This window comes from Mesocricetus auratus, unplaced genomic scaffold, assembly GCF_017639785.1.
Source record: "Mesocricetus auratus isolate SY011 unplaced genomic scaffold, BCM_Maur_2.0 Super-Scaffold_100007, whole genome shotgun sequence".
Taxonomy (NCBI): domain Eukaryota; kingdom Metazoa; phylum Chordata; class Mammalia; order Rodentia; family Cricetidae; genus Mesocricetus; species Mesocricetus auratus.
In genome coordinates, this window is record NW_024429191.1 from 64,682,618 (window position 1) to 64,927,753 (window position 245,136).

The window sequence follows — 245,136 nt, forward strand, 5'->3', positions numbered from 1 at the left end:
ACATTTTTAATCAATCAGAAAGGTAAACTCTAGGCATCTATTATCTTTCTGCCTAAAAAAAGTTTCCCCACACTTGTGACACCGTTTCAGTCACCCCCCCAAAAGAGAAAAAAAACTTTAATGAAATTGTTAAACATGAAAATAGAAGTCTGAGAGTTGTAAAAAGTGTATTTTAAAAAACACAAATGTGTCAAGGTTGTCTTTTTTCTACAAAATAGCACCAGTAATTAGAGTAAAAGGTGTTAAAAACCACTGCGACAGCATTTCTGAAATGCAGCTTTTCTCATCTCCAGTGATGCCCTAAAAAAGAATGCCCCTTAAAAAGATAATATATCATAGTGTAAAAAGATTTTAAAAATCTCCAGAAGATCCAAGTTTCTCATTGTGGTTTCCCCATTATCTCTTAGATAAGGGAAAATAATGTGCTTCTGACCTAGCTTCTCATAAAGTATTAGAGGACCATACTTATCTGGGGACCTGAGCTGGTGGGGAAGGGGGGGTCCATCATTTGGAGAGAGGGCGTGGCAAATAGTTTAGCTGAGCTTCCCTCTCCTTCATGTCCCTCACACATGGAAGAGGGGCCACCTCCCCTTCCTGAGCTCAAAACATTCTAATCCAGTCTTCTTGAGGAATAGCTACACGGGCCCCTGACGAGGGAAATCTTGGGGGAAATTGCCCTGAATGTGATGATGACATCATCCCTCCTGGCATCATCATCGTGGGAAATGCTACAAGACCTTGTACCAAACAAGAAGAAGGTGCCAGTAAGACTTACATCATAAACATCACTTTTTCATCTTCTACTATCCCTAGAGGAAAATTAAAAAAAAAATTCTGGCCCCTTGACCTTGTTCATCTGAGCTCATGCTGACATTAGCATTCTCTAGCAAATGTGGAGACAGGTTATTTAAAAACAAAGTCAAGTGATTTTGCAGCATTACTGAGTTCTGGGAGAGCTGTCGTTTTAGTATCTTAGCCATCACTTCTGACTGGTTAACCCAGGAGGAGAAAAAAGCCATCTTACTATCTACTTCACATTTTAAGGTTTCAGGATAAGAAAACATGAGCACCATATCAAGCTACTCTAAGCAGCCAGTTCTGAGTTGTGCACATGGTGGGAGCACCTTGGCTCCCTGCAGGGGCCAGGAGGCTCTGCTCCCACTGAGCAGGAGAAAGCTGAGGTACACAGCGAGGTGAGGCCCCAAACAGATGAGCTGAGAAAGGAGAGAGGTGACTCTGGGGACCTGGCTCAGACCAAAAGTACCCCAGTCCTGGGTAGAACTATTCTCACGCAAAGTAGTCCTTCAGTGGGGCAAAGAGGTATCCGATGACCGCACGCTCCAGGACCTTCCCAGCAGCGTCTGGCAGGTGCCACAGCCCACGTTGGACACATCTGTGTAGTGTGCAGGAAAGCCAAAGGTCCTTTCCAGCTCTGTACACCACAAAACACCATCCTTGCCATTGACGACTACAGGTAAAAGCTGGGTTTCCCCTGTCCGGTGGAGTTCCACTTGGCGGTTAATATCTGTACTTTAACTTTGCAGTCCTGCAGCTCGAGCTTATCATTCTTTGAAGCTGTATCATTCTTTGAAGCTGTCACAGGCCTGTTCATCCCAGGCAGGTTGCCCCAGAAATATTGGGCCCTGTGTGCAGCAGAAACCTTGATGGCATTAATCATCACTGGGTTACACGCTGAGAATTGGGAGACGTCTTTCTTGTCATTAGCCTTCATGACCACCACATTCTCAAACATCCCGAAGAACAGAAGTTGTCGCCCTCGTTGGGGCGGGTATAATTCCGCAAGTGGTAAAACTCAAAGAAGAGCCTGCCGGTGCCCTCATTTCAGCCTTTCCTGGCTGGATTGACATTGGAGAGGTCAGTGAGAGCTTCCACCAATCACCAAATCAAGAGGGCCTCACTCTTCAATATTTTTCTTTGTGATTTCCCTGACATCATTCACACATTTGATTTAGCCTTTATGCCTAACAGTTCCCACAGCGATGGACTACACACTTCTGAGGCATCGTACTTTTCCACTTTGATACCCAGCTCTTTGAGCACCAAGTGCCCTCTCACGATTCCATCAAACAGGGACAGGACTCTGATGAGCCTCCTCCTGGCTGCAGGAATTGCTGGGTACAACTTGGGTGGCTCGAATTCTTCAAGGTCAGGATCAGAAGTGAAGAAGTCTTGCAGGCCCATGTTCCAATCCTTTCTGCGCCTGCTCAAAGGATCCTGCAGCTTGGCAACCTCAGCTGTCCCTGTGTCCACCAACACTCCCAGACACTCCACACAGAAGCCGCTCTTAAGAGGGGAATTTCTCATCTGAGGTTCCCTCCTTCAGAAGACTCTAGCTTGTGTCCAGCTGACACAGAACTAGCCAACACAACAGGCATGTGCCACCATGCCTGATTTATGAACTGGATTTTCTAATTTAAAAAGGAAGACATATACACTAACAAATCAAAGCTGTGTTCAATAAAAAACTACTACTCTCTTCCATTCCTCCCCTAGGGGAGGAATATAGTAGCTATTGCATTAGGTCTCCAGACATGGGTGTGTGTTTAAGTACCTGAGAAGTTAGGCCAGAGTTCGAAGTGGGAGAGTTGTCTTCACTGAAGTCTGGAAGCATCTGGAGAGACAGCTAGTCAGAGGGACTGTCTGGATGGCCTGAGATCAGAGTATAGTTACAAGAGTGTGACATTCTGCCCACGAATCTCACAGGTCTGCCACAGTAGGAGAGTTCTGAAGGGCAGGTTAGCTTTGATACACCAAAGCTTCAAGGTCACGAGTGTCTTGAGTGGTGAATGCCCAGCTCTGAGACCCTGTAACACCAAGCACTTTTAATCATATGGAGTATAGTAGCACTCCTGGTGGAACTGGGAGAGGGCACTGCTGGCTGTGGATGTATGGCAATTGGTAGCCTGCTTGCCTGGCATTTGTGAGGCGCTGGGTTCAATCCCCAGCACCACAAAGAACTGGACATTGTGGAGCATGCTTGGAACAGTAGCACTTGGGAGGTAGAGGCAGAGGAATAAGACGTTTAAGGCTATCTTTGGCTATATGGTGTACATAGCAAGGTTGAGGCAAGCCTGGGCCACCACATAAGACCCTGTTTGAAAACAGAGTAGAATCTGTACCTCATCCTCAGTGGTCACTGCAGCTCCAGAGAACACCCTCACAGAGTAGTGGTGTGGCTTTAGAGGCAGCCCCTGCTGTTGCCACTTATGGTTCCTACAGATGCCATCTCCACAGGGTGTTGTGAGGATTTGTGCAAGGCACATGCTTAACCAGAGTGACCCACTATCTCCCATGTGCGGTTCTGAGGGGGTGTGGAGCCCCGCCGGAAACTGCCTTAGCCAAGGACAGTGGATCAAGGGAAGGGAAAAGAGCCCAGCAATAACAGCCATGGGAGAGGGAAGGGGGTGGCCTGAGCCACGAGAATGGTGCTTGTTTTCATGGAGGTGAATAGATGTTTTTACTCTAGGGCCTCGGAGGACATAAATTACTCAGACCAGACAGAGACTAAAGCCGGAATTCACCGAGGTTTTCTTGCTTAGCCGAGGTGATCGGATTTCATTTCAGGGGGTCCGAAGAACTAGAACTACATAAAGATTAATGCGGAGCTCTGTGCAAAGAAGTCAGAAAGGGGGGTGCTCCAAGGAAGAGAGGGTAATTAAGAAGATTATCGCAAGGACTGTGGGAGAAGGCAGATGGCTCTGAAACTCGAGGGTAGTGCTGAGAATGGAAACGAAGGGACAGATGTGAAAGAGACGCTTGGCAACAGAGCCATCCCGGGCTATATAAAGCACCTGCTCGCCCGAGTCTTCCATGGCTTCAAGTCCAAACGCCAGAGTTTCGGGGACTTTTGCCAGGAGCAGCCCCTGAGCCTCTGGACTGTTCACCGCTGATCGTGGATACTGCTCTGACAACCCAATGGTTCTCTAGATCGGAGTTCAATTGTTTTCAGAGAGCCACACTGAACGATGATTTCTCCATCGATTTCCTGTTCCCCAATCACTTTACATGTGTGGATACTGTGCTATTTTACCATCTGCTTATATTTAGAAGTCAGATAAATGATTAATAAAGCACACAATAAGTAGCAAACAGACAAAGATATGGTTTCTGTACTGTGGCTGACAAATGTCCATTCTCATATCAGTGATTGATTTTCCATATCTTTTGATTTAAAACACTTAAAGGAACATGAATTTTAAAAAATCAGGAGGAAAAATATACGACAAGTAAATTTACTAAAACATGATAAACAGATTCCCAAGATTTGAAGAAAATCTGTAATATGGTTTTGTTGCTGCCGATATTAGCCACTATCCTGGAATTTAAATGTTTTTCCTCACGTGTCTCTGTGTGAGTGGGGGATGGGGTGTTCATGCATGTATGTTTGAAAGTGTGAGTACATGTGTGTGCTCAGATGCATGTACATGTGTGTGTGTGTGTGTGTGTGTGTGTGTGTGTGTGTGTGTGTGTGTGTGTGTGTGTGTGGAGGCCTGAGGTGGACACCAGAGTTGGGGCAGGGTAGCTCAGTTGGACCCAGAACTTGTTCACATGCTCATCTTGCTGGCCAGCTTGCTGTGGGATTCCCTGCCTGCCTTCAGAGTGCTGGAATTACAGATGGGCCACCATACCCACCAGTATCACACGTTCTTGGAGATCCAAACTCCAGTGTCACACTTGTACAGCAAGCGCTTTGCCCACTAAGCCATCGCCCCAGATCCCAGAAATCAGAATTCTGATGCTAAATTCAGAACCAAAAATTAGAACTACTTAAACCAGGTGAAGGGGCCCATGCCTGTGAAACCAGAACGCCAGAGGTAAAAGCAGAAGATTGGGAGTTCAGCTGCTTAGAGGCAACATCATACCTTGTCTCAAAAAAAAAAATTAGAAACACCTGAAATGATAGTATAAATGAACAAGTCTAAGGCTATAATTTGTCTAGTTGCCCCAAAACAATACTAATTAATAGTTATGAGACATGAAGCTTGATTTTTAAAAATATTTTATATCTTTATTTTCTGTGTATGAGTGCTTTGTCTACATGTATGTATGTATACCATGTGCATGCCCAGTGCCCAGGGAGGCCAGACAATGACATATGATCTTCTGGAAGTGGAAATGGCTGTGAGTCACTATGTGGGTGCTGGGAATCTAACTCTGGCCCTGAAAGAGAAACTCTTTTTTTTTTTTTTTTTTTTTTTTTTGGTTTTTACGAGGCAGGGTTTCTCTGTATTGTTTTGGAGGCTATCGGTGCAGCCCAGCCTCGAACTCACAGAGATCCGCTTGCCTCTGCCTCCCGAGTGCTGGGATTAAAGGCATGTGCCACCACTGCCCGGCCGAAAGAGAAACTCTTAATCATTTAGCCATTTTTAGTCTCTAACCCTGATTTTCCTTCCCATCTGTTAGTGGAGGGGATAATTACCTCCCTTTCTATGCTAAATGAAGTAATTTCTGCTTAATTATACAATATGATACATATACTAACATGTTACTTTCCAAGTTGACTAAAATGCAGATACTGAGTGCATGTGACATTAACATTAGTTCAGAAATCTAATTTTCTTTTAAATCAAAACACAGAGCAAGGGTGTGGGAGGGTTGACGAGATGGCTCAGCAGGCAAAGGTACTTGCCACCTGGTGACCTGAGACAGATCCACATGGTAGAAGGATCCAATTGAATACCGTGGTGTGCGCGCGCACACACACACACACACACACACACACACACAAATTCACTAAACAAACAAAGCAGAACATGCTTTTACCCAGCGCTCAGGAGGCAGAGGCAGGCAAATCTCTGTGAGTTCCAGGCCAGCATAGTCTACAGAGCAAGTTCCAGGACTGGCCCTAAAGCTACAGAGAAACCCTGTCTCAAAAAACAAAAACAAAACAAAACAAAAAGCAAAGCAGGGGCCAATATGTATTGGGTAATGGCATTTACTGCATGAGGCTGGTGACCTGAATTCCATCCCCAGAACCCACAGGACCAACTCCCCAAAAATGTCCTCTGGTCTTCTCCAAAATCTCTCTCTCTCTCTCTCTCTCTCTCTCTCTCTCTCTCTCTCTCTCTCTCTCTCTCTCTCTCTCTCTCTTTCTCTCTCTCTCTCTCTCTCTCTCTCTCATACACACAAAATATAAGTTTAAAAAATAAATGTAAATTTTAAAAAAATAATAAAGTAGAAAAGCAAAGCAACTAAGGAAATATCCAATGATGTTTTCTGCTATTCACATACAGATGCAAACATATACACTCAATTTTCTTTTTACATCTTACTACTTGCATAGATATCTGCAATGACATGACAGAGCTGTGAACAGTTTCTGAGGAAGAGATTTATCTAACAGGGTAGCAGGAGCAAAGAGGAATAGTTTTCCTCTTTGAGGCAATGGTTTTCATGAGGTTCACTAGACTGACCTTGAACTGAACCCCGGCCTCAGCCTCCTGAGTGCTGGGATGACATGGATGTACTACTGTGAGGGTTAACATTGCCAACTTGACAGCATCTAGGATCACCTAGGAAACACGCTTCTGGGCACACCTGTGAGGGGTAAGGAAGTATTTAGGTAGGGTTAGTTGAAGTGGGAAGACTTGTCCACTGTGGGTAGTACCATTCCCTGGACTTGGATCCTGGACTGAATAAAAGCAAGAGAAAGCTTCCTGAGAACCAACATTCATCGTTCTCTGCCTTTAGACTTTGGGTGTGAGGTGACCAATTCCTGCTACCTTGAGTTCCTGGCCATGATGGACTGTACCCTCAAACTGGAGACAAAATAAGTTCCTGGCCATGATGGATTGTACCCTCAAACTGGAGACAAAATAAGTCTCCCCTTCCTTAAACTGCTTTTTCCAGATGTTTTACACAGCAACAGAAAAAGCAATCAAGTCAACCACTATGCCTGGCTATACACATTTAAATATGTTTAGAATTTTAGATCATGCTCACATGTGACCTGTTTAAATTCTAAATCAGCTTTTGAGGCTATCACATTCGGTACAATTTACATCACAAGTGAAATGTGCTGCTCAAATATAATTCAACAACAGGTCCTATCACCCATTTTTAGAATACTATCATTTGAAATAAAGTTATTAGTTTTACAGCCCTTTGTTCTTCCAGGGAAATGGCCTTAAAGAAGATTCAGTTGGCTTTAGGAATCTGGAGTTAAAGCAGTGTTACCATAGATGCCATCCATATGCATACTAAGTTATTCAAAACATCTCAGCCTGGCAGCGGTGGTGCATGCCTCTGATCCCAGCACTCAGGAGGCAGAGGCAGGCTGATCTCTGTGAGTTCCAGGCCAGCCTGGTCTACAAAGTGAGTTCCAGGACAGCCAAGACAGTTGCACAGTGAAATCCTGTCTCCAAAACCCAAAAAAGTATCAATCAAAGTTGCATGAAAGAGAGGGAGGACAACTTGCTGATGTTGTCAAAGTATTTTTATGAGGCCTGAGGAGACTGCTCAGCGGACAAAGCATCAGGCAGGCAAGCATGAGGCTAAGAGTTCGAATTCCCAGTTCTCACTCTAAAAACAAAACAAGCAAGAATGGTGGCCTGCCTGTAATCCCAATCCTCAGAAGTTAAGAGCTAGGGGATCCCCCAGAGTAAGATGGATAGCTAAACTCTTTGAATATGTAAGTTGTCTAGTTAGATTGCAGAGTTGATGAGCTCCAGGCTCAGGAAGGAATGGTGCCCCCAGTCAATAAAATGGAGAGTGACTGGGGAAGACACCAGATCCAACCTCTGGCATCCACATGCACACATACACACATACACATGTGAACCTGCACATATGTGTGTCCATACACATGCATGCACATACACTAACATACATGCCAAAAAAAAAGCATTTTTATGAAAGTAGTAGAATTACAAAACTAGATGCTTTATCCAGGGACTGTGAATAGTTTCTTCACAAAATGTTGAGCTAGAATGAGGTTTATTTATACATGATTGGAATGTCAGTTAGTATTACTAAATTGAGCAGCATTTAAAAAAAACAGACATTGAGCTGGACATGGTGGCAAATGCCTTTAAGCCAGGCAGAGGGAGCCTGTTCTACATAGTGAGTTCCAGGACAGCCAGGGTTATATAGAGATACCCTGTGTAAAACAAAGAAGCAAACAAAAACAACAGAAAACAGATGTTGAAAATTATTTCCCAGAAATTTTCAGATAATTGCAACAGAATGATAATGAGATTGACCAGATTATAGAAAAAAGTCATTTTCAACAACTACAGTTTGTGCCCATCTGAGAACCTTCTTGGTAAATGAGAAATGCTTGAACTTTTTTTCTTTCAGATAAATTAAGGAATTGAATCTTTGCAACTCTATTTTTTTTCTGAAAAGAAAAAAATGTGTTAAAATACAAGATTGCCAAGACAGATACTGGCTTTTGAAAGAATACTAATAACTTTTTGTGGCTGAGAGCTTCTTTTTTATACACAGAAAAAAACCTCCTGCTATTCCTTAAGTGTTTTGAAGACCCAGAGAAAGATGTTTGGTTGAGGCTTGTACACAATGCCGCTGCTCTTCCTCATGATGCTGTTGCCAAGGAGGGTGAAGCACATGCATGCTCCAGCCCGCCTCTGAAGGACTTTGCTTACAATAGAATTTCCAGTAAGAAATGATGAACGCCTGCCACATAAGGATATTGTGAAAGAAAATGACTATGCTTGGTGGAAAAAATGGGTCCACTGAGACAGAAAAATGTTAAGTGGAAAACCCTTCTTGATGGCTTCTCTCAGTCAGTCTCTGTTCAGCAGAAGTGAGAAGGGTAGAGCAGTGGGAATTTGCTGGTGTGCTAGCAGCCCACCATTCTTCCCATCCGTGATGGTTGCTCCTCATTGTCAACTTGAGTGCACGTGGGATACAGATCTCTGCGTGTGTCTGAGGGTACTTCCAGAGAGGGTTAGTTGCCATGGGAAAACCCAACCTGATTGTGAACAGCACCATGACATGGGTTGGGATCCCAAACTGAATGAACAGAAAGTGGGGACAAGATGACTCACTAGGTAAAGGTACTTATTGCCAAGCCTTATGACCCCAGATCAATATCCTGAACCCATGTGGTAGAGAGAACCAATTCCTGCAGGCTGCCCTCTGACCTCTATGCACATACCCTGGCATGTAGACACACACACACACACAACACACACACACACACAAAATACACATATAATTTTTTGTTGTTTGTTTTTCAAGACAGGGTTTCTCTGTGTAGTCCTGGCTGATCCGACACTCTCATTATAGACCAGGCTGGCCTTGAACTCACAGAAATTTTAACCACCTCTACCTCCCGTGCTGGGATTAAAGGCTTGCACCATGATGCCCAGCTCCTCCTAACATAATTTTTGAAGAGAGTAAACAGAGCACCCATTTAGCTACCTCTGATTCCTGACTAGAGGCAGCATGGTGGCCCCTCACACACCTGCTGTCATGTCTTCCCTGTCGCAGCAGAATATACCCTAAAACCATGAGCCAAATAAACCCCTCCTGCTGTGCATCGAATGTGAACTGTCCCTCAGAGGCTCATGCACTCTGACATCTGGTTCCCAGCTGAAGTGCTATTTTAACACTTGTAGAATCTTGAAGAAGCAGAGTCTCCATGGAGAATGTGAGTGACTAGAGGCAGGCCTCTGGGGCTTCATAGTCCTACCATGCTTCTGTCTGCCTTCTGCTCCCTGATTGCCAATTGTCTTAGTCACTGTCCTATTGTTGTCAAGAGACACCATGACCACGGCAACTCTTATAAGGGCAAGGACTTAACTGATACTGGCTTGCAGTTCAGCGGTTTATTCCACTGTCATCATGGCAGAAAGCATGGCAGCTGAGAGTTCTATGTCTGGGTCAGCATCTGGGTCTGGCTTGAGCATCTTAGCTCTCAAAACTCAAATCCATTGACACACTTCTCCAAAAAGGCCATACCTGCTCCATCAAGGCCACATAGTACCACTCCCTATGAACTTATGGGGGTCATTTTCATCAATATAGCCTGTCTAGTTACCTCATGTGCCTGTCACCATGCCTTCCTGCTGTGGTGAACTGTGTTGCCTTCCTCTCTTAAATGGATTCCTGTCAGATATTTGATCAGAACAGCAGACAAATAACGAACACATCTCCTTAAGTTGCTTTTGCACAAGATTTTGTCATGGCAACAAGAAAATTACTAATACATCTTCCTTCTTACTAGATCCCAATCTTCCTTTGGGGAGAATTCCGTGTTGTGTTTGTTATATAGACTACCCCGGCACCTCCAGTGCTGATGTCCAAAGAGAAGCCGAAGGCCATCCACTTGCCCTGTAGTGCCCTTGCAAAACAAACACAAGTTCTCATATGAGTAATAAAGTGATCCTTGCCTAGAGTTTGTATCTAGAGGGAACCAAAGACCAGGGACATGTGGGAGTCACAGTTACCAGAAGCAGCAGCAGAGTGACATTGACACTGTTCAGTCTGTCATCTGACTCCACAGTCCTTATATGCAATTTTTTTCAAGCTTGTCATTTTGTTGGGTCCCTAACACTGATTTGTACATTGAGGTGTGGATTTATTAAAGGCTAGGCTCACAACCAAAATGTCAAGAGAAATGGATTCAGGTGCATGTAGAAGAAACCAACAACACTGGGCACTTAAGGCAGAAGTCTGTCTTTTACAGAAAAGTGTAGATATTGCCATTTAGGATGATAGCCAACCTGAGTGCTTCTAGGTTCCATTTTGCCATCCTTAAGGTACACACCATAGAGGAGCTTCAGCCACCACATATAATGAGAAAGGAGGAAAAGTGTGTATCTCCACTCTTGAAGAATAAGCCTAGGAAGTTGTACATGCTATTTCTATCCCATTGGTTAGTGAGACATAGCTGCAAGGGAAGCAGGAAAATGTGGTCTTCGTTTTCAGAGATCAAATGTAAAATCTTCTGATATTGAGTTTAAAAGGGAAGAATAGAAACAATACTAACAAATATGCTCACACTCACCTTTATTTTTTCTTCCATTTTTATATGTGTGTGGTGTATTTGTGCATACTTGCACATATATGGACATGTGTGTGTGTGTGTGACTGCTCACGTATTTAGAGGTCAGAAGTTGATGTTCAGCACTCTGGAGGCAGAGGCAAGGTCGAGGACCTCTGTGAGCTTGAGTCCAGCCTGGTCTACATAATGAGACCCTGTCTTAAAAGAAAAAGTTAGCACTTCCCCTTGTAGTTGTATTTTTTTTCTCTTTGGGGGCCTGCCACCCAGTTCCTAAATAAATACAGGGAAACTTATACTTACTTATGAATGCCCAGTCTTAGCTTGGCTTGTTTGTAGTCAGCTTTTCCTAACTTAAATTATCCCATCCGCCTGTGGTCTCTAAGCTCTTACCTTTCTCTATTCTACACACCTCTTTCCTTCTTACTCCATGGCTGGTGTGTGGCTGGGTGGCCGACCCCTGGCATCCTCCTCTCCTCCTTCTCTCACTCCTCTTCTCTGGTCTCCTTTTCCCTCCCATTATTCTCTCTGCCTGGCAGCCCCGCCTATCCCTCTCCTGCCTATTGGCCATTCAATTCTTTATTAGACCACATCAGGTGTCCTAAGCAGGCAAAGTAACACAGCTTTACAGAGTTAAACAAATGCAACATAAAAAAATGCAGCACAACTTTGCATCATTAAACAAATATTCCACAGCATAAACCAGTGTAACACATCTTAAACTCACATTCCGCAACAGTACCTGTCTTAGCATTTTATAAATGGGAGATACAGCAAGTATAATGACAGGCTCATTAGTTGTGCTTATTATTTGGGCCACCCTCCATCTTAATATCGTGCCAGATTCCAACAACAAATCAGCGTCACTAAAATGGTTAAGTCTCTAGAAAGGATATGGACAATGGATGACAATATTCTCTGATAAACATCATTAAACATAACTCAAACTCAGTGCAAATCATTTATCTATATAAGTTCATTGCTTGAATTTATTGCTTTATTTTTAAGTGTGTGTGGGGAGTGGATGTGTGTACATGAGTTGAGTGCCAGCAGAGGCCAGACAGCAGGTCCTCTGGAGCTGGAGTTACAATGGTTGTGAATCATATGACATGGGCCCTCTGCAAGAGCAGCAATCACTTTTTTTTCTTCCTGATTTTTTTTTGAAACAAGAGTCTCACTACATATCCCTGACTGTCCTGGAACTCGATCTGTAGACCAGGCTGGTCTTGAACTCACAGAGATCTGCCTGCCTCTGCCTCCTGAGTGCTGGGATTAAAGGTGAGCAGCACCACAACAATTGAAGCAAGGACACTTACCCTTGCTTCTCTCCCGAGCCATCTCTCCAGCTCCCCGTATGAATTCAAACTACTATAACCTAGTATGGTCAGAAATTACAGATATATACATAAAACTCATTTTTTGCTTTGTCAATATTCTGCACCATATACAGATATCAATTAAAGGGCCAATGCAATGACAAATGATTATAGTCTCATGAAACAGAAGAAAGAAAATAGTTAATATGCACAGATAATGTTAATGATGAACATGGAATGAAACAATGTTTTCTCATCAGGACCAGAGTGAGATGAAATGATGTCCTGAGGATGTTTACCACAGAAGCTCTACCATGAGATAAGCTCCTACAGAAGTCAGAGGAGATAGGCTTAGAGTGCAAGGCAAACACTAGAATTAGAAGATGTAATAAAGAAGTTTCGGGTGGGAGATCATTACAAGAATGGATTACTGAGCATATACAGACTTTCCTTCAAATGGACGATTACCTGTCTAGGATGACTTAATTATGGAGCTGCCTAGAGGCATGAGGCTGAATTCATGACTTCTGCACTAGGATTTTATAGTTCTATTGAAAAGAATATAAAACCCACATAGTTTTAAATTTAAATTTATTGCATGGCTTATAGTTGAATGCATCCATATAAAGATCAAATTGTTGATTTACAGACAGAAAATCTATAACCTGGATTTTGTGGCATCTAAATTCTACACAAGCTTTATAGAATGTTTCCCTGTAAAAAGCCTGATATAAAAGGAATCATAAATTTGATAGTTCTTGGCAATCTAGTACTTTCCTTTGCTTAAAGGTATACTGCATCAAATTAATATGATATTGTACATAATTGATTTAAGTTGTTCTCTTATGCTCAAATATGAAATTAATCATCTACAAACCTAGTATTTTCATTAAGGCTATGGGTGTGAGTGGAGTACAATCAGAATTCTCTATTCTCTTTAGATGGCCTTTTGATGAGACCAGGTGGGCAATTATTTGTAAATCAGATTCATGTGAGAGGGGAAAAAGTTCAGCATGGAGCCAGGGATGTTGGGAGAGTTCTGGGTGAGCATGGGAGAGGCCTCAAGTTCCATCCAGCATCACACACATTGGGTTTGGTGGCATAAGCCTGTGGCACTGACACTCAGGGCAAGAGCTGGAGGGTAAGGAGTTCAAGATCATCCTTGGCTACACAGTGAATTCTAAACCAGTATATAATGTATTCTGTCCCAAAACAAAAACACAACCATGGGCGGCGGCTTTAATCCCAGCACTCAGGAGGCAGAGCCAGGTGTATCTCTGTGAGTTCCAGACCAGTTTGGTTTATATAGTTCCAGGTCAGGGATACTTGGTGAGAATTTCTTCCACAAAGAAAGAAAATAGCAACGTGTAAATGGTTTGTGATTCCATAGAACAATATTTGCCTAGATGTATGAGGCCCTGAATCTGATACTACAAAGACTCAAAGAGGTAAGGAAGAAAAATAAAAGAGAGCCGATTTGTTTATATGTACTAAAATGATGACACTCAGGCCAGCCTTATCTACAGAGTGAGCTCCATAGCTACTGAGAAACCCGTCTCAAAAAAGTAAAACGACGACACAAATAAACCTGCTTAGGAATCATAAGCATGGGACTGAGGAGCTGACCCAGTGAGTGAGCTCGTGCTGTGTACACACACCGACTTGAGTGGCTATCCCTAGCGCCCACGTAAAAAGTACCATTGTAGCCTGTGATCCTGGTGCTGGTGCTAGCCAGCCAGTCTAGACAACTGGTGACCTCCAGGTCCAGAAACAGGCTCAGTCACTGTAAAACAAGATAGCCAGCCACTGTAGATCACAGCAGCACACACCTTTAACCCCAGCACTTGGGATGAAGATCTCTGTCTGTTTGAGCCATCCTGGTCTACATATCTAGTGCCATGCCAGCCAATGCTATATAGTGAGGCCTTTTTTGAAATAAAAAGAAAAAATGAGGTGGAGAAGGACGGAGGCAGAAACCTGACATCAAACTGTGGCCTCTATATCTGCACAGATTCATGTCCCCGCACGTACATGTACACACACACACACACACACACCATAAACACACATATACACACACACACCAAAATCATTAATATTATGATTCATAGAAAGAACATACCAAATATCACTCAAACCTTTCAAATAGGTAACGAATTGGCATATTTCTCTCCAATCCGAAGCTCTTCTCTCTTTTCTCTCCGTTGTTCTGAGACAGGGTCCTTGGGTGGTCAGGTTGGCCTCAAACTTGCAGTTATTCCCACACCTTGGCCTCTCAAAGGCTGGGATTGCAGAGTACACCAGGCTCTCCTCTGTCCTTACCGCCGTCCCTCTCTCCCTCCCTCCCTCCCTTCTCCCACTCCTCTTTTTTTTAAAGATTGATTTACTTATTTTATGAGCATTGATGTTTCACCTGCAAGAAGCATGTCTTTGTGAGGGTGTCATATCTCCTGGAACTGGAGTTACAGACACTTTTTTTTTTTTTTTGGTTTTTCAAGACAGGGTTTCTCTGTATTGTTTTGGAGGCTGTCCTGGAACTAGCTCTTGTAGGCCAAGCTGGTCTCGAACTCATAGAGATACGCCTGCCTCTGCCTCCCGAGTGCTGGGATTAAAGGTGTGAGCCACCAATGCCCGGATGAGTTACAGAGACTTAATTATGGGTTGTCATGTAATTGCTGGGAATTGAACCTGGGTCCTCTAGAAAAGCAGCCAGTGCTCTTAACCACTGAGCCATCTCTCCAGTCCCACAATTCCTCCTTTTAAAGATTTATTTATGTGTATGCCATGAAGTAACCAAAGAACTATTAATAATTGTGCATGCCTTTAGTCCCAGCACTCTGGAAGCAGAAGCAAGCAGATCTCTGTGAATTCGAGACCAGCCTGGTCTACAATGCGAGTACCAGAACAGCCAGGGTTGTTACACAGAGAAACCCTGCCTTGAAAAACAAAAAATAGACAATAAATGATCTTCCTGACTCTACTTCTCAAATGATGGGGTCACAGGCCTGCATCAAAATACTACCTAATATTGATTGTGCCTTACTGAAAAATGCTGGGTCATATTTTGTACTTGATTATATCTTTGTCATTTTAGTCTTTCACAATTAGCTCTGCTGGCCTCCAACTCACAGAGGTCAATCTGCCTCTGCCTTCTGAGTGCTGGGAAAGGCATTTGCCTGCATAACTGGCTGGTTTTGTTTTCATTTCTTTAAAAAAAATGTAGGGTGTTTATTTTATGTATATGAGTGTTTTGCCTGCATGTGGGAGTGGGGGAAGGGAGGGAGGGACGGCGGCAAGGACAGAGGAGAGCCTGGTGTACTCTGCAATCCCAGCCTTTGAGAGGCCAGCGTGGGACAATAACTGCAAGATTGAGGCCAACCTGATCACCCAAGGACCCTGTCTCAGAACAACAGAAAGAGACAGAGAGAAGAGAGAGCAGTGTTTAGGATTGGAGATACCGTGGCCGTGTCAGGTAACCTGGGAAGTCAGAAGAAGACACCGAATCCCCTGAAGTGGAATGACAAATGGTTGTGAGCATCATGTGGGTGTTGGAAGCCAAACCTGGGTCTCACAAGAGCAGCCAGTGCTCTTAAAGGCTGAGCTACCTTCTCCGGAGTTTTTGTTTTCGTGAGATGAGGTCTGGATGTTTCTTAAATTGTTCTCCAACTCTTGGAATCCAGTTATGGGCTTTTTTGTTTTGGTCTATGTTTTTTTGTTTGTTTGTTTAAGACAGGGTTTTCTCTGTGTAGCCAGCCCTGACTGGCCTGGAATTCACTCTATAGACCAGGCTGGCCTTGAACTTACAGAGATCCACATGCCTCTGATTCCTGAGTGCTGCAATTAAAGTTGTGTGTCATCATGTCCCACACGTATTATTTATGTATGGGGGGAGGGGCTGGCATACATATCACAGAGCACATGGAGGTCAGAGAACAACTTGCAGGGATTGGATCAGCTGTGTATGTTCTTGGGACTGAACTCAGGTCCTCAAGCTTGGTGGCTAGTGTCTACTCTCTCAGTCATTTCATAGCACTATTAGGAACTATTTTTTGGTGTTTTATTAGCTGTTGGATATACTCTCAATCCTTGTGGCCAAAATTCGAGAGGCAGGAGAGCAAGATGGCGGCTGCGTAAATTGTGAGCACCACACACACCCAAGGGGGGCCAATCACATTGCAGACTAAGTGCTAGTGTTTCCTGGAGTTGTCCAGTGTGCTCTGCACAGGTGTTACAGGCAACTTACAGAACTGGTGCCCCTCTGTGGCACACTGCTGACCCTCCACACCAATGCAATCTGATTGCCTGCTATCCCAAGCCCTAGAATTAAAAGCACATAGCCAGGTCTGGTACACCCATTCCTGTGGTCTCTGTGTCCACAGCAGGCACATCAGCCAACCCTAAACTAGTCCAGTCCTTTGTGTGACAGGACTTTTGATGGGAATGAAGAGCCATAGAAGATAATTTCTAAATGAGACCCTGATTTTTGCCTCTAATGGTACCTAATGATGAAAGAAACTTGCCATAATGAAAGATTTAGCTTTTTCTAAGTAATGATGATAACACTTGGACTAATTTAACCACTGTTGTATTAGTCAGCATTCTTTAAAGAACAGAACTCACAGGATATATAGTATATGTAATATAATGTATTGCATATATATATGGGATTTATTAGAATGGCTTATAGGCTGTTACAGCTAGTCCAACAATGGCTGTCTACCTATGGAAGGTCCAAGAATCTAGTAGCTGCTCAGTCCACAAGGATGGAGTCTCTGCTAGTCTTCAGTATAGTCCACAATCCCAAATAAGTATGCTCTAACGGCAGTGAAAGAATGAACTTGCTAGAGACAGCAAGCAGGCAGAAAGAGAGAGAGAGAGAGAGAGAGAGAGAGAGAGAGAGAGAGCCTCCCCCTTCCATGTCTTTATATAGGCTTCCATCAGAAGGGGTGGCCCACATTAAGATGAATTTTGCCACCTCAAAGATCTGGACTAGAAGTGGGTCTCCCCACTTCAAATGATTTAATTAACACTGGTGTGCCCAGTCATATGATTTCTAGTTAATTCTATATGTAGTCAAGCTGACAACCAAGAATAGCCATCACAACTGTCTTACATGGTCTTTCTTGGGCACAGAAGATGCTATTGAATTGGAGCAGAAGAGTTTCTATTAAAAGTGGTCATATGGCTGGGTAGTGGTGGCAGTGAATGCTCTAATCCCAGTACTGAGGAGGCAGACACAGGTGGATCTTATGAGTTCGAGGCCGTCGTGGTCTACAGATCAAGTTCCAGGACATAGAGGGCTACACAGAGAAACCCTGTCTTGAAAAAACAAAGGAACAAAAAAACCCAAACCAAAAAACAAACAAACAAAAAGAGTTGTCAAATGAAAAATCAGGGTATATGATATGAAATTCGAAAAGAATCAATAAAAGTATACATTTAAAAAAAGGAAAAAGGCTTCCTTGCCTTTAATCCTAGCACTCAGGACAGCAGGGCTACATAGAGAGACCAGAGAGACCAGAGAGAGAGAGAGAGAGAGAGAGAGAGAGAGAGAGAGAGAGAGAGAGAGAGAGAGAGAGAGAGAGAGAGAGAGAGAGAGAGAGAGAGAGAGAGAGAGGGAGGGAGGGAGGGAGGGAGGGAGGGAGGGAGAAGGAAGGAAGGAAGGAAGGAAGGAAGGAAGGAAGGAAGGAAGGAAGGAAGGAAGGAAGGAAGGAAGGAAAAAGGCTTTTTTGTGTTAGGGTATATTAGGGTATATGGCTTAGTACTAAAGCACTTTCTAGCAAGTGCAAGACCCTGGATTCTGTCCCAGCAACAAAAGGGGAGGGAGAGAGAGGAGGCAGGCAGGGAGGGAGATTCAAATTTCCCTGATTGAATGGAGATTGCCTTGATCTCAAAGTAACCAGCCAGGGGAAGAAGAAAACAATGTATTGGGAGGTGTGGGCTCCCATCTCCATGTCCTGGTGGATTAAGCCAAGCTGTGCTCCACCCCACCCCCAACCCGCACAGTTGGCTTTTGAGGTCTGGAGTGGAAGGGACTCCAGTGCCCACTGGGAACTTGAACAGTCATGAACTTTAACGATGAATTCCATGTGGGCTTTTAAAACAGGAAAGATGCTCAAACCTGAGCACACAAAGAGAAACACTGTATTTCATGAACTGCGTGGGCTGTACTGTAGGACTTTTCTATTCTTTTTGTTGGGAAGGGGGACTGCAAGACTAGGAAGGGACTGTCATTTGAGTGGCATCATTCAACTCAACCACGACGCCAGGGCTTTGGGACTATAAATCAGATTCTCCGTGGTTTTCTGCACAATTTTGTGGAGATGATCTATTTCTTTTTACACTGTGTTATTTTTGTGTGGCTAACCTAAAAAATTTGACAAAAGCCTCTTCCTGTATATTTTTCCCATGTAGCTACTGAGATAGCAGGAAGTACAGATACTTTTTTTTCCTGTCATTTATATCTTTTGTTGCCCTGCTTTATTCACAGATTGACAGTTTGTTGCCTTTCAGAGTTGGGAAATGAATGCTAAATCAATACTTTGTATAAATGTCTTCTGATTTTTACCATAGATTGTTTCACATCGATTACTGGACCGGTGTGGTGTGAGACTCCATTGTATATAAATGACAACATTAAGAAGTTGGAGGTATGGAATCAGCTAACACCCTTGCATAGCACCTTGCAGTGAGAAGCCACACAGCATTTTTATGGAGCATATGGGGAAACCGTGCAGCTTAGAGCTAACATGTCAGTCTCTGATCCAGCCAGACTCCAAGTGCGAAGCTTTCAGTGCTGTGCTGAAGGTTGGAATCTGTGCCAGGGTGGTGCTTGAGGACGCCATCTCCACAGAGCAAGTCTAGACTACTTAGCATGTACACACGGAAATACTCTTAACTATGGGGGGACTCCAAAACCAGTTTTTTTTCACACTCTGAAGCTGTTCCAAAATTACTCTAATGTTTTGAGCAACCTATCTTTCCCCCCAAAACACAGGGTCTCTCTATGTAGCCCAGGCTGTCCTGGAACACACAGAGAGCCACCTGCCTCTGCCTTCTGAGTGCTGGGATTAAAGGTGTGTGCTATTATACCCATCTCTGAGCTTTTTATCTTAAGACTGTCAGGTACTTTTAGGACAGAAAAAGACTTAATTTCTGACTTATAAAATGTAAATTCATTCACACAGCCATGTTTAAACGGAGACATATACACAAGTAAGCGCTGGCAAGGATAAAAGGGAACACAGAGTTCATAATACACTACTGTTCCCATAACCTAGCTTCAAAGAAAGACATTTTGCATCCAGTGCTGGATTTTGTTCAGTTGCATCATTTACTTTGTCTTTTCGATTCGGGGTTTTTGAGACAGGGTTTCTTTCTGTAGCTCTGGATTTCCTGGAACTAGCTCTGTAAACTAGGCTGGCCTTGAACTCACAGATATCCACCTGCCTCTGCCTCCCAAGTACTGGGATTAAAGGCATATTCTACCACTGCCAATGGTACTGGGGTTTTTGTTAGATAGTCTATGGCCCTTGGAAGGAGTATTGTCAGCCTAAGCGGTTTAACTTCATTTAAACAATATTTGTTTACTTAGATGTATTATGTGTAATTTGGGTAAACAAAAAATAATATAATACCTTATGGCTTTTTCAAATACTCTTAGTAATAGTGATGTAATTTTTTAAGTTTTTAAAAATACTTTATATGTATGGGTATTTTGGCTACATGTATGTCTGTGTACCACATGTATGAACTTGGTGCCCATTGAGGCTAGAAGGCATTGGAATCCCTGGAGTTGGATTTACAGATGGCTCTGAGCCACCATGTGGGTGCTGGGAATTGAATGGGGTTCCTCCGGAAGAGCAGCCAGTGCTCTCAACTGCACAGCCATCTCTCCAGCCCCTTCATTTTAAACAGCTCATTTTTTAAGAAAAAAAGTCTTTGAGGAAGCAGAACTGGGGGGCTGGAGAGAGAGTTCAGTGGCTGCTCTCCCAGAGGATCCAGGTTCAGTTCTCAGCACCCACCTGGTAGCTCACAATCACCTGTAACCCCGGAGGACCCCACACCCTCTTTTGGTGTCAATGGCAGGACGTGTACATGGTGCACAGACACACATGCATACAAAACACTCGTCCACATAAAATAAAAATAAGCATTTGTTTGAAAAGAAAAAGCAAAAGTGGACGAGGTTTGATAGCACACACCTGTGGCAGAGGCTGGTGGCTCTGTCAGTGTGAGCTAGCCCAGTCTGTATAACCAGCCCCAGGCCAGACAGGACTGCATAACGAGATTGTGTCTCAAAAGCAAAAGTGGGGGGTGGGTGCTAAAGAGATGGCTCAGTGGTTAATAACGTTGCCTGTTCTTGCAGAGGACCTGGTTCAATTCCTAGTACCAACAAGGTGGATCACAACAGTCTGTAACTCCAGTCCCAGGGGATCCAATGCCCTCTTGTGCCCTCTGAGGGTACTGCATTTACACACAGACAGATATTCTTAAAAACAAATAACTTTTTCTTTAAAAAGAAAAAAAAAGGAAGGGGCAGAGCAGGCTGGGAAGAGCTCAGCAGTTAAGGGTACATGCTACTCTTGCAAAGGACGTGAGTTTGAGGCTCAGCACCCACATGGTTCACAGCCACTTGTAACTCCAGCTCCAGGGGAATCCAGCCACCTCTGGCCTCCATTGGTACTCATGTGCACAGACCCATACAAAGACACATAATTAAAAATAATAAAATAAGCCGGGCGTTGGTGGCGCACGCCTTTAATCCCAGCACTCGGGAGGCAGAGGCAGGCGGATCACTGTGAGTTCGAGACCAGCCTGGTCTACCGAGCGAGTTCCAGGACAGCCTCCAAAGCCACAGGGAAACCCTGTCTCGAAAAACCAAAAAAATAAATAAATAAATAAATAAATAAATAAATAAATAAATAAATAAAATAGATCTTTTGGAGAGGGAAATGCAGAAACATGAAACTGGACACTCAACTGGTATAAGGAAGCAATTCCTTTCACAATTGCAGTGCTTAAGTTGAAGAAGTTTTTCCTGTACAACAAATAGTCGTATGCATATTGATGTCTGGAAAAAACAATGTGTGTTCTATAATCTCATCACGGCTTGTTTCTAATAAAATCTTTGTGGGTATTTACAGGCTTCTTCTAACAAATATATAGGCGGTCAGGTAGCTTTATATTTGCATGAGAGTCAAGGAATAAACTAGCTATATGTATGCCAGAGATTAGAAAAAGGCTACAGATCCCAGAGAAAGTCATTTGGGGTCAGAGTCGATCACATAAGACATGATTCACATTTCACACTGCAGAGGAAATGCCACAAATAATAAACATTTTGTTCATTTTTTGTTTTTGCAATATTGGGATTCAAACCTAGGGTTCCACTCATTCTAAGCAAGGACTCTACACACATCTGCTTCTTGCCATTCATAAATGCTATTAACAAACTCATTCAAGATGTAAATACATATTCCAGGCCAACAGTAAATGTTTCAAATAAAGATTTGCCAAAACAACAGTCAAATTCTCCAGCACAAATTCCTTACCCAGGGATTGCACAGACTCTTGGAATCCCAGCGCCCAGCTTACTTTCTGAGAAAAGAGTATGTTGACACACAAGCCTTTGAAACCTTGATGTTCTGTCTGTGAAAGTTCAGCGCTGCCGTTTGACATCTCATAAACATCGTTAAGCTCACACATACTGTTTCTGACCGAATATGGCGCCCCCATGTGTATATTTGTTGTAATGTTTTACTAGTCTCAGAAACAACGCCATTAAAACCTCTGTTTTCCCATTTGTGATTATTTCAAGTAAACCCTAAAGAATGTCGTTAATCCTATTTAACGTTAACTATCAGACTTGCTTTGTATTTCGGGTGTGTTTTGTCTGTTTTTTTTTTGAGGGGTGGGGGAACAGAGACATGTGTATATACCCCAGGCCAGCCTGGATCTCCCTACATAGCCAAAAGATGACCTCCTACCTCCTACCTCCACCCCCCAAGTATTGCGATTACAGGCCTGTGCCATCATGGCGAATCTCTAAGCAAGCACTCTACCAGCTGACCTATCTCCCCAAATCATGTGCACGTGCTTGTGCACACGAATGGGCGTGCAGATGCCTGTGGAAGCCAGGGGTGTCACAGTCCCCAGGAGCTCGAGTTACAGGTGGTTGTGAGGCACTCACATGGGTGCTGGGGCTTGAACTCAGGTCCTCTGCAAGAGCAGTAGGTGCCTTTAACCAGAGTCATCTCTCCAGTACCCTGAAAGGTTTCTGGGCAGCAGTGAGGAGGATAGCCTCACTGGTAGCCCAAACTAGTGTCAAACTCACAATTCTCTGCCTCAGCTTCCCAAGTGTGTAGGTCACCATTACTAGCAATCAAACATTGTATTTGATGAACTTTTTAGGACATACTGTATTATAAGGTTATTTTATTCTTGTGCCTAGAAGAAAAAGCAGTCAACTAACTCATTATTTAGAATACGTGAGCTCTTGAAGCAACCTTTTTAGAGGTTGGCAAGAGCTCAGAGACTAATTCTAACTCAGCCTTTTCAAAAAAAGTGTGTATTTATTTAAATTATTATAAAGACACTTCCTCCTCACAAAGACTACATTGGCTAGAAACAAAAGGGACCTTTTAATTGTATAAAAATATCATCATCTCAATTTAATGTTATTTTTGTTATACTTTATTATGTTCCTACTCTTGTCTGGGGTACTGTGCTTATGCAGCTTATTTAAAAATATAATGCATAATTAAGAAATGCAGGTGAGCCAGGCAGTGCCTTTAATCTCAGCACTCGGGAGGCAGAGCCAGGCGAGAGTCCAGCCTGATCTACTGAGCGTGTTCCAGCCTCCAAAGCCACTGAGAAACCCTGTATTGAAAAACAAACAAAAAAGAAATTCAGGTGTTTAATTAGTCATCTATAATAATCAAACTTGTAGTCATATTAGGTATGTTTTCAAGGTTAAACAGATATATTTTCAATAGGTAGGTGATCTTTCAACACTTCAGACACCTACAGATTATGGCAATTAAGATGTTTAATCACGTTACGATTTTCATGACAGTGAGACACATCTGCTCCTGGCAGTACCAATCTGCTTCAGAAAGGGTGATGGGCATGGAAGAACCTCCACTCATGGTTTGCTTTCACTGCGGCATGGCTAGACCACTGGGCAGGAGACTGCCTTTGCCTCCCTGCTGACAGTTTGCTGTATAAACTGTGCTGTGGAATAATACTTTGTACACTGTAAAACAATGTCATTGTCTCAAAACTCTACTCGCATATAAAGGAATTCACCCGACATTTATTGCAGCCCTACTGTGTGTCAAAACTGCAATGCCAAACTGGGCAGACTCAAGTTGCTAAACAAACAAACAAAAACGAAGAAGTAAACCAACCTACTTTCTTTTTCCTTCTGTAGACCAGTAATGACAGCCTCACTCCTGAGAATGGCCATAAAAGCCCAGGCTTTGAGGAGTATAGCATCATTAATGTTTACGAGGAAAGCCTTGGTGACTCCCAGCATTTATTTTATGGATTGCTTTGTATGTATAAAATCACTGAATCTGGGCTTTTGCTGATTTTTTATTTAAAAATTTCCAGACAGGAAATGAAATTTGAAGACAGGACCCTGAAGAAAACTTCAGGACTCCTGAAGAAAAGTCTGAACTTAGTAAAATGACAGAATTATCAAGTGAGACACCAGTTCTGCCAAGAGGCCAGACAGGCTACACTGGCTGAGCCAGAACGCAGTAGGCAGAAGCCAGAGTTTTTACCTTCCAACAGAACCGAAACTAGACACCAGCAACCCTCGGGAGTCAAAAGAGGACAGCAAGTGAGAGTTTTAGTGGCTCTCTGATATTTGGGCCCTAAGGAAAAGTGAATGTTGTTTTAAATTGTGTATGTGAGTGTGTGTGTGTGTATGTGTGTCACACTCAGAAACGCCACACTGCTGTGTGAGGTCAGAGAACACTTGTGGGAGTTGGTTCCCACCTTTCACCATGTGGGTCAAGGGAATCCAACCAAGGTGCTCAGGCATGGCTGCAGGTGCCTCTACAAGCTAAGTCACCTTTCTGGCCCCAAATGGTTCTGATGTCTTCCCACCAGAGAACAGAACCTGTTTCATACTTTCTGCTTATTCTATCCTGTCTCCTGAACATCCAAGCTTCCCTTCCTGCTTCCCTTTACCCATTCAGAACCCTCTACTTTTTCCAAGGAAAGTTCCATGACCCACCACTGCCTGTGCTTTCCCCATGACCCAGTTTAAATCCCCATGTTCTCACATTGCTATGAGGCCATCCACCTCATAGAAGTTTAATGACGCCTCTCCCTAATTTTGGTCTTACTAGGCGTCTCCCCCTCCTCTTCCTCTTCCTCTTTTTCTTCTTTCAAGACTGGGTCTCACTGTTCAGCCCTGGCTGGACTGTAACTCCCTAAGTATGCCAGGCTGGCCTTAAACTCACAGATCTATGTCTGCCTCTGCCTCTTGAGTGCTGGAACTAAAGGTGTGTGCCACCATCCCAACTTTATTATGAAAAAAAAAGTAAGGTGTCCCGGGCAGATAAAGGGGATGGAGACGAGACTCAGTGGGCAGGGTGCTTGCTTATCAAGCATAAAGCCCTGGTTTTATCCCCAGCACTGCACATTGCGTGCACATGGCCCATGCCTGCAATCCCAGCACTTGGAGGGTCACAAATTCAGTCTTCACTGGCTGCATAGTGAGCTCAAGGACAGCCTGGTCTAGGAGATAAGCTCCATATGCCGCCCCCTGGCTTTAGCATGTGAGTTAGCGGGAATGTTGGGAGCACTTGCTGACATGTGAGGCCCTGGTACAGTCCTCAGTGTAAGGTGATCAACTCCCAGTCAGGAAACACACAAGCCAAACAAGGATGGCACCTGCATTCTCACAGACTGGCAGAGATTACAGGAATAGCAGCAGTGCTTGGTACTGGAAAGGTGCGCAGAGGAAGTGTTACACACAGGGAGACACAGAAACCGCTACAAGCAACATGGAGGGCATTCCAGCCAGAGGCCTTATTTGAGGGGAACCTCCTCCACTGCAGGCACACCCTTCCCTCCTCCACTGCAGGCACACCCTTACTGCACTGCAGGCACACACTTCCCTCCTCCACTGCAGGCACACCCTTCCCTCCTCCACTGCAGGCACACCCTTACTCCACTGCAGGCACACCCTTCCCTCCTCCACTGCAGGCACACCCTTCCCTCCTCCACTGCAGGCACAACCTTACCTCCTCCACTGCAGGCACACCCTTCCCTCCTCCACTGCAGGCACACCCTTCCCTCCTCCACTGCAGGCACACCCTTCCCTCCTCCACTGCAGGCACACCCTTCCCTCCTCCACTGCAGGCACACCCTTACTGCACTGCAGGCACACCCTTCCCTCCTCCACTGCAGGCACACCCTTACTGCACTGCAGGCACACCCTTCCCTCCTCCACTGCAGGCACACCCTTCCCTCCTCCACTGCAGGCACACCCTTCCCTCCTCCACTGCAGGCACACCCTTCCCTCCTCCACTGCAGGCACACCCTTCCCTCCTCCACTGCAGGCACACCCTTACTGCACTGCAGGCACACCCTTCCCTCCTCCACTGCAGGCACACCCTTCCCTCCTCCACTGCAGGCACACCCTTCCCTCCTCCACTGCAGGCACACCCTTACTGCACTGCAGCTTTCCCACGTTTCCACCTCGTGTATGACACTCTTTTGTGACGGCATTTGCTCTTGCTCACAAAATGTCATGAAGTCTGTCGATCTACTTGGCTCACAGATAACACAAATGTGGCACAATTAGGAGGCTCGATATTCTGAGTACTGACACTCACTCATTTCAGAGTGCCTTTCCATCCCTGTATGGGGGGAAGTATCATGTCCTGGAGCCTGAGAAGCCCATGTGGGTTGGCTCCCACCTCAACCATCTCAGCTAAGGTCCCAGTTAATGTGTGAGGCCTCTCTCCAGTCCCAGCTGAGCTGGCCTAAGGATTACTAATGTGATGCTTAACCTGTTTTGGGGTGTGTGTGTGTGTGTGTGTGTGTGTGTGTGTGTGTGTGTGTGTGTGTGATGGGGGATGTTCTTCTGTATATATGTTTCTCTTATTGGTTGATGAATAAAACACTGTTTGGCCAATAGAGGCAGGAAGATAGGCAGGACTAGGAGATGAGGAGAATTCTGGGAAAGGTAGGCAGAAAGACACCATGTAGCAGAGGAAGGAGTAAGAGGTCCAGACTCTTCTCCAGTAAAATAAGACCAGGTGGAAATACTTAGATTAATAGAAATGGGTTAATAATTAAGACAGAGCTAGCCAATAAGAAGCCCTAGACATCAGCCAACAGTTTTATAATTAATATAGGGTCTGTGTGTTTATTTGGGGCTGCAGGGACAGTAGGACCTGGCTAAAAGGAAACTCCAGCAATGTGTGTGTCTGTTTTGGTATGTGTGTATGTTGGGGTGCGTGTGTGTGTGTGTGTGTGTGTGTGTGTGTGTGTGCGTCTGTGTTGGCGTATGTGTGTGGTATGTTTTGAGAATGCTGGTACATGTGTGTGTTTCCCCTGGCATGGTAAGCCAAAACCAATCCTCCCTCCTTACGCTGCCTTTGTGAGGCCTTTTGTCCCAGTGAGAACACATGTAACTAATTCACCAATGGGTCCTTAGGACTGTGAGAAATAAAGATTTGATGTCTTAAGACATTATATTTATAGAATTTGATTCACAATAAAAGATCCTTGATAGGTAAATAAAACAAAAATAAGTCTGCAAAATCCTCTAATGTAATTAACCAGGAAAAACAAATGAATGACTTTACCATATCCTGCCTGTAATGCAGGTCGGGGTCTTCAGCTCTAGCTCACAGAGGAGCTGTGTGAAAATTTCAGTGGGAGCCACCTGTGAACTTTAAACATTTTCTGAATGGTCAAATTAAAAGCATGCTAATTTTAACAATGTTACTTTATTTAACTTGATTTACTTAAAATATCATTGCAACATGTAGTCAATAAAATCCTGAGAGTTTTTGGGGTTTGTTTAGTTTTTCAGACAGGATTCTCTATGTAGCTTTGTAGACCAGGCTGGCCTCAAACTCACAGAGATCCTCTTACCTCTGCCCCCCAAGCGCTGGGGCTAAAGGTATGCATCACCACTGCACGACAATCCTGAGGTAATTTTTTGGGGGGGTGGTTTCGAGACAGGGTTTCTCTGTGGCTTTGGAGGCTGTCCTGGAACTAGCTCTTGTAGACCAGGCTGGTCTCGAACTCACAGAGATCCGCCTGCTTCTGCCTCTCAAGCTCTGGGATTAAAGGTGTGTGTCAGCACTGCCCAGCTAATCCTGAGGTATTTTCACTCTCCTTTTTTCGACTCTTAGAAATCTGGTGTAGCTTTCACTTACTGCACAATTCAGTTCAGATAGCAGTTTAGGTCTCTCCAAACTGCAGGAGAACTGGCCAGCTCCTAGGAGGCTGAGCAGGGGACACAGTGAGCTTGAAGCCCTGTCTCAGCAAAGAAGGAAATAGAGATAGGAAATAGGGAAGGGGGGAGAAGAAGAGGGGGAGGGAGCGGGAGAGGGGGAGGGGAGAGATCATGCATTGGGTATATAGCTCAGCAAGATCATGCATTGGGTATATAGCTCAGCAAGATCATGCTTGCCTAGCACACTCAAGGCCCTGGGTTCCGTTCTCAGCACTGAAGAAAAAAACACACACATAAGAAAGTAATTCCCTAAAGATCTATGACAAGATAAATATCCTTAAATGTTTTAGAATTAGGAGTTAAAAAAATAAGTAGAAAATAACAGGCAGGTATTTTTTTTATGTAATGAAGTAAGTTCCATGTGGTGACTTTAAAATTATGTGAAATGAGTGTTTTGTCTTTTTGTTACTGTGTTGCTTGTAATTATACAAATGATACAAATAAAGAAAAGCAGAAGAGCAGATTTAGGTGTATGTAAGGATTTGTGGGCACACTAACAATAATCTTGGCCAGCAGTACAGAATGAGGAATAGTCTAAGTACATGTATCACGGCTCTGGGTAATCAAAGGCTAACATGGGTTCAGTCGGTGGTGTGATGTCATTACTGTGGTTGTTGCAGTGTCATTAGTGAGGTATAGTTTGTATGGTGTGGGTAGTCTGGTGTGGTTGGTGTGGTGTATGGTGGGTGGTGTTGTGTGGTGTGGTGGTTGTTCTCTGAGTGATGTGTGGTTGGCATGGTGTGATTTACAGTGGTTAGCGTTGAGTGGTGTGGCTGGCTTGGTGTATGGTGGTTGGTATTGTGTGGTATGTGGTAGTTGGTGTTGTGTGGTGGTGTAGTGTGTTTTTTTGTTTGTTTGGTTGGTTTTTCAGTTGTTAGTTTTGTTTGTTTGTTTGTTGCTGTCCTGCACCATTCTTTCTCTTTGGGATCATCCATGGCAGAGAATTGAGTTACTGCTGTCCACTAAGAACATCTATACCATTGGCCGGCAGTGATGGTGCACACCTGTAATGACTGCATCTGGAAAGTGGGGACAAGGGGACCAGAAGCTCACAGCCTGGGCTACAGGACATTCTATCTTTCAGAAAAATCTATAGCATTCAATGTGCCATCACTCCTTCCATCCTAAGAAGCAAACACACAGGGTCTGATCTGGGCTTGTCTGGCCAACTGCCCCCCAGACTCTTGAAATCCTGAGTGAGGTTCCCAAAGGCACATTTTTGTTTATTGTATTTTTCTTTTGGAGACAGAGTCTCTGTTACCCAGATGGCTTCAAATGCGTGATCCTCCTGCCTTAGATTCTCAAATGCTAGGATTAAGGACATGTTCCTCCACAGCTGGCATCAGAATCCAGTTTGGACTCTGGTAGCCGGGATCTACACGCTCAAGGGGCAGGACCTTGTCACACTGTCCAGGTAATGCGCCCTTGCTGTTTGCCAGTGCTAGCCCCACATGCTCGCTGTGTTTCCTAAGCCGGCTTCCCCAGTTCCCCTTATGGTTTCAAGTGTTCTTCAACAGTCTCTCCTTTTTGCCTGGCTGAAAAGTCTCTCAATAGATCCCTCTCTGTCTGCCAAAGACATCCTATCAACTAACCCCTTAGCAATACGACAACAGGAACTTCTCTGGGCTGAGGATGTAGGTCTGTGGTAGACACTTGTATAGCACATGCACACTGTATTGGGGTGGGAGAGGAGGCAAAATAATAAATGCTGCCGAGAACGTGAGAACAACTAGAACCCTCACAAAAACGTGTCCTCGTAGCTAGGTCTGGTGGTGCACATCTGCAATCTTAATATTTGGCAGGAGGATCATGAGTTTTGAGCCAGCCTGGGTTACCCTGCCTCAAAATAAAAACAAAACAAATAGTTAACAATTATCACAAGCCGCCGGGCGTTGGTGGAGCACGCCTTTAATCCCAGCACTCGGGAGGCAGAGGCAGGCGGATCTCTGTGAGTTCGAGGCCAGCCTGGTCTACAAGAGCTAGTTCCAGGACAGCCTCCGAAGCCACAGAGAAACCCTGTCTCTAAAAACCAAAAACCAAAACAAAACAATTATCACAAGCCACGCTGTGGTGGTATAGTATGTCTTTAATCCCAGCACTCTGGATGCAGAGACAGGCAGATCTCTGTGAGTTGGAGGCTAGCATGGTTTACAGATAGAGTTCCAGGACAGCAAGAGCTGTTACACAGAGAAACTATCTCAAAACAAACGCAAAACAAGAGAGAGAGAAAGAAAGAGAGAGACAGACGGAGAGACAGAGAGAGACAGAGAGACAGAGAGAGACAGAGAGACAGAGAGAGACAGAGAGAGACAGAGAGACAGAGAGAGACAGGGAGACAGAGAGAGAGGACAATAACCAACAAGCAAAAATACTCCCATTCCCATCTGAATAAACAATACTGGTATATCTATATGATGGAATATTACTGTACAATAAAAACAAGAGAGGTACTGGTACATGGGTCAACATTATAAAACCTGGAAACATTATGTCAACTGAATGAAGCCGGTGACTAAGCTGGTTATTTATGACTCTCTACGTCAAATGTCTAGGACAGGAAAGTCATAGAAAGCAAAGTGGCAGCTGTCAGTGCTAGGGGACGAGAAGATGGAGACAGACCACTGATGAGCATGGAATTTCTGTGAAAGGAAGCAAATGTCCTACCTTTGTAATGGTGATCACTGTGCAAGTCTGTGAAAATAAAACACACCGAGATGGGTATCTCACCAGACGCATGTTATGCTATGTGAATTATAAACTGTTATTTGAAGACACACACATGGGGTTCTGTCGTCTGGTACATAGAGGTGACCTTCAGACTCATGCTGGTGGCAAGAGGGGGGAGGAGCAACTGCCACGGAGCGACTGCTGCTCAGGAAACGCCAGCAGTTTCTAATTTTATGCTGCCCCATATTTGTTGCTTTTTGAAGATTTTGACTCACTCTACGAGCTGCCCATACAGAAACGTCTTTTATGTTTTATTACAACGGCTAAACTGGGAAATCAACTCACCAATTGCTTTTTTACAAAAGGAAATGAGCTAAAAACAACATAGATGTAAAGCAGAGCTCAGTGGGATGAATGTGTTTGCAGGGGAGGGAGAGTCCACTAGCAAAAATGCAGGGTTTTGTGATTTTAAAAAGCATTTCCTTTCATTTACTGTAAATGGCCAGACACTGTTTTGAACGGCATGGTAAATCTGTTGCATGGAAAAATGAGACGGCATATCTTGTTTCCATTTTCTTATTCCTTCCAGCTCATCTTCTCATTGTAAATCATTTTCCATTGTGGGAGGATATTAAATTTAAATCAAATTGAGGGTGGAAAAAAATGCAGTGGCTGCATTAGTCAATTCATTTCTCTTAGTAGCCCTGCCTCCTGCAGCCCCTGTTAGCAAATACTGTGGTCTGGATAGCTATAATTTTTAAGGAGTTTTCAAATTGCCCTATCCATCCTGGATCTGAACAAATAGGGAGTTTCTTTTCTTGAGCAAAAAAGCTCATTTAAGGTCAAGAAAAAAATGTACTGAATTATAATATGAATATTTAAAATGCATTTGAATATTCTCTCACGAGGAAAGATATGGGGCTAGCAAGCATTTGGGGGTGGCATTATAGTCGTTCTGTAAATGTTAATAAAACGTGGCTGGCCTAAGGGCTCTGCAGGAGAGTGAGTGCAAACTTGTGCATCCCCACAATGATCTAAATAAACCAAAGGTCATCACCAGCCCATGATGATTTGGAAACGGAGACATGGCAAGGTCAAAGCACTTCCCTGGCTGAACCTACAGGAGCTCAGCCTGCACTGACAATTCCTCTATGAGAAGCTCAGAGAACTCTGAACAGACACACGAGCCCTCCATCTGTTTGCCAAGTACTTCTCCTTATAGGATACATCTGTAGAAATCCTAAAGCTATTGTAATGTTTTAGGAAAGGGGGTGTCTTGGTTGCGTATGGTGTTATATGACTAAGCCTAACAATCAGGTGGATACAGAGTTCTGGAACACACACACACACACACACACACACACACACACACACACGGTTGGGGATGGCTGTAAAATGTAATTAAGTTCTGTTTTGAACTCTCCTGACATACAACAAAACTCTTCAAATCGAATGAGTAATTTTAACACCCTAAATTTTCTTCAGTCCTCAAGTACTGAGTCTAGGATTACACGCAAACACATTTAAAAAGATGTATTCGAAGGCTGGGCAATTGGTTGGCCAGGTATTGGTGGCACACACATTTAATCCCAGCACTTGGGAGGCAGAGGCAGGCAGTGGATCTCTGTGAGTTCTAGGCCAGCCTGGTGTACAGAGCGAGTTCCAGGACAGGCTCCAAAACAATACAGAGAAACCCTGTCTCGAAAAAACAAAAAGCAAACAAACAAACAAAGGCTGGGACTGGGCAATTGGGAGGCAGAGGAGGTGGATCTCAGTGAGTTTGAGGCCAGCCTAGTTTAAATAGTAAGTTCCAAAACAGACAGCCAGGGCTAAGAAAGACCCTGTTCTCAAAAAAAAAAAAAAAAAAAAAAAACGTAAATGATAAATAAATAAATAAAAAGTAATAAATGTATTCAGCTTGTCAAGGTGATGCCTGCCTGCAGTTCTAGAATTCTGAAGACGAGGCAGGAGAATTATGCATTTAAAAAGTATACTGAACATATTTAATAAGCCAGGCAGAATGAGAGACTAGCAGTCTTGAGGGAAAGAAGCCATTTTCACCCAAATGTTCAGATAGGATGTTTCTGGTTTCCATGGGGACTTGGATTCTGAGACCCGTAGAGACTCCGCTTCAGGTTGTACATTGTTATTAGGAATGCTCAGAGCTCTGAAACGCCAAAGAGCTGGTCAAGTTCTGATTCCTCATGAAGATGGTTTCTCTGTTACCAGTTATTTGAACACCATGGTGTCTGTCTTCCAACACCACCCGGAGTGGAATAGCTTCTGGGGGTCTGTTCCAGATCATTTCCAGCACATGGGCTCTAAGAGTTCTGCCACAGCCCAATCAGACAGTCTGATTGTTCCTTTGTCACCACCAATAGATTTGGAGGTCTTTAAGTCTCTTTAAAGAAATATTCTGGGGGCTGGAGAGATAGCTCAGTGGTTAAGAGCACTAGCTGCTCTTCCAGAGGACCCAGGTTTGATTCCCAGCACCCACATGGCAGCTCACAACTGTCTGTAACTCAAGATCTGACACCTTCACACCAATGCACATAGAAATTAAATTTAATTAAAACAAAAGAATTATTCTGGAGTGACAGAACACAGTCCCCTGAAGGTTTTGGTACAAATGACTTTTAGCAAGACTGATCTGTGAATGCAAGGCAGGGCTAGAGACCCAGGTCTTGAGACCCATGGGAACAAATCTGAACGAGCTATCACCTGGAATCTTACGTGAGCATGTCTTAAAGACTGTATACATTTGGATGCTGCTGCTCTTTCAATAGAGAAGTGATCCCAACTGTAGTATGTAGCAGCCTGGATTAGACTTGAACTGATGATGAACCTCCTGCCTCAGTCTCTCAAGTGATGGGACTGCAGGCGTGAGCCACCATGCTCAGCTTGTTTCTTTAAGTCACAGTCTCACCATGGAACCCAGCCTGGCTGCAAACTCAAGATTCTCTCGCCTTGGCTTCCGGAGTGCTCAGATTACAGGCATGTACTGTTATTCCCTTTGTCACACACACAGAAGCAAACCCTGGCCACACGCTGTGACACATGACTACAACCCAGGACTCAGGAGACTAAAGCAAGCGAATTTCTACAAATTGGAGTCCAATGACTAACTTCAGGTTAGTCAGAGCTGCAAAGTGAGACTTGGTCTTAAAAGACAAGGGCCCAGCTGGACAGGGGTGGTATAAGTCTTTTACTTAATTCAGCACTGGGGAAGCAGAGGCAGGTGGATCTCTGCGAGTTTGAAGCCAGCCTGGTCTACAGAGTGAGTTCCAGGACAGCCATAACTACAAAGAGAAACCCTGTCTTGAAAAACACAAAACAACAAAAAAGAAAAAAGAAAGAAAGACTAGACCAGTTGAATGGCTCAGCAAAAAAAAAGGCATCTGTCCCAAAGGCTGACAACCTGAGTTCATCTCCAGGACCCACACAACAGAGGGAAAGACTGGTTCCCTCAAGCTGTCCTTTCACACTCAGGACCCACTGCAGCATTCTCAAGCGCCCAGCAAGATGGGTGTGGCGCACACGCTAAATAAATATAATCGACAGTTTTAAATGGGGCCGGTGCTACGGCTCAGTGGGTAAAAGCACCTGCCGCCAAGCCAGATGACCTGGTTTCTATCCCTGCTCTAGTTTGCTGTTCTGTTGCTGTGATCAAACTCTCTAACTAAAAGCAACTTCGGAGAGGAAAGGATTTATTTGGCTACACTTCTAGGTCAAAGTCCATCACCGAGAGAAGTCAGAGAGGGAATGCAAGCAGGAACTGAGTTAGACATCACGGAAAAATCATTGCCTACTGACTTTCCCATAGGCTCATGCTCAGCTTTTTTTTTTAAACATATAATTCTGATTTGTGTGTGTGTGTGTGTGTGTGTGTGTGTGTGTGTGTGTGTGTGTGTGAATTGGTGTTTTGCCTGCATACATGTCTGTGTGAGGGTGTCAGATCTCGTGGAACTGGAGTTACAGACAGGTGTGAGCTGCCATGTGGGTGCTGGGAATTGGTTCTGGGTCCTTTGGAAGAGCAGCCAGTGCTCTTATGCTCCAGCCCCAGAGCTAGGTTTGTTATTCAACCCAGGCCCACCTGCCTAGGGATGATGTCACAACAGTGGGCTGGGCCCTCCCACATCAGTCATCAGTAAAGGTAGTTTCTCAGACAGACCCCGCTGCATGCCGAGCGGACTTAGGAATTTCTTCAGCTGAAGTTCCCTCTTCCCAGATCTAGGCTGTATCACATTGACAAAAAAAAAAAAAAAAAAAAAACCTAAACAGCACACCAAGGAACTCACACAGTGAAAGGAGAAAACGGATTTCTACAAGTTGTCCTTTGACCTTCACATAGATGTCAACACACATACACACAAATACATAAATAAACATTTTTTAAAAGATGGAGCTGGAGATGTGGCTAAGCAGTTAAGAGCACTGGTTACTCTTCCAAAGGACCGGAGTTTGGTTGGCTTCCAGCACTCATGCTGGATAGCTCACGACTACTGGCAACTCTAGCTGCAGGGAACCTGACACTCCGGCCCCTGCAGGCACTGGACACCATGCCCATTGCACTCCACTCCACTTGGCATCAGTTATTCATTTATTTTAGTGTGCAGAGTTCTCTAATGTTAGTTTCTCCAGCCGTCTAAGCAATGATTCTTCCTTCCCCGCCCCATGTCTAATCGGTCACTTATGTACCAGCTAAGTACTGTTAGGAAACAAAGCTGGAGCCCTCCAAACTGGAGGCTTAAAATAAATGTTTTTTTATTTCTTCTTATGTGCATGTTGACTGGTTGATCTTTCTGGTCTGAATGACCTTGGCTGGAGCTGAGTCACAGGTAGCCTTATACATGTTTAGGGCCCCTAGGAGGAAGCTAAGAGAGGCAGTCAGAACAAACCAGGACTTTCTCCAGGTAGTCCCTTGTCTAAGAATCTAGCCTTCATTGGATCACATGGTTACAAACAGCACTTTTTTGTCCCATTATCCAAGAAGTTTTCTATTAACGTAACTGCTATTACACCAATGACCAGTGCATCTTTTGTTGTCAACTTGACTGCACCTGGAGTCAACTGAAGCCCAGATGCTGGGCACTCCTTTCTTGAACAGGAGTTCATTTCCTGTTCAATTCAAACTCCTTCATTTCAAATAAGAAGACACATCCTAAACACGGGTGGCACATTCCGGTGCAGTCCAGACAAAGGACATGGAAAAAGGGAATTTTGCTTTTTGAAGCCTCTTTGCCTTTGTCTTTGAAGCTCATCTACCCTACTGCTTCGGCATTCCTTCATCGACATTAGAGCCAAGTTTGGGCTTCCAACTGCAGAAGTCCAAAGACAGGAAGAAGAGCAGCAGTTCTCTGGGAATCTTCCAGGTCTTCAGCACTGGGACATCGGGGACATGCAGCCTCGTGGACTGAGCCACTGTTGGACTCTTAGCCTGTCCAGCATGAGACCAGCATTATTGGACTACTCAGGAACATCCTGTAGGGCATTCTAACAAATTCCACATATAGATTCATCTTACCAGTTCTATTCATGTTAAAGCCCGACTATGAAGAAGAGGAGAAGGTCAACTAAGGATATTGCTACAGGAGAGCACAAAAAGGGAGGGAGTAGGAGCATGACTGCTGCCACCTGAAACCTGTGAATTATCTTTTATAATTTCTCTATTCTCACTCTTCCTCTTGAATGCCACTACACTAACAAATCAAGACCTTCTTATATCCTACCTAAAGTACTGAATCTTTTAGTTCACCCTGCATTGTGTCCTACGAGAATTAGAATTTTCTGGAAACACAACTCTGGTCATGGAACTGATACTTAAAACTCAGCAGCTCCTCCTGGACCATTATAATAAACTACAAGGGGCTGTAGAGTTGGTTCAAAGGTAAAGGGCACTGACTGCCCTTCCAGAAGACCCAATTTCAATTCCTAGCTCCTACATGGCAACTCACAACTGTCTGTAACTCCAATTCCAAGGGACCCAACATCTCCACACAGACACAAGCACACCCAAGCATAATGTACATTAACTAAAAATAAATCATTAAAACAATTTTGAAAGGCCAACAACAAAGAATTAACCCCAGACTCTAGAGTGAGGGCCCGAGTTAATTTCTAGCCCTACTCTGTGAATTCTCTTTGTGCTGTCTCCTGTGCTTACTGCTGTAGCAAAAAACGGAAAAGCTAAGTCTTTAAAGGGTCATGGTGGGTCATTGAGTACCATGCCTTCCACCAAACGTTTCTATGTGCAAACCACCTTCTTCAGCCTTCATCTCCAATGTCACAACTGTAATGAAGTATTTCTTTCCTGACAAAGTAAAGGCTCCTACCTCTTCCACAGCAATAAAACCAACCCTCAATTACAGTGTTTACTCTAGGATACTGTAATTATTTGTTTGCAGGCCTGTCTAACCAGTTACTTCCCTGTAGGATTTGGACTGCATCATTTATTTCATTTATTTATTTATTTATTTATTTATTTATTTAGGTTTTATGAGACAGGGTTTCTTGGTTGCTTTGGAGCCTGTCCTGGAACTAGCTCTTGTAGACTAGGCTGGCCTGGAACTCACAGAGATCCTCCTGCTTCTGCCTCTGGAGTTCTGGGACTAAAGGCATGCACCACCACCACCCAGTGGACTATATCATTTTTTATTCTCTCTCTACTACCTAGGACAATTCTCTCTTTCTTTTTTAAATTTTGTTTTGTTTCTTGAGACAAGGTTTCTCTATATAATAGTCCTGGCTGTCCTGGAACTCACTCTGTAGACCAGGCTGGCCTCAGATCCTCCTATCTCTGCCTCCCAAATTCTGAGATTAAAGATGTGTACCCCCACTGTCCAGCTGTTTGTTTTTTTGAGACAGGGTTTCACTATGTAGCTTTAGAGCATGTCCTGGAACTTGCTGTGTAGACCAGGCTGGCCTGGAACTCGCTGTGTAGACCAGGCTGGCCTGGAACTCACAGAGATCCTCCTGCCTCTGCCTCCTGATTGCTGGGATTAAGGGCAGGAGCCATGACCACTTGGCCCTTAGGACAATTCTTGACAGTAAATATTAAGCAGATGCTTTTTTGTTTGATGGTTGGTTGGTTGGTTGTTTGGTGGGTGGGTTGGTTGGTTGGTTTCAGACAGGGCTGGCTTTGAACTCTACCTCAGTGTTAGGATTATAGGCTTGAGTTTACATTTTTTTGTTGTTGTTTTTAGTAGACTATCTGATTATTTGACAACTTTATACATATAAACAAACAGTGCACCTTGTTCAAATATACCCATCCACCCAAGAAGCCCTCAACTCCTTCCTGCTCTTCCCAGGCACCTCCAGCATGTTCCCCTTCCCTCTTCAGGTCCTCTCTTTTTTGTTATTGTTAGTAACCCATTGAGTCCAATTAGTGCTGCTGATTAGAATGTTAATTTGATCTTGATCATAGCTGCAGTGAGTTCCCAGATGCAAAGACCATGTCATGTCCCCCAAACAGAATCTCCTGCGCTCCTCCCCACCCTCTGGTTTTTACCTCCTTCCCTCCTTCCAGTATTTCCTTAGCCTTGCAGGGAGGGAGGACAGAGCATTCGCCAGACACTCTCAGCACTCACCAGTTCTGACTGCTGCAAACAGAAGTGTCTCTGGTCCACACTGAGAGCAACACAAATCAATGGCTGTAAGCATAAACATCACTCAGAAGGTAGTTTGACAACATGTCCCTATCAAAACAACAGCAGTAGACTCCTTCCTAGGGCCCATGACTTCTTGAGCCATGGGCTTTTGATACAGCTGACAGTACCAGACTGGAATTCCCTCCTGTGGAATAGGCCTCAACTCCAATCCCGAAGCAGTTAGTTATTCCCACAACTTTCCTGATGCTATTGTATCAGTGGGTACATCTTGCCTGGCACTAGCCTTGCTTGCTTTTTTTTTTTTTTTAAGATTTTTTTATTGTAGTTGTTTTTTTTTTAATGTATGTTGTTGCCTTCCCTGAATTTATGTATGTGTAAGGGTGTCAGATCTTGGAGTTACAGACAGTTGTGAGCTGCCATGTGGGTGCTGGGAATTGAACTTGGATCCTTTGGAAGAGCAGCACAGCCAGTGCTCTTGACCACTGAGCCAACTCTCCAGCCCCCTTGCTTGCTTTTTTATGTAATTAATTAAAACTTAAATGTCCTTTTCTGGTATTCCAGATCCAAGTGGAAAGACATCTAATCATAGAAATCAAACCTCACTTCAATGCCCTTCTTCACACATGTGATCTTTCAGTCAAGTTATTTGAGTAAAATACGCCAATAAACTCCCATCATGCACTGGTATGCCTTCAATGTGGTACAGGTTAAAACGAGAACTCAGACATTAGGTATATTAAATTCACAGACATTTTAAACAAGCTGTTGTAGTCAGGCTGGGTTATGTGATTTCTGATTTTCCTGCTTCCTAACCTTGCATTTATGTGTGTTTGTTCTTGTTGAGACAAACTGGCCTGGAGCTCACTCACAGCAATCTTCCTGCCTTAGTCTCCACAATTCTGGGATTATGATCTTGAGCCACCATGCTTAGCTTACGCATTTTAGTTTGAAATAAAAATATTTCCAGTGGGACTATCACCATGGTCACACACAGGCACAGATAATGACAAAATTAATAATAAAACATTCATGTGTTTGGAATGGTGGAATATATGCAAAGTTCTCAGGAAATTCATTTGCAGTCTGGAGTATTCTCCTCAATCCTACTCACCCAGGAATGCAATTACTGAAATCACATGCCTGTAATCCCAGCACTGAAGAAAGGGAGGGCAGGGGCAAGGCCACCTTCCATTACAAAGCCAGTTCTAGGCCAGCCTGGGCTACATGAAGACTGTGTCTCAAAAAAAAAAAAAAGATAAGCAATAAAGTCAATGTGCTGATCACAGTGAGCACATCAAAAACAGGTTTGAGATTTTTTTTTTCCTTAGTGCTTGAGAGAAATTTAAGTACAGTCTCGATTGTATGATTGGGGCTGAAAACAGTGAATTCAGTCATACTACTATGAAAGAAAGACGAAATTCACGGCTAAGGAATCACATTAGCGACTTTGGCACGGTATTTGAAAGGTTTAAGTTAGGTAGTGACAGACAAAAAGACAAAATACCACTGGACACTTAACTCACAAAGTGCCACCCAGGTCCGTCCCTTCAAACTAACCTCCCATGAAACAGTTCATTTCGGAAATCATAGGAATTTTGCTATTTACTTGATGTGTTAGATTTCCATAAGGACTTTTTTCCTGTCATCCCCCCCACACCTTTGTTTTGTTTGTTTGTTTGTTTGTTTGTTTTATGTTGTTGGGTTTTTTTAGAGACAGGGTTTCACTGTGTAACAGTCCTGGCTGTCCTGGAACTCGCTCTGTAGACCAGACTGGCCTCAAACTCACAGAGATCTGCCTGCCTTTGTCTCCCTGGTGCTGGGATTAAAGGCATGTGTCACCACCACCCCTGTAACTTTCCCCCCGTGGTAGCCTTTATCTTAGAAGTCGAGTGCCCTGCTCTCCAACAAGGGATTTTCTAAATCTACTTCTACCGCCTCGCAACTCCTCCAGTTCTGGCACGAACTGGTGTTCACAGCCCAACATAAGGATTGGAACCTGAATCCAGGTCACTCACAACCTCTCGCCCAGCCAGCCTGGTGGGTCAGCAGTGGCTTGTAACAAGTAGCCGGATCCGACCATGGCTCCCGGGAGGCCAACAGACCAGCCCGAGCCCCGCCGCCGGCCGAAGCGGGCTCCGGAACCTACTCATTCTCAACCTCAAATCCTTCAGGACTCCCAAGCGAGTAACCGATTACACGCAAGACGTGACGGCCATGCAGACTTAATTTAGTGCATACACCTGCCAGTCAGAGGACCGCAGCAACAGCAGCAACACTATCGGGCTTAGAGGCTCCGCCCTCCCTTCCACTCACCCTCCGGGTGGGGGCGGGGCCAGAATGAGCGTGGGGCGGGGCTTAAAGGCGCCCTCCTCCGCCAGGCGAGGGCGTGGCTTGGCGAAGGCGAGCCGCGCACGACGACGTCTGGGGAGCGGGCGCGCCGCCGCGGGGTCAGGCCGAGCGCCGCTGCTGCTGGTGGCGTCCGAGGCTGAAGGCTTGGCGAGAAGGGCTTGCGGCGGCGGCGGCGTGTCGAGCTGTTGGTATTGAGGCTGCCGAAGCCACCCGCTCCTGGTCATGAGAGGTCAGACCCGAGGAAGGGCGGTGAGGCGGAGGGTTTCTGGGGAGAAGAGCCGAGGTTCGGACGTGGGTGGAGAACTCGGTCTTCGCAGATTCCGGAAGAGTTGGCGTTTACTTTTCTTTCTTCCTTTTCCCTTCTCTTATGTATGAAGGAGGGCAGGAAGGTAGTTGGTTTTGTTGTTCTTGGTTGTTTTTTGTTTTGTTTTGGTTTTGGTTTTTTTATAGCAGAGACAAACTATCCTGTCCCAAGTCGCTCTTCATAGGGTGAGGAGATACAGCTGCCGAGGCTTCGGAGCCTCGCCGAAACGTCACACAGTAACTGCACGACTCCTGAGCAAGCCCCGGCCACAGCTTGCTCGCTCGCTGGGGGAAACGGGAGAGGCCCGGTGGTGTGGCTCTGCGTCAGGCGAGAGTGCGACTCTGGCACCCTGGTCCGAGATCCTCCCTGGATCACGTAGGGATCTTGCCCTGCCCACGGCCTCCCTTCTGACGCCCCTTCCCCCGCCACACACCGCCCATGGTGACATTTTTATTGGAGAAGCTAACTCCTTATTCAGGCTAAAGCATCACTTAGCAATTACGTGATGACTCCCCCTAAGGACCCTATTTCAAAGGTATTTGAGTGACATTCTTTTGGGGAGTAACAACACTATTAATTACTGAAAACCTTAGTTGCTTTTGGGGAGGCTTTTTCAGAATAAAATGAAATGTGTAGGTCACCCAAATGAAATGTTTATTTTTTTAAAGATTTATTTGTTTATTACATATACAGTGTTCCGCCTACAGGCCAGAAGAGGGGCATGCACCATATTGAATTGTAGATGACTGTGAGCCACCATGTGGTTGCTGGGAATTGAACTCAGGACCTCTGGAAGAGCAGTCAGTGCTCTTAACCTCTGAGCCATCTCTCCAGCCCCGAAATGTTTATTTTTTGATGCTTAATAAGGCACTGGTTTTTTTTTTCTTCTTAGCATTAGTGAATCTTTTAAAAATTCGTTACATTTTAGTGTGTGTGTGTGTGTGTCAGTCAGTCAGTGTGTCAGAGGACAACTTGTGGGAGTCATATGGGTTTAACTCAGATCAGCAGACTTGACTAGGCTGGAGGTACCCTTATTCTGAGCCATCCCACCTACCCTTAGCAAACTTCTTACTGTGGACTCTACCTCAGATTAGGGAGTATGAGTACTCATAGACGTATCTGCTGGGCACCCATTCTTTGACGACTGATGTCTTTTGGCATGAGAGAAGTCAAGACATCTGCAGTTCGAAAGCAAATGTCCACTAAATGTCCTTTGTATTTTAAGTAACCCCTAAATAAGCTAAAAATGTATTGACTTTGGGTTGGGGTAGGGGCAGCATCGCCTTGACAGCAGAGATTGAAGGAGTGGTGTGATAGCGGACTTGAATGCCTATCTGTGACTATCAGATACTCCCTTAGTGAATAAAGGACATCTAATGAACAGTAAAACAGTGCTTGTGATTAACTGTTAACTTAGAATGCTTTCTGCTCTTTGATTTTATTTTTAAGGAGAAAGCATCCTGAAGCAAAGAAATCTTAGAGAAAAAATATTCAAGGGCCATGCAAGCCAGCTGTAACCAACTACACGATCCTCCAGGCACTTCAAGTGATGACGATGCCTCAGTCTCCCAGTGTGTTCATCCATCAAGATCGACAGAAGGTTTTCATCCTGGAGATGTGCATATCCAAATAAACTCGGGACCTAAAGACCATCCTGAAAATCCGAGCTCTAGAAATACAAGGTCAGGTGTCTGTAGCTGTGCCCACGGATGTGCACACAGTCGTTTCCGGAGTCACTCCCACAGTGAAGCAAGGCCACCTGATGACTTTGCCACAGAGTCTGGAGATCATGGAGGTGGCTCCTTCTCAGAATTCCGCTATCTCTTCAAGTGGTTGCAGAAAAGTCTTCCTTATATTTTGATTCTGGGTATTAAACTTGTTATGCAGCATATAACAGGTAGGAAATGAGAAAACATTTACTAAATTACTGAATTCAGTTTCTCTTTTTACTGATAATTTTAACCTATGTATTTTGGTTGCTAGCTTTTAAATTTATGTTTTAATTTATATTGTTTTTTTTTCTTTTCTTTCAATTAACTAGAACTTATTTTCTAACAGGAATTTCTCTTGGAATTGGGCTGCTAACAACTTTTATGTATGCAAACAAAAGCATTGTAAATCAGGTTTTTCTAAGAGTAAGTATAACAAGCAACTAATTATTAACTGTTTCTCTCTACAGAATTAGAGATAACTTTGAGAGAAATAGAAGTAACTTTCAGGAAGACTAGAAATCAACAGGAAAGTTGTGATGTCCACCGCATGCTTAATTTTGTTTTCTAAATAACTTGGAATAAGTTACCTGTCCTGATGCTTAGTTACCTCTCCTTACTTTTGTTGTTTCATTCCTAATAAAACAAACAAGAGGATTAAAAGACTTAGACCACATTTTTTGATCTAGTTTGGCAAGGGCCTTTGTACTTTATGAGTTAATTGGAATATACTAAGTAGTATAATATTAAAAACTTTAGTTGATGTACCATAAGATTGAAAGTAAGTAAAATGGAGTATTGAATAAATGGGCATTGGGTGTTTTAGGTGTCTGACTGAGACAGGGTCTCACTATATAGTTCTGCTATCCTGGAACTCACTGTAGATCAGGCTGGCCTCAGACTCAGAGATCCACCTGCCTCTGCCTCCCAAGTGCTGGAATTAAATGCATGTCTTACCATGAATGTCAGGTGTCTCTTATTTAAAAAAAAAAAAGAAAAGAAAAAACCCTCAATTTTTCTAGTAATATAAAAGTTTTAATCATATAAATCATTAGAAAAATTCCAAGAGTTTATACATTTTTATCTTAAGAACACTTTCTAAAGAAGTGGTCATATCTTGGATTCTTTTTGTTTGTTTGTTTCATTTTTTTTGAGATAGGAGTTGCTATGTGTATAGCCCTAGCTGTCCTGGTAGTAGCTCTGTAGACAAGGCTGGCCTGGAACGCAGAGATCCGCCTACCTCTGCATCCTGAGTGCTAGGACTAAAGACTTGCGCCACCAACACTCGGCTCATATCTGGCAATTGATAGTATAGTCTATTAACAAAAATTTAGTGCATAGTTTAAAATTAGCACGGGTTAATTCTGGACATGGTGGTGTATGCATATAATCCCAGCACTGGGGAAGCTGAGGCAGGAGGATTTCCATGAATTCAGAGTCAGTCTGGAATATGTAGTGAGTTCCAGGCCAGCCTGTGCTATAGAGTAAGACCCTGTCTTTAGAAAAGAAAACAAACAACAAGAATATTAGTACAAATGTGACTGTTCCTGATATTGATTGCATTTGTTAGTTGTACATAGCAACCAGACAGTCACATACATCAAAACAGTTGGTTCTTGCCATCAGAGTCTGCATAGTTATCAGATTTTCTGTGTGGTGGCTCCATACATAAGTAAATTAAAAAAAATATTAGTATAAGGTTGGGCGTGGTGGCACACACTTTTAGTGCCAGCACTTAGGAGGCAGAGGCAGGTGGATCTGAGTTTGAGGCCAGTCTGGTCTAGAGAGCAATCAATCAATACAGAGAGACTGTCTCAAAAAAAAAAAAAAGAAAAAAAAAGAAAAGAAAAACATAATAGTACAGTATTATAGGTTAATACAAGATGGATTTCTTTAATTTGATAAATTCTGCCTATACATAATGAGGTGTTTTTCATTTGTTTTATGTCCACCTTATCTGAGGCAGTTTTATATAGTATTAGTATACCAGTGTTTTGACTGTGAAGTCAGGTGAGGAATTTTCTGTGTGGGATATCATGTTAGTTGCTTAAAAAGTCATCCAGTTTTCAGATTAGGATGCTCAACTGTAAAACTTTGAATTAAACTAGTAAAAATTGAACTTCAAAGATCAAAATTACTGCATACTTATGAACTAATTTACTTACATGCATTTTAAAATTTTTTCTGTTTTGTGGAAGAGAAAAAAAGCAGCAGAGGTGAGGATTGCTTGGGGTAGGCCCTTTATGTCAGTGTGGAGATTTGCTTCTTTGACTTCTAGGTCTTGTGTTTTTAGATTCTTTGTGGGAGTGATGGTTTGAAACAGGATCTCTCTACATAGTCCTGGCTGTCCTGGAACTCCTTGTAGATTTCAAACTGTGTAGGCCTTAAACTCACAGAGATCTGTCTTCCAAGTGCTGGGATTGATAAAAGGCATGTGCTACTATGACCAGCTTGTATTTTGAAATTTTGTTTAGAGGTCTGTTTCATTAAGGACTAATTAAAAAAATAGTCATTGTGATGATGAACAATTCAGCAGGTAGTCTTTATTTTATTAAGAATAATCTAAAAAAAATTCTAAGGTAATACATTCATCATCAAGTTTAAATGATATTTAATAGTACTAGTAATTCTGCCCTAACCCAACAAATAAATTACAAAATTGTTTCTTTTTCAGGAACGGTCATCAAAGATTCAGTGTGCTTGGTTATTGGTGTTCCTAGCAGGTTCTTCTGTTCTTTTATATTACACCTTTCATTCTCAATCACTTTATTACAGGTAATTAGAGATCCTAGGATACTTCCGTTGTTTATCATTTATTCCATGGCACTCTGACTATATCTTACTTGCACATGTTTATTATAGTTCAGTTTTCATTTGTCTCTCATGGTTGACAGGTGTGACTTAAAGACTTGTATCCCCAGCACATAGCTTGTGCTCAGTAATACTTTTTTTGTTTTCCAAGACAGGGTTTCTTTGGAATACATTTTGTTAGACCAGGCTGGCCTTGAACTCACAGACATCTGCCTGCCTCTGCCTCCCAACTGCTGGGATCAAAGGTGTGCGCCACCAGCAGCACCTGGTCAGTAAATACTTTTTGATAAGCCTCCAAAACAATACAGAGAAACCCTGTCTTGTAAAAAACCAAAAACAACAACAAAAAAAAACAACTAAAGTTTAGATGGAGAAGATGGCCCAGCTCCAGACATGAAAGGACTTAGAGCTACTGTAGGAGTTCATCGTTAGATGCCAGAAAGAACAGATTAGGGATATCGTTCAGTGGTAGAGCACTTAACTATTACATGAAATATGTAAAATGCTGCAGCAAACTTAAAACTTTCACCAACAATTTACATTTGTATATTGCTTTCATAAGTGTTTATGGTTTTCTCTTGGTAGCTTAATTTTCTTAAATCCTACACTGGATCAGTTGAGCTTTTGGGAAGTTCTTTGGATCGTTGGAATTACGGACTTCATTCTGAAATTCTTCTTCATGGGTTTAAAATGCCTAATTTTACTGGTGCCTTCTTTCATCATGCCTTTTAAATCAAAGGTAAGTAACTAACGCTTATTGGAGTGATGTTAGCAAAAACCTACTTATGCCAGTTAGTCTTCACTTAAATATCTTTTAGTTTAGAGGCCAGTAGAGGGCATCAGATACCTTGGGGCTACAGTTAGAAGCATTTGTGTGTGTCAAATGTGTGTGTTGGGAACCCAATTCAGGTCTTCTGGAAGATCAAGAAGTGCCCTTAGCTGTAGAGCCATCTCTCCAACACATAAATAACCTAATTTTAACTATCTTTATTACTTCTGCCTGTCAACAGTTTGCTCAAGTACTTGAACTGAAAATACTAATTGGCTAGAATCAGGATTACATTGCTTCTGGGATAATTGAAAATTCAATCTTCACATATATGGGAAAATTCTAGATTTGTACTTCTGTTTTGCTCCAAGGCATTGCCAATTGATAAAACTAGTACATAAGCAGTCACTAGAGACAAGGTTTCACTTTATATCCTGAGCTAACCTGGACCTCACTGCATTCCTGCTACCTCAGCCTCCCAAATGCTGAGGTTACAAATGTGAGTCACCATACTCAGCTTATTGGTTAAAATGTTTTCTTTCATATTTGTGTGTACCTCTCTACCTTGTGGGTCACTGGCCCAACATTGAGCTGTTTTTGGAAATACTTTGAAAGCAAGCCATGTGATGACAATGGTATATGATAGTCAGTGCTAATCAATCATAATTCTGAAATACAATTTCATGTGATTAATATATACTCATGATGTTCTCCTTCGATTATTAAATGTCTGCTGTGTGTTTAATGCCTAGGGTAGCTGTATTTATTTCTTTTTCCTTGCTTTTTTTTTAGGGTTATTGGTACATGCTTTTAGAAGAATTATGTCAGTATTACCGAATTTTTGTCCCCATACCAGTTTGGTTTCGGTACCTTATAAGCTATGGGGAGTTTGGTAATGTAACTAGATGGAGTCTTGGGATATTGCTGGCTTTACTCTACCTCATACTAAAAGTAAGTAACATTATAACAGTGGCAGAGTGATATCTAAGGGAGATGAGTAGAAAAAACACAAACTCTCACAGTACCATTTATGATACACATAGTTCTAAAGCCTGTGGAGTATCTTGCCCTTCTCCCTTTATGCCTGATCTCTTCAACTTATATTTTATCAATCTTATTTTTTGCCATATTTCAAGACAGGGGTTCTCTGTGTAGCCCTATGAAACTTTTTAATTATGTACGGTGTGTTGGGGAGGTTGAGATGGGATCTCACTATGTACCTACCTCTGGCTGTCCTGGAATTCATGTAGACCAGTGAAGTTTTTTGGTTTAAGATAGGGTTTCTCAGCCTGGCGGTGGTGGCGCACGCCTTTAATCCCAGCACTCGGGAGGCAGAGGCAGGCGGATCTTTGTGCGTTCGGGGCCAGGCTGGACCGATAGCCTCCGAAACAATACAGAGAAACCCTGTCTCGTAAAAACCAAAAAAAAAAAAAAAAAAAAAAAAAAAGGTAGGGTTTCTCTGTGTAGCTTTGACTGTCCTAGAACTCACTCTGTGGACCAGGCTGGCCTTGAACTCAAAGATCCTGCCTCTGTCTCCCAAGTGTTGGGATTAAAGGTGTGAGCCACCACTGCATAGTGAAATCTTCAAATCTAAATGCCAAGGGTATTTAAATCAAATGAAGTTGATGCCCCCTCCTTTATTGTTTTGTATATGAGTGTTTTCCCTATATGTGGGCATCACATGAGTGCAGTGGTTTCAACTGCTAGCCCCCCTGCAGTGTCTTTGACATAGGTTTGTCTTAATTAAATTGTAGCTCTAGGTTAAGAGGTGGCTCAATTCTAGTTTACTAAAAAAAAACTTGAAATGATTTATAATTGGATGACTAGCTGTGGCATACACTGAATGTTAGGTTATGTGGGAACTGAATTTCACCTTTGGTCTTTAGATTTAGCACACACAGGTTTTGAATTAATAAACTGTCTCTTTCTCTTTTAGCTTTTGGACTTTTTTGGACACTTGAGAACTTTTAGACAAGTTTTGCGAATATTTTTTACACGACCAGTAAGTACTTTTTAATCAGTTAAGGAAAATATTTCTACATTGTTTTTTTTTAAGATTTTATTTATTTATTATGAATACAACATCCTGCCTCTATGTATGTCTGCAAGCCAGGAGAGGGCACCAGATCTCATTACAGATGGTTGTGAGCCACCATGTGGTTGCTGGGAATTGAACTCAGGACCTCTGGAAGAAGTCAGTGCTCTTAACCTCTGAGCCATCTCTCCAGCCCCCATATTTCTATCTTGTTTCCTCTCACTTTCTTTAGTAGTTTTAAAAGTAAAAATCCATGAGATGTTTCTCTTCTACTTTGAGATTATTTTCTAATATTTTGGAACGTGGGGCTGTAATGATTTAGAAATTTTAATTCAATAAACTGTTTCTTAAATTCCACTGCCCACCAGTTAACTACAGTGCTTATGTATTTGAGTGCTTGTCTGCCCTTTCAGTTTCTTTGATTCTGCATCTGAGACTCAGTAGTAGACACTTAACATAGTCTGTACTAGAAGCACAAAAGCAAGTAATCCAGCCACTGGACATCTTCTGGGATTTATAAATACACTTTTAAAAATCCTGTCATGGACTTCCTTTCCTTTTCCTTTTTTTTTTGGTTTTTCGAGACAGGGTTTCTCTGTATTGTTTTGGAGGCTGTCCTGGAACTCACTCGGTAGACCAGGCTGGCCTCGAACTCACAGAGATCCACCTGCCTCTGCCTCCCGAGTGCTGGGATTAAAGGCGTGTGCCACCAACGCCCGGCTGTCCTTTTCCCTTTTTAATCCGTAGATGTTTGCTTTGTATATTTCCATTAACACTTTCCCTATTCCATTTTTATTTTGAGGACAACTCAGTAAAAATCATGTTCCTTGCAGTTTTCTTACTAAAGGAAATCTCCTCTTACTCAATTCTGTATTAGAAACTTAAATTTTCTAGGCAAGCATTCTACCAACAACTGTATCTCCAGTTCACAACATATTATTGGATGTTTTTTTAGGGGGGTTGGGAGGGATGGGTAGGGAAGAGCCTCTGGTCCCAGGATTAAGTTAAGGCCAGCCTCAATAATTTAGCAATAAAGTCGGAGGCAAAACTAGTAAAAGGAAAAAATTATCTATAAAGTAGTTCAAACTAATTGGCCAAGGTAATTAATGATAGGAAAGCAAATGCCAGCTGTGTGTGGTGGTGAGCACCTCTAACCCCAGCATTCAAGAGGCAGAGGAAGGCAAATCTCTGAATTCAAGGCCAGCCTGGTCTACATAGTTAGTTTCAGGATAGCCAGGGCTATATAGTGAAACCCTGCCAAAACAACAAAAAGAAAGTAAAAAGTACAATAAAATTCAGAGTTGCAAGCATCAGCCATTTCATTTAGTTGAATCTAGTAAGACTGGTGCTGAAAAAACCCTCAAGAAAATGCCTTTAAGTTGTGATGTAACTCATAGCATACTTGCCTAGCACATGTCTGAGGCCCTAGGTTATGTACCCAACACAGAAGAAAAGCATTATCAAATATCTGCATTGTTATCGTCCCTGAGACAAAGAATAGAGAACCAGTTACTGATACAGATTTATTTTTGAGTCTCCTTGAGAGATCCTGAGTACATATTCATACATATCAGGGTAAGTCTTCACTTAAAGAGATTCTCCAAACAACAAAAATTGTTTGTCACTAGGTTTCTCTGTATCCCTGGCTAACAAGCTCTATAGACCAGGCTAAACTCAAACTCAAGAGATCCACCTGCCAATGCCTCCTGAGTGCTGGGATTAAAGCTATGCACCATCACAACCACTCTGCCCTCCAAAAATGATATTCTAAAAACTTTTCAGCATAAGTGAATTCTGCTAAATAGGACTTTATTGCAGGGAAATTGATATCAAGACCATGTAAACAGTATCCTAACTTGATTCTGAAATCTATAATATCAGTTTCAAATTTCATAAATACTTTTGTCCTTGTTTTGGTTTGATTTTATTAGCCCATCATAACTAGAACCCATCTTGCTTTAACCATGACAGCACCAATGTTACTCATTACCTTTCACCTTCATATCTACAGATCTTTCACTGTTCTTAACTGTCATGTATGGTTATGATTAAACCCTGCTGACTTTAGTAAAAACGCAAAGATATTAAAGAACCCCAACTATCTTTAGGACTTTAGCATAAATTCTGTTTAGTATGTCTGATGTCTGGGCCTATTAAATCAATCGCCAGTGTGGAACAAAAACTTGTTTTTTATTGGCATAGTACTGGAGATTGAGCCCTGGGCCTTGCACATTTACTACCACTGAGCCATAGCCCAGCCAGTTAGGTCTTTCAAAACCAAACTCTCCACAGGAACTACTTGTAATGAAATTTGTCTTCACAGAGTTATGGAGTGCCTGCCAGCAAGAGACAGTGTTCAGATGCGGATGGTACTTGCTCAATATGTCAAGCTGAATTTCAGAAGCCAGTTCTTCTCATTTGTCAGGTAAGATTTTCCTGTGACTTGTAAAAATTATGTTTGCTTGTTATATAGCAAGGGAAAGTAATACTTAACGGAAGCTTGCATTCCACATGGAGGGATGTGGTAGATTGTCTAAACCATGCCCCTTATGTTCTGCTTTTTGTGCAATGTAGCATATGAAAGGGGTCGGGGAAGAATTTGGTCAGCAACTTAGATACCAGAGCAATTGGCAAACAGGTTCTATTTCTAACTGGATACTAGTCTTGCTAGATACATTTCATAGTAATTGGTAGTAATTTACCATTAAGCAGGTAGGTGATTATACTTAAAAGGCAGTGCCTGGCAGAATAGTTAAGTCAGAACACTTATAGTGGCTCTACCATTGAAACAGTCATTTTTGTTATGTGGGAACTGCTGGGACTAATGCTTTCTAAAATCCTTTACAACTTTAAAGAATGGAATCCTCTAGAGTGTGACATATAAGATCTGGTTCTTCATTCCCTTACAGCATATATTCTGTGAAGAATGCATTACCTTATGGTTTAACAGAGAGAAGACATGTCCACTCTGCAGAACTGTGATTTCAGATAGTATACACAAATGGAAAGATGGAGCCACCTCATCACACCTTCAGATGTACTAAGTTGTAAAAACTATTAAGGCCACAAAACACTAATTTTATCTGGTTATGGTAACTATTGATAAAGGCATCATAATTGATTTCCAGCAGAAAAAATGTTTCAAGATGTTCTTAGGGTATCACAAGACATGTTTGTAGTTCAGTTTCTCAAAGATTTAAGTGCAAGAGCCCTGTATTTTTAAAGTATACATTGAACTTAATAAGTATTCAACATTAATTCCACTTATTTGACAGATAATTGCAGTGTTAAATTGGAAATGGGTTTTCTTATCAATAATACCAGAATAGCAATTAGAAACTAGAACTAGCCATTTTAAAGGAGTACAGGTACTGTTTCCTGACATGGTTTTCAAAATAAAGATTTTGCATAATAATTTAAAATACATAGTATCTGAAACAATTTTCTTCATTAGACTTTTATAATTCCCATTCTAAAAATGCTTAAATTTTTCATAAAATTGTATTTTTAAATGAAAGTTCTAAATGCTATATTTTACCTATAACAATCACATTTTTAAGTGAAGATTTATTGAGGATGATATATTTTAATACTGTATTATGCTCTATGACTAGTAATCAGTGAGAATAAATGATTTAGATTCATTTACTTTGTGGTCCTCATAATGTGCTTCTTGCCATCACCTGTACTGTTCACGGTCTTGTATTTTGTATAGTACCATGTAATAGCTTGAAATTACTATTAAAAATGATTTGCACTCAAGGGGTGTGGTAGGGCTGCTCGGTGTGCACTATGTCCTGGCTGATTCTACACTGAGAAGGGGAAAACAGGAGCCTGCACTCAAGGGAAGCATGGCTAGTTGTCTCCAGCTGGTTTCTGCATGGTAGAAGAGGGAATGAGCCTCTTTCTCTTTCCTCATGTTTCTTCTGAAGAATCTGAAATCTAACAGGTCTGGCTGCTTCTATCCAATTGTCATCAGGAACAAGGAAATGAAAGTGGGAAGAAGTTGAGAAAAGGAAGAAAACAAACTTGCATTATTAAGAAAGGCAAAAGCCCGGTCTGATACAGTGTAGTTCTCATTGTCATAGTAAGTCTGTGGGAGGTGCACTAGGCCACAGGTCAAGATATTATAAGCAAAGCTGCTACATTGGAAATTAGCATAGATGGGAAACTTGTACAGGATCCTAATACAAATTCATGTTACTTCTGAACACAGTATCTGAAGTAGGGTTCTTAAATTCAGTGAGTTTTCTACACGTGTAGCTGCTACCCTCTCTCTCCTTCTCTCCCTCAACAGGGTCTCACTGTAGTCCACCATGCCCCCAAAACCAGACAGGCCTTGAACTTACACAATCTGTGGCCTCGACCTTCCAAATGCTGGGATTACAGGAATGAGCAACAAACCTTGCTTGAATGTCTGTTGGTGGAAACAACCATCAGTTTCTTTCTCTAGTGTAGTGTCCAAGCTCTTATATGCATGAAGCCACCATTTTTATAGTGCGTAATGACACTGTAGGAACTGTGCAATGCACAACCTAATAAAGACATATTAATAGATGATAAGTATTACGGATTGATTATAAAGTACCAAAGATTTTCACTTGAGGATAGTATAGCAGTATAAATTATTTCTTAAGATATAATTCATAGCTGGGTGGTGGTGGTGCACACCTTTAATGAGTTCAAGGCCAGCCTGATCTACAGAGTGTTCCAGGACAGCCATAGCTACACAGAGAAATCCTGTCTTAAACAACAACAAAAAGGTTAAACTGGGGTGGTTCTCAGAAGTTAAGCACATGTACTGCCCTTCCACAGGATCAGAGTTCAGCTCCCAGACCCACACCAGGTGCCTCACAACTGCCTATAACTGTAGCTGTAGCTCCAGGGAGAACCAGCACCTCTAGCCTCTGCAGTCTTGCATGCACACACACTACAGAAGGAATAAAAGTAAATCTTAAAGACAGGTTAACCAGCACATTGACTAATAGGGAGAGTGGCCAAGTGCTATAGATGAAAGCGTGCCTACACAGCTACTACCTGTATTGAAAAGGTACAGGAAAAATGTAATTCACTCCCACCAGGTAAATGCCACACCCTAACAATTTTTTTTATTTTCGAGCCAGGGTTTCTCTGTGGCTTTGGAGGCTGTCCTGGAACTCACTTGGTAGTCCAGGCTGGTCTCAAACTTACAGAGATTCGCCTGCCTCTGCCTCCCGAGTGCTGGGATTAAAGGCATGCGCCACCAATGCCCGGCTAACAAAATTTTTTGAGTATTCAGTTACAATGTATATAACTTTCTTACCTATTGAGAATTACTGCCAAGTACTTGAACATGTTTACTTGGCATTAAATCATCTTCCTGGCTTTGTGGTGAAGCTTAGTCGTGATAGATAGGGATGGATGAGAGAAAGCAATTTGTGATTAAAATTTGGCTGTGAAACTCAGCTGAAATGACTTCCTATTGGAAACTTATATTCAGCCCTCTTATGACACTATTTACCTAATAGCTGTTCTGGCAGCTTGGTCTTGTAATATGATTAAATAACAAAGGAAGTTTGTAGAAGACTGGGGTGTGTTTTTTGAGACGTCAATGACTTAAAAATAGAAAATGAGCTGGACATAGTAGCAAACACTTTAATCCCAGCACTCAGGAAGGCAGAGGCAGGCAGATCTGAGTTCCAGGTCCACCTGGTCTACAGAACAAGTTTCAGGACAGCCAGGTTACACAGAGAAACCCTGTCTAGATTGGGGGGTGGGGGCTATCAAAATGGGTGAAAAGGCACTTGCTGCCAAGCCTGATGACTTACACCAATACATGTAAGTTGTCTTCTGACCTCTACACACATGTAGTGATGCATATACATACACGATACTCTTAAATTGAAAAAAAAATTAAATATGGCTCTAGAGCCAGGTGGTGGTGGCATATGCCTTTAATCAGGAGGCAGATCTCTGTGAGTTTAAGGCCAGCCTGGTATACAAAGCTACAGAGAAACCCTGTCTCGAAAACAGAGAGAGAGAGAGAGAGGGAGGGAGGGAGGAAGGGAGGGAGAGGGAGGGAGGGAGGGGGAGGGAGGGAGAGAGAGAGAGAGAGAGAGAGAGAGAGAGAGAGAGAGAGAGAGAGAGAGAGAGAGAGAGAGAGAGGCTCTAGATGCGGTGACATGCATTTAATAGTAGGACTCAGGATGCAGTGGCAGGCAAGTCTTGGAGTTCAAGGCTAGCCTGCTCTGCATAGTAAGTTCCAGACAACCCAGGACTACATAAGGAAATCTTGTCTCAAAATAAAACCAGAAAATGTAATAAGGTTATGGCACTCATCAGTAATGAACTGAAACATTTCTTTTGCTTCTGACTTCTCAAAGGAAGGAATTATTAATTCTATAAATTCAGACCATACCCTCTAAAACAATTATTGTACCAGAATTAAGAAATGCTGTTAGGGGCTAGAGCAATGGCTCAGCAGTTAAGAACACTAACTGCTCTTCCAGAGGACTTGGGTTTGATTCCCAGCACTCACACAGCAGCCAACAACCATCTGTAACTCCAGTTCCAGGGAATGTGATACTCTCTTCTGGCCTCTTTGGACACTGCACACATGATGCAGACATACATGCAGGCAAAACACCCATACACATAAAATAAAATAAAAAGCATACAAAAAGAGTCAGGCCCACCAGGGACTGAGACTATGGCTCTGTGCTAGAGAGTTTTGTTAGAGACAGGGCTTCCTTGTGTAGCCCTGGCTGTCCTGGAACTCACTCTACAGAACAGGCTGGCCTCAAACTCAAGAGAGTTGCCTGCTTCTGCCTCCCAAATGGTGGGAATAAAGGCAGGCACTACCACGCCCAGAAAGAGCTTTTGAGATTTGTGTTGGTTGTGATGAACAGTTACCATGTGGGTGCTAGAAATCAAACCCCTGACCTCTGCAAGGCACAGCAAGTGCTTTTTGACAGTGGAACTCTCTTTACCCCAGCATTAGCTGTCTTGCCTACCCCGGAATCAAAGAGAGAGAGATATTACCATATTTTATAAACTGGTAACTTCTGGGTTGGCAAGGTAGCTTAGTAGATAGAGGTGCTTGCCATCAAGCCCATCTGTGGGACCTATATGGTAGGAGAGAACTGGCTCTTACATATTGTGCTCTGACCTTCAAATGCATGCAGGGGCATGGGTGTGTAATTACCTTTTTTTTAAAGGTTAACTTCAGCTGGAAAATTTCTGTACACCTTAGCAAGTGTGATAAAAAAGGCCTCAGTGATGGTTGGTTACCACCCAAAGTGGCTATCATACACTAGATATGACATTTGCTAAATTTGAGCACTACATTATTTTGTGCATGAATATTATCAAAGGTAGCTATGAGGTGTAGTGTAGGCAAATTGTTGATTATTAATATACAAAGTATTCCCACAATTTTTATGTGAAGATATATTCCACATAGCTTGTTGCATATTTTTAAAAGTCAACAATTCGAGTATATTCAAAATAGCAAAAATGTTTAACATTTACTACATAAAGTCAACACTAAAATTTGTTATATATTTAAATAACTCTAGTTTCTTAGGAGAAAGTTTTATAACTGTTTCATACAAAAGTAGTTTATTAAATATGAGAACATGAGCATATCTAACATATTAATGAAAAAATTGTACATCTAGTATGTATACTATAAATATGTATACTAATTTTTCTCAGGTAATAAAAAAAATCACTTCTATTTCATGTTCATTCAAATTTGCATTTAATTTCTATTTACATTCATTCAATCTGAAATCAAATATCTTAATACAGTAAACTAAATACAAGGTGAAAAGCAGAAAAAGTGTTGCCCTCATACCACTCCTAATAAGGCAGCTGAAGAACTTATTTAATAGACACAAAGCCAACCTGGGGTAGAAGCAAACAGTTTAAAGAGCAAACACTGTCAGAAACCCATCCTTTAGATGCTTCTCCGGAGAATCCAGGGAAATAATACTTGTGCTGTAGTGTTAAGAGTCACATGTAAGCAACAGACCACAGGTCCTATGTGACAAATATCATTATGACTATTTTGTCCAGCTAATTAGTATCTGTTCCTACAACAAATGCAGATGTTTGGATATTGAATCTTTTGAGGTACTAACCATTTTCAAAGTCCCAAAATCATTCTTCATAAATTCAACATTTCTCATGGGAATAATCTTCGATCTAGCCCTTGTAAGCTAGGAAATATACAACTGAATAGTTTTTTAAAAAGGTCCTAAATTAATTATGACAACCAAAGCTCAAGATATTAATACTAAGACATGTTTTGTTTATAGTTGTTACCTATGGTATAGAATGTTGAATTTATGGAGTCTCTCACATGCATCCTTTCCCCAAATCTCAAACTATCTTCTAGCTCAAAAACAGTATGGGGGAAAAAAATCCTTGAAGTTAAGATCATAAAAGGGGGAAAAAAATAACAATTTCCTAAAGTTCTGGTTCAAGTTCAGTAATTAATACACTGTTAATCACAGCTGGTTTATAAATACCAGTTTAGTTATTCTGTAACACTACAAACCTTATAAAACAAATTTAGTAAACTTCAGTTCAGTGAGTACATTTTAATAAAAAAAACAGCATGTAGAAAATAAAAAAAAAATCCTGTGATAGCTGTTTTTGAAGAAATCAAGTAATGAAAGAAAAAGCACTTCATCTTTTTTATACACTTACCTGATACAAGCATGAACATCTCTTTTAGAAACTCAAATATCAACATATACTTTAAATTATGCTTCAGTTTTTACAAATAAATACAGAGTAGGCCATATTGCATAGGCATGTGCTTTCTGTCTGTGACACTCATGTGACACCTGACATGTTTTCACAGTCATAGTAGGGATATCCATTTATGAAACAATTTCTCAATAAACTTGCCACAGCATGAGAAATCAATTTCACTTAATGTGATAGAAAACCTATACAGTGTGTAGATGGAAGGTGTATTATAATGCTTCTATGCAAAAAAGTTGCAGTATTTGCCATTATTGCTGGCAGTACTAATATGAAACAGTTTAACTACAGGGTGGTCACAGTGCACATATTACTAACAACTAGGGCTGAGGAAGAATTGTTTGGTGTAAAAGTTTTACTGGAATTTGGCCAGGCAGTCAACGCTATAGTTAGTAAACACATTTGGAAACAGATTATCAGAGTAGCACAAGCCATTTGCAGTCTGAAATGATTCCTATATGCATCACCATGGGTTGTTTCTTCTGGGGGGGTCTATTTTTAAAGATACTACAAACTATCAAAGGTTACAATTTCTGCCTGTGATCATCACTGCAGCTATTGACTGCTGCAGTTACAGTTCTCAAAGGCAGCTACAGTCAAAGATCCAGAAGGAGATTTAGATGATAAACAACTTCTCCGTCCAGAGATGAACCTTTCTCAATTCTTTCATTTACTGCCACAATTGAAAGGCTGTATTTCCAATCACCTATCATGGCTTTTTTTTTTTTTTTAAGATTTATATGTATTTTGTGGGCATTTTGTCCGAATGCTAAGCATACCAGGAGAGGACATCTGATGCCATGGGACTGCCATTATAGATAGTTGTGAGCCACCATGTAGGTGCTGGAATTGAAGCCAGTGTTCTTAACCACTGAGCCATCTCTCCAGCACCTCAAGGTTCTATTTTTGCTCACTTAAAATTTCCTCCCATCTCACTCCAATTGCAATTTAAAGAAGCAAGGTCTTGGTTTCTCCTGACTGACTCTGACCTCTGACGTGCATAAGGAATTTTATGGCTTGGATCCTATGAAGAACACAGCAAGAGCATCTGTGTAAAGAAACCCTAGGGCTGTAACTACACCAAACGAGCTGCACAGACTGGAGACATGTAAGACCAACAAAGGGAAGTGACAAGACTCGCACCGTGACCATCCATCTAGACCAGTGTGCACTGAAGTATATTGTGTAAAGCTCTGCAGATATTATGCCCTCTCACCAGCTAGTCATGGAAATGCTCCTTAAGGCAGGAAGTATTTAAGAAAGGTAAGGTTACCTTTATTTTTATTCTTTGTACCTGTAAATCACTTATGTAGATTTTGTTACAATTTCAAAAACAATGTCTTGTTAACATGTTTCCTAAATTAAGCCACTAAGTTTTCTTATTCACTATGGAAGACATTCATCAAAAGGCCATCAAATATTTTTACAATTAAAAAATGTAGCCCCAGTATAGGAGGGAAAAACACTATTTGTTTCTCTTTTTTAAACTCTTGAGGGAAAAAATGTTAAAGAAGGTAAACAGCAAAAACAGTACAAAGTAAAACTGAAAGCCTTACTGATACACTGAGAAGAGACTGACTGAGGGTAGACCATGGGCTACCCTCTTCCCTGCAGGTCTCTTATCTCCCCTGCTTACTGCCCTCGTGATGCACTTTAGCCTGACTCTCTTCAGTCCTTCCTTGGTCATGGGCTTGACCCAAATACTGGTATAAGAACAAGTGACGATTTTTCTCCAGGGTAGTACAGGCCCAGGACAAGGATGCAATGTAGAACATATAACTTCTGCCTGTCCCAAGGCTTGAGGTTAAGCCTAGCACACAGCAGTACTGCAAGTAGAAATGATTAAACAGACTTTTTGTTGTTGTTGTTTTTCGTTCTAGTATTACAGACAGGTATTGCAGCTAGGTTACTAAAATGAAAAACAAAAAACACCCCAGGTCCACCCCAAGCCCTCACAAGAGCCACAGCTGTGGTTAACAATGATTCATTTGCATTTTATTTCATCAAGAGAAGAAACAGAAGCTGGCTTTCTTCACACCAACCAATAATTTTGCATTTTAAAGTTTGGGATGTTTTCCATAATGAGCTGAATCAAAAATCTATTTGAAAAATATATATTTATATAAAAAAAAGATTCAGGTTGTTTGCACGTAAAACATCAATCGATAAGTCTCTTTTGTCTTTGATTCCGTGTTGCTGGACAAAGTCTGGCAAAGCTTGCATGCTAATTTGTCCTTAGTTGCAAGTATTGCAGCAATCTCATACTTTGCCTATGAAAGGATAACCCTTCTTTGACATCTTCAGGCTTCAACGGTGATTCAGAGACAACATCCTACCCTTAATACTGTCAGTTTGGAGCCATCAACATGAAAACCCTTGCTAATGCTGAGATGTCACTAGATAGGAACCAGTCATTCGATGTGTCTGTGGGTTCCACAATACTATTTTGTTTGAGTTTTGTTGTTGTTGTTGTTGTTTTTGTAAGTGGGTTTATTTTTTTGCACCATTGATTGATTTTTTTAAAAAATCCATGTTTATTTTTTCCTCCATCCAAAGCATTCTAGGTAACAGCACTGACTCTTTAGGACTGCCATTTTCTCATTTTATCTGGCAGGATGCTCACACATCCCCTCCCACGATTTTTGTTTCCTTTTTTCATCAATAAAAGTATTGTTTCATCATAGATTCATACGCAGATGCTCTGGTCGTTTGGAGATCATAGGAAAAGCTTGTTTTTTGTATGGCCCAGAGTTTGGCTGTCGGATTGGAAGTGGTGCTGATGCCTCCCCGCTCATTGTCACATCCATCTGCTCTATTCCACTTGTTTCCATTGGGTATTCCACAGGTGTCTGAGGATTGGCCGTGCTGGCTGAAGCACCTCGTCCCCAGAAATCTCCAGGAGAGAATTTTACCGGGCTTTAAGACAAAGGAGAGCTATCATTCATTTGTCTCAAGGATCACCTTAACAAGAAATAGGCCCCTCATGTTTAAAGGGAGGGGCAATGTGACTTTATTTTTATAACTTTATTTTCATGTGAACTGTCACAAAGGCAAAGATTGAGCCATCTTACCCATAGACAAATAGCTAGTGTGTCCAAACAAACCTCTCTGCCTCTGCACTTGACCCCTGAAACCTTCAATGACATACTGTTAAGTCATTTTACTCTCCCATTTAAAACAGCTTCCCATTGCATTTAAAATAAAATACTTTCCCAAACCTCTGCCATTTTCCTCATTTACCACATTCCAAGAACTCCCACTTCTTATTTGCAAGAAAAGGCATGTGTACTGGCTGTTCTTCTGCCTGCAATACTTCTGTAACTTCTTTTCTTTGCATGGCTAGCTTTCTCCTTATTCCTAGAAGTTACTTCACCAGGGAGGCTATGCTGACCACAATTAATGGAAGCCTCCTCATTCTTCTTTCCTTTCCACCACCACCTTCTCTGTAATTTGCACATGTGTGTAGGTGCACGTGGCACTTGGCAGGTAAATACATTTGTGTATATTTCAATCTTGGTTTATTCTGATCCTGGCTTGATTCAAAATAAAGGAACAATTCTGAATTATAGATAATACATCAAACATGCAGCACATAATAAAATGTTGATAAATGCATAAAGAGGACATTTATTTTGGGCAAACTATAATGTATGAGAGGACCAGTCTTTTAAACAGAAAATATAGATGTGCTTACATTAGGCAAAATATGATAGACATTTTATTTATGTAACTTACATGCATTTCTTAAACTATGTTCTTCTAGGCTTAAAAAATGTTTTCCTTGCAAGCACAAAGACATGAATTTAATACCCAGAACCCATATAAGAAAAAAAGTGGGTGTTGTGGTATATGGCTGTAATCCCAGCACTGAGGAGGAAACTGAGGTTTCTTGGCCATCCCTGGCTAACATACTAGACAAGTTCCCAGGCCAGTGAGAGAGGCAGACTGCCTGAGGAACACTACCCAAGGCTGTCCTCTGTATGCACCTGCAATTGCAAACATTGAGCATGCATATAAGTACATAAACAAAGAGTAAAAAAGTCTGAAATACCTGACAGGCGTTCGTGGGCTACCAATAAATCTTCGAGGTGATCGGATTTTTGGTTCAAAGGAAAACTTTTCTTTCACACTTTCAAGAACAGATGGAGCCACATATGTGAATCCCTGAAAAACAGCAACAACATACTACAGGATGACACATCAAAAAAAAATGGATTTTTAGCCAGGTGATGGTGGTAGTGGCAGCATATGCTTTTAGTCCTAGCGCTCAGAAGGCTGAGGCAGGCAGATCTCTGTGAGTTCGAAACCAGCTTGGTCTACAGAGTGAGTTTCAGGACAGCCAGGGCTACACAGAGGAACCCTGTCTCCAAAAAAAAAAAAAAAAAAAAAACCAAACAGGCCTTTTAGTCTGACACATCAACCGAATGATGTACAACTAAAATCAACAGTGTGCATATTCTTCCACATCCTTAATCTCACTTTTGTACCTTCTGATTTTTGTAAGACTGGGTCCTACATACCACTGGTTGCTTCAAACTCACAGAGTTACTCTCATGAGTAACAGGACTAAAGGTGCACACCATCACATCAGACATTTTTATACTTTTTAAAGCCTCATATGTTAGCTATCAAAATTTTATCAAATTATTAGAAATAGGGGGAAGCCAGGATATGATGGCACAAGCCTTTAATCCCAGCACTTGGGAGGCAGAGGCAGGCGGATCTCTGTGAGTTCAAAGCCAGCCAGGTCTACAGAGCTAGTTCCAGGACAGCCAAAGCTGTCTCAAAAAACAAAACAAATAGGAGCGAAAATTGTAGCTTGCACATTAAAATATTGACTATAAAAAATAAACATAAATTGGTACATTATCAGCCACACTGTTTATATACATACATTACATACATATTCATATGCACATACCTGTAGTTAAAAAATCTGCTAGGATTAATACTTCCAAAACAGTTGCTCATAACTAAGCCAGGGTACAATTAGAATTCTCTGACTTAGTACATGTGACCTTTCCACTTTCACACCAGTAACTATAGAATTAATTTTTAAATTTTGTATATGCATGTATGTCTGTGTGTAGGTATATGAATTTGAGTAAAGATGCTTGAGGACAAGAGGCATCAGATTCTTTGAAGCTGAATTACATGCAGTGTGAGCCACCCAACATAGGTGCTAGGAGCTAAACTCTGGTTCCTCTGAAAGAATGTGACACACACACACTATAATCAATCATTGAGCCATGAGTGTTTTGTTTTCTTTTTTTTTTTTTTTTTTTTTGGTGACGTGCCAACATTATGAAAATCCTACCATACAGGGAATAGACACTGTAGTGTCAGTTTCAGTTCTGTCTTGAATCTTGCTATTAGGTTCCTGGCTTTCATTTTCTTGCTGCATGTTCCTTTGCTCAGCCATTGGTCCTACTGCCTACCTGCTTTCCTGCTCATTATTAGCTGAGCGAACGTTATGTATCACAGGAAATAAGACTCACCAGGCTCTGGGGTTCAAGAGAAAGGTGTAGTTTTGTATTGTATACTTGCAATTTCAGAGGCCATTGCTCTGTGTGTTCTGGTGAGCTAAAGACAAAGTTGGATTTTATTCAATTTTAAAATTTCTGAGTTGGGCGTTGGTGGCGCACGCCTTTAATTCCAGCACAAGGGAGGCAGAGGCAGGAGGATTTCTATGAGTTCGAGGCTAGCCTAGTCTACAGAGCAAGTTCCAGGACAACTTCCAAAGCAATACAGAGAAACCCTGTCTCAAAAAAAAAAAAAAAACCCAGAAACAAACAAAAATTTCTATTAATTTTTAATGAGATCTTATCATATATTAAATATTTGTTAAACTTGAGGTTGTTAGAACTGAAATATACAGGTAAGTGGGACCTTAATGGTTCATATAGTTTTATGTTGTTTTGTTATTTTGTGTGTGTGTGTGTGTGTGTGTGTCTGTTTGTCTGTGTGTCTGTTCTGGAGACTAAATTCTAGGCTATATGCATATTAAATATATGCTCCCAGCTGAGCTATGCCCATCACTATTTTCAGATTATTTTCTAAAGAGACCTTGGACTAGAGATATAGCACACAGACACCACTTCAATGAGAACTAATACATTTATTATCAAAGATGAAACAATGTTTTGTTATCAAATATTAATTAACATTACAAATCCCCTGCAGAGTCAGGTTGATAGTAAGAATAACTTTTTTTGTTTTGTTTTGTTTGAAACATGGTTTTTCTGCATAGCCCTAATCGTCCTGGAACTTACTCTGTAGACCAGGCTGGCCTTGAACTCAAGAGACCAGCCTGCTTCTGCCTCAGGAAAGCTGAGATTAAAGGCCTGTACCACCAGCACCCAGTGATAATATTCATAATTTATGCTAACTGCTTTGGGAATGAAATAATTTTGACTAGTTTTTGTTTGTGAAGCCAAAAATCACTATCACTCAACCAAACATGAATCACTACAAAGAATCAAACATTCTTACTGTAATTTCTAAAACGGAATGTTACATTATAAAAGTCATTTTGTAGGAACCAATAAGTTATCAAGGAAATGGCTTAAAAGCAAAGTCACCCAGATTTCACACATGAACTTCTCATTGATCATCTTCATACTTAAATCTCTTATGTCGACTTGGAACTCTTTCACTTACCAAAAAGACCTGGTTGGCACTTTCACTGAGAGTTGAGTCATCAGGGCTGTCAACAGGTGTCTGACGTGTAAACTTTGAATCAAATTGACTCACATCCTCTTCAGATTGCTTCGTAAGAACAAAATTATTAGAAAATGGTGAACCATCTATATTATTCCTATCAATCAAAGGTGCCAAAAGCTCTATACTCTGCACAGAATAATCTTAGCAGCCACAGACAAGGGAAAAAATGCAAGTAGAAAGAATGCCAATCAGCCGGGCAGTGGTGGCGCATGCCTTTAATCCCAGCACTCGGGAGGCAGAGGTAGGCGGATCTCTGTGAGTTCGAGGCCGGCCTGGACCGACAGCCTCCAAAACAATACAGAGAAACCCTGTCTCGTAAAACCAAATATATATATATATAGTACCGATCATTTTTTATTTTTAGTGTTTATTTTATGTATCAATGCATTCTGACTGTATGTCTGTACATCACGTGTAAGCCTGGTACCCACAGAGGCCAGAATAGGGTGTTGGATCCCCTAGAACTGTAGTTACTAATGGTTGTAAGTCACCATATAGATGCTGGGAGTCTCTCCAGCCCCCAACATCATCTTTTTGTGTGTGTTTGGTGCCTGAGTTCATACTTAGGGCTTTATACTTGCTAAGCAAATTACTCTACCAGGGAGCTAAAACCTACATTTTCAAATTTTATATCTAAATGAATATAGATTTAAATATGTAACTACTCTTACTAAAACCCTGAATATCAATTCCACCCTAATAACACTTTAGTGTATCTAGTCCAGTCAATAAATTCCTAGAAATAGCTTGCTCTGTGGCCACTCTCTGTCTACACTAAGTGTGGATAACTTCTGAAGAGTTCAGACAAATCAGAGATAAGATGATGCAGTCAGCAGCAGCTCAGGATGTAGCTGAATGGTAAAGTGCTTGCCTGGGCACATGCAACTCCTAGTGTAAACAACCCAGCACCAAACCCTTCCAAATCCACAGAGTCCTGAAAGTCTTCTTGTGGATTATTTCACCCCTTATACTTCTAAAGAAGTAGTTTGGTTTTTTTTGTTGTTGTTGTTAAAGAATAGTATCATCTAAGTTCTAATGATCAGATTCCTTTAATTTCATCTCTTTCATGATGTGTCTAGTCAGACTCATGGGACAAATATAGTAAATATCAAAAAATGAGGTTTATGTTGAGTGTGGTAGTACACACCTGTGATCCTTGAACTCCAGAGATAGGAGCAAGAGGATCACCATGATCCTTTTCTTAAAAAAAAAAAAAAAAAAAAAAAAAAGGCAGGTGGTGGTGGCAGCACTCAGGAGGCAGAGGACAGCCTGGTTTACAGAGTGAGTTCCAGGACAGTCATGACTACACAGACAAACCCTGTCTCAAAACAAACAAAATCAGAAAAATATTGCTAGAGTAGGAATTATTTCATTATTTTGAAGAATAGTAAAGACTCAAACATTTAGCCTGCCTTCCTGGTATCAAACAATTGATAAGTCTGCTTTATGAAAAAATTCTGGTAATAAAGAATGAAAAAGCCAGGTGTTGGTGGCACATGCCTTTAATCACAGAACACTTGGAAGGCAGAGGCAGGAAGTTCTCTGTGACTTCGAGGCCAGGCTGGTCGACAGACTTGAGTTCCAGGACAGCCTCCAAAACAACACAGAGAAACCCTGTCTCAGAGGGGGGAAAAAAAATGAATAAGAGAGCCAGGCGATCATGGCACGGCTTCAGTCCCAGCACTCAGGAGGCAGAGGCAGGCAGATCTCTACATACTGACTGCCAGGACAGCCTCCAAAGCCACAGAGAAACCCTATCTCGAAATACCTAAAGAGTAAGAGAATGAGGCTACTGTGTAAACCCTGGATGAGAACAGGGAACTGGACTAGAGTTTCTCACCTCAGCACTACTGACACTTTGGATTTGATTTACTTCTTTTAATTTTTTTATTTTATGTGTCTATGTGTTTGCTTGTACCTATGTCTGTGTATCACATGCATGCCTGGTGCCTGCGAAGGCCATAAGAAGGTGTAAGAGTCCCTAAAACTGCAGTTACAGATAACTGTGAGTCACCATATTAGTTTTGGGAATTGAACCTAGGTCCTCTAAAGGAACAGCCAGTGCTCATTTTAACTGATGAGCCATCTTTCCAGCTTGTGGTCTTGGTAAGTCTTTATTGTAAACAGCTGCCGTGTGTGCTATAGGTACTAGTTCCAGGACCCTCCTGCAACATAACCAAAATGTTTCTAGGTCCCAGTTTAAGTAAGAACTATTGACTTACAGGCATTCATCAATGACTACTAACAGCCTAAAAGAAATAAAACTCTATTTTAAGTTAGACCTCTTTATTAAAGCATACAGCATCAAGAGTTCCAGCAAGTAAGTTCCTTGGTTACCCAGTTTTTGGACATAGAAAATGACACCATGGGGATAAAATTAGCAAAATTAAGATGTAAGGAATTTGGGGATAGAAAAATGGGTGAGCCATTAAAAGCAAGGGTTACTGTTCCAAAAGACCTGGGTTAGGCTGGGTGTTGGTAGTGCACACCTTTAGTCCCAGCACAGAGGAAGGCGGTCTCTGTGAGTTCAAGGCCAGCCTGGTCTACAAAGCCACTGCCAGGATAGACTTCAAAGCTACACAGAGAAACCCTGTCTTGAAAATCCAAAAAAGACAAAAAAAAAAAAAAAAAAAAAAAAAAAAAAGACCTGGGTTAGATTCCCACCATCCACATGGTGGCTTATAACCACTCATAACTCCAATTCCAGGGGATCCAGTGCCCTCTTCTGACTTTCATAAGCATCAGGCATACACTCACATACATACTGCATATCATATGTATGTAGCAAAATACTCATACACCTAAAATAAAAATGAAAACAAAATTTTTTTAATCTGAGGAATTCTACAGAATAGATGGAACAGTTTCTTCAATAAATCTCCAGAAGATATAAAAGGAGATATCTGTAATATAGTAAGAGAGCACCTAAACTATGTATAGAATATGAATCCTTACTGAAAAAAAAATTGGTGAAAAATGGTCAACCTTTTAGGTGACATGATGGCTTAGTGGTTATGTTTATATTTATGCAATATGACCTAGTCATTTCTGAAGTTGGGCAGTAGGTATCTGACTTAATTATTCTCCTTATAGTTGTATTTTGTGCATGTATGGCTGTGTACTATGTGCATGTCCTAGTGTCCATGGAGGTGGAAAGAAGATGTCGGATCCCCTGGAAGTAGAGTTAAGGACTTCATTGTGAGCTGTTATATGGGTGCAGGGGCTAAAAACTTGTATCCTCTGCAAGAACAAGTGCTCTTAAGTCCTGAGGTCAACTCTCCAGCCCCATGTATGTTGACATTTTAAAGCAGGTCATCTTATGCTCTGTGACCAAATAGTAATCAGCCTCATTGTCCTCTTCCTCCATCATATCCCAAGAAATGGAGAAAGTATATTTTCTCAGGTTCTGAGGGAGAAGATAGAAGCTAAATAAACACTAAGGTATTTAAATTTTAAAGTTAAAGCATTTTTATAGAATGAACTATATATTCACTAGCCCTTGTTGACATTCAAACCCCTGGATCCTCAAAAAGTTATCTTATTTGGAAACATTCACTATAGAGTCATTAATAAAGACACTATCATACAGGAGTATACCACTATACCTTACTTTAAAATTTTACCAGCACTGACATGTCAATGAAGAGCACTTGCCTGGAATGTGGGAGTTCCCAGGTTCAACACTCCAGTGCTAGAAAACAAAGGTTACTGCTCTCCTATATTACGTGCTTTTGTTTATACATACCAACAGAGGCTTAAAGGGAGGCTCCACCTTCCGAGCTAGAAGTTCTTCCCAGTTAATGTGTCTGAAAAATGGATGTGCCTAGAAAAAGTCAAGGGAGATAAGTGAAATGACAATCCACTTTTCTGAAGTTACAAATCACAAAAAAGCTAAACATATATGGATACACACATATAACCATCACAAATAAGCACCATTAGCATTATGTTTCCCCAAACCCCAAACATCTCAGTTCCTACTTGGACTTCTCCAGCATCCCCAGGACCAGCTCCAAGACGAGAAGCAGCATTTCTTTTCAGCAGCTTTAGGGAAGAAACGAAGCAACAATGAAAATCCTGAATTAATCAAGTTGATTATTCTTCCTTTATAGAACATGGTCCCTATTTGTGCTCAAGAAGATACAACTTATTAATACCAAATAATGTTTGAGAACAAAAAAAATGTACTTTGATATAAAAAATTTTCAAGTTGCCAGGCAATGGTGGCACTTGGGAGGCAGAGGTAGGTGGGTCTACAAAGCAAGTTCCAGGACAGCCAGAATTGTTACATGTAGAAATCCTGTCTCAAAAAAACAAAAAACAAAAATTGTAAGTCTTTTCTGTTTAGTACCTATATATGTCTCTAATCAAAATAGACATTAAATTCTTGGATGGGGAGGGGCTCATGAGGCTCCACCTTTCATGAAGGAGCTTTGGCAGTTGATAGCTGCTGGGGGAAGGAGTCATTTTTCTATGGGATATGGCCACTGGTATAATGCCCATGCTCAAGTAGATGACTCTATACTCATAGTTATGTAGGCAACACTAACAGAATTGCGTAGGTTATTTAAAAAAAAAAAGGAAAGCATGAAGTTGGGAGGGGTAAGAGGAAACTGAAGGATGGAGGTGAAACCATATACACAAATAAAATTCTCAAACAAATAAAAAATATTACATATGAGCTGGGCGTAGTGGTCACATCTTTAATTCCAGGATTCAGGAGATAGAAACAGGCAGATCTCATGAGTTTGAGTCCCCCCTGGGCTACATAGTGAACAACACAAAACAAAAAAAAACAACCAAACAACAACAGGTGTGTGTGAGTGTATACCAGATTCTATCTCATTAAGCCTTACTGATGAGGTTGCCATTTAAGAACCCTACCTTTTTAAGCAGATCTCGAGCTTCTTGTGTGAGGTAGGGAGGCAAATTAAGTTTACATTTGAGGATTTTGTCAATTGTTTTCTTTCTATTCTCTCCAGTGAATGGAGGCTAAGGATAGAAAAAAAAGCAGAAAAATTAGCATATAAAAACAAATTCTAGATAACAATATTATCTAGTTCCTGAATTGGACAGTTACACATTGAGATTAGAAAACATGTTTAGAGTCAGGATTGGTAGCTCATGCTTTTAGTCCCAGCTCTGGGACTACCTAATCTACAGAAAGTTTCAGGACAGTCAGGGCTATTTAACAGAGAAACCATGGGAGGGGGAGGGGGAGGAGTATGTTCAGAAACAGTTAACTCTGAGATCCATGGCTTTGAGCAGTGATACATAATAGCAATGCCCAGGAAGTGTTATGTGGCAAGTGAGGCATCTCATTTTATGCTCCCATTTCTCCCTCTGCATTTCATTAGATTGCCATGACATAAGCCACTCAATGTGGGTTTGTGCATGTGTGTGTGTGTGTGTGTGTATATATATATATATATATATGTTTCTCTTATTGGTTGATAAATAAAACACTGATTGGCCAGTAGCCAGGAAGGAAGTGTGGAAGGGGAAGCTACAAGACATGGAGAATTCTGGGGAGAGGACTCAGAGAGACACCAAGGGAGATGCCATGTAGCCCTTGAAAGAATAACATGCTGGAGCAGTCTCTGGTAAGATAAAACCAGGTGGAAACACTTAGATTAATAGAAATGGGTTAATAATTATAAGAAGCCTGAGTCACTGGCCAAACAGTTTATAATTAACATAAGCCTCTGTGTATTTATTTGGGACCAAACGGCTGTGGCCTCGGAGGGAAAGAACTTCCATCCACATCTCAGATCCCTTGTTCCAGCAGGCTGTGAGACACCAGTGTGATGGATGCTGCAAACTAAACTAGGGCAAACCTGGCTCTTCAACCACTGAGTCATCTCTCCAGATGTACATAGGTCATTTAAATAAAAATAGGTTTTCAAAGTATGGAACTCCAGGACTGGAGAGATAGCTCAGCAGTTAAGAGTACTAGCTGCTCCTCAAGAGGATCTGGGTTCAATTTCCAGACCCACATGGTGCCTCACATATGTCTGTAATCCCAGTTCCAAGGGATATGACACCCTCACACAGACACACATGCAGGCAAAACACAAATGCACATAAAAGAAAAATAAATACAATTTTAAGAAGTATGAATCACACTAAACCATAAGCTCACATTAATGCTAAACTACTGATAATAACCTAGAGGTAGAGGCAGGCAGATCTCTTTGAGAGTTGGAGGCCAGTCTGGTCTACAGAGTGAGTTCCAGGACAGCCAGAGCTACACAGAGAAACCCTGTCTCAAAAAAAACAAACAACAACAACAACGAAATTACTGATAGCAAAGCTTTGGACTTTGAAAATAACTCTGCCAGGAACATGTTCTGAAAGCACAGCAAAGTTCTCTTACTAGAATGTCTTAATAATTATTCGGCACAGACCATAAAACATGCAGCTTTTAATGTGCACCTACTGCTCCAGTCAGCATGTCGTACATTAACGCTCCCAAACTCCACCAATCCACAGCACGATTGTGGCCACTTCTCATCAAGATTTCAGGGGCCCTAAAATGAGAAAAATAACATGTCTTAATATTTACCCACTTTTATATCATCTGAATAAAATCATTAAACTAAGAAAACTAAGATACTATTTTAAACCAGGTAAAAGTTAGATATTACCCCCAAACCAGTTATATTTCTTTTAACATGCAGCTCTCACATGTATTCTATTGTTCCACAAAATGTGTGTGTGACTGTTCCATCATGAATAGATTCTTTGCATAGTCCAAAGTCTGTTAGTTTCACATGACCTACAATGGAAGAGTATAGCATGATTATTCTGAGAATTTCAAGAATATGTAGTATTTGAACATAGCAAACAGATAATTCCTCCTTCCATTTAGTTTATCCTTTCTAAGACTTTTCTTAAATATGTCCAGAACTAGGTGCCTTTATCTATTATGGGGTAGTAACTACTTAAAGACAGGGTAATACCAGTGATATAATCAATGCAGTAAGAAGAAAGTACAGAAAATTCTGAAGATGTCTAAAAGCTCTGGCTTTATCTATATGCAGAATTCTGTTACATCCTGAGAAAGTCTCTTTGAAAGTCTGGTTTAAGCAACATATACCCCAATGAACATTTTGTATTTAAACAAAAATTATGACATACATCAACTGTACTATTTCTTCACAGTATACATCAGTCTCAGAAAGTTACTATAATGCTTACTATGTCTAATACTATCAGCAGAACAAATTAAATTATTTACTGCTAAAAGCTTCAAGTGAAGGGAAAGAAGTAAATTTTGTGCATCAGATAATCATTTCTGTTCCAGAAGGTGGAATTCTACCTTACACAAAGGTCATTTCAGGTAAGTTTCTCTCAGCCGTCATTCAATTAATCAGTGGCTCAACAACACCAAGGGCCCTAACATTCAAGGTTCCTTTCAGACAAAAGACAATGGCTCATTTATTCAACTGTGAACATCTACAAACTGATAGAAAAAAGAAACAGGGCTATATTTATCTTTTATTTTCTCATGTTTAAAATTTTATTTTTGTGTATGAGTAATTTTGCCTGCATATATTCAAGTGCAATAGGGGCCTGGTACCTAAATAAGTCATAACTAGAGTTTCCAACGGTTGTGAGCCAATATGTAGTGCTGGGAACCCAGGTCTTCCTTCTGTAGCACAGCACATGCTCTTAACCACTAAGCCATTTTTCCAGTCCCTCAGAACCCTTTTGAGAGAGGATCTGGGTTGGCAGCCCTCCTGGCCTTGAACTCAATTACCTACCCAGGCAACCCCTGAATTTGATTCTCCTTATTTAGACTCTGCAATGCTGGAATTATAGATGCGTGCCATTACATCTGGCCATAGCCTTTATTCTTATAGAACCAAATGGTACATCCAAGTTTATGGATTTAAAAAGTTATTTTACTATTCTACCATTCCTTTATTCTATCCCTTGCCTTAGAGCTGAGAATCTGAAGTGCTGGGGCCATAGCTTGATGGTAGCATGCACAAAGAGTTCAGTTCTCAGAACAGAAAAATAATTCTAAAGGAATACTTCAAAATCAACAACAAAGAATTCAGAGTCAGAATCTAGGTTTGGGATGGGAAGGTACGAATACAGACATGGTACCCACAATGCACTTTGTCTATTCTATCATTTTTTCCATTAAAAAACAAACAAGTTTTGTTTGTCTGAGTGTTTTGCCTACATGTATATATGAACAATATACATGTGCCTGGTGCCAGTAAAAACCAGTTCCAGAACACATGGACAAACATTATAAGCTACCATATAAACCCAGACCCTCTGCAAGAACAGCAAAAGCCATCTCTCTAGTGCCTCACAAACATTTTTTTTGTTTGTTTTTGTTTTTGGAGACAGGGTTTCTCTGTGGCTTTGGAGGCTGTCCTGGAATTAGCTCTTGTAGACCAGGCTGGTCTCAAACTCAGAGATTCGCCTGCCCCTGCCTCCCAAGCGCTGGGATTAAAGGCGTGCACTACCAAAGCTCAGCTTACAAACAAATTTTTTAAAAGCACCACTTAGAACATTTATATAAGCCCCACCATTTTCTGCCTAAGAGTTTACATTGGTTAATTATCTCATGATAATTAGGGTCATCCTAAGGATCATCAAGTGTTCGCAACCTTGAAGATGCCTTGGTCTTCTAGTTTTTTCCTTGAGTAAACTGCAATCTTCCCAGTTTAGACTACAGCAGCAGAAATGGAGCTGCAGGCACATGCAGCTGCAGCCAACACTTACTTTGCAACTATACAACATCCTAATTTCTCTGATTAACCTATGCCTTTAAGAATTTTGTTACTACCAAGTTTTGCTTTTACTACTTACGTATTTTCTGTAATTAAAAATCAATGGCATAGGGGTTGGAGAGATGGCTCAGAGGTTAAGAGCACTGACTGCTCTTCCAAAGGTCCTGAGGAGTTCAATTCCCAGCAACCATATGATGGCTCACAACCATCTATAATGAGATCTGGTGTCCTCTTCTGATATGCAGGCAGAACACTGTAAACATAATAAATAAATAAATCTTGCCTGGCGTTGGTGGCGCATGCCTTTAATCCCAGCACTCGGGAGGCAGAGGCAGGTGGATCGCTGTGTGTTCGAGACCAGCCTGGTCTACCGAGCGAGTTCCAGGACAGCCTCCAAAGCCACAGAGAAACCCTGTCTCGAAAAACCAAAAAATAAATAAATAAATCTTTAAAAAAATCAATGGCATAAATCAAAATTAACATTTGAACTGGCTTGGGTAACACAACATTTTATATAAGATTTTTTTTCTCTAAGTTGTAAAGAATAGCTAATCTCTCTAACTCTGCTTAGGTTCAATTATAAATACCAAATCCTTAAAAGTACCAGCAAGTCTTACAATGTTATACATACTCTAAGAGAGAAATTTGCAAAGGACTGACTGACAGCAGATTATCTATTATGGAACTGTTCATGACAAAGCTCCACCTTGGTGACTGAGCATGATGTTCTCCGGCTTCAGGTCTCTGTAGATGATCCCCTTTTGATGCAAATGCCCCAAAGCCATGGAGATTTCAGCCAAGTAAAAGCTGGAAACAGAAGTGATTTAATAAAGATTTAAAAAGCAACCTACCCAAAGTAGTTATGTATGGAATAAAATTCCTTGAAAGAAACAGACATGCATCAAAGACCAAATTAGTGGGGGTGGAAGAATGTACTGGAAAAGATGGCACAGGATGATGCTACAATGCCGAGGGACTTTTGCCACTCGTTTTCGTCAGACTATACCATGTTTTATTTTCCATTAGAACACACTGCTAACACTGCAAAATGGTCCAGTCTATTCTAACTATTACTGATTAGGTTCTGCTCTCTCTGTGTAGGAATTAAGCCAACAGTCATTCACATCAAACAAATTCCTCCCACCCTCCCCCAACTTTAAGAATCCACAGGAAATAGGGACTTTGTTATCCTCAGAGATCATGTCTTGATCCAGATAGCCTGACCTGTGGAAGCCCACTCATCCCTTACATAATATAGCTGTATATTTATAGATAGCAACGCCCACAGTATCTGCCCACCCTCTTGCCAGCCAGCCCACAACTATATATAAACTGTGTGACACTCAAATTTATCTACCTCAAAAGAATAAAGGGCTGGATCAACCCTGTCTGGAATCGAAAAGCACAAAGCACTGCAACACTGGCTGTATAACAATGTTGCAATCCTGCAGATTACTCCAGGATGGAGAGGGTGTGTCCTAGAGCACTGAGGCAGTTTCACAGCCAGCAGGACCACAGCCTCCAACAGGGCTCAGAGAGCCTTCTCCAAAAAAGGGCACTTCATCCCTAAGGCTCTTAAATGCAGCTTCTGTGTTAGAAAAGGCCTGAAATTAAACAATGGAATGCAGTTTGGTAATTAAGATAGAAAAAACATTTAAGTGTTTTCTATTCAATTAATGTGTAGGTCAAATTGATTTACTGTTACCCAATACAGTCACTTCACAAAAGGATGTGTATATTTTTAATTTGAAGCAGATGCCATCTTACGAATAGGAGGGCAGATCCCATCCTGGCTATAAAATCAATCCACAGATGTGTGTTCAGGGTTATCACCTCCCTAAGACTGCACCTTGGGAACTGGAAAGTCTAAAAAAAAGAGGAGATGATTTCTGATACTTTCCATTGCTCCACATACAAAATTTCACTGGAAAACCACACTCACCCACAACCAAGACAGGCAGCTTACCAATTCAAGGAAATTCTGCAGTGAAGAGCGGTCCACCCAAGGCCTGGGGGCAAAGGAATCATGTGACCTCCAATAGCTGCCCAGTCCCAAAGTTCCCCCTTGACTTCTGAGTGACTGACCGGCTCCAGATCAACTTATTGAAAGTGTGGCTGCCCACAGTGGGAATGTAGTTTTGCTTTTAATTACATGAAACATTACCTGAATCCATACAACCACAAAAATTTACTTACCAAGCTGTGTCTTCCATGAATATTCCCTCTCTTTCTAACTGCATAAATAGTTCTCCTCCTATAAAGGAAAAGTATTACGAATAAATATCTTTGCTTTAACCCTCTTCTAATGAGTTTGCACTTTCTTCTACATATAAGATTAACTCCTTAAAAATTAAAAAAAAAAAACTTAGAATTGGCTTGGAATTACAGCTTTTATACCTGCAAAATTCAAAATACATACAGATTTCAGACCTAAGGTTTAAAAAGTCTTGACTAAAGTCTTTCTAGCACTTTTTCGATATGTAAAGAAAATCAGTACACAATTAATTCACCCAAATTTTAGTGAATGTGACTATTCCCCATTTTCAGAACCTTTATATAAACTGAATGAACCTGACAGTGGCATAATTTGAGTATCAAAGTAAATGGTTTATACTGTCCTGAGTTATCTTAAAATCCAGGAACCTATAATGATATACATAAATGAACAGTTAAAGTTTCCAAAAGAGAAAGAAAAGCTTTTTATAAGTGAAAGTGGCATGATGGAATAAGAAAAACCACTTGGCAAACACCACAGCTAACTGTTGCAGTCAAGAAGCAATGGATGCCAAAACTGAACCTGAAAGCCTGATAAGATGAGATACTCAAGTAATCCCAAAGCATCTCCTCGAGAGATACTTATTAATTCCAAAGGGGAAACCTGGCAGACACCACCTTACCCATGTGACCACAACGAACTTCAACAGCAGTGGGACGAAGATCTCAATACCACACCCCTGTTCTGAGCTGCTGAGAAGGAACACCATGTCGCTTGGACAGTCCCGTCAAAAATGCATAACCTGAATCTATTCCCAAAGAAGTATCAGATAAACCCAAATTGATGGCATTCTACAGAAATTGTGGTATACTCTTTTTAAAAATGTCAACATAATGACAGAGAGACTAAGGAACTGCTCCAAATTGAAGAAAACTGAAAGATATTATTATATTAATAGTAATTTCCAAATTATTTTATAGTTCTAGTTACATAAGAAAATGTCCTTGAGTGTAGGAAGTGAATGCTGGGGTTTGAGTTGTAAAAAATCTTTTAATAGTACAAAAAATGTTCACTACATATGTGTGCCGATGTGTATACACACATGCATATGCATGAAGGGGGAAGTAAGCAAATGCAATCAGATGACAGAAAGTGGGGATCTAGGTAAGGGGTGCAGAAACTCCACAGAACCTTTGTACAATTCTTAAAGTCTTCTATATAAATTTGAAATTATGAAACAAAGTCACAATGTTAAGTAGCATTAACAAAAAAGATGTGAAATTCTGCAGCTTTCAGGTCCATGTAGAGAGGTATGTATGACAAAACCTGTTCTTAAATATCACAGGTATGCCAGGCCTGGTGGCACACGCCTTTAAGTCAGTTTGAGGTCAGCCTGGTCTACATAGTGAGTTCCAGAACAACCAGAGCTATAAAAAGAGATCTTGTCCAAAAAAAAAAAAAAAAGATAATTCTAGGTGTATTTGCTGAATTGGTGCACAGCTGTGATTTAGATATCTTGTGGGGATATGAGGCTACTGCAGCAGCACTGCCAGGAACTCAAGGGCAGCATGAGCTACCTAGTGAGCTCCAGTCAACCTGGCTTGTAGCGTGAGACCATGTCTCAAAAACAGAAAAAGGTGAAGGGGTGGTGAGTTATCAGCAGGGAGCAGGTCCTTGAAAATGTGACTCAAAAACATTCACTATCTCATAGTATCTCAGTAAACATCCCCATTTCAATTTAGAAAGGACTATTTAATGGGATATGTGAATTACAGTAGCTACCCCAGCTTATTAATGTATAAAATAATTGATTACAAAGAGATTTAAGTAAAATTTTACATACAGGAAAGTACCTTCCAAGTTTCTTTCATATTTGTCTGTAAACAGAACCATTTGTTCACATGTGAATTTCCTTATTCAATGTATCCTTCAATTTTAAAACTTGTTCACAATGAGAAAAAGCATTTTTCACTGGAAAGTAATGTCTGAACCCAGTTTCTGGAGCAAAGGTAAATAATTACATGAACTATGTACTAACCACTGAGATACTCAAGGATGAGGTAGAGTTTTCCACCGGTCTGAAAGGCATAAATTAAATCCACAATGAAGGGATGCTTTACTTCCTCCAGAATATTCCGCTCTGCTTTTGTATGAGCTGTATCTTTAGCATTTCTTACTATCATTGCCTAAAGGAAAAGAGATGATCTATAAGAACAAAATAGTGAACATTTTTATCCCATGGTAACTGGAAAAATCTATTTTATGCTTTTCTGGCCAATACAGAATAGTTCCTACTAGAAACTCAGATGGGGTAATGGAAGCTACTCACTGCTTATAAATATCTAAACTTGTTAGGGTTTTGTAGTAAACATGTAAATGAAAACCTAGATGCATTTGTTTAGGAATCTGTAAACAGATCAAGTTTATGCATATACTGACTTACAGTTCAGGGCTCAGTGTGCTCCCAGCTTTAGGTCAAGAGAGCAGAACTAACAAAGGAATCCTGTCCTTGAAGCCAGGGCACCAGGAGAAAAGGTAATCAATGGGGGCAAGCACAGAACAGTATGGCTAAGCAGGATAGCTGCACTCATACTGCCAAGAAGTCTTCCTGGAGATAATTATAGCAAAAACTGTAAAGTTAAGGTGAAATATGGAAGATTAAAAAGCATTCCAGTGGAAAAGAGGCATAACTGAACAGGATGTGTCCAGAGAACCCCAAGGTCAGTATGTTAATGAGTGCTTAGAGAGTCAGCTGGAGGAGACAAGAGCCCCGGAAATGGAAGGCTGTGCATGCAGGCAAAGGTGTTGAAATCTTAGAGGCAAAGGAGAAATAATGATATGACTGTAATGAATAACCCTCAGCTTTTAGTAGAACTGTGTTTAGGGAAGAAATGACATAAAGCAGGAGGTCAGAACAAGAAATGAAGGAGAATGCCTTGAAACTAAAGCAATGAAGATAAATAAAAAATAAGAAAGGTAAAAAGTCTGTCATTGGTGCTTGTAGCCTTAGTTTTGAGAGATAATGAAAGATGGGTCTGAAGGCACATTTCTATCATTTCAGCACTTGGGAGAGACAGTGGGAGAAAAATCAGGATTCAGGGTCAGTTATGGTTATTAAGTTTAAGACCAGCCTAAACTACATAAGATCTTGTCTCCGGTAGTAATAATAATAAGGTTAAAAAATAAAAATAAAGGAGTTATGGAAAAATTATGTAGTTTTTGAACACATGAAACTTAAGTTCTAGGAAATTATTCTGAAGTTACACCCCTAGAAATATTGAATGCAAACGCACAACATTTTTAGTTATAACAATATCTACAAAAGTGAAAACACTAGAAACAAACTGAATGTCCAGATACAAGATATGGCTGGAAGCCTACATAATTGATATACACATAGCCATAAAAGGAATAAGAAACATTTCTATGAAGGTGAGGTGATAAGAACATACAAAGTACTGTATCATTTATAGTATATATCGCATATGCTATATTTTGTGAAAGAATGAGGAAAGAGTACAAATATAAGTTGGGTGTGATGGAAAAGGCCTAGAATGCCAGTACTCAAACGCTGAGGCAGGAGGACCTAAGTTTAAAGTCAGTCTATGCTGAGCCAGCAGAACAATACAGTAAGACCCTGACTCAGAAAATACAAGCAAACACAACAAATACTTGTTATTTGCATCTATAAAATTAAATACAATTAAGACAGCCTCAAAGCTAACAGGCAAAAAAAAAAAAAAAAAAAAAGACTGGTAAGAAATAAGACTTTTGAGTATATTTTCTGAATAAAATCTCAATGACTTTGCCATTCGCCATCTTTGGGTTTTTTTGTTTGTTTGTTTGTTTTTTTGTTTTTTCCATATCTGTGAGTTCAAGGCCAGCCTGGTCTCTGTGAGTTCGAGGCCAGCCTGGTCTACAGAGTGAGTTCCAGGACAGCCTCCAAAACAATACAGAGAAACCCTGTCTCGGAAAAAAATTGAATGGGAGTTGGACGGTGGCACATGCCTTTAATCCCAACACTCGGGAGGCAGAGGCAGGTGGATTTCTGTGAGTTCGAGGTCAGTCTGGTCTATAAGAGCTAGTTCCAGGACAGTCTCCAAAGCCACAGAGAAACCCTATCTCGAAAAACCAAAAAAAAATTTTTTTAATGGGAAATGAGTTCCAGGACAGCCAGAGCTGTTATACAAAGAAACCCTGCCTTGAAGAAAGAAAGAAAAAAAAAGTTGAATGGCTAGGGCTGAAGAGATGCTCAACAGTTAAGAGCACTTGTTGCTCATGTAGAGGACCGGAGTTTAGTAGCCAGCACCCACAGGCAGCTCATAATCCTCTATAACTCCAGTTCCAGGGGACTGATGCCTTCTTTTAGCCTCTTGGACAGTCACACATATAGTGCACAGACATACATGCAAGCATGCCAGCAAAACATCATACACATAAATTAATCACTTTTAAATACAATTCAAATATAGACTGACTCAAAAAATGAACAATTCAGGGCTGGAGAGATGGTTAAGCAATTAAGGGGACCCAGGTTCAATTCATAGCACCCATACTGTAGCTGACTCCAGTTCCAGGGGATCTGACACTCTCTTCTGGCCTCCATGGGTATCAGGCATGCACATACATGCAAGCAAAACATCCCACAAATAAAATAATAAAGTTTCTTCAAAAAGTAGAACAATTCCTCTTAAAAACTGTATAGACATCAGAATTTAGGGGTCAAAAACTATTATACATATGTGACAGCAGAGAAAAATAGAGAGTGAATAGACAAATTATAGTAAAATGTCACAATTGTGGCACTGGGGAGATGATTTGGAACAGCAATAGCTCTGCAAGCATGAGAACCTGAGGACCTGAGTTGAAATTCCCAGCACCCACATAAAAACCCAGGCAGGTTTGTGTGTCTTTAACTCCAGCACTGAGAAGCAGAGACACGTGGATCCCAAGAGCTTACTGCCCTGCCAGCCTTGTAGGAAACCATGATATAGTTAAGTGAGAACCTATACCAGGTCTTAGGACACTGAGGCGGAGAATGACAGAAGACACATGCCTTAAATTCCAGCACTCAGGAGGTTGAAACAGGTGGATCTCCTCTAGTGTGAAGCCAGTCTGGTCTACACAGAGAGTTCCAGGGAGACAGAGCTGCATAGTGAGACCCTGTCTTACAATAAACAAAAAGTAGAAACAAAATGCTGTGGCTGAAAGATGGCAGAGTGCTTAGAACACCTGCTTGCTACCGGTACTGAGGATCCAGGTTTGGCTCCCAGCACTCACATGGCAGCTCACAGCCATTTGGAACTCCATGGAATCCAGTTTCTCTTCTGACTTCCAGGAACCAGGAATGCATGTTGTGCACAAAACATACATATAGGCAAATATTTATACATGTAAAATACAAATAAATCTTTTTAAAAAAAGCGCTGTGGCCAACTGCTTCTGAGTATAGAGACATAAATTAAGTACTAACTAAATAAAGACTAGCAACTGAGCAGGGCGTTGGTGGCGCACGCCTTTAATCCCAGCACTCGGGAGGCAGAGGCAGGTTCGAGACCAGCCTGGACTACCAAGCGAGTTCCAGGACAGCCTCCAAAGCCACAGAGAAACCCTGTCTCCAAAAACCAAAAAAAAAAAGAAAAAAGAAAAAAGACTAGCAACTGAGAAGCCAGTAATGACTTACAGACAAGAATACCATTCAAATAGTAGAGTCACAAGCCAAAAAACTTTAAGTGAAAAAAAAAAAAAAACCCCACAAAAAAGCAAACCCTGAAACAGCAGAGGTGGAGCTGGAGGATGGTTCAGCAGTCAAAGCACTTTTAAGCCTGCTGACCTGAATTGATCCCTGGAACCAAAATGGTGGGGAGAGCCAACTCCTGTATTGTCCTCTGAGCTCCACACATACTCCATGGAATGCACACACACATATGTACATGCACATACAGGCACACACAACTAATAAATGAGAAAAAGAAGAAAAAGTAGAGGTGGTAATGTGGACCCTACGTCTCAAGTTCTGAAGATTCAAAAGGAGATTTTGAGTGAAAGAAGGTTTTGCTTAAACATGTAACAGACATGAATATATTTAAAGAAAGAAAGAAGTCATGGGAAGCTGGGCATGGTGACATATACCTGTAATCCCAGAACTGAGGAGACTAAGGCAAGAGGGCCACAAATTGATGCCAACCAGAGCAATTTAACAAACTCTTGACATACAGAGAAGTCTAGGGCCCTCGTGCTGGCTCAGCAGGTAAAGTGCTTGCAATGCAATCCTGACTTGTTTCAATCCCTGGAACCCAAGTAAAAAAGTCAACTGTTAGAGTTCTAGCACTCCCACATCAGGATGGGAGGTAGAAATAGGAGAGTTGACTGGAATCTTGTAGGCAAGCTGGCCTAGATTATGCATTGTGGTAGAACCAAGATGAAAAGAGAAATAACTCCCAAAAGTTATCCTCTGACATTCACACATTGTGGTGCCATGCATGTGCCCACACAAACACAAATAATAAAAATTTTTAGAATAAAAAAGAGAGTCAGGACAGAGGACAGAACAAGAGTGATTAACAGAGCTAAGTATCCAAATAGGTAGGAAGGAATAGGATAAAAAACAGAGCAGTTAGCTCAGAAAAGAACACATTTCACTAAGTAACAAATTCAGGTAAGACAGTGCTGAGACAGGGACCAGGATGGAGAGCTGACTGTCTCACAGGAAACAACAGAGTGGATGGTGCTGGCTGAACAAACAATCAAAGGGCAAAGAGTAAAAGTTCTGAACAGCCATAGAACGAAAGGATTTGTGCAAGTAAATGTCAAGTAGTATTGGGATACTCAGGTTCTAGACAAGTCATAAACTAAAGTTGGAATTTTTTGAGTTTTTCCCACAAGTAATCTACAGATTTATATGATTTCTGCCAGAAAATGCTCAGCAGCTGATAGAGGAACATAGTAGTGAGAAGAAACAAGCAGAGTCAGATTAGCCTTTTGCTGATCATAAAGGTTATTGAGGAAACAACTAAGTCAGGTGACAGGCTACGTTAATTATAAGAAGGTCTCAGAATAAAAATAAGGTCACAAAAACCTTGACATGGAATGGAAATGGAAACTGATGGAGTTGAATTAAAGGCCAGACTGTTGATTAGTTAGGTGATATGAAGGCAATGAGATACCCAGAATAAGAAGACCTGGACACAAGAGGAAAAAGACTGAACTAGATATTACTTAAATTGAAAAAAACAAAGAAACTAGGTACTTATGTATGTATGTATGTATGTATATAATATCTACCTACCTACCTAGAAATACGTTTAAACCTTAATGGAGAATAGGGTGGCTAAGCAATTTTAAAATAAGCTTATTCATTCTTCCCTTGAATGACAGAGCAGTCACTTAGAAACAGAGAGTACGTCTCACCTAAATGAAGAACATTAGCACAATTCTCCACACTAGTTTAATAAAAGGTGGAACACAGGCACTGGCAATCTTGTGAGTAACAAAACTTTGGCCAAAGGCTCTAGCAAGAACAGAGTAGCTTGCTTCCAAAGATGGTCACTGTTAGTTTTTTCCTCAATATTCTGAGTAAATAACTAAATGAGACCATTCCCATAAAGAGTAAAGTCTGATAAACCCAACAGGATTTCCAAATGTGAATAACTCACTTAAAATAATGGGATACCTCGCTCTCCTCTGATTTCATCTGTCAGTCTGTGAAAGAATTCTTTCATCACACATTTAGGTCTGGTAGACTGATATTCTGCCTCCATTGTGCAAGGGAATCAGAAGAAAAAGCCCTGTCAAGGAGCCTACTATCATCTCATTTAGGGGTTTAGGAATTAAAACCCTAGCTGTTTGAAGAAGTATGCTTAACCTGATTTGGATATTATGCAATGCATATGTGCACTGAGAGAGTACATGAGGGCCATGAGGGCAGGTGAGATGGCTCAGCAGGTAAAGGAAACCAACACCAAGTCAGACAATCTGAGTTTGATCCTCAGGACCCACATGGTAGAAAGAGAAAACTAACTCCCCAAAGTTGCTCTTTGATCCATATAAACAAACACACAAAATTTAAAAAATGTATTAAAAAATTTAAAAGATAACAGGATACTCATTAAGATAAATTTTAGGTTTTGGTTTGTTTGTTTTGACAAAGTATCTCTCTATGTAGCCCTAACTGTCTTAGTGCTCACTATATAGAACATTTCTGCCTCAAAACTCAGAAGCGCCTGCCTCTACCTCCCAAGTGCTGTGACTAAAATATGTGCCACCACCCAGCTATATTTTGATATATTTTTTAAAACATCATTTTTAAAACACCAGTAAAAAGAAGTAAACAAAAAAGAAAATGTATAATGGAAGCTAAGAAAATCAGGTATCAGCCCAGGATCCAACTAAAACTAATTGCAATTCCATTAGGCAGGATAGTGGAGAGGGAACTGTCGCAGAACTCAGACAAGAAAGTTCCTATAAACTGCTCGAGTGTCAGTTAAGAACAAGAACAGCTAAGGTCTTCCCCATAGTCTCTCTCAAGTAGCCACACTTTGCTGGATACCTCAGACAGTTAGTGTGGTTGTGTTTTACTCAAAGGACCATCTCTTCTGTCAGAGGAAAAGACTAACAGAATATGAAAGCTCTTGGCTGGAACGATAACTCAACAGGCTAAAGGTATGCTGCCTAACCTAACAACCTGACTCTGATCCCTGGGATCCACATGGTAAAAGGAGAAAACTGACTCCTGCAAGTTGTCCTGACCCACCCCACACAAATAAATGTAATTAAAAAATTGTAACTATGTGGGACCTACTAGTCTCTTTTACCTTGCTTTACGACAGATATGATCTAAATTCTGAATCCATTCATATTAGAGGAAGTGGGGAAAGTGATCCTGAATAAACTCGGGAAAAATTAGATGCTAAAGATCTCAGGAAAACTAAAGTTGTCACTAGCATATACATAATTCAAGTGGGTTTACAGGACATCGGATTAGGCATCAGTTCTTTTAAGCTTAGATGCTCTAGGTCAGCTTGGGCTACAGAGTGAGACCCTGTCTCCAAAACAAAACAAAAGAAAGGACAGGCATAGATAGTGCCCACACACCTTTAATATCAGCACTCAGCCAAAGAGAGCTTAAGGCAGAACTTAAAACAAATCTTTACATTCAAGACCAACTTGGTCTACACAGAGTTCCAAGCCAACCAGGGCTATGTAGTAAGATAAAAAAGAAAAGGAGGAGGAAAGAAACTAGCACTGTCCCCTCTTCTTTAATTAAACTTTTTTTTCAAATATATTTTACATGTCCAGGCGCTTTGTCTGAAAATATGTACATGAATGCCTGGTGCCCACAGAGGCCAGAAAAGGGCATCAGATCTCCTGGAACTGTAGATACAGATGATTGTGAGTTACCATGTAGGTGCTAGGACTCTATACAGGTCCTCTGGAATAGCAGCCAGTGCTCTCAACTGCTGAGCCACCTCTCCAGCCCCACTGCCCCCTTTCAAAGAGAATTTCATAAGGGGGAGATACAGTATAGTGGCAAGATTATTTGTGCTTATTTCTACCCTTCATCTTAAAGTTGTGCCAGATTCTGACAATAAATTAACATCACTAAAATGGCAAATCATTAAAAAGGATATGGACAATGGATGACAATATCCTCTGATTAAAAATTGCAGAGTTCAGCCGGGCGTTGGTGGCGCACGCCTTTAATCCCAGCACTCGGGAGGCAGAGGCAGGCGGATCTCTGTGAGTTCGAGACCAGCCTGGACTACCAAGCGAGTTCCAGGACAGCCTCTAAAGCTACAGAGAAACCCTGTCTCAAAACCCCCCCAAAAAAAAAAAAAAAATTGCAGAGTTCCAGGCCGGGCGTTGGTGGCGCACACCTTTAATCCCAGCACTTGGGAGGCAGAGGCAGGTGGATCTCTGTGAGTTCGAGGCCAGCCTGGTCTACAAGAGCTAGTTCCAGGACAGCCTCCAAAGCCACAGAGAAACCCTGTCTCGAAAAACCAAAAAAAAAAAAAAAAAAAAAAAAAGCAGAGTTCCAGGGCAGTTTGGGCTAATAGAGAGATCCTGTCTCAAGCAAATAAAGAGCAGAACCATATTAGAGAGAAATTTTGAAGCAGAGGTAAGCAACTTTATGAATCTAAGGCCAGTCTGGTCTATATAATGAGTTCCAGGCTATAGTGAGTCCCTGTATAAAAAACAAACAAACAAAAGGTGGGTATATGGCTCAGTGGTACAGTACAACAGTATGAGTCATGGCTAGGGAGAAGGCTCAGTTGGTAGGAGGACCTGAGTTGGACTCCCCCAGAACCATGTCTATAATCGCAGGGCTCTGCAGCAAAGATGGGAGATAGAGGACAGGAGAAACTCAAGAAGTGGATCAGCTAGTCTGGTGTATACAGTGGAAAGTGAGGACCAACATCTCCTTGTGACCTTTATATGCACCCCCATGGCACATGAATACCTGTACTCACACACATGCATACACATGTACACACACAAAGACTGAAAATAAATATAAATGTCAAATATGAATCAAATCTGTCCTAATGGTATTAGTGCAGTACCAGGAAGCAGAGTGAGAAGTTAAGGGCTTAGAGGTCCTCCCTAGAGCTCTAGCCTCTGGTGTGTTTACATCACAGCACGACCACTAGCTCCTGAATCAAATCTGCTGGACTTCCCCTCCATGCTCCATACTTTTCTATTCAACAATCTGCTTGATGCTTGTTTGGTTATCAGCTATATGAACTCAGCTATGAAAGGAGAAGTAACATACCTAGCATGGTGATGCACACTTTCAAATTATGGCTGAATTAAGAAGGCTGAAGCGCCGGGCGCATTCGTGGCGCATGCCTTTAATCCCAGCACTCTCAAGGCAGAGGCAGGCAGATCTCTGTGAGTTCAAGGCCAGCCTGGTCTACAGAATGAGTTCCAGGACAGCCTCCAAAACAATACAGAGAAACCCTGTCTCGAAAAACCAAAAAAAAAAAAAAAAAGAAGGCTGAAGCAACAGAAGTTCAAGGCCAGCCTGGACTTAATATAGTGAGCCTGTCTCACCATCAACAACAAAAAAACAATTATCAGTAAAAATCTTCAAGAACCTTTTCTCAAGGCAAGATGGTCACTCCAACAAGAAAATAGGGTACAAATAAAGAAATATAAAGCCATAACATGCAAAAAACAGAATGTAATATTGAAGAGCAGAGATTAAAGTCTTAATGACAGACATGTCTAGAGAGCTAACAGTACAGATTGGAACAGGGAATAAAAGGCCCCTAAGGAAGCTAGGCATAGTAGTGCACACCTGCAATCCCAGGCAATGAAGACAGGAGGGCCAGAAGTTCAAGGCCAGTCTTGGCTGCATGAGACCCTATCTCAAAAAACAAAACAAAAAAAACCCCAAAACTAGAGAACACAATAGTAGAATCAATGAAAATGAACCCAAAGGGCAAGATAGAAAAAAGGCAAGTTAGGAGTGAAAGAAATTATAATCCTTAACTATCTTAATAGGAAATTAACATATAATCTAGAACTACTGTATAAGAGTAATAAAGGTGTTGGCGGCCGGCGCACTCCTTTAATCCCAATACTTCAATACTTGGGAGGCAGACACAGGCAGATCTCTGTGAGTTCCAGACAAGCCTGGTCTACAAGAACTACTTCTAGGATAGGCTCCAAAGCTACACAAGGAAACCCTGTCTCGAAAAAACAAAACAAACAAAAAAAAGCAATAGTATACTCACTACTTAGAAACATGGAGACCAGAAGAAGCTCAGTGTCCCTCAGAGAACTCAAAGTACCCTCCTTTCTACCCTCATCAGAAATACAACAATTAAAACAAAATAGACATCACAATATCACTCCCATTCTACAAGGAGGATTTTTATAAATACTTATCCTTTTTCCGGGAGGAGGTGCTGCAGATTAAACCCAGGGTGTCATGTACACTGGACATGCACTCTACCCGAGTTAAAACCAGTGCCTACAGACATACTTTGCCAACTGAAAATTTTATAGCAATTAAGATATAGCATAGAGAGTGAGAAGGGGGAAAGGAGTCACCTTTTTAAGCACCTTCATGGCAAATATCTTCCCAGTATTTGCTCCTGTTACTTTTCGTACTTGAAAAACCTGGACAAAGAAACGAGTGTTTGCATGTTATCAAAAGCCAAACTATGAAGGTCATCTTCCATAATACCAATCATAAGAAACATGTGACACTGCTGTTTATACTGTAAAAAGTGGATTACAAAGGACTAGGCATAAACATGATCCATTAGAAGAGGCCACATTTTTAGGACTTACTAGAGAAAGCTATTAAATAATGTAGGACTTTCTGTGGTTTTCTGCCACCTGGTGGCAGTGTTGGGAAATACCCAACTAAATAGCACTCATAAAATCCTAGTATACTTAGCACAAACTCTCTGTTCCCAAACTTAAAAAGCAAATTTCTCCGTTTTTTTGTTTTGTTTTTGTTTTACGAGACAGGGTTTCTCTGTATTATTTTGGAGGCTGTCAGTCCAGCCCAGCCTCGAACTCACAGAGATCCACCTGCCTCTGCCTCCCGAGTGCTAGGATTAAAGGCATGCGCCACCAACGCCTGGCTAATTTCTCAGTTTTTTAAATGAATGTATTCCAGGGAAACAATTGTTATTATTTCATACAACACTAGTAATAACTGACAGATTTTCACTCACTCCATTAAAATGTCTACTTACCCAACACTTTTAATTAACAACATATGTAAGATTCAAAGTTTTACATACTCAGGATGATTAGAACATATTCCAGTGTGCTCTTAACATTAAAAATAAACTAAAAATGTCACACTTCTAAACACTAATATTAGAATAGTACAGATAGTTCTTGATCTAATCAAGTTGTTACTCTTTCTTAAAAGGGAATGTCTGGGGTATAAGGAGTCTTGGGCAGAACACATAAAGGTAAGTCTTAAATTAGAAAGCCAAGGGCAAAACTATGAAACCCCTTTCTTACATTCTTTCGTCAGATACTGTAAGTCAAAGAAAATCCATTCAGATTCAAGCCTCAGTAACACATAATTTAATGTGCATGAAGTGAGGAGTGGTCTGCCGTGTTTAAAGGGGAATCCTATACAAGGTGCCATTGGGCCAAAAAGGAGCACTGCTCGAACAGCAAAACTGACTAGCACATTAGTGGTTCACTTACTCAGCAAATACTAAGGGCCTACATTACGTCTGTGTGCAGTAGTAGGAAAGGAAGCAAACTGAACTCACACCCTCAAATTACAGACAGATCCTACACTGATGAATGAAACCAACTACCCAAGTCAAAGACAGCTATTTCAAAAATACTTCCTACCTTTCCATAGCCCCCTTTACCAAGTACCCGAAGTAGCTCAAAACATTCTGGTCTGATTTTTTCTGGCCCTCTGTTCACACTAGTTTCTGAGATTTCAAATTTCTCACAATGTTCCATGCCACTGGGAAGAAAAGCAAAACCAGAAGTAAATTTGCAAAAAGTTCAGTTATATCCAGCACATTGTTAAAAAGGAGAAAAAGAAATAGAATCCAATTAGGTAAAAGGAAAAAGTACACAACAGTAAATTTAGTATATGTGAACTAAGTTAACTGATGACTGATTCAATGACATGGCAGGGTCAAGCTCAGGGTGGACTGGTAACTTTATCTGCTTGCTCACAGAACATGCTATTATTATTTATTTTCTTAAATATAAAGCACCCCTAAACTAAGAAAATTAGAACATGTTTACTAAGCTGATGAAGTAAACAAGCCTTCTAGTTATTCAAATTTAGTTCATTCAAAATGTCCATGAAGTCACTTATTACCCAACATTATTCAGCAACTTTAGCAGAAAACCTAGGATCTTTCAGAAATGATTCAGTTAGTTGTTATACAGCTCAGGCTTATCTCAAACAAATTAGGCAACCTAGGCTGGCCTCAAAGTCACTCTCCTGCCTCAGCCTCCTAAGTGCAAGGATTATAGGCACTACCACACTAAGGTCTGTTTTGTTTAAAAATTCTTGATAATAAAATATATCTGCATTTCTTTCCATGTCTGGCTTTTCCAGATTACTAGCTTAAAGTCTCCAAAAAAGGAGTAGCAACTGTGTAGGCCACATACATGCTTCTCATGTGAGCAGTCTGTCTTCTCTACCTCTTGTCATGCTCTTTGCCATAGGGTAGGGTAAGGAGCACATTAATCACATACTCACCTAACATAATATGTTCAATATGACTTAAAATTGCATTAATCTCTCTATCTCAATGATGTTTTCAGTATTTCGGAGTTGGTCTATATTTTTCAGTAAGAAAAAGTTATAAATAGTTTTCTGTATTAAATGAGTAAAAATTCACCAGGTGGCGGTGGCATGTACTTTTAATTCCAGCACTTGGGAGGCAGATGCACATGAATACTCTGAGTTCCAGACCAGCCTGGTCTACAAAGTGAGTTTCAGGACAGCCAGGGCTACACAGAGAAACCCTGTCTTGACGTAAAAAAAAGAAAAAGAATAAAAATTCCTAACCAATTTGAACTTATATTTAATGTACTCTGAATTTTTATCTTTTTCTATACACAGAATATTAGAATTTTCCTGTTATATACAGCAACTCAACAAACAACTTTGTAAATATGAGCCATGTTTAAAAGCAGATTACTAGCTACATCCTTTGAGGCTATAAACAGATACAACCTACTTGAAAGCACAATGGAAGTCTTCATATACACTTACAGTTCATATGGTCCAACTCCCCCATGGTCCATGCTTTCATTTAACTGACCCTGAAAAATATTTTAAGTTTTAGAAATAAATAACACCAGAAATTCAAAATCTAAGATATTCAATGCTTTATCCCATGAATGAAATAAACGAACTTAAAATTTCTACTTCATTACCAAACAAACATAGTAGTGAACAAAATAAAGTACACAATACTATGGAGACTGCACTTTCAAGTGTTTTCTTTTTTGTTTTGTTTGATATAGGGTTTCTCTATATAGCCTTGGCTGTCCTAGAACTCAGATCTATAGACAAGGCTGGCCTTAAATTCACAGAGATCCTTCTGCTTCTGCCCTCGGAATGCTGGGACTAAAGGCGTGCACAACCACAACCCAGCTAAATGTTTTCATTTTATACTACTAACTACAGACAGCAGCTATTCATTCAGAACCTAAAACAAAAACAAATGAGTCTTCCCTTAGCAATTACATTTACCATCTATTAAAAATGTGATTTTTGTTCTGAAGCTAAAGTCATTACATTCTAAGATACTAAATCAGATTATATTCTGTTGGGTAGACCAACATGTCATGAATTCGGCCTAAGGCAACCCAACTAGTCCAAGATATATAATGTGCAATGTGGCTAATCAAAGCAAAATAATTTACCAGCCAATCTAATGATTAAGCATCACACTAGCCTAACATTTATTATAGCCATAGCATAAGTGAAAATTGTAATTAAGCTGGGCATTGGTGGCGCATGCCTTTAATCCCAGCACGCGGGAGGCAGAGGCAGGAAGATCTCTGTGAGTTCGAGACCAGCCTGGACTACCAAGCGAGTTCCAGGACAGCCTCCAAAGCCACAGAGAAACCCTGTCTCGAAAAAAAAAAAATTGTAATTAACCTATTGCATACTGGCACTGAACAACCCCAAAATTAAATTGAGAAAATGTTACTCCCAAAAGAATCAGAAAAATAGCTTAGATGGCTGGGTATGGTGGCAGATGCCTTTGATACTAACACTTGGGATACCAGGGTAGATATTTCTCTATGAATTCAAAACCAGCCTGATCAACACATGAGACCCTGTCTCATACAACAAACAATGGCAATAAACAAAACAAAACAAAAAACCCAACAACTTAGATGTGAGGTTGAAGAGATGCCTCAAGAGTTAAGAGGATGAATGTATGAATGTGCTGTTCTTACAGAGAACCCAATGTCAATTCCCAAAACCCACGATAAGCAGCTCACAACAGTTTGTAATGCAGCATGGGCAAGGTTGGGGGAGAATTTGAAACCCTTTCTGTATTCCTCAGGCACCTCCAGTCGTGTACACAGACATACACACATACACTTTTTATTTTTTGGCTTTTTGAAATAGAGTTTCTCTATAGCTTTGGGGCCTATCCTGGAACTCGCTCTGTAGATCAGGATGGTCTTGAACTCACAGAAATCTACCTGTCTCTGCCTCCTGAGTGCTGGAATTAAAGGTATGTGGCACCATCACTGCCAATACACACACACAAATTTAAAATAAAATAAGTATCTCTTTATATATTTTTAAGTATATCTTAGATATCGGGCATGGTACTACATGCCTATAATCACAGCATTTGAGAGATGCAGGAAGGAGAAATGCTCAAACAGTGAGTTCCAGGTCAACCAGGGTGAAGCAGCAAGATCTACATATATGAATGGAAGGAAGGAAGGAAGGGAGGGAGGGGGGTAGGGAGGGAGGGAGGGAGGGAGGGAGGGAGGGAGGGAGGAAGGAAGGAAGGAAGGAAGGAAGGAAGGAAGGAAGGAAGGAAGGAAGGAAGGGGTAGGGAGAAAAAGCCAAGCCTGGTATAACAGACCTGTAATCAATTCTAACTGCTTGATTAAGAGACTGAGATCATAATTTCCAGACCTGCCATAGAGTATGTTCACAGTCATCCTGAACAACTTGGTAAGACCTCATATCAAAAACAAAAAGTCTGGAATATATCTCAGAGTTAGAGCACTGGACTGGAATGTGCAAAGTCTTAGGTTTGATTCCTAGCATGTGTAGCCCCTCCACCCCCTATAAGAAAAAGTGGTAAGAGGGGCTGGAGAGATGGCTCACAGGTTAAGAGCACCGACTGTTCTTCCAGAGGTCCTGAGTTCAATTCCCAGCAACTACATGGTGGCTCACAACCATCTACAATTCAATCTGGTGCCCTCTTCTGGCATGTAGACAGAACACTGTATATGTAATAAATAAATCTTTTTAAAAAGTGGTAAGAAAACCCACAGAAAAATAATAAAAAGTAATTTTGAAAAACAAGTTAGGCTCAAGAGTTGTTTTCCAAAGAAGACATAAAATGAACAATAACCACATAGAAAGATATTCAACATTAGTACTAGAAGAAAGATGCATAGAAACATAAGATACATCTTTCCATTCACTAGGACTGCAGACAAGGGAGGAAAGGGAGAGGGAAGAATCCATCATACACTGCTAATATGAATATAAAATGGTATTAGTACTTCAGAAAATAGTTTGGCTATCTCTTAAGAAGTTCAACACAGCTGGGCAGTGGTGGCGCATGTCTTTAATCCCAGCACTCGGGAGGCAGAGGCAGATGGATCTCTGTGAGTTTGAGACCAAGCCTGGTTTACCGAGCAAGTTCCAGGACAGGCTCCAAAACAATACAGAGAAACCCTGTCTCGAAAAACCAAAAAAAAAAAAAAAAAAAAAAAGTTCAAAAGTCTGATTGGACAGACGGCTCAGCACTGCACTGATCTTCAAGAGAATCTAGGTTAAATTTCTAGCATCCACATAGTGGCTCACAAATGCCTGTAACTCTAGTTCAGGGGATCTGACATCTTCTGGTCTCCGAGGCCAACACACATGCAAGTGGCACAGAGACACACATGCAGACAAAGCACACCTAGACATAAAACTTTTTTAAGTTAAACAGAAGCCAGGCGTTGGTGGCACATACCTTTTATCCCAGCACTCTAGAAACAGGCAGGAGGATATCTGTGAATTCAAGGCCAGCCTGGTCTACATAGGGAGTATCAAGACAGCTGTGCTCCATGGGGAGACCTTATCTTAAACAAAGGGAGACCCTATCTTAAACAAACAAATACGTTAAACACAGCTGGTCAGAGTGAGCATGGATGCTCTTCCAGAGGACCAGGACTCAATTCCCAGTACCCACATAGCAGGTTACTAAGCATCAATAATTCCAGTCCCAGGGGATACAATGCCTTCTTCTGGCCTCCAAGGGCGCTACACACATGTAGTGTGCAGGCAAACACCCATATGCATAAAAATAAATATAAAAAAGTGGAACATAGAGAACACATTTAATCCCAACACTTGGAAGGCAGAAGCGGACAGATCTCTGTGAGTTCCAGGCTAGCCTATTCTATATAGAGTTCCAAGCCAGGCTAGGCAAAACTACATGAGACCTTCTACACAAAAACAAAAAACCCACCAATAAACCAGGTGTTTAATTTCTGTCCTCCATACAATCACAACTGCACTGTAAAGACAATGACTAACTTCTCTCAGATGTGATAAAACTAGTGTTACATAATTGTCTTTCTCTTTAATGTTGGCGCTACTTAATTCTAAATTAAAGACCACAGGACAGTTAACAGGGAGCCTCCTTTGAAGCCACCTCAGCAGACATGCCCCCAGGCTGTAGCTGGTTTCCCAGCCTGCTCCACCACCTGCACCTGCTCCTGCACTAACTTCCTACAGTTACTTTCTAGAACACAGACATCAGAGGCACAATTCTTTTTTTTTTAAGATTTTTTTATTCATTATGAATGCAACACCCTGCCTCCATGTATGCCTGCATGCCAGAAGAAGGCACCAGATCTCATTACAGATGGTTGTGAGCCACCACGTGGTTGCTGGGAATTGAACTCAGGACCTCTGGAAGAGCAGTTGGTGCTCTTAACCTCTGAGCCATCTCTCCAACCCAGAGGCACAATTCTTTTCTGCCACTCACCATATCTTTACAAAAATCTCTCACCAAGGTATGTAGTTAAACACTGGAATACACACTGATAGCATTCTTTCAAAGGAAGTTCTTCACTCAAAATTTTTCTCTTGGTGTAAGATTCATACGTGTGGAGGCTGGAGAGATGGCTCAGTGGTTAAGAGCACTGGTTGCTCTTCCAGAGGTCTGGGTTCAATTCCCACCACCATATGTAACTGCAGTCCTATGGGATCTAAATCTATCTAAACTCTAATCTCTAATGAGCAAGAAGTATCAGTGAAAGTGAACATGTCATAAAAATTTAAATGAACTGCTCCCCAATGGGAAAAATGATCATCAATCCATATATGAACTAAAACAAACCTCCAAGCCACAATTGAACTTTTTGGGATGCTAGGGCAATAGGTTCAGAGTTTGGGTCCAAGCTGGACTACACAGTGAGACCTTGTTTCAAAACACAAAGTGGGGGGCAGAGTATGGGCACGGTAGGGCATACCTGCATTCCTGGCTCTTGGGAGGCGAAGGGAGGGGCAGTCCAGGTTACATGCTACCCTATCTCAAAAATAATAAATAGGCTAAGTGTGGTGGCTCACACCTTTCGAGACAGAAACAGACTTTGTCAGTTCCAGCCAGGGTTACACAGTAAGACACAACCTTTTTTTTTTTTTTTGGTTTTTCAAGACAGAGTTTCTCTGTGTAACAGGCTGGCCTCAAACTCAGAGATCCACCTGCCTCTGCCTCTCCAGTGCTGTGATTAAAGGTATGTACCACCACCATCCCCATAGACCGTATTTTTTTTTAAAGAATGGAATAATGAATGTGTCTGTGTGTGTTTGCAGACACATACTTGTTCGAGAGTGTGTACTTCAGAACAAGTGCTCAATCTCATGCCATGGTACACATGTGGAAGTCAGTTCTCTCTTCCCATCATGTGGGTTCCAAACTTAAGTTGTCAGTGTGGCAGCAAGCTCCTTTACCTACTGAGCTGTCCAACTAGGCCCTAATAATAATAATTTTTTAAAAAACTTAAAATTTTTTTCTTTTGAGTCAGGCGATGTGGCATAAGCCTTTAATCCCAGCACTCGGGAATCGAAGACAGGTGTATCTTTGTGAGTTCAAGGCCAGCCCAGTCTACAGAGCGACTTCCAGCATAGTCAGGGCTACACAGAGAAACCCTGTCTTGAAAAACAAAACAAAAATTTTCTTGAGACTGAGTCATTTTATGTACCCCTGGCTATAATTGCCTATACAGACAGGCTGGCCTTAAATTTGGAGATCTACCAACTATTAGGATTAAATGTATGGGCCACCATCTGGCAGTAAAAAACTTTTTGTCAAACAAAAATCTGCTATCTCATTCTAAAACTTGTATAACATCTCAGCAATTGTTTTAAAATTTTTTGTTTGTTTTTTTCAAGACAGGATTTATCTGTGGCTTTGGAAGCTGTCCTGGAACTAGCTCTTGTAGACCAGGCTGGTCTCTAACTCACAGAGATCCTGCTGCCTCTGCCTCCCCAGTGCTGGGATTAAAGGTGTGCGATAACACCGCCCAGCAATTGCTTTAAAATTTTAAATGGCAGAAAAAGCAAAGAAGCATTCAACATTAAAACTTTGTCTTAGTTTCAACTTATTACCACAGAAATAAAGACAAACAATAGGAAGAAAAAACCATCTCATCATCAAAATCCTCTTGCTTATTAGTGTGATTATCCATTACTTTACACCTTTAAGGCTTTTATACTATTTTTTTTAAATTACATAGTGGCCACTCAGCTTTATCTATAAATTATTAGTTTCATCATTTACTGTCTGAAGAATTAGCTACATAAATTCCTACACTTACTAATATAGATTCACCCAATAAAAAAACCTACAAAGTTGTTATCTGTGTGATCAATTATTTAAAAAAAAAATACTATAGTTCAGGGCTGGAGAGATGTTCGGTGGTTAGGTTAAGAGCAGTGGATGTTCTTTCAGAGGTCCTGAGTTCAATTCTCAGCAACCACATGGTTGCTCACAACCATCGGTAACAAGATCTGGCGCCCTCTTCTGGCCTACAGGTAAACATGCAGACAGAACACTATACACAATTAAAAACAAACAAACAAAACCTATAGTTCTAAAACCATGCCAGCTCTGGGGTTCTTGCATTTGTTATTGAGTGGCTATGAACCACTCAGAACTCAGCAATGAAGGCTGCTGACAAGCTACAGTTCATGAAACAACAAACTGCCCAATAAGTCATGGTATCCTGAGAATAGTTTATTTCATTTTATTTTATTTCATTTAACCCTCACTTTACAAAGAAGAAAAAAATACCAGTTTACTCTTGATCCCATAGTTCATGAGTATGGCCAAGAAATCTGTATTCTATTTTTTTTTTTTTTTTTTTTTACTGAACTCAACTTGACAAATAGGCACACTGTGAATTAGGCTAATAAATGCAATCAAGAATCTGCAGGGCTGCCGGGCGTTGGTGGCGCACGCCTTTAATCCCAGCACTTGGGAGGCAGAGGCAGGCGGATCTCTGTGAGTTTGAGGCCAGCCTGGTCTACAGAGCGAGTTCCAGGACAGCCTCCAAAGCCACAGAGAAACCCTGTCTCGAAAAACCAAAAAAAAAAAAAAGAAAAAAGAAAAGAATCTGCAGGGCTGAGATGGTTCTGTGGGTAAAGGAGCTGGCCATCAAGCCTGATAACCTGAGTTCACTCCCCTGAACTCACATACGATGGAAAGAGAGAACCAACTCCCACAATTTGTCACTTATCCACCATGTGCACTATGGCATAATGTGAGGGAGGGACATGCACACATACATAAATGTAGTAATAATTTGAAAAAGCATCTATGCAGGAGCCAATGAAATGGCTCAGCTGTTAAAGGCCCTTGCTGCCAAGTCAGGAGGACCCGAATTTGATCCTCAGATTCCCCACATGATGGAAAGAGAGAACTGACTCTCCCAAGTTGTTCTCTAACCCCTCCACACATGTACTATTGCATACATTCCTCATCAAAATAAATAAATGTGGCCGGGTGGTGCTGGCATACACTTTTAATCCCAGCACTGAGGAGGCAGAGGCAGGCGGATCTCAGTGAGTTCAAGGCCAGCCAGGTCTACAGAGTGAGTTCCAGGACAGCAAGGGCTACATAGAGAAACCCTGTCTGGAAAAACGGAAACAAACAGATATTAAATGTGAAAGAGAGAGTCGGTGTGCAAGCTGGATTTGGGGGTGGAAACCTACAACCCCAGCACACAGGAGGGGCAGGAGGTTCAAGGAGAACCACAAGTTGAAGGCCAGTACAGCTACATAATAGGCCCATGTCAATCAAATTTATCAAACTCAAGTCTTCAGGCTTGAAACTTCTGAAAGCAAGTGCCTTTTACCCAGGTGGGCCATCTGCCTGCTTCCAAGATTTATAAATCTATCAGTATAATCTGCTGAATTGAGTTTGTGGGAAATGACTTTTCTGGCCTATGCCGCAGTTTCCTTATTATAACAGTAAGAAGTGGGGACTGCTCTGGCATACCACCAATGTAGAAAGAAAGGTTTACACAACAAACTAAAGTTGTACATTCACCATAGGAAGCATAAGATTTTCTAAGGATCTAAACTTTTTTTTCCAGAGTATTCTGGACTGGCTCTCTTTAGGTAGCTGACCCAACACCACCCCAACACTTCCCCTTTACCTACCTTGAGACTTGAGACATCTCTTAACACACTAGCACACTCACTCTAGGCCTGCTGGTACACACCACCTGTATTCTTGGCACTCGGGAGGCTGATGCAGGAGAATTTTGAGTTTGAAGCCACTTGGCTACACAGTGACACATTGTATTTTTGGTTTTGTTTTTAAAGAATGCACTAAAGAGAAACATTTCAACTCTAAAAGCACTCCTCTTCAAAATCCCCCTCAATCACTTCTACTCTTCCTCCTAATGAATGGTCATGTTTCATTCTCTTACACACTTTTTCTGCCCCAACAGTAGGCCAAACCTGGAACACCTAACTGCTCCTGAAGCACACTCAGAAAGTGAAAAGAAAACAAGCAAGGCCCCGTCCACCTCAAGAATCACAATTCTGTATCCTCGAAAGACAGTAAACCCAGACTGAAAACCCCACCAGTAAATGATGACAGTGTTCACATAGACCCCTCCTTTGCAGTTTATTCTCTGGCACCACTGCCATATGGAACCAATGCAACTGAAAGTGTGTCATATTTATAGTCAAAGTAACCCTGTATTTGTTTCAAACTTAGTACTCACCACTTTTGATTAAAAGGCTAAGTGGAATTCCACATTTAAAAAGTGTATGTCTCAAAACTCACATTTGGAACCATGTAATTCTTAAAGTCATTTGATTATGAAAAGAGTAATACTTTATTGGCCCACTTAATTTCATAAAGTCCTTTATTCAAAGTCTTTCAGTTTTTTGCCAGAAGGGCACAGTTTCTTTACTAAAGAAGAAAAACTGGGGATGAGAAGGGAAAGAGCCTCTATGCAAATACAGTAACTATCTAACATCAGTCCTAAATCCATATTCTCATACAGATGATGGCATTAAATCACCAGGAGGTTATTACTGAGGATATCCGTCCTGAATTGGTCCTTAAGCTTGACGTCTCATTTTCTTTTTTTGACCTTCAGTGTAATATGTATGTTTCAATAAATATTACTTTAGAAAAGGTGATATTTCATAAATAACAAACTACTAGGACAGCAAAGGTAAAACCAAGATATGCAGTAGGAAAAGCTATGCTAAATTTAAACTTCAGCAAGGAAAGCCCTCACACCACTATTCACACGTCTCTGTTAAAGCAATTTATTTTTGGCGAGACAAATCACAGCTGTCAACGATGTTTTTTTTCCCCACCCTACAATTACATAAATTATTCCAGAAAAAAATATATAGACATCTTCAACTTGAGGGAAATTAACTTACAAATGCCGTGTGTCATTATGAATGGTATTTTTTTTCCTTTAAAATGTCACACGGAAGGGGGGTTAAAAATAAAAGGCAAACAAACAAACCCTGGAAGATGCAGCAGAGCCCCCTTGCTCCCGAAATAAAACTCCTGGTGGCTGTAACAGCAGCGGCAGTGCTACTCCCGACAGAAGTTTTCAGCTGTCACTTCTAACAGCTGAGCGCTTCCTAGGAGAGAAGCGACAGGCCGAGAAGAGAGGTGGTTGTGGGGAGTCTGAAGATTAAAGACTTGCAATCTTACACTCCAAAGGGAAGCCCTTCCGCGCCGCGCCTCACACCTGCACTTAGGGGACACCCAGCGAGATCAGCGCCCCAGCCCCCACGCCACCCCCCCAGCACACGCTCGCGCCACCCGGGCCACATTCAAGACCCACAGCTCCAGAAGCCGAACGCGCGCCTTTGCTCCTCGGCGTTCCACAAACACGCCGCTCGGGGCTGCGCTGCTCTAGGGATGAGGCGAGACCTGCACCTGCGCGCCCCGCAGAGGCCTCACACCTAGGGCCAGGTCCGCCCCGCCCGCTCCCCCGCTCGGCCGCGCCGCGCCTCAGCTCCTCCCGGAGACCGCCTGCGTCCCCCACCCCGGGTCTCCGCGCCCTCGGACACACCAGGCTTCCTCAGCCCACGCCGCCACCCCGGCCCTGTCACCTCTCCCCCCCACCCCCATCCCCCGGGACCCCGGGCCTCACCCCCTCCTCCAGCTCATCCTCAGAGCCTGCGTCCTCTGGCTGGTCCAGGTCTATGTCAAACACTCCTGCCATGTCCTCAGCTTCCCTGTCTCGGAAGTCAGGCGCTGGGTAAAAGCCGTCCCGCCTCCGTCGTCGCCTCATGGGCCCGGACCCGCGGCAGACTCCACTGCTGCTGCCGCCATCACCGGCTGCTTAAGCTCAATGCGTCTGCGCCTAGGCCCCAGACTGGCTGCTCAAGTTCAGCCCCGGAGCATGCGTACAAGGTTCCGTGAAGCCAACAGTGGGCAGTGGACATGCGTAGCACTATCTCCCGGAGCCAGGTACTGGCAGGAACATGCGCAGAACACCAACCGAAGCCAAGCCGGGAAAGTAGAGCATGCGCGGCGCCGTCTAAGGCGTTTTCCTGGACACCGAGCTTACGTACCGTATCTGAAGTTGGTAAATTAAAATTGAACATGCGTGATTAACCTTTCTAAATAGGAGAGGAGGAAAGGGAAGAGGAGGAAAAAAAAAACAAAATAAAAAAACTTCAGCGAGTTTTCCGTATAAGGAGCATGCGCATTCATTCGTTATAGGTAGATTGAAAGTGAGCATGCGCATAATGAGAGGGTTGGTCTGAAGTTTGAACCAAGCTGCAACTGCGGGTCGGAGAGCTGTCAGTGAGTGTGGGACTAATGGGGAGCCGATAGGACAGAAAGGCTAAGAGAGAGTCTTGGCTTTGTTATTTGCTAATTCAGTGGCTTTGGGAAGTTTCACAACCCTTCGGTAACTCAATTTCCTTATCGGTAAAATGAGAATAGTATTACCTACAATGCAGGCTTAGACGTTAAGTTGAAAGTCTGGTTCGCTGGCTTCTGCTCATTTCCAGGGCTACATAGACTTGATGTGAAGCATTTAACAAAAGTACTCTCTTTTAAGCCGGCATGGTGGCCCACGCCTATAATCCCTGCTCTCAGGAGGTCCGAGGTAGAAGAACCACATGTTTGAAGCCGGCTCAGACGAATTAGCCAGACTCGGCCAGATTGGGCTACGTAGGGAGACCCGTCTCAAAACAAAGAGCCCTCTTTTGTTGTATAAAAACAATAAAGATTTATTTTAATACTTATCTGGCCTTTCTCTAAACTCCGACTTTGTTTTTCTTTCTGAGATAGGGTCTTATTATGTAGCCTGGGCTGTCCTGGAATTTACTATGTAGACCTTGCTGGCCTTGAACTCATGGATATCTGCCTGCCTGTGCTTCCCGAAAGTGCTGGGATAAAAGGCATGCGACACTTTGCCCCGGCTCCAACTTTGTTTTAATACTGAAACTAAGCAAAAAACATTCCTTATTGATCTTAATTGTATTTACCAGGCCAGAAGCTGCTTAGTGGAAAAAGAATAAGTCATTTTCTTGAAAGACAGAAAATTAATGTTAGATGAATGTTTTGTTAATAAGCTAACTTCTGGTGTCCATGTGATGTGAAGTGAATACAAAGAATTCCTTCAACCAGCTGGATGGTGATGACTCACGCCTTTAGTCCCAGCACTCAGGAGGCAGAGGCAGGAGGAACTCTGTGAGTTTGAGGCCAGCCTGGTCTACATAGTGAGTTCCAGGACAGAACAGTGAGTCTCAATAAATAAATAAAGAAGAAGACAAAATTCACAGTAATATAAGTGGTTGTGGCACAGACACTGAAATGTGACTCTTTCTTGAGATGGTCACTCCCCACACTGGGGACGCAATATCCTTTCCTTCAGTGCCTCTCTGTCCATCAACACCCTGCTTAAATCCACTAAAATCCCTTCTTAAAACCTCAGCGCTGCTTGCTGTAGCTGGTCCTGAACTGCTCTTCGACAGCAAAGTCAAGAATCATAGATTGCCAAGCATGGTGCTGCAGACCCTTAATCCCAGCACTCCAGAGACAGAAACAAACTGATTTCTGTGAGTTCAAAACCAGGCCAGCACACTCGCACACACAACAGTCTCAAGCTGGCCTGGATTCACAGAGCTCCACATGCCTTTGCCTCCTTAGTGTTAGAATTAAAGATATATGCCTCCATGCCCAGACAAAAAGTTAATTTTTATTAGTGTACATAGATATTTTTAAGGGCTTTTGTTTTGTTTTTTGAGACATGGTTTCTCTGTGTAGTCCTGGTTGTCCTGGAACTCCCTCTGAAGACCAGGCTGGCCTCGAACTCAGAGATTCACCTACTTCTGTCTCTCAAGTGCTGGAATTAAAGACAACTTGACTTATGTATTTATTGTGTACAGGGTTCTGCCTACATGTATGGCTTCAGGCCAGAAGGGGGCAACAGACCTCATTATAGATATGAGCCACCATGTGGTTGCTGGGAATTGAACTCAAGATCTCTGAAAGAGCAGCCAGTGCTCTTAACCTCTGAGCCATCTCTCCAGCCCCATGTACAAATACCTTTAATTTTCTAAAAAAATTATTATTTTTTTGTTGTATGTATATACCTGCATATCTGTATGTGCAATGCCTGGGAAGGCCAACAGAAGGCATTGGATCCCCTGGAACCGGGATTACTGGCAGCAGTGTAGGTGCTGAGACCCAACCTTGGGCTTCTGAAAGAAGAGCAAGTGCTTTAACCATTGAGCCATCTCTCCAGCCCCTTCCGTCTATATAATGAACACATGGCTTATTGTTTGCTCTTGTTCGTAATGTGGTTTCTCATGTCTGTGTCTTTTTTTTTTTTATAGGTTATCCATTCCCTTGTGTTTTAGACTAGGCCTAGCTTGTGGCTTGGCATGTCAATAGTAACAGTGCAGCTTGGGCAGTGCGGCAACCAGATTGGCTTTGAAGTGTTTGATGCTTTATTTAGAGACTCACACTGTTCCCAGGGACTCTGCTCTAAGAGAGAAAATGAGGCATATCAAGCATCTTGCAAAGAAAGGTTTTTCAGAGAAGAAGAAAGTGGAGGTAGGTGTGGTCAACAACCCTCTCCTTACTTGCATGTGAGCGTCTTCAAAGTATCTAAGCCCATCCCTTCCATCTCACTAGGGAGGGTCTTTGCTCTGCTTTCCCCACCCCATGCTGGGGTTTGAACCTAAGACCTCAGCAGGCTATGCAAGTAGTCTACCTCCAACCCATGAATTAAAACAAAACCATAAAGAACTGAATCTCGGGCTGGCAATAGGGTTCAGGGACTTAGAAGTTTATGCTCTGTGGTACTGACATAAAATGTATGATTTGTTTTCCTTTTCCCTACTCAAGTTCCAGTTGCCCGGGCTGTTCTTGTTGACATGGAACCTAAAGTTATCAATCAAACACTATCAAAAGCTGGCCAGTCTGGCCGATGGAAATATGGTCAGCATGCATGCTTTTGTCAGAGACAAGGGTCTGGGAACAACTGGGCATATGGGTAAGAACAACCCCTCGTGATTTTCAGTAAATTTAAAGCTATACAGTTAAGTACTCATACCGTTATAGTTGTATAGTTGACACAACAAGTTCAAAATTTTGAAAGTGTTGTATTAAAATTTAGAATTTGGGGTCTGGTGTGGTGAATTCAGGCCAGCCTGGTCTACATAGTGAGTTCCAGACTGTCTTACTCAGTGTTTTGTTTCTACCAAGAGGCACCCTGAACAAAGTAACTCTTTTTTTGTTTTGTTTTGTTTTTTGTTTTTGTTTTTTTTTCGAGGCAAGGTTTCTCTGTATTGCTTTGGAGGTTGTCCTGGAACTAGCTCTTGTAGACCAGGCTGATCTCGAACTCACAGAGATCCACCTGCCTCTGCCTCCTGGAGTGCTGGGATTAAAGGCGTGTGCCACCACTGCCAGGCCAAAGTAACTCTTACAAAGAAAGCATTTAGTTGGGCTTGCTTACAGTTTCAGAGGTTTAGTTCACTATCATCATGGCAGGGAGCATCAGCGCATGCAGGCAGATAGGGTGTTGAAGAAGTAGCTGAGAGTTCTACATCTGAATCCACAGGTAGCAGGAAGATAGAGACAGAGGGCCTTGCTTGGGCTTTTGAAATCCCAAAGCCCACCTAAGGATACTCTTCCTCCAACAATGCCACACTTATTCCAACAAGGCCACTCCTCCTAACCCTTCTCAAACAGTGCTGCTTCCTGATGACCAATCATTTAAATCTATGAGCCATTGGAGGCTATTCTCATTCAATCCACCACACAGTCAGAGCTACCTAGTCAAATCTTGCCTCAAAGAAAACTAAAATAAAATTAAGAATTTGGGCCAGGGAGATGGCTCAGGGTAGAGCCTTACCTGATGAACTCAGGTCAATTCCCAGAACCTACATAGTGTAAGGAGACCTGACTCCCATTGTCCACACATGTGCCATGGCATGTACAAGCCCTCCCATAAATATGGAATACAAAATTACAGTTTAGAATGTGTCAGGTCTGGTGATGCAAGCCTATAACCCCAACTACTCTGGAAGCCGAGGCAAGAGGATCTCAAGTTCAGTGTCTGCCTGACCTATAATAGAGTAAATTCAGGGTCAGCCTGGGCAATTTAGCAAACCCCTATCTCAAAATTACAAGTATATGAACAAAGGAACCAAGCATATAGCTCCTCAGTGGAGCCCTTGCCCAGTGTTGTTGAGGCACTGGGATCAACTTCCATTACCACCAGTAAATAAATATTCAGAATTTGCTCTCATTCCAAAGCCTCTCATTCTCCTTGTGCCTGTGCTCAGGTAAAGGTCATTGGTGCAACTAAGCTCTCCAGCATCCAGGTCTCCTTCCTCTCCATTATCCCACTGCACACTGCGAGTCAGTCCAGTAACCTAACCTCACAAGCATCCAGCTCCAAGGGCTGCTGTTACAAGGCAGTAGTTCCCAAATTTTGCTGTGCTGTAGAATTTCCAGAGGGCCAGTTCATCCCAGCCCTTGGGAGGCCGAAGCAGTTCCTGGGCTGCTCTTACAAAATATATGAGGCCAGAGAGATGACTCAGTGGGGAAAGGCAATTGCTGCCAAGTCTGAGGACCTGAGTTCAGTCATGGTAGAAGGACAGAAAGATTCCATAGAGTTGTCTTCTGCCTTCCACACATGCAGCATTCTCTCTCTCTCTCTCTCTCTCTCTCTCTCTCTCTCTCTCTCTCTCTCTCTCTCTCTCTCTCTCTCTCACACACACACACACACACACCGCATACAAATACAAATGATGGTAGTATTAACAACAAGTAAAATAATTGCATTTTTCTCATGTAAAAAAAGAACCTTTTTAGTGGGGTAGTGGTGCGCACCTTTAATTGTAGCACTTGGGAGGCAGAGGTAGATGGATCTCTGTATTTTCAAGGCCAGTCTAGTCTACAGAGTGAGTTTCAGGACAATCAGGGCTTCTATACAGAGAAACCCTTGAGAAACACTATTTACCTGTTAAATATATTTAACTGTCTCTATCAAATGTTGTCAGTCAGGGCATCTGTACTTACATGAGAGCCACTCCCATAGCTTTGAAAAGACCGCTGTCTCCTAAATGTCCTTCCCCTTTGTACGACATCCCTCTGGTTAAACTGACAGGTGCCATGTTTGTTTCTTCTGTCATGGCATAGTTACTCTGTACATGGACCGAAGCATGAAGAATCTATAATGAACTTAATCCAAAAGGAGGTGGAAAAATGTGACTCTTTGAGTGGATTTTTCATCATAATGAGTATGGCTGGAGGAACAGGATCCGGGCTGGGAGCCTTCATTACACAGAAGTTACAAGATCAGTACTCCAGTTCATTGAAAATGAATCAGATTATATGGCCTTACGGAACTGGTGAGGTATGAACATGTTAATTTAAAGTTTTGTATTTATTTTATGAGTGTTTTGCTTGTTTGTATATATGTACACATATGCATGCCTAGTTTTCAATGAGGCTGGAAGAGGGCATGAGATTTCTGGTACTGAAGTCATGATGTAGGTGCTGGGAACCAAACCCAGGTCTTTGGAAGATCAGCTAGTGCTCTTAACCACTGAGTCATCTTACCAGCCCCTAATCAAAAGTTTTATGTTGTATATTCTTTGGTTTTGTTTTAAAATAAATTTAGGCACAAGTAAGAGTCTGGTATGGCCATTTCTCTTTGGTAAATTCTCAATAGTAGAATCATTAGATTGTAGTATGTTTTCTTTCTTGCTTAAATTTATTTTTATTTTATGTATATGAGTGTTTGCCCGAATGTGTGTCTATGCACCATGTGGTGTCAGATGCCCTGGGACTGAGTTAGGCAGCCGAGAGCTGCCATGTACATGCTGGGAATCAAGTCTTGGTCCTCTGGAGGAGAATCCAGTGCTTTGACCACTGAGCCATCCCTCCAGTCCCTATGTTCTTCATTCTTAAAGTGAACATGAAAAAAAATAATGGATCTCACTTTTGGGGGGAATGTTGAGTTCAGGATTGAGTGTGATATTTATATTAATAACTCATTTAATTTTGGTTATATTTCTCCAAAATATGAAGTATTCTTTGTTTTTAAGTCTTTTGTTTCATTTTGGTCTTAGGGTTTTTTTTTGAGATAGTCTTACTATGCAGTCCAGACTGACCTCCAACTCAAGACCTAGCCACCCAATCCAGCATCTGGCATGTGCCACCATGTATAACTGAGGTGTTCTTTTTTTTCTTTTTTAAATTAAGCCAGTTATGTTGGTGCACGCCTTTAATCCCATTTCTCAGGAGGCAGAGACAGGCAGACCTCTGTGAGTTCGGCTAGTCTGGCCTACATATAAAGCTCCAGGACAGCCAGAGCTACATAATAGAGAGTCCCTGTCTCAAAGAAAAACAAAATTTCCAAAGATGATGGCCAGAGATGTACCTCAGTATATCATGGGTTTAGCTTGTTTATAGCCCTGGGTTCTGTCCCCAGTACTAAGTGCAGTAAGTTATAACAACAAGAATTTCAAAGACAACTGTATATCTCTCGGGGCCTGTTTTGGAGTTGGTCCTTCAGGTACTGCAAAGAAGGACCTTGACCTCATACTGGGGTGCCATGGTATTTTGGCTAGGCTTCAAACAATCTTAAGTTCTTTCTACTGAGAATTTTTTGTTTTCTTTGTGTGTGTGTGGTTTGTTGGTTCTTTTGTTGTTTGTTTTGTTTTTTTGAGACAGGGTTTCTCTGTGTATCTCTGGCTGTCTGGGAACTAGTTCTGTAGACCAAATTGGCCTCAAACTCACAAAGATCATCTGCCTCTACCTCTACTTCTGGAGTATTGGAAGTAAAGGCGCGTGTCACCACTGCCTGGTGAAAAGAAAGTTTTGTGCATTTCCTAATAGAAAAACCAAATGAAGGAAATGATTCGGGAAGGAAGTGTTGTAGCAATGACTTGCTGTATTTGTTTTCATTTTTGTTTTGAGACTGTGTAGCCCTGGCTGTTCTGGAACTCAGTATGTAGACCAGGCTGCTCTCAAACTCAAGAATCTATCTGCCTCTGCCTCCCAAGTGCTGGAACTGAAGGTGTGAGCCACTACTCACAGTTGGAATCTCCACTCTTCATCACTCACCCCTCCTTTCCTGTCTCTGACCCTTCTCTCTCCAGGTTATCGTGCAGAACTATAACTCCATCTTGACTCTCTCTCACTTGTACCGGTCTTCAGATGCACTCCTCATTCATGAAAATGATGCTGTCCACAAGATCTGTGCCAAACAGATGAACATCAAGCAGATCTCCTTCAGAGATTTAAATCAGGTTCTTGCCCATCAGCTGGGCAGTGTGTTCCAGCCTACATACTCTGAGGACGGCTCATTTCCCTACCGCAGGGATCCACTAGGTACTCAGCCCCTCTGTTATTTGTAGAAAAGATGTATGTGCTGAAAGACCCAAAGTTATTTTCCCTGTCTCCTCCCCTATACCTGGAGATAATGCCAAGATATACCCCAAATCTGCCTTCAGACCACCTTCATCTCTGAACTCTTACTGAAGATCTCAAGAAGTTACTCAATTTCTCAAAGGTATACAATGTATCTAGATCAGTGGTTCTAAACCTGTAGGTCAAGATACCTTTGGAGATTGAATGGCCTTTTCATAGGGGTCACCTAAGCCCGTCAGAAAACACAAATATTTACATTACCATTCATAACAGTAGCAAAAATATGGTTATAGTGTAGCAACACAAATAACTTCACAGTTGGGGGTCACTACAACATGAGGAACGGTGTCAGCATCGGGAAGGTTGAGGACCACTGAGCTAGATCCTCCCCACTGACTACACCATTTGTGGGGCCACTGTTCTCCCAGGACCTAAAACATTGCAAAGTAAATAGTGAGCACTTGATAAAATAGTCATTGGGTGGCAATGTGCGTGTTTTGTACAGGTGGGGGTAGAGGCTAAGGTATTACACACACTAAGCAAGTGGTACACCACTAAGCTACCCCTAACAGATAAAGGGTGTATAGCACTGGGGTTCACAGAGATAATGGGGTTGAGCTGGAGAGATGGCTCAGTGGTTAAGAGTACTTGTTGTTCTTGAAGAGGACCCAGATTCTGTTCCCAGCACCTCTAGTGGTTTACAACCATTTGTTACTTCAGGTCATGAAGATGTGGCTCATTCTTCTAACCCCTGTGGGCACCAGGCATGCACATAGTGCACATACGTACATGCAGGGAAAACATCTATAGAGATGATATAAAATAAGTAAATCTTAAAAAAAAAAGTTGGGAGGCAGAGGAAGGCAGATATCTGTGAGTTCAAGACCAGCGAGTGCCAGGACAGGTTCCAAAGCTACACAGAGAAACTCTGTCTCAAAAAAACAAACGAACAAACAAAGAATGGATGTGGGTTTGTAGTGTAAATTGGCATTATGTTTAAGGACTGAAAACTCAGAAGAGGGTTTGCTGCCATTGTTGACAGTGCTCTCTGAGCTGTACTATCATTTTGTTTGATAAAGCTCCCTTGCTACTTTGCAGTGATGAAGGGAGTGGGAAGGAAGAGCAGGAAGATGAGGATGAGGAGAAAGACAATTCAGAGAGACTCCAGGCTGCCGTGTGGTGTCATGTCCTATATAGGAAAAGTGGAGAGTAGGGTTGGCCCAAGATTGGGAGTTTGCCAGAAAGAGGAAGACAGAGTGTCTGGGAAGGGAGGAAGTCAGTGGATAAGGATCTCAATCAGGTCCAAGAATTGCTAGGCTGAGGTAGAGTCAGAGCTGGCAGAGAGGCCTAGTGGGGTGACTTAATAGAATACACTGCTCCCAAGTGCTGGAATTAAAGGTGTGCACAGCATGTCTGGATAGCTGTTTCTTTTTTAGCCAGAGTCTTACAATGTAAGCCCTAGGGCTGGCCTGGAACTTGTGGACAGTCCTCCTGCCCCTGCCTGCTAGTCCTCCTGCCCCTGCCCCTTAAGCCATGGGATTACAAGTGTGAGCCACCATACCCATCGTAAGTATGCTTTTTCAGCCATGCTAAAATGAAGCAAAGATCCGGGCATGATATTACATGCCTTTAATCCCAGCACTCCAGAAGCATAGGCAGATGGATCTCAGTGGGTTCAAGACCATCCTGGTCTACAAATACAGTTTCAGATCAATTAGAGCTGCACAGTGAGGCCCTGTGTCAATAATAATAATAATAAAGAAAAATGTAGTCTATATCAGACAGTGTCTGAAAATCCACCGTTTTATTATTTAAGCAATTCTGGAGATAGAGAAAACATATTTGACTCAGAACATCATGTGATTGTGGATGAAGTAAATTTAGTTCACATTTCATTTTATTTTTTCCCTTACAGGAGACTTAATGGAGCATTTAGTCCCTCACCCTGAATTTAAAATGCTGGGTGTCCGTAATATCCCACAGATGTCTGAGAACTCTTTGGCATACAGCACATTCACCTGGGCTGGCCTCCTCAAGCATTTGAGACAGATGCTTATTTCCGGTGCAAAAATGGAAGAAGGTAATGGGATATTTTAAAAATAGACAACCCACATACTGGGAAGGCGTCTGTCCGGGAGCCCTGACTATAAACTGGCTCAGGCTGGTTGAAATAAAGGCCCCTTCTTCTAGCCAAGGAACCTCCTTCAGAAACTTGCTGGGACATCACAGAGGGCTTCTTGATGGCTTTACAGTTTCATTTCAAAAGGATATTTATGACAAGTGTTATGTTATTTCAGACCTTTATTTTATTTTAATCAAAGTAATATATGAAAGTAGCTTTAAAAATGAAATAGTTAGGGGCTGGGGCTATAGCTCAGTTGAAAGAGTGCTTGCCTAACATTAAGACCCCATGTTCAGTCCTCAGCCCCACAGAAATCAGGAAGATCAGGGAGTCAAGGACCAACTCAGCTCCATAGCAAGTTTCAGGTTAGCCTAGATTAAATCAGACCCTGTCTCAAAAGAAAAGAATCATGTTCCAGTGAGATAGCTCTGTGGGTAAAGATACTTGCGTCCAAGATGATAACCTGAATTTAATCCCTGGAACCCACATGGTGGAAGGAAAGAACCAAGTCCTACAAGTTATCTTCTGCCCTCCACACATGCACTATGGCACATATGAGCACATGCCTACATGCATGAACATGCACACAAGCAAGTGAATGAATTAATTAAAATGTTTTTAAAAATTAAGTAATAGTCAGGTAGTGGTAGTTCACACCTTTAATCCCAGTGCTCGGTATGAAGAAGCAGGTGGTTCTCTTGTGAGTTCAAGGCCATCCTAGTGTACAGAGTGAGTTCCAGGACAACTGGTGCTACACAGAGAAACCTTGTCTTGAGAAGAAACAAACAAACAAAGAAATCAAGTAATCAAGTAATTAAAATTCACTTAAGGACTGGGGTATAGCTCAGTGGTAGTGCACACAATTTTTACAATTTAGTTGTTTTGTCTGCATGTATATCTGTGTACCACACACATACTTGGTACCTGTAGAGGCCAGAAGAGGGCCTTAGGTTCCCGGGTACTAGAGTTACAGAGAGTTGTGGGCCACCATATGGATGCAGGGAATAGAACCTGGGTCCTCTGGAAGAGCAGTCACTAAGTGACTCCAGCCTCCACGCAGACTTTTTGCATGTGAGAGGTCCCGTATTTGCTCCTGGTGTTGCCCTGTAGGCACACTGTGTGTCAGCAGTGCAGTGAAGCACTGTCTGTAAGGAGACCACAGCAGTGCCTGCCCCCCCCCAGATAAAACTACTTTCAATGCTTTCAGTCGCTTCTTCTGAAATTTATGTCCCTATTTCTAAATATTTGACCCTGATTTAATTTTATTTCCAGCTTTAGCGATTGCCTTTTCCCTTCCTCTTTCCCTCACTTTTTAAAAGTTTTAATTTGGTTTAGTTTGTTTTTAATTTACCCCGAGGTCTTCACTTTTTTGTTTGTTTTTTGAGTCACGGTTTCTCTGTGTAGCCCTGGCTGTCCTAGAACTAGCTCTTGTAGACCAGGCTGGCCTTGAGTTGACAGAGATCCGAGTGCCTCTGTCTCCCCAGTACTGAGATTAAAAGCATGGGGCCACCACCCGGCTCATCTTCACTTTGTCTAGTCCTGCTATTAAGAAGTCTTATTTAGCTGGGCGTTGGTGGCACATGCCTTTAGTCCCAGTAATCAGGAGGCAGATGCAGGCAGACATCTGTGAGTTCGAAGCCAGCCTGGTCTACAGAGCGAGCTCTAGGACAGGCTCCAAAACAATACAGAGAAAGCCTGTCTCGAAAAACAGAGAGAGAGAGAGAGAGAGAGAGAGACAGAGAGACAGAGAGACAGAGACAGAGACAGAGAGACCTTTAAAAGGGCTTGGCAGATCTAAAAACAAAACAAGCAAAACCAGACTGGCTTTATTCTCAGTGGTTAAAGTACTTGCTATACAGGTCATGAGATATAGAGTTTAGATCCTGGAGTCCATGTAATGATCTGGCCCTCCTATTCATGCTGGGGAACAGGCTGGGAGTGATGGAGGAGGACACCAGATGCTGCGTCTCTGGCCTTCCCTCAAATGTGCACCTGCGCATACACTGACACACACTACATATACATACATCACAGTAAAAACTTCCCCGCCCTTGTAGTATGTCCGCACTGTTGATAATTGCCTCACAAAAGGAGCACAGAGGAGTCTCAAGGCTTCCGGGTGGCCGAGGACAGCATCAAGGCTCAGGCTGTCGGTTGGTGGTGGAGCACTTACGAAGCAGGCACAAGGCCTTGGGTTCAAATCGCTGTCCAGGCACCAGTCTTGTCATAGTTGGGAATAGGTAGACTTCCCATTCAGTTTCCTATAAGATTCTCTTCGTCACTGAAGCTGGCCTCAGTGGTTTAGCTTTTCCAGAGCAGACACTCCCCACTCCCCATTCCCTCTGCTGTTAGAAATGTCTGTCTTGTTCCCAGGACTTCCACAACAGGAGAGCAAAGTTTCAATTGTCCTGGTTACACTGATGCTATCTTCACATCCTTTGTTATCTTAATGGGAGTGGGAGAGAGGCAGTACACCAGTGTATGTGTGGTCCTTTGTGTTTAACTAGAAATCACTGGATGCTATTTAGTAGCAAGTATTATATAAAAATGTAAGATAGGCCGGGTGTTGGTGGCGCACGCCTTTAATCCCAGCACTTGGGAGGCAGAGGCAGGTGGATCTCTGTGAGTTCGAGGCCAGCCTGGTCTACAAGAGCTAGTTCCAGGACAGCCTCCAAAGCCACAGAGAAACCCTGTCTCGAAAAACCAAAAAAATAAAAAATAAAAAATAAAAATGTAAGATAACAGGTAGACCCCCTCCCCCTCCCCCCCTGTTTTTTGGCTTGTTCTAACAATACTTGCGAATACCTCATGAAGCACAATGTTCTTCAAGGGAGGATGAGGCATCCTGCACCAAGCTCTCTCAGGTCAATGGTGTGCAGTTTGCTTAGTCATTTTCCCAAATGGAACCGTAGGGTGTTTATGTTTGCTCTGTTGTTGTTGTTGTTGTTGTTTTGTTTTTGCAGTTTGTTATAGCGTTTAAGCATACAAAAATTTGGGGGGGGGAAACTGGAGAGAAGGCCCAGCAGTTGAGAGCACTGACTGCTCTTCCAGAGGACCTGGGTTCAATTCTCAACACCCACATGGCAGTTCACAACTTTCTGTAACTCCAATATCTTACACCCTCTCATAGACATACATGCAGGCAAAAAATCCAAAGTACATAGAATAAATATACATAAAATAATTTATATCAAGTAAGAATAAATTATTTTTTTAATTTTTGTAATTTAGAATATACATGTACTAGGCTAGTGTACTACCATTGACTACATAGCCAGTCCTGAATGTTTTCAGTTTTTGAATATACGGCTAAGGATTTGGGTAAACATATTTATGGCACAAACCAAGGTGAAGGATCTAGTTACATAACTGTTCATGCTATCAGATAGATCTGTATAAAGATTGTCACCATCACTATCCATCTCCACATGTCCCAGCAACAGAGGGATGAGAGACTGGAGCAAGTGAGTAAAACTGCCGGATGTGCTAGCGCACGCCTTTACTCCCAGCACTAGGGAGGCAGGGACAGGCAGATCTCTGTGAGTTCGAGGCCGGCCTGATCTATATAACAAGTTCTAGGATAGCCATAGCTGCTTAATAGGTAGACCCTGGGGAGAAAGTGGGGAGGGGGCAGAGACACAGAAGAGTGACACGGATGGAGACAGAGTGAGATTACAGTGTTATTGTCACTAAGCTTCAAAGCTGAACATGATTGTGCATGCTTGTAATCCAGCATGAGGCAGGAGGATTGTGAATTCAAGGCTACCCTAGGGCTACAGAGTAGTAAGACGCCATCAAAAAAGAGTGGACTTGGTGGCTAATACCTGTAACCCCCACAACCTTGGCACTTCAGAGACCAAAGCATAAGTTCCAGACCCGTCTGGTCTACATTGTGAGTTCTAGGTTACAGAGTGTGAACCTGCCTCAAAAACAAGCAACCAAACATATACCTCAATGTGGGGTGGGTTATCCAAGGACCTAGAACTCCCGATTGCTGATTCTCCTGCATCACCTCCCAAGGGCTGGGGTTTTAGGCACGTGCTACCACACTCATCGTAAACACGTTTTCTCACGTTACTCAAAGCCGCTCATAGACTCTCTAGCTTTTCTTGTGTGCTAGGTATCAACTGGCAGGTGCGGCCTCCTCTCTCAGGCCTTCCACCTCTTGGCAAGATGTCTGTCCACAAGGATCTTCATTTGAACACTTCTGTCGCTAACTTGGTCATTCTCCGTGGGAAAGACGTGCAGAGTGCAGATGTGGGTAAGCATAAACGAAGGTAAAAATTGAGGAGTATGCTTTGGAACACGTTGGTGTTTTAAAAACAACTTCTGGGATGGTGCAGTGGAGAGAGGCACTTACCTCATAAGTCAGACAAACCTGAATTTGACACCTGGAACCCATGTAAAGGTGGATAAGGGAACCGACCCCACAGAGATATCCTCCAACCTCCATACTAACTAGATACAAATTGCATAAATTTTAGCTAGGCATTTAATCACCTTTTTATTTTCATTTAATTTGGGTGTTCGAGACAGGGTTTCTCTGTGTAGTTTTGAAGCCTGTCTTGGAACTCATTCTGTAGACCAGGCTGGCCTTGAACTTACAGAGATCCACCTGCCTCTGCCTCCCTTGAGTACTGGAATTAAAGGCATGAGCCACTGCTGTTGCCTCTGCCACCACCACCAGTACCTTAATCATCTTTAATCTCGGGGGGGGGCACGGGAGGAAGGGAGGGAAAGGGAGAGGAACCTGGAACTGACTTGTGATGCAACCTTGTTTCTTATCTAAATTTAAACTGAAAAATAAATTAAAAAAAAGAATAAAAAAATCATCTTTAATCTCAGTTTAGGAGAGAGAAGCAGGCAGATCTCTGTGAGTCTGAGGGCAGCCTGGTCTACAGAGTGAGTTCCAGGCTAGCCAGTGCTATATAATGAGATCCTGTTTCAAAAAACAAACAAAACAACCTAATTTAGCAGTTGGAATATATAACCCAATGAGCCATCTTTCCAGCCAAGCCAGTATTCTTAACTTCAATAGAAGTGGAGAGAGAGAGAGAGAGAGAGAGAGAGAGAGAGAGAGAGAGAGAGAGAGATTGTGTGGTGTAGGTTAATTTCTTTTTTTTTTTTTTCGAGACAGGGTTTCTCTGTGTAGCCCCTGGATGTCCTGGAACTCACTCTGTAGATCAGGCTGGTGTTGAGCTCACAGAGATCCACCTACCTCTGCTTCCTGCGTGCTGGGATTAAAAGTGTTTCTTTCCTGTAGTCCTAAACTTGCTATGTAGCTGTAGCTGGCTTTGAACTCCTGATCTTCCTACCTCCACATTCCAAGTGCTAAGATTATGTGTGCCAGTTAACCCCAGGGTCTACACTGCCCAGTAATGGGATCACACCCACCACACCCAACTTCTTTGACTTGGTCTCTGGGATGGAACTCAGATACTCATGCAGACTGAGTCATATCTTCTCACCTTAGGAAGAGAAGTTTAGTGTGTGTGTGTGTGTGTGTGTGTGTGTGTGTGTGTGTGTGTGTGCTGAGGTGCACATATCCAGAATGTGTGTGGAGGTGATAGACAATTTGTTGGTTCTCTGTCCACCCCATGGGTCTCTGCCTGTCTCGTCCTCTCCTCCTGAGGACCTCATTCTACGAATCCCTGTACTTAAGATCTATATAAACCATTGTTCAATAAAGCCCGCTCTGCTTCCTGCTGGCTCATTCTAAAATTCTTTTACCCTACAGAACCAAGGATCCACTTTACCTAGGAGTCTCCTCACACTGAGCCCATGACAAGTCCAAGGCCATGGAGTTAAGACATGCTTTTTTTTTTTTAAGATTTATTTATTATCTATACAGTATACTGCCTGCATGTGTCCCTGCAGGCCAGAAGAGGGCACCAGATCTCATTATGGATGGTTATGAGCCATCATGTGGTTGCTGGGAATTGAACTCAGAACCTCTGGAAGAGCAGCCAGTGCTCTTAACTTCTGAGCCATCTCTCCAGCCCAAAGACGTGCTTTTACTGTACACAGCGTTTACAGTCTGGCTTGTGAGATTCCCAGATTGCAGGTTCTCATCTGAGAAACACACCTAAGGACAGCCAAGGGCACTTAGGCCTCAAGCATGCTTCATTGCTAGTTTAACATTCATATTTGAGATAGCTCTTTGCAGGCAATCTTCATAGCAAACTTTGTAAATTGTACTATGATTATTTATTTTTTATATGTGTATGTTTTTGCTTGCATGTATTTCTATATGTCACATGCATGGCGCCCAAAGATGCCAGAAGAGGGTGTCAGAGTCCCTGGGACTGCCAGTTGTGAATGCCTTTGTGGGCGCTGGGTCCTCTGAAAGAGCAGCCAGTGCTCTCAACTTCTTAAGCACTGGGCCATCCTTCCAGCCCAGAGACTTGAATTGGAGTCTAGAGTGAGGACTCCTTGCCTTCTTCTCTCCCCTTAATTTTCCCTGTCTTTGTATCCTTCCTTCAGAATTAATAGCTGGTTTTTTTTTTACATTTGTGTGTATGTTTGTGTACATGTGTGCTTGACATAACATGCATGCATATGCCACAGCGCACAAGTGGAGATCAGAGGACAACTTGCAGGAGTGTCAGTTCTCTCCTTCCACCATGTGGGTCCCAGGAATTGAACTGAGGTCATCAGGCTTGGCAGCAAGCACTTTTACTCCCTGAGCCATCCTGTCGACCCTCCTTACAACATCCTCACGTGTGTAGAGGGGACTTTGCTCATGTGTATGGTGTTTCTAATTCTAGAGGGGTTTAAAGACCCAGCTCTCTACACTTCCTGGTTGGAGCCTGTTCATGCTTTTAGCATGTGGAAAACCCAACGAGCCTTTGACAAGTATGAGAAGTCTGCAGCGCTGGTCAGCAATAGTCAGCTCTTAGTAAAGCCGCTTGACATGATCGTGGGCAAGGCATGGAATATGTTTGCTTCCAAGTAAGTAAAAGAGAGGTCTCCAGACTTGCACACCTCAGTCAGACAATGCCAAGGTAAGGCATGAGGTGTGCTGTGGAGCAGGCTTGACTACCACCATGTAGCTGTGAGGCCGTGGGCATATAACTTAAAGGCTACCCCTCATCTGGGCAGCAGGGATCCAATGAGGTAATCATGCAAAACACCACCTAGTACACCACTTGGCTAGCAAAGTGCTCAGTAATTGTTCTGTGCTATTAGTTTTATTTTATGTGCATGGGTATTTTGCCTATGTATATGCCTGTGTACCACAGGCATGCCTAGAGCTCTGGGAGGCCAGAAGAAGGTGTTGGACCACCTGGGACTGGAGTTACAGATGGTTGTGAGTGTGAAGGCACTGGGAATAGAACTTGGGTCTCCTAGAAGAACACCCAGTTCTCTTAACCACTAAGCTATCTCTCCATCTCGGCTCCTATATACTGTTATTATGTAGGACTTGTTTACCAAATGAATAATTTCTAGGCAAGATTCAAAGTTTCATAATAAGATAGTTTTTTAAAAAAAGATCCCTAAGATCCCTGGGACTAGAGATGTTGCTTGGGAGAAGAGCACTTGCCCAGAATGTGTGAGGGCCTGTGTTCTGTCCCTAGCACTGGTAAGAGACCAGAAAAAGTCCTGGGAAGTAGAAGAGACTCTGGTCTTCCTCAGTAATAGCAATGTATTTGAGGGAAGCCTTAGCGGCTTTTTGGCCTCTTCCCACAGACAGAATACAGTTCTTCAGATGACTGAACAGGATTAGGATTCCCCAGGCCTACTCACCCCGCCCAGGCTGGTCCACAGTCTGCCTCCTCCTCATCTGGATCCCAAGTCCTTTTTTGGTCCAAGTTCTCTTACTGTTGCTATGACATCAGTTTATTTCGTGTCTGTACTCTGTTCTTCTGGGAGCTAGGTTTCTCCTGACCCGCAATATTTGGGTGGGAAGGGTCTGAGAAAACCACCAAGGCAGAACCCTAGATTAATTTCTAATGTCAAAACTTAAGTGAATCTTCTGGGCTCCTCCTGTGGTGGCAGTCACCTCCTGTAGTGTACTGAGCCCATTTGCCAGGACTGCAGAGTTAGACATGCGTCTTCCCCTGCACCCTCTTGCACAGTGAAGGACGAGGGAGTGTGGCGATAGGCTGGAAGTTTGCTAAGGTTATTTGCTGATGCTGAGTCAACAAGTGACCCACGCATAAGTAAGGTCCCCAAGAGGTTCTGTGAGCTTTGAATGCTCACAAGCCAGGAAAGGTCTATTTATTGTTTAAGCTTCTCCTTTGCCTGGATTTGATTTGACTGTTTCTGCTTTTTGCCAGAGCCTACATTCATCAGTACACAAGATTTGGAATGGAGGAAGAAGACTTTTTGGACAGTTTTACATTGTTAGAACAAGTCGTTGCCAGTTACGGTAGCCTCGGACCCTAAACTAAGAGGAAAAACACCACACAGGACTTTCAGACTAAAATATTTTCAAAATTGAGCCATGCACAGTGGAAGACACTTGTGATCCCAGCACCCTGAAAGTAGAAGCAGGAGAATCAGGAGGTCATCCTTGGCTACATCAAGAGTTCTGGGCCAAGCCGGGCGTTGGTGGCGCACGCCTTTAATCCCAGCACTCGGGAGGCAGAGGCAGGCGGATCTCTGTGAGTTCGAGGCCAGCCTGGTCTACAAAGTGAGTTCCAGGACAGCCTCCAAAAGCTACAGAGAAACCCTGTCTCAAAAAAACCAAAAAAAAAAAAAAAAAGAGTTCTGGGCCAACCTGGGCAACATGAGACCCTGTCTCAGAACAGATAAACAAATACAAATTCTTGCTCTAAAGTTCAGTCTGTTAAAGTAATAAAGTAGAATGCTGAATTTGGTAAACTGTTGCTGAGTCTCTTTTCCTGTTGCCAAAAGAAAACTACTTTTCCACTAATTCATGTCTTTCAAGTATATTAAATATGACAATATTTACAAATGTATGATTTGGGGAATTGTTTAAGTTATTTTTCCTAATTTTCTCTTTTCAGGATAGATTATTTCAACAAGTAATTTTTTTTTGTTTTTCCAGACAGGATTTCTCTGTGGCTTTGGAGGCTGTCCTGGAACTAGCTCTTGTAGACCAGGCTGGTCTCAAACTCACAGAGATCCTCCTGCCTCTGCCTCCCAAGTGCTGGGATTAAAGATGTGAGCCACTGCTACCCGGCTCTCAACAAATAATTTATAGTGATGATTGTGTTGACTTCAGTTTGGAGTGTAGTAGCTGTAGTAGAGTAACCATTTGGTCTTATTGAAGCCAACACAAAACTTGCTGTGTTTTCTTCAGTGATAAATAAAATACATAATCGGAAAAAAATAGAATGCTAATTCCAGTTTGTGTACTCTATCCACAGACATGAAGAAAACACTTCAGGTGGAGTGTATTGTATTTTCAGGGAAAACATGTTGTGGAATATTACTTTAACTATGTAAAGGTATTACATTTGTTTATGCTGCATTTGTTTAATTATGTAAAGATGTGTTGCTGTTTTACCTTGCCTGCCTAAAGAGCCTGATTAGGTCTAATAAAAAATGTTGTCCATGCCACATGATGGCGCATGCCTTTAATCCCAACACTGAAGAGGCAGAGGCAGGTGGATCTCTGTGCGTTCGAGACCAGCCTGGTCTACAAGAGCTAATTTCAGGACAGACTCCAAAGCCACAGAGAAACCCTGTCTCAAAAAACAAAACAAAACAAAAAAGTTGTCCAGTCAACAGGTAGGCAAAGAGAATAAGTAAGAGGAAGAACCTAGAAAAAAGAAGAGAGAGAGGAGAGGATGAGGGAGATGGCCCCTGGGACCAGTCATCCAGGCAGCTGCCAGCCAGTCCAATAGGGAGAAAACAGAAAAGTAAGACATACAGAATGAAAGAAAGGTAAAAAGTCCTGAGATAAACATAGATGAAAAGAAGTTTAAGTTATAAGAGCTAGTGGGACAAGCGTAAGGTAAGGCTGAGCATTCGTAACCAATAATAAGTCTCTGTGTCATGATTCGGGAGCTGGCTGGTGGCCCAAAAGAAAGACTGCTACAGACATGTATTTGATAATTCATTTTTAAGGGGGAAAAACCCATGTTTCTATAGAGAACATCATTTCAGTAGGACAGGATCTCGTACTGTTGGGCTCAAGAGAACTTTCTGCTTCAGCCTCCAGAGGAAGCTGTGTGCACCTTGGAGTTTACTTTAAAAGAACTCCACAAACACTCGACAGTCACATAACTGTAAGAATCTAAGGGAAGTGTCTGCCATGGTAGCACACACCTTTAATCCCAGCACTCAGGAGGCAGAGGCAGGGGAATCTTTATGAGTACGAGGCCAGTCTGGTCTACAGAGCGAGTTCCAATGCAGCTAGGACTATCACACAGAGAAACCCTGTCTCAAGCAAAACAAAACAAAAATAAAAATCCAAGGGAAGAAAATGTTTTGTGTGTGTGTATTCATGTGTGCATATGGCTGTGCACATGGATGAAGGCACCCATGGAGGCCAGAAGGAGACGTTATATCCTGTGGAGCTGGAGATATAGCTATTAGTTCTGGAACTGAACCCATGTTTTCTGCAAATGCAGTAACTAGCACTCTTGACCCACCAGCCGTCTCTCCAGCCCCAGCATGGGTTTTGTTTGTTTGTCTGTTTGTTTTTGAGGCAGGGTCTCTGTAGCCCAGGATGGCCTGGAACTTGCTATGCTTCTCCAGCCTCAGCTTCAACTTCCCAAGTGTTAAGCATCAACCACCATGCTTAGGTCTGAGAAATACAATTCTGTGTAAATGGTTGCTTTGAACCACAAGAGGGAGATGTTGTCAAATGCTACAGTGTGATCATCGCTTCTGAATACAGTAAACTACTTTACACAGCCGTTTCAAAATTAACCTTGGGTCAAGTGCAGCTGTATGCTCTGCATTTCCAGCACTCAAACGACTGGGGAGGAGGACCTGTTCAGTCAGGAGTTCAAGATAAGCCTGGGCAAAAAAAGCTGTAGTCCCAACACTTGGGAGATGGAGGCAAGAGGCTCAGGAGTTAGCGGCAGCTTGAGCACATACCAAATTCCAGGCCAGACAGGGCTATACACACAGCAAGGCCTTGTCTCCAGACCAAAGCCAGGGCTTGGAGAGGTGAAGGCACTTCTGCCAAGCCTGACAACTGGGATCCATCCCTGGATTACATGTCAGAAGAAGAGAGCCTATGGCCAGGATGTGCATGCACCCACACATATTCAATATTTATTCTGAGACAGGTGCTCACTGTGCAGCCCTGGCTGGCCTTGAACTCACAGAGATCCAACTGCTTCTGCCTCCCGAGTGTTAAGAATTAAAGACCTGGCACCATAGCTTTTTTTTTTTTTTAAATAGATACATGTGCTGATGGTCTGCTTTTCTTCAACTCTCTGGGAATGAATGAATGGGGTCAGATTGGGTTGTGGACTATAGAACATCAGAGCAGACACTGACTTTTTATTCAGTCAGTTCTGAGTCCAGAGGATCACCCTAAGTCATAAGGCCTGGTGGCAGGTACCTTTACCAGGTCAGCCATTTTTGTCAGCCCTGCAGTAAAAATATTGCTCACCCATATGTTTTGTTAATTTGAGAAAATTATCACAAAGGCAATACAGCACTAGATAAAACTAATACAGGGGGATATCAATTTCACTCTGAAGAATCACACACGCAAAACATTTGTGACTATGTTTGAAGAAAACATTGTGTTTCAATGAAATATATCACACACAGTGTAAATGGATGCAAAAAGTAGCATTGGCTATTTCTGCCCAATCTACCAGCAGTGACTTACTTTGCATGGAAAAACAACAGTTCTCAGCTTTGCTGGTTTCTTGCTTTCCTTTCCATATGGAACTAATTACCTTTTGCTGTTTTTCTTATCTACTGTTGCTATGGTGTAAAACACTGGACTGTATCTTATTTCCAAGGAATGCAGAAAGTGGTCTGCCTTGCTGCTAGAAGGAACACCCCACTGGCTGCATTTCGTTAACTCAAATATACTAGAGAAATAGTTAGACCATACTTCTCACAAGGCAGAATTCTTCAGCTTTGGACACATCCAGCGACTTCACTTCCCAGAGGAAACCAGTGTTAATGAAGGCCTGTGGTTGTATGAGCTGGGGGTAGGGGTGGGGGCTGACTCAGGGATCTTGCTGGAGGGAATGCATGAGAGAAGTCAGAAGCTGAATCACTTGATATTTGAGACAGGAATTGATGAGGGCAAAGGTATTTTATTTGAAACCCATGTAATCAAAAGCGGGCACATATTAGAAAGGAATTCTTATTTTAAAATTTATTTACTATGTACACAGTGTTCTGTCTGCATGTATCCCTGCAGGTCAGAAAAGGGCACCAGATCTCATTACAGATGGTTGTGAGTAACCATGTGGTTACTGGGAATTGAACTCAGGACCTCTGGAAGAGCAGTCAGTGCTCTTAACCTCTGAGTCACCTCTCCAGCCCCTAGAAGGGAATTCTTATAAGGACCATGTATTGAACATTTTTTTCAAGTACTCCGTTATTTGACATATGTAGATATCAAATGAAGCTTGTTTTAAACATTTACATGGAAAACTGTTTTCAAAAGAATTTGTAATGACTTTTTAAAAAAATAAAGTTAGAGTTGCAATTTTAACAAAAATTAACATTAGAGGCGAGGTGTGACGGCATCTGCTTATAGCCACTGCTGCGAGGGAGGCTGAGGCAGGAGGATCAATCGAGCCCAGGACTGAGGTCAACCCTGGCAATATGTTGAGATGCCCTGCCTCAACCAAACAGAACCAAACAAACACGATTCACGAGGAAGCTGAAGTCAAAGCTTTGGAATCTAGGGTGGCACCAGAAATGCACCAACCAGCGAGAAAAAAGGCAGGCAGGAGCTCCCGGGTGGAATGAGACAACTTCTGAAATGAAATCTTGAAGTCAGGCATGGTGGCCCATACCTGTAACCCCGAGCCTTTCAGGACGCTCAGGTTAGGAGGGCTAGCGTGGACTACACGGAAACGCTGTTAACCCCGAGTGGGAGGGGGCACCCTATGGGCAGTGGGTGTGGAGTGGGCACAGACCAGCTCCCTTTCAGGCCTTTGCACCCCTGTGTCTCCCCTCCTCAGAACCTTTTACTGTAAACTACAGAACCCATCCCTCTTTTCCCACTCCGCTTCCCTCCCGGCTCTGGACTCGCATCCGCCCCAAGCAGTGGCCGTTCCATGTAAAGTTTTCTCTTTATTGCATCACTTGGAGCCATCACTAAGAACGCCCGGCTTGCTCAGCCAATCATTCATTCATTCAGTGATGTCTTCGGTGCTCGGTAGGCATCTGAGGACGTGATATGGATGCTGGATCAGTACGGAGGGGTATGGAAGAGCTCACAATGCAGGGTTTCCTTTGCTGTATGAAGCTATGATTCTGGCTTCCTAATTATTGCTTTTGACTGTATATATTCAACTTTTTTTTTAATGGGAAAGAATGTAGTTCCAAAAGAACAGCAAATGGGGAGTGTTGGCCTGGGCTTCGAATGTTGCAATGTCTCTTCTGGCTTGGGACAACTTTGCAGCATGCATACCAGCGATTCCTCTCCTGACCACCATGTTTATCACACTCGAATGCTCATCCAACATTTTGTTTTAAAACATGCTCCATATGTCTCTCTCCACTGTTCCGTCCCCATGAGCCTACTTTTGGCAGGCTACCCTTTCTTCTTCTGCCATCTTCTTACCAAATATGGTTTTATCAGTCGCCTTGTCATTCTTGGTGAGTAACTAACTTAACAGACACTGTCTCATCCCTCATCAATCAAAAATATTTTTTGTAAGGGGGAGTTTAGGAATGTCTGTATTTTTTTCCCCAGAGTTGAGGACCAAACCCAGGGCCTTGCACTTACTAGACAAGTGCTCCATCACTGAGCTGAATCCCCAATCCCTATATTTCTTATTTAGTAAATTCCTGCTACTACACCCTGAAATGTCTTGGAAGATGTGAGGTCAACCTGAGTAGCAGACTGAACTCCACTTCCACAAGCAGGAATGCACACACAGGGAACTAAGACAAACTATGCAAATGTTTCCAGTTTCTGGGAAACTGTCTGTTCAGGGTAGGAGAAAATAGGAATTCAAGCTATGGAAACAAAAAAAGAGAGGGAGGGGACGTACCCCCAACATGCAGCTTATAGGCATTTCAAAAGTAATTGGTTTTTGTTTGTCTTTAAGACAGTGCCTTACTAAATAACTCAGGCTAGCCTCAAAAATCACTGAGATCCACTTGTCTCTGCTTCCCAAGTGCTGGGATCACAAGTGTGCCTGGCCTTTCTGTTACTGTCTTTACCTAATGGCAAAACCTATGACTTGGCTATAAGAATAGTTTAAGAAGAAAGAGCCTGAGCATTGAGGCCGTTGGGAAAGCAGGGGCAGGAATACAGGGAATTAAGAGGAAGCCTGGGATATAAGTAACCAAATGCTAACTCCACCTTTGCATGTTTGCGGCACGTGGCTGCATACGGAAGGATGGCAGTGTGCTCTCTTTGCTATATGGTTAATCTCAAAGGAGTTCACAGTTTGGATCCAGGATAGATCAAGCTGGTAGTCCAGCATCCTGTAACATTCTGAGGAATTCAAACTCTTCCAGGATGAATTGAATCCAGGTTGTCCTGATGGCTTGTCTAAAGGAGGAGTTCATTGCTGCATTCCACCAATCTACAACATTCAGAGGTCCTACTAACAATGGAATGCTTGTTGGTTCAGTGATCTGGTGTCTGGCCTAGAGAGCACCAAGGAAGCCAAGGAACCCTCCTAGGTCTATCTTGCAGGGAATTAAGCATGTCTTCACTCCAGGCCATGCTGGAATGAGGTCTGAGGCAAGAGTGAAGTAACCAGTGTGGAAGGAATCGAGGTCTGCAAGGACAAAGAATTTGACTACTTGGAATGTGTCATTTTCATTTTATTAATAAAATTGTTCTTTTGCCAAAAAAAAAAAAAGAAGAAGCCTGGGTTCTATGTTAAGACCTTGTCTACAAAACAAAAACCAAGAAATTATTTTAAAATATTTAAAAGATTCGCCGGGTGTTGGTGGCGCACACCTTTAATCCCAGCACTCGGGAGGCAGAAGCAAGCAGATCTCTGTGAGTTCAAGACCAGCCTAGTCTACAAGAGCTAGGACTCCAAAGCTACAGAGAAACCCTGTCTCGACAAACCATAAAAATATATGTATTTAAAAGATTTAAGTGACTGCATCACTTAGCAAGTAATGCTGCTTTGTCATAGTTCTTGTTTTGCCAGTGAAGTCACTGTAACAGACGTTTCTCTGGCTTTCTTGTTCTACTTGAATTTAAGTATTGTCACAACAGTTCAAAGATACTGTACCCATGTTGTCCAAAAATATGTACAGTGACCACATGTGGTTGGTGCTATGAATGTAGAATTACACATCAGACTTCTGAGACAATATGGTAATGGGAATGTAGCTCAGTGATCAAGCTCTTGGCTAGTGTGTGCAAAGACCAGGGTTTGCCTCCAATGCTACAAGAAAAAAAAAAGACTACATGAATGAAAGAATATGAAATATTAACATTTTAACCCTTTTTTAATGATTTATTTTTTTATGTGCATTGGTGGTTTTCCAGTTTGTATGTCTGTGTGAGGGTTTAGGATTCCTCAGAACTAGAATTACAGACAGTTGTGAGCAGACATGTGGATGTTGGGAATTGAATCAAGGTCCTCTGGAAGAGCAGCCAGTGCTCTTAATCATTGAGGTACTCTGTAGTCCAAAATATCAATATTTTAATTATTGTAATTTTATGTTTATTAGGCTAGCAATATTAACTTTACCGTTTTCTCCTTAAAATTTGAAGTTAGACAAATGCTTTCAAATTAGATTTTAAATGAGATATGCGGCAGCACTCGGGAGGCAGAGGCAGGCGGATCTCTGTGAGTTCGAGGCCGGGCTGGACCAACAGCCTCCAAAACAATACAGAGAAACCCTGTCTCGTAAAAACCAAAAAAAAAAAAAAAAAAAAAAAAAAAGAGAGAGAGAGAGAGAGAGAGAGAGAGAGAGATGCGGGACTGAGTTGTTCTAGATAGTTCAAGAGCAAAGTTCAGGGAATCGTAAAAGTGTGAACGAAACTTCCTTATACTTATTAGGTGAGAGGGCATGGGAACAAGATAGTAAGAAACACAAACCAGGTGCACGCCTTTAATGCCAGCATTCAGGAGGCAGAGGTAAACCTCTGTGAGTTCAAGGCCAGCCTGGTCTACAGAGTGAGCTTCAGGACAGGCAGGACTGCACAGAGAAACTTTGTTTCAAAAAAAAAAAAAAAGAAAGAAAAGTAAAGAAAAAGAAAAAAGCAAAGAAAGAGAAAGAAAAGAAAGACATAAGGCTAAAGATGGGAGTTTCCTTTTGGAAAAAGGTCTCTTGCTTAGGCTGAACTTACAAGATCAGTATGCAGGAGCAGGATGTGAGCTGAATTCAACAAACGTCCACCGAACACCTGCGAGGAAGGATGGCTGAGAGGATGGTACAGAAATGAGTCTAACCTGGGCCCTGCCAGGAAGACACTCACCACTTGGTACATTCTGTACTGTCAAGAATATGCCTGGCTCACATGCTTACCAGACAGAGAATTTAGGCCTCTAACTCCAGAAGAAATACACAGCTGTCAAATAACAGAGACACAGGGAAGTCTCAGGATTGTGCAGCAAGTGCTCCCAACTGCTGAGCTCTCTCCAGCCTCACACAGAATTAAAAATCACTCTGGGTTGGTGGTGCATGTCTGTAATCCCAGCACTTGGGAAATGAAGGCAGGAGGAACAGAAATTCAAGACTATCTTAAGCTGCATAGCAAGTTCAAGTCCAACCTGGGGTACACGAAGTCCTTTGCCAAACAACAAAACCAAACCAAATCCCAGGGCTGGGAAAGTGACTAAGACAGCAGAGAACCTGCCTTCCATGCTTGAAGTTCTAGTTCAACACCCAGCACTACATGAAGTGGGCACAGTATGCCTGCAATGCCAGCGCTCTGGAAGTAGAGGCAGGAGGATCAGAAGTTCAAGGTCATCCTTGGCTGCATAGAGAATTCCAGGCCAGGCTGGGATACACGAGATAAAAAACAAAACAGACCATCAATGTAATTCAGCAGGTAAAGTCATTGCCACCAAGCCTCAGGACCCCTGAGTTCAATTCCCAACCCACAGGGCAGAAGGAGAGAAATAAGCCCTGTAAATTGTCCTTTGGCTTCCACAAATAATAAGTAATACATATAATTAAAAACAAAGTGTCAAGCTTGAGAGATAGTTCAGCGGTTAAGAGCACTGGCTCTTCTTCCAAAGGATCCTGTTTCCATTCTTAGCAGCGCATTCCCATCTGTAACTCCAGTCCCAGGGCATCTGAAACTTCCTCTGTGGGCTCAGACATTGTGCAAGCAAAAGACGCATATGTATTTTAAAAAGTTAAAACAAAAATTTATAATGTCTCTGGGGCCATTTTATACATGCATTTATGTATACATACATACACACATGCACAAATGCAACTGAAGTCAGGTTTAAAAACCATAAGGAATTCAGCCAGAAGTGATAGCACACACCTTTAATCCCAGCACTCAGGAGGCAGAGGCGTGCGGTTCTCTGAGTTTGAGGTCAGCTTGCTCTACAGAGTGAGTTCCGGGACAACCAGGGCTACACAGAGGGCTGTTTGTGTGTGGAGGTCAGAGGACATTTTGTGGGAGTTGGTTCTTCCTTTCCACCATGTGGGGAACTGAACCCAGGTCGTCAGCCTTCTAGCCTTCTGCAACAAGCACCTTTTCCTACTTAGCTATCCTCCCTCCCCTCTGTGTTTTTTTAACAGAGTCTTTGGCTCAGCAATTAAGTGTCCCGGCTGCTCTTCCAGTGGACTGGAATTGGAGTTCCAGAACCCACATGTTGGCTTACGACCTTCTGTAGTCCCAGATCCAAGGAATCTTATGCCTTCTGGCCTCCTTGGGCATCAGGTACACACATGGTGCACAGACACATGAGGATAAAACACCTACACATAAAGTATTTAACCAGCCGGGATCACAGGTGTGCGCTGCCTTGTCTAGTCTGTGATGTTAGGGAGCCCAAGGCTTCCTGCTTGCTAGGCAAACACTAATAACAATTGAGCTATATTCCTGACTCTTGCCTCTCCCCACTCCCTGCTTGTTTGTTTTGGAGACAGAGTCTTAACTGTGTAGCTCTAGAACTTGCTATGGAAACCTGGCTGGTCTCAAACTCACAAAGATCCACCTGCTTCTGCCTCTATTGCTGGAGTTGAAGGTGTGCGCCATCATTCTTGTTTTCTCCCATTGTTCTGAACTTCTGCCTCAAGACCTGTTTCTTTCTGTCTCAGCCTCCCAAGTAGCTGAGACATCAGGCACCCAACACTGTGGCTAAGGCAAATAATTTATTAAAGGGTGTTAACACCCACATGGAAACAGTTTGAAGAATAGAGACTGAGGTCTCGTGAGTCAGAAACTGTAACAAAGGGTGGGAAGAGTTAATTAGGAAAACGTCTATCTGAAAGAACTTTTTTTTTTTTTGGTTTTTGGAGACACTGAAAGAACTTTTTACATCCTTCTGCAGGGACGAGGGTTCATCTTCGATTTGCTGTGTAGCTGAGGATGCCATGAGCTTACTGTACATAGGTACTGGATGTAGGGGTATGCCATGGGTACTCAGGAGCCTGTGGAGACCAGAAGAGGGCATGGGATCCCCTGGAACTGGAGCTACCAACACAGATGCAGCCAAACAAACACGGGTCCTCTGGAGGGCAGAGGTGTTAATGCTGAGCCACCTCCCAAGATGTGGCCTTAAGTTTGTGATCACCTCCTCAGTCCTGGGATTCCTGGCTGGCACCACCATGCCCTGTTCAGGCAGGGCAGGACAAGAGGCCCAGGGCGTCATGCATTCCAGGCAAGCTCTCTATCACCTATGCTGCATCCCCAGCCCTCCACGGAGTCTTTTTACAAGTGTTTCGTTTGTGTGTACGTGTACGTGTACCATGGTCATGCCCAGTGTCCAGAGGTCGGAAGAGGGCACTGGATCCTCTGGAAAAGCAGCAGGTACTTTAATCCCAGCACTCGGGAGGCAGAGGCAGGGGGATCTCTGTGAGTTCGAGGCCAGCCTGGTCTACAGAGTGAGTTCCAGGATAGGCTGGATAGGCTCCAAAGCCACAGAGAAAGCCTGCCTCAAAGTCCCACAAAGGGGGGGGGGGGGGGGGAAACTGTGCCTCCATCTTTGGATTCCTTTACTTTTCAAGCAAATGGAGAACACATCGGAGAATTGACGGCTATGTTCTGAAAGGACCATGCAGCATCCCCATCCCTCTTCACAAATACTTGTCCGTATCTTCCCAGGATCAGCAGCTAGTTATGCCCGATTCCATGAGAACCCTAGAACAGCGACACCCCAATCCTCCTGGTCTTTGAAAACGATGAAGGAACCTGCTAGTGGAATTTGCTCTCGCCCATTCTCCACCACAGGAGTATACACAAGCTAAACCTCTCTTGCTGAAGAACCCTGATGCTCCTGCAGAGTGGTGTCACTGTGGTCGAATGCCACTTTTTTTTCAATGAGTATTCAGCTGACTTCAATAAGCAGCAACTCATTTACCAAAACATGTAAACAACCTCAGCACCAAAGCAGAAGCACCAAAGTGGAAAACTGCCTTCACCACACACTCCAGAAGATGCACCGGTCACCATGCTGCCTTTGGGTTTGGCAGAGGTGGCTGGGAAAAGCCCTCACTCTGCCTTGGAAACACATCTGGGCTCCTGGCTGTGGCTGTCATCCAGAGGAAGACAGCAACACCTGGTAGCTACTTTTCTCCTTATATAGAAAGACCATCTATCCAGGAATCACTGCCTCCAGCCTCACAGGGAGGAGCCAGGGACACAGGAGGAGAGGGGAAGTTTTAATTTCCTGTGACTCAAAGCTGTAGTCACAGTGGCATCTTTTCAGCAAATGCTACACAAGTGAAGCCCCCATCACTTATGGGAAACCTCAGAGGGTGTTGGCTCAAGGTCCTGTGACTTCCAGTGTGTGTGCCAGCAGAAGCCAGAGTGGGATCTTCCTTACACCCGCTCCTTTTAGACCTCTTTCCTAGAGGGTGGCCATGTTCCTCTCTTTCCATCCGTTGTGTGGTGTGTGCATGTGGAGAACACAGATTGATGTCAGATGTCCCCTGTCACTGACACTTTTTGAGGCAAGGTCTCTCATGGACTCTTGGTTAATGGGCACTCTGGGGACCTTCTGGTTTCTGCTCCCACAGTGCTGGGGTGCAGATGTGGGTGCCTCACGCTTGTGTGGCAAGCACTGTACCCACTGAGCCACCTCCCCAGCCTTCCTCGCCTCTGGCACCTCTTTTACTCCAGCCCTGCCCCATACCCTGACCTCTATTTGGAGGGGAGCTCCTAACTGGACCGCAGCATTCAACACATGCTGTTGGCTAGGCTCACAATGGATCTTTAGAGAGGGTGTCCTAGGGGTGATAGGCCAAACGCAGGAAAAAGGACAAATGACTTGTAAATTAAGCACTCTTTTTGGGTTGGTGGCGCTAGAAATTGGATCTATGGCTTTGTGCATGCTACTCTGAACTGTGTCACGGGTCCAAAGCACCTTCAAGAAAGCAGACTACAGTAAGGAATGGAGGACTTGAGTAGACCGACCCCAGCTGGCACATCCGCTGATCTTGCCTCTTCCACACGCCCACCCCAGCCCGTTCTGTTCTTGTTTCTCTCAAGTCGGGGGCTCATCCAGCCTAGGTTGGCCTTCAACTCCTGGTCCTCCTGCCTTTGCCTCCCAAGTGCTGGGAGTACAGGCTGTGCCACCTGGCTTCTCCTACTCTTGGTATCTCTTGCTGAGTTTTCTCCCATTAGTATGCCTTCTCTTTCCCCATAGCTGTTTTTTCAGTTCTAAGCCAGACTCGGGAAAACATCTCTTCATTCTCAATCAGTAATTTTCTTCCTTTTTAAAATTATTTATCTTAAAAAAATTGTTTCAACAAGGACTCACCATATAGCCCAGCTTGGCCTCAAACTTGAGATCCCTTACCTCTGCTTTCCAAGTGCTGAGATCATATTCTGCCTCCCCCACCATCCCTTAAAGTGTGGTTAATGCCATGCTATGGCTGTTAGGAAGATTAAAACAACTACAACTCAAGATGTGAAAACACTCTGAACATGAAGAGGGGTGTACAGCTTTAATCCCAGGACTCAGAGGCAGAGGCTACAAAGTGAGGCCTTGTCCCGAAGTTGAAAGGAAAAAGAACTATACAGATATGAATCATCTAGTAATCATTGTTACCACTGAGAGCACCCTGGGAACCTGACTTCACAGATGGCTGGGGAGGTGGAAAAGCTGCCTGACTTGTGAGGCGGTGGCCTTGGCTTTCCGCTGTCTCCCTTTCTCCACCAGCTCAGCGATCACAAGACACAACTTGAACTTTTGCACTGATTTCTACATAACAGAGTGCGTAAGAGCTACAGGGCCAAGGCCTACACATCTACTTCCTTGTCCGTGCCCTCACCGCCCACATAGCGCTGAACCTTCCACTCTTGATGGTCTCCTGGGGTTGCAGTTAGGATTAAACAAATAAGTACAATGACACTGAGAACAGGGTCCACTAGGAAGCAAAGCAATCATCAGTTACAGCAGCTCACTGTGCTTCCCGGTTCAGGGCATATCAGAGAGGTCCCTGGGAGCTGTTAGCACTGCTGAATGTAAAGCACCCAGTGGCCTGGGAGGGGGAAGGGGCCTGCGCAATGGGCAAGCATTGGGAGCATGGCCACACAGTGTGGGTGACTCTGCTGCAGGTCCTGGACCTGCTCTCCAGCTGGGTGGAAAGGGGCTGCAGCTAGAGGCTTTCTCACTTTACTTTTGGCCTTCTTGAAAAGTGATTGGGCCGGGCAGTGGTAGAGCACACCTTTAGTCCCAGCACTCGGGAGGCAGAGCCAGGTGGATTTCTGAGTTCAAGGCCAGCCTGGTCTACAGTGTGAGTTCTAGGACAGCCAAGGGTACACAAAGAAACCCTGTTTGGAAGCAACAGCAACAAAAAACTGATTGGGTTGAGCAGAACAACATTCCTTGGGAATATGGCCAAGCACGAGGAGTAATTATGCTGTGGTCTCCACACATGGTGAGGAGCTGGAGGACAGCAACAACAATCTAACCTCCAGGGAAAGGCACAGTCACCCCTTTTCTCAAATGTATAACTGACCTCACTACCCCAAGGTACTTTTCCTTTTTGATCTGAAGTAGCCTAGAACACAATTAAGCAATGCTGTTCAGCTGGGTAGCCCAAAGACGCCCCAAGGAAAGGACTGCTTGTTTTCTCTCCTGTGAAAGGGACAGACAGCAACAGGGAAATGCCACATTTAGGATAGTGGGGATGGGAAGAACGGTTATAGACTCCTCCAGAATAAAGAAGGCTTTAGGTAGAAGATCATCCAAGAAGGCCAGGAATGCCTGAAGATCTCAACTGTCAGTTGGCATAGGTGGTTCAGGGGTCCCAGGAGCCTAGAGCCCTTCAGAAATCTGGAATGTGTTGTCCAATGTAAATAAGGGCTGGTTTGTAGAAATGGTGCTGGAACATGTCCAAGCACTTCCTGTCTGTCCTTTGAGTCATTTGGAAATGGTTAACAAATAGGTTGGACACCTGGCCTCAGATGGAGAAGGGAATTTCCCCATAAGCCCTGCACTGTAAAATTCTCTTCCTTCCCAAAGCAATTGAGATCAGGACAGAAGTGTATTCTAAAGACTCCTGTGTCCTAACCCGGCTCAAGGCAAAGTTAGAGCAACTGCTACAGACTCAAGGAGTCAACTCCGTGCAAGTGAAAAACACTACTTTGAGAGGTCGTGATGCCCAATGGTTTCAACAGTTACTAGCTGGTGAATCTGGATAACACACATCCAAAAGTTGCATATCTGTCCATTCCCAGATTCAGCCAGCCACTTGCAACTGACTCACTCTCACTGGACTTGGGTCAGTCTCCTGATGGGAGAATTTAAGTTCAGATCCTGGCGGAGAGCAAGGGCCATCTACAACAACCTCCCTTTTAATTTAGTCTTAACACAGAAACCTGTGAGGCTCCAGAGGGTCAAAGAGCAACAACAGTCAGCACCTGCCCGCCACAGCGCCAAGCAATCCTAAAGGTCTGAGTAAGCAGCTCTCTCTCTATCAGAGGTTTCTGTAAGATCTCTTCCCAGAACAGGTTAAATATGCAAATGCACGTTGGTAGGTTATTTATTGCAATTCAAAGCCTCACCTCCAAGGCAAACATATTACCTCAGGTGAACTCTTGGCCCTGCAGGGAAGGGACTGAAACCCAAGCCCCTGTTAACCAAGCACAGATGACCTCTAAAAGTGCTCGATGACTATAAGGTAGACTATATCCTCTTTTGTGTTGTGCAGAATAAAGGTGGGGACATTTGCCATAAAACAGCAGAATGCCAGAGGAGGTTGGCTAGTATGAGAGAGGATACTGGCTTTAAAAAGTGTCCCTAAGTTCTTACTAGATTAATCTTAGTTGTACATTAAAGGTAACAAGTCGGGGACTGGAGAGGTGGCTCAGCAGTTAAGAGCACTAACTGCTCTTCCAGAGGACTTGGGTTCGATTCTCAGTACCCACATGGCAGCTCACAACTGTCTCTTACTTCTGTTTCAAGGGATCTGACGCCCTCATACAGACATTTATGTAGGCAAAACACCAATGTATAAAAAATAAAAATAAATAAATTATTAAAAAAAAGGTAATAAGTCAAGCCTGGTACTGTGCTACCTGTCTGTCTATAATTTGAACACTCCACAGGCTGAGTCAGATCTGTCTCCTACTATGCCACACTACCACCAGCACATGTATATAAAACCAAGTTATTTATGAAGAACATAAATGGCCTTTTGTGTCTATTAAAAAAGATCAGGCCGGGTGTAGTGGTGCATGCCTTTAATCCCAGCTTTTAGGAGGCCAGCCTGATCTACAGAGTTACAGGATAGTCAGGGGTTCACAGAGGAGCCCTGTCTTGAAACAAAACAAAAAGATCTGGCATGCTACCAAACCTTTTTTTTTTTTTTAAGACAGGGTTTCTCTGTGGCTTTGGAGGCTGTCTTGGAACTAGTTCCCGTAGACCAGGATGGTCTTGAACTCATAGAGTTCTGCCTGCCTTTGCCTCTGGAGTGTTGGGACTAAGGGCGTGCGCCACCACCACCTGGCTCAAATCTTTTTTGGAAAAGTGGTTTTAAACACACTCACCTAGTAACCCATACTAGATAATCTGGATTCAGTTTATTCTAAGGTTCTGAAAGCTGTTGTTTCCCCTTTTCAAACTTTTTTTTTTACATTTACTTAATGAGCGCACGTGTGGATTACAGCGTGTACGTGGAGGTCCAAGGACAATTTGTAGGCACTGGCTCTTCTACCAGATGGGTCCCAGGGATTGAACTCAGATGGTAAGATTTAGCAGCACTTGGGAGGCAGAGGCAGGCGGATCTCTGTGAGTTCGAGGCCAGCCTGGTCTACAGGGCGAGTTCCAGGACAGCCTCCAAAGCCACAGAGAAACCCTGTCTCGAAAAACCAAAAAAAAAAAAAAAAAAAAAAAGAAAGAAAGAAAAAAAAAGATTTAGCAGCAAACATCTTTATCCACTCAGCCATCATGCTGGCCCTATTCCTTTTTTCTACCTTGTAGTAAATTATTGTTCTTTAAACCCCTCACCCCTTTTTGAGACAGGATTTCACTGTGTAGCCCTGGCTGTCTTGGAACTCACAGGTCCTGAGCTCACAGGAATCTGCCTGCCTCTGCCTGGCTTTCCCACTCTCTTGAGATACAGTCTCACTAGCATCAATTTCAAGACTTCAATGTCTCAGATTTCCTGGTGCTGAGATCACAGGGATGAGTCACCAAGTCTGTTTATTACTTTTGTTTATTTTTATTTTGATGCAGGATCATGTAGTCTTGACTGTCCTAGGCCTATGTAAGCCAGGCTGACCTCAAACTCACAGAGATCTTCTTGCTTCTGCCTCCCATGTGCTGGGATCAACGGTGTGTCACCATGCCTGGCCTAATCTGAACTTCTGAAAAGGCTTTCTGCATCTGGTGAGGGGCTCTGTGGCAGAGGTGCCTGGCACCAAGACTGAAGAGCCAAGGTTGCCTCCTGAGACTCACATGGTAGGAAGACACAACTGACTCACTCTGACATGTGTAACCCACACAAAAATATGTAGCAAGTCAAGGCCCAGGGTCCAACCCCCAGCACTGGAAAGACACACATAGCTGCACACAGAACACATAATCTCCCCAAAACATGATACCCCTCAAAATAAAGTAAAAAATGATTGGTCAAATATTCTTTTTCACTTACTACAAAAGCCTGTCCAAGATGACACAGGCTCCAAGACATTGTGTGAAAATAGGGATGCAGCTCAGCAGTGGGGTGTGTGTGTGCTCAGCAGTGGGGTGTGTGTGTGCTCAGCAGTGGGGTGTGTGTGTGTGCTCAGCAGTGTGGGGTGTGTGTGCTCAGCAGTGGGGTGTGTGTGCTCAGCAGTGGGGTGTGTGTGTGCTCAGCAGTGGGGTGTGTGTGTGTGTGTGCTCAGCAGTGGGGTGTGTGTGTGTGCTCAGCAGTGGGGTGTGTGTGTGTGCTCAGCAGTGGGGTGTGTGTGCTCAGCAGTGGGGTGTGTGTGTGTGTGTGTGCTCAGCAGTGGGGTGTGTGTGTGTACTCAGCAGTGGGGTGTGTGTGTGTGTGCTCAGCAGTGGGGTGTGTGTGCTCAGCAGTGTGGGGTGTGTGCTCAGCAGTGGGGTGTGGGTGTGTGCTCAGCAGTGGGGTGTGTGTGCTCAGCAGTGGGGTGTGTGTGTGCTCAGCAGTGGGGTGTGTGTGTGCTCAGCAGTGGGGTGTGTGTGTGTGTGTGCTCAGCAGTGGGGTGTGTGTGCTCAGCAGTGGGGTGTGTGTGTGCTCAGCAGTGGGGTGTGTGTGTGTGTGTGCTCAGCAGTGGGGTGTGTGTGTGTGCTCAGCAGTGGGGTGTGTGTGTGTGCTCAGCAGTGGGGTGTGTGTGCTCAGCAGTGGGGTGTGTGTGTGTGTGTGCTCAGCAGTGGGGTGTGTGTGTGTACTCAGCAGTGGGGTGTGTGTGTGTGTGCTCAGCAGTGGGGTGTGTGTGCTCAGCAGTGTGGGGTGTGTGCTCAGCAGTGGGGTGTGGGTGTGTGCTCAGCAGTGGGGTGTGTGTGCTCAGCAGTGGGGTGTGTGTGTGCTCAGCAGTGGGGTGTGTGTGTGCTCAGCAGTGGGGTGTGTGTGTGCTCAGCAGTGGGGTGTGTGTGTGCTCAGCAGTGGGGTGTGTGTGTGCTCAGCAGTGGGTGTGTGTGTGTGCTCAGCAGTGGGGTGTGTGTGTGCTCAGCAGTGGGGTGTGGGTGTGTGCTCAGCAGTGGGGTGTGTGTGTGTGTGTGTGTGCTCAGCAGTGGGGTGTGTGTGTGTGTGTGTGCTCAGCAGTGGGGTGTGTGTGCTCAGCAGTGGGGTGTGTGTGCTCAGCAGTGTGGGGTGTGTGTGCTCAGCAGTGGGGTGTGTGTGCTCAGCAGTGGGGTGTGTGTGTGCTCAGCAGTGGGGGTGTGTGTGCTCAGCAGTGGGGGTGTGTGTGCTCAGCAGTGGGGTGTGTGTGCTCAGCAGTGGGGTGTGTGTGTGCTCAGCAGTGGGGTGTGTGTGTGCTCAGCAGTGGGGTGTGTGTGTGCTCAGCAGTGGGGTGTGTGTGTGTGTGTGCTCAGCAGTGGGGTGTGTGTGTGTGCTCAGCAGTGGGGTGTGTGTGCTCAGCAGTGGGGTGTGTGTGTGTGTGCTCAGCAGTGGGGTGTGTGTGTGTGTGCTCAGCAGTGGGGTGTGTGTGCTCAGCAGTGTGGGGTGTGTGCTCAGCAGTGGGGTGTGGGTGTGTGCTCAGCAGTGGGGTGTGTGTGCTCAGCAGTGGGGTGTGTGTGTGCTCAGCAGTGGGGTGTGTATGTGCTCAGCAGTGGGGTGTGTGTGTGCTCAGCAGTGGGGTGTGTGTGTGTGTGTGCTCAGCAGTGGGGTGTGTGTGCTCAGCAGTGTGGGGTGTGTGTGCTCAGCAGTGGGGTGTGTGTGCTCAGCAGTGGGGTGTGTGTGTGCTCAGCAGTGGGGGGGGTGTGTGCTCAGCAGTGGGGGGTGTGTGTGCTCAGCAGTGGGGTGTGTGTGCTCAGCAGTGTGGGGTGTGTGCTCAGCAGTGGGGTGTGTGTGTGCTCAGCAGTGTGGGGTGTGTGTGCTCAGCAGTGGGGTGTGTGTGCTCAGCAGTGGGGTGTGTGTGTGTGCTCAGCAGTGGGGTGTGTGTGTGCTCAGCAGTGGGGTGTGTGTGCTCAGCAGTGGGGTGTGTGCTCAGCAGTGGGGTGTGTGTGTGCTCAGCAGTGTGGGGTGTGTGTGCTCAGCAGTGTGGGGTGTGTGTGCTCAGCAGTGGGGTGTGTGTGCTCAGCAGTGGGGTGTGTGTGTGTGTGCTCAGCAGTGGGGTGTGTGTGTGTGTGCTCAGCAGTGGGGTGTGTGTGTGTGTGTGCTCAGCAGTGGGGTGTGTGTGTGCTCAGCAGTGTGGGGTGTGTGTGCTCAGCAGTGGGGTGTGTGTGTGTGCTCAGCAGTGGGGGGGGTGTGCTCAGCAAAGCTAGAAGCCTCGGTTTTAACTCAGAAAACCTGCAAACAGGTTTCTAGTGGACTGACTACATTATGACATTTCTGCATATATATAAGATAATCTTTGATGATTTAAAGACTGAAGACGAGGCCTGGAAGGATGGCTCAGCAGTTAAGAGCATACACTGCCCATGTAGAGGCCCAGGGCTCAGCTCCTAACACCCCCACTGAATGGGTCAGTCTTCTGTAATTCCAGGTCCAGGGCATGCCATGCCTGCTCTCTTCTGATACTGTAACACATGTGTATAGACACATGTAATTAAAAATAGTAAAATCTTATTTATTTTTAAATACCTTAACTCTATTTTATGTGCATTGGTGTAAGGATACCACATCCCCTGAACTGGAGTTACAGGCAGGTGTGCCAGAACTCAGGTCCTCTGGAAGAGCAGCCACTGCTCTAGCCCCCTGTAAAATCTTATTGAGAGGTTGAGGAAAGAGGGATGACTGAGTTTGAGGGTAGCCTGGATAGGATAGTCAGGACTACACAGAGGAACCCTGTCTTCAAAACAGACAGACAAGCAAAAGAATAAAACAAAACTGGGTGTTACAGGGACATTTACTGCAGGCAACTTGTTTAGCTTAATGCAGTACTTGTATTTGGTGGGGACAGTTGGATGACTAGTGAACAGGGTTCTCTTACTGCCTCTTAGGCTGCACACCGCAGAGCATGTTGGGGACACAGGCTGAGACTGGGAACACTCACTACAGATGTACTTCCACATCTAGCATACATTAGAATGCCATTTGCAGTGGTTCTCAACCTTCCTAATGCTACAACCTTTAATACAGTTCCTCATGTTGTGGTCAGCCCCAGCCACAAAATTATTTTTTGTTTTTATTTCATAACTGTAATTTTGCTTCTGTTATGAATTATAATGTAAATATTTTTGGAGATAAAGGTTTGTCAAAGGGGTTATGACCCACAGGTTGACAGCCACTGGACTAGGTGCCCACTATCCAAATAAATGAAAACATCTTCGGAGCTCCACAATCCTGATAATGCATACATGCAGATTCCAGAAAGCCATGGAAGCCAGGCCTTCTCACGGCAGAGCTTGAGGGTACAAACTGCTGGGGGGTCATTTAGCTGGGATGTGGTAAGGAACAAAATGAGACTTATGTAAAGATGGAGTTGGAATGCCCAAGCTCTCTCAAGTTTCAGGAATATCAAATCATTGCACTTGCAAGTTTTCTGGGCTCCTACTGGCTGGAATTAAGCAGTGTCTTTGGAGGCATGTAGCTATCTATGTTAGTGGTTAATGGAACCAGACAACCACTGAACCGGAGGTTATCACATGGTTCCAGCTGGGGTCCAGGACAAATGAACAGGGTTCATTTGGGATTTGATTAGTCTCCTAGACATTTAGCTTAGGAAATAGTTTTTCTCTCTCTAATAACTACCATGGATCAAGTTTATAAATAAATCCCAGATTTAAAAAAGTATAATTCATACTTAAACCCGTCTTTTTTCAAGTAAACACAAAATAAAAGGTGAAGAAGGAGATGAAACAACAGGAACCTATCATGGGAATTCTGGTGTTAGCTAGCTAAGACTATATAAATTATATCGGTCTAAGCCTAACACTTGTGAGTCTAAGACTAGACTGGTCCACACAGTGGTACCTTATGTCAAACAAACAAACAAATAAATAAATAAATACATAATTCATCTGTTAATTTGGGCACTGTTTTTCAAGTATGGCCAGGTAACAAACTGTTAGTCCCTGAAAAGAAAAAAAGAAAAAAAAAAAAACGAAATAAAAATAAAAACCAACCAGCTAAAACCAAAACCAAAACAAAGTAACAACCTTTCCAAACTCCATGAGGCAAGGTAACTTTTAATTTTATTTATTTAGCTATGATTATCACTAGCCCAATCTCCTAGGAAGTCTCTTCTCGGTACTGCTGCAGTACCAGGCATAAAGGTTCAAGTGTCATCAGACGTAAGGACTGCAAAATATGATGCTGGGTTATGTCTGAATGAAAACATTTGATATGGATGGTCAGATGAAAGATACCAAAATGTCAGACAGCCCATCGACTGCTGTTGCCATGAGATTCAACAGTCAACATCAGTCTGATAAGCTACCCGACAAGGTGGTACAGCCATGCAGATGTCACGACGGTTGGCAAACAAGAGGCGCCCAGGCAGGGTTTAAAGCAAAGCTAGCGTCTCTGGCCTGCCGAGGCTTAACGCCAATTCTAGGAAAGAAAGCTGTTTATTTTCCTACCAAGCGAAACAAAATGAACAGGGTCAATCAGAAAAATGCCAAAGGAAAATCACATTAAGAATAAAACACAGAAACACACAAAGTAAACTTTCATCTGTTAAAGTCGGATACAAACAACTAAGACTAACATGGACATGAAAAAGTGTTTCTTGCCACCGTCCTTTGATTTATACATCACTACTTTTTTTATATAAAGCAAGAGATTCCCCCCATGCTAGGTGAACCTCTCTCTTCGGGTCCAGCATAACAAGATATCTTGGTGGTGGTTCTTTGAAGCAATAAATTACAGCTTATGTTGTAAGTATATTTGGCAAGGCTGCCACTTACTCGGTAGAACTGAAAAAGAAGAAAACTCATAGAACTAAAGAAAACAGACACAACTTCGGAATGATCAAAGATGTCTTTATAAAGTTTTCATGACTTCATTCTAAATATACAGAATAAAAAATGGTGTGCTCATTTGTGAGACACCAACCAGATTTTCCTTATACTGTCTCAAAATTTAAAGATCAATTTCCCCAGAGGGTGTGCAATGCATCATAAAATGGCCTTTTTGAGGGTGGGAAAGGAAGGCATATTAAATTGTTCCATGATAGACATGCAAGACTGCTATCCAATATATAATAACTTATATACATTTGATGACTTAGAAAAAAACAATCATTTGTGACAAGCCTAAAAAAGCCTGTCATAGTTAACATACTTTAGAATGTTTTGTGTGGCAGGGGTTCTCCAACTGTACCATGTAGGCCCTTTGAAAGTAACAGAAGGCCAATTTTTGTTGAGTCTGCAGCAGAATATCACATCCACCCTAACAAAATGCATGTGGATCGAATGGAGGGTGGAGACTTTACCTTAACACATAAAGGAAAAATATGCCAGTGTAAAATACGGTCTAAACTGCTTCAGGAAGAATGCTTTAAAAATCAAAACAGGATGGAAAAGGGGATCTTCCTTCCTGGTTAGAGCCCTCCCAGTGTAAGGCAGGACCCCTCCATGCTAACTTCTGCAGACAAAACCTTTCTCTGCTTATTTAGTCTTCTCTTCTGAGTTCAAGCGCTGCTGGATTCGTTTGGCATAACTTTGTGCCATGGAGTTAATGATAGACAGGATAAAGTAACACACCATTACAACAACCAGCTTCTCAAACATCCAGGACAACCAGTTTTCTCCCTGCAGGAAAGAAGGCAGAACAATTCAAGAAAAAGGCTTTCCTCTTCAACAAAGCATCAAGGGAAATGATGAGAAGGTGAGGCTTGCCTAGACAACCCAAACAATTAAGAAACCAGTCTCTAGGTAACCTGAAATTCACACTTAGCCACAGGAGTTCACTCGAATGCATAGTTGATGCTAGCTAGCTTAAATAGTTCAGGGAGGGATGGAAGTGGCCTGCTCTGTTAGACTAGGAATAGTGGTCTACTCTCTACAGCTGCCTTGCAGATCTTGTTGGGAAGGGGAAGAAAACTTAAGCTTTGTTTCAGTGTTGGAGCTGCTTTTAGAACATAAATGTGAGTCACAGTGACGGCAGCAAAGGGCTACATGAAGAGTCCAGAGCCAATGAAAAACAACTGCTTTCCCCCAGGCTTCTCACTCATCCATGCTGGTTTCTTATTCTCTGCCTCACAACTGCTGACAGAATGGTCAGGAGCTTAGTTTATTCAAGTTAGAAGTTCAGCTGTGGTAGGAGCCTTGCTTTATTTAAAACAGAAAAAAAAAAAAAAAGAAGAAGAAGAAAGCAAACGGTGGCTTTCCTACAGCAGCAATGAAAAAGGATATTCAAGTTCATATCACCCAACGATTGGTGATGGTATAAACGTTAACGTTTAATCTAGTCTGGAAGTGTATGTAATAACTCATTCAAGATCAAGACAACACTGCACACAACAGAAACGCTGTCTTCCATTACCCTATCCTTGTTTCTGAAAACATCCGACAGACACAAAGACAAATTCCCCAGTGGAGAACACACAGTGCCTCAACTTCTGCTAAGAGACTGGCAAACAACCCCACTCATTTCATCTAGAGATCTGAGAGAAGTGAATCTCATTTGAGGCTGAAACTGAGGGTGCTCACCTGCGGGGCGTCCACTTCGCTGTGGTGGTGGAGCTTCTGCCGCTGCGCCTCCAGGTACTCCTGAAAAGGCTTCTGCAGAGACGGACCTATGCCGGGGACAGCGCTGGAAGCAGGTGCCAAGGCGCAAGCAAAGACACATTTGGGAAGAGAAGCAAGAGAAACGTTAATCTACTCACCCTCAGACTGAAAGAAAAAGGCAGGACTGCATAAAAAGAACAAAACACAACAATCAGAGCTGAGCAACTCTGTGGAACTTAGTTAGTGGGTAAAAATTCCTCCTTCAAGCAACTCCTTAAAGTACAGCATCTCCACCATTAATATATCTGGGAGAAACTGGGAATGTGAACCCAGAGCCACTGCTATCACAGGAGAGAGGCCGGCACAGCTGACACTGCACACTGGTGTGGCACAAAGAATAAAATGAATGGCTTCTGAGAAGTCCACATTTATCACCACTAGTTCCTGTAAGAACTGGTTTAAACCGATTAATAAGGAAATGACTTATGCTTGTGTCATCTCTAGTTAAAAAAGAAACTGCCCTCCCTCTCTCTGACTGTCCCATCTTCTCAGGGGGGTTGGGGGGTGGGTGGGAGGTGCTTTCTCAATCTAAGTCCTTATTAGGACAATCCCTGCGTCATCCTTATCCAAAAAGAATGCATTAGCACATTCGGAAGGCACCTCCCCCTCCCAGAAGTCAGTGATTAACAAAGGAACAAAGAAGGAACTCCGGACCTTGAATCATTTCATGGCTTATGATGGATGTTTGCACAGAAACTCCTGAACATTACTAAACAGCCTGTTCCATGATGTCTGGATAGGGCTCTCTGATAAGGCTCAGGACCAAGCAAGCCACCCGTTTTGTGGAGCCAGGGTTGTAAAACCGGTCTGGCCACTGAAGCTACCAGGCTCCCAGGTTTCTTTTTCCATTTAGTAGCCAATAGGCTTTTTAAAATGGTACTGTGGGGCAGCTTTGAAAAGTAAACATCCTTATTTCCTGTACCCTTTCTTTTCTCATCTGTCTTATTTGCTAATAGGCAAGCAAGCCTATACTTTTCCTGGGGCCAGCGAACGTATGGAAGGTGCATGTGTGCAGTGCCCAGAGCTACTGCAAAGCGTGCCAACTCCAGTGAACTTTTTTTTTCTGAAACAATCAAGTTGCTGCTTACAAAAGCAAAAGAATTAAAGAAAACTCTTCTGCTGGCCATTCCTTTCTTTCATCCTCTTACCTATCAATTAATGAACATTTACAGGAGTCCTTGCTTTGCACCCATGTTACAGAAAAGAGAAAAACAAAACACCTCAAAACAAAGTGCAAGCCGGGCAATGGTGGCGCACACCTTTAATCGAAGCACTCGGGAGGCAGAGGCAGGCGGATCTCTGTGAGTTCGAGGCCAGCTTGGTCTACAAAGTGAGTTCCAGGACAGCCTCCAAAGCCACAGAGAAACCCTGTCTCGAAAAACAAAACAAACAAACAAAAAAACCAACAACAAAAACAAAACAAAAAAACAAAGTGCACCTGGGTAAGGAGTTTTCGCACTCATGTAGTCCCAGAGGCAGGTGGATCTGTGAGTTCCAGGCTGCCTTGTGTAAAAAAAAAAAAAGAAAGAAAGAAAGAAAAGAGAAAAAACCAGGGGGAGAAAAAAGAAAAGAAGGCTGGAAGAACGTTACAGTACTGTTTGGCATAGAAGATACATGCTAAAAGAACGGAAGGAGAAAGGAGAGATGACAGAGGGATGGTGACCTGTAGGTGCCACTTAAAGATTAAGGCCTGAACAGACACCAGCTGCCACAGTAACATCAAACAGAAGGACAGCACGGTCACAGTCCCTGTCTCCAGGCAGGGACTCTTTTTTTCTGGGACCTTTCATTTTATCTGAGACAAGTCCCACCATGACCCCCAAGACTGGGGACTATAATGTGTTCAAAGTGCTGGACTGTAGGTGTGAGCCACATCGCAGTCATTTCTAAGTGGTCTTATGACAGTGGCATAGATCACAGCTGTGTTACTACTGTTCATCAGTAATGATTCTAACTACAAAAGAACAAGAGCAGGACAGACTTTTTTAAAGAAGCATTTCCTTAGTAGTTCAAGTAACCTTTCCTTATACAGTACAAGCAGGAATGAAAATAGTCCCTCCATTTACACTAGAAATAATCTAAATATCAAACAATTCCAGCAAAATATGTAGACAGATACACTAGCTTTGCATGAAGCAGGCGCACAAGAACTATGAAAACCTCTTTCTTCATAGGTCAGTTCACTCAGCCTTAACACCAGCACCCAAACCACCAAGGGCCGAAAGAATTAACATAGTAAGAAGATAGGATTTTAAATTTTTTCTGGCAGGCAGTAAGGAAGGGCCTGGCAGCAATCATTCCAGAATCCCCTCAGAACAATTTAAAGAGACCAACATTTGCCATTCACTCTGAGCCTCTAAGGTCAGCTGATCTGCAGATTTTATAGGGAGTTATTTTGGTACTAAAGGTAAGATAAGTTTATGGAGGTGCTCAGTATGGTATGCTCTGGAGAGCAGTGGTGGTGTGGGGTGATCCGCCCTACAATTCCCACTGAAGACGAGGAAAGAGGTGAGGACAGATAATGAAAGTTTTTAATTTTTGTCTGGCAGTGGTGGCACAATGCCTTTAATCCTAGCACTTGGGAGGCAGAGGCAGGTGGATATCTGAGTTTGAGGCCAGCCTGGTCTATAGAGCTAGTTCCAGGACAGCCAAGGCTGTTACCCAGAGAAAAACCCTGTCTCAAAAAAACAAATAACAAAAAACAAAAGTTAAAAAATTTTTATATAAAAATATTTTAGATACTATAATTAAACTAATAAGAGCAAATAAGTGATCTGAATAAATCTAAATCATGACACTTTGAAATCTAGGTACAGTTTTAAAGCCAATTATTTGTTGTAGCCTATTAACAGCTACCTCTCTTTGGAGACAGCCTCTTCAGTATTTCAGGCTGGTCTTGAACGGAATAGGTGCTCTAAGATCCTGCCTCCACCTTCCAGGTGCAGGGACTACAAGCTGTGTTACTACTCCTGCCTCTTTGTTACTTTTTTTTTTTTTTTGGTTTCTCTGTATTATTTTGGAGGCTATCGGTCCAGCTCGGCCTCGAACTCACAGAGATCCGCCTGCCTCTGCCTCCCGAGTGCTGGGATTACTTTTTTTTTTTTTAAAGACAGGGTCTTACTAAGTATCCCAGCCTGGCTCATATTTACTACCCTCTTACCTTCCTAATTTCTGAGTGATGGTACCATAGATAGTACCACCATGTCTGACACAGAGCATTCTTAAAAAACACTTGATTATACTTTTACTTATCCATTGTGTGTGTGTGTGTCCATGTGTATGTAGGTCTGAGGATAACTGTTGTTTAGATTTATTTATTGTAAATGAGTGTTTTACCTGCATGCATATGTCATCTTGTGTGTGAGGTGACCAAGGAGAGCAGAAGAGGGTGTTGGATCCCCTGGAACTGGTGATACAGATGGTCACCATGTAGCATGCCCAACAGGGCTCCTAAGCACTGAGCAATCTCACCAGTCCTTTCTCCCTTCTTTGTGAGGCAAGGCTTCACTAATGTCCTGAGAACCCTGCCTGCTGCTTTCTGAGTGCTGAAATTATCCAGGTATGCACCTAGACATGCCAAGAACTCACGATCCTCCTGCCTCTGCCTCCCGAGTGGTACCTGCACCACCACACCCAGTTTATTCAGGACTGGGATTGAATTCATAGCTTTATGCTGCTAGAACAACACCCTACCAACTGAGCTACATCTTCAGCCACAGCTGTCACTCTTAACACACATTTAAGATAAACTATAACAGCTCATAAATTCATTCCTCAAGTAATGTGTGAGCAGGAGACCAGAAGCAAGAGTCTGTTCTGACACACTAGGAATAGTGTTCTTGCAGCATGCATGCCTATATGAGTGTGTGTGATCTTACATTATAGTTCAATGTCAATTTACAGTTGTCATGATGAAAGCCCTCTTGTGCACACAGCTAACAACTCTTATGTCAATTCTCAGGGGTGGGTGAAGTCCTCCACATGCCATTACGTACTGAGTAAGTTCAAAGAACTAGTTTTGTGATATAGAAAGAACAAATACAATTAGAACTATGTTTTAGTACTTTAGTACTTAACTATTTTGTAGTGCTAGTTGTTAGATTAAAATGTGCTTAAATTAGCTTCATAAATAGTTATTTGTTCTCATAAGAAATCATTAAAAGGAGGGTAGTGTCATTTACTTTTTTTTAAACAACAGGGAGAAAATATTCTGTGATGACTTGGGAGACAGAGACAGAGGGGTCTCTGAGTTGGAGGCCAGCCTGGTCTACAACGAGTTCCAGGGCAGTGAGGACTGCACAGAGAAAATACTGTCCTGAAAATAAATACCCTTCCCAAACAAATAATTCTTTTTTTTTTTTTGGTGGATGGTAGGTAGTAGTTCATATTTTGTTTCTTGCTACTGACTTTTAGAACAGAGAGTAGAAAAAAAACAAAACAAAACTAAGCAACAAAAGACAATCATAAACTCTTAAAGAAAATCCCCAAGAAACTCTAAAGCTCAGAACTCAAACTTGACTTAATGTGTTTGACTGTTTCCCATGGTTTTGTACCTAAGTATATGTTAGTGCAGACAGAAGATAAACTTCTTGGCAAACAGTTAATTATTGTTTTAAAGAAAAGAAAGAAAAACAAAAACAAAACAAGAAAAAAAAAAAACCCCAGCTGTATGTAGTGGTTCACACCTATAATTGCAATACCTAAGAGATGAAGCAAGAGAAACGTGGCAAGTTTGAGGTCACAATGGGGCACAGCCTGGACAACAGTAAGACCCTATCTTAAAACAGAACAAACAAAAATAAAATAAAATGCAACCAATTAAATCAATAAACAAATACCCTCAAAATAACATTTGAGAAAAATGTTATTTTGAGCCCTGATCAGTTTGTAAGTAAACTCTCTTATTTTTAAAATAGTTTTAGAACAGATTTAACTATGTTTGTAGAAATCATGTATCTAACAAGAATATGTGATCTGAACCTGGTATCTCCTCATAAAGGTTGGCATTATTTTCTGTTTTCAGATGTGCCAGGAGGGGGCCTGAGGAAGAAGGTGGGGTGATTAGTCCACAAGGCACATATTTTCCTTTGTTGCTTAATACAGACCCTATACCTGCCCAAGTAAACTAGAATCCATCAGTTATTATTATGATTCCTACTTCTCATGGGAATTCTTTCAAACTGTGTCTCAAGTTGGTTCATCACACATAAAACCACATCTAACTAACTTTGAGTTACTTCATCATGGAGACAAGAACCAAACTAGATCCTCCTATGCAATATTGAACTTTTCCTTATACTCACCATGATTCTGTTTGGACTTCCCTAGTCAGATGTTTTTGCTAATGTATTGTTACAACACTGGGACACTGTACTTAACAGGAACATAGGCTGAAAAATATACTGTTTTGCTGAAAATAGGAGAACATGCCTATAAACCTTGCACTAGGAAAACTGAGGCAGGAGGAATAGCAAGTTCTAGATCAGGCTGGAGTACACAGGGAAACCTTGTCTAAAAGACAAATAAGGCTATTAAGGCTGCTCATAAGGTAAGGTACTTCTCCACAAGCCTGAAAGCCCATGTCTGACCCAAGGAGGAAAGAAAAACAACTCTTATAAAATAAATGATCTTTTACACACACACACACACACACACACACACACACACACACACACACACACACGATAAGACATACATGAATCAAATTCAAACAACAATGCTGGGCATGGTGGCATATGCCTTTAATCTCAGCATTTGGGAGGCAGAGGCCAGCCTTCTATATATAGTGTGCTCCAAGTCAAACAGAGCTACAAAGTGAGTCTATCTCAACCTGTGCCCACCAAAAAAAAAAACCCCAAAATCAAACCAACAAAAATGTACTGTTTTACCAGCCGGGCGGTGGTGGTGGCACACACCTTTAATCCCAGCACTTGGGAGGCAGAGGCAGGTAGATCTCTGTGAGTTCAAGGCCAGCCTGGTCTTTTGAGTTCCAGGACAGCCTCCAGAACAATACAGAGAAACCCTGTCTCGAAAAAAAAAGTATTGTTTTGTTTGTTAATCAGTAGAAACTCCTCTGACTACTGCAGGGGCATGAATGAACTATAATTTAAATTTAACCCAAGCTTTGCTTCTTTCTTAACCACTCCTCCCAGGATCTCAGTACTAATAGGAACATGCATACTAACATGGGTCTGACATAAAGGAATTATGGGTATAAAGGTATTTTCACTTTTTAAAAAAAATTTTTCAAGACAGTGTTTCTCTGTGTAGCTTTGTTGATCAGGCTGGACTCAAACTCACAGAGATCTGCCTGTCTCTGCCTCCCCAGTGCACCACTGCCCAGCACCCTTTAACTCTGAGGCTAAGTATTTAGCACCCTCTGGTGATTATCAGACAGTAATCATCTCAAGGTATGAACATGGGGGTCACTGAAAACTCACAAATGGGTCTCAGGGACAGAACGTGGGCTGTCGCATTTGGCAGCAAGTGCTCTTACACTTTTAGCCATCTTGTTGGCATGTTTTATTTGTTTGAGACATGGTTGCATGGAGCCCAGGCTGGCCTGGAATTTGTTACATAGCTAAGAATGATCCTGAACTTCTGATCCTCCTGCCTATACATCACAAGTTCTAGGATTAATCAAATGTGCTGCATCTGCCTTCTAGAATCCATTTTAAGGCTTAGTTAGCAGATTAGTTAAATGCCCAGGAGGAGAGCAAACTATTTCTACAAAATCAATCTCCCCGCTTCTCTCCTCTACATAGCCTTGGCTATACTGCTGGAACTCACAGAGCGCTGGCATCACAGACCTGTGCCCATGAGTCCAGCCTTCTCTTATCTTTCTAATGACAGCTATGTATTTTAGGAATCTGGACAGCCAAACCTATTCTCTCTGTGCTTGGAGAGAAAACTTTTGTCTTAAGAATTTTCTGGATTCAATTAGCAAATTTCATTAGTAAATGAAATTTAACCTCTGGCTTCAGAGAATTCTTTCCTGCATTTTTTGTTTGTTTTTGAGACAGGGTCTCAAAATGCAATCCAGGTGGGCCTTGAACTCACATCCTCCTGCCTGGACCTCTCAAATGCTGAGGTTATGGGCTTGCACCCGGACTTTTCTGGAGAACTCTATCATTTAAGATACAGTTGGAATGCAGTCCAGAAGCATAGCATAGAGACTGATCGACCTTTTCTTTGGCAGGGGTGATGGGTGGTAGGCAAGATCTCCAAATGGAGGACTCAGTCTGCAGACCTCTGGGATCATAAGCATACACATTCTTGGCTAGAATGGTCGTCTTCCTGCTGAAGCCAGCAGTCTTCTCAAGAGAATGAACTGGGCATTTAAGGGAACAGTGGGATATACTTATGGAGATACAATACAAGCCCTTCCTAGTTTACTCCCATCATATGCAGACCTGTCTTCTATACAAAGAGGAGAAAATTCTCTTTCTTGGTAAGAGACTTGTAAATAATTCTGTTTTTAGAAATATGTACACTCTAGTCAAATGCTGTAGGATTAACACCCGCGCCGCCACCCCCCCTCCAACAGTGAGTGATCTAAACAGGCTTAACGGTTAGTATTTTAATGAGTTGTCATTTCCTGTCTGATAAAGATTCTCACAGTATTTAACCACCAGTTTCCCTAGGGACCAACCAATACTAGAGCTCTATTCATAGTGACTCAGAAACAACCTCAGACTCCTGGCCTGATTCAACACTGACAGATTACCCAACACCCTCCTTGCAAGGTGGACTCTTTAGAAAGGGTGGGGGAATTTATCAAGATGCTTTCTGAAGAAGCCAAAGGCCATATCCTAGGCCTGCATTAATATTTACAGCTGTCCTGCCCTTAGGGATTAAAGGGAAGAATCAGAAGATCCAACTGTTACTTAATAATGCAGGAGTAAGAGCATGGATGTACAGTAATCCAGTAAATCAGTACTGTTTGTCTTTCAAGACAGGGTTTCTCTGTGTAGCCCTGGCTGTCCTGGAACTCTGTAGACCAGGTTGGCCTTGAACTCACAGAGATCTGCCTCCTGAGTGACACGACTGCCCAGAGAAAAATAAGCATTTTTAACCTAGTAAAAATAAGATATAGTAATTCTGGGTACCTGAAAGTATTATTATCATTACCATTTAATTGAACATAGAATATAATTATGAAATTGATGACTTGTATATTTCATTTCCTTTTGGACCTGAATTGTGGTTTCTTTATACACTATGATTTTGTGAGAGTACCCCAACATAAAATAAGCCCAGAGTGAGAATTACATACTACCTGGAAAAATCTAGGGATTCTTATATGGGCTTGTTTGGATTCATAGTCTCTGGCACCTTCTAAAATTCACTGTGATTCAACCTCAGGGCTGGGGATTAAAACATCTTAAATTTCATTTGCATTTGTGCCCCTCTAAAATAATTAAAACTCTTTTGTATTCAACTTAGCTCACTGTGTACCCAGTGGTATTATTTATACACATGATACCTCTGCTTTCTTCCAGGCTTGGTGGAAGACAGACCACTCTGCTTCATCTAGAAACTTCAGGCGTATGGTTGCAACTGCTTCAGTGAATTTCTAGCACACACGATTTTCTAACTGCCCTTGCTTTTGAAAATTTAGGATTGTTTGCTGTAGGAACCCAAACATCACTGAGATCTCCCTATACTTAGCTGCCCCTCTCTGAGATGTGCTCTCACCGAAGAGCACTTTTCTTTAGAATGAAAAGCAGAGCATGGAGGGCAAAAGCAGACTTCTGTTAACAAATGAAGCAAGAGCTTAAAGGGTAGGCTGCTGAAATGGGGTGAAAACAACCCTCTGGCTCTATTCAAACAGCTGATTGAGACTGACTGACCCTCAACTGAAAAATTCCAACTTTCAGGATGGAGGGACAGAACACTGACTTCTCCAGTGCTGCCTAAGCACAGCAGAGAAGTACACCTTCATCCCAGTTTTCAAAGAACAGAGGCTAATTAATGCATCAGGTTGTGTTTATTGGAGACAGAGTAATATTCTGTAGCTCAGGCTGACCTTGAAATCATGGTAATCCTCCTGCTTCAGCTTCCTAAGTGCTAAGATTACAAGGGTGAACTAACAGGCAAGAATTCTATTTCCATTGATATTTTCTCTTTATGTTGCTCTGGATATCCTGGACTTGTTATGGAGACCACGCTGGCCTCAAACTCAGAGATCTACCTGCCTCTGCCTCCAGATTGTTGGAATTAAAGTACCATGCCTAGCTAGCTTTTATACTTTCATTGCTTCTTTTTTTTCTTTTTGCTTTTAATTTCTTCCTCTCTCCCTCAGGTGTACACCTCCATACTCAGTTGTAATTTATATTTTCTATTTCCTTAAAGTGTGAGTGTGCCGAAATGTATGCATGTATATGCAGGTGCCTAAGAAGGCCCATTAAGATAGTTACAAGCAGCTGTGCCTTGCCCAATAAGGGTGCTGGGAACGGAACTTGGGTCCACTAGAAAAGCAGCAAATGCTCTTAATCGCTGAGCCATCTCTCCTGCCTTGTAATTTGTATTTTCTCTCTAGTTTTTCTTTTTTGCTAGTATTTCCCTCATCCAAAACCACATAGTGGTTCCTTCTATTAATGGAAGAATAGGTTTCTATATCTAAGAGGTATTTATAGGGTAATTAAAACGTGTCAGGAATGCCTTTAGCTTGCCTTCCCATTTACTCTGTAAACCCTACATCATCTAACATAATGGATTTTAGCTTTACTGTTCCACTGAAATGCTGACACCTGCTTCTCCTTAACAGTCTGTTGCACCCCAGTATCTATGACAGAAATGCTGGAGGGTTTCTATAGGCCACCAGACGTGAGAAGTGACCGGAGAGGGAGGTGGCTTTAAAAGCAGTGTGTAGAACTGGGATCCCCAAGCTGGGCCTAAGCTCTATTTATCCTTTCCCAGATCACAGGCATAAATGCCCACGGTTCAGACTTCTATAACCTTTTAAGAAAATAATTTCATAATTATCAATGTCAAAGACAATCAGAGACATGAACTAGTTCCTACTTTATATGGAAAAGATAGCCAGGCAAGGTAGCCCATGCCTTTAATCCCAGGCAGAACTTAAATTCCAGGCCAGCCCAGGCCACACAGTGAGACCCTTTCTCAACAACAAGACATTAAACTACAACAACAAATCCAAACAGAAACAACAAAAAGAAAGGGTTGGGTTTTCCTCCCATGGTCTAGTCTGACATAGCTTATTCTAACTACTTTCCATAGAGGGAGAAACAAGAAACAACATTCCGATTTCAGCACTTAATTACTAACCAGTTCAAGTGATCTCGTTTGCCACAGGCAAGCCTGACTCTGAGGTCAAACACCAAGTTAACTCAAAAATAGGAGACAGCAGAGAAGAGCATGGAACATTCTGTATCTGGTAAAAAGTCCCTGTTCCAGCCAACCCCATCCCCCAGACCTCGAGTTCAATGACTGAGTTATGGAAAGTTCTCTTGTGTGGTAAAACTGGGGACTTTGTCTTCCAATGAGACCCTGGCAGGCTGACAGCAAGCCAATGTTCTACATATGGCCTGTTGCAAGTCATAGGCTTAATGTTATTTTCTGGGAATTCTTAGCCTCCATTTGGTGAGAATTCTGGAACATGTCATTTTCTAATTACAATTTTTATCATTTGGTTCTGCACTTTTAGAAATATGTTCAGGTCTCACAATGGAGAAAGTCTATAATTAAATAAAAATCAGTTTTATGTCATCATAATATTAATCAGGCCACAAGAAATATAATAACGCTTTTCAAGCTCTCAAGTCCCCTGGTGCTTTGACTCTTTCCAACTGCCTTACTTCCAAGAGTGGGAAACAACAGACAAGGACATCTCTCAAACAACAGAGTGGGGAACAACAGACAAAGACAGCTCTAAAACAAGAGTGCTGTCTCTATCCACCTGCTAAACAAACATTAAATTGGAAAGCTGTAATTTATATCCTAATCTCTCAGAATATGTAAGTGATCCAGTAATCTGATTATTTACATGTTTGATTTAGAAATGAATAATAAGGACTCTTTCCCTTAAACCTAGTAATCCTGGAAAACTACTTTCTAGAATTGTCCTAGAAATAAATCTGTTAATTACAATTGGAAGATAGGCACTATTTACATTAGGGTATCATATTTAGCAAGGTTACTCCATACTTACATTAAGAATAGCAGTCCAGTCTGGCAGTGGTGGCGCACGCCTTTAATCCCAGTACTCGGGAGGCAGAGGCAGGTGGATCTCTGAGTTGGAGGCCAGCCTGGTCTATAGAGAAACTCTGTCTTAAAAAACAAACAAATAAAACTGTGTGTGTGTGTGTGTGTGTGTGTGTGTGTGTGTGTGTGTGCGCGTGTGTGCGTGCACACAGTTTGTCTGGTGTTAGCTATATAGCTAAGAATGATCTTGAGCACTTTGCTCCTCTCCTCTCCTCTCCCCTCCCATTCTCCCTCTCCAAGCTCTCAATTATGCATCATGCCTGGCCTCGAACTCACAATGTACCAGGTTGTCCTTGAATGCACAGAGATCCACCTGTGACTGTTTCCTGATCACTGGGATTAAAGGAGTATATCACCACACCTGGCTGAAATTATTACAGTCAGCCCTATTTTTACTTATGTATATGTGTGTGTATCTTTGTGAGTAAATTCCACATGTGTTTGGGCACCAATGGAGGCAGACAAGAGTGTTAGAATCCTTGGAGCTGGAGTTACAGGTGGTTGTAAGCCATCCAGGCTATGTGCTGGAAACCCAACTTGATGGATCCTCTGGAAAAGCAGCCAATATTCTTAACTATTGAGCCTCCTCTCCAGCCCCTATGGACTGCTATTCTTTTGTTGTTGGTGGTCATGGTGGTGGTGGTGGTGTCTTGGAATTAGCTCTGTAGAGCAGGCTGGCCTCAAATTCACAAACATCCCCCTGCCTCTGTCTCCTGAGCGTTGAGACTAAAGGTACCACCACCACCTGGCAACACTTGAACACTTATTTTAAAACATTTCCTATTTCAGCCAGGCATGCAGTATAGGCCTTTAATCCTGGCAGAGGCAGAGGCAGGCTGATCTCTGTGAATTTGAGGATGCCTAGTGCTATGTAGAAACCCTGTCTCAAAAAAGAAAGCAAAACAAAAACAATTTCCTATTCCAAAATTTAGGAAAACAAATCTTGTCATTATTGATGAGAGATTGTGATTATAATTTTATTACTAACAAAATACTAAAAAGCTATCTTTTGGCATCTGATAATGAAGCCAAATCTAATTAACTTACATTATTTAAAGATATTTAAAGATATTTACTTGACTACTGAGCCATCAATCCTGCCCCATACTTATATGATTTAATAGTTAATCTAGAAGCTGTGAAAATTATTGCAGCTAGTTCTGGGAAAAAGATAAAGATATCATGGAATTCTGTCATGTCTGAAAATAATTTTGAAAACACTACTACGTATCTGTATTAGATGAAAATCATCTTTTTTTTCTTAAAGATAGTCTCTTGTAGCCAGTCTGGCCTCACTCTCTGTGTAACTGAAGATGACCTTGAATTTCACCCCTCCTTTGTGCTGGGATAGAAGGCATGTGATACCACACCTGTTTCATGTAGTGTTGGGGACTAAATCCAGGGCTTTGTGTGAGCTAGTCAAACACTTAAACTACACTCCCAGGCTTTCTATTTTTCAGAGAAAAAGAATCTTTTATTGTTTTTGTTTTATTTTTATTAATATTATTGTTATTTTGTTTTTTTTCAGAACAGGTTTTCTCTGTGTAGCCTTGGCTGTCCTGGAACTCACTCTGTAGACCAGGCTGGCCCCAAACTCAAAGATATGACCTGGCCCTGCCTCTTGAGTGCTGGGATTAAAGGTGTTCACCACCACTGCCTGACTTATGTATAATTTTGATGATGTGTATGTGTATGTGTCTGCATGTAGGTATGTGCACTAGTAAAGATGTCCTTGGACGCCAGAGAACTGGGATCCCTTGGAGCTGGAGTTGCAGGTGGTTGTGAGCCACCAATGTGGGTGCTGGAAACCAAACCTGGGTTCTCTAGAAGTGCTTTAAGCAGAGCCATCTGTCCAGCGCCTCACTGGGATTCTTTGAGGGACCATGCTAGTGCAGTTTAAAAGAAAGGAATTGGGGGCTTTGAAAAACAGAATATACTACACTTTAACTAGGGTGTCCAAATAGTAAAGGTGCTTCAACTCTTATAAACTGTAGAGAAATGGCAGAACTTTTTAGAAATTCCAAAATGGGAGGAAACAAATAGAAGAATATGGGCCATGCAAATGACCTAATGACTTCTCTACTAGGATAGTACGTGCCCAATTCCTGAGTATCTGCAGTCAAGGGATCAGGTGCTCAAGCCAGTGAAGAGTTAACACATGTTCTCGGGTATTAGGAAGCTTATAGATGCTGACATGGGGCACATGCCTTTCATCGAGACAGGTGGATCTCTGTGGGTTGGTACAAAACAGATGATAATCAGGGTTAGAGAAGTAGCTGAGTTGGTAGAGGGCTTGCCTAGCACACATAGTTTCAGATTTGATCCTCAGAGCCACATGAACTGAGCCTTGTGGGGAACATCTATAATGCCAGCATTCGGAAGGTGGAGGCAAGAGGATCAGAAGTTTCAGATCGGTCTCAACTACATAAGAACATTTGAGATCAGCCTGGGCTACATACAACTCCCAGAAAAAAAGGAGGGGAGGGGTAGAATACAAGTAACCATATATTCATAAACATAAGAATAAAACTGTAAGTACATGTAGTATATGTTGTTGTGCAGAGAGGTCCCTAGTTCAGCAATATTTGACCAAATCACAGGAATTTTCTGAGGATAAAAGCTGAAATCTAATGGACATTCTGACTGTGGATGATGGATGGGTTTATCCTCCACACAACATTTGGCACAAGTGTGGAAGACACACACACTTTTTGTGGTGCTGGGGAGCACACCTGGGATATTCTACCTACGAGTCCCATACTCTAAAACTGAGCAACCCATGCCTATGAGATGATAATTGTTACTTGCACTTCCAGAGATTGACCAAAGGACCTCAACAGGCTGACCAAATGGTATTCTGCTGAGCAATTGCTTTAGTGCCCAGAATGACTTGTTAGACTGGGTATTGCTAAGGGCATATAATGTGTAGCGGACAAGGATACTGCTAGCTGTTTTAACAATTCATGGGACGGTCCCTCATAACAAAGATTTATTTGGCCTAAAACATCAAGAGTGCAAAGGTTAAGGCGTCCTAAGGCAGGCAAAGGGAATAGCAGGCTCAAAGATGAACGGTGGGCGCAACCGTCTGTGACAGCTTGAGGAGACAAGCACTCAGAACACTGTAAACTGTCTGAAGGGGTTTTGGTTTTATTTTAAGAACAAAAGGGAAAAAAAATGAGGGTGTTAAGCAACAAAGAACAGAGGATTGAGGATGTAGTCGGTACATGCCCAGATTAAAAATTTAAAAAGGCTACTGACAGAGGTACAGAGTAACAGACCGGGAAGGACAGAAACAGCCTGAATTGAAGAGACAGGCAGCTCTGTAACACAAGCTTCTAGAGACTCCAAAGGCTGGAGAAACATGAAGGTGGTAAGGGTATAGAGCAGCTGAAACTATTACTGCTACAAATCTTTAGTCTGAAGAAGGAGAAAAGAAGAAGTGGGTGCCATGTGCACGGTCATTCTACAATGTGGAGGCATGTATAACGGCTAGCAATGTGTCCATTCTTCCAGAATTTTCAAGGAAGGTGGAGCAATCTCTAAGAACGGACAAATATTTTCCTCATATTTCAAAAGTAGGAGACAAGAATATCCAGCTCTCCCTACCCAACGCAAGATGTACCTCAGGATGGCCTCAAACTCTGCATCCTACCCTAGTACAGGGATGACAGGCCTGTACCAGCAGGCCCACCTCCCCTTCTTTTGCTTTGAAAGTGACACATGGTGACATATGAAGCATTTTGATTATACAGACTCAGGCAGCACAAAAAAAGAGGTTATAATTTCCTGTGTAAGTTATACTCCAAATTAATAACCAGAAATTTAGGAATTAATACACCAATACTTGGCTCTATTTAGTATAGTCTCAAGAACATATTTTTCCTTAATTATTTATTTAGAGATAAGATATAAAACATTATAAAGGGGCCGGGCGTTGGTGGCGCACGCCTTTAATCCCAGCACTCGGGAGGCAGATCTCTGTGAGTTCGAGGCCAGCCTGGTCTACAGAGCGAGTTCCAGGACAGCCTCCAAAGCCACAGAGAAACCCTGTCTCGAAAAACCAAAAACCAAAAACCAAAAAAAAAAAAAAGGTGATTTTAGTATAAAACATAATTAATAAGAATAATTATGTTATATAGTACATGGTTTAAAGAATAATAAACCAACAGAAACTAAGTAGAAATTCATTTTAAATAGTAAAAATTTTCACAAATATTTGGTTGTGTGACTTTTAAGATGAAGATTTACATTAAGAATAAGCAAATACACTCCAACTTAATTTGTTTCCATCATGGTACCATTCTGCTACTAAATGAAAATTCTCTCTTGCAAAAAATAAATAAAAAGAACACAACAATTCTTGGTTTCATTTTAGCACCTGACTTTGTTCATATTCCAATTGAAAATTAATCAAAATGGCATTTCTTTACTGTTTTAGACCTGTAGCCAACAACTTTGTGAGATCTTTCAAATTATGCGTTAAAATATTGTATTAATAATTTCTTGACCTGTAGCCTATGATTATAACATTATCATTTGAATTGTATGTTAAAATTTCAATAAATGACAAACAAATACAAGCATTGGATAGTTTAGCCCTTTAATTGGCCTAATTTTCCTTTAGTAAAGTTGCAGCTTCCAACTTGATAAATTTTTGAGGATATTATAACATACGATTGCATTCCCTTTAGTGAAATAATAAAACTTTATGTAAGATTTATATTTAACTTACATGTGACGGTGTAGTTGGCTAAAGCCCCATTACATTGCAATGACACACGCATGCCTTGTCTACAAAGAGAGGTGATAGACTCTAACCCCAAAGCTCTTTTAAATCAAGAATTATGTGAACTGATACATATTTAGTTTCCAAAGAAACGGAAAAACAGCTTCATTCTTCCCTTCAGTTAGGTAAGAATGTATTTTCAGTAACTAACAATAGGGCAAACACTTTTTGTTCTTAAAAAAACAGAGCCATTTTATAATTTTTTTTATCCTAATTTACTCTTCCACAGACATTTACTCCACTCAAAGCACAATATTAATGTTGGTCTTAAAGGAATTACTCACGTTTGAGGCCAGGCTGGACCGATAGCCTCCAAAACAATACAGAGAAACCCTGTCTCGTAAAACCAAAAAAAAAAAAAAAAAAAAAAAAGGAATTACTCACCCAATGAAAGCCACCATCTGTTCTACGATGTGCTTGCTGAAAGTTATTATAACAAAGATTTTCTGTAAAGAAAACAGGAGTTAAAATAGTCATTTAAAAGAATTACCTGTAAATTCTAAAGCATAATTGTCCAAAAAGAAAAAATAATTGACGTGCTGCTCCCTAACAGTAATTTCAATATTTCTTTTATAATAAGAGATCATTTAATTCAGATGATAGTTGGTACTTTAAAGATGCTTTTCCTTAAGCACAGCTGTGGCCTTTACTAGGATACAGGACTGTGTCTCAGAGAAAGTGTGAGTCATGAACCCTGAGGCTGGGAGCAAACAGTGGAGATGAAGCGCCTCTGTGCATCTGAGAACCCTGTACACCAGCCATGGTTCCCATAGAGCTCCCACCACGGACTCAAAGCTGGGTAGTTCACTCTAACAATAGGAGTCTGGCTGCAGTCTACTTCAGATTTTAGGAAGACTGCCTACTGTTTTAGGAAAGTTTTACTGCAACAACATAGAAGTCCCAAGAACCTGAACAAGTCTAACCTTCCAGGCTTAGGACTAAAGAGCCTTCGCCAGACTTTCCAAGTTTTTAATCTGGTGAATATGAAGTACTTTATTAATTGAATTAAATTAATTAAAGATATTGATACCTGACATTAAAACAACAATAAAATACCTTTAGGGCTAAAATGTAGCAAATATTCTTCAGCTTGATTCAACATGTGAGCATAAAGTACTTAGTATGGATAACATTAGGCAATATTAAGGATTTTTAGGAAACAAAATGCTGAGAATACTTCTTCAAAATCTTGAAGAGCTTTTCTGACTTTCCACAAAAGGTAGAAAGTTGGTAAGCACAGAAATAAAAACTTTCTCTCCCCCGTGACATGGAGGCACAGGGGAAGGAAAGGTCACATTTAAGTGTATGACTGATTAGAGATTCAACAGTTTCTATTTAACGTCAGCTTATAAAGATGCACAATAATTCTCTAAATATGAATAAAGCTGGATTCCTGGAGTTTCTCCAAATCTTGACAAACTCTTTAGTGCTCTGTTTTGTTTGTTAAATGATTAGCCAATGTAGCCAAAGGGGAAGCGTGGGAATAAAATAAGTAACAACAGAGCTTTCAGGAAGACAAGCAACACATCCAGTTATAGACATGGTGGAAGTCATAGATAAGTTATAGACATGGTGGAAGGACACGGTAGCCTAATAAGACAACTCTTAGAGTAAACTTAGAGGGAAAAGCACTAGTATAGGGGTCTACACCAAAACCTGGTTATTTGGAGCCTTAAGACTTTCACTCATCAACAGAAATAATGGTGTGACTTTCAGTGATTTCAACACCATAAGCTTTCCCTACCATCATTGCTTAACAATGCAAAATCAGCCAGTGCCCAATAATTACACAACTTCACTGCATGAGAAACAAAACCAAATTTCCATTTTATATGCAACAGCTTAAAATTCACTGTGTGGGTAGGACATAAAATGTGTCAGCCATTTTAGAGCACATGTCTCAGTCTTCAAGGCTGGAGGTCTGAGTGCGGATTCTAACAGATAAACACAAGGCACAGACCAGTGAATATCTTTCCCACTCATGTTGATACAAGAGACAAGGAAAAGGGCTATGAGGGTAAAGGATGTGAACAGAGGAAACTAATGGTGCCAGAGTGAACAAAGACCAGACCATGAGCTTAAAGTGCCTTTAATGGCCAAAAGGTTAAACTGACCCAGCTATCAAACTGTTAGTGTATGCCTACTACATGCCAGAGGCTATTACCAGCACTAGAAAGCCTCAGTGAAAGCCAGGCCATGGTGGCACACGCCGTTAATCCCAGCATTATGGAGGCAGAGGCAGGCAGATCACTATGAATCCAAGGCCAGTCTGGTCCATAGAGTGAGTTCCAAGACAGCCAGAGCTACAAAGAAAAACCCTATCTCAAAAAATCAACAAAACAAAACAAAAACAAAAACAAAACCCTCAGTGATTCAAGGAAGAAATATTTCTGGGGCTCCCAGTCCACATATATGTGTGTGTGCTCCTTTTCATGGTGATGCAGACAGACAAAAAAACCAAACCAAACCAAACCAAACCAACAAAACTAAACAAAACAACAGTCATGTTAAGTAAGTAAGATGAACACAGATAATCATGTTAATTTTTTTTTATCATTGGTAGCAAGACAATGTAAGGTCCCCTTTAGGCAGAAGTTGCATCTACCTAGTGAGCAGGAAATTTTGACCTAAAATAGTAGATGATAGGAACTTTTTCAAGGAAGACAGACATTAAGAAAAATAACGTATTGGAAGAGTGTCTAATGTTAAGCTGAGAGAAAAGAGGATGAAAGAAAAGCAAATGAGAAGATAGGTTAAGTGGAGTACGGAAAAAATGTGTGTGTGTGGGTGTTTCCCTGGACTTTGGAGCTGGCCAGAATGTTTATATTACTCATTAATACTGCCCACTCAAGGAATGAGAAAGGCTTGTTCTCCTAAGCCACATCTGGATGCACATCAAGTGACATGCCTTTATAAGCAAGTTACTATGTACAATGCAGCACAGTAAACATACTCCCAGTCAGTAAAGGAACTCAGATTTTTGCCTTTCAGAAACACAAATGAATTTTCTTTCTTTTGTTTCTACATAGTAGGTAGAGAACAAACTTCAACTTCCAGAGCTTGTTTTGAATTTCAAGTCTTAAAACAAGCCTTTTTCCTTCTAAACATAAGTTTGCTCTCTTTGAAACCTGCAAAACTACCTCATAACTCTACTGGTCCTTATAAAGAACAGGCAGTAAACCATTCACTTTCCTTAGTCATATTAATAACTTTGTTAAGACAAGGCAAAAGAAAGAACACTGGAAAGGATACCTTGTGTGACCTGGGTTCAAATTCTAGCTGTCAGCATTCTTACGGACATGTATTACTTAATAGCCAATCTAAGTATGACAATTGCACTCAGAGTACTTCCTTTATCCCAGAATTCCACTCAGGAGTTTAAAGTATGAGGTACAACATTAAAAGAAAATATGAATTGGTATATCTTGGAAGAAAACCTTCCTAGGATGTTTAAAAATCTACCAATTTTGACCCCTTCTCTGAAATGAAAGGTCTCATAAGCTATGCATATAAAGCTACAGAAAGGTGCTTAGCATTAAAACTTTACAATTTCTTTAGCGGTGTGGCCCTTGGAAGGTTGTACCATGCTCCAGGGAAAGGCCATATATCTATGAGTACATGGGCAGCACAAGTTGGACTTGATGAATTAAAAATAAAAAAAAATATATATATAAAGTTTGATGAGTATGAAAGGTGGTGGGGAGGGCGTGAGTAGGATAGAAATACACTGAACAAAATTTTCAAAGAACTAATAAAGAAACATGTAGTAAAATTCATAATATATAAAGAAAGTTACTTTATTAAAGAAGAATAAAAATAAGATAGATATAAATTTACAGATTATGGGGCTGGAGAGATGGCTCAGTAGTTAAGAGCACTTGCTGCTCTTGAAGAGGACTAGAGTTTGGTTCCCAGCATCCACTGGGCAGCCTCTTCTGGTCTCCTTGTGCACCAGACATACATACAGTGAACACACATATACATGAAGGTAAAACATTCAAAGACATGAAACAATACAGACTATGAGACAAATTGTTATAATAAGAATGGAAAGGACTGAGGACCTAAGTATTGACAACTCAAAAAGCTATGCTAGCATCCTTATTTATTTATTTATTTATTGTTTTTCGAGACAGGGTTTTTCTGTATTGTCTTGGAGGCTGTACTGGAACTCGCTCTGTAGACCAGGCTGGCCTCGAACTCACAGAGATCCGCCTGCCTCTGCCTCCCGAGTGCTGGCTTATTTTTTGCTTTTTGTTTTTGTTTTTTGAGACAGGGTTTCTCAGTGGAACAGTCCTAGCTACCCTGGAACTCACTGTGTAGGCCAGGTTATGTTAGCATTCTTAATCCCCTAAGAAAAAAACAACACAACAACAATCAAAAAGAAAAAAAGAAAGAAAGAAAGGAAAAAGAAAAAACTATCTTGAGAAATATTACAAAATATTACTATTCAATAAAAGGTTTTATTCTTAAAATTTTTATATAGCGTTTATATTTTAAGCACATAAGTAGCATTGTAGTATTAAAAAACTTGTGTTTACCGAACTCAATGCTTTTTGGGGAGGGTTTACAACCCCTGTAGCCCTGTCTATTCTGGAACTCACTCTGTAGAGATTCACCTACCTGTCTCTCTAGTGATGGGACAACTAAAGGTGTGCCACCACACATGACACTGAACTAAATATTTAATACAGGTAGGAAGAAATAAATTCCAGGAAGGAGGAAAAAGATATCACTGACTGCTGAGCGATCATTTGACAGCAGAAGACAGACTCAAGAGTGCATGTACATGTACCATGTGTATGCAGTGTCCATAGAGGCCAAAAGATGTCAGATTCCCTGGGATTAGAGCTCTACATGGTTATTAGAAGCCATGTGGGTCCTCTGGAAGAGCAGCCAGTGCTCTTAATAGCTGAGCCATCTTTCCAGTCCTCATCCTCCCCTTTAGAAGCCAGAACCAGGGAGGTGTGAAGAAGAATTACTGGGGATAGATTTTTATTAAACGATTCCACTGTTCTTAACTTTCTTTTAGTAAATACTTAGTTGCTGCAATCCACAGTGATTAAAAAATACATTCTTTCCAGGTTAATTTTTATCAGTGAGAATTGCCCTTAGATGGGAGACTTCATAGTCCAAGACAAAACCACCCCTCTCACTTAGGCTTAGGCCCCCCCTTTTTATTTGTATATATCTTAAAGATGATACTAAGAGTAGCTTTGGGGGATAGCAGAGTCTCACTTCTCTAACCACACAGCCAGCGTTTCCTCATCTCCTCAGCTACCCTGCTCTTCCCCGCACTAACATCTGCCAGGTTTTCGGTAAAGGATATTGGTATTGAGAGGAAGTGCTATGTAGAGTATATGAAAGAAAATAAGACTCAGTGAAAGGTGATATCTTTCATGTGATGGTCAGTAAGCAAACTACAGTTTTTGACTGTGTATGTGAAAATGATATGCATCTTCTTACACGACAACACTAATTTTATTTGATAAGTTTTTGATGGTTTCATGGAACACAAACTAAAGCCAGAAAGAAGGAGAAGGAAGAGGAGGAGGAGGAAGAGGAAGAAAAACAAGCAAGTGCCTTAGTTTCATCAAGGTCATTAAGCAGTGTGATTCAGCTTTAATTACCTGGATATGCATTTTAATGATTGCTTTTCCAATCAGGGTTGCACCAAAGAAGGTCCAAAACGGTACGAGGAAGTGTCCACATGTTATTCCAGCCAGGTCAAACAGGGGATTTGGAATCTATCAAGAAAAGGAAAAACATTTCATATGGAATTCATGGAAAACTTTAGTTAAAAAACCTACTGGTTTGTGGCGTTCTGCTTTAATCCTTACTTACTATATGACACAGACAAAGGCTCCCTGGACAATGTATGATAATTTTCAGAAGACTAGGTAGGAATTCTCTCTCTCTCTCTCTCTCTCTCTCTCTCTCTCTCTCTCTCTCTCTCTCTCTCTCTCTCTCTCTCTCTCTCTCTCTTCTCTCTCTCTCTCTCTCTCTTTCTCTCTCTCTCTCTCTCTTTATTATTTTAATTTTAAATAACTTGCTTCACATGTCAATCCCAGTTTCCTCTCCCTCCCCTCCTCCCACCCTCCCCCACCTCCCACCCTATTGCCACTTCCTTCCACATAGGGGATTATCTAGAGTCTGTCATTTCACTCAGGGCAGGGTCCAGGCACTCCCCTAAGAGTCCAGGCTGAGAGAGCATCCCTCTTTGTGTTATGGACACATGAAGGAATTCTAACATGAGTCCCTAAGCTGGGTCTCATAGTCATTACAGACTTTCATTCTATATGATCACAGCAAACTAAGCTGTACGCTACACACAGTTATTAGCACATGAGAAATGGATAAAACCATGGATCTGCAGAAATTCAATTCGTTTTAGTAAACTTCTGCTTATTTGGTGGCTATTTTGTATGGTAAGGTATGAATGAAGTCTTAAGATTATTGGAGGCATTATAAGTAAATTCTTACCCTAAACACAATGATCTAGAAGTGCCCATATCTTCAGTGAACATTATATTAAATCCATAAATACATTTATGGATAGATTTTTTCTTCACATTTAATTTTCTTGACATTATTGACTGCTACATTAGGTGCTACATGCCTGTAATTGTAGCATTTGGGCTAAATAAATAAGATCTTGTCTCAAAAAAGAATTCATTATTTGCATTTCATTTTAAGAAAGCCTGAGTTTGGGATAATGTGACATATTTTTAAAAATATGGAAAAGGATGGAAAGATGAAAGCACATGGATCCAGTTGTTTTGAATAATCTGTCCCAGACAAAGAAGTGATTCACAATAAATACCTTTCTAAACATTCCACGTCAAAACAATTTTAAGTAAAAAATGTGAAGAAACCATAATTGTTTTTGAGTCTTTCATTTATTTTTCTCCCACAGAAGTACTGTGCTCTTGTGACTGTTGGCTGGGCCACTTATAAATCACTTAACTTATATAAGTTTTATTTTTGAATTCTGAAAGAAAAGCCCAGATGTCTAAAAAAAGATTGCCAAGTATTCCTCCATTGGTGGTGCTTGGACCCTACATTCAGATTCCTTGTGCAAGGCTCTTCTCCGGCTATAGTGTAGACAGAGTTCAGAGGCCATATTTTATTTCAAGAGGACAATCAGAATTAAACTACTTGATTGCAGGACTGGAGAGACAGTTCAGAGGTTGCTCTTCAGTTCCCACCCACATGGTGGCTAACAACCATCTGTCACACTAGTCCCAGTGGATACAATATCCTGTTCTTGGCCCTGTAGGCACTAGTTACTGACATGCATGCAGGCAAAACACCCATGTATACTAAAACAACACAATATAAACAAACAAACAAAAAACCCTACAGGATTGCTTTAAAATTTGCTTTCACCCAAGAGTTTTATCTTAGTTTAAATGTTGACATCAAATAACAAATAAGTGTCCCTTTAACCTTAACTAAACACATCTTAGAAAAAAATTCATAGATAGCTAAACTCATCTTTACATTTATGTTAACTCTAGCTGTACATAATCAATAGCATGCCTAGAATGGACAGTGAACTTCCAACACACAGGCACAAATAAGTGACAGTGAATACAATTTTTTTTCTTCAGTAAATTAAAGGAATATTGAGACAATTTTTTTTTTTTTTTTTTTTTGGTTTTTCGAGACAGGGTTTCTCTGTGGCTTTGGAGGCTGTCCTGGAACTCACTTTGTAGACCAGGCTGGCCTCGAACTCACAGAGATCCACCTGCCTCTGCCTCCCGAGTGCTGGGATTAAAGGCGTGCGCCACCAACGCCCAGCTTATTGAGACAATTTTTAAGGAGTGCTCTGGTTAGTTAGGTTGTTCTAAGGGGTTTGTCTCACCAAAACACCCAACATCACATGCTACATGAATCTATCATACTTATTTTTTAGAGAAAAATGGTTAGACAGATTAAGGCATTCCTCCTTTGAAGATCTGAACCCAGGCAATATGGCTCTCAGCTTGTTCTCTTGGCCTCACATTAAGAACATTATTAGCCAATAGACTCCTCAGCTGATCCACAGTACTTTTCACTTAACACTGTATCCACCTCCCAGGACCCACCCCCGAGACAGGGTTTCTCTGTGTAGCTCTGGCTGTCCTGGAATTCACTCTATAGACTTAGCCTTGAACTCTGAGATTCACCTGTGTCTACCTCAAGAGCTAGGGCTAAAAGTATGCATCACCAGGCCAGACTAAAGTTTTAAAAATTTATTTTATTCATTTTCAGAGACAGGGTCTCTCTATATAGCTCTGGCTATCCTGGAACTCACTATACAGACTAGGCTAGTCTTAAACTCACAGAGATTTGCCTTCCTCTGCCTCCCAAATTAGGGGATTAAAGGAAGGGCCACCACATCCGGTTTTTAACACTGTATTTCAACTGTCTCTACTCACTCAGTCTTCTGGATCGTTGAGATAGCAAATACCTTTCACTTTTCTCCTTCCTTTCATCCTTTAATTGTTGGCCTATGCTATGTGAACACTCTACCATGCAAGTACATACCCAAGGGTAACATTTACTTCCTTGTATTTTGTTTTGCTTTTGATTGAGTCTTTCTATGTAGCCCTGGCTGTTCTGGAACTTACTATGTAGACCATACTAGTCTCAAACTCACTCAGAGTGGTCTTTAACTTATTCCCTCCTGCCTCAGACTCCCAAGTGTTGAGATTACATGTATGTGTTATCACCACCTTTTACTTATTTACTCCTAGGGTATAGTAGTTGATAAAAGCTGATAAAATTACAGTAAAAATAAATGTGCATTTATGTGCAAGGCACTATACTGTTTACTGCAAAATGTTTTATGTTTGTGTGTGTGTTTGCATAAATGCATGTGAGTGTCAGGAAAACTTTAGGACAGCAGTTATCTTCTTCACCTTTACTTGGATTCTGGGGGTTGAGCTCAGCCACCAGTGCCTTTACGTACTCAACCATCTCACCAATTAACAAGCCGCTTTTGAAGATAAGGCCTCATGTATCCCAGGCTGGTCTCAAACCCTCAAGCCTGCTGTCACCAGGGAAGACCCTGAATTTCTGATCCTGTCTCCATTCCTCAGTGCTGGGCTATAGCTGTGCTCCACATCTGGTTTACCAAAAATCTCATTCTTAATCTTATCAGCCTTTATTACACTACTGTGCTAGAGGACTGCATCTGAAAGGAGTACACTATGAAAACTTCTAGTGTGTCCAGGATCAACAACAGTATTTTAGGCACATGGACATTTTGATTTAAGTGTGAGTGTGTGAGCATCTATGTGTATCAGGGATCTGTCTGTCTCCAGCTCCCATCTTGCCACTGCTGAGATTATTGGCACATGTCACTACCTTGGCCTTTTATGATTCTGAGAATCCCAACAAAACGGAGTTTCTCTGTGTAGCCCTGGTTGTCCTGGAACTCAAGAGATCCACCAGCCTGTCAGGTTTTATATGAATCTTCCTGTTAATACTTGAAACTCTCTAAAAAGACTTATCTAATTTCATTTCATTATTAATTCTTTGTAGAAGTAATGGATTTTATTTCTTTGGTTCTTGCTGAATCAAGCCTTTCAGATGTGAAGTCATTATTGTGTGATGAAATACTTGAAGTCAATAGACAAGATTGTGAATCTACCAAATGCAAATAAGCCCAATTAATAACATGAATGATTCACAGAATTTATACTCAGCAAAAGTGATAGCAGCTGGGTGTAGTTGGGCACAACTTTAATCCAAGCTTAAGTAGGTAGAGGCAAGTGGATGATTTCTGTGAGTTCCAGCCAGGACTACATTATAAGACCCTGTTTCAACACCCTTCCTCCCAACCAAAACAAAACTCCACAACCAAAACAAAAAACAAACAAAAACTTAACAACAACAACAAAAATTAACCCAATACAAAACAAAACAAAAACACCTCAAAAAACCAAAACACAAACAAAAAACAAAAACCCAAATCCCACAAGTAACATTTTTGTTCATTCAGGAGTATCTCTTTAAAAAAAAATTGAGGTGCTGGAGGGGTGGCTCAGAGTTCTCAGCACCCACACAGTGGCTCACAACCATCTGTTACTCCAGTTCCAGAGGATCTGACCCTTTTCTGACCTTTGCAAGTACCAGGCATGAATGTGGCACATGTACATATTTACAAGAACTCAAAACACTCATACACATAAAAAACAAACTGATTAAGATTTATTCATACCATTTAGTAAAATTTATAACTTTAAATATAATCTACTTACAGAAGCACAGGCCAAAATTCCAAAAAATCCAACTTTCTGTACTAGGTTTTGAACTGCTAGTTTCGCCCGTGATGCAAAGTCCTGAAAAAACAAAGATTTTGAAACATATTCATTTATTTGTGATTGTGTACACACACACACACACACACACACACACACACACACACGAGGAGATTTTTTTTTCCTTCTACCACAAGGTTCTGGGGATTGAACTTAGTCATTAGGATTGGGGACAAGGGTCTTTACCCACAGAGGCATCTTGCTATCCCAAAAGACAACTCTTTGTTGTATTAAGTATCTTACAATCTGATAGTATCAATTTTTATTTGTTGGTATACAGATTCTTGCTTTGTAGTGCAGACTGGCCTTGAACTCATGACCCTCCTGTCTATACTCCTGAGTGCTAGGACTAAAAAGGTATATACCACCACATCTAGCTCATACTGATTCAACAGGTTTCATGGGAAAACACACAAACAAGTGTGCTGTATCTCTAGGATTCTCACTGGATGCTCTAGAGATGGACAAAATATTGTAAACCACATGCGTCAAATCCTTCTGTTGGAAACTCTGGTTTACCCTTATCTTTTTCTTTTCCCTTTTATAACCTGACAGACTTAATTGCCAAATAACAGCATGGTAGAAAGCCAGAATTTTTCAAGACAATGAAGACATCTAGGCCTAAACTAGCCATTTTGAAATACTTCATTGTTGTCAACCATTTATCCTACCATGCTACGGAATTCTGGAAGGTATTCCTCTTATCCTATTGTACCTTTGTGTCTGTTACCCATTATCTCTTTATCTCTTACTCCCCATGCCCAAAAGAATAATGCAATCATTATTTTTCTGCCTTCTTCTAGATCAACATTTTAACTTCCATGTATACATGACAATAAGGAACATTTATCTTTCTGTCACTTAATTTTTTTTTGTTGTTATTTGAGGCAGGGCTTCTTTGTGTAGTATTGGCTGTCCTGGGACTCAAGAAATCAGACAGCCTTGCTCCCGAGTGCTGGGATTAAAGGCGTGTGTCACCATTGGCTTGATGGGGGGATGTTCTTCTGTATATATGTTTCTCTTATTGGTTGATGAATAAAACACTGTTTGGTCAATAGAGGCAGGAAGATAGGCAGAACTAGGAGACGAGGAGAATTCTGGGGAAGGTAGTCAGAGAGAGACCTTGAGGAGATGCCATGTAACGGAGGAAGGAGTAACCCAGACACTTCTCAGGTAAGATAAGACTACGTGGAAACACTTATATTAATAGAATTGGGTTAATAATTAAGACAGAGCTAGCCAACAAGAAGCCCTAGCCATCGGCCAATAGTTTTATAATATAGCGTCTATATTTTTTGGTAGCTAAACAGGAAGATAGGTGGGACCGGGCTGGGAAGAAACTCCAATAATACTGGTTGGCTTCTGTCCCTGAATTATTTCACTTAACATACAATGTCTCCCAGTTCTATTCATAGTGCCTTAAAAACCCAGAATTACATCCTTTTCTATGGCTGAGAAATGTTCCATCACATACACACATCAAATGTTCTTTTTATATCAATAGAAACCTAGGTTCATTCAGATCTATCATGGCACTCACATAATCCTTGATTCATAAAATGATACAAATTAATTTTTGTACTATGTGATTTTGAAAAGATCAACAAATTTAAACTTGCTAGGCAGTGGTGGTATACACCTTTAATCCCAGCACTCAGGAGACAGAGGCAGGTGGATCTCTGTGGGTTCAAGGCCAATCTGATCTATAGAGCATGTTTTGTAACATAAAGAAACCCTGTCTTGAAAAACAAACAAACAGATTTAACTGGGAAAGAGATGAAATAAATATAAAGAAACAAAGGTTAAACATTATAGATACCTAATATGTTCATATTGGCCTATCATATCTAACTCCTTCTACAAAAGTATATTTAAGACTATAGAAGTTCAAAGGAGTTTTGTTTTGTTTTTTGTTTTTGTTTTTTTTTTTTTTTTTTGAGGAGGGGACGGGGTCCTTCTATGCTGCCCAGGCTGGTCTGGAACTCCTGATCCTCCTGCATTAGCTTCCTAAACAGTCAGGATTATAGGCATGGACTTCCAGCATAAACATTTCTTAGTTTAAAAACAAACTGAAAAAGAAATCAATTCAACACAAGGACTATAACTAACAGAGGGGACTAGGGATGATGTTAGTTTTTCCTCTGGGGCAGAATCTATGGGAAGTTAATGAGGAACAAAGTGAAAAAAAAAAAAACTTTGGTTCTTTGAGGTACCAGGTGTCTTCCCTAGCTGGAAAGTATTATTTGTATAGCGTGACAACTCTTATCATGTTGATTTAGAGTAATACTGTCCATGCATTTTAACTTGCCTTTAAAACATCAAAGAAGAGAATTTTAATCTATGTATATTATTTGGCAATTATTTCACTGTAAAAACTCAGAAATGCCACCTCATTCCACCAGAAAACTCAGTTCCTAAAGCTTTTTTTTTTTTTTTGGTTTTATGAGACAAGGTTTCTCTGCATTGTTTTGCTGCCTAAAGCTTTAAAATAGTTCCTAAACATTTTCAACAAAAGCTGTCGTCTTTTTTGTTTGTTGTTTTTGTTTGTTTGTTTGTTTGTTTTTTGAGACAGGGTTTCTCTGTAGCTTTGGAGGCTGTCCTGGAACTCACTTTGTAGACCAGGCTGGCCTCGAACTCACAGAGATCCGCCTGCCTCTGCCTCCCGAGTGCTGGGATTAAAGGCGTGCGCCACCAACGCCCGGCAAGCTGTCATCTTTTACATCAAGTAGGATGAATAAGTCAAATAAAAATATGTACCAATAATATTTTAAAAACAAAAACAGATGAAGCTTATCAAAGAAACTTGCATATTAGGCATTCAATGTTCCAATTAAATATAAAAGGAAATTAACATTTTGTTTTAGTAATCTTGTAATATTTATGGGAACATTGTGAAGAGTCCAATTTGATTACTTCTTTAATTGTCATTTGTCATTTTATAAAAAAATCTGTACAAAACAAATTCCTTTTTATAGTTTCATTTCTCTGTGCTCATATTTCACAATCTTTATCTATTTCACAATTTAAGCGCCTGCCTGAGAGGCATGGTCATTCTCTGGACCTACTTAAGTAAGTAATATGCATTCACAATTAGTACTAGTACCATTTTCTGGTTTTCTCAGTTATAAACCAAATAAGGAAAGTTCCATTTCCCAACCTCACCCATAGTGACAATACATCTATCCAACTGCACTTTTGAAACAGCTAAAGGTATGAACCACAAATTCTCCAATGATGCAAGAAAATAAAGAAAAAAAAAAAGGACTCCATTTCTATTACCAGAGGCTTCAAGAATAGAGAAAAGGGGACAAATTTTAAATTACAATACCCCAGATTACTGCTTCTCTGTGTTTCTTCTTTCTAAGAAAGGGATTTAGGATTTAGGACAACTACAGGGCTGATTATAACTGGCCTGCAAAATGCTAATCTTTGACTCTAACATTTTAAGTAGAAACATATTAAATAATATTTATCTTCAAACAGTAACAGTAATTCTTTTTTATAACACAGAAAGTCCACGTTATTAGTTTTAGTCTGTTTGGAACTTGCTTTGTAGACCAGGCTGGCTTTGAATGTACAGAATCCACCTGTTTTGCCCTCTGCCCTCCAGTGTGTTGATGTATAGTGTGCCCCAGCATGCACAGCTGGAAAAGACCTCTTCAAAAGCAGCATTTAAATGAACATAATGATCCTGGAGAAAAATACTGTATTGTCTTAGAATCTTATGGATGTCTGAATAACCTGCCTTCTTTTCCTTTAATTGAAAACATTTTTTAAAATGTGTGTTCTGCCTGCAAGTATGTCAATGCCGTACATGTGTTTCTGGTGCCTATGGACACTAGAAGGTAGTACTGGATCCTCTGGGACAGGAGTTACAGATGGTGGGTGCTGGGAATCTGGTCTTCTGCAAGAACAGCAAATGCTCTTAACGACTGAGCCATCTCTATAGCCTCTACCTGCCTTCTTAACTATATTAAGATTTTATGCTAAAATTATTATATGCTAAAACTCTCAACTAACAGATCTTCTTGGCTTTCTTTTCTTTTTTAAAAATGTACTCTCTAAATGTATGTACACCTGCATACCAGAAGAGGGCACCAGATCTCACTATAGATGGTTGTGAGCCACCACCATGTAGTTGCTGGGAATTGAACTCAGGTCCTCTGGAAGAGCAGCCAGTGCTCTTAACCTCTGAGGCTACCCTGAGTTATATGAAATTGATCCAGTCTAAAAGAGAAACACAGCTCACACAAAGGTGATTCCAGCACTTGAAGTGACATGCCTTTAATCCCAGCACTAGGGAGGTGGAGCCTGGGAGGGGCATGGCTGTTGGAAAGAGGAATGGAGAGGTGAAAACTCTCTGGTGGCTGGCCGCTTTGCTTCTCTGATCTCTCAGCTTTCACCCCCTAGTATCTGACTTTGAGTTTTATTATTAAGACCAACTAGGATATGTGCCACATACTCTTGTCTATATTCCTAAATATGTACACACAACCTGCTCAGTCCATATAGTATTACTCATATGTACACAATTGCAGGGCTAAATCAGACAGTGGTGGCATGTCTTTAACCCCAGCACTCAGGAGGCAGAGGCAGGCGGATCTCTGGGAGTTCAAGGTCAGTCTGGTCTACAGAGTGAGTTCCAGGACAGCCTCCAAAGCTACAAAGAGAAACCCTGTCTCAAAAAACCGGAAAAAAAAAAAAAAACCCAACCCAACCCAAACCAAACCAAAAATCCCCACAAAACCAAAAAAACACAGCAGTTCTAACCACTTGATCCTTCCCTCTCTTTTACCATGCGATAAACTCTAATATATTCTCAGGCAACAAGGAGACCCTCATGGGCTATGGTCCATCTGTCTTGAACATCCCAGCCTCCAGAACTATAAGCCAAATAAAGTCTTGTTGTGTATAACTTACTCAGTCTGTGTTATTCTGCTATAGCAAGAGAGAACATGCTTCAATAGTATTTCTACAGATATTTATTTCAGTTACACATAATAAGCTCTAGAATGAAAAGTACATTGCATTTTGGCCTTTTGCAAAAGAATGTACCTAAACCATTATTGATTAAACCTCAACTTTGCCTATACTGTATTTCATGGCACTTGACCCAAATTATACCTTCAAGTATTATATAAAAATTGATCAATTAGCCGGGCAGTGGTGGCACACGCCTGTAATGCCAGCCTGCCTCTGCCTCCCAAGTGCTAGGATAACGGTGTGTGCCACCAGCGCCGGCCTTTGTCTTGAACTCTTGATCCTCGTGCATCACCTTCCTAAGTGTTTGGATTACAGGCATATACTACCATACCTAGTTTACTCTAACTTAATACTCTTTTTGTTTTACTGCTTTTTGTTTTTTTTTTGAGACAGGGTCTCACTATGTAACCCTGACTGTCCTACAACTCTCTGTGCAATGTAGACCCAGGCTGGCTTCAAACTTGCAGACATCCATTTGTCTCTGTCTCATGCTTAAAGGTGTGCATCACCACGCCTGGCACAGGCTGAGATTTCAGGGTTTTAAATGGACCCTGAAAGACTGAAGAGATGGCTCAGATGTTAGGAGAGATTGTTCTCAGAGGGCCAGAGTTCAGTTCCCTGAACCCATGGTGAATAGCTCACAACCTCTCTAACTGCAGCTCCAGAGGATCCAATACCTTCTATTGACTTCCATAACAGCCACACACGTGATACACATACTCAAACATACATTAATAAATGTAAAATAAATCTTTAAAATAAGTGGGGCTGGGGAAGAGAGCTCAATTGTAAAGCACTTGCTACAATTTCTTTCTTTCTTTTTTTGAAGATTTGTATCTATGAATTTTATTTTGGTTTGGAATGAGATTAGAATACTTTTTTAAAAAGTTATCCAGTTCACCAGTCCTAAAGTGGTTTTGTTGTTGTTGCATTAGTTATAAATAAGATTAGTATTAATTGTAACTAAAAAGGATCCATGGCCAGGTGTGGTAGTACACACCTTTATTCTCAGCACTCGGGAGGATAAAGGCAGGCAGACCTCTGTCAGTTCAAGGCAAAGTGAATTTCAGGACCACTAGGACTGTCACACAGAGAAATTCTGTCTCAAAAAACCAGAACCAAAAAAGAATCTACGTATACACACAAAGTATTGGGTACTGTAGATGTATAATTGTAATCTTAGTCTTCCATAGGATGAGTCAGTAGGATTCCAAGTATAGGACCACACTGAACTACACAAAGAAACCATGTCTCAAAAAAAAAAAAAACAACAAAAAAACAAAGCAACACATTCCTATGAATCTTCTATGCCAATAAATAACAATAATAGTCAGTCAGTGGGGAAAAAGAAAAAGGTCACAATGGGCTCAGATGAGCTTAAACTGAACACTCAAAGCTATGAAAACTAAGTTACAAAACAGTCAGAGACAGGAAATTGAGATTGATAATGAGTAAGGATATTGATCCTAGTAGCACACACCTGTACTCCCAGCACACATGAGGCAAAGGCAGGTGGGTCTATGGAAAACTGGGGTAGGTGAAGGACTGTTAAGTGAGACTAGCATAGGCCACATGTTAAGTTTGAGCTTCAAAACCTTGCTTCAAAAACAACAAAGGGTAAAGCAATGAAACACATTATTCTAGATAATTAATAATATGGTAACCAAAAACACACAAAAAATACCAATACATGGGAATTTGAGAAAGAACTATAGTCATGCAGTCCCTAATGATGAGGACATATCTTGAGAAATGCATAATTAGGCAATTTCATCATTATAAAACATGAACACCAACAAGTAGGTTTATATGATATCACCAGGTGATATAATCTTAAAACTGTCACAGATGGAAATGCCATTATATGGCACATTTCTGGGTGTGTGTGAGAGCTAAGGACTGAGAATTTCACTGGTGCTAAGACCATGCTCTGCTGCTAAACCACATTCTCCAGTCCAACACAATGTTTTGTCGGTAGTGCTGGAGATCAAATGAAGGGCCTGCACATAGTGTTTCAGTTTAAAATCAGAACAGTTGTGTTTTGCATTCCAAGATACAAAATAGGAAAAATGGAAAGAAAACTAATAAAAAGAAATTCCTAACATGCCTAGCAAGAAAAACTTCCAGATCTCTCATGACAAATTAAATACCCTGGCTAACTGAAAATCAACACAGCTCTGTCATCCTTCCATTTAATTCTGATCTTGAGCCACAACTCCCTTGAGGGCTTAGAACTTAAAGCACAGAGGGGGGCTTGCATTTTTAGCAGTAATGGTACCGATATAAAAACCCTCAGCAAAAATCAGAGCCATATACAGTCATAGAGTCCAAGTCTCAATAAAAGGAACTTTCTAGAGACATTTTACAAAAGGTGTTTGAAATACAAAACCTGAAAAGAAACCATTGTAAATTAGTTAACAGAGATAACTTAATGCTTACCTACTTATTTTTTTCATATCCGTAAACAGGTGTGGATATGAAAAGAACAAAGCAAACACAAAACAAAACCACTCTACTCCAATTTCCAAAGCAAACGAAGAAGATTTCTTAAATATTACCGTGCTTTCCTACTGACTGGGTTGTATTAACCTCTTATTTTTATTTGAAAATCAGGTGGTTTCAATTAGAATTGTTTCACTAATAAAACAAGCAAAACTTAATATCCTGAGAGTTAAGGATATGGCTAGAACACAATTTTGTTTTTTGTTTTTGCTTATTTATTTATTTATTTATTTATTTATTTATTTATTTATTTTTTTGAGACAGGGTTTTTCTGTGGCTTTGGAGGCTGTCCTGGAACTAGCTCTTGTAGACCAGGCTGGTCTTGAACTCACAGAGATCCGCCACCACTGTCCAGCTAGAACACAATTTGAAACATCCATTATTCTATTCTTTCTTGTCAGGAACAACTACTTCAGAATTTTCTTCTGTGTATATATTGTAGAAGAGTAAGCAGAAGAAATTATTAGGAGATTGGATTTAGATATTTTTAGTTTTTATTCTATTTCTTAAATAAGTAAGTGTGGGGGGGTAGGGTAGAGAGATGGCTCAGTGGTTAAGAGCACTTGTTGCTCTTCCAGAGGACCAGAGTTCAGTTCCCAGAACCAGCTGAGCATGAGATTCACAACTGCCTGTAACTCTAATTCCAGAGGATCCAACACTCTTCTGGCCTTTTCCAACACCTGAACCCATGCGCGCGCACACACATGCATAAATAAGTAATGCAATAAGTTTGATTGAAGATGACAAGATTAAATTCAGAAATGAACATGGAAGTCATGTATGGTGGTAAATGTCTGTAATCCTGACTGTATGAACCCAAAAACCTGAGTTCAATCCCTGAATCCCACAGCAGAAGGATAGTTGAACTCTGCCACACACATGCTGTGACAAATATGTCTCAGCCTCCATGCATAAATAAAAGAAAACTAAACAAAAAACACAGTATATAATAAAAAAGCATCCAAACCAAAACAAAACCCATAAAACGAGCACACAGAAAAGAAACAGACTCAGGAATACACCAGCAGCAGCAGCAACCTTCCCAGTGGTTACTCATTATGAAGTCACAACTATCTTTCTTGTACCAATGAATACAAGAAGAGTCAGAAAACCAAGAAAGAGTCAAATCTGGGAATGGGAATGACTAAAGAACAATTCAGCATTAAGCAAAAGTTTCTTGAGACAACAAATGAAAGAAGTGATGAAAAATCCTAATAAATCATGCTGTGTGCTCAAATGACAATGAACGAACATTAATCTTTTAAATTTTATTTTGGTGTATGAGTGTTTTGTCTGCATGCTGTGCCAGGTGTCTCTGTTGGATCCTCTGGAACTGAAGTTACAGACAGCTGTGAGCTGCCATACGGGTGCTGGGAATTGGACCCAGATCCCCCTGGAAGAGCAGCAAGCGCTCTTAATCACTGAGCATCTCCCTAGGCCTCCACAAGACATTTTAAGTATTACCTTTTTTTGCTGAATAAAATGCAAACTTGACAGACCCAATAGTTGAGATATTCTATAACAGAATCTCAGTGAGAGACCACTTAAGGGAGCAATAGATTAGCAGTTAAGAATACTGACTGTTCTTCCTCTCGCAGAAGAACTGGGTTCAATTTCCAGCACCCACATGGTGGCTCACAACCATCTCTGACCAGCGTCAGGGATCCAACACTCTATTCTGACCCCTACTCGAGGTGCACACACATGCATATAGGCAAACACTCAGACATTTGAAATAAAAATAAATCTTAAACAACAAATCCCTAAGTGTTTCTGGGTGTGTTTGGTTGAATCTGAAAGGAGAAACTAAGGAAGGCTAGGTAGCTTTGACAAGTCTAATGACACTAAGCCTCAAATGAACATTTCTAAAATACTTCATCAGTTTAACTCAATGCAAATAAGCAGGAGATCCTGAGAGGAGGACGCTTTTCCTAGGACCTCCTGACACAACAAACTGTAGCAGTTGCTGCAAAGTTTAATGCAAACCCTCTAGAGTCCCACGTTGACAAATTCTTTAACAAGCCCTGTGGTTACAGGGAAGCTGGTTTCACTCTGACTCACTCCTGCTCAAACAGTTTACTGGAAATGAAGGGGAGGGGGAATTTTCAGAGAAGTCATGTGATGGCCAGACAAACCACAACCAGCAAAAGGGTTCAACAGAGTTAAAAACAGGTCCCAGCAACAACTGGCACCCAGTGTTCAAATGACATTAAACACATGAAAATGATCCTTGTTTAGTTTCAGATCATCTATACCATGAGCTCTGTCATAAATCTTTGTATGAAAAGAAACAGATACTTCAAAGGGGAAAAACCAGCGGGCACTACAAGGTGTACGCAAATGCAGACACTTCACAGGAAAATGTGCTCAACAGAACAGAACAGAAATGGAATGCTAAAGCACTTGTCTAAGTGTCTGAGTAACCATTATCAAATGCTTTCCCACAATCTCCAAACCAAAGGATGAAACATTATTCTATCATTATCAAAAGAAAGTCCAAAGAACCCTTCATTTACACCTTATTCTTTGAAAGGGAAAATGTCTTTCTATGTCTAAAAAGAAAAGGCACTAGTTTTTGTCAAGACAGTGACAAGCTTCAGTTTTAAGGTTGTCACACCCCCCATTAATAAATCAATGCAAGAAACTTGAAATTCCTGACAGAATAATGATCTTATTAGGTAAAAAATTCTTTTAGTCTTAAATTTAATAAAAACTAGTAAGGGGAAAGATACTACAATTTATACTTACTGTGGGCATTTAGTTTTAATACATAGGTCAAGTGTAAATATTAGTCAAACATTGCCAGTTTAAAGAGAACATTCTCTTGAAATAAGACAAATCTAGAAACTATAAATTAATCTTTAAAGAGAGGCCCAATATAAGTAGTTACTAGGCAGCCTAAGGTAGGAAGAGCGACAGCCTGGAAAACTGAGCTGAGACACTGCCTGAAAACCAAACCCAACCCAAATGAAACAGGAGGCCTGGGAATGTAGTTCAGTGTTAACAATGTGTGGCTCAGGCTGACTCTTCAGGGCAGGGGGAGGTGGAAGAAGGCTCCTGGGTGATACTCAATAGAGAGACAAGCTAATTAGAATGAATATGGAGAGAAAATAGCATTTTACTAAAAGATGAAGTCAGACCTTTACATTTCTGATTCTGATAGTAAGAATACAAAACAGCACAGCAGAGTACTAAAATATATAAAACAACAAGTTTTACAAAGTCAGCAATTCAGCACTAACCCGCCCCCTCCAAAACAAAAACCCACAAATGGCAGGTCATTTGGACAGATGGTATTAGGCAATCTAATAGATAGCAATCTTATCCAAAACATAGTCTTCCAAGTAAATATGTACAACATTCCTATTCAATTGTGTCAGTTATATACACAAGAATAACACAGCCAGGCTAGACTCCCTTTCTATTGCCTCTGTAGTATCCAACAAGATAATCTTTTAACACACCAAGAAAATGAGTTACCTCTGTTTCCAACTCAGCTTGCACAGACTAGGCAACTGCTCTCCCACTAAGCTACAGTCTTTATCCTCTAATATGTTGTCAGTATCTTTGTCTTTGGTTATCGAGCCTATAGAATCAACAAATTCCGTACAAATTTTCATGTTTCTTCAATTTTAGTGATGGGATGGGAGATGGTGATTGTAACTAGGGACTGGACAATGCTTAAGCACACTATTATTAGGGTGCAAAAAGTTGTTTTAGTCAATAGGAGCTAAAACTTCCAGGAGCCGGAGTGATGGCTGGTTTGGTGGTAAAGAGCACTTGCTATTCTTCCAGAGGACCCAAGTTTGGTTCTCAGCACCCATGTCAGATGGTTCACAAACACCTGTAACTCTCCAGCTTCAGGGGATTAGATGTCCTCTTCTGGCCTCTAGTAGTACCCAACACAGAGATGTACGAATACCCTGCCATCTATATGTGTGTATAAAAATGAAAAGAAAACCATAAAATCTTTTTTAAAAGCTCTTACAGGGGCTGGAGAGTTGGCTCAGTGGTTAAGGGGTCCCAGGAGGAAGAGGCAGGTGGATCTCTTTGAGTTCCAGGACAGCCAAGACTATATATAGAGAAAAATTGTCTCCAAAAACCCAAAAACCAAAACCAAACAAACAAAAGAAGCCACTAGAAATGTTAAGTAGGTACTGAGACATGTTTGAACGAGTCATTCAGAAGCAAAGGAGCACAGAGATGATGACTGAAGAGGGAGGCAAACGAAAAATTCAAGTGACTGAGATAGTATTCTATTAGCAGTTTTCAAATTTTATGAATTTTGCCTGCATGTGTCTTTCTTTTTAAAAATCTATTTATGTCATGTGTATGAGCATTTGCCCTACATGTATGTACATGTAACATCTGTGTCTGGTACGCGAGGAGACCAGAAGAAGGTGTGGGGTCCTCAGGAATTGGAGTTACAACTGTTGTGAGCCACCTTGTGGGTACTCAGGTCCTCTGGAAGTGGCTAGTACTCTTAACTGCTGAGCCATTTCTCCAGCCCCACTTAGTTAATTTTTTTTTTAAGCACTGGGGAAGGAACCCAAAGATAAATCAGATTTTAACTTGAGGCAACTATGAAGATGACAATAAGGTTACAAATGAGGGCTGGAGAGATGGCTCAGTGGTTAAAATTACAGGTTATAGCCAGGGAGTGGTGTTACACACCTTTAATCTCAGCACTCGGGAGGCAGAGGCAGGCAGATCTCTGTGAGTTAGAGCCCAGTCTGGTCTACAGAGTGAGTTCCGGGACAGCCTCCAAAGTCTGGGGGGAGGGGCGCAAAAACAAAAACAAACAAATAAACAAAAAACAAAAAGAAGCACCAGTTATTCTCCCAGAGAACCTGGGTTCAATTCCCAGCTCCCATGTGGCAGCTCAAAATGTTTTGTTTTGTAATTTTAGTTCCTGGGATCTGATCTTATCTCTTTTCTGGCCTCTCTGGGCTCCTGTCATCCATGCAGTACACAGACGCACATGGAAGCAAAATAACTATATAACAAAATTAGCCAGGTAGTAGTGGTGCAGACCTTTAATCCAGGCACTTGGGAGGCAGAGGCAGGTGGATCTCTGTGAGTTCAAGACCAGCCTGGTCTACAAAGCGAGTTCCAGGACAGACTTCAAAGCTACAGAGAAACTCTGTCTCAAAAAACCAAACCAAAATTATAAAACAAGTTACAGCTGCTAGGATCAAAGGCAAAACATGGTCATAACGACAATGATAAAATCTAGCATGAAACTGTTCACAAAACATAGGAAGAGCCATCTATAATACAACTGGGGAGGGGAGTGCTGAACACAGATTTTGTGTTTGTGTGGCAAGTAGCATTCGCCTCTAGACTTTTTATTTTGAGATGAGGGTCTCACTAAGATGCCCAGGTTGGCCCCAAACTTGTGATCTTTTAGCCTCAGCCTCCCCAGTACTAGCAGGATTACAGACCCACACTACAGGTCTAGTTTAGAACTTAACTTTTGAAAACACTGGATGTTCAAGGCCACAGGAAGCTACACTTATTCATTCCTAGCTCCCATAGGTATAGAGTAAGAACAGGACAGAAATCCAAGATCAAAAGGAAGTCACTTTAGTGGAAAAACAGTCTAACCTCAATACAGCACTCAAAAAAGAAATTACATAATTATAAGGAATCTAAAAACAAATCAACACATCATTGTCCTTTCTTTTAAAACACGAAATCTAAACATTAATCAGACGTAGAATTTAAGTAAACATGTGGCTTGAACACTGTTACTGAGCAACAATTTCAGTAAAATCTACATGTTCTCTTTAACCCACTTGGAGAGCACATGGCAAAGCAACCAGTGACAAGGTTGTGTGTATGTGTGTTTGATTTATTTAGACTTCCTGATAGTAAATTTATACTATTAAAGTACTTTACCTTCAAGAATTAAAATAAAAAACTACTTCAGACAATCGTTAATGTTTTACAGTTATTCACTTTACTTTATTGTTTTAAGTACAGTTGATCCACGTTCCCGTTTCCTGCTCCTATCAAGCTACAGTTCTTACATCTGTCTATATGAGCAAATTCCAGTCCAATGTCAGAGAGGTTGTATAATCATTCTGGTGCTATTTCTAAAGCACTTTTAAACTATCAGTAAGAAGGCACTATGGAAGATATACCAAGCTAGCAAGTCTTGAATATGCCATTTACAGCTACTTAGCCAAAACATGAGACAAAATTAAATCAACTGGAAGCCAGGCTGGTGGTACAGGGTTGTAATCCTAGCTACTCAGTAGTATGAGGCAGGAAGACAGCAAGTGCAAGGATACCCAAGGTTACCTAGGAAGTTGAAGGTCAGTGTGGGCAACTTAGTTTGACATTAATCTCAAAATAAAAAGCAAGCTGGGTGGTGGTGGCATACACTTTTAATCTCAGCACTCAGGAGGCAGAGTCAGGTGGATCTCTGTGAGTTCGAGACCAACCTGGTCTACAAGAGCTAGTTCCAGGACAGCCTCCAAAGCCACAGAGAAACCCTGTCTCAAAAAAACAAATAATAAATAAATAAAATAAAAAGCAAAGAAGAGGCTGAGAATACAGCTCAGTGATGGACTAATTACTTGCCTGGCATGTGCAAGATCCTAGGATTGATTGTACCACATAAAAGAAAGATAAAAACATATTCAGCTGGGCGTTGGTGGTGTACGCCTTTAATGCCAGCACTCGGGAGATCTCTGTGAGTTCAAGGCCAGTCTGGTCTATAGTGCAAGTTCCAGGACAGCCTCCAAAACAATACAGAGAAAGCCTGTCTCGGAAAACAAAAACAAAACAAAACAAAATAAAAAAACAAAACAAATTCAGTTGGAAGAAGTGACAGAAAGTAACTTGTTAGGGAGAAAAATCAGGTCCCTACATCTCACCATATGTAGAATTATTTTAATGCTTCAAGCTTTCATTTCACATTGTGTTTTCTGAGATAGGGTCTTAGTATTTATTTAGCTCAGGTTGGTCTTGATTGGCTCCCCTGGACCTGGAGTTACAGGTGGCTGTGAAATCAGTGTAGGTGTTGGGAACTGATCTGGGTCCTCTGGAGGAAAAGGAAGTGCCATTAATTCCTGAGCTGCCTCTCTAGCCCCTGGCTCTTTATCTATTATAGCATTAGGCCTAGTGAAATTATTGCTAAATTGTGGTATGGTAAGCACAATGCTAATCCCTAGGCCAGAAAACGGGCTTGGACTTCAGCTAGGTGATCCACTGGCCCTGTGATCTTGAGTGTGTTTCTTTACTCAAATCAGGGAGAGGCCAGGCATAGTAGAATAACCCCAGCCCCTAGAAAGACAAAGTCAGGAGGCTCACCGAAGCCCAGAATTTGGGCCCAATCTGGGTAATACAGTCAGATTTTGCATCTGCTGAAAAGGAAAATTAATCTCTTGTTCCTGTCCTTTCCAACTTGGACCCAGCAGAACCACTTCCACAAAGAAGGGTGGCAAGATGAAAGGTCATTCTGCTGTCAATGAGGTGGTGACCCAAGAACATACAATCAGCATCCAAAAGACAAGGAGAGGGCTTCATAAAGCGTGCCCCTGTACATCAAAGGAACCTGGAAATCTGCCATAAAGGAGATGGGAACTCCTGATGTGTACACTGATACCAATGGAGTAAGGAATGTTCCATACCATATCCATGCATGTATGCCCAGAAAACATAATGCGGATGAGGACTCACCAAATAAGCTCTACACATTAGCAACTTACATGTCTGTTACCATGTTCAAAAGTCAATGTGAGTGAGGACTAACGTGCTGAATCTCAAATAAAGGTGCAGATCTGCCAACAACAGCAACAACAAACCAAGACGGAACCAGGTGTCATTTACCTCACAGTACAGCAAGGTAACTCATTCAACTGTCCAACACACAGGCTTTTATTGATCTTAGAAAATTACTAAAAGCACAGTTATCATGTGTGAGTTAATATTTTTCTTATTATTTTACCAAATAATTTTCTAGTTTGTATGGCAATTAATGTTACTATAACTGAAATTGTGAGCAAACATTTCAAATAGAATGTTCTTAAGGAGCACAAGGCTGGCTGGGTGGTAGTGGTGGTGCACACCTTTAATCCCAGCACCCAGGAGACAGAGGCAGGTGGATCTCAGTGAGTTTGAGGCCAGCCTGGTATACAAAGTGAGTTCCAGGACAGCCAGGACTGTTACACAGAGAAGTCCTGTCTCAAAAAACAAAAACAAGCAAACAAACAAACAAACAAGCGCACACGGCTAGGGATGTAGCTCAGTGAAGCAGTCTGTCTAGCAAATGAGCAAGGCCCCAGCTTCAATCTTCAGCACAGCAAGAACACAAAGGCTATAGGCGTACAACTTCTGACTTAAAGGACATGAGATACATATAGTTTGCTTTCTTCACTTTCAAGATAAGCAAATAGGAAGACAGGGAGTAAGAAATGCATAGTTATCCTAAAAAAATCATTTTTGCAATTACTAGCATAAAGCCAAAAAAGATAAAAAAGCCCAAATCTCATAATCATCAGAAGTATTGTATGCCATATCATCTAATTTTCAAAGCTCAAAAGAGATGAAGTTGAATTAGAAAAGCTCCAACTAAAATAACAAAAATAATCAGGGCCATAGAGAAGCAGGAAAAGATCAGCACTCTCACAGTGTGTAGGTCAAGACTAACTGTTCAGAGTCTCCAAGAACTCCAATTATAGTCACAAGATAAAGCATGACTGATGTCTTTCTTCATCACATTCCAGGTCTGAGGTTTTGAAATTGAGCTTTTCAGTGGCAATGAGCTTATGGAATGCATTATCTCCAAATAAAAAAAGTGTCAAGAATGAAATGAGTCATAAAGTCTGCTGTTGTAACCCATGTAGGGAGTGCTATGGGCAAGATCTTTGAAAGGTACTCCACAGAGACAAGGCACTCACGGCACATCTGTGAGCAGGACGGACTGCTGTTCTTGTTTGGAACCATTAACTATTAATAGGGCGGTTGTGTTACTCAGCTAATCAAATAACTGACACTAAAACAATTCCTACTGAAAAATAACTCAGAGATGGGGAGATAGCACAGCTGCTAAGGCTGGCAAAGCACTTGCTACAATCATGGGGATCCCAGCACTCATGTAGATGGGTGGGGGCTCACTGGCCAGTCAATCCAGCCTACCCCATGAGCTCCAGAACAAGTAAGAGACCGTCTCTTGGGACAGTGAGATGGCTCAGCAGGCACAGGTGCTTGCTATCAAGCCTGACAACCTGAGTTTGAGTTTGGACCCACATAGTAGAAGGTAATCAAGTTGTTCTTTGATCTCCACATAGCACAATAACATGCATTATCCTCACTCCTGAACTAAATAAACATAAAAAACTAAAGACTTAGAACTGAATTGCCCCTCTCAATACCACCACCAGAGCTGAAAATGCCTTCCATGATCAAGTACAGGAAGTGATTTTTTTTCTTCCATGCTCCTCCTGTTTGATGTTTTCTTTTGGAGACAATGTTGTTCTCTTAAGTTTCTGTTTAATTTGAAATTGCAAAGTTATCAATTTCAGCCATATAAAGTTTGTCAGACACAACTGTAGAGAGAGGGAGCAAAAAGAGTTCCCTTTGCTTAATGGTCACAGCCTTACCTGCCTTTTTATTTGTGGCGCACTCCCCCCTCCCCTCCTTTCCTTTCCCTTCCTTCTTGGTTTTTCCAGACGGGGTTTCTCTGCGTAACAGCTCTAGCTATCCTGGAACTTGCTCTGTAGACCAGAGATCCACCTGCCTCTGCCTCCCAAGTCTGGGACTAAAGGTACACCACCACTGCCCAGCAATCTGTAGTGTTTTCTAAGGCCATCCTTAAAGACTCACCATTTACCAACATTCTGAGGTATTTTCCTATGAATAAACCACCACAGGATGTATCAGGCAACAAAACAAACAACAACAAAACCCTTAGTCAATTACCAGGTTTGGCTTACCCTGCCCACTTAAGGATATACTCTTTAGAACACTCAAAGATGAAGAAGGACTAATTTGAATTGCTAAAGCATAATGACCAAGCTTTTTCCTTATTTGACACTTTCATCACTGTTTAACCCAAGGCTGTTTTCAAGGAGGAAAACAGAGCTAGCCAGAATTGGTTGTCGTACTTACTGTAAGCCCGTGATCCTTCTGAGTTCAAGGTCATCTTGGGCTACAAAACTATATTTTACCTCAAGAAATAAACAAAGCCCAATAGTAACCTACAAAAAGAACTTAGTTGTGGTAGGTGTGCATACATACATACAGACACATACACAGCAAATAGGTGACACTTATCTGTTCCCAGGGGGAGATAAGTAGCTTTTTATCTACTTACTACTAATCTGTAAGGGAAAAAACCCACCGACAAAGGGTATGTTTAGGCTTCCCCCTGCCTCTTCCAAGTACTAGGGACAGGACTCAGGGTCCCATGCATGCTGTGCAAATATTGTATCAGGAACCTACACTCCCAGTCCCTAATCATCAGTTTCACTTTTAGTAATTCTGCATATTCTGTTCCAAGTTCTATTGTGTTTTGTTTTCCCTTAGGCAGTTTTCTTTCTTATAGCAACTACTAACCATTCTACCTTAGTAAGAGCTGAGTCAGGAACTGTAGTTCCATTTCCCCCATTGTTCTTACTTGTGCACCCTCTGCATGTTCCAGCATTTCTTCAAATTCCTGGTACTCTTCATCATCTGGTTCAGTACCTGAGAGGCGAGCTGCCCTGGCCATGAAATACGGAGGCAGCTCTCCAATGGCTGTACCAATGCCCTGCGTGGGAAAAAACAAACTCACTGTGAGGTTTAGTTTGCAGCACAATGACACAATAAATCAAATTATATTTCTCTATATTTCCAAAAGCATTTTGGGATACAATGTATACACCTGCTACATAATTCAAAATTTGAGAGTCTGAATCCTAGTCCTAATTCTGACTAGCAAGCAAGGTAATAATAACTAAACAAATTCTGAGACACTCCTGGGCACATGACAGACTCAATACAGCATCTCTCCTTAGGTTTTGGTGTTTTTCTTAGTACTTCCTTCACTTTTTAACCCAAATGATGTAATAGGAAGAAAGTCGCCATCACTTGGAAGGCACAGACAGGACAATCAGAAGTTTGAAGCTATCTTAAAAAACAAAACCAAACCCTTCAAACCTGAAACAAAAACCACCAGTACAGTCATTAGATTAAAATTCTCTAGGACATTTCAGATATTATCAATATAGCCCCCCCCCTTTAAAAAAATAAAGCCTTGAAACAAATTGCAGCCAAGAAAACTTAGTATCAGGATGGGTAATTGTTACTACAGGATTTTAAAATGTTGCATTTTCTCAGAGTGATTCACATTTTAGTTACTTTGTAGATTTATTTTTTTGAAGAGAAGGTTTTCGTAGTTGTTGTTTTTCGGTTCAGGGCTTAAAGATGAAAACAAAGTTTACAGACTTAAGTAGCTTAAATACCAGACAGGCCATAATATGACAGAGACAGTCTCTGGGGAAGCCTTCACCCTGAGCCAAACAGACCTGGTCTTCTTCTCTGAGTCACAGGAAAAAAAGGGTTTGCTATTTCATAAAACAAACTTAACTCTTGCAGCTTGCTCTGTTCTAAATGCTTTGGAAGAACCCCTGAGGGGTTCAAAGGACACACAGCTCTTGTAAAGGTCCCAAGTTCACTTCCCAGCACCCACATGTGTCAGTTCACAACTGCCTGAAACTCCAGTTCCAGAAGATCTGACCCCTTCTTTCTGCCTCTGCAGACAATTGCACTCATGTGTGCACACATTCACATATATACATATGGCTAAATTATGATTAAAAATAAATTTTAAAAAATAGCCAGGTGTGGTGATGTATCCCTTTAATTCCAGAACTCATCAGGCAGAGGCAGGCAAATGTCTTTGAGTTTGAGGCCTTATCTAAAAAGAATCCTTGAAAGAAATTATCAAATTTAAGCATTTTGTGTCTTTAGTGTGTAAAGCCAACAGTCTCCAAGTATAAATCCATTATCTGCATGTGAAATAAGAACTCTGAAAAACAAAGTGCCCCAAAATAAATCTGTGTTGAGAAAGAGAGGAAGGAGTAAGGTCAGGAGTATGGAGGGGAAAAAAACAAGAGAAGGTAATGTTGATCAACTTTAGAGGACAACAAAGAAAGAAGCCATTGATTTTTTAAAGTACAAAGGATTAAATATTTATCCTTATTTTCATATATGAACTTAATCTCAGGGTAACCAAATTAGATTAGCTGGATATGGAGGCGCATGCCTGTAAGCCTCTGTTTAGGAGGAGGTTGGATAAGGGTACAGGAATTTGAAGACAATCTGGGCAGTAGAGTAAGACACAGTCTTAGAGGAGAAAAAGGTATTTATTTTAACTAATAACAAAAGGAAAATCATGCACTTGGAACACTACTATTTTATGAATGACAATAAATAACAAACAAATACTGGATTGTCACCAGTCCTAATGTCATAAAGGGGTCATAATTGTACCTTGAGACCTTGAGACAGAAATACACAAGCTTTCCTAGTGTTTTGCTTTGTTTTTTGGTCCACTCCCAAGACATGATTTCTCTGTGTAACAGCTCTGACTGTCCTGGAACTTGCTCTGAAGACCATACTGGTCTTGAAGTCACAGACATTTGCCTGCCTCTGCCTCCCACGTGCTGGGATTAAAGACTGGTACCATTATTACCTTGTAAAAACTATTTCTGTTAAAATATAAATTATAATGAGACCCTGTCTCAATTAAAACAAACAAACACACAAACACCCCTAAAACTAAAACCAAAAAACTCAGCCGGGCAGTGGTAGCACATTCCTTTAATTCCAGCTATCAGGAGGCAGAGGTGGGGGGATGTCTGTAAATTCTAGGACAGCCAGGGCTGCTACACTGAGAAATTCTGTCTCCAAACATCCACCCCCTACACACACCAAAAAGAAAATTTAATAAGTCAGGCATTGTGGTACATGCCTTTAATCCCAGTACTTGGGAGGCAGAGGTAGGTACATCTCTATGAGTTCAAGGCCAGCATGGTCTATAGAACATGTTCCTGGACAGACAGGACTTTGCCCCTGTCTCGAACCCCCCCAAAAAAGGAAATGACTTTAAAAGACTAATACTAATTCCTTTATTCCTTTTACTATGTATTTTAAATTCCTGTGATCTATTAATTTAAGCCCTAAGGGTAATATATTCACAGATAGAATATGTGAGATTTAGTTCTAAGATAACAGTTGGTCAAGACAGGCAAGCATTGTTGAAGTTTGGTAAAAGTACATTAAGTTCATTTTATTACTTTCTGCACTTTTAGGAAACTTAAATTAGCAACAGTGACACCTCATTGGCTACAAAACTGCCAATGTGCAAAGCTGAACTTTTCCATAATAGAAAGTGGAGGGCAAGTTCACTACAACACTTTAGTTCAAGTGTGAACTTCTCTTAAGTTCCTGTGTGAAGTCAAATGTCAACCATTCTGAAAATCATCTGATTCAAACTTGTGACCAATTTCCTAAAACCTAGTAAGGAAGTAGCATAATGCAGTGAAAAGAAATCAAGAGCTGTGTCTGCTCTTAGTTGATCACATCCATTTCCATATCTTAATAGAATGTTCATAGTTTTCACAATAGAAAAAGAATGGTATCATGTCAGTAGTAATCTACTGTACAAATAAATAAAAGGAATACACTAATTCAGGCAGGTTCTCAAAACTCAATACATTAGACACAAAGTTAGTTACCTCAAATTAGGCACTGAAGACAGAGACTTCCACAATTTTTTTTCCCCAAGACAGGGCTTCTCTGTATTGTTTTGGAAGCTGTCCTGGAACTCGCTCTGTAGACCAGGCTGGCCTCGAACTCACAGAGATCCGCCTGCCTCTGCCTCCCGGACTTCCACAATTCTTAAAAGTAATTTTATAAGGGTGAGGCTGTAACTTACTTGGTGAATTGCTGCCTATCATACATGAAGCCCTGGGTTTGACACCAGTATAGCATAAACTGGTAAATGCATATAATCTCAACATTTGAGAGACAGATAGACACAAGTGGATCAGACATCAAAGTCATCCTTGGCTACATTGTGGGTTCAAGGCCAGTATGAGACATGGGAGACCTTTTCTCAATAATAACAGTGACGATAATTTTCTAATTCCCTTTTGAAAGATTTATTTAGTTTTAATGTATATAGGATGTGGGTCCTGGGGATAGAATTTGGGCCACTAAGATTGATGGCATGTGAGCCATCTACTGACACTAAAAACCCTTTGTAATTGTTTATAAATAAAAACATGTTAGTTCAGATTTAATTAAAAGAGAAGGAAGCTTTATTTTATTATAAAAAAATATTCACCTAGCACTGAAAGTAACAAATCAAAAAAGGCAAGCAATCCTTGTAATCATCACCCTGAAGCTCTTGCTCCTGGGACAGGTGAAGGATCTAATGTACACAAAATATGAGAACCAAGTGATAGCACAGCATCTCCTTCGTGTGTTAACATTAGTCTTTGCACTAACGCTGCACGTACTGAGAAAGTTCTATCAAGTAGATTTATAAGCAGCATTGTAGTCTTTTTTTTTTTTTTGAGACAAAGTTTCTTGTGTAGCTCTGTCTCTGTCTGGAACTCACTCTATAGGCCAGGCTGGCCTCAAACTCACAAAGATCTGCCTGTCTCTGCCTCCTGAGTGCAGGAATCAAACGCATGCATCACCACTGCCCAGTTGCATTGAGGTCTTACAATCAAGAAATGTTACGTTTAATGGCGAAAGTCTGGACAGCAGACCTCCTAGAAACTACGGGTTTTTTTCTTCAATATTTTATTTATTTATTACATATACAGTGTTCTACCTACATTCCGGAAGAGGGCACCAGGCTGAATTGTAGATGGTTGTGAGCCACCATGTGGTTGCCGGGAATTGAACTCAGGACCCCTGGAAGAGCAGCCAGTGCTCTTAACCTCTGAGCCATATCTCCAGCCCCGAAACTACAGTTTTATATTATTAGAATGCTAACATTCTTTAATCACAAAGCCACTTTCAGTAACTACTCCAACTACAAACATGAGAGATTAAATAAGCAAAGGCTTAGACAGTTACCTTTGTATCACCAAGGGAGTCAAAGTTCTTACAGCAATGATTAGAAAACAGCTATACCATCTAATGACATCACCACTGTTCTGCAAATAAAATTTGCTTGCAGTTTCCATGAAATAATTTTTAAAAAGTTTTATTTATTTCTATTTTATGTACACTGGTGTTTTGTCATGCGTGTCGGGAACCCTGACTGGAGTTACAGTCTTGAGCTCCCCGTATGGTACTGGGAATTGAATCCAGGTACTCTGGAAGAGCAGTCAGAGCACTTAACGCCATCTCTCCAGCCCCCATGAGATTACTTTTTTAACTAATTGTTTCCTTTTTCCTTTTTGAGGGTCTCATTGTGTCACTCTGACTGACCTGGAACTCAGTGATTCACTGGCTTTTGCCTCTCTAGTGCTAGGGTTTAAGGCATGTACCACATGCTCAGTTTTTTTTTTAAAGTTCTTAAAGTTAGTATATATACAAAGATGGATGTTAGTTTTAAACAGCCTTATGAATGAAATTCTGACAATTCTATAAAATGGGTTAAACTTGAAAACATTACAAACTAAGAACAAAGGAGGAGGTACCAACCTATGATTCCCTAATTAAGATATGCACAGCAGACAACTCCACAGAAATACAAAACAGAGCAGAGGTTCTCAAGGTCAGGAAAGAGGATGGAATGAGAATTTCTTTTCCAGATGACAAAAAGCTTTAGAAATGAATAGTGGAAATGGTTAGATTAAATTGGAAATGTGGGCTGGGGAGATGGCTCAGAGGTTAAGAGTGTTGGCTGCTCCTCCACAGGTGCTGTGTTCAATTCCCAGCAACCACATGGTGGCTCACAATCATCTATAATGAGATCTGGTGCCCTCTTCTGGTCTTCAGGTATACATGCAGGCAGAACATGGTTTACATAATAAATAAATACCCCCCCCCCCCCACACACAGGGTTTCTCTGTATTGTTTTGGAGGCTGTCCTGGAACTCGCTCTCTAGACCAGGCTTGCCTCGAACTCACAGAGATCTGCCTGCCTCTGCCTCCCGGGTGCTGGGATTAAAGGCGTGCGCCACCAACACCTGGCAATAAAATCTTAAAATGTGCCTTTATGCTATTGAATTACATGGCTAAAATAGGAAACATTGCCATGTGTATTTTATCCCAAAGAGTGAAGCTCTCTCAGAGTTACCACAGACTGAAGTTCTCTGAGAGTTACCATGTGTACTTTGGACTCTCCTGCTCTGGTAACATGCCAACCTCACTGCCTCCTCCAATCACTGTCTCCTCAACTGAACACTGGGTCCTTATACAGATGAGGGCAAATTCCAGTACTACACCATAAAATTCTTCTTTATAGAACCCATCACAGTTTTTGCTTACATTAAAACCTCCTGCCCTTAAATGCCTAGTAATTATCTGCAAAATTCATGAATGAAAAGCAAACTTGAGAAGGCCTGAACTGGTTAGACAAATTATAGGCATTCAAAAGATGCTGATGGCAGTGTCCATGCTACTATAAGTGACCTCTCACCCATGCTCTTGTATGTAACATGGATGAAACTCCCTTCCTCCCCAAATAGGGATGTGAAAAAAGGGGTCCTAATTGGGAAAAGAAAAAAGATGAATGGGAGAGGTAATGTGGAAGGGGAAAGATACAATCAAAATACATTTTATACATCTATGAAAATGTCAGGATGAGACCTGTTAGTCTATACACTAACAAATGCATTAAAAGAAGAATGCAGACAGGGCAGGGTTGTAGCTCAATGGCACAGTACTTATCAAGCATGCATGAGCCGGCCCTGTGCTCAGCACCTCACTGCTCCCTCCCTACTTCAAATGTTGCTGTATTTTGGACCTGGAATGCCTTCTAAAGGCCTGGAATGCAAGGGTTATCCCTAGAGTGGGACTATCAGGAGGAGGTGAAACCTTGATGAAGTGAGGCCACATGGAGCCCAGTGGTAATGGATTAGAATTCCTCAAACTGAAAGCCAAAAGAAACCTTCCTCTTTATCTCAGGTATTTGTTATACTAACAAATACTCACACAGATGCAAACTGAAAAATACCCAACGATAAATCTATCAAACAATTCCTTCTATGTGCTCCAAAGGACATATGAACAAGGTGGAAGTGAGGAAATAACTAGAAGTGACAGAGATGACAATGGCTTTGGTGACTGAGCATACTCTATAAGGGCATCTAAAATGATAATGACTGTATTGATACAACATACGCATGATAGTGAAGTCTATAAGGATATTTTAATTTGAAAATTAGATTAAAAACTTTCAAGCAAGACATCAAACAAGTCATTCCTCTAAAAAAAACAAACAAACAAACATGTAAGTGAACACAAAATCAAACTATAAAATTAGGCAAACTCTAGGAATCAGGGCCACTGAACATTCTAAATTAGGTTTCCATACCTAGGAACTGTTGACATTTTAAGAATGTGTGCCACTAATAATGTAAAATACACTGACATTCACTGTGTTTACTAATACTAAGTAATTAACACTGCTTTTAATATTTTTTCATCAAATAGAGACTCTGTACTTAGGGGCCGGAGAGATGGTTCAGTGGTTAAAAGTGCTTTTTGCCAGACTTCAGTTCCCAACACCCATGGTGGGTGGGTGGCTTACAGCCATATATAACTCCTGCTGTATACCCTCTTCTGGCTCCCTCCACACACACCCTCCAGTGACCACACACATACTGGGACCTCTAAAAATGAAAAGAAGAAACTTTGTTCTCATTAAGCATTAATTTAAAAAAATTAATTAGCATACAAAGTAACGGGTTTCACTGTTGTATTTTCATACACACTTTCCCCTTCTGGTGCCCTCTCTCTTTTTATTACATTTTAAAGATTTATTTATTTTAGTTATGTGTACAAGTGGTTTGCCTACATGAATGGTTATGCACCACATGTATGCTGGTGCCCACAGAAGTCAAAAGGAGGTGCTGGATCCTCTGGAACTTAAGGATAATTATGAGTAGAAAGGGTTCTTAACTGCTGAGCCATCTCTACAGTCCCTTATATAGTATTTTCAATAACCATCTATATTTGGCACTTACTAGAACACACTGTAGTGAATTTCCTGCCCCGGTTATATTCTAGTGTGTACATACATCCCATCTTGTCTATTCATTTACGTGTCTATTGAGGAATAACGGGCTGTTGTCCTACTTCTCACTATTGTGAGATTGCTGTCAACAGTGACACTCCAGTGTCTGGCTAGTCTCATTTCTTTTTGCTATTTATTAGATATGGAATTAGAAGAGAGTCATGATCATTCTTGGTTTATTTCTCTGCCAATCTGTTGCACATAGCAGCTAATAATTTTAGATTGCTGCCATCAACTTCTTTACATTCTGGAAGTCACATGTCAGGAGGCAAGTGTACCGCTGAGTGAAACCCCTAGTGTCTTGTTAACTTTTTGGGAGTGGAGTTGACACAGGGTTTTTCTATGTATCCTTGATTGTCCTAGGACTTACTTTGTAGACCAGGCTGGCCTGGAAATCAAGAGATTCACCTACTTCTGCTTCCTGAGTACTGGGATCAAAGGCATGTGCTACCACTGCCTGGCTTTTTTAAAATTCAATCTTCCTTCAATTGTTGGGACAGGAGTTCATCAAACGATTGGACATTTTTCAAAGCTCATCACCTGTGTAATTAGCAGATGCCTTCCCTGCTCTGTAGGTTATTCCCCAATCTCTTGGTGGTGTCCTGTGGCATGTAATACAGTCTTTATATCTTTTTTCCCCTATGCTTTTGTTGTGAAATATAAGGAATCACTGCCAAATTCAGCAGCATGCAGATTTTTTTTTTATATTTTCTTTTAGCAGTTGGACTGTCTTAGCTCTGCTTTAGGTTTTTGATGCATTTTAGTTAATTTCCACATATGATATACAGTAAATGTTTAACTCCATCTTTTCAAATGTAAGCATTTAGATACACAACATCATTTAATGAGAAGGCTCTCTTGTAAATACTGAGGACAACAACAACAACCCTGTCTTGGGGAAAAAAAGGAAAAAAAGAAAAAAACAAAGCCAATTATATAGGTGACCTCTTTTCTAGCATGTTCCAAATGACTTGTTATTCTAATAATAATTTTTCATAATAATCTTCTCAGTCTATAAAACATACAACTAGTATAATGAACCTGTTTCCAGTGTTTATAAAAGAGCAACAGGAAACATGACAACTTTTCCTGCCTTTCATAACCAACAAACTTAACATATGGCATTTCCTTTAGAATTCCTTCAAAGCAAAACACGATTGCTGGGCTGAGGATGTAGTTTAGTGGAAGAGTACTCGCTTTTATCAAGTGCCAGGCTCAGTGTCTGATCTGCAGAACCACAGGGGGGAAAAGGCACTAATACATAACTTTTTTTCTTTGAGGCAGCATTTCTCTGTATTGCTTTGGAACCTGTTCTGGAATTCATTCTGTAGACCAGGCTGGCCTCAAACTCACAGAGATCTGCCGTCTCTGCCTCCCAAGTGCTAGGATTAAAGGTGTGCATCACCACGGTCCAGCAACACCTAACTTTTAAAACTGTCTCTTCTATACCTGAACAGAAGACTTAGTGGTTAAGATTATGTACTTCTCTCCCAGAGGATCTGGGTTCAATTCTCAGAACCTATACAATGGCTCTACAACTCCAGTTCTGAGGCTCTGATGCTCACTTTTAAACTCCACAGACACCAGGTACATAGGTGGCATACATCATACATGCAGGAAAAATACTCATACACATAAACATACACATATACCCCAGAATCAAAAGACTTGCTTCTTTTAAGTTATGGCACCAATTAATGTTTTATTGAATTTTAATTTATTTTGTTTGTTTTTCGAGATAGGGTTTCTCTGTATAGCACTGGCTGTCCTGAACTAGGAGATCTACCTGCCTCTGCCTCGTAAGTGCTGGGATTAAAAGTGGAATTAAGAATCATGAAAAACTTTGATTATTGTATGAGTGTGTGCTCACGTATTCATGCCCATGTGTGTTTGTGTGTCTGTGCATGTGGATGCCATGGTACAGGCATGGAGGTCAGAGGCAATGGACAGGAAGTGGTTCTCTCCTTCTACATACAGGTTTCATGGACTAAACTCAAGATGTTAGGTTGGCCAGCAGACACCTTTACCCAGTGATCCATCTCACTGGTTCCTGAGGTAAGACCTGCATGTGATCTTTTCTACCTGCTTTTATTTCCTAAGAAACTTTTAGGAAAAGAAAACTTAATGGGCATATAAACTTAATGAACTAGATAGTATATGCCTTAAAAGGAAATTTAAGGAAAACACCAAGAGAATGATTAGGACAACTGAAAATAGGATCACAACGTAATTATGTGGTCTGAAATCAACACAAGGAAGCTTAGTTTAAACAGAAAAATGGTGGACCTTTTCAGTAACAATGATGAAAATGAAATAAATTCTCTGAGAACAAACACTGTGTTTAATCTCTTAGTGAAATACACAACTATTTTCCTTTTTACTTATATATATATATATATTTTTTTTTTTCTGCAGTCTAGTCTGACTGGGAACTTGCATTCCTTCTGCCTGAGCTTCTAAAGTACCAAGATTATAGGCATGGGCCACCAAGCGCAGCTCTGTACTGGCTAGGCACGTGTGGGTTTTATTCTAAAAGGTGTGACATAGCATCAAGATGGCAAGATTGGTTTTAGGCAGATATGAAAATGCAGATCTTACCCACATGCAGGCCTCAATTCTAACTTTAGAGATGATGCTCCACAAAGTCACGGCTCCTTCAGTGCTGTCTTCATCTGGACAGATAATCTGGTCAGGATATGGTGGCTCAGGGAAATTAACTGAATTGCATTCATAAGCAGCTAATGTAACTGAAGCTATATGTGGGCCCTAGAAAACAAATGTAAGAAACCCTGATGAGAACTACTAATGAAAAAGGAATTTTGATGCATGTCATTCCAACATCACATTAATCACTATGGAATACAAGGGAAACACTGTTTTCAGAGAATGAGACTCTGTATAAACACACATTCTAAGATGCAGTCAGCACCTGTATAAAACAATTTTCCCCAACCTAGCTCTAGGCAGCCTATCTATTTTTTGGCTTGGTTTATATATTATTTATCCAGAATTACTTGTCATAATGTTATCCTGTAATAAAACTTTTCTTTTAGGTATAATTTGAGATTATCTACACTTTATAGCGAGTTCCTAAACAAAGATGAAACTGTATAACCATTATCAATGAGTTTTACTTTTAAAAGCTTTTTCCTACAAGAGTGATATTTTGCTCTTTAATTTTTAGATATTACAAAATTATTAAACATAAATTATATTAATATTCACACATGCAATAAAGTCTTATATACAATGATTCCTAATTGCACATGATGAGTCATCTGCATGAAAATCAACTACAGAGGGCTGGAGGGATGGTTCAACAGTTGAGAGTGGGTGATACTCTTGCAGAGGACCCGACTTCATCTCCTAGAACCCACTTTGGATTGCTCACAAATACCTCTAACTCCAGCTACAGGGGATCTGACGCCCTCTCCAGTCTTTTGTAGGCACTTGCATGGATATGTGCACGTGCACATGACACACACATGCACATACACACAATTACAAATAATTCAGAAAATCATCTGTAGGATTGGTAAAAATGGGCTGGTGAGATAGTTCAGTGCACATGCTTGCCATGCAGCCCCAACTGTACGAATTCAATTTCCAGAACTGACATAAAAGAATTAAGAAGAAAATTGGCTCCACAACATTGTCCTCTGACCTGGTGTGTTCTGTGTTCTCTCTCGTTCTGTCTGTCTCTGTCTCTGTCTCTCTCTCTCTCTCTCTCTCTCTCTGACACACACAGGCTAATAATAAGTAAAATAAATAATAAATACAAGAATTGACAAAACTGTAAATTCTTGCATTTCCTAAGCATAGATTGGTGGCTGTTAGTAAATAATATATAGTAGCCATTATCTGTTAAAAGAAAAAGTACTTTTCTTTCTTTGCTTATCTTTTTTCTTTTCAGACAGGGTTTCTATGTTTAAAACCTTGGCTGTCCTGGAACTCTCTTTGTAGACTAGCCTGGCCTTGAACTCACAGAGATACACACCTGCCTCTGGCTCCCAAGTGCTGGGGTTAAAGGCATTAGTTACCACTGCCCAGAAGAAAAATACATTTATAGAACAGGTTTATACACACATGAAATTTTGTTACTGACCATATTGTGTGAATATTTCTGAATGTGAAGGTTTCTAGCAATGATTTTTCTACTGACTTTTTATAAATGAGTCAGACCTAAAAACAGTGGTCAGAGAATAAATGGATTTGGATTTAAAAGCCAACTATATAAGATGGAGTGATGAAAATGAAGTCTTTCAGGGGCTGGCAGATGGTTCAGAGGGTAGAGTCAGTTGTCATCAAGCCTGATGACTTGAGTTCCATTGCCAGAAACTACATGCTAAGAGGAAAGACACGACACCACTAGTTACTCTCAGATATCAAAGTACACATTGACACCCATGCTTGTAAACAAAAAGAAAAGAAAATATTACAGAAGTCCTACTTACTACAAAGATAACAAATTATACATTTAAGAATTATTTACTTTTTAAAAAGATTTTATTTATTATATATACAGTGTTCTGTCTGCTTGTATGCCTGAAGGTCAGAAGAGGGCACAGATCTCATTACAGATGGTTGTGAGCCACCATGTGGTTGCTGGGACTTGAACTCAGGACGTCTGGAAGAGCAGTCAGTGCTCTTAACCTCTGAGCCATCTCTCCAGCCCAAGAATTATTTACTTTTATTTTATATACATGAGTATTTTGCCTACATGTATCTGTATATGCTTAGTGCACGATGAGGCCAGAAGAGGGAGATGGGTCCCCTGTAACTGAGGTTAAGGATGGTTGGAAGGCACCATGTGGGTGCTCTGGAACAAATCTGGATCCTCTGGAAAAGCAGCAAGTGCTGCTAACAGTGAAGTCATCTCTCCAGCCCCAAAGACTGACTTTTATTCCTTGAGTTATCCTTGCCGTGTGCGGGTCTGAGCACACGAGTGCAGGTGTGCAAACTCTGGAAGAACAGCATGCACTCTCAACTGCTTGGCCTTCCATCTCTCCAAGCACTCCTCTCCTCTTGGGTGGCTTTTATACATTTGTTTTTAGGAAAAGTGTTTGAAAATCTACGTGGCCTTTTACTTTTTAGTCTTTGCTTCTTTTTTCCCCTTGGATTTTAATTCTTGGAAATTCTTATATATAACAATATTCAAGCTTTAAAATATTCATGATTTTAAAAAGAATATATTTTTTGTTTGTTTCAGTTTTTTGAAGACAGTATCTCACTATGTAGCCCTGGCTGTCCTGGAATTCATTATGTAGACCAGGCTAACCTCAAACTCATAGATATTCACCTGCCTCTGCCTCCCAAATGCTGGGATTAAAGGTATGTGCCATCACCCTTGGTTAAAACATAATATTTCTATTTTGCTCCTTTCTTTTAAAAATTATTTATTCTTTGGCAAATTCAGATATGAATACAATATTTAGATTATAATGACACTCCAAAAGTCCTCTCAGGTAGCTTGAATCAAGTTTTTTGTTTGTTTGTTTTGTTTTGTTTTTTGAGACAGGGTTTCTCTGTGTAGCCCTAGTTATTCTGGAACTTGCTCTGTGGACCAGACTGGCCTCAAACTCAGAGATCCGTCAGACTGTCTCTGCCTCCCAAGTGCTGGGATTAAAGGCATATGTCATCACTGTCTGGCCACAAACAACACTTTTAACATAAGAAAACATGAGACACATGATGGCAGTAATTTAAAAGGAAGAAAATTCAAGAGTTGACTGTTCTTTTCCTTTGGCTACATATACAACTGGATACTTTTAATAAGTGGGTGGGGTGGGGTGGGGCAAGTATAAATCAGAAAATAAGACAATAGTTTGGAAGCTGTAGGGCTGGTTGGTGGAACCCTTGCCTGGCAAGCCTAAATTCCTTCTAATTACAAGCCCTGGGGTGTGTATGTGTGTGTGACAGACTTCTGTGATATAAGAGCAAAAAACCCTACACTTCTATTCCAAAACATAGATTAAAATACAAATTAAGTATATTACTTTATAAAATAAATTTTTGATACAGTTTTAATTTTAGTAATTCTAAAAGAGTAAATTCTCACCAATTTCAGAATTTTTCCCTAAAGATGACTATTCCATGCTGAGGAAAAGTTGCTAGAGGCCTGCGTAGCATGCACAAGACCCTGGGCTCCATCTCTAGCATAAAGTGGGTGTGGCTGTGGTGACTCACACGACTGCAATCCAGCACTCAGAAAATATTGGGAAGAGGACAAGAGTTTTGTTTATCCCAGCTACCTAGCTAGACCTGAAAGAACAACCTAGCCAGGCATAGTCTACATAAGGAGTTTCAGACCAGCTTAGGGTCACACAGTGACACCCTTTTTGTTCATTCATTCAGAAGTGGTACATACTTCCCATAGTCATACTATTAAGTCATGATTACTCAGCTTGGAAGCAGATGTGGTGGTTTCCAGACAAAATGAAAGCTAACAGTCTTGGCTAACAACTCAATTCTATTTTCTGTTCATTTTTACAGGTCTATTTGTAGCCTACACCTTGACATCTTAGGTTAGCCTGTATTTACTGATAGGAAACTTTCCAGTTCTTTTCAACTTTACGGCCGAATTGTTCCTAATGTAACTAGCTGGAATGACGTTTACAGCAAACAAACAGGAACAAAGAATAAATGTGCTTTTAATATAATAATTTAGAAAATTACATGCATTCAAGTCACGTACGTTCTCTTTACAGTGCTGGTACTGAACCTGTGGCCTCCCTCACACATGGGACTCTGGTGCTCTACCACTCATCTATCTAGACCCCAAACCATCTTTTAAGCATAATTTCTAAAAGGTATAGGCCTGAAGGGAGAGGAAACTGTGGTCAGCATGTCAAATAAATGGAAAAAAATGTTATTTATATAAAATAAAGGGGAAAAAAGTGCAGGCCTTACCAGTGTATTATTTGAAAGCTATATTTTATCTGTATCAAAGAAATAAGTGAGCCAGGCAAGAAATTATAGCACAAGAAGGGATCAAGTGCATACAGTCAGGATAAAATGCCAAATAGATCAATAGAAAGTACCCACACTACAGGATGCAGGAAGCAAGTACAGGGAAAGAGACACAGCCCAGTGGCCTGTGGGATAAAACAGTCAGTGTAATACACATATGGGAGACAATGGGTTTCAGAAAAACACTAACAGAAATAGTGGCCAAATATTCTACAGATTTATGAAAAAAAATCAGCCCGTGAAAGCAAAGATCTGGGGAATAAAACAAACCTTAGTAAGAATCAATTAAAAGAAAACAAAACAAACTGCTGGAAAGAAAAGCACTCAGTCAAAATGGCAGGGCTCAACCATGGGAAAACCCTTAATGACGGGGGACCAAAAGTAACACCGTCCAGAGAGAATACAGGGTCAGACTTACAGTCAGAAATAATGGGGACAAAACACAGTAGAATTCACTTTTTAAAATGCTAAAAGAATGAAGGAAAATACACGTGCACTAGAACCCATGGAAAATACACTTCAAAAATAACATGCAAGTTGAAGAACACTGGCATACAGATTTTCCTCTTTATTTGAATCTTTCATGAGCTAAGTAGGTGATTAAAGTGAAGACCAGGCTGGGTGCACAGCTCAGCTTACAGCACTTGCTCTGCATGCCCGAGTTCCTAACCAAATTTCTAATACCAGGGAGAAAACCAAATGCAGACTTATATCAACCTATTTGGGGGTAGGGGTCATGACCTATGTAAAGATAAAATAAAGACAACAAAAGCATAAAGAGAAGGAAAATGGAGAACACTGCTCAGGTTATGATATCACACAAACCTGACAATTCACCTTCTTAAGTTTAAGGTGGCATTCTGGGATCTCCTGGCCTGGGGACTGCAGGCAGGTCAACTCGCTGTCACTCCGGGGAGGTACTGGGGGTGGGACGGGATGGGGTGAGGAATGCCTGGTGGAGGTTGGAGGATAACTTGTGGGAAGTTCTTTGCTCCCACCACGCGGGCCTTGTGGATGGAACTCAGGTTATCAGGATGGATGGTGCATCCTTTACCTGCTGGGTCAAAAATCTTGATGGTTCCAAAATACTTTTCTATAAGTGATTATATCTGAGATTATGGAAAACAAAACTACCCATATCTGGTGGTAAAGAGACATTTTAGGTTATATCTTGCTAATTATGAAGTATCTATTTAAGTCCAGAGAACGATATCTTGGTGTTACAAACACAAATTAGGGTCTTCATAAGGAAGCATGAATATATTCATACCTCAATCAGTTAAAAATTTTCTAATTGTAAAATGATGAAATAATATGTATATTTCTACCTTATTTCAAAAAACTAAATAAACCATTTTCTGGGTTTTGAAAATTTCAAGTTCTTTGTATATACACTACAGCAGGTCATAACATCACAATTACAGCTGTCCCTTTGGCATGGAAGGAACTAATTAAGAAGGCCATAGTCTCACCAAGGTTTCATTAAATGGACTATGAAACCCTGGAAACTGCAGAGAGCTGGAAATACCTTTACATTTACTTTTAGGGCTGGTTATCTTTTTAAAAAATGAAATTTAAAATAAAATGGTTATACTAGTTAGCTAGGAGCTAATTTAGTCAAGCCTCTTTGTATGATGAAGTGTGTGTGTACTCCTAAGAAGACAAGCTGACACTCTTAATTTGAGGTAGCTGTCTTAAAACTGATAAAACATTCCTAAAGAGTGGTATTGCTTCTATAACATCTGTAAAGTCAATTCATAGCTGAATCTATTGTCTATATACAGAAATCAAGGGAGATCCCAAAGGCAAAATTTCCATTTCATTTTGTCTGGAAAACTCAGGGCAAAGGTAATAAAACTGAGCCCTGTCTGATTCACTGGGAAAGCATGTGTTTGCCTCACTTGTTAACTAAAGAACAAAAGGACGGTGGCCAGCCTGGTATGTGATTCATTAAGGATATCTTCCAGATAAATAAATGCATGGAGATGACAAATGGTTGTCTGCATGACTTGCAACCTCTTCTTTCCTTTTTAAAGTTGAACTTTTAGGGGACTTTAGAAGCTCTTTCTATACAGGAATTCTATTCCCCCAAAGTTAGAAAAAGCCTTTGCTTTTCTCATCAGTCAGGAGACAACCTACTTAAAGTTATGGTCTACAGCAAGTAATTCAAGGGTAGAATATAGAACTACTTATTTCAAGTAGATGCCAAAAAGCTGGCCTGCTCTTTTTGTTTTTTTTTTATTTTTAAATTTTATTTGTTTGGGTATTTTGTCTGTGTGTATATCTGCATCCAAAGAGGCCAGAAGAGGGTAGCAGATCTCCTAGACTGGAATTATAGGGGATTGAGATCTAGCTGCCATATGGATGCTGACTCTCTGGAAGAGCAGCCAGTGCTTTTAACCACTGAGCCATCCCTCCAGCTCTCAAAACTACCCTTTTGATTCTTTTGGTCAAGTTTCAAGTCAGGTCCTAGTTCTTCTCCATGAAATACAGTATGGTATCCCTAAACACAATAACCTGGGCATTACTTAATGTGAGTGGCAGGTCTTTATATCTGTTAGTAATTTAACAAGATATAGTTAGAATTCTGTCTTATCTTTCTAATATAACAAAATGTTTAAAAATATAATAATAGCTGTGCTACCTAGGGCAAGAATATATGATTATATTGTAAAAGTGTAAGTACATAGTTGCTAGCTAAAACAAAAGAAATATAGACTATAACATTAGTAAGCCATTCGATTGTAACAAATTAGTAGACATAAAGGCAGAATTTATGTTTCTTCTGTAAAATCAGATAACTCACACATGCAGACATTGCATCAGTCTCATAAAATCAAGTAACTTACAATTGGTTTTAAAGGTTTACAAATAATTGTAAAGCATTAAGTACAGTATATATTTTTTAGCTCATGAGAGCTAATTCATGAGTCATTCCTTGGGGAAAGGCAGGGAGAAGAGCTGTTGTGCCCTCCCTCGTCAAACAAAGACAAAGGCATTTTTTCCCTAATCTTCCAGGAAGAGTTTTGACTCAGTGTTCATGACCACAGTCACCGTACCTATAGAAGTCAGTACCGAATGACATCATAATCCAATGTGGGGGAATTTCTTCCTTCTCTGTATTGAAGGATAAGTAGATGAGCAAACACTAAGGTGATCACCAGAAGTAGAAATGATAGTGAAGAAGATAGCTACTGGTTTAGCTTTGAGAAAATCATCCCGATGGCATGGTATTTACAACACAGCATTTCAGTCACTGAAACTACTTCCCACTTGGTTTTACTTTATCAGTGGTGTTTCCCAAATACTTATTTTTTAGCAATTAAGGAGTCAAGAATCAAAGGTCCCAGAAACACCTGTACCTAAGGAAACATAATTTTAAAGTAGTCTAGACTACTAGTCAGTGTGCACTGAAGGAGACATAATGCCATCCACAGTGATGTCTGTACAAGAGAAAACAACATGCAGACTTCTAAAGGTACAATTTCTGCCCCATTTTGAAATAAAATAACCCAAACTTAAAAATAAAACAGGCATCTGGGCAGCTAATATTCCACATCTTTTTGGCATTTAATTTCTAAAGTGAAGGGCTTTTGTTGAAATGCTTATATTAAGAAAATGTCTCTTGCCGGGCAGTGGTGGCGCACGCCTTTAATCCCAGCACTTGGGAGGCAGAGGCAAGCGGATCTCTGTGAGTTCAAGGCCAGGCTGGACCGACAGCCTCCAAAACAATACAGAGAAACCCTGTCTCGTAAAAACCAAAAAAAAAAAAAAAAAAAAAAAAAAAAAGAAAATGTCTCTTAAGTAGACATTTTCAAAGAATAGTACCTTGTGGTTATACAACAAGTTGTTTCTAATACAACTTGGTCAATTTTATAATATAATCCAGTTGTTCCAATTTTTTCTACTTTCACACTGCTTTTAGAAATGAGAACGCTAATGGTTCAAACACATAGAGATTTTCCTACTTCGATCCCCAAATGTTAAAAAAAGCCAACAAGTGAATTACGCTAAAGAGCATTTGTCTGTAAAGCTAAGGCCCCTCAGGTAAGCATCTGCTTCTTACAGTGTGGACCTGGGCTTGTTAAGTCTTTCCGTAGGAAACTGCTCCACCTAGTGTCAAGACTGTCCACACAGCATACAACACAGGACTAAACTTTAGTCAGGGAAATTATTATAGTTTTTGCTGCTGTTGAGATAGGGGCTTATGTAAGTTAGTCGACTCTAGAACTTCTTATGTAGTTGAGGGTGCCCTTCAACTCCTTATCTTGCCTTCAATGTGCTAAGATTACAGGTGTATGCCACCACACTCAGCTGTCTTATTTAAATGTAAGACTTTATAAATCATTAATGGCCCACAACGGACTCTATAATCATCTTTGTGTCCTATAATTTAATTCATATAATGTATCTATATAAAAGAGTGTGTCTGAGATACACTTGCTTAAATGAGTGGCCGCACTGGACACTAAAAATTCTAAGGAGATAAGTGAGACTACTGGAACCCAAGCTTCTTTTCACACGAGATCCTTTGGAATTTAAAAGTTCACAGGGGACTGTTGTTGGTTACTTCTCTCTATATTTCCTCTGTTTTTTTGTTTTGTTTTGTTTTTCCCTCTTGCCAAGACAGGGTTTCTCTGTGTAGTCTTGGCTTCTGGAACTCACTCTAGACCAGGCTGGCCTCAAATTCAGATCCACCCACCTCTGCCTCCATAGTGCTGGGATTAAAGACACACACACCACTCAGCATTCATTTTCTCTTTTTTATTTTTGAGACAAAGATTCATTAAGCAACCAAGGCTGTTAAGAATAGCTAAGGGTTGGGAGTTGGGGAGATGGCTCAGGTTAAGAGCACTGGCTGCTCTTCCAGAGGACCCAGGTTCAATTTTTGTTACCCATATGGCAGCTCACAACTGTGTGTAACTCTAGTTCCAGAGATCTGATGCCCTCACACAGACAAACATGAAAGCCAAAAATAAATACACATAAAATAAAAAAATTTAAAAATAGCTAGGGGAGCTGGAGAGATGGCTCAGAGGTTAAGAGTACTAGCTGTTCTTCCAGATGACCTGAGTTCAATTCCCACCAATCACATGGTGGCTCATAACCATCTATAAGAGATACAGTGCCTTCTTCTGGCGTGCAACCACACATGGAGGCAGAATGCTGTATACATAATAAATAGCTAAGGGTGGACTAGGAACATAGTCAGTATTAGAGCATTTAGCAAGCATGTACAAGGCCATTGGTTTGATCCCTAGTGAATAAATTTTAAAAAATAGCTAAAACACATAAACTGAAAACAACTGCTTGCTTAAAAAAAAATTGAGAAGCTGGAGATCACTTCATGTTGGCAAAAGCATCTGTTGTACAAGCCTGAAAACTTGAGTCTGATTCACTGAACCCATGTAAAAAGCAGGACACAGTGGTGTGCATTTGTAATTCCAGCACCCTTATGGTGAATGGGAGGGAGAGGAACAAGAATTTGCTGGGAGCTCAAGTATGCAGAATAGCTACAGAAATAATAAAACTCTGTCTCATAGCCGGGCTGTGGTGCTGCACACTTTCTGTCCTAGCACTTGGGAGGCAGAAGCAGAAGGATCTTTGTGAGTTCGAGGCCAGCCTGGTCTAAAGAGTTCCAGGACAGCCAGGGCTATTCAGAGAAACCATGTCTCAAAAACAAAACAAAACAAAAAACCAAACCAAAACAGAACACCAACAACAATAAAACAAAACAAATATCCTGCCTCAAAAAATAAGGTAAAATGAGACAACAGACTCCTGAAAAATTGTCCTCTGACCTTCACATATGCACTGTGACATGCAAACCCTTAGAAATCTTTGGTACTTCTCTTTTTCTTATATACTCTATTTCAAAAACAAAAACCCTAGATCGTAGTGATATAATGTAATATAATACATAATAGCTGTAATAATTTCCTGAATACTTTTATGTACTAGACATCATGCTTGAAAAAAACACAAGTGTTATGTCATTTATTCCGCAAAAGAATCATATGAGACAAGTACCAACATTATCATCTCCATTTATAGTTGAGAAAGCTGGGGTTCGAAAGTCAAGAAATCTGCCAACAATCAAGTACCTAATATTGGAGTAGACATTCCAACCTCTGTAAGTTTGGGACCAGCCTGGTCTACAAGAGCTAGTTCCAGGACAGCCTCCAAAGCCACAGAGAAACCCTGCCTTGAAAAACCAAAAACCAAACAAACAAACAAACAAACAACAACAACAACAAAACACACAGATGTTTTTCATGTGTGCATACATGTGTGAGAGCCTGATGCCTGTAGAAGCCAGCAGAGGGCATTATATCCCCTGGAACTAGAATTATGAATGATTGTGAGCTACCATGTGGGGCTGGGAATTGAACCCAGGCCCTCTGCAAGAGCATAAATGTTCTTAATTACTGGGCCATTTCCCCAGGCCCCTAGAAGAACGATTTCAAACCACTTATGTATGAATGACAGTCTTTGGAAAATGTGAAGACTGTGGGTTTTCTTCACTTGGAAAAAAAAAGTTTATTCTTCTAGGCACACAAGTACAGTAAGCCTTCTGAAGCCAATTCACTGATGATTAAAATGAAGAAAACAAGCGACTTAACCTAGTGGTCCTACTAACCATCCTACTTCGAGTCACAGAGAGGACATGTATTTGCTTCCCTTAATAACCTCTGTTTTGCAACCATGACTTGTATAAGTAACAACTATGCTTAAAGAATGATGAGGGTTCCAATACACTCTAATTTCAAGTTACAACCTTTCAGTTAAACTTAAAAATGAAACCATTCAGTAACTGAAAAATATTACTTCATTTTAAGAACTAATTGTTTTAGACTTTTAAGTGATCATTTGGTACACATTAAATCACAATTAACAAAGTAAAACTCCAAAAGGGCAACTTCTACCATGGAAAACAGTGGATATGAAGTACAATATTACTTTTAAGCCATGATTTTAAGGAGGCAGGATCATTATAAAAAATGAATTTAACCTTCAGTCTTTACAACTGGATTCTTTTTAAAAAATAATTTATTTAAATTTATTTTATGTGCATTGGTGTGAAGGTGTTAGATCCCTTGAACTGCAGTTACAGATAGTTGTGAGCTGCCATGTGGATGCTAAGAATTGAACCCAGGTCCTCTGGAAGAGCAGACAGTGCTCTCTCTTAACTGCTGAGCCATCCTTTCAGCCCCTGAAACTGAACTTTTTAAAAGCATTTACAAACATTTATTTGCAAGAAATTCAAGTTACACGTGAAACAGACTTGGCTTCTCTATTTTTACCACCAAAAGGTAAAGAAAAACACTTAACCATGTGTTTCATTTTTTTCTTCTGTACAAAGTGAGATCATAAACTTTTAACTTTGAAATCTTTTGCTAAGTGCAAATACTAGATTCTCTCCCAGTTTTAAGGCAACTACACTGGGGGTGACTAGGCAGTTTCTCAGACCAGGAAGCAGCCTGGGCCTCAGAGGTTAGGATGCCAGCTGCCTCGGAGATCCCTTCTGGTCCACCCTCTAACCCTCTGGCCCTGCTAGCACACAGGTTCTGGTTGGGACACTAAGGACGAGAAACCTTGATGGGGACAGGCAGTAGCAGCCTACCCTGAGGCCATGGACAGACTGTATTTTTAAGGACATGACCCTGACTTTGCCTCCTTGAGGGCCTAGGTCTGGGCTGCACCTGTCCTTCCAGCAACCCCAGAAACTGCCAGGATTACCTGGCCTCTTTGTGGGTTATGTGATAGGGGTATTGTGTGACCCAGAGCTGAGTGTCTGGTCCAGAGGCTCATGAGACTTGGAGGGGCAGTGCTTGGAGTAATTACCCACCTGTGGGGCCCCTGGAGAAGTGCAGGGAACACAAATGCACTAATAGTTGGTCCTTGGACGATCCTATCATGCAGCATGTGACCCATCTTTTCAAGGCACTGTCATTCAGACTAGTAGCACAGTTCAGGTGACCCACAGCATAGCTCCTGAGTCGAGGATGTATGTGCCCCACCCACACTCAGCTGACATGGGCACCTCAAGAAGTCTTTGCCCTCCCCATGGACATCTCACTTTCAAGTCTGTACTTTCTGTGTACATGGGACACTCCACAGCAATGGGAGGACAAGGACAGATGATACAACTGAGAAACCCATCTGCCACCAGTCCTGCTGCACAAACAGGCTTGAGGGATACAGAGACCTGATCTGGATAGGAGGGGACACAGGCAGTGGAAGTATGCTGGGAGCATTCTGACTTTAGCGAAGGCAGCTGCAAAACTGGATTCTTTTTTTAGATATGGTTTCTCTGTGGCTTTGGAGGCTGTTCTGGAACTAGCTCTTGTAGACCAGGCTGGTCTTGAAGTCACAGAGATCCACCTGCCTATGCCTCCCGAGTGCTGGGATTAAAGACATGCGCCACCACCCCAGCCCAGTCACTTATTTTGTTACAAAGTCTTCCCAGACGGCTGTGTTTCCGACCAGACTATTTTCCTAGCATGCTCACTTAGCCTCTAGACTGAGGGCTGTATGAATGTAAGGTAGAGGCATCTATTTCACCAGCACAAAAAAGTAGGACACAGAATGTCAACATCATCACATCTAAGTGAGAGCTACATAAAGGCTCCTAAAAGAAAGATATATAATCATGACACCCCAAACACAATTATATACCCTAGATAAAAACCAAATAAATGGACCCAGCATAGTGGCACATGCCTTTAAATTCCAGCACTCAGGAGGCTGAGGCAGGATGTTTTCTGTGGGTTCAAGGCCAGCCTGGTCTACACAGAGAGTTCCAAGACAGCCAGGGCTACATAGTGAGACACTGCCTCTAAAACAAAATAACTAGACATCAACAACAAATGGAGATTCTTAAGTGGAGGAGGCTCAGAGGTCCTTGTGCTCACAGATAAGCACTAGAGAAAGAAGGAATGCTAAACATGCCGGGTTGCCTAGTCAAAGACAAAGATTATAATCTGTTTTCAGAGCAGAGGTGGTTAACAGCCTGACAACTTTTGCACTGTGTGAGCAAACACCACATCTTCCCCAGACCCTTATCATATGATTGTTTTCCATGATCAATCTATAGAACCTATCTTTATGAAAGATGCAACATGTACTTCACAAAATTTGACATGGGATTGAGTTTATTATCACCAAGAAATTTTTTCACCAAATTGTGGTGTGCTTCAATATGACTAAAAGAAACTACTCGGGGTCAGACTCTCTTAAGTTTGAACCAACATTGGCTACTAAGTTGTCTTAAATGGAACTCATATGGATGACACTCTGTTGGCCATGGTAGTCACAGAGACCCCCCTACAATGAAGGATAAACGTTTGTTACAATTCAAAATGGCCCCACCATGGTGGCGCATGCCTTTAATTCCAGCACTCTGGAGGCAGAGGCAGGCAGATCTCTGTGAGTTCAAGGCCAGCCTGGTCTACAGAATGAGTTCCATGATAGACTCCAAAACTATACAGAGAAACCCTGTCTCGAAAAACCAAAAAGTTTGTTACAATTCATGAAGGAAATGGTAAATTAAAAATCCTGCCTAGTGATTGTAAGTTCCAGGACAGCCAAGGCTATACAAAGAAACCCTGTCTCGAAAAACCAACCAACCAACCAACCAACCAAGTCCAACCAAACCCAATCCAAACTTGAGAAAACAAGGGGCTGGAGAGATGGCTCGGTGGTTAAGAGGAGAGGACTCAGGTTCAATTCTTAGCATCCATATGACAGCTCACAACCATGTATACCCCAGTTCCTCCACAGGCACCAGATAAACACACAGTGCAGATATACACGCAGCCAAAACACTGATATACATTAGAAACTAAAGCTGAGAAAATTCTAACCACATTCCATTAAACTGGCATACTGATCAAGGGTAGAAGTGCTCACTCATGGAAACAAAGATTTTACTTTTCCCTTATATCAATTTTGTACTAAACTTCATTGTTGTAACTTGTGGGAAGAGTCAATTCTCTTCTTCAACCATCTGGGTCCCAGGGATGGACTCAGGTTCTCGGGCTTGAACTGAGTCATCTGGCTGGCTCTGAATGCCTGTATGCTTCTAAATCTTTTACTGAATACCTGGATCAGTGGAGATGGGACAGTAATGTCTTTATATGAAGACATTTTACAGTTTATTAATGTTTCTTATGTACATACAATAAGTAACAAAATTTCCTTACTTCAAATTTGCTTCTTAAAAAAATACAGGCAGCAGGGCATGGTGGTGCACACCTTTAATCCCAGCAGAGGCCGAAGCAGGCAGTTCTCTCTGGATTTGAGCCCAGCCTGGTCTACAGAGTGAGTTCCAGAATAGTCAGAGCTACACAGAGAGATCCTGTCTGAGACAATAAGCAAACAAACAAACAAATGGGTATATCTCTGGGGGTGTGTGTGTGCATGAGTGCTATGGTGCCCATGTGGAGATCAGAGGATGTCAGGTGCTGACCCTCAAAAGTATTATTGTCTGATGCACACTAGCAGGCCCATGAACTTCTGGGTATTTTCCTGCCTCCATCTTCTTTTTCCCATAGAAACAGTGAGATCACAGTGCCACCCTATTTAGCTTTTCATGTAGTCTGGGGATTCAAACTTAGGTCCTCAAGATTGTTCAGAAAGCACTCTGCCCACTCCCCAAATTTCATTAAAATAACAATTGCAGAGGTGAAATAATCATTACTTCAAAACCTGAAACTAATAAAAGTTTTCTCGTTGAGCTAATTTAAGTAAACAACTATATCTGCTCAACCATCTTCCCATTTTCTCCTTTAACTCTTTAGCTCCAAAGAAATCACAGAGCACAATAAAAAGACAAACTTCAGGCACTGGTCTCAAGAGCAGAACACTTACAAAATACTGAAGCAAGTAAACACAGATTTTAGAACTATAGCTTCTGGTGAAAATCACTAACAGAGACAGAAGAATCTCCTTTGTTTTTGTTCATTGAAAGAAAGTCATTCTTACCAGATAAAGCAGAAAGGTGTGCAATCCTGTTCCAAGACCGACAGAGGACAAAATCCCCAAGCCTATCCAGTAGGCATACAGAAGAAACTGCTTCTCTATCCGCTGCACATACTGAAAAGAAAGGGGACAAGGTATAAACTGCAACACTCTGCCCAACAGAGTGCAGTCATAGCCACCACCCGCATGACCAGCCAGCTCTACAAAGCTCTGAGAAGCTAAGAAACATTAAGACCAAAAATGCCTTGAAGTCTCACATTGTTAGTGTACTATAGCAGAGAGGACAGAAACCAAAACCCCCCAAGCCCCAAAATGAAACCAAAACCCAATTCATTCAAGCAGAATAAGTTGGCATTGGGTAAAAATAAGAAACAACTACTACTATAGTAATCATTATTTTTTTTTTTTTCCTTTTTCATTTCTTGAGACAGAATCTCCTACTGTAGCTCAGCCTGGTCTGGTATTTTCTGTGAACTTCAGTTGATCCTACTGCTTCTACTTGCTGGGTGACATGTGTGCTACCATGCCCAGCCTAGTAAAATAAAATAAACACTCAAAGTGACTTAAAAATTACAAAATTTCACATAAGACAGGGTTAATATAGAAAACTTTAGGAAAATACAAAACACAGTGGTAAAGAAAGGGAGCAACGAGCTAGGTGTGGTAGCACAGGCCTTTAATCCCAGAGGCAGTGGCAGAGGAATCTCTGTGTTCCAGGCCCAGCCTGGTCTACACAGTGATTCCAGCATAGGAAGGGCTACAGAGTTACCCTGTCTCAAAATGTAGGGGGCATAGGGTGTGTGTGTGGGGGGAAACCACACATTTTGTAAATAGAATATATTCTTGATTATGCAAGTAAATGTTTAACACCAGGTTGTTAAAATATGTTTCAAGCCGGGTGTTGATGGCGCACACCTTTAATCCCAGCATTCGGAGGCAGAGGCAGCCTGGTCTACAGAGTGAGTCCCAGGACAGCCTCCAAAACAATACAGAGAAATCCTGTCTCAAAAAACCAAAAAAAAAAAAAAAAAAAAAAAAAAAGTTTCAAACATGAGCAAAATAAAGTCCAGTGTAAGAAAGATGCCTTATGATTTATTTCGAGACAAATTTCTAGTGTTAAAAAAAAGTCAGAGAACTGATTAGAGTATCTGGCTGCTTGGTTTACTTATTCCTTTGCTTATTTACTTATTAAGAGGCAGAATTTCACTATGTATCCCTGGCTAACCTGGGACTCTGCAAAATAGGCTAATTTCAAACTCATGGTGATCTCTCTGCCTCTGCCAGACTTACTAGCATGTGCCACCATGGCTAGCTTAATTGCAAACTCTTACCAACATATAAAAATTACCTACAGGAAATGCATTCAACACTATAATAATAATAATAATAAAAAACACCTTCCCTGACATTAGAAGCAAATTACTTTAAAATGATAGAATGATAGCTTTTTAGAAACATCTCCTATTAGACTACTGCTTTAATGAAAGGTGCTAACAAAATGCTAACCTGTTATTTTCCCATCAGTACCAAGACTGCAGGGAAATTAAACTACCTTTCATAGAAATAAAATCTAACTTTAAATCTAGGATGAAATCTGTTTGGATGGATCATAAAGGCATAGTATGGTCATTATGAAGTCTTTGTGGCAAAGATAAAGGAGTCATGCTGTTTTGACTGAATACCGTAAATCTTTTAAGGTAAAGAGAAATACCAATGCTAAAATAATGTTAACTGGCTATGAAACAGTGCTCAGGTATTTTTAGTGTATAGAATAAAACATTAAGACACTAAGTTATTGCCAGAGCTGTTACACAGAGAAACCCTGTCTGGGGAAAATAAAAAGTGCAGAGGGTATAAATTCTATGAAACTACATTTGTTCCATTCTGAAATGTCATGTGATCACAGAATGCCAAGGAGCAGAGAATTATTCAACATCTTACCTGTTGGTGTGATCCTTCCACATAATACGTAGCTATAAGCACAGCGAGCAGCAGTAAAGAAGACAACACAATGCTTTGACGATGCCACAATCTTAAAAACAAATTGAAAAAGAAAAACAATCTCACATTAATCTTACAATTTGCAGAAACAGTCTTTGGGATGTAAAAAAAAAGTCTGTCAAGATAAATGAGCCCAGAACCAAAATTATCACATAGCCTTACCACAGCCATCTCTGTGCCCAAGCCTGATCTTGTTCACACCTCTTTTAATTTGGAGAGGTATTACCAGACTTCAAAGGGATGGGTCAGACACTCAGTGTTGCTATTGTAGCAGGACACTTAACCTTTCTGATTTTGTTTTTTTTTTTTTAGGGGGGAGGGGTTTAATGATTTATTTATCATGTAACAGTGTTCTGCTTGCATATGTGCCTGGATCCCAGAAGAGGGCACCAGACTTCATTACAGATGGTTGTGAGCCATCTTGTAGTTGCTGGGAATTTAACTCAGGACCTCTAGAAGAGCACCCAGTGCTCTTAACTACTGAGCCATCTCTCCAGTCCCAGTTTTTGCTTTTAAAATCATAATAATCACATATTTGCTTTTTATTCTTTGTGGACCTCCTACAGGATCAAACAAACTGAAAATTGTTAGAAAATATTTTATAACTTTTGTTTTTTTTTTTTTTTATGAGACAGGGTTTTTCTGTATTGTTTTGGAGGCTGTCGGACCAGCCCGGCCTTGAACTCACAGAGATCCGCTTTTATAACTTTTAAGTACAACAAAATGTATGATAACAGTATAGATAATTCAAAAGAACAAGAAAATAATAGAGTATGAGAGTTCAACTTGCTGTCTTGGATATTTCAAACAGCTAGAAACACAGAGGGGACACGTTTAATGAGTTCTTTTTCACTGGCTGTAAGACATCACAGGCATCTTAAACCTGCTGCAGGCTTGGTGAATCTACTGCACATAGGCCTGATTTCTTTTCAAGATAAAATCAGGAGAAAAAAACAAAAAACACTATCTTTTTAATGTCTTCTCTTGGAAGACCCAACCTGAAGCAGTAGTAAATTGTAATAACCTGTTGAGCAAATAACATTTCCTCAGTCATTTTTGTTCAAACCAAATATCCGAATCTATTGCTTTCCCCTTTGGGAGGTAGGGTGATGGTGGGTTGGCAGGCTTTATGTATCCCAGGCTGATCTTGAACTATATATAACAAAGGATGACCTTGAAAATCTGGTTCTTTGTGCTTGCTTTGGCAGCACACTTACTAAAATTAGAATGATTCAGAGAAGATTAGCATGGCCCCTGTACAAGGATGATATGCAAATTCATGAATTGTTGAGAGAGAGAGAGAGAGAGAGAGAGAGAGAGAGAGAGAGAGAGAGAGAGAGATAAGAAAGAAAGAATCTGGTTCATGTGTGGTTGGCTTTGTATGTGGGAGACAAGTACTCTAAATGAGTTACATCCCCATTCCCCTAGTCTAATTCTTTTTAAACTATAGGAAGGAAAACAAATGTTCCTATGATAATGTTCTAAATGTAATTAATCCATTTTGGTGGAACAGATGGCAGGGTGTAAGAGATGGCTGAGGACTTCTAAAATTAGTAAATACGATTTATATAAAAAGTAACAGAAAACTCTTTACTTTGAGGTCCACTCCTTCAAAACTATAAGAGTTTCCAGAGAAAAATACTGCAAGGTAATGAGCGGCTGTCTCCACAGAACAATATTCTGTCTTTCTTCCCGGTCCCTTTTCTTCTTCTCATGTACTGAAGAGGGGTCTGAAAAACAACAGCATGCAAGTTAAAACAGAATTCTCAACATCTGTACCACCTTTTCAAAGAACAAAAATCAACAAACTGTCCCATCTTATTTCCCTCAGACTGTATGTGTGAAGTCCTGGATTTGGTCCTCAGCACCAAAAATGAGAGGCAACTGGTGCATTTCATTTCCTTTCTTAGCCAATAAAGATAGCCGAGTTTGGACTAGTTAGTTGCCATTTCTCAGGACTATAGGATTTGCTGTAAATGGCTACCTGGGACATGGATGAAACTTTTTTTATTTTTGTATTTCTAAGCATTCATATACTATATGTCCTTCTCCATGGCAACTAAAAAGAATACTTTGCAAAGTTGTCACTTATAGAAAAAGGTAGGCAAGGTGTACAGACATGTGAGAAGCCACTGAGGCTCAGTATAGGGACCTCCCACAGTCCTTGGCTTTCAGTCAGAGATTCAGATACTTAGTGTTATGTTCCTTTTGGTTTAATGCTTTGGGCCCCTTAAATTTGCATGGTCTGGATGTTACACCTTATTTCTAACCCTGAACTATACCAGCGCCCTAAGGCTGTTACTTTCCCATCAGTGCTAGTGACACAACAACAACAAACACTGCAAAAACAAAACAAAACACACAATCATATTTTTAGTCAGGCGTGTGGTGATGCACACCTTGGGAGGCAGAGGCAAGTAGAGATCTGTGAGTTTGAGGCCATCCTGGTCTATAAAGTGAGTTCTAGACAATCACGGCTACACAGAGAAACCCTGACACCTTTCTCAAAAACAAAACAAACAATAACACAACACTCACCCTATTCCCCTAAAAAAAAAATCATAGTTGAATTTGGACTAAAACTACAAATTTGGAGAATGATACATGTAGCCTAGGTATTTCTCCTGTAATGTGTTTGTTTTGAGACAGGATCTCACTACACAGCTCTGGCTGTCCTAGACTTCACTATGTAGACCAAGCTGTCCTCATACTCAGACACATTCCTGCCTCTGTCTCCCAAGTGCTGTGATTAAAGGCGTTTGGCATCTCAAAAAGTAAAAGGGTAAACTACTTGGTCAGTGAAAGGATCAAGTGAAGAAATACATGCAAAGCCCCAGAAGAAGGACACTCACCCAATACCCAGGGTTTGCTATTGCTGCTGCCACAAAGTCCTTACCTGGGAAACTCCCATTATGCTGCTCCTTACTCATTGTTACACGTCTCTGGTCACAATTTTTTCCATTCTCTGCCATTTCATAGATCAGTAGTAACTCTGGAGGAGCTAATACAGAAAACAAAGCCCAGTAATACATTAGATTCTTCTGCTTTGCAGCTGAGACTAAAACCGAATACAGAACAACATGGCATACATCCCACATCTAACTGTATAATGTGTTCACACAATTTTTTTCTTTTATAACCAAGAATTTTATAAATAATTTATATAACTCCATATAAAAGCTTGAGGTTGTAAACCTTTTCTAAATATCTATTCCAGTGATTTGTTTTCCACATTAAAATTTGGGAGCATTTTATTCACAGAATAAAGGTATCAAGTACTAGCACTTTTAAATACTGATAAACTAAAGATCTAATATCCATCTAATTCATAAATTAATGTCATACACTATTTTAAATTAACCATTTCTTTTTATCATTTCATCTTTTATAGTCATGTTAACATTAATAGAAAACAAATTCATTAAACAAAACACATTTACGAGCTGGGTGGTGGTGGTGGTGGTGGCGGCGGCGGCGGCGGCAGCACACACCTTCAATCCTAGCACTCAGGAGGCAGACACAGGCAGTGCTCTCCGAGTTTGAGGTCAGCCTGTTTTACAGAGTGAGATCCAGGACATAGAGTTGTTACACAGAGAAACCCTGTCTCAAAAAACTAAAAGTTCAAGGCCAGTCTGGTATACTTGAAAGCCTATCTCAAAGGGGGGGGTGTATATTCAAATAATATAATTTATTCACCCATAAAAGAGGTAAAGTAAATATGAGTGTGACCTGTTTGCAACATTTACCACCCCACTGATTGTTAGGTTGAGCAAAAATACATAAAATCAGAGCATTAGAGTGGTTTACGAAGAGATCTAGTTTTAACAAAGTCTACTGAGGATGTCTGAAACTGCACTGTCTACAGGTATGAAGGATTTTGTACCTTCTAGTTATTTAACTTGGAGCCATATGTAAGTTTTGAAGATAATGTGGGTATTTGGATTTAGACAAAACCCACAGCCAAGCATCCAAATATATCACAACAAATAAGATTTGATAAATTTGTGGTAAAAAAAAAAAAGAACAGAGCATAAACTGGATATGGTGACACATGCTTAAATACCAACACACCCAGGAGGCAAAGCATGGATCACACATCTGCAGCCAGTCTGGACTACAGAATGAGTTCTAGGCAGTGTTGAGAACATGAAACCATGCTCCACATATGTGCGTGCCAACACATGCATGCACACACAGAACGAAGAAAGGAGGGGCACAAAAGGCCCTGGAATTACTCTGCATTCTTAAGATGTGTCTGAACAACTGAACACCATTAGAAAAATAAAATACAACAGTACAGCCACTTTAAAACCACTTACTCAGTAAACACTTGTCGAGCGTTCATGGGCTGTCAGCTATTATCTGAGATGCCAACCTCAAACTTTTCATTGATATTCATACATTTGCTCAACTATCAACTTAGTTTCATTTTTTTTTTTTTTTTGGCAGTACTGGGGGACGATCTTGGAATAACATGCATACGAGGCAACATTCTTCTCTTGAGTCAGTCTCAGCCTTCATTTCTTAAAACACAGAACAAAGTAGATTCTTCAGTCCTAAGACACACTCCTATCCATGTGAGCAGACTTCTGTCACCAAAGGCTGTGTAAGGAGTACATCCTGCACTAACCCCTTCACCTTTCCAGGGACTTAGCTCCTTCGGTTCTCTCTGTGTCATCCATCTAGGCTTCTTTATTCTCTGGCACATAAACATCATCTAGTACTTCCCATTTCTGTCCTTCACTGATACAGTTCTCCCCAGAGCTGCATACAGTCAGTCTACACTTCCTCATCAGCAATGCTCTGCCTTCTGACCCCACAGATCAGGTATCAGGAAATGTCTTTCATCAAGAACACTAATAACCTCCATGCTGGCAAATGCAGGAACACTCACACCTTACTGAGCCTCTCACCTAGCTGGGTGCAGGCAATCACTATCTCCTTGAAGGGTTGGATCTCTTCCCGTCTTCTCTGGCTACTCTGCTAACAGCTCCTTCTGCTTCTACTTCGTGGAGTTATTCAAAGCCTGGTCCTAGTTCCTTTTTGTCTCTCCCTAATGATGTCATCTAGTCACTCAGCCTTAAATACCCTCTACATAGTGACAATTCTCTTTCTCTCAAAAGCAGAGTGTTCCATGTGACACTGCCTTATGAATATTCTGTAAGAATAATCAGATCACAGAAGGATCTTGCAAAGTATTCAAGCCCAACCCACTTCTATAATGCACACACAGGCAAGCAGAAGTAAACTGACTCAGATAATATCACAGAAAGAGTTACAACAAACCTCAAAGCAGTACCCAGACACAAGTGGTCTTAAATAACAGTATGGAGTATGATGACCTGCTTTCAAGACACTTTTCTTCCCCAAACTAAATACAGATTATTTCTTGAAGAATTTTGACAGAAACAAACTCAATCTACATAGTTTTCTTCGTTAATATTAGAAAACTGAACCAAAAAAGGCAGTGGTGGCACACGCCTTTAATCCCAGCACTTGTGGAGACAGAGACACTCAGAGCTCTATGAGTTCAAGGACAGGTTGGTCTATAGAGCAAGTTCTAAGACAGCCAAGGCTGCACAGAGAAGCCTGTCTTGACAAAATAAAAAAATAAATAAAGAAAAAGAAAAAGAAAATTGGTATCGTGATTTGTAAGGCTGGTTGAAATAATTCTATTCCCTAGAGCCTATTAGGCTGCCAGTTTATCAACTTAAATTTCTAAACTACAAAGCTGAGGCTCAGCCCCTGAACCATGGCACCATCAAGTTCCAGATGCCTTGTGAGGACATTAAGTACCTACTACCGATTATCTAAGAAATATACTCTGTCTCTGCTGCTTGTGTTTCTAGCTGCAGGTGGTTACCCAATCCAGTTGCAGCACACCCTATTATCTCACTCATTATCATCTTACTTGTTGGACGCTCAGGAAAACTTGTTCCTGAAAGATATCAATATGTCCTGATTGAGTTGAGGCCATTAGGACAAGGATCATTTGGATTATATAGTCTATGCCTACTCCCCAAGAGAGAACTTATTTTTATACTTCCCCAATTCTGCTTTCCTTCTCTGCTCAAGACTGTTTAAACTTTATAAGCTATAAAAGAAAAAAAATCTTACCATCTCCACTTAAATCTCTCTCTTCTAAATTTTTCTTTTATTAAGAAAGACTGCATGTGTGTGGATGTTTTGCCTGCATGTGTGTCTGTGCTTCACATGTGTGGAGTGCTTATGGAGGCTAGAAGAATTTTGCATCCCTTGGAGTTACAGAGGCTGTGAGCCACTGTGTTGGTGCTGGGAATTAAACTTGGGTCCTCTGCAAGACCAGCTAGTGCTCTCAACTGAGCTGACTCATCTATAGCTCCTGGTTTCTTTTTCAATGTTTCTTTGGGTAATTTAAGCCTTCGCATTTGAGCATGTTTATATAACACCCCCATCTTAATTTTAGTTTCATCCTGCCGGGCGTTGGTGGCGCACACCTTTAATCCCAGCACTCGGGAGGCAGAGGCAGGCGAATCTCTGTGAGTTTGAGACCAGCCTGGATTACCAAGCGAGTTCCAGGACAGCCTCCAAAGCCACAGAGAAACCCTGTCTCGAAAAACCAAAAAAAAAAAAAAAAATTTTTTTTAGTTTCATCCTTAAATGTTTTTCTTTTACCTTGGGAGACTGTCAGAAATTTAGTTTTTCTATTTCAAGAGATGCAGGCATCCTGACTTACCTGAATCCCAGCATTTGAAAAGCTTAGACAGTGGTATTGCCATGAGATTCACAGTGAACTCTAGGCTAGTATGTGTCACAATGTGTGATCCTATCTCAATAAGATGAAACACATGATGACACAAATTTGTAATCCTAGCACACTGGAGGCAAAGCCTGGGGGGATTCTCACAAGTGTCAGGCTAGCCAGGGCCAGAGCCAGAACCTGTCACACACCCAAAAACCAAAACCCAAAAAACAATTAGATCGCACAGGGAGATTACATTAAAGTGCCCTGCATAGTGACTGGCAGATAGAGACACTATTTCTCCATGCCCTTTTCTTTTCAAAAGTTTTTTGTTGTTGTTTTGTTTTTTAAATTTCACATGCATTGCCAGGCAGTGGTGGCACAAGCCTTTAATCCCAGCACTTGGGAGGCAGAGGCAGCCAGAGACAGGCAGATGAGTTGAGGCCAGCCTGATCTACAGAGAGACAGTCAGGAATACACAGGAAAATCCTCTCTAGAAGCCCCCACAACCACCCCACAAAAGTTGTTTGAAGGAAAAAGTCTATATAGAGGGTTGGGCAGATGGCCCAGTTGTTAAGAGCACTGGCTACTCTTCCAAAGGTTCCAGGGTTCTCCTCCCAGCGCCTATACAGCAGCTCACAACTGCCTAAAACTTCAGTTCTAGGGGATCCAATTGTTTTCTTCTGGACTCCACAGGCACTAAGCACACATGGTTCACAAATATATATGCAGACAAACACCCATACAGATAAAAAACTAAACAAATAGAAGCCAAGAGGTGGTGGCTCACACCTTTAATCCCAGTACTCAGGAGGCAAAGGCAGGCAGATCTCTGAGTTTAAGACTAGCCTGGTCTACAGAGTGAGTTCCAGGACAGTGAGTGTCTCAAAAAAAAAAAAAAAAAACAACAAAACAAAAAATCCAAAAGAAACCTATGTAGGTAAGATAAGATGAAATAATAAGTTACTTTTCACAATTCAATGTAGGAGGATCAATTTAGGCAGTGTACTGGAAAATACCGTCAAGTTCATGAATATGGAAGTAAATCCCAAGTATTCTTGGTCTGTTTACCAAAATACCCTCAAACAAGAATCTAGCATAAATTCTTGACCTTCAGTGGATCCTACTTTACAGTCAGGGTGTACAGTGTAAATTTGTTTTGTTTTTAAGAGTTAGGTTGCTAAAACAACCCTTATATTCCTTACAATAATGCAATTTGTGGATTAGATCAGAAGACAGACGTAGGACCCAGAACATCAAACAACATTTCAGACAGGAGCAATACATCAGAAGGCTGTGTTTGAGATGAAAGTTTTGCATTAAAATATGTGATTTTGGCGGGGTGTTGGTGGTGCACGCCTTTAATCCCAGCACTCGGGAGGCAGAGGCAGGCGGATCTCTGTGAGTTCGAGGCCAGCTCTGGTCTACAGAGCAAGTTCCAGGACAGCCTCCAAAACAATACAGAGAAACCTTGTCTCGAGAAACCAAAAAAAAAGTGATTTTTGTTTGTTTGTTTGTTTCTGTTTCTGGCAGAAATGCTTAGAAAGCACTGCTAAGTCTACTCACAAAGGTTCTTTGTAGGGTGTACGTTCAGTGCTAAGACTATAATACTCCATTCATTTTAAACATTAGCCTCATTTAGAATACAAAAACAACACAAAGCAAAATTATTTGGTCCCCCAAAGTCAGGAGGAGACACCCACCAAGCTAGTAACACCCCTAAAAGCAGCACCCGGATACAGCACAGCCTTAAATAACAGTAAGGAGCATGCTGACATGTTGACAAGACAATTCTCTTCCCTGAGACTAAAGCAAGATGGCTTCGTGGGTAAAAGCACCTGCTACCAAGGCTAATAACCTGAGTTCAGTCCCAGGTCCCACACACAGAAGGAGAAAACTGACTCCTGCAAGTTGTCTCTTGACTTCCATATGCTTTGGCACGAATGTACAGACCCACACACAAATAAGAAATATTAATTTCTTAAACAATTGTGCGATAACACAATAATAGCAATTCTCTTAGGTAAGAGTTGCTGGAAACGTTAACGAGAAAGAAAAGGAAGTAAGAGCACTAAACCCACTGATTTTCATTTTCTTGGCAACATTATTCCACAATGAAATTAACACCCTTTCAAGTCAGGTTTCTTAATGAAACAGGCAAGCCATACAAAGATGTCAACTTAGGTACTACCTTTTAGTAACCTTTCTTGCTTTCAGAAGTACCTACTCTTGCCGGGCGTTGGTGGCGCACGCCTTTAATCCCAGCACTCGGGAGGCAGAGGCAGGCGGATCTCTGTGAGTTCTAGACCAGCCTGGACTACCAAGCGAGTTCCAGGACAGCCTCCAAAGCCACAGAGAAACCCTGTCTCGAAACGCCCCCCCCAAAAAAAGAAGTATCTACCCTTAAGTGGAATGCTTGAGCCTATTTAGTTATAGGCCATGCCAGAACCGCTGCAGGTTTCCTAAAGCTATAAAGATTAAAGACCTGTGAAACTGAGTGTTAGACACTGAATAAGCAAGCAGTCTAAGCGAGTAATATACCCTGACTCAATGCACACTCTCAAAGAGATTATCAAGACCACCAGACTGAATAGGTAACAGAAACTATCAAATGGTGATGCCAGTTAAAAAAATGTGTTTTCTGAAAATACATGATTTTGAAGGGGAATGTATGGGAAATCCCTTGAATGTTTTAAACTTAATTTCTTAAGTCTTGGGGAATTGCTTGCTATGTAAACCAGACTGCCCTTAAACTTGTGACATAAAATAAAATCATTAAAAAAATGTTCCATGAGAGCTGGAGAGATGGGTCAGAGGTTAAGAGCACTGACTGCTCTTCCAGAAGCCCTGAGTTCAATTCCCAGCAACCACATGGTGGCTCACAATCATCTGTAATGAGATCTGGTGCCCTCTTCTGGGACACACATGCAGACAGAATACTGTATATGCAATAAATAAATCTTTAAAAAATGCTCCTTGAATATTTGAACAGGAAACACTTTTCTGTGCCATCTAAAAGGTGTCATTTAAAGTTTAGGCATATTTAAATTAAGCAGTGACAATCCCTTGAGTACTTTTATTCTAGTTTATCTACCTGTAATTACTGGAGTTGTTAGTGTCCCCTGACTGTTTTGTAGATTGTTATGAACCCTGTCTCTGGGAGGGGGAAAAAAAAAAGACTAGGATTTGAAGCCTTGGTTCAAATTCCAGCTCTATTACCTGACTCCTGAGCTGGTTACATAGCCGCTTGTTATCTTAGTTTCCTTGTAGGCTGTGAAGTCAATGTCCTTTCTGTTAAGGGTCAGTGAATAAATTCAAGGAAAGCATTTAGAGCAGTGCCTAGATATGGTTGGCATCATCTGGTGGCACACTGAGCTACTGCTGAGAACACTCTCCTAGCCCTCTTTGGAGATCGTGTCATTATGTTAGTCCTTACTTGGTTGCGATTTAACCATTATTAATGCAGTTTCAATAAGTAATATCTTGATGCTTATTTTTTGTAAATATTTTATAGATATATGTCTCCTCTCTCTCCTCTCTCTCCTCTCTCTCCTCCCTCTCTCTCCTCTCTCTCCTCCCTCTCTCTCTCTCTCTCTCTCTCTCTCTCTCTCTCTCTCTCTCTCTCTCTCCCTCTCTCTCCCTCTCTCCCCTCTCTCCCTCTCTCCCTCTCTCCCCTCTCTCCCCTCTCTCCCCTCTCTCCCCTCTCTCCCTCTCTCCCCTCTCTCCCCTCTCTCCCTCTCTCCCCTCTCTCCCTCTCTCCCTCTCTCCCTCTCTCCCCTCTCTCCCCTCTCTCCCCTCTCTCCCCTCTCTCCCCTCTCTCCCCTCTCTCCCCTCTCTCCCTCTCTCCCCTCTCTCCCCTCTCTCCCCTCTCTCCCTCTCTCTCTCTCTCTCTCTCTCTCTCTCTCTCTCTCTCCCTCTCTCTCTCTCTCTCTCTCTCTCTCTCTCTCTCTCTCTCTCTCTCTCTCTCTCTCTCTCTCTCTCTCTCTCTCTCTCTCTCTCTCTCTCTCTCTCTCTCTCTCTCTCTCTCTCTCTCTCTCTCTCTCTCTCTCTCTCTCTCTCTCTCTCTCTCTCTCTCTCTCTCTCTCTCTCTCTCTCTCTCTCTCTCTCTCTCTCTCTCTCTCTCTCTCTCTCTCTCTCTCTCTCTCTCTCTCTCTCTCTCTCTCTCTCTCTCTCTCTCTCTCTCTCTCTCTCTCTCTCTCTCTCTCTCTCTCTCTCTCTCTCTCTCTCTCTCTCTCTCTCTCTCTCTCTCTCTCTCTCTCTCTCTCTCTCTCTCTCTCTCTCTCATTTTTCCAGACGGAACTCACAGACATCCGCCTGCCTCTGCCTCCCGAGTGCTGGGATTAAAGGTGTGCACCACCAACACCCATTTTCAAAAGAGAGTTTTTTAAAGACAACACAATATTTAAAAATTTATCCTAGCAGGGAGTGGTAATGCACACCTTTCAGCTCAGCACTCCAGAAGCAAGCAGATCTCTGTAAATTTCAGGCCAGTCTGGCCTATATAATGAGTTCCAGGTCAGCTGGGAGAGAGCTGTCTATAAAACAACAAAAATAACAACAATAACAACAAAAAACCCCTCCAAACAAAAAAACAAGTCTACTCTAGGTGTTGGGGTTTAATTACCCATCAGCAGCAGAGCCCATGATAGTTGGCACAAGGCTCTGGGTTCAATCCTAGCACGACCCCAAACAAGTTTACTCTGCAAAACACTTGCACATCTCTGTGAAAGCAGTATCAATGATCAGAACCACAATGAAGTTATGATTGCTTCAGTGCATCTGGGTTCCCAGGTTTGCTAATCTAGAGTGCATTTCCAGTGCGAAAGAGATTCACAAAGAGCACTTAGGAGACTCGAGGATGACAGTCGTACCACCACTCCATACAGCTCCCCCTAGCAGGGGAAACCAAATGGGTCTGTGGAGTCAGTGGAAGCAATGGTTCAAAACAAAGCATTTATTCTACACTGGCTGTTTACCCAGAATGACAGAGAAATGTATATGAAAATTAATAAAACAGAACACCAGTATTACAGCAGCTCAGGAAGTTCTTTATATCAGGAGGAAAGAAAACAGCTTTCCCCTAAGCATTGGCAACATCAGTAAGAGACATGTTACAGAGATCCTGTCATTTACACTTAAATTATGACATTTCACAATACCTGATACAACTGATTGTGAAATGAGAATATTCTGGAAAATATAAGGAATTTCCTTTCCTTAATACATCCTACTGAACAAAAATTTTTTCTTTTTGGTTTTACGAGACAGGGTTTCTCTGTATTGTTTTGGAGGCTGTCGGTCCAGCCCGGCCTCGAACTCACAGAGATCTGCCTGCCTCTGCCTCCCGAGTGCTGGGATTAAAGGCGTGTGCCTCCGCCGCCCAGCTCCTGAACAATTTTTAAACATGTTATTTGTGTCAGGCTCTTACTATGTAGTTCACCCCAGATTGGAACTGAACTCAGCATCCTTCCATCTCAGCCTCCCAAGCACTGTAATCCTTGGCAATCTCACTGAGCAATTTGTTTCCCCACAATTGCCAAGATTAAAGAAGCAGGGTATCATAGACATACAACACATATCCCTCTTCCACACATAAGAAACAGTGTTGTGCAAACCAGGCTATTACCAAAGCTCACCAGGATGCTTGAGGACAACTTCAGAGGAATGGAAAGAAAACTTAGATCTCAAGTCTAGTTCAGGCTCTGGCACTGCCTACTTCACAAGTCCTCAGGCCAGCCAGTCACCCCTCTATTAAATGAGAGGCACTCACTATGCATTCACAAGAGCTAACTACAATTCTAAATTTTCGTTTCAGTAAATAATGAGGATTCTTACTTCATACAAGCAAAGCAGGGTATTTCTAATGATTAGTTAATTACACACAAGCACCAAACACTTCAGTGTTTTCTGTACTTGGAAATTCCCAGCTGACAACACATGATGACCAAAAAAGGTCAGAATTAAACTCTTAAATGCAAAGTTATGCTCACCTTCCAGCCACTAACTTATTAACTCAGGTGACTAATTTCAGGCTACTCTTGGCTAGTTTTCTTGTGTTTAAAAATAGGGCAAAGACCATCATCCTAAATATGGGTAATAATATATTCAAAGTAACATTATTCTAAACTTTAGGATTTCTAGTTCTAAGAATAAAAACACCATACTTGAACTTACATAGAGATTTCACATGTAGCATTTTACCAAACACTATGACAGGCATATGAAATAGGGTGAGTCCTTTTATCCACACAGTCAAGAGTAGCTCTGAAGGGTAATTTGCCAGTCATTACTCAGTAAGTGTTGGAGCCCAGACTTTAATCCAGGTCATCTGATTTAAAATTTAATGATCTTTATGAGTGCAGTGGTCTTTGACCTCATGAGACAGAGGCAAAGGCAGGTGGATCTCTGTGAGTTTGAGGCCTCCCAAGGATATAGAGTAAGACCTTGCTTAAAAAGTGTTGATTTAAGCCAAAGTTAGGAAGACAAAAAAACAAAGGATAACACAATAAACAGAATGTAAGGAAGGATTTGTGTTGGTTGTGGTGGAGCATCCCTTTAATCCCAGCACTTAGGAGGCTAAGGCAGGAGATTTTTTGTGAGTCCAAGGTCAACCAGAGCTACATATTAAGACTTTGGCTCAAGCAACAACAAGAAGAAACAAAAAACAAAAGAAGGAAAAGAAAAGAAAAAAAGACTTTGGCAGTTGTAGAATCAATAAGCAAATTAACTAGATTTTTAAATTATTGATATATCAAACTTATAATTCCAAAAATTGTCACCTTATTTCAAAGACAAGTGTATAACAGTTTGCTAACTCAAAATATAAGGACAATATGAGAACAAACAGATTAAACTAGCTGGAGGTAAACTGGTAAACAGAATCAAAGCATTCGTGTTTATATGTATATTTTCTTCTGGAATGTGTACCTCAGGGATTTAACTGTATTATCAAATAAAGCTAAGAAATACAGCCCTAAAAATGCTTTTGCGTTTAGCAAACAAGCCAAACAGGAGAAATTACCACTTTAGAATCATTTTGCACCTTTATAAACTGGTCATATTTGTCTGGGGTAACAAAGTTCAATAAAAACATAACATTCCATACACAAACTATTGCCTAGTAAGTAAGTTTCTCCCCTAAAATCAGACCCAATGATAACACTATTCATAGATAATAAAGGTTGAAATATAGCCGGCCCAGAACTTTGGAGGCAGAGGCAGGTGGATCTCTGAGTTCAAGACAGCCTGGTATACACAGAGAAACCCTGACTAGAAAATTTAACAAAACTGTTGGACTATTAAATTCTTCATTACACCAAGAGAAAAATCGGGAGAACTTCTCTAGATGATCAATCAGTTTGTCTACAAAATGTCTACAAACATCAAGGAAGAACTGAAAGTCAAGATATATACTGCCTATATACATGCACAACACCAATCTCTGCATTATTAGATTTTTTGATGGAGTAGAAGGAAAGCAAAAGGTGGCTATGTAAAATCAACTGGAGGATAAGTCGACCATCCTGTCTTGCTCCAAGTACTTCCACTGCAGTGAAATACAAATGTTGGGGATTAGGGTTTGGAAAGGGCAGAGACCACTCTTTTTTAGGACAGCTGGAGGAAGAGCCAAAGTCCACAGTAAGAGCTCTGAGAAATGACGGTCCCTTCCTTTGGCAACTCTGTACCCTCATGCCTGCACTTCATGGAGATACATTTAGCATAACGAAAGGTCCTGGAAATCAGCGCGGTCATCAGCCGCGAAGACCTCCTTTCATTTAAGCCAAGGTTCTGGACACCCTGGGAGGAGGGTGCTTTTTAGAAGCCAAGGACGGCTTCCAAGTCTGGAACGACTCGGGAGTGTCTGGGTTCAGCGTTCCGGTAACCAACCGCGGAGAGGTGTCTCATGTAACCTGGCTGCCGCCAGGCTGACAGCCTGTCAGCAGTGACCTGAAACACTCAAGTGGAAAACAGCGTGTTCTGTATCTGCACCGCCCAAGCGTGAGAGCCACGGCAGAAACCGAGCTGTGGAGAGCCTCGGCTTGCGCCCCCGACTCCCCGCTTTCGTTTACCTACCCGCTCAGACCCCGGCTTCTTCGGATCTCAGGATCCTGGAAGCGGCTCCCAGCACCGACTCTCACACCCGCCGCTGGGCTCCGGCCAACCGGAACTCCCTCGCGTCACTTCCGGTCCGTTCCCCCAAGGAGCCGCCTCCAAAAGAGAAATGTTCCACCTTCCTTTTGGCAACCCGAGAGGATCCTCGCGGGATTTCAGTTCGGCTTTCTCAGTTCTGGCCCTGTGGGTGTGACAAGAGGCAGAATGACTGAGCTTTGTAGTTCCTGATCCGGAACCAGTTTTGTGGACACCCGGAAGAAGTAGGTGGCGCGCGAAGCGTGTTCCTCGTTCGGGTGTGGAGAACCGCAAGCGCTTCAGGTAAGTCTCGGTTCCTTCCAGGATGATGGAGAGGAGTGTAGTTCTTTTTGTCTTTACTGGAAGGTATCTTACCATCTTATCCCATTGAGTTGGGCCCGTTTTAGCTACTTCGTAAACTGTCTTCCGCCCAGTGGCCGCTGGAAGTCTTGCCCAGTCTGCAAACCTTCCTCTGGAAGAAGAAACCAAGGTGCTGGGAAGGGATAGAACCCAAAATTTTAGTGTCTAGCAAAGCCCCCTCATTTAGGTGGCACTGATACGCCGTGCTAGCGTGAGAAAACGGAGAGCAGGCCTAACACTGTAAATACTAAATCGAGTCGTTCATCCTTGCTCCGACAGGGAAAGAATTCTATCAAAAGTATTTCTGTTTCTTGGTATTGTGGTGCATGCTAGGCAAAGCGCTCTACCCTGGAGCTGTTGTTAATCCCCTAGATGCGAGGAGAAAGACCACGGACCCCATATCATGGCCAAATTAATTAAAGCAACCTCTTTTTATTCGTGCACATGGGCTGTCTCTCCCTAATGGAGTGGTTTCAAGAGATCAGCACTGGACATGGGGAAGATAAGGAACTTCATAGTTCAGGAGTAGAGGATTTTCAAATGGGGGATTTAGCAGGCAAAAAGGCGGAGTTACAGAAGCAGAACATAAGTATCAGTACAACCTCCTGAAACAAAGACATGGTTGCCATTTCCAGGAACAGGCATTACAGAACCTTTTGTAGTTAAGATTATAGGTGGGGCATGGCTCAATCTTTGAGAAACAAATTTAACCATAAACAGAAACAAACACAGTTTTTTTTTTTACTATGTGATGTTTTCAAGCCTAAGATGGAGGCAGGCTGGTTTATCATTATTCCTCACCAAGCTTTCCAGTCTGGTCTTGAACTTGCGATGCTCTTCCTTTAACCACCTCTCCCAAAGATTGGAGTTATCAAAAGTAAAAGTTTTTGATATAATATGGTTGCCCTGGATCTTGTTCTGTACACCAGGCTAGCTTCGAACTCACAGAGGTCTGCTTGCCTCTGCCTCCATCATGCTGGGCCACCACTGCCCTGACACATTTTCTTAAAAATCAAGGCACAAGCCCCATAGAGGTGGCGCACACCTTTAATCCCAGCACCTGGGAAGAGAGGCTGGTGGATCTCTGAGTTTGAGGCCAGTCTTGTCTACAAAGTCAGTTCCAGGACAGCCAGGGCTACACAGAGAAACCCTGTCTCAAAAAACTAAAAACACACAAAAGATGGACTGTTCAGTACCCCGGGTCTGATTATCAGCAATAAGAACTCAATCAAAACAAATATAAACAATACTTGAAAAAACTTGAAATCTAACAGAAATTGGAGGCCCACATTTGGAGCCAAAGCGTCCTGTACTTGGGTGTCTCTTTTTCTCCTAAACCTAAGTCTGTATTTAATAAAATCTCCAACTGCTTCTGAAATTCTTTCTGTGTTGAAACCACAATTCCCAGTTTTGCTTGATTTGAGCTTCCTAAGAGATGAAAAGAAGAAACTCCTAAGAGTGACAGTGTGGAGCAGCTGTCTCTCTTCTTTCATCACAGATAACCTGATAGACTTTATTGCCTGTCAAGGCCAGCTAGAAGCAGGGAGAAGTCACATTTGTTTTGAGAACTATCTCTTGAGGCTTTGCAACAGGGCCTGAACATAGTCCTCAGAGAGGGTTGGTTGGTTGGTTGGTTGATTGATTGATTGATCCATCCATCCATCAATCAGTTGATTGAGGAGGATTGGAAAAGAGTTTATAGACTGTGCTTCCATTCCCATTCCCTTCTTTGGAATAGGGTTACTTTATTGTAATTCATACCTGGCCCCAGACACACATGAGGTTATCACAAAGATGCATCAACTTGTCTGGTCTTACAGGTTTTTTCAGTGATGACAGTGCCATCCCAGTTTGATAGAGTGGTCACTAACCACTTTCAGACTGTTGAATGAATGAGAATTTGAATTATGGCTTAGCATAACATTAGAACTGAATATTTAGCCATAAGTTGAATGTATCTAACTATATAGCATTAATGGCTACCATATTGGACAGCTTAGTAAGATTGGAAAACTATGTAAGATTGCAGCTATATAAGACTGTATAATGCTATCCATGTTTCCAGGCAAATAGCAGGTAGTTTTGCTTAGGACACTGTAAAACTGTCAGATAGGTAAGGTGAGCATTGGGTCATAGTTAGATTAAGCAATTCAAAGAGGAAGGTTTAAGGTTTTAAGAGTCACCAGGGAGTGGTGAACAAAACTCAGTGGAACCCATAAGAAACAACTGTGGTGACAATGACAATGTCTGGTTCTTTGAGACAGGGTTTCACTGTGTATCCCTGGCTGTCCTGGAATGTGCTCTGTAGACCAGACTGGCCTTGAACAAAGAGATCTTCCTGCCTCTGTGTGCACCACCACCACCTAGCTCTTAAACACTTCTGATAGAGTGGGGAAGAGAGGCACCAATGCACAGTGATTGGGAGGAGCAGATAATTGAGATTGGAAGTAAAAGCAGAGAACTATGCCATGATGGGTCAAAAATTTTAGGAAAGGGCTTTTTCAGTTTGGAAACTGTAAGAACTGGTGGAGTAGATTATTGCATGGAGCTTGGCTTTGGAGGTTATCTGGAGCAAGAACCCTGATAAAACATGCTTGGTGATGCAGATGGCCCCAAGAAGAGTTTTATGGACATACTTATTTTACTGTGCTGTTAAAGGTTGTCTGTGAGACTATGAACATTGTCAAGCCCTGAGCTTATTGGTTGGTTTATAGTGAGGATGCAGAGAAAGAGACAGACTGAAACACCTTTAGAGGAATTAGTCTGATTGGGGTGACATGAGATTAGAACAGTGTTAATTAGTGACCGAATGCAAGTGTAGGACATAAGTAGGAAACATGGGAATCTTTCTGTGTAGGTGGAGTTTCTCTGTGTCCCAGAAACTGCTACACAAGAACCACACTAAGTCTTAATATTATAAATGCTCAGCCAATAGCTCATGTTTGTTACTAACTAGCTTTTACAACTTAACCCATTTCTGTTTATTTGTGTGCTGCCCTGAGGCTTGTGGCTTTTACCTTTATCCCATTTTGTGAGTCCAACCCTTTCTTTGATAGGTGACTCCTCTGATCCTGCTCTTCCTCACCCCATCATTCTCAGTTTGGCTTTCCTGCCTAACTTTATCCTGTTCAGCTATTGGCCAGTCAGCTTGTTTATTAAACCAATTATGGACATATATTCACACAGTGTACAGTGTATACAACATTTCCCCCACTTTTTGTCTAGTTAAAAAAGGTTTTAACTTTAACTTAGTAAAATGATACATACCAAAAACAGCTATGAAGAGTTACAGTTACAATAACTAATCTATTTGTATTTGGCAATTATTTATCTTGTTGAGTCTAAAGTTTTACATCTAATTTACCTTTTAGTATACTTAAGGAAAACTATAAATATAACTATCTAGTCTTTAACTCCATCAAAGACCCCAGAAGGGTGAAATTTTACATAGTGACAGAGACATCAGGCTGCCTGGACAGTCACTCAGAGTTCCTTTGTAACATTGGGGCATCCAACTCTGGCATATAGGCCTAGCATATTTGACGGACTTTCATGTAAAGCAGGGATTCTGAAGGGCTGTCCTACCTTGTCTTGGCAAAGTTCAGCAGTTGCTTTTTTTTTAACACCCTGCTAGTCCAATTTAGACAATACACTGTCAGCAATTGAGGCAAGGGAATTTCTTTGCCCCCATGGCTAGCTTTTGCCATAAAGAAAATGAATTCCATATGGAGTTTCTTCAATGCCCATCATCTTCTCTGAAGTCGATTGGTGTGGGAACACCAGACTTCGAGCAGAGACCCACTTCCCCATCAGCCTGGGAGTAGGCAGCTGTAAGACAATGTTTACTAAAAACATGTTTATTAAAAACAGTACAATGCCTGGGGCAAAAAGTTCCTGAAAAGGGTTTGCCCACCGGAACTGCCCTGTCCTCGACCTTTTCCAAAGACTAACCGCATCTTCAGATCCACCCGCCACCACCTCTGGTGTCAGGGTATATAATAACCATCCAGAGTAGGAATAAAGGAGAGCCTTCTTGAGGAGCCTTCGGGTCTCTGTGTTGTCAGTCCCTGATACCCTCCGCACATTCTCGGACATAGGCGCAGGACAGGGTGTCCCTACAATTCCCCCTTTTTTATTTTCTAATGAGGCACTCCTGGCTTAGGTCAAGTAGAGTCACCCTCCCTTGGCCGTCTTTGGGGGACCTTGTAACCCCTGTCTTAGGTGGGAGATGTCTTCCCCACATGTTGTCCATCAACGGGAGAGCCTCATCCTTAAATCATCTGTAACCAGACTTCATGGCTACCGGGATTGTCATGGGCTAAGCTAAGCAATACTTGGTTACAGATCTCTTGCCTCTAGAACAAGGCATGTTTGAGCTTGGCATAGAGCCAGAATGCCTACTGCCACTGGCACCATTTCCAGGACCTCCATTGACATAGCGCCTCTCCATCACCGTACCCATCACCAGATCTGGGCCATAACATTCTACCAGCCTTCCTCTGTTACAAGGGTAACCCGCATGTGATTTACAGTTACAATTTGATGGTCAAAACAGTGATAAAGTTTACAATCGTTCCAAGATCTACTCAGGAAAGCATTTAGAAAGTGCACTTGCACAGACACATTAGGTACAATCATTGATGTTACAAATGTAGCATTATAAAAAATATGAACAAGAGGCTTGTTGCACTATCCATAGAACACCAATTTGCTCCTGTGGTGATGCAGTTTGCTGATTTAATGTTACTAGCCTCAGCTGAATATGCGAACTGAGAAAAAGTCTCCTTTTTGTCGCATTAGGACAAGTTGCATTTCTCCAGAAATATACACTGGCATAGGCGCGATTCCAGAAACAGGAACCACCAAGTCTGATATTTCAAGTGACCAGGCCTGTTCAAGTACTGAAAAGAGGCTTTTACCACTCATCACAGTTCATACCAATGTCCAAATGTTTTAAATGGGTCCTTTTTACCCCCAAAGGGAAAAACTGGCAAAAAGAAATCTGTTGTTTCAAGGTGTGTCAGGGGCAGACGGTTAATCTTTCCAGTTCTCTGTTGGCTTTGGGATGAAAACTCACGGGTCCCGGAGGTTGATGCAGCAGGCCTGTTGAGAAACTGGAAATCTTGAACCGACTGTTTTCTTTCTTGGGCTGCAGATTCGATGACATCAGGGGTCAGGAACACTGGCTTAGGCAGGCTCCCATGGGCTCAGGTCCAGTTTTTCTCTGCTCCATGCATCTCACCAAATGGTCTGACAGCTGCCAAAGCTTTATTCTTTTCCTGCAAGAAAACACAAACATGCCCTCGACCCCAAATTAGGGTCTTCTCCACTGTCTAGTGCATGGATGTCTCCATTTGACCTGAGCAATGGTTGCTCAAGTTCCATCATGCCAGAATCTGTTTGAAGCAGATTGCTCACTGGCATTCACATTTTAAAAATTTTTAAATGAGGAGTGTATTATTTGATGAATTATGTGGAGACTGGGGACATTACTCCCCCTTTTTTATTTTCTAAATTTTGTTTGAACTGTTGAAGCTGGACCATAACAGTAGAAGGATTTGTCTACCCTCCTTAGATAACTAGGTGAATTGGGATCACTATATAGATTATTAGTAGATTCTCTTTAAAAAGGACATATCCATTAAGTATTTCCCAAAAACTTCTGAAAATCACTCAAAGATTGTAAACTATACTGTGTCCCAAATAACTTTTGAAAATTATTTGAAGTCTGAGCAGTCTTTCCCAATCTAACCCATAGAGCTCTCACTAGCTGACAAGGCCTCATTTGCATCTTAACTTTTCTGTTAAGACAATGACCTACTGGCTGGATGTTCCTTTTGGCTATATCTAAAGCAATTTAGGTAGCTTTTTAACTATTTTTGAAGGGATTTAAGTATCCTTTTAATCATATAAGCAGTTCACACTCACACATTCACAATCACATTTCATTTATACTGGTGTGGCCACACCATACATTCAGACCATACATGCATCTTTCAGTCATCTTTTTTCCCTAGGTCATGATTAGTCTGTTGAAATGAAACTTCCTTAATTAAAATCTATGTAAAAGAACAGCTCCAGCCAATCCTTGAACTAAAAAGGTTAAAAAGTCCTGTATGCCCTTCATCATTCCTCCATTTGAGCTACAGTCATGGGGTACAGCCGTATCTACTCCTTGTAACTTTGTAGATGCAAGGTGGAGAGGACAGGCTTTTGGCCAAAAGTTTTTAGAGATGACTCACAAAATAGAACTTAAATGCAAACAGAATTTTCCATTTTATATACCTTTGTCTTTTTCTTTACTTAATACCAGTACCTCTTTACTGTTACCAATTGTTTTTTGATCCCCCCTTTTTTTTTTTTTTTGAGACAGGGTTTCTCTGTATTGTTTGGAGGCTGTCCTGGAACTTGCTCTGTAGATCAGGCTGGCCTTGAACTCAAGAGATTTGCCTGCCTGTGTCTCCCGAGTACTGGGATTAAAGGCGTGCTGAGATTAAAGGCATGTGCCGCCAGCGCCTGGCTATTCACCCATTTTCTTTTCTTTCTTTCTCTTTTTTTTTTTTTTTGGTTTTTCGAGACAGGGTTTCTCTGTGGCTTTGGAGGCTGTCCTGGAACTCGCTTGGTAGTCCAGGCTGGTCTCGAACTCACAGAGATCCGCCTGCCTCTGCCTCCCGAGTGCTGGGATTAAAGGCGTGCGCCATCAACGCCCGGCTTATTCACCCATTTTCAATCCATCCTTCAACCCAGGATGTTCCCTCATAAAGGTGTGCTGGGATTATAGGCGTGTGCCGCCAACGCCCGGCTATTCACCCATTTTCAATCCATCCTCCAACCCAGGATGTTCCCTCAGGCAAAAAGCCTTAAGATACAATCCACTCTCCAACTGAGGGCAATCTCTTGGATTCCCCTGTTTCCCGACCTTGGTGTCAGGCTAAGGCCTAGAGATTTAATCTAGGAGACATTAAATATTTTTAATAAAACAGAGATTCCCCTTTAGGAGGGGGAAACTCAGAATGTTTAGTTTCTGACTTTTTAATCTCTCATTGGTAGCAGCCAATCCCAATGTATTATTGGTGCTATAAAAATTGATGAACAGGACGCTGGAATGACTAACTGGCATCAACATGGGGGGGGGGGATCCTCACCAGCACCCATACTTCCCTTACCTGAGTGTTCGGCAATGGTTGGATCATCTTTATCATGGTGAGCATTCCTAGTATCTGGAGTAGTATTGGGGTCGACATGCCTGATGCACCGTTCGGGGACCCAGATAGGCTTCTCACTTCCTAGAGGGAAAACACAAACAGCCCCTTGGACCCTAGCTAGTAGGGGAGTGGGTGGCTGCCATTTTCCTGTAATCAAATCCTTCCATCTGACCCATCCCAAAGACTGGGAGGGTTTGTTCTAATGTCTCTACATAGCAGACAAATTATTACGGTCTATGGTCAAAAAATTTAAAATGTAAAGTATGGTGGATAACTGAATATTGGGGGAGGTAATATACTCCCCCTTTTTTATTTTCTTAAAATATTGTTTGAGAGTGGCATGGGTGCGCTCCACAATAGCCTGTCCTGTGGGGTTGTGAGGAATACCAAAGGAATGGACAATGTGATGTTCCCTGCAAAAGGCAGCAGATTGGTGCTGCCAGGAGTAAATGTGTCTCACTGTCATAAAAAGCCTTAGGTTATTAAACATATTAAATGCCATATTCTGTATGTCTCTGGAGTGTTTGAAAACCATCTCTCTAATATATCTGCTTATGACCTTGAAAACATACCAAATATGACTATACGTTTGACTGTTATAGATGATTAATCTGTATTTCTTAATTATATATTACATTTTTATTTTTCATTTTATTTCGTTTTTTTGTTGTTGTTGTTTTTTTGTTTTTCATGACAGGGTTTTCTGTGGCTGTGGAGGCTGTCCTGGAACTAGCTCTTGTAGATCAGGCTGGTCTCGAACTCACAGATATCTGCCTGCCTCTGCCTCCCTGAGTGCTAGGATTAAAAGCGTGCTGTACCACCACCCGGCATACATTACATTTTTAAATGAGCTGCATAAACACAATACTCCAAATAAGAGTAGAAATATACAGTATAACAAAAATAACATTAAATTTGTATCATTATACAAAACTCTATACCAATGTAAAATATTTAAGATTAGGAGTTGCTGTTTTAGTTTTAAAGAAGATTCAATAATCTATTCTTTTATCCTATCATTTCTATGCCCCCCTTTTTCTTTTCAGAACCAGATCTTTGAATCTTATCTCCATTACCAGTTAACAGGATGATGACAAACATCCATAACCCACTGAGTGACCCCCCCATCCTGCTTGTCACTGGAGTATTTTTAAATTAGATTGAGCAACTTTTATAATGGTTGTTCGCTTTTTTAGAATTCAGCCACGTCTTCTCTGATTGATCCTTGTTTTCTCATCTTTAAAAATGAGAGTTATAGCTTTTTTTAATGTTCAGAACAACAATAAATGTTCACCTAAGTAACTGATTGTCCGAAGATGGGTGCACTTATTTGGGAGTGAACATTGCTTTGAAGTTATGGATACCTTGGTAAATTGTATATGTATTAAAGAATGTTGAGTCAGTAGTGGTCGGGGAAACTGAGGCAGGACAATCACTGCAAGGCCTCTTGTGCTTGTCAACTTCTTGCATGCTGGGACTACAAGTGTGGATCACCATGCCTGGGCCAGTGAAGAGGGAACGTGAACTGATTTGAACCCTACTCCTTGGCTACAAGGCTCAGTAACAAGTGTTACTTGGGCAGATACTTACTGAGCAGCTGTGTGGCAGAAGTCATTTTCTATGTGTGCTTTTCATTCTGGCAGTCTTTAGTTATAGTCTCAAGATTTCCCTCCCCCTCCCCCGACAGGGTTTCTCTGTGTAGCTTTGGAGCTTCTCCTGGCATTCACTCTATAAAGCAGGCTGACCTAGAACTCATAGAGATCCACCTCCCTCTGCCTACCACGTGCTGGCATTAAAGGTGTGTACCACTACTGCCTGGCTGTGAGATCCTCTTCTCTATAACCTCCTAGCTCTAGTCCTTGTTAGGCACTGACAAAAGCAATTAGATTTTATTTATGTAATTACTGAGGCAGGGTCTCTATGTAGACCTGGCTGCCCTGAAATGCTCTATGTAGACCAGCCTGGCTCTACCTTCTAAGTGCTAGGGTTACAGGCATGTACCACTCACTTGCACTTACCTGGCTGTGAATCCATTTTAATTGTTAACTTTATAGCTAAAGGTTACAGTTTATTATCCATCCTATAATAGACACTCTATGTAGAGAGGTTACTTTTCCTTGAATCTGGTATATGGAATATTTGCTTATTTTTGCAACCTAGAAATTGTGAAGGCTACTAATTATGCCTGGTGAACAGCTACCAAAGATCTGCTATATTGGATTTCTCTTGGTCTTAGTTTGTCTGTTCCCCCACCCTTCTTTTGGGATGTTGAATGATTCATTAAAATTTGAATACAGTGTATGTCTTGAAAAGAGTTATGAAGAGGGAGCTATGTTTGTGGGCACATACCTGGAATCCCAGTTAGTGGGAAGACTGGGGCAAAGGGATCATGTTCATGTTCAAGAGCAGCCTAGGCAATTTAGCAAGATGCAGTCTCAAATAGCAGAAGCAGGGGTGAGTCACATCAGTGGAGAGTCCTTACCTAATATGCAGGTGGCTCTAGAGCAGGGGTTTTCAACCTACTGGTTTCAACCCCTCTGGGGGTTGAGCAATCCTTTCACAGGAGTTGCATATCAGATATTTAGATTATAATTCACAACAGTAACAAATTTGCATTTATGAAGTAGAAATGAAATAATTTTTGGTTGGGGTCACCACAACATAAGGAACTGTATTAAAGGGCTACAGCACTAGGAAGGTTGAGAACCACTGCTTTAGAGTCTACCCCTAACATTTGCAGGAAGAAAGGAAGGAGGGAAGGAAAGGGAGTCAGTGAACTGCCTCACTAGGTAAAGGTGCTTGCCCACTCCGAAGGAAAAGTGTCCTCTGACCTCCACACATTCTCATCCATGTGTGTGCACACATACTACAGACACACATCACAGGTTTCAAACATTCCCTTGCCAGCTCCTTTCTATCTTAGTGTCCTTTTTTATCCATCATAGACACTTGTTAGTTGTAGACATGGGGTGAATCCTGCTTGAGAAATTGGTACAGTTGCATGGCCTGGTGTGCATTCGGGATGTGAGTTCCCAGGCATAAATACTTGACAGTTCTGTTACACATGCTCATCATTCACCTTAATAGCTATTACAAACCTTCCTATGTTTTCATATCTAATGTTTCATTTTTCATTAAGAAAGTTAGAGGCAGCTGGGCAGTGGTGGCACACATTTTTGAACTGTAACACAAAGAAACCCGAGAGCCAGAGAGAGAGAGAGAGAGCCAGAGAGAGAGAGAGAGAGAGAGAGCCAGAGAGAGAGAGAGAGAGAGAGAGAGAGAGCACTTCTAGTTTTTGTTTCGATCACTATAGACTTATAGTCTGGCTAAGTTGTGTGTATTTTCTTTATATATATATTTCAACCTCTCTGATTTTCCTAGCCAACCTGGGAAAAGTCAGGCTTTTATGTAATCATTTCAGGAGCTTGGTGCATTGTATCTTTCTTAGAACTCCAGCACTCCCAGCCTTGTATGGCTGCATCCCTGAAAAAAATACTCAGGCTTTATATAATCCTACATTTGGATCAGAGTCTTTGTAGTATAAGATGATCTCTCATTCTGAGAGCTAATGCTGATACCACCATGTAATCATATGAATCATTAAAGCATGCATACCTACTCTTACATGCTTGTAATTACTAATTCAATTGGGTTTAAATAGATAGCTGAACCATCTAAAGTTTCTACTATAAACTTTGGCCTGCTTTTGAAGTATATAGTTCATGAGCCCACATGATGTATAAATAAGCTTTATGGTATGCATCTCTTTATTGACTAAGAACTATAATTGATGATTTGGTAGAGTATTTGCCTAGCATAAACGAAATGCTTGGTTTGATCCCCTGTGCCACAGAAAACCATTCATGGTGGCATGTTCTTATAATCCAAGCACTTGGGAAATAGAGGTAGGAAGATAATGTATTTGGTCAGCTTTGACTTCCTGAGGAAGTTCAAAGCTAGCCTGGGCCATGTAAGACTCTCCTTAGAAACCAAGCCTTAAAAAAAAAAAAAAATGAAAAACTAACTGAAGGGAGCCAGTTGTGGTGGGTCATACCTATAGTCCCACCACCGCTGATGCAGGTATGAAGCCAGTCTCAGAAAAAAAGCCCTGTATTCAGCCTGCCATTGCTTAACTCAAAATATTCCTTATACTGATTCCCATAGGAATATTATCTAGAGGAGGCTTAAAGTTATACCTAATACACTTGATTATTAATTAGTTTTAGTTGCTTCAGCAGCCTGGTGTGATCCCAGCTACTTAGGAAGGAGAGGTAGAAAGGTCATATGCTCAGAGCTATAGTTGACAACATAGTGAGACCATGTTTCAAAATAAAAGGTAAAAAGAAAGCTGAGCATACAGTGTAGTGGCAGAACACTTGTCTAACTGTGTGAGGTCTTGGGTCAGTCCCCATGGCCTCCAAAAAATTGACTTGCCTCTGTAATTAATGTAAAGTGCTTAGTTATCTGATGGCCCCTGTGTTAGGCAGTAGCTCCTCAGCTTGCTGGAATTCCATCTTGACTATTGCACTTGGGTTGCCTCTTCTGGAAATAGACAAATGATGGTTGGCACGGCTTTGGGGATACATTGGTACCACAACATGCCAGCTGTGGTGGTTCACATCTGTTCTTATGGCAGTGAAAGCTTGAGGTAGAAGATAGATGGACATAAATGCAAGGCTAGCCTGAACTGCAGAGTGAGACCCCGTCAACAACAAATCATAAAGAACAAAGTCCAACAAACAAACAAAAAGCCCACAATGGTACGATATGAAAGTGTGAATGTTGGTATGTGAATCTTTGGGGGGCTGTCAAGATATGTTTTTTCTGCGTAGTTCTGGCTGTCCTGGAACTCACTCCCTGCAGGTATCATACAGGGAAGCAAACCATGTAAAGAGATTAAGAATGAGAAACACCATGCAGATTGACTTCATCAACCTGGACCATACTTCTGAGAGTCTTAGTTCCAGGCAACAATCAGTCCAATTCCAGATGCACAATAAACCTTTAGGTGAGATGACACAAGAGTACATGCTGCCATGAGGGTGGTTTGTATAGCTAAAAGGCTGTGATCTCTGACAGATAGTATAGTGGTCAGCAGGCCATAAAGTACTTGTGACATCTACCCTAAAGGCAGGTAATGGTCTAGGGAAGGATGAGTCTGGAATAACCATTCTGGGGCATTAGGGTGATGTCTGTCCCTTCAGATAGCAAAAAAGCCATCAGATTGTTAGCAACCTCCACTCTCAGCTTTCTGAATGGAATTCAGCTATTTGGTTTGCATCTTTTCATTGAAAAAACACCGTGTGATTAATATTCCAGGTTCTCTTACTGCTTCTTTGTGAGTACAAGGATCGCTGTGACCCCAACATATTGACCAAGCTGTCATTTCCTTTTACCACAGGATTTAAGAAGACCGAATTGTGCTGACAGTTCAAAATGGCCAAAACTGTGTCTTGTGGGTCTTTGAATCTTGTAGTACTTGGGATGGATGGAAGCAGGGTCTATGCATAAGATCCACAATGCTTCTTGCCTTTCCTCTGCATCACTTAGTTTGGATCCAAAATATTGTTTGCTAATTGTAGGTGATTTATCTGAGTATCTTGAAACCCTAGTTCTAGATAATAACTTTTTTTCTTTTCCCTTAAGGTGCTCTCCAAGTTCTTGGTTATGGAGTATTTGGCTCATCCTGGTACACTCAGCTTGGCTGCTGGAGTTGTTTGTGGCATGTGCCTGGGCTGGGGCCTCCGGGGCTACCTTGGGATGCTTCCCCAGCACTCAACAAGTGAGACAAGGAAAGACACAGAGATGGGGACCGAAGCAAGCATCCTGGGGGAAAGTGGGGAGTACAAAATGATTCTTGTGGTTCGAACTGACCTAAAGATGGGAAAAGGCAAGATCGCTGCCCAGTGTTCTCATGCTGCTGTTTCTGCCTACAAGCAGATTCAAAGGAGAAACCCTCAAGTGCTCAAAGAGTGGGAGTACTGTGGCCAGCCCAAAGTGGTGGTCAAAGCCCCGGATGAAGACACCCTCTTTGAATTACTGACCCATGCAAAAACATTGGGACTGACTGTAAGTTTGATTCAAGATGCTGGCCGTACTCAGATTGAACCAGGCTCTCGAACTGTCCTGGGAATTGGGCCAGGACCAGTAGAACTAATCGATGAAGTTACCGGCCACCTAAAACTTTACTAGATGAGCTTTTGTGTGATGCTGATTCTGTCTGACAAGTATGAAGCCTGTCAGTAACAATAAAAGCTTAATTTTTGCCCCACTTTAAAATCTGTTCCCATGTTCTTCTATCACATACTGGGCATTTATAGCTTGAGCTTAAAATACTTTTGAAGAGCTGGAGAGATGCTTCAGCAGTTAAGAGCACTCATTGCTCTTGCATTGAACTCTGATTCAGTTCCATTTACCTGGATGGCAGTTCACAACCATCCATAGCTCCAGGCCCAGGAAATCCAACACCCTCTCTTCATCTCATCAACCACCAGGTACACATAACCATGCATATATACATACAGGCAAACCCACCATACATATAAATCTAAAGAATAAACATGCATGCCTTTAGTCCCAGCACTTGGGAGACAGAGGCAGGTGGATCTCTGTGAGTTTGAGGCCAGCCTGATCTACAGAGGGAGTTCCAGGATAGCCAAGACTGAGACAAAGAAACCCTGTCTCAAAAAATAAACTACATTGTTGAAATGCTCTTGTGGATTGATAGGTGCTGATACAGTGGTGATGTTGGGTGGAAGCTGTGTTTCCCAGGTATAGTTAGGTCCCTGTGTGTTGATTACTCTTCAAACCGTGCTGCTATCCCTGGCCTTTTTGAGAGCCTGGTTCAAGAAATCATTGCAGTTTTCCCCTGCTGCTACTTTTTGAATGACTGATCTTTTTTTAATTCATAGACCATTGCATAGACCCACCATGCAATCCTAATTCAGATTTTTAACAAGCTGGGTGTTTTGGAGATGGGGTAACCTTGAACTTGTGGCATTTCTTCTGCCTTGACCCTCTATATGCTGGGACTGAAAGCATGAGAAATCATACCCAGTTAATTCCTATTTCAAAGTTGAAATTTTATGACCTATGTAGCATTTTGATGTCCATTTCTGACCCACCTGGACTAAAGGTATTTCAGTGTTTGTAATTCATAAGCTATAAAAATTCCTTTACTTCAATGGTGAAACCAGTGAGTTTGTGAACTTTATGGACTTTGAAAGTAGAAATGTAGGAATTTATGGTGACTAAAGGACTTGTATCCAACCTCTCCTGAAAATGTTAGGAACTAACATTTTATTTATTTCCTTCCCTAAATTAATTTTATTAGTTAAGGGCACTTTTTCTCACTGTGTATCCCTGACTAGCCTGGAACTTACTGTATAGAACAGGCTAAGGTCCTCTTGCCTTTCTGCCAATGCTGAGATTAAAGGCTTGCACCAGCATTTCCTAGCAGTAATGCTAGAATCCATTTTTCTTGATTGCTCCAGAATATTAACAGTGATTTCTAAATTCATTATATCCTTGAAAACTATGTTGAGAAGTATAAGGTCATTAGTGGAAACTATGCAGAATGATTAAACTGCAGGCAGTTATAACGCTTGGTGCTTTTTATCACACAGAAGCATAGACGGTACAGGAGCAATCAACACTGAATGATGCCACAGTAGCAACAGTTTCTAAACAGAATGTTTATACAGGAGTCAAAAGTGATGCAACCACATGTAACTGAGTTGAACTCAATCTTAAATACATGGTTATGGTTATGACTCAGATAATTTATGAGGCTTGCTGCAGACTACAGCATGACTCCACACTGACAGACTGTGTTCCCAGCAGGATGGCTGAGGTAGCTGACTTAAGGACCTGTAATAATCCAGGGCTTACCTATAAGGACAGTGAAAACTTGTTAATTCTGATAACAAGCCAGTGCTTGTTCACTTCTTTATGTATTTCACAGGTTCTTACTGAGTAGTCCTCAAAACATACTCTGCAGAGCCCAAGGAATCTCTATGTAACTATTTTCTATTGTGTTCCCTCTGATGATCTGTCCCAGCAAGTAGCTATTGTAGCCTGCAAGGCCCCACATTCATAGTAAAATTTCATAGTTACAAAGAGTAGTGTTTTTTCCAGCATATGTAGGGGAGGGGCTTTGAGAACTGAAGGCTGCAGGATAGGGAGTCTTTTCAGAAGTCCTCCCTGTAGTCATCCATTCTTCAGTAGACAGCTCAATATACATTTACACAATGTCAGCACTAATTGCACTCAGTGTTTGTTATGAAAAAGATTAACTTGGCAGGATGATGTGGTAGGAATCACACACAGTACATTGTATACATGTATGAAATTCTCATGCTAGGAAAGCGCTCCTTTGTTCCATATAGCAAATGCATGTTTTCTGTATCAATATACAAAGTTTTTGTTTTGTTTTTTTACTGTCACTGACCAGCTAAACTCCAATAGTGTGGTTGAATGAAATGCTGGCTGCACTAGAAAAGACCGAGAAGTACTACTTGCTGCTGCACTAATGTGGCTGTGATTAAATAGTTGTTAACCACTGGTACAGATTTGGTCATGCAGTGGTTATTTTTATATATCACAAGATCGGATAGCTTGTCACATGAATTTCTCATTAGTCTCCCTCTTCCATTTCCTCATATTTCAAGCAACATTTAGAATAAGAACTGTTTAGTTCAGTTTTAAGTTTCTTAGTCTAGAACTTACCCCAGTGAAAAATTCTAGAGTAATGTGAATGAATCCAGATCTATGGTTTTAAATAGTTTATTACCAACCCACCTCCCACCCATCATGGTACACATACCACAGTCCAATCCTTGGCTGGCCATTTTATGATTTGAAGATAACCTGACAGGTGCTGCATACTTACAATCCCCACATGCAGGAGGCTGGGGAAAAGAGGATCTCAAGTTCAAGGAAGGCCAGCCTGACTATATATGGAGGCCCTGAATCAAAAAACCAATAGGGTGAAGAAAATGTATAACAATTAAGAGCAATGGAGCCAGGTTCAGTTCCCAGTACCCACATAGTAACTCGTTCCAGGGGTTCTAATGCCCTCTTCTGATCTGGGGATCATCAGGCACGAATATGGTACACAAACATAAATGAAGTCAAAATCTGCCTAGTAATTCTGCAAAGCACTTGGTATACAGAGAAAACACCACCACCAGCATGCTGACTAGCTGCCACATCATCAGGTTTGTTTTTGTGTTGCCCAATATGGATGGTTTAAATGGCAACTCGGCATCACTGGACGACAATATATGATTAAAACAGTAATTTTTGTTGGGGATAAAATCCTCAATGAAACAATAAGAAAATAAAGTAGGGCTGGAGAATGGTTCAATTAAGAACACTGACTAGATCCTTCAATTCTTAGCGTTCACAGGGTAACCTAACTCCTGTCCCAGGGGATCTGAGCCCCTTTTCTGGCTTCTGAGGGCACTGTGTGCACATGGTACACAAACATATAAGCAAAACATCCATACACATAAAATATGTTATTTCAAATTGCTTCTATTAAGGAAGGGAAAAGATAGCATCATTACACAAGTTCAGGAAAAGCCAAGAACAAAGATTCCTTATGATGAGGGGTAAGTAAAGATCTGGGAACACAGTGTAGCTCAGCCCACATTTTCACTATGAAAAAACAAAATTAATACTAACTTGCTATGGGTGTGTGTCTGTTTTGAAGTTTTTCTAAAAAAACAAAAAACCTTTCTGCGAAGCTTAGGTAATGTGCCTAAGAGTTATAGAGCAACATAAGCTAGGCAGTGAGTTATGCAACCAGAAAGTCACAATGAAATAAATTCAGTATTTGTAGCATGGCAAAAGATTTAAATTTGGTACACTTTAAGCTCATGATAAGAAATGCCATGCTGACTGCTTTTTAAAATACATCTTTATTTCAAGTTAATGTAACATGATTTACTTAGTTAAGTGAAAATTCTTCAAACCTTGCAGTGCCACTTGATCAAAGTATTGGAAACGTGAAAAG

General features: G+C 41.5%; 5 protein-coding genes, 1 non-coding gene and 3 pseudogenes across 17 annotated transcripts; 6 read left to right on the forward strand and 3 right to left on the reverse strand.

Annotated features, from left to right (window-relative positions):
* Window positions 1–1,287: 1,287 nt before the first annotated feature.
* Window positions 1,288–2,325, reverse strand: LOC101839309 (annotated as a pseudogene).
* A 38,187-nt stretch (window positions 2,326–40,512) lies between these two features.
* Window positions 40,513–51,812, forward strand: Rnft1 (ring finger protein, transmembrane 1). 2 transcript variants are annotated; one of them, XM_040749405.1, is made up of 9 exons: window positions 40,513–40,651; window positions 42,176–42,623; window positions 42,785–42,861; window positions 45,110–45,210; window positions 45,832–45,985; window positions 46,808–46,966; window positions 47,952–48,017; window positions 50,374–50,475; window positions 50,960–51,812. In XM_040749405.1, the coding sequence occupies exons 2-9, from the start codon at window positions 42,227–42,229 to the stop codon at window positions 51,092–51,094; spliced, it is 1,191 nt and encodes a 396-aa protein (XP_040605339.1). In that variant the 5' UTR covers window positions 40,513–40,651; window positions 42,176–42,226; the 3' UTR covers window positions 51,095–51,812. The 2 variants fall into 2 exon arrangements, with proteins under 2 accessions (XP_040605339.1, XP_040605340.1); XM_040749406.1 differs by lacking the exon at window positions 40,513–40,651 and adding an exon at window positions 41,066–41,261.
* LOC121141676 lies at window positions 43,973–44,106 on the forward strand. Its single transcript, XR_005878640.1, has one exon.
* A 3,962-nt stretch (window positions 51,813–55,774) lies between the features above and the next one.
* Window positions 55,775–99,111, reverse strand: Rps6kb1 (ribosomal protein S6 kinase B1). 6 transcript variants are annotated; one of them, XM_040749407.1, is made up of 15 exons: window positions 98,856–99,090; window positions 89,224–89,273; window positions 87,831–87,951; window positions 86,553–86,621; window positions 76,534–76,681; window positions 74,477–74,534; window positions 72,987–73,087; window positions 70,215–70,305; window positions 69,967–70,057; window positions 68,412–68,519; window positions 67,509–67,571; window positions 67,273–67,350; window positions 63,465–63,572; window positions 60,856–60,968; window positions 55,775–59,720 (listed from the first exon to the last, which is right to left on the reverse strand). In XM_040749407.1, exons 1-15 carry the CDS (start codon window positions 98,994–98,996, stop codon window positions 59,483–59,485), a joined length of 1,578 nt encoding a protein of 525 aa, XP_040605341.1. In that variant the 5' UTR covers window positions 98,997–99,090; the 3' UTR covers window positions 55,775–59,482. The 6 variants fall into 6 exon arrangements, 4 of the variants coding, with proteins under 4 accessions (XP_040605341.1, XP_040605342.1, XP_040605344.1 ...); XM_040749408.1 differs by lacking the exon at window positions 98,856–99,090 and adding an exon at window positions 98,217–98,337; XM_040749410.1 differs by having other exon boundaries at window positions 59,601–59,738; window positions 98,856–99,094.
* Window positions 99,112–99,197: 86 nt separating this feature from the next.
* On the forward strand, window positions 99,198–117,274 carry Tubd1 (tubulin delta 1). 6 transcript variants are annotated; one of them, XM_040749412.1, is made up of 9 exons: window positions 99,198–99,293; window positions 101,557–101,776; window positions 102,071–102,218; window positions 104,372–104,588; window positions 106,339–106,570; window positions 108,525–108,689; window positions 112,852–112,992; window positions 115,499–115,682; window positions 117,011–117,274. In XM_040749412.1, the coding sequence occupies exons 2-9, from the start codon at window positions 101,605–101,607 to the stop codon at window positions 117,117–117,119; spliced, it is 1,368 nt and encodes a 455-aa protein (XP_040605346.1). In that variant the 5' UTR covers window positions 99,198–99,293; window positions 101,557–101,604; the 3' UTR covers window positions 117,120–117,274. The 6 variants fall into 6 exon arrangements, with proteins under 6 accessions (XP_040605346.1, XP_040605348.1, XP_040605349.1 ...); XM_040749414.1 differs by having other exon boundaries at window positions 99,206–99,275; XM_040749415.1 differs by having other exon boundaries at window positions 99,272–99,289.
* Window positions 117,275–138,979: 21,705 nt separating this feature from the next.
* Window positions 138,980–227,648, reverse strand: Vmp1 (vacuole membrane protein 1). Its single transcript, XM_040749417.1, has 12 exons — window positions 227,500–227,648; window positions 215,602–215,706; window positions 214,300–214,435; window positions 212,646–212,736; window positions 210,708–210,818; window positions 195,351–195,518; window positions 185,184–185,315; window positions 167,012–167,092; window positions 162,392–162,508; window positions 157,146–157,207; window positions 140,672–140,774; window positions 138,980–139,771 (listed from the first exon to the last, which is right to left on the reverse strand). Exons 2-12 carry the CDS (start codon window positions 215,675–215,677, stop codon window positions 139,628–139,630), a joined length of 1,221 nt encoding a protein of 406 aa, XP_040605351.1. The 5' UTR covers window positions 215,678–215,706; window positions 227,500–227,648; the 3' UTR covers window positions 138,980–139,627.
* LOC121141077 lies at window positions 178,906–182,310 on the forward strand (annotated as a pseudogene).
* LOC121141604 lies at window positions 213,898–213,994 on the forward strand (annotated as a pseudogene).
* Window positions 227,649–227,712: 64 nt separating the features above from the next.
* On the forward strand, window positions 227,713–241,397 carry Ptrh2 (peptidyl-tRNA hydrolase 2). The gene is made up of 2 exons (XM_013118387.3): window positions 227,713–227,856; window positions 240,765–241,397. The coding sequence occupies exon 2, from the start codon at window positions 240,786–240,788 to the stop codon at window positions 241,308–241,310; it is 525 nt and encodes a 174-aa protein (XP_012973841.1). The 5' UTR covers window positions 227,713–227,856; window positions 240,765–240,785; the 3' UTR covers window positions 241,311–241,397.
* Window positions 241,398–245,136: the final 3,739 nt, after the last annotated feature.

What these genes read in the sequence shown, in the direction of transcription:
- Rnft1 (XM_040749405.1), top strand. Translation starts at nt 42,227, where the DNA reads ATGCAAGCCAGCTGTAACCAACTACACGATCCTCCAGGCACTTCAAGT. An exon ending in GAATATTTTTTACACGACCA is followed by an intron (nt 48,018 to 50,373) that starts GTAAGTACTTTT and finishes TTGTCTTCACAG; the next exon opens with AGTTATGGAGTGCCTGCCAG. An exon ending in CAGTTCTTCTCATTTGTCAG is followed by an intron (nt 50,476 to 50,959) that starts GTAAGATTTTCC and finishes ATTCCCTTACAG; the next exon opens with CATATATTCTGTGAAGAATG.
- Rps6kb1 (XM_040749407.1), bottom strand. Translation starts at nt 98,996, where the DNA reads ATGAGGCGACGACGGAGGCGGGACGGCTTTTACCCAGCGCCTGACTTC. An exon ending in GTAAAGGGGGCTATGGAAAG is followed by an intron (nt 86,622 to 87,830) that starts GTAGGAAGTATT and finishes TTCTTTGTCCAG; the next exon opens with GTTTTTCAAGTACGAAAAGT. An exon ending in CTCCCTTTAAGCCTCTGTTG is followed by an intron (nt 63,573 to 67,272) that starts GTATGTATAAAC and finishes GTTCTTACGAAG; the next exon opens with CAATCTGAAGAGGATGTGAG.
- Tubd1 (XM_040749412.1), top strand. Translation starts at nt 101,605, where the DNA reads ATGTCAATAGTAACAGTGCAGCTTGGGCAGTGCGGCAACCAGATTGGC. An exon ending in GGGAACAACTGGGCATATGG is followed by an intron (nt 102,219 to 104,371) that starts GTAAGAACAACC and finishes GTCATGGCATAG; the next exon opens with TTACTCTGTACATGGACCGA. An exon ending in CTACCGCAGGGATCCACTAG is followed by an intron (nt 106,571 to 108,524) that starts GTACTCAGCCCC and finishes TTTCCCTTACAG; the next exon opens with GAGACTTAATGGAGCATTTA.
- Vmp1 (XM_040749417.1), bottom strand. Translation starts at nt 215,677, where the DNA reads ATGGCAGAGAATGGAAAAAATTGTGACCAGAGACGTGTAACAATGAGT. An exon ending in GCATAATGGGAGTTTCCCAG is followed by an intron (nt 214,436 to 215,601) that starts GTAAGGACTTTG and finishes GTTGTTTTTCAG; the next exon opens with ACCCCTCTTCAGTACATGAG. An exon ending in GAATTGAGGCCTGCATGTGG is followed by an intron (nt 185,316 to 195,350) that starts GTAAGATCTGCA and finishes TTTCCCACGCAG; the next exon opens with GGCATTGGTACAGCCATTGG.
- Ptrh2 (XM_013118387.3), top strand. Translation starts at nt 240,786, where the DNA reads ATGGAGTATTTGGCTCATCCTGGTACACTCAGCTTGGCTGCTGGAGTT.